General features: G+C 43.9%; 4 protein-coding genes across 11 annotated transcripts; 3 read left to right on the forward strand and 1 right to left on the reverse strand.

Moving 5' to 3' along the window:
* Window positions 1-15598: 15598 nt before the first annotated feature.
* Window positions 15599-26956, forward strand: LOC144510406 (transmembrane protein 238). Its single transcript, XM_078239852.1, has 2 exons — window positions 15599-16147; window positions 26858-26956. The coding sequence occupies exon 1, from the start codon at window positions 15655-15657 to the stop codon at window positions 16141-16143; it is 489 nt and encodes a 162-aa protein (XP_078095978.1). The 5' UTR covers window positions 15599-15654; the 3' UTR covers window positions 16144-16147; window positions 26858-26956.
* A 16433-nt stretch (window positions 26957-43389) lies between these two features.
* rrn3 (RRN3 homolog, RNA polymerase I transcription factor) lies at window positions 43390-94162 on the forward strand. 3 transcript variants are annotated; one of them, XM_078240881.1, is made up of 18 exons: window positions 43390-43512; window positions 51746-51851; window positions 51939-51995; window positions 56093-56182; window positions 56426-56555; window positions 57726-57785; window positions 60097-60160; window positions 67279-67348; window positions 68464-68562; window positions 73069-73164; window positions 74107-74239; window positions 78134-78264; window positions 79371-79501; window positions 80674-80858; window positions 82145-82253; window positions 84344-84496; window positions 86844-86931; window positions 92348-94162. In XM_078240881.1, the coding sequence occupies exons 2-18, from the start codon at window positions 51759-51761 to the stop codon at window positions 92498-92500; spliced, it is 1842 nt and encodes a 613-aa protein (XP_078097007.1). In that variant the 5' UTR covers window positions 43390-43512; window positions 51746-51758; the 3' UTR covers window positions 92501-94162. The 3 variants fall into 3 exon arrangements, with proteins under 3 accessions (XP_078097007.1, XP_078097008.1, XP_078097009.1); XM_078240882.1 differs by having other exon boundaries at window positions 43424-43558; XM_078240883.1 differs by lacking the exon at window positions 43390-43512 and adding an exon at window positions 43751-44056.
* A 7345-nt stretch (window positions 94163-101507) lies between these two features.
* On the forward strand, window positions 101508-131762 carry ntan1 (N-terminal asparagine amidase). The gene is made up of 10 exons (XM_078240891.1): window positions 101508-101664; window positions 109313-109415; window positions 117198-117263; window positions 121381-121489; window positions 123797-123870; window positions 126691-126744; window positions 129532-129585; window positions 130527-130624; window positions 130742-130855; window positions 130961-131762. Exons 1-10 carry the CDS (start codon window positions 101584-101586, stop codon window positions 131129-131131), a joined length of 924 nt encoding a protein of 307 aa, XP_078097017.1. The 5' UTR covers window positions 101508-101583; the 3' UTR covers window positions 131132-131762.
* On the reverse strand, window positions 131725-217642 carry pdxdc1 (pyridoxal-dependent decarboxylase domain containing 1). Of its 6 annotated transcripts, none has more exons than XM_078240886.1 (24): window positions 217438-217642; window positions 202829-202902; window positions 201107-201175; window positions 200139-200219; window positions 191856-192005; window positions 185388-185577; window positions 183831-183899; window positions 183125-183203; window positions 180028-180112; window positions 179142-179190; window positions 178698-178799; window positions 178274-178399; window positions 171776-171826; window positions 168650-168730; window positions 162913-162976; window positions 156653-156744; window positions 156061-156166; window positions 154011-154182; window positions 152920-153038; window positions 145805-145926; window positions 144212-144304; window positions 140493-140589; window positions 133589-133693; window positions 131725-132603 (listed from the first exon to the last, which is right to left on the reverse strand). In XM_078240886.1, exons 1-24 carry the CDS (start codon window positions 217456-217458, stop codon window positions 132302-132304), a joined length of 2499 nt encoding a protein of 832 aa, XP_078097012.1. In that variant the 5' UTR covers window positions 217459-217642; the 3' UTR covers window positions 131725-132301. The 6 variants fall into 6 exon arrangements, with proteins under 6 accessions (XP_078097012.1, XP_078097010.1, XP_078097013.1 ...); XM_078240884.1 differs by having other exon boundaries at window positions 168650-168754; window positions 217438-217634; XM_078240887.1 differs by having other exon boundaries at window positions 191856-192002; window positions 217438-217588.
* Window positions 217643-236872: the final 19230 nt, after the last annotated feature.

The raw sequence follows: 236872 nt of genomic DNA on the forward strand, positions 1-236872 counted from the left end.
GCTGATAACACCAGTTACACCTTCTTCCAAATCATTTATATATATCACAAATAGCAGAGGTCCCAGTACAGAGCTCAGGAAACCCACGCAGACACGGGGAGAACGTGCAGACTCCACACAGATAGTGACTGACACTGTGAGGCAGCAGCGCTAACCACTGTGCCACCCTGCCGGGGTACATGTGGGTAAGAACCCAACCCATTCAGTAGAATGAAAATCGCTGGCTACAAGGTGGGAAATTCGTATGAGATTCCAGAGACAGCAAATTGGGGAACATTAGACTATGTCTTGTAGACAAGCAGACAGAATTCCCATTGTTTGACAACACATTGGCAATAAATTCCCACCAGGAACATCACGAGAAAGTCTCACATGGGAAACAGTGAGGTGCACAGCTACAGTATGGGAGCTTTTCGGAACGGGAATCAATTATTGATCAACTCAATTATTCCAGCGGTATCCCTTGGTGGTGGCGGTTGGATTAATTGATATCAGGATTGGGAAAATGTCGAAAACTTGCTTCTTTTTGGGACTAACATTGATAAAACAACGAACAAGTGAATAAATACTGCCACAAAATGTTTCCTTTATGGGAGGAAATTATCTTTGATGTTTCAGCATTAGCTATTTCAGATCTGCAGTATGTGTGCATAAAATTCAGTTATTTCCAAATTATATATTTGAAAAAATAATTCAACGTGTGGTTTCATATTTTAACCTTGTCTTTGCGGACACAGCCTGGAACCACCTAATTGGAATTTTTGGAACTTTTCCCTGGGGACTGGAGACCACGTGCCCTGTTTTTTTGTCCAAGATAGAATGTAACTCTTAACTGCTTTTCAAAAATGAATGTGAGGAATTGACTCTGTCTACACTTCCCGCTGCCTTGGCAAAGCAGCCAGCATAATCAAAGACCCCACCCACCCCGGACATTCTCTCTTCCACCTTCTTCCGTCGGGAAAAAGATACAAAAGTCTGGGGTCACGTACCAACCGACTCAAGAACAGCTTCTTCCCTGCTGCTGTCAGACTTTTGAATGGACCTACCTTGCATTAAGTTGATCTTTCTCTACACCCTAGCTATGACTGTAACACTACACTCTGCACTCACTCGTTTCCTTCTCTATGAACGGTATGCTTTGTCTGTACAGCGCGCAAGAAACAATACTTTTTACTGTATGTTAATACATGTGACAATAATAAATCAAATCAAAAATTCCCTCCTCGTTATCTTCTCATTAAAACTAATTTAGTCAGGGAATCCCTCACTTTCTAATAAATGTAACTTAATTTTAGTCGATTCACAACTTAAAACACTGGAACATGGGATACATTGCCTAATAGAGTGGTGAAAACTGGTTCAGTAAGTGCCTTTCAAAAGAGACTTGGATAACTGATGGAAGGCAGTGAAAACTGTAGGGGAAGAGTTGGAGACTGGGATTAATTGGTAGCCATGTCAAAGTGCTGGCACTGGTAAAGGGGACCTAATGGTCTCATTCTCTGCTGTACCCACTCTTGTTGGGATACTTGATGAGTTCAGCACCCTACCCCCACCAAGGGCAATGTTCAGTTCAATGTTGGAAGATTTTTACCAATCATAAATTCAGGTGCATTTAGTCAAAGTGAGAATATTACCAACAATGTGAAGTCTGTACACTATTTAAATTCAGTAAGAAGTCTCACAACACCAGGTTAAAGTCCAACAGGTTTATTTGGTAGCAAATACCATAAGCTTTCGGAGCAATGCTACTTCGTCAGATGGAGTGGTCTCTGTTCTCAAACAGGGCACAGACACAGAAATCAAATTACAGAATACTGATTAGAATGCAAATCTCTACAGCCAGCCAGGTCTTAAATGTACAGACAATGTGGGTGGAGGGAGCATTCAACACAGGTTAAAGAGATGTGTATTGTCTCCAGACAGTACAGCTTGTGAAATTCTGCACGTCCAGGAGGCAAGCTGTGGGGGTTACTGATAATGTGACATAAATCCAACATCCCGGTTTAGACCGTCCTCATGTGTGCGGAACTTGGCTATCAGTTTCTGCTCAGTGACTCTGCGCTGTCGTGTGTCGTGAAGGCTGCCTTGGAGAACGCTTACCTGAAGATCCACGGCTGAATGCCCGTGACTGCTGAAGTGCTCCCCCACAGGAAGAGAACAGTCTTGCCTGGTGATTGTCGAGCGGTGTTCATTCATCCGTTGTCATAGCGTCTGCATGGTTTCCCCAATGTACCATGCCTCGGGACATCCTTTCTTGCAGCGTATCAGGTAGACCACGTTGGCCGAGTTGCAAGAGTAGGTACCGTGTACCTGGTAGATGGTGTTGTCACGTGAGATGATGGCATCCGTGTCGATGATCCGGCACGTCTTGCAGAGGTTGCTGTGGCAGGGTTGTGTGGTGTCGTGGTCACTGTTCTCCTGAAGGCTGGGTAGTTACCACGACACCACACAACCCTGCCACAGCAACCTCTGCAAGACGTGCCGGATCATCGACACGGATGCCATCATCTCACGTGACAACACCATCTACCAGGTACACGGTACCTACTCTTGCAACTCGGCCAACGTTGTCTACCTGATACGCTGCAAGAAAGGATGTCCCGAGGCATGGTACATTGGGGAAACCATGCAGACGCTACGACAACGGATGAATGAACACCGCTCGACAATCACCAGGCAAGACTGTTCTCTTCCTGTGGGGGAGCACTTCAGCAGTCACGGGCATTCAGCCGTGGATCTTCAGGTAAGCGTTCTCCAAGACAGCCTTCACGACACACGACAGCGCAGAGTCACTGAGCAGAAACTGATAGCCAAGTTCCGCACACATGAGGACGGTCTAAACCGGGATGTTGGATTTATGTCACATTATCAGTAACCCCCACAGCTTGCCTCCTGGACGTGCAGAATTTCACAAGCTGTACTGTCTGGAGACAATACACATCTCTTTAACCTGTGTTGAATGCTCCCTCCACCCACATTGTCTGTGCATTTAAGACCTGGCTGGCTGTAGAGATTTGCATTCTAATCAGTATTCTGTAATTTGATTTCTGTGTCTGTGCCCTGTTTGAGAACAGAGACCACTCCATCTGACGAAGGAGCATTGCTCCGAAAGCTTATGGTATTTGCTACCAAATAAACCTGTTGGACTTTAACCTGGTGTTGTGAGACTTCTTACTGTGCTTACCCCAGTCCAACGCCGGCATCTCCACATCATCACTATTTAAATTGCCCCAGATCTCACGTTACTGGGATTTGAATGCTGAAACCAAATATGTAGACTCACCTGAGGCCTTGCTCCCTCTCCCTGAGACTTGCAGAAGGAGGAAAACAGAAGAATAACAAGAGAAATGAACCTCCTTACTCGCCCCAGGACAAATGAGATCAAGAGGTTTTCTGGCTGAGGGTTGGGGTAGCCTATGATTCCCTGCCCTATACCCGTAACCTCATGCATTCACCCTGCTAATCTGTTGGTGAAGAAATGTAGCTCCCCTACAGATAGAAACGGGGGAATGCATAATAGCGGACAAAGAAATGGCCAAGCAACTGAATACACACTTTGGTTCTGTCTTCACAAAAGAGGACACAAATCAGATGCCAGAAATGTTAGAGAATGCAAGATTTAGTGAGAGGGAAGAACTGAGGGAGATTAATATTAATGGAGAAATGGTGCTGGGAAAATTGATGGGATTGAAGGTGGATAAATCCCCAGGACCTGATAATCTACATCCCAAAGTACTTAAGGAAGTGGCTCCAGAAATAGTGGATGCATTGGTGGTCATCTTCCAGGATTCTATAGACTCTGGAATAGTCCCTGCAGATTGGACGGTAGCAAATGTCACTCCAATATTCAAAAAGGGAGGTAGAGAGAAAACAGGGAATTATAGACCAGCAGTCAGCTTGACATCAGTAGTGGGGAAAATTCTCGAACCCATTATAAAGGACTTTATAGCAGAGCATTTAGAAAGCAGTGGCAGGATCAGACAGAGTCGGCATGGATTTATGAAGGGGAAATCATGCTTGACAAATCTGTTGGAATTCTTTGAAGATGTAACTAGTAGAGATGACAAGGGGGAACCAGTCAATGTGGTATATTTGGACTTTCAGAAAGCATTTGACAAAGTCCTGCACAAGAGATTATCGTGCAAGATTAAAGCGCATGGGATTGGGGGAAGTGTATTGAGATGGATAGGAAACAAAGAGTAGGAATTAATGGGTGCTTTTCAAATTGGCAGGCAGTAACTAGTGGGGTGGCACAGGGATCGGTGCTGGGACCCCAGCTATTCACAATATATATTAATGATTTGGATGAGGGAACAAAATGTAACATCTCAAAGTTTGTAGATGATAACAAGTTGGGTGGGAGGGTGAACTGTGACGTGGATGCAGAGATCCTTTAGAATGATCTGGACAGGTTGGGTGAGTGGGCAAATCAATGGCAGATGCAGTATAATTTGAATAAGTGTGAGGCTATTCACTTTGGAAGCAAAAACAAGGCGGCAGATTACTACCTGAATGGCTGTAAATTGGGAGAGGGGAGTGTGCAGCGAGATCTGGGTGTCCTTGTGCCCCAGTCACTGAAGGTAAGCATGCAGGTGCAGCAGGCAGTAAAGAAGGCAAATGGTATGTTCATTGCGAGAGGTTTCGAGTACAGGAGCAGGGATGTGTTGTTGCAATTATACAGGGCCTTGGTGAGGCCACACCTAGAGTATTGTGTGCAGTTTTTGTCTCCTTCTCTGAGAAAGGATGTTCTTGCTCTCGAGGGAGTGCAGCAAAGGTTTACCAGGCTGATTCCGGGGATGGTGGGACTGATGTGTGAGGAGAGATTGACTAGGTTAGGATTGTTTTTGCTGGAGTTCAGATGAATGAGGGGGGATCTCATAGAGACTTATAAAATTCTAACAGGACTAGACAGGGTAGATGCAGGGAGGATATTCCCAGTGGTGGGGGAGACCAGAATCAGGGGTCACAGTCTGAGGATTCAGGGTAGACCATTTAGGAGGTAGGTGAGGAGACATTTCTTCACCCAAAGAGTGGTGAGCCTGAGGAATTCATTACCACAGGAAGTAGTTGAGGCCAAAACATTGAATGTATTCAAGAGGCAGCTGGATATAGCACTTCGGGTGAATGGGATCAAAGGTTATGGGGAAAAAGCAGGATTAGGCTATTGAGTTGGATGATCAGCCATGATCGTAATGAATGCGGAGCAGGCTCAAAGGGCCAAATGGCCTCCTCCTGCTCCTATCTTCTATGTTTCTATCTCCCTGACACTAAGGGGCAATTGAACTTGGCCAATCAACCTAACCCGCACATCTTTGGGCTGTGGGAGGAAATCGGAGCACCCGGAGGAAACCCATGCAGACATGGGGAGAATGTGCAAACTCCACACAGACAGTGACCTGAGGCCGGAATTGAACGGAGGTCCCTGGCGCTGTGAGGCAGCAGTGCCACCATGATCTCTTGTTTTCCCCGTCCGATAAATTTCATAACCACTTAATGACCAGTTGAGATGGGTTGTAATGATATAATTCAAGACTCCATTTCTTAAGAACTGACCATCTCACTTTTCCTGGGTAATTTTTTCCGAGATCAAATATGACCCAAATTAATTGTCTTTTCCATTGATTCAACGACGATTAGCAGTGAGTCGCTGGGCCACATGGAGAGGAAGGTTGGAGATTGCTGCTCTCTGCTGGGTTAGCCCTAGTAACTGAGCACAAAATCACCTGAATGGCAGAGTGATATTGCCTGGGGTCTCTGTCTGCTCCTGGTTGCTATACAGCAACCCCTGTTGGACACACAGCTGTATGGACATTAGGAACCTGCTTGTTTCTGCAGACATTGGCAATCCAGGTGTGCACATGTAGATCTACCACAGGAACAAAATATTGGAAGACTGGAAACGTTGGCTCTATTCTCTTTTCCCACGATCGAGATGCTGTCAGGCCTGCTGAGATATTCCAGCATTTTCTGTTTTTGTTTCAGGGACTGTTGAAAATGGAATTAAAAATTAATCGTCATTTTCCACCTTGCTTTAGTTGCGTTGCTGTGAACTAAATTAAACAGGGCTCCTAATGCAGAAAGCTGGGGCGGTAATATTTCCGTTTGTATGTTGCTTTCATCTCACTTCTGGATTTAATTGCATCTATCACTTGGAAGCTGCAGGCATCCGCTATTGGTCAGAAACATCAAATATGTTCAAGAGCAGAGTTTCCATACTGAATCAAGCTTTGATTTCATGAAGTGCAGTGAATTTGTTTTGTTTTATTTGTTGTTAGAACAAATTAAATTATCTCACTATGATTGATGTGTTTAAAATTATGAAAGGAAAGGACAGGATAAATAGAATTATGATGTGGAGATGCCGGCATTGGACTGGAATGGGCACAGTAAGAAGTCTCACAACACCATCTTAAAGTCCAATAGGTTTATTTGATATCACGAGCTTTTGGAGCACTGCCCCTTCATCGGGTGAGTGAGTTTTTAAAGTTAAAGTTTTAAAGTTAAACTTTTTATTTATTAGTCACAAGTAGGCTTACATTAACACCGCAATTAAGTTACTGTGAATTTTCCCTAGAAGCTTCTTAAATAGAATGAAACTGTTCCCAGTAGCTGAGGAATCTAGAACAATGTCACACAGATACCAGTTTGAACATAAGAGATTGAGAACAGAGGAGGCACGGTGGCACAGTGGTTAGCACTGCTGCTTCACAGCGCCAGGCACCCGGGCTCAATTCTGGCCTTGGGTCACTGTCTGTGTGGAGTTTGCACATTCTCCCTGTGTCTGCGTGGTTTCCTCCGGGTGCTCCGGTTTCCTTCCACACTCCAAAGATGTGCGGGTTAGGTTGATTAGCCATGATAAATTGCCCCTTAGTGTCAGGGGGATTAGGAGGGTAAATACGTGGGGTTAAGGGGATGGGACCTCGGTGCAGACTCGATGTCCAAATAGCCTCCTTCTGCACTGTAGGGATTCCATGAGCAAGAAAATCATCTTTGCAAAGAGACTTATGAAAGTGTGGAATTCAATACCAGGGCTAGTATTTGAGAGAGAAGCTATGCCAATATTTGCAAGCAACATTCACAGCACAAATGTGTCAGGCAATGACGATTTCCAACAAGAGAGAGTCAACCCATCTCCCCATGACATCCAATGGCATGGCTATCGCTGAATTTCCCCACTATCGACATCCTGCCGGTGACCATTGACCAGAAACTGAACAGGACTAGCCATATGAATATTGTGGTTACAAGAGCAGGTCAGAGATTGGGTATTCAGCATAGAGTAAGTCACCTCCTGTTTCCCCAAAGTCTGTCCACTCTCTACAAGGCACAAGACAGGAGTGCGATGGGATACTTTCCATTTACCCGGATGAGTGCAGCTCCAACAATGCCATCCAGGACAAAGCAGCCCGCTTGATTTGGCACCCCATCCACTACCTCCACTGCCAACACACAGTGGCAGTAGTACGTACCATGACTGCAGAATCTCACCATGGCTTCTTCAATAGCAGCTTCCAAACCGATGACCTCTACCACCTAGAAGGACAAGCAGATGTTTGGGAACACCACTACTTTCTAGTTTTCTTCCAAGTCACACACCATCGTAACTTGGAAATATATCACTGTCCCTCCACTGTCACAGGGTCAAAATTGTGGAACTCCCTTCCTAACAACAACACATAGACTGGAGTGGTTCAAGAAGGTTCAAGAAGGTCGTTCACTTAGCGCAATTAAGGATGGGCAATACGTGTTGGCATGGCCAACCATGTGACAACCACATCCTGCAAATGAATACTTTTTTGGTGGTACAGCAGCATAGTGGTTAGCACAGCTGCCTCAGAGCGCCAAGGACCTGGGTTTGAATCCTGGCTTGGGTGACTGTGTGGTATCTGCACATTCTCCCTATGTTTGCGTGGGTTTCCTCCGGGTGCTCCGGTTTCCTCCCACTGTCCAAAACACATGCTGGTTAGGAGCATTGGCTATGCTAAATTCTCTCTCAGTGTACCCAAACAGGTGCCGGAGTGTGGCAACTAGGGGATTTTCACAGTAACTTAATTGCAGTGTCAATGTAAGCCTACTTCTCATACTAATAAATAACCTTTTAAAAAAAATAGTCGTTTGGTCATTCAGTACATGAGTATTGCTGAAAAGAGAGATATTTCTGTCAAAGTTTTCATCTTACACTCATCAGGACAATTTGCAGAAATACCAAATGTAAAAGGAAGAACAATTTTTACAGTATGAGAAGAGAGCTGATTGATTGGCAAGTGGACTATGATTTGTAGAGGCATTGTCATGAAGAATGCACCAGTTGATTATGAGTGACAGTTAACTGCCAAGCATTGTTTGAAATTTAAACCAGGCAGCTTGACTCTGTTTGCTTAAGGCATTTCCCTGAGGAATGAACCTGTGAATGGCTGCCACTTATTTTGTTTATCTGAAACAGGTGCAATGTGTGTACATGTTCAGAGTTGCTGTCTTTCAGATAAGCTCATGTACTGTCTTAGGTGGATGCAAATGATCCCATGGCCATATTTTGAAGATGAACCAGGAACTTATCTCCAACTTCCAGGCCAGTAATTATCCCTCAATTGACGTCATAAAAACAGGTGATCTAGTCATTATCACATTACTGCTTGTGGGAGCTTGCTGTGCACAAATTGGCTACCATGTTTATGCATTACAACAGTGATTACATTTCAATTGTACTTCATTGGCTCTAAGTTTGAGACTCTGTCCCCTTGGTCTAAACCCTAGGAAATACAATCCCACTTTGTGCAATCTCTTCTTGTGATTTAATTCTTTGGAGCCCAGATATCATTCTGGTAAATCTACACTGCACTCCGTCCAACGTCAATATATCCTTCCTAAAGTGTGGTGAACACAGCAGTGAAGGTGAGGGTCTAATCAGGGCTTTGTATAACTGAAGTATGACTTCTCCTGTCTTGTATTCCAATCCTCTCTATATACAAGGCAGCATTCCATTAGGGCTTTTGATTATTTTCTGTACCTCTTCATAACATTTTATTTATCCAAGTGCCTGGACCCTTAACTCTCTTTGGACCTCCACTTTTCACCATTTAGAAAGTATCCTGTTCTATCCTTTTTAGGACAAAAGTAAATGTTCCCACATTTGCCTACACTGAAATTCATTTATCATAGTTTTGTGCATTCACTTAATCTACAATACAAAAAGTTTTATGCGTTCCTCTATCCTGCTTACAATCCTGCCTGTCTTTGCATTATTAGTAGGTGTGTATATGTGGCTTTTCATCTCATCAGCTAAGTTGCCAATAAATACAGTGAATCGTTGAGGCACCAATGCAGATCCTTGCAGGGTCCCAATTGTTACACATTGCCAATTTGAGTGGCTGTCTATTATCGCTACTCTGTTTCCTATCACCCTGACATTTTTCTAACTAGGTCAATAATTTGCCTTCAATTCCATAAAATTCAACTTCAGCTAAAAGTATCTTATGAGGGACTTTATCAAATGCTTTCTGGAAGTTTATATAAATAATATCCTAATAAATATTATTATATATTATATAAATAAAACTCACTATTTTAGTTACCTCTTCCAACATTCCACAAGGCTTACCAGACATGACCTATCCTTTATCCATGTTGGATCTCTCTGTTCAGCTGATTTTCAATGCGTTTGGTTACTTTATTCTTATTTTTAGAGTCTAGTAAATGTCTGACAACAGGTGTTAGCTAACTCGTCTATAAACCCCTGGCTTTCCTCTCTCATCTTTCTTAAGTTATGGGCGGCACGGTGGTGCAGTGGTTAGCACTGCTGCCTCACAGCGCCAGGGACCTGGGTCCAATTCCAGCCTCGGGTCACTGTCTGTGTGGAGTTTGCACTTTCTCCCTGTGTCTGCGTGGGTTTCCTCCGGGTGCTCCGGTTTCCTCCCACAGTCCAAAGATGTGTAGGTTAGGTTGATTGGCCTTGCTAAATTGACCCTAGAGTCAGGGGGATTAGCAGGGTAAATGAGGGTTGCAGGAGTAGGGCCTGGGTGGGATTGTGTTCACTATAGACTCAATGGGCTGAATGGCCTCATTCTGTACTGTAGGGATTCTATGATTCTATTCTATGATTACAGAATAACGTGTGCAATTCTCCAATCTAAAGAGACAGTTCCAGAATTGAGAGAACTTTGGAAGATTGCAGTTGGGGTTTTGATGATGTCCTCACCTTCTTCCTGAAACCCTGGAATGGGAAGCCACTTGGTACAGGGGGTTGTCACTCCTTAGTGCCCTTACTTCTTTCTTTATTCTCACTTTGCTTTGTCAATGTTGGTAAATTACAGTCAGAGCAGACATGATTTTATTGGATGGTGGGCGGGTCAGATTCAAATTCATATTTTCCTGTCCCTGGTTCAATATTAGTTTGCTTGGGGAGTCCAGAATGCTGACCTCTTCCTGCACTATAAATATGAATTGATTAATTATTCAATATGTCCAACATTTCCTTCTTTACAATGCCAATATCACCATTATCAATTTTCAAGCAACCCACACATTGGCATCTCTCCTAACCCTCTTTCTAATGAGTGTAAGGATTCTCTGTGTTGAGTTTCATATCCCTTGCAAGCTATCTTTTCATATTCATTTCTGTTGCTCCTGTTACCTTTGCTGTTCTCTCCCATTCACCGGGGTCTGTGCTGGTTTTGAATTTTGCATGTTCTTCCTCTTAGTTTTATGTAGAAACATAGAAACATAGAAGTTAGGAGCAGGAGGAGGCCATTCGGCCCTTCGAGCCTGCTCCACCATTCATCATGATCATGGCTGATCGTCCAACTCAATAGCCTAATCCTGCTTTCTCCCCAAAAACTTTGGCCCCATTCGCCCCAAGTGCTATATCCAGCTGCCTCTTGAATACATACAGTTTTGACATCAACTACTTTCTGTGGTAATGAATTCCACAGGCTCACCACTCTTTGGGTGAAGAAATGTCTCCTCATCTCCGTCCTAAACGGTCTACCCCAAATCCTCAGACTGTGATTCCTGGTTCTGGACTCCCCCACCATCGGGAACATCCTCCCTGCATCTACCCTGTCTAGTCCTGTTAGAATTGTATGTCTCTATGAGATCCCCCTTCATTCGTCTGAACTCCAGCGAAAACAATCCTAACCTCGTCAATCTCTCCTCATACATCAGTCCCGCCATCCTTTGTTATCTCTTAACTCTTCAGTTGTCCCTGTCTGCCTTTTTTTTGCCAAGTAAAACTTCTGACCCTTGAGGCATAAACTTAGAAAGGACGTGAATGACAAACTGGACATTGGAGGTCCAAATCAAACCCTCCGCAGTGAGTTCTCCTCCCTCACCCACCCGCCTTTTTTTAAGGGAAGTAAATATATTAAAGCATTCACCAGCAAAAAAATCTCACAGACACCATTCAAATTGTTCTTTAAAACTCACATAAATGTGGAATAAGGCACAGTATCTTGGAAATCTGAAAGGAACAACTCGCTGTTAGCACTGCTGTCTCACAGCGCCAGGGACCCAGGTTCAATTCCCGGCTTGGGTCACGGTCTGTGTGCAGTTTGCACTTTCTCCCCGTATCTGTGTGGGTTTCCTCCGGGTGCTCCGGTTTGTTTCCTCCCACACTCGAAAGGTGTGCAGGTTAGGTGGATTGGCCATGCTAAATTGCCCCTTAGTATCCAAAGATGTGTAAGTAAGATGGGTTCGCCATGGGAATTGCGTGGGGTTACAGGGATAGACATAGTAAGAAGTTTAACAACACCAGGTTAAAGTCCAACAGGTTTATTTGGTAGCAAATGCCACTAGCTTTCGGAGCGCTGCCCCTTCATCAGGTGGAGTGGAGAAATGCTCACAAACAGGGCATAGAGAGACACAAACTCAATTTACAGAATAATGATTGGAATATCACAAACAATGTGAGTGGAGAGAGCATTAAGCACAGGTTAAAGAGATGTGTTTGTACCTTTAAGACTTGATTATCTGTAAAGACTGCATTCCAATCATTATTCTGTAAATTGAGTTTGTGTCTCTGTATGCCCTGTTTGTGAGCATTTCCCCACTCCACCTGACGAAGGGGCAGCGCTCAGAAAGCTAGTGGAATTTGCTACCAAATAAACCTGTTGGACTTTAACCTGGTGTTGTTAAACTTCTTACTGTGTTTACCCCAGTCCAACGCCGGCATCTCCACATCGTTACAGGGATAGGGCAGGGGAGTGGGAGAGTGCCTGGGTAAAATACTCAGTCAGAGAGTCGGTGCAGACTCGATGGGCCGAATGGCCTCTTCTGCACCGCAGGGATTCGATGAATCCAGCAGCACACATCCAGGACACGGTGAAAGTATTTCAGGGATGGAATCTTTATTCAGAACACTTGCGTCAAACCTAAAACTTCAAGTGCCAGCTCCGTGCGGGTTATAAACATTCTGCGTCGCGGTGTCTGGTGAAGTAGGAAAAGCCGAGTGGAAATCTTACATCAATCCTCAAACCCCTCCCCTCCCACCCCCAGCCACCATCACTCCTAAACTATTGCAACCAGAAGACCATATTGAGCAAGTTGAGAGTAGATCAAAGGACCGCCGAAAGTGAATTTAAATTACAAGATGCCGCCCTTTAATTCGAGCCAAAAGATTAACCAGTTGGAGAAAGAATCCATCTCAATCAAATTGTAATAGTCTGTGAGAGGGGAGTAATTTATCACGAATAATCTGTGTTAGGCGATTGCTGAATTTGTGGAGTAGCAGGATTCGAAAACATTGACAAGAACGAATATGGCACAACGAATTGAATATTTATTTAATGTAATTCCTCGAAGAATTAGCAGCCTCGAAGGGCCAAATGGCCCCCTCCAGCTTCTATATTTCTATACTGTGTAATTCCTGTAATAAAGTGTAAAGGGGGCTGTGAAAGTCAAAATTAGACCGTTCTAAGTGGACGATAAATATATATATATATTTATTCACATATATATATATATATTATATATATATATATTTATTCAGTAAATTGTGAGATTTCCCTCACCCTTTCTATTTCTGGTTGGCAATATGTACAAACCTGTGGGACTCTGGCTATCAGAATCTTACTCTAACACTCGAATTTACAGTCCCCTGTATTCAGACCCGGTCAAAGGATTCACATTTCAGTCACAGCTCCCTGTGTGAAGAACGCTGTCAAAACCAACTCTTCATTTCAAAAGGGCAAAGTTAGGAATAAAAGCGTTGACTGGATCCTGTGTCAGACTGTATCCTGATTCACCCATTCCGACTCGGACAGTGAGATTCGCTTCTTAACATTGATTGAAAACCAGAGAATCGTGTGTAACCCTAGCCAGCGGGAAGAGAAGGTCAGGTAGGAATAGTTTGCACAATTCATAGCTTCCAGCAAATTAAACACATACATTTCGATGTTAGTTGCAGTAAACCGAGTGAGAATGGTGAGATGTGTGTGTAAGGTAAAGCTAGAAATGTTCATTGAGGGGAATAGTTGGAAATAAACCGGGGATCGACAGGCGATGGAAAATAACTGGAGTTCAGAGCTGAGCAAAAAGCTTCACATTTGGACCGCATTCTGACAAACTCCTTGTTTGGATCAGGAGAGGATGTGAAAAAGCGTCAGGGGAAAGTATAGAATATCTGGATGTAATTCCCCCAGGAGACTGTGTGTGTAACTCCCGTAATAAAGTGTAAATGGGGAGTGGGAAATGTCAATATTAGACAAGATGTGGAGATGCCTGTGTTGTGAGACTTCTTACTGTGCCCACCCCAATATTAGGCAAAGCATGATTGTGCCAGTTCTGAGTGGGCGAGGGGGAATATAATTCCCCAGGATAGTGTGTAATTCCTGGAATGACTTCACTACGACTCTCACCAACTTTTACAGATGCACCATAGAAAGGATTCTTTCTGAACAAAGAACAAAGAACAATACAGCACAGGAACAGGCCCTTCGGCCCTCCAAGCCCACGCCGCTCCCTGGTCCAAACTAGACCATTCTTTTGTATCCCTCCATTCCCACTCTGGTTGTATCACAGCTTGGTATGGCTCCTGCTCTGCCCAATTCCGCAAGAAACTACAAAAGGTCGTGAATGTAGCCCAATCCATCACGCAAACCAGCCTCCCATCCATTGACTCTGTCTACACTTCCCGCTGCCTCGGGAAAGCAGCCAGCATAATTAAGGACCCCACGCACCCCAGACATACTCTCTTCCACCTTCTCCGGTTGGGTAAAAGATATAAAAGTTTGAGGTCATGTATAAAACCGACCCAAAAGAACAGCTTCTTCCCTGTTGCCATCAGACTTTTGAATGGACCTACCTCACACTAAGTTGATCTTTCTCTACACCCTAGCTATGACTGTACCACTACATTCTGCACTCTCTCCTTTCTTTTTCGATGAACAGTAAGAAGTCTCATAACACCAGGTTAAAGTCCAACAGGTTTATTTGGAATCACGAGCTTTCGAAGCGCTGCTCCTTCATCAGGTGACTATTAACGGTATGCTTTGTCTGTATAGCACGCAAGAAACAATACTTTTCGCTGTATACTAATACATGACAATAATAAATCAAATCAAATAATGAAGTGTAAATGGGGTTGTGAAAAGTCAAATTTAGACAAAACATGAGTTTGCACACTTATGCCAGTTCGAAGTGGCCAAGGGGGAATGTAATTCCCCGAGAATAATATGTAACTCCTGTGTTAAAGTGTAAATGGGAGTGTGAAATTCACAATTAGACAAAGCATGGGTTGTGCCAGTTCTAAATGAGCTAGGAAAGTGTAATTCCCCGAGAGTAGAGTGTACGCCTGTAATGAAGTGTAAATTGGGTGTGAGTCAAAATCAGATGGTGCTAGTTCTAAGTGGGCACATGATGTGGAGATGCCAGCATTAGATTGGGGTAAACACAGTAAGAAGTCTCACAACACCAGGTTGAAGTCCAACAAGTTTATTTGGAATCACGAGCTTTCGGAGCACTGTTCCTTCATCAGGTGAGTGGAGAGGTAGGTTACACAAACATGGCATATATAGACAAAGACACAATTGCAAGATAATGGTTGGAATGCGAGTCTTCTCAGGTACCTGAAAAAGGCTATATAAAAGACAATAGATGAATGCTTTCAAGAGGTGGCTGGATATAGCACTTGGGGTGAATGGGATCAAAGGTTATGGGGAGAAAGCAGGATTAGGCTATTGAGTTGGATGATCAGCTATGATCGTAATGAATAGCGGAGCAGGCGCGAAGGGCCGAATGGCCTCCGCCTGCTTCTATCTTCTATGTTTCTATATGTTCCAGCCAATAGACAAATATCCCATCTGCCTTCTTAACTACCTTATCTACTTTATGTGAGACTTCTTACTGTGCCCACCCCAGTCCAACGCTGGCATCTCCACCTCAAGTTGTCAGTGGGTAAGGGGGGATATATATTTTTATTCAGTAAATTGTGAGATTTCTTTCCCCTTTGTATTTCCGGATGACAATGTCCAAATCCGGCTATCAGAGGAGCTGCAATAAGTTGAACAGGTTGCATTGGGTACAAGTCAGGATTGGCTGTTGTTTTATTGGTGAAAGAGGTCCCAACCCCGCCCACAGGTGACGTGCCAGGTATTGGCCAGGTGAGTGTGGGCTAGGTGTGTAGCAGCATTACCTGGAGAGAGAGAGAGGGAGGGAGAGGCCATGGCGTTGCTGCAGGCGGCCCTGGGGCGGTGTGCCTGTGCTTTCTGGCTGGCGGTGGCCTTTGATGCGGTGGGACTCACCGTGCTGATGCTGGGGGTATTTGTCAATGTCTTCTTCTACGACTTCCTCATCTACGCCGGTTCCATCGTCATCTTCATGAGCCTGGTGTGGTGGATCTTCTGGTACACGGGCAACATCGAGGTGCCCCAAGAGCAGCTGGAGGACGACGTGGGTCTCAAGAAGCTCTCCAAGAAAGGGGGCTTGCTGAGGAGGTGGTCCAGCAGAATATCGCAAACTTTCCGGATCAGGTCCTGGAGGTCGGGGACCAACCTGCAGAGCGGTGCCAAGCACACAGACAGCAACAAGATCAGGGAAAGCTCATTCAGCTTCCCCATACCCAGTGATGGACATCTGCAAACACTCTCTCAGTCTGTCACCGCCCAGGTCCACTCCGGACAGCCGCAGGACAGGGAAAATCCGCCGATTTAGCCGGGTAACCACAGTCTATCTAACCCCTCCCTGAACTAAACTTGGGTGGCTTTTCACTATGGCGCACAGTGTTTATTTAGCAAGGAGTGTTTACCTAGAAGCTAATTATTAACCATTTCTGCCGCTGGGAAATCGCATTGAGAGCTGTTTACTGCGTTATACAACTGGGTGGAGACTTTCACAGAGACTGGGATCCGCAATTCCAAATGTAATTGATAAAATCAGGCAAAGGTTACCCTTTAAAAGTGTAAAGATCAGAATGAGTTGCTATGTTGTGGAAGTTTCACTTTATTTAGGGTCCAGATACAGATCAGGACCATCCTAACCTCACCCCTGCCTTGTACATGTCACAGTAAGAAGTCTCACAACACCAGGTACATTGTACATGTCACTACAGTTTGTCCATGACCTCATAAAGGACCAGTCAGTGTTTCATTAACTTTCTACTCTTGTCCCTACATCCTTGTACAATAACAGCTGCTGGCCAGCCACATACAGTGTTTTAGCCACATTAGTAGAAAATATCCAACATTTTGATTTGATTTATTATTGTCACATGTATTGGGATACAGCAAAAAGTATTGTTTCTTGCGCGCTATACAGACAAAGCATACCATTCATGGAGAGGGTGCAGTATGTAGTGTTACAGTCATAGTTAGGGTGTAGAGAAAGATCAACTTAATATACGGTAGGTCCATTCAAAAGTCTGATGGCAGCAGGGAAGAAGCTGTCCTTGAGTCGGTTGGTACATAACCTCAGACTTTTTCCCAATGGAAGAAGGTGGAAGAGAGAATGTCCGGGGTGCACGGGGTCCTTGATTATGCTGGCTGCTTTGCCGAGGCAGTGGGAAGTGTAGACAGAGTCAATGGATAGGAGCAAAAACAAAAATGCTGGAAAATGTCAGCAGGTCTGACAGCATCTGTGAAGAGAGAATAGAGTAAGAAGTTTAACAACACCAGGTTAAAGTCCAACAGGTTTATTTGGTAGCAAAAGCCACACAAGCTTTCGGAGCCCCAAGCCCCTTCTTCAGGTGAGTGGGAATTCTGTTCACAAACAGGGCATATAAAGACACAAACTTTGGACATAAAATTCACAAACCCTGTTTGCGAACAGAATTCCCACTCACCTGAAGAAGGGGCTTGGGGCTCCGAAAGCTTGTGTGGCTTTTGCTACCAAATAAACCTGTTGGACTTTAACCTGGTGTTGTTAAACTTCTTACTGTGTTTACCCCAGTCCAACGCCGGGATCTCCACATCAAGAGAGAATAGAGCCAAAGTTTCGATTCTAGATGACCCTTTGTCAGAGTCTGGCTCTACTCCCCACAGTTGCTGTCAGACCTGCTGAGATTTTTCAGCATTTTTCAGTTTCTGTTTCAGATTCCAGCATCTGCAGCATTTTGCGTTTATCAATGGATGGGAGGCTGGTTTGAGTGGTGGACTGGGCTTCATTCACAACCCTTCGTAGCTTCTTGTGGTCTTGGTCAGACCAGGAGCCAAATCAAGCTCTGATACACCCAGAAAGAATGCTTTCCTTACATGTGTTCAAACTACAAATAAAGGCCCTTCACAAGTGCACAGTTACTCAGCTAATATCTACTACTATTCAATAACCAAGTAAAGAACTTGCAGCGATCAAAGATATTTGCACCCTCTTACATTTCACTAATACATAACAAGGTTAAAAAAGTGCATGTACAAGTGCCATGTGCCTCCGAGATCACATGTCCAGGGTCACCAATTCTCCTGGATTTCCTGGGAATTGCTGCGCACTGTCTCCAGGCGATCTTCACACTTTAGTGGCAGAATCTTTGGACATAAAATTCTTGGTCCTCAGGACCATTTCTGGGCCTCAACCACATTGGTGACATGGATGGACTCTAAAAGGAAGTGGCCAAATAGCTAGTCACCTCTGCATTCACCATCCAGTTTAGGATGGTGGGCAGGAAACTGGGTTGGGGACATCAGCAGCTTGGATAGTGTACCCCCCCCCCAAACCCATTAATGGTGGAGTCCCTCAAAACTGACCATTAATACTTCACACATCAGTTCCCTTGGCTCTCTCACTCTTCTTGGAGAAGTAACCTATTCATATGTTTTGAGCCTTTTCAGTCTGCCTGGGATTTCCAGCTGATTTATGCTGAAGTTAGTTCTACTTGGAGTATTCCACTGAGGAAGAACTATTTTCTCCTGGTATTCATGAGGAATGGAGTCATTTATTGTAACAACTATCTCAGGCTCATTCCCCGATTCTATTTTGTTTCATCCCTTCACTTAGCTTCTTGCTGTTGTACTGGTGAAAAGCTAATGACTGCAATATTTCACATCTCCAGTCACAACTTTCCAGGCTCTTTGTTGATCCTCTGTTCACCATATTTTTGTATGTTCCATATTTACCCCAGTGAACTCCTTCACCTCTCTTCCTACAGGATTTATTTATGTTATCCTTGCTTCTTATTTCACAGAATCCCTACAGTGAAGAAGGAGGCCATTTGGCCCATTGAGTCTGTACCGACCACAATCCCACCCAGGCCCTATTCCCGTAACCCCACAGGTTTACCCTGCCAATCCTCCTGACACTAAGGGGCAATTTAGCATAGCCAATCAACCTAACCTGCACATCTTTGGACTGTGGGAGAAAACCAGAGCACCCGGAGGAAACCCACACAGACAGTGACCCAAGCAAGGAATCGAACCTGGGTCCCTGGTGCTGTGAGACAGCAGTGCTAACCATTGTGCCACTGTGCTGTCCTTGTGTGAAGCTTCTGATTTGCATATTTATTTAGCCCTGTCCTTAGCCTTGTGCTTTGCTGTTTTGTTTTGTTTTCAAATCTCCCCATGGTCTTGCCTTTCTCCATCTCTGTATCTCCTCCAAGTGCACAACACCCGAGGTATCTGTGCTCTTCTAATTCCGGCCTCTTGTGCAATTCCCAATTATAATACCGTTAGCTGTCTAGGCCCCAAGCTCTGGAATACCCTCCACACATATCTCCGTCTCTCCACCTCTCTATGTTTCAATCTCTCTTCCCTCCATTAAGACACTTCTTATCTGACTAAGTGTCTCATATTGTGGCTCAATTTCATACTTAGTTTTCTAATACTCCATGAGGTGCCTTGGGATGTTCATTACATTAAAGGTGCTATCTAAATATGCATTGTTGTTGAACTAAGTTCCTGTTAGTTTTGGCAATGATGACCCCCCCCCCGCCCCCCGCAACTGATTTTGCTTCCTTTGAGTTAATGAGCTCCTGGCATTGTGTGGGACCTTTGTGATGCCTGGGAAATTTAATTTTGCACTGCTGCAATAAGGTCTAATTGTACATTTGATCATTTGAGTTGGCTTCCTGCTGCTGTCAGGTTTTACCAGTGGGAGCCCACCTTCAGTAAAAGTGCACGGAGGGGGAACAAGTTGGGGAGCTGGCCGACAATTGTCTTTCTGAATTTCTGCAGCCCCCACCTCCGAAGCTGCTTCCTCACTTGGAGAAGTCCTGCCTGGGTTTCCTCCTACCGCACGTCCCCCCCCATCCCTCCACAATCGCTGCTACCTCTCAGGGAAGCCTCTGGTTTGATGGCATCACCCCCAAGTTCTGCAGAGCCACAATCAGTTTCAGGGTGATTATGAATAGGAGTAGCTGGTGGGGGAAAGGGAGTTGAAGTGAGATAGGGGAAGTGAGATGGAGCAGAGGGGGAGGTACGTGTCTCAGATAAACAGAGCCTTGAGGGTCGGGGAAATTGGGGATTGGGGCCGGGATTCGAAAGTGATAGCAGACAGGAGAGATAAAAACAGAGGGTAGCAAATCAGGGACTGGGTTTTGGGGAATGAGAGAGGGGGGTGGGTATCGGGGAGAGGGAAATGTGAACTGAGGGATTTGGGCTTCGGTTGGGAGGAGGGGAAGAAGGAAAATGGGGCTTTGGGAGTGGGGGGATATGAATGAGGGTGAGACTGGATAGGTGCAGGTTCTAGCACACTCTGCAAAGCTGACAGCGATGGAAATAACTGGGTGAATGTCAGTGACATTGAGAAATGAGCAACCATCAAAGAGCTGAGTGAAAGAGTTTACTGCAAACAAAAAGTTTTAAAGTTTATTTATTGTCACAAGTATTAACACTGCAATGAAGTTACTGTGAAAATCCCCTAGTCGCCACACTCTGGTGCCTGTTTGGGTACACTGGGGGAGAATTTAGCGTGGCCAATGCACCCTAACCAGCACGTCTTTCAGACTGTGGGAGGAAACTGGAGCACCCGGAGGAAACCCACGCAGACACGGGGAGAACATGCAAACTCTACACACACAGTGACTCAAGCCGGGAATCGAACCCGTGTCCCTGGCGCTGTGAGGCAGCAGTGCTAACCACTGTGCCACCGTGTCGCCCAAATAGTAAAAGATCATCTCCAGTGGGGAACAAAAGCGAGCAAGGGGGCAGAGTCTGAGGACTCTTACCAGGCAAATCAAAGGGGGTCGGGAGATGGAACTTTCAGCCTCGACCTATGCTGCATCTTCCATTGTTTTCTGAAATCTCTGCTTTATTAAAGCCAGGTCTGGGCAGTGCTGTCTGGCTGCATTCAGGATGTCATGACCTGTGAGAAGGGCCCTAAACAATAAGCCCACTGACTGCCCCATATGCGATTGGTCAGTACGGATCAGGTTGGCCTGTGCCAGCCAGTTTCAATATGTGAAATCCAAGTACAGATTGGATCTCATGGTGGCTCCGGGTCAAGGATAAGTGAGAGAGATGAGTCCAGTGAGAAGTAGTCTTGTCAGGGGATCCTGACTGCACTTGGTGCAGTCGAGGGGATTCTGGTGGTAGTTACTGAGTGAATATCAGCAGGTTATAGGATTACTATCAGTTACTGTAGGAAATGATGGTCCACACCTATCATCATCCCTTCCATATAAACTATGAGTGAGTTATTGTATTATTGATGGTTATAAGGGGAATCTCAGTGTTACCAATATTAACATTAATCATCAATGAAATAAAGTGAGCCACTATTAAGTCATTGGTAGAGTCAATGTACCTCCTACCTCTGATTTCCCTTTCATGAATGTCTCCCCATTTCTTCCCCACTCTCACTATCCCTCCTTCGCCTGCTTGTAGGTCATAGAGTCATAGAGGTTTACAGCATGGAAACAGGCCCTTCGGCCCAACTTGTCCATGCCCCTAAAAAACCCCTAAGCGAATCCCAATATCCCTCTGTACCCATCGTACCCATGTAACTATCGAAATGCTTTTTAAAAGACAAAATTGTACCCGCCTCTACTACTACCTCTGGCAGCTTGTTCCAGACACTCACCACCCTCTGCGTGAAACAAATTGCCCCTCTGGATACTTTTGTATCTCTCCCCTCTCATCTTAAACCTATGCCCTCTAGTTTTAGACTCCCCTACCTTTGGGAAAAGATATTGACTATCTAGCTGATCTGTGCCCCTCATTATTTTATAGACCTCTATAAGATCACCCCTCAGCTTCCTACGCTCCAGAGAAAAAAGTCCCCGTCTATCCAGCCTCTCCTTATAACTCAATCCATCAAGTCCCGGAAGCATCCTAGTAAATCTTTTCTGCACTCTTTCTAGTTTAATAATATCCTTTCTATAATAGGGTGACCAGAATTGCACACAATATTCCAAGTGTGGCCCTACCAATGTCTTGTACAACTTCAACAAGACATTCCAACTCCTGTATTCAATGTTCTGACCGGTGAAACCAAGCATGCTGAATGCCTTCTTCACCACTCTGTCCACCTGTGACTCTACTTTCAAGGAGCTATGAACATGTACCCCTAGATCTCTTTGTTCTGTAACTCTCCCCAACGCCCTACCATTAACTGAGTAAGTCCTGCCCTGGTTCAATCTACCAAATGCATCACCTTGCATTTGTCTAAATTCAACTCCCATCTGCCATTCGTCAGCCCACTGGCCCAATTGATCAAGATCTCTTTGCAATTGGAGATAACTTTCTTCACTGTCCACCATGCCACCAATCTTAGTGTCATCTGCAAACTTACTAACCATGCCTCCTTCTGATTCTTGCAATCTTTTGCACATCAGTTGTTGGCACAAAACCATGGCACAGTAGTTAGCACTGCTGCCTCACAGCACCAGGGATCTGGGTTCAATTCTGGCCTTGGGTGATTGTGTGGAGTTTGCATGTTCTCCTCATATCTACATGGATTTCCTCTGGGTGCTCCAGTTGTCTCCTACGATCCAAAAGTGTATGGGTTAGGTGGATTGGCCATGCTAAATTGACCTTTAGTGTCCCAGGATGTGTAGATTAGGGGGATTTGTGGACTAAATGCATGGGATTACAGGGATAGGGGTAAGAAATTCTGTTGCAGAGTTGGTGCAGACTCAATGGGCTGAATGGCCTCCTTCTGCACAGTAGGGATTCTATGATTCTAAAGATATTCAACTGCAAGGGATCCAGCTTTTCCTAGGTAGAAGCGCCTGGGGATGTTTCATTACACCAAAGGCATTGTATTGTTGTAAATTAAAGTAACTGCAATGCAGATGTCATGTGATCATGTGTCACATGGCAAGAATGTCACATGATCAACCCTTCAGGAATGCTCTCAGCCATAGACAATAACACAACTGCCCAAGGATGCTTCCTATTACTCATTTTCATCTTTCATAAACCATAAATCTAGTTAGCCACATAATGGATTTCTAATTAGATGTGGAAAGTGGATACCGGACAATGCTGGTCCAGACTTTTACCTGTGGAATACTGTGTGCACAGTTAGCAATCATTTATACTATTTTAACAGACTTATTTTACTCTTAAGGAGCATGTTTACATTTTACATGTCCTCATCCACGCTGACCTTTGACTTTTATGAAATTCAAATTCTTGCTTTGTATTCCCTTAACAAGATATAGAATATGCAGTGTATCTGAACATAACATATACATTTTATCCCCGTTGATAGAATACTGCAATAAAGTCAATCTGGAAATATATGGCATTTTAACTGAAAGAGAAGGAATTTTTAATGCAATGATGTTATTGTGGGTGGCATGGTGGCACAGTGATAGGGACCCGGGTTCAATTCTGGCCTCGGGTCACTGTCTGTGTGGAGTTTGCATGTTCTCCCCATGTCTGCATGGGTTTCCTGCAGGTGCTCGGGTTTCCTCCCACAGTCCAAAGATGTGCGGGTTAGGATGATTGGCCGTGCTAAATTGATCCTGGTGTCAGGGGATTAACAGGGGAGTAGGGTTGGGTGGCATTGTGATCGGTGCAGACTCAATGGGCCGAATGGCTTCTTTCTACACTGTAGGGATTCTATGATTGGTGTTAACGTGGATGATCACAGAGGTGTTGATAACATATCTGTTGTGTTCCTTTTTCTTGAACACAAACAGAATTCTCACACTAACATTGCAAGTGGAATCATAGAAGTTCCACAATGAAAATTGTGTGATACAACTAACATCTCCTAAACAGACTGACCTTCACTGAGTAACTCACCTGATGAAGGAGCAGCACTCCGAAAGCTCGTGATTCCAAATAAACCTGTTGGATTTTAACTTGGTGTTGTGAGACTTCTTACTGTGCCCACCCCAGCCCAACGCCGGCATCTCCACAACATGTTAACTCAGTAAGCAAAGGTAATGGCAATGAAAGCGTGGATTGGACGGAGGGAGAATGAGTGAGTCAAGGTGAAGGCCCATCACCACCATCTTCTCATGGCAACTGTAGAGGGACGGTAAATGCAATCTTCCCAGTGTTTTCCGCATCCAGATAATGAAGCATATCAAAAGAATGGCACTCCATTCACTGCCAGAACTCATTTCCAAAGTTGTCTGAAACTCCATGTGCAAATTCACATCACTCGAGGGATAATTACATCAGCAGAAAGGAAATCTTTGTGTGAATCAAAATGTAATAGGATGGGGAAAGGTTAAAAGAGAATGTCACAATGGGGTGGACACTGTGGTATAAGGGTATCTGGCATTGCAATGGTTAATGTGGGACTGGGTACAGTACTGCCCACAGGGTGATGTAAAGAGACAAGAGAGAGTTGTGGACAGAATAGAGACCTACGTAGATGCAAGCGTGGAATTAGCTCCTAGCTTGGACTATACCTGCATGTATATACAAGGCTGTGTGTTATTAATGAGCAATGTTTAACAACACAAGTCCCAGAAACTCTTCATCACAGGCACAAATTTAGAAAGTTCCTGTTGAACCTTGAAAAACATGGCAGGTCATCAACAGCATTTTCCAAGACTGAAGGGCAGAAGATTAAGAAATAACAAACCAAGATGAAAGAAAGTGAAGCTCTAGGTGTAAACATAAATGTGTAAGTGAGTCATGGTACAGCCCGACCTGTGAGTCTTACTTGAAGACAAAGGAGTGCTATATGAGCAACTTGCTGTCTGTGCTACCCGCCAGCACGAACCTATAGACTAACGCTGTAAAATGCAGGGGGTGCATCAAAGATTCAGGCCAGAGCTAACTGTTAGGATCCGTGTGTATGTGGAAGCTCTGTGCTGCATGATAGTGATAGCATGTTTTTGAACTTGTCTACAATAGGCCGGCTCAGTCAGCATCTGTTCTTCTGCTAACCCTGTGGAAATTGTTCTCACCAGCATCCTGCTTGGTGATTAACCCCAAAACACTCCTTCTATTCTGCTTGGCGGAAATCAGCGCAGAACTGATTACCATATGGAAATGTCATGGAAATTGACATTTCCATATGATTAGCCCGGGACAGTATTTCCTGGGCCTGCGAACATTCCCCCTCCCACCCACCCCGCCGGGAGTGGTTCCCACCAGCAGGGTTTACAACTGCTCCCCACTAATGGAGAGCAGGTGTCCTCACCCCCTGGTGGGGACAGAGGCCATTGAGGCCCCCCCAGGGGTTCGGGGGCAGAGGGGGGGTGCCCCTTGGGTAGTGCCAGCCTGGCACTGCCCACTGGGCACTGGGCAGTGCCAAGGAGGCAGGGCCAGAGGGGATACTGGGGGGGGCCCATTGGGGGGGCGATTGTTGGGGGGGACCTGCTGCCACTCTGCAAGTGGGATTGGTGGAAAAGGCAGGGAGGAAGGCGATTGGGTTGGGGCTGGCCAGGGATGGGATCAGGGCTGGCCGAGGGGTGAGGGATGGAATTGGGGCTGGCCCACTGGGGGTCTGGTAGGCCAGCGATCGGGAGGCTGGCAATTGGGGTGAGGCGGGGGGGGGGGGGGGGTAGTGGAGTCCACACCGACAGATTGGCGCGTGCGCAGTGGCCCATTCAGCACATTGCTGCCGGCCTCTCGAGTGGGAGGCTTTTCAAAGTGAGTCACGCTTTGGCACTCTGTATTGCTCAGTGTCGGAGATTCGTTCAGGTAAGCACACCCAAAAAAAGGTGGGAAATACTCCCATTTTCCCGTCAGTTGGGCACTTAGTTCTGTTTCGGGAGAATCCCGGCTGTAGTCTCCTGTATAAAGTGCCAAGTTCCTCCTTGCTTTAACAGGATCTCTTCCTCCTGCCTCACCAGGGTTAACCTTCCAGTGTCTTCTTAAACAAAGTTCCCTCACTCAATCTTCTGAGCATAATCAAATGGACTGCGAGTAGCAAGGCACCCTCCAGTGACTCCTTGGTCTTTAACTCTCCACCAGCCTAATTCATTTGAACTAGAGTTCCTTTCTTAACCCCTTATCTTCTGCTTAGCATAGCAGCATGTATTGTGGGTCTTCCCAAATCTCTCTGTCTGACTCACTGTGAGAGTGCAGGCACAAAAACCAGCTGATTCCTCCTTTGTCTGTGGGTTTTAAAACATGCACCTTACCTTCAATAGGTTTTAACTTGGGGCCCCTGTCCCCATTGCAACCAGGTCACATGGGCATATCTTTGGAGATCTCTCCATTTTACATTGAATTAAAGAAGACAGTTTAAAACATAATTGTCTTATAAAATCCAGCGTTGGTAACACTGTAAGAATAGTGGACATCTGGAATTCTTTCCTTAAAAATTGGTTTGGACGTGGGACCAGTTGAAATTTGCAAGATAGAGAACAATAGATTTTTGTTAGGTATGAATGTCAAGAGATCAATCAATAATGGGTAAATGTGGTTGTTTGTGGTACTGAACTGCATGATCTAATTCAATTGTGGAACACTCTTGAGGGACTGAATGAGTTACTCCTGTACTTCCTTGTATTTGCTGTGTTTGAGCAATGGAGTACCCACAATGACACAACACTGAACTCTTCTTATCCATACAAACATCCACACATGCACACCTTAGCAGTGGCCACTGAACTGCGGCCAGGAGTGAGCATACCATTTGGTTTCTCAAACGTTTAGTCGAGGGGTGACAAATTGCAGTTGACAATTCACTGAGATCAGCGCAGGTCAAACATGGAATGGCCATGTCTGTTCAAACATTCTGCTGCAGCTAGCAAAATCATCACCAGAGCTCCAGATTTAATCCTAAATGAGCACTAGATCAATTTGTGGATTGGGATGTGATTCTGTTGACTATATTCTGATTCTTTTTCACAATGGCGTGTATGATGGCATATTAGTCACTGGCAAGTTAGATTCTATACTAATACAGTTAAGAGATTTATGTTTCTTTGATATAAGAATCTGTAAATATACCATAGAATCAAGAGTTTACAGCACAGAAATAGGCTGTTCAGCCCATCATGTCTGTGTCGGCCTTCAAGCACCTATCTATTCTACATTGGACAATACAATATAGTAACTGATCCCAATTTATATTTTTACAGAATCCGTTGTGAACCTCAAAAGGACCACTACCAAGTCTGAATGTTGATTACCAGGAATCCTTTTATTTAATATTACCTTAACATTTTAACAAGAAGGAATTAACATCTTTGACAATTGTCAGAGCGTTATCTGCTATGTTTCTTCTCTGAAGAATTTGGCCTGCTGATGAATGAATGTGTACATGTTCTTAGTCGTGAATTATTCCATCGGAATTTAAATTGCTTTTTTCACAATTATATTGCACTTAATTATATTTATTGGTTCGCTCTGGCGAATTAGATAAAATGTATTTTGCACAGGAACATGTAATAAAACATTTTTGTAATTATGGTCTTGCAATTCATCACAATTTCTGCTATGTTATCTAATGGCGGCACGGTGGTTAGCACTGCTGCCTCAGAGCGTTAGGGACCTGGGTTCGATTCCCAGCTTGGGTCACTGTCTGTTTGGAGTTTGCACATTCTCCTTGTGTCTGCGTGGGTTTCCTCTGGGTTCTCTGGTTTCCTCCCACAGTCTGAAAGATGTGCTGGTTAGGTACATTGGCCATGCTAAATTCTCCCTCAGTTTACCCGAACAGGCGCCAGAGTGTGGCGACTAGGGGCTTTTCACAGTAACTTCATTGCAGTGTTAATGTAAGCTTACTTGTGACACTAATAAATAAATTTAATATGTTTTGGGACATACAGAAATATTACAGTTTAAACTCATCAGTTTTTCAGGAACAGAGAGTGAGTTTAGTACACCATTAAAAACCCAGTTATACCTCATGTGTAACATTTTCAAGAGTTTTTAGATTGAGATTAATAGCATCAAAGGGCAAGTTTTCATTAGTTCAATGATTTCTATTTGATTGCCATCTCGAGAAACTCCAACACTGCATCCTAAGGGGAAGTGTAGAATCTCTGACGGCACCTTCTGGATTTTCTCACTATACTGCACATGGGTGGACTCCAGATGTTGCTGCCAGTTTCAGAGGAGCAGTGACAGTGAACGCTAGCAGTTTCACTGCCATTACTACTGCAAACATTAAGCTGATAATTAGTAAGTGTTAAACAGTTACCATCATTTTTGCTTCTATTTGATTGGCTTTACAGTGAAAGATGTTTTCCCATATGTAATCAAAGTCTTTTTGTTTCTGTTGACTAAACTGTTGTCCTCCCTTTGAGAATTATTTTATACACTACTGTTAACTATTTTTGCTTTGTGCTCTACATTTTAAAAATACAAGTTAAATATTAATATGAATGCTGGAATGGATCCTTCATATAAAACAAATGATGCAACTGAGATTGTCTATGTTAACTTTGCAATAGCTGACAGAAGCTTTACAAATGGATGGTTTGGCATTCAGTTTTTATCCAAGCTATTAACCATGTAAATCAGTCTTACAACAGCAAAATACTGCAGATGCTGGAAATCTGAAATAAAAACAGAAAATGTTGGATAAACCTCAGCAGGTCCGGCAGCATCTGTGGAGAAAGAAACAGAGTTAATGTTTCAAGTCCATATGACCCTTCTACAGAACTGAGGAGAGGTAGAAATGTGATTATTGTACAGTTGGAGAAGTGCGGCAGGGATAGGTCAGAGCAAAGGGGAGGTTTACAAAGGTGTCATAGACATACGACAAAGGAAGGAATGTTAATGGTTCCATTAAGGACTGAACAGTAAGAAGTCTCACAACACCTGGTTAAAGTCCAATAGGTTTATTTGGAATCACAAGCTTTCGATGCGCTGCTCCTTCATCAGGTGAGTGAGACTCATCCCAGTCCAAGGCCAGCATCTCCACATCATGATTAAGGACTGAAGGATGCTAATTGTGGAAAAAGGTAAGATAGCAGACTGTGTTAATAGGCGAACAAAGGTCATTGCTCAGTGGGACAAGGGACCGATGGCCCTGTGAGGGAGGGATAGGGTTGCAACGGGGTCTTGACTCCCAAGACCACATTACCAGCTTCAGTTTAAGATGTGATTCTTTCGACCAAAAACTAAAGTGAGGCTGTTCTCTTGTCCTGATGCACATTAAAGATCCTGACGTGAAGAGGAGGAGGAGATTTTGTGTTCTGATTGGCATTGCTCCGTCAACAAACACCGCCAGAAAACAGGTGAATAGCTTGTTCGTCTCATTGATGTGGGTGCGATTTGCAAAACAGCTGCTATACTTGCCTACAAATCAACAGTTGCTGCACTTCATCTTTTGTGAAGAGCTTTGGTATATTCCTGGGAATATGGTCAGGTGTTACATCATTAAAAGCCTTTCAGTTTTGTGTCACACAGTCTTGAAACAGTATAGTGGCCATTACAGAATGAAGAGCTTGCAGGATATAATGTGGCTGAGTACAATCTGTAATGTTTACTGGATAGGAATATCAACGGAGGTGAATGCAGTAAGTGTGAATTACACTACCAGCGTTGCTAAGGTTTATCTCCAGCACCTTGTAATTAAACTGCTCAGATTACACTTTGTCAGGTGTTTAAAACCATTTACTTTATTCCTATCTCCTGCCTGACTTCATCCATAGGGGCAATTAAGAGTCTCAGAGCAATTTCCCAGTGGCCAAAGTGCACACCCTTTCAGCATCTTGTATCGTACAAAATTCTCTGTGATATTCCTTCCTGCTTTTTACCTAATAGACACATTGTATTGCTTGCCTCAAGTTATTCATGATTACCCGGAAACTACAATGCAGACAATTCGAGCAATGTTTTGCTGCTTCTTGCAGACAAGTTGGGTTATTCATTAGTTTTAAGTATATCACTGCATCAAAAAGCCTCTGGCATAGATTCCCTACACAGCTCAGTGAGTTCACACAAGGATATACTTCCTGCGCCGAATTTGCAGGCAGGGAAGTTTGGCAAGAAATGCTTTCACCAAGTTCCCATCCAATTAGCAAAGTATACAGTTTTCCAGCAGTTTATTAGGCTGTCTAGAAGTGGTCAGTCACTGTTCCAAAGCAAAGTAAAAGTAATTATACTGAACAACTCATGGGCCACAACAGAAATGCAGCACAAATGTAGACCTTGAGGTGAAGACTACCTACTGTAAGCTGCGGGTTTTTACTTTGGTGCATAACAAAAGGCATTGGTGATGGGAAACTGGAATGAATTACTACGTTGGCGACAAGGAGAAATTTATTTCCTTCATCTCTCCCTCCGGACAACCTCCATAAGCCAAGAATCTTCTCTGCTAAGGACAAGCTCTCTCTCACCAACTTTTACAGATGAAGCATAGAAAGCATTATTTCTGGTTGTATCACAGCTTGGTATGGCTCCTGCTCTGCTCAAGACCGCAAGGAACTACAAAAGGTCGTGAATGTAGCCCAATCCATCACGCAAACCAGCCTCCCATCCATTGATTCTGTCTACACTTCCCGCTGCCTCGGCAAAGCAGCCAGCGTAATTAAGGACCCCACGCACCCCGGACATTCTCTCTTCCACCTTCTTTCGTAGGGAAAAAGATACGAAAGTCTGAGGTCACGTACCAACCGACTCAAGAACAGCTTCTTCCGTGCTGTTGTCAGACTTTTGAATGGACCTACCTTGCATTAAGTTGATCTTTCTCTACACCCTAGCTATGACTGTAACACTACATTCTGCACTCTCTCATTTCCTTCTCTATGAATGATATGCTTTGTATAGCACACAAGAAACAATACTTTTCACTGTATGTTAATACATGTGACAATAATAAATCAAATCAAATCAAATCAAAAGCCAATATGCTGCCTTCTGGGAAACACGAGCCCTGTGACACCAGTGGGGAAGACTGAACCCAATGCATTGAGCGCATGCGTTACTTCTTCCATGCTGACAACATTGAAGCTAACGAAAAGCAAAAAGTGATATTTCTAACTGCATGCAGGGCCCTGACTTTGACTCAAAGACCTTTAATAAGCTAGTAGACCTGGTGAAAAACCACTATGACCTGAAGCCCCCTGTAATTCTCCAGAGACATTGCTTCAACTTGGCTGGGAGAACTCCTTGGGAACCTGTCACTGAATCTTTGGCTAGGTTGCGAAAATCAGCTGAATACTGTGAATTTGGAACACCTCTTAATGAAATGTTGCGGGACAGATTGGTATGTGGCACAAATGACTTAACCATCCAAAAGAACCTGTTAGCAGAACCCAATTTGGACTTTAAAAAAGCCATTGACACAGCCTTGTCACTTAAGAACACAGAAAATGAGGCTCAGGAACTACAAGGGGCCTCAGGCAGCAATGTCTTCCAATTAGGGGGAGAGACCTCGGGAAATCAGTCTTCAATGGAGAGTGCTTGTGTCAATCAGGTATTAAAGGGCTCCTTTCAATATAGGAACCTGAATGTAACCACCAGACAGTCAAGAAATGGCAGTGACGACCCCAAGAGTGTTAGAGGGCATATTCCAGAAAGGTGTAGTTGCCAATGGACGGATTACTGCAAGCACTGTCAAAGGACACAGCCGAGGTGAAGTTTCAGGAACAGGAAAAAACCTGTGCTCCCTCGGAAGAAAGCCGAGTTTAGTAGCTCAGCGTATTAAATATGTATCCCCTCTTCCAGAGACAGGAACACTACAACTGAATCGTATTGTAACAACGAAAGTTGCCTTGATAATGGTAGAATTATTAGTGAATGTCCATCCCTTGAAAATGAAGGTGGACACGGGAGCCATAGTCTCTGTTATCGGAGAACAAGCCTATAAGCATCTCCAATTGGATATCCACAGTAAGTAGTCTCACAACACCAGGTTAAAGTGCAACAGGTTTATTTGGTAGCATGAGCTTTTGGAGCATTGCCCCTTCATCAGGTGAGTGAAGAGTTCGGTTCACAAACAATGCATATATAGACACAAACTCAATTACAAGATAATGGTTGGAATGCGAGTCTTAACAGGTAATCAAGTCTTTACAGGTACAGACAATGTGATTGGAGAGAGGGTTAAGTACAGGTTAAAGAGATGTGAATTGTCTCCAGCCAGGACAGTTAGTGAGATTTTGCAAGCCCAGGCAAGTCGTGGGGGTTACAGATAGTGTGACATGAACCCAAGATCCCAGTTGAGGCCATCCTCATTTGTGCGGAACTTGGCTGTCAACCATTATCTTGTAATTGAGTTTGTGTTTATATATGCCCTGTTTGTGAACCAAACACTTCATTCACCTGACGAAGGGGCAATGCTCCAAAAGCTCGTGCTACCAAATAAACCTGTTGGACTTTAACCTGGTTTATGAGACTTCTTACTGTGCCTACCCCAGTCCAACGCCAACAACTCCACATCAATTGGATATCCAACTCCTGAGGTTGGAAGTTACAAAGGCCAGACTAGCCACCTACACAGGGGAACCTTTACAAATAAAAGGCACCACAATGGCCCCAGTAACTTGCTCATTATTGTATGGGGGCACGGACAAAGCCTTATGGGGAGAGATTGCCTCCAGCAGATTCGACTGAACTGGTTGGAGATCTTCAGTCGCGGCGTGGGGAGACTGTGCAAATTTATCAGTAGATACCCTGAAATTTTTCAGGAGGGCCTGGGGAAAATTAAAGGAGCCAAGGCCAAGATCCACATTGACCCTGACACTACACCTAGGCACTTCAGAGCCAGTCCCTTACTCCATGCTGGAGAAGATGAAAACTGAACTGGGGCACCTTGAAAGCTTGGGTATAATAAGGCCTGTCCAATTTTCAGAATGGGCTGTGCCTGTCGTTCCTGGTCTTAAGCTCAACAAATCAGTTCGCCTTTGTGGGCTCTATAAACTAACAGTCAATCAGGTTTCCAAACTCGATAGATATCCCATTCCCTGAATCGAAAACTTGTATGCTGTTAACAGGTGGCAAGATGTACTCCAGGTTGAGCATGAGCCACAGCTTTGAATTGGACAGGTCCTTCCAGAAATATGTGACAATCAACACACATAAGGGACTCTACGAGTATACCCGTTTGCCCTTTGGAGTCTCATCAGCTTGTGCCATCTTCAAATGAGTTATGGAGAACATCCTTCAAGAGCTACCCAAGGTAGCAGTATTCTTAAATGACATCTTGGTCACGAGGGCTTCAGAACAGGAACACCTGGCTAACCTAAAATAAGTCCTGCAGAGATTTTCCAGAGCGGGAGTTTGTTAGAAGAGGGAGAAATATGTTTTCCAAGCGACCAAAGTAACCTATTTAGGTCACCAAGTAGATGGCAAGGGTTTACACCAGTCGAGGATAAGGTAAAGGTTATCAAGGAAGCACCAACCCCAAGGAACACCACAGAGTTAAAATCCTTTCTGAGATTAGTCAATTATTATTAGGTAATTGAGTGTCTTTAAGACAGAGATAGGTAGGTTATTGATTAATAAGGGGATCAGAGGTTATGGGGAAAAGGCAGGAGAATGGAGATGAGAAAAGTATCAGCCATGATTGAATGGCAGAGCAGACTCGATGGGCTGAGTGGCCTAATTCTGCTCCTATGTCTTATAGTCTTATTATGAAAGATTTTTCCTGAATTAGGTTTTCATGCTGGCCCACCCCATTACGAAAATACCAGAGATGGTTCTAGGAAGCTCCATAGGCAGGGGCCTGTTCTAGAGTTATACGTCAGTTACTGTCTCTAACCTACTGGCCCATTTCGACCCTAAGTAAGAACTTGCATTAACTTGCGACGTTGTTGGTGCTGGCACATTGCTGGAAAGACTGGATGGAAAAGCCTATCGTGTATTCCTCCAGGACCCTTTCAGATGCAAAGCGAAGGTCTTCTCAAATTGAGAACAAAGGGTTGGTGAAGAAGTTCCATCGCTACATCTAAGGTCGACGGTTCTTTATAGTTACCGTCCAGCAACCCTAAAGAGGACAAAGTCACTCCCTCTATCACCTCCGCTCCGATACAATGCTGGGTCTTGTTATTAGCGGCCTGTTAATATCTTCTGGAACACTATCCTGGAACCAGGATAGCTGATGCTGATGCACTGAGTCGCGTCCCAAAGAACAATACAGCACAGGAACAGGCCCTTCGGCCCTCCAAGCCTGTGCCGCTCCCTGGTCCAAACTAGACCATTCTTTTGTATCCCTCCATTCCCACTCTGTTCATATGGCTGTCTAGATAAGTCTTAAACGTTCCCAGTGTGTCCGCCTCCACCATCTTGCCTGGCAGCGCATTCCAGGCCCCCACCACCCTCTGTGTAAAATATGTCCGTCTGATATCTGTGTTAAACCTCCCCCCCTTCACCTTGAACCTATGACCCCTCGTGAACGTCACCACCGACCTGGGGAAACGCTTCCCACCGTTCACCCTATCTATGCCATTCATAATTTTATACACCTCTATTAAGTCTCCCCTCATCCTCAGTCTTTCCAGGGAGAACAACCCCAGTTTACCCAATCTCTCCTCATAACTAAGCCCCTCCATACCAGGTAACATCCTGGTAAACCTCCTCTGTACTCTCTCCAAACCCTCCACGTCCTTCTGGTAGTGTGGCGACCAGAACTGGACGCAGTATTCCAGATGCGGCCGAACCAATGTTCTATACATCTGCAACATCAGACCCCAACTTTTATACTCTATGCCCCGTCCTATAAAGGCAAGCATGCCAAATGCCTTCTTCACCACCTTCTCCACCTGTCCCGTTGTCCCCAAGCTTGCTCCTTTACCATCATTGGAAGAAGTTGTGATGACTTTGAACTTTATGAAGACCTTTCCAGTGTCAGCGAGGCAGATTAAAGCCTGGACCCCAAATGACCCAACCTTATCCAAAATCAGGCACATGATCCTATGTAGTGGATTTAAAGGATGACCCTTCCAAAGAAATGAAACCCCACATCATTAAGAAAGCTGAACTTATTGTTGAGGACGGGATCATTCTTTGGGAGTCTCAAGTAATTTTTCTGACCCCAGGACGACATTTCAATATTAATGGAATTACATAATGGCCACACAGGAGTATCAAAAATGAATGGGGCTTGAGTTAAAACATGGGCAGCAGAGTTTTAGTGGCTTCAAGTTTAAAGAGGGTAGGGTGTAGGAGGCCAGCCAGGAGTGCATCAGAATAGCTAAGTCTTGAGGTAACTAAAGTTTATTTATTAGTCACAAGTAAGGCTTACATTAACACTGCAATGAATTTACTGTGAAATTCCCCTTGTCGCCACAGTCCAGCGCCTGTTCAGGTCAATGTACCTAACCAGAACGTCTTTCAGAATGTGGGAGGAAACCGGAGCACCAAGAAGAAACCCATGCAGACATAGGGAGAACGTGCAAACTCCACACAGACAGTGACCCAAGCTGGGAATCGAACCCAGGTCCCTGGTGCTGTGAAGCAGTAGTGCTAACCACTGTGCCACCCAATACTAACATTAATAATACTAATACTAAGGTATTAATGAGGGTTTCAGCAGCAGATAAGTTGAGTCAGGCGAAGTTGGGCAATGTTATGGAGGTGGAAATAGGCAGTGATGGCGTGAGCATGAGATCAGAAGCTCATCTCACAGTCAAAAATGGCCCCAAGGTTGTGAACAGACTGGTTTAGTCTCAGACCGTTGTTGCTAGGCGGAGGGATGGAGTCCATAGTTAGGGAAAGGATTTTGGAGCGGGAAAACAATAGCTTCAGTTTTTCTCGTTGGAGGCTATTTCTGCTCATCCAGTACTGGATGTCGGTCGGATAAGCAGTTGGATATCATTTAATTTAGCAACGGGGGAGCCGAGTGAGGTGGGAGTGAGTGGAGCTGGGTGTTGTCAGCTTACATATAAAACCTAACTCTCTACTTTAAGACAAAATTGTTGAGGGGCAGCAGATCAATAAAAAATAGGAGGGTCCAAGGTCAGACCCTTGGTAAATTGGTAACAGTGGAGTTTATGGAGGCAACATGGGTCTCAGCCGCCAACTCTCCAGCCAGCAAGTGATCCATGTTGCCCCCTTTGGGGAAGGACCTCTAAATTATGAGCCAATCAATTAACAGACCACAGGCAGGTCTTTGATGTGATTAGGACACCATAGGTGGTTTGCCCCACCCAATGAAATGCCAAACAGTGCGCTTTTGCTCAGTAGCGCCACTGGGGTGATGGTGGCTGATGTTAGAAGGACACCCAACACAGGCCCTGGATCATGACCCAGGTCAGAGTTAAGATAACGGGAAGGTTTTTGTGGGGGAGGGGAAGGGTATTGTGAAGCTTCAGTCTTTCTGTGTCGCTATCAGTAGCCAGTATTGTTTTGGAATGCAATTTCCATTCGCTAGCTGCCAGCGAAGTCTGTCTTTATTTTCACAACAGTAACTCTGTAGGGTTTATGGAATTGTAATTTAATACAGCTGGTAACTTACTTTGCTGATTACTTTCATTCTTGCATTTGATGTGTGTAATTTTATCTTTTTCATGTGTGAACATTTCATGTGCGAACAAATGTTTATAACGGCTGTTACAGGAAAGGCCGTGCTTTAACAATTACAGTAAGGAAAAATCTGCAGTCATTTGGAGGATGGGGACGCTCAGTAAATTGGCTATTCAGATCCTCATGGGAATCATAACTGTATCGTAATCTTAAACATCAAACATAAATACAAAAATAAATAATCAAAGTAATAAATTATTTTTAAAATATAAAATCAATTAAATGGAAGACACCAAAATTAAGAGAATGGAATAAATATCTAGTGTACATGAATAGTAAATACAATGAAATAATACGAGGAACTCCATACAAATGTGATAACATGATAAGTACAAATATGTTCGACATTTTTTTCTTTTGATGCTCTATATTGAAAGATTGGGAGCAATTTGACTTTTTCCATTTGCCTAAAATGAGTGATTTTGGATTTGCTGCTCATTTTCCATCCCTCTCAGAACGTCAGGAGGTGTAACTGACGGTGAACTGTGATCCCCATTTTACACTATCGCCATAAACTAATTTCATTGAATCTTGCGATTTATTCGGGTACTTGCCACAGTCTTGTTGCTGTTGAAATTATAGATAGTGTCAAATTGTGTCACTTAGCAAGTAGATTGAGTTATATCTATTAAGTGTTAAAATAAGCTACTGCAATTAGTATATTAAGGGTTAACCAAATAGACAACCTCCTTGAGATCATCCAGGATCCACAACAGGAACTGTATGGTGTTAATTGGAACTAACTTCAGTTGCCATAACGGTTATTAGTTTGTGTCAGAAGTTCAGAGTGCTCCTGTTGCAAAGATTCTATCAAATACAGATATAGGTGTATGCATGGATTCCCAACTGTGCTGAAATCAGCCATCCCCTCCAGGACCTCGCCCTCCCCTCAGCCCCTGACAATGTCCTCTGGGACTCTTTTTTTCCCCAGCGAAATGGGGATTACTTCAGAGAGAGAGAGAGACAGAGAGAGAGACAGAGGAGAGAGGGAGAGAGAGCAGCCAAAGGCTGGCACTGGATTGAACAACTCAAAACATAGTCTGGATCGAACTAACGAAACATCGATCTGTGTCTACAATAACTGAATACTTATATTGTTGAAAGTTGCGCATAGGCACAACTTGCTTCGGTGGCCATGAGCAAGCTTGTTTATCTTACATTGTACTTCCAAAGAATGCAACTAAATTCCTAGGCTGGACCCAGAATTCCAAGCTGATGTGGCCAAATTAGCTTAAGTTAGCTTAAAGCATAGCACAATTAGCTACATTAGGCAGAAATGCCTTGAAATGAAACCTTTTAACTGGGCAAATCATACAGACGATCCCACAATCCCTCCTTGATTCAGAGGTCACTGTCGCCTCTGCACCTGTATTAGTGCTACTAAGCAATGATAAGCCCTTTAACCTTTTATGTCCACGAGTATGTCCACCAGGCCATACCCACCCAATCTCACAGGGTGGGATCCTACTATAGCACTCCTGCCCTGGCTTGCCCGCATGTTACATGAATTAACCCATGCGGGAAAAGGGGGGATGATCAGGAGTTGAGGTTCGCACCAGGATTTTCCACCTTGGCAGGAAAAGTTGCTGCTCGATGCCTACTCTGCCATAGCAATAACCCTGGAAAGATGCCACCAGTGGCTGCAGCAGCAGGCCCACAACCATGGGGCCCTTTTGTGCAGCTACAAATGGACTTCATACAAATGCCCAAATGTATGTACTTGTTATTGTATGTTTATTTTCTCGATGGGTACAAGCATACCCAACTAGAAAGAATGACGCTGTTACTGTAGCTAAGTTGCTGTTACGTGAATATGTTCCTCGATTCGGGATTCCTGAGACACTATCTAGTGACAATGTCCTGAATTCCTACCCCTGGCCCTCATGGTCATGTGCTCTCATCCCAATTGTAGCGCCTCTTTGACACCTTATGAGATTGTAATGGGACGTCCCATGCGCTTACCCATCTCCCCACCCCTCACTATTAAACAGATGAATATCCACTCCATGGACAAAGGAATGATGGACTATTGCATAGCTCTAACCAACTCTCTTAAAGGTTTGCATTCCCAGGTCGTCGAAGCTCAGAAGCAAGTCACCACAGAGGCTGCCATACCTACCAAGCAAGAGACTTGTCTTCGTTAAGACCTTCCGAAGAAAGCATTGCCTGGAATCTTGGTGGGAGGGACCTTACCATGTCCTGCTGACAACTCACACAGCCATGGAGATGGAAGGGGAACCTTTGTGGATACACGCGACCCACATCAAGCGGGCACCCTCAGAAGAAGAAACTTAAACAAGGACTTGATACTGTTTGAAATGTGAATTTTTTATTCTCATTGGTTGTACTACCCTTTGCAGAGGCATGGATTAGCAATTCCGCGATTCGAAGGATTCAGGTTGTCGCTTCACAGGGCAACCAGACTCAATGTTGGATCTGTACGCACCTCCCTGCCGCCTCAGCCTCATCAAAAATGCATTCTTGTGCTCCCCCTTCAAACCTTGAGTAGTCTGCAGAAGCCATGGTGATCCTCATCCAACGGGTGCCTACCTGGAGGCAACAGCCTACCCTTGTGGCCGTTAAGACACCAGCATGGCTGTGTGTTAAGAGGAATTATACCCGTGGGAACAGTTGAGTGGGTGATCTTCCATTGAGCTCCTGTACTTACCTTGCTGATTATGACTACTGGGAAGCCCAGTATACCAAGGGTCAGTGTGATTGCCAGCGGTCATACAACCTCACCCTCAATGGTCTCGTTATCGCCTGGCCTTCTGACGGTATCTATCCCAAGGGATCAGGGCTTTGTAAGCATGGGGATTGGTCCAGCTGTGCAGACCGAGTAGCCCGAAGGGCTGTATGGCTCAGTCAGACTTGTCATATCCATTAGTATGCCCAGGAGGAATCTCCCCATACCCAGTATTGGCTCACCTTTTGCCAAAACTTCACATTCTGGTATCCGACCCTTGTTCGCAGTGGCTTGTTCTGGCTTTGTGGGGACGGAACCTACAAGATACACCTGTCGATTGGGCTGGCACCTGCACCATAGGTCACATGATCCCCGAGGCCTTTGGGTCAAGTACCTATTCATCCACTTCCTTCACAACCATCTAAGCGTTGTGAAGCGGTCAGTTCCAAACCTGCTAGTCACCCGTAACACCGGCTTCCACCAGTTTGTCCGAGCCCTCCTCCCAGGTTTTGGGGTTTCAGAATTAGAAAAGGCCATTATTAATATTTCCGCTATTATGGAAATAATTGAAAACAGCACTGTGGACGCCATTCAGGGTCTGCAGTTGGGGATTCAGTCCCTTTCTAAAATAGTGCTACAGAACCGCATGGCCCTTGATCTGCTAGCAGCGCAACGTGGGAGGGTATGCGCGGCAGTCAATGAGACGTGCTGTTTTTTCGTTAATGAGGATCGTAGGGTCGAGACAGATGTACATACCATTCAGGAGTAGGTGTGTCTTTTGCGCTCAGTTGCTCAGGACAAACCCTTTGACTGGTGGCTCCCTAACCTTGGCGGGTGGTTTGGGGACGTTTTTTTAAGGCCCTTCTCAAGTACCTTATAGGCCTGGCCTTGCTCATTGTCCTGTGCGTAGTTATTCAGCTTGTCTCTTGCTATATCCGTTCTATCTATCACCCTCATTCTTCTGTCCACAGCCCAGCACCCCATCTCCTTACAGTCCTCCCAGCCTACGAACCGACTGAGGAAGAATTTAGAAAGCTGATGCACATAGACGTAGGAATCATGGAGGACCCATAAGGTTGTCCTTAGAGGACAAAAAGTAGGGAAGTGTGGAAATTAAAAAGTTCAGATTGAAGTTTCATAGTTTGGAAGTTAAATTGTGTGGAAGTTAAAGTGTTCAAATGAAAATTTCATGCTTTCTCTGTGCAGTAGTGGAAAATGTTTATCAGCTCACTGACCTTCAAAAGGAGTCAGTCTTTGCTATTTCTTCACAAGCCCCCATAACATTTTCCTTTTTTGGCCTTCACCAGAGGGTGAACAAGACCAGATTTCTTTCCATAACAAATACCAAAGGCGAAATATGAGGATATGCTATGCAAATGAAGGATTAGCAGAAGTCATTTTTTTATCCAATGAGAAAGGGCGAAAGACCAGGATATAATTGGCAAAAATGTATGTCAATGAAAGATGTGAAAAATCTCTTGTTCCTGATTTGCTGTAATTGACTATAACTGCTCAGCTGTTTCTCTGTAACCTCAGAACCGCTCTGGCCATCCCGTGTTGGCCGTTGAGAGTTCTCCTTATGCACAAGTAATTAAAGACCTTGCATTGGATGCATGGTGCCCAGCGCTATTTGTGTTAAGAGTTGACTGAGTGCTATTAGATTGCTGTTACCCAAGAGAATGTGAACAGTAGCGAAAGCAAAGGAATGTTTTCCTTTATTGAACAGCTACAGCTAGAATTTCATGTACAGTTCTGGATTATCACATTACAGAAAAGGCATAATTGTTGTGGTGAGATTACAGAGGAGATTTATAAGAACATTGCCAGGGCTTGAAAATTGCATCTATGAGGAGAGATTGGATCGGCTGGGATTGTTTTCCTTATAACAGAGGAGTTTAAGGGTGACTTAATTAAGATGTACAAAATTATGAGAGGCTCGATAGGGTAAAGAGGAAAAACCCGATAAGGATGGCAGATTTCCTTCCCTAAAGGACTTCAGCAAATCAGATGGGGTTTTACTACAATTGACGATTGTTTCATGGTAATCATCAGACTTTTAATTCCAGATTTTTGAAAATTGAATTCAAATTTCACCATCTACCATGCTGGGATTTGAACCTGAATCCTCAGATCTTGTCCTGGGTCTCCAGATTACTGGTCCAGTGATAATACCATTACACCACCCAATCTTAGCCATGGAAGCAGTGTTCATAACATAGTTCAATGGTCTGATCATCAGCTCTGAAAACCTTCCACCACTATTCGCCAAAGGGTTAAAAACAGTGTGGGTGCAAAGATACACTCAAAAGCAAGGTCCAAACTGAGGGACGAACAGTGTCCCAGCATCGGGCAGCCTGGGAAACGGCACAGTGGACTCATGGAGCAATCCCATGAAATAAGGGACAGTTTGTTCATCCTGCAACTTATCATTGATTGTTGTAAAAACACTAAGATAAAAGCAAAATACTGCGGATGCTAAAATCTGAAGCAAAGACAGAAAATGCTGTAAAATCTCAGCAGGTCTGACAGCATCTGTGGGGAGAGAATAGAGCCAATGGCTGGAATTTTACCGGCATGCCCGCCCTAGGCTCGTAAGATCGCGCCCGAGGCCAGCAGAGAATGCAGTTCTGCGAGCCTCGCCCACCCTGATTTCAGGACAGGCGTGCCGGTAAAATCAGAGCCAACATTGAGACTGGATGACCCTTTGTCATCCAGATCCTTTGGCTCTGATGAAGGGTCATCCAGACTCGAAAGATTGGCTCTATTTATTTCCACTCCATCTGACGAAGGGGCAGCGCTCCGAAAGCTTATGGTATTTGCTACCAAATAAACCTGTTGGACTTTAACCTGGCGTTGTGAGACTTCTTACTGTGTTCACCCCAGTCCAACGCCGGCATCTCCACATCTATTCTCTCCCCACAGGTGCTGTCAGACCTGCTGAGATTTTCCAGCATTTTCTGTTTTTGTTGTTAAAAACACTTCTGATTCACTGATGTCATACAGTCCCTACAGTGCAGAAGGAGGCTATTCAGCCCATCGAGCCTGCACCAACAACAGTCCCACCCAGGCCTTAGCATATTTACCCTACTAATTCACCTGACACGGCCCAACACTTAGGGGCAATTGAGCATCGCCAATCCACCTAACCTGCACCCGGAGGAAACCCACGCAGACACGGGGAGAAAGTGCAGATTCCCCACAGACAGTGACCCAGGCCGGGAATCGAACCCGGGTCCCTGGTGCTGTGAGGCAGCAGCGCTGACCACTGTGCCACCGTGCCCTCCATGTCCTTTGGGAAGGAAATCTGCCGTCCTTACCTGGCCTGGCTTAGGCTGCAGGTCCACAGCAATGTGGCTGCCTACCTGAACCGCCCTCAAGGGCAATGAGGGTGGGATATAAACGCTGGCTGCCACATCCCATTGCAGAATGGCGAGGCTGGGTGTCGGCAATCTCTGGCAGTTTGTGTGTCTGAGGGCAATGGCCCCGGGACTCTCACACCAACAACAACCAGCTGCAGCTCTCCCACTGCCTCAGCCAACCGTCCACGCCCCCGGGCCCCGCCCCCGGGCCCCGCCCCGCCCCCCGCTCCCCTCCCGCCCCGCCCCCCGCTCCCCTCCCGCCCCGCCCCCCGCTCCCCTCCCGCCCCACGCTCCCCTCCCGCCCCCCGCTCCCCTCCCGCCCCCCGCTCCCCTCCCGCCCCGCCCCCCGCTCCCCTCCCGCCCCGCCCCCCGCTCCCCTCCCGCCCCCCCCCGCTCCCCTCCCGCCCCCCCCCCGCTCCCCTCCCGCCCCCCGCTCCCCTCCCGCCCCGCCCCCCGCTCCCCTCCCGCCCCGCCCCCCGCTCCCCTCCCGCCCCCCGCTCCCCTCCCGCCCCGCCCCCCGCTCCCCTCCCGCCCCGCCCCCCGCTCCCCTCCCGCCCCGCCCCCCGCTCCCCTCCCGCCCCGCCCCCCGCTCCCCTCCCGCCCCGCCCGCCCCGCCCCCCGCTCCCCTCCCGCCCCGCCCCCCGCTCCCCGCTCCCCTCCCGCCCCCCGCTCCCCTCCCGCCCCGCCCCGCCCCCCGCTCCCCTCCCGCCCCGCCCCGCCCCCCGCTCCCCTCCCGCCCCGCCCCCCGCTCCCCTCCCGCCCCGCCCCCCGCTCCCCTCCCGCCCCGCCCCCCGCTCCCCTCCCGCCCCGCCCCCCGCTCCCCTCCCGCCCCGCCCCCCGCCCCGCCCCCCGCTCCCCTCCCGCCCCGCCCCCCGCTCCCCTCCCGCCCCGCCCCCCGCTCCCCTCCCGCCCCGCCCCCCGCTCCCCTCCCGCCCCGCCCCCCGCTCCCCTCCCGCCCCGCCCCCCGCTCCCCTCCCGCCCCGCCCCCCGCTCCCCTCCTGCCACTGCCTCTGCCTCGCCCCGCCCTCTACCTCGCCCGCCGCGCCCCCTCCCTCGCCCGATACGCCCCCTGCCTCGCCCCTTCTCTCCCCTCGCCCCGCCCCCCTTCCCTCTCCCTTCTCCTCCCCTTCCCCCTCGCCCCGCCCCCTTCCCCATGACGCTCTTCCGGGTGAAGAGCTTCTGTTTCCGGGGCACCAGCGGCAGCAAGATGGTGCCGGCGCGTGGCGCGAGTTAACCGGCGGCAGCTCCCGGGAGCGGCCCTCAGCACCGAGAGCCGGTAAATAACAACACCCCCCTCCCTGGATAAATAATCCCCTTCCCAGGTAAATACACCCCTGCAAATGCCACCCCCTGGGTTAACACCCGCACCCCCCTCAGTAAACCTCCCCCACACTCTAATACCGAGTGCTGTCTTTGAAGTGAGGACTGGGAAGTGAGTGACCTGTCAATCCAACACAGGAAGCTCAACATTAACTGCAGGCTGTCAAAGTCTAGTCATCATTTTCCTTTGGTTCAGGCCCAGCAGACTCACAATCACACCATGTGGCCCTGTCAGTCTGTGTGGACATAGGGATAGGGTGTAAAAGGTGAAGATTGGAATGATCTTACTGAACTCAAGGGGTTGTCTGTTCTACACCTTTTTCTTATGTTCTTACTCAAACAGAATTTTTGATTCTTTGGGTAGAAGTAGCTACTTTTTGCTAATTAGAAGCGGATTTTAACACCCTCTATTCCTACAGTAAGAAGTCTCACAACATCAGGTTAAAGTCCAGTAGGTTTATTTGGTAGCACAAGCTTTCAGAGCTCCGTTCCTTCATCAGGTAAGTGCAGGATTTATTTCACAAACAGGGCATATATAGACACAAACTCAATAACAAGATAATGGTTGGAATGCGAGTCTTAACAGTTAATCAAGTCTTCATAGGTGCAGACAATGTGAGTCGAGAGAGGCTTCAGCACAGGTTAAACTGCCAGGACAGTTAGTGAGATTTTGCAAGCCCAGGCAAGTCGTGGGGGTTACAGATAGTGTGATGTGAACCCAAGATCCCGGTTGAGGCCGTCCTCGTGTGTGCGGAACTTGGCAATCAGTTTCTGCTCGACGATTCTGCGTTGTCATGTGTCTTGAAGGCCACCTTGGAGAACACTTACCTGAAGATCAGAGGCTGAATGTCCTTGACTGCTGAAGTGTTCCCTGACAGGAAGGGAACACTCCTGCCTGGTGATTGTCGAGCGGTGTCCATTCATCTATTGTCGTAGCGTCTGCATGGTCTCGCCAATGTGCCATGCCTCGGGACATCCTTTCCTGCAGCACATCAGGTAGACAACGTTGTCTGAGTCACAAGAGTATGTACTGTGTACCTGGTGGATGGTGTTCTCAAGTGAGATGATGGCATCCGTGTCGATGATCTGGCACGTCTTGCAGAGGTTGCTGTGGCAGGGTTGTGTGGTGTTGTAGTTACTGTTCTCCTGAAGGCTGGGTACTTTGCTGTGAACAATGGTCTGTTTGAGGTTGCGCGGTTGTTTGAAGGCAAATAGTGGGGGTGTGGGGATGGTCTTGGCGAGATGTTCGTCTTCATCAATGACATGTTGAAGGCTCCGGAGAAGATGTCGTAGCTTCTCCACTCCGGGGAAGTACTGGACGACGAAGGATACTCTGTCCGCCATGTCCCATGTTTGTCTTCTGAGGAAGTCTGTGCAGTATTTGGCTGTGGCGCGTCAGAACTGTCGATTGATGAGTTGAGCGCCATATCCTGTTCTTATGAGGGTATCTTTCAGCGACTGTAGGTGTCTGTTGCGATCCTCCTCATCTGAGCAGATCCTATTTTTACGGAGGGCTTGTCCGAACGGGATGGCTTCTTTAACGTGTTTAGGGTGGAAGCTGGAGAAGTGGAGCATCGTGAAGTTATCTGTGGGCTTGCGGTACAGTGAAGTGCTGAGGTAACTGTCCTTGATGGAGATGCGTGTGTCCAAGAATGCAACCGATTCTGGAGAGTGGTGCATGGTGAGTCTGATGGTGGGATGGAACTTGTTGATGTCATCATGTAGTTGTTTCAGTGATTGTTCACCATGAGTCCAAAGGAAGAGAATGTCGATGTATCTAGTGTTTAGCATCGGTTAGCAACTCCACATATCCTTATGTAATCATTTTTATCTGTGTGTAAACCCTATCCTTACCAGTACAAGGTACCTTTAAAGAGCAATGTCAAATGGTATAAAATAAATGTGACCACATTGGCTCCTTACAGGCAGAGATAAGATTATCGAGTCATAGACATAGAGGTTTACAGCATGCAAACAGGCCCTTCGGCCCAACTTGTCCATGCTGCCCCCTTTTTAACGACTAAGCTATTCCAAATTGTCCGCGTTGGGCCCATACCCCTTGATAGCCATCTTACTCATGTAACTGTCTAACTGCTTTTTAAAAGACAAAATTGTACCAGCCTCTACTACTATCTCTGGCAGCTTGTTCCAGACTCTCACCACCCTCTGTGTGAACAAATTGCCCCTCTGGAGTCTTTTGTATCTCTCCCTTCTCACCTTAGACCTATGTCCTCTAGTTTAAGACTCCCCTACCTTTGGGAAAAGATATTGACTATCTAGCTGATCTATGCCCCTCATTATTTTATAGACCTCTATCAGATCAAATATAGTCTCAGACTGGGAAAGGTGAGAAGGAAATAAGCTCAGGTATTATCACTCATGTGTAAATTGGGAGGTAACTGTTTGTGTTTGTCTGCGTTTAAGCTGTGATTTGTAAATAAATGCTGTAATGCTGAATGTATGACCTGTGCTCTAGCTTCTTTCTTGGATGATTGGGCAAGAAAGAGTTAATTTATTCAATAAGAAACTTAATTGGTTCATAAATGAATGTAATTTTGATCTGAACTGGTTAATATGAGACCGTTTGATTTGATTTATTATTGTCACATGTATTAACATACAGTGAAAATTATTGTTTCTTGCGCACGATACAGACAAAGCATACCATTTTGTCTGTATAGCATGCAAGAAACAATTTTCACAAGTCCATTTAAAACTCTGACAGCAGCAGGGAAGAAACTGTTCTTGAGTTGGTTGGTATGTGACCTCATACTTTTGCAACTTTTTCCTGATGGAAGAAGGTGGAAGAGCGAATTTCCGGGGTGCGTGGGGTCCTTAATTATGCTGGCTGCTTTTCCCGAGGCAGCGGGAAGTGTAGACAGAGTCAACGGATGGGAGGCTGCTTTGCGTGATGGATTGAGCTACATTCATGACCTTTTGTCTTGGGCAGAGCAGGAGCCATACCAAGCTGTGATACAACCAGAAAGAATGCTTTCTATGGTGCATCTGTAAAGATTGGTGAGAGTCATAGCTGACATGCCAAATTTCCTTAGTCTTCTGAGAAAGTAGAGGCGTTGGTGGGCTTTCTTAACTATAGTGTCGGCATGGGGGGGACCAGGACAGATTGTTGGTGATCTGGACACCTAAAACTTGAAGCTCTTGACTCTTTCTACTTCGCCCCCATTGATGTAGACAGGGGCATGTTCTCCTTTACACTTCCTGAAGTCGATGACAATCTCCTTCATTTTGTTGACATTGAGGGAGAGATTATTGTTGCCGCACCAGTTCACCAAATTCTCTATCGCATTCCTGTACTCTGTCTCGTCATTGTTTGAGACCCGACCCACTGTGGTGGTGTCATCAGCAAACTTGAAAATCGAATTAGAGGGGAATTTGGCCACACAGTCATAACTCTATAAGGAGTAGAGTAGGGGGCTGAGAACGCAGCCTTGTAGGGCACCGATGTTGAGGATGATTGTGGAGGAGGTGTTGTTGCCTATCCTTACTGATTGTGGTCTGTGAGTTAGGAAGTTCAGGATCCAGTCGCAGAGGGAGGTGTTGAGCCCCAGGCCACGGAGTTTGGAGATGAGTTTTGTGGGAATAATGGTGTTGAAGGCTGAGTTGTAGTCAATAAATAGGAGTCTGACATAGGTGTCCTTGTTATCTAGGTGTTCCAGGGTTGAGTGCAGGGCCAGGGAAATGGCATCTGGTGTGGACCTGTTGCGGCGGTAGGCAAACTGTAGTGGATCCGGCTCGTCCGGGAGGCTGGAATTGATTCGTGCCGTGACTAGCCTTTCAAAGCACTTCATAATGATGGATGTCAGAGCCGATAGTCATTAAGGCACGCTGCTTGGTTTTTCTTGGGTACCGGGATGATGGTTGTCTTCTTGAAGCAGATAGGAAGCTCAGATTGTTGTAGAGAGAGGTTGAAGATGTCTGTGCATACCTCCGCCAGCTGATCCGCGCGGGATCTGAGTGCTCATCCGGGTGCCCCATCCGGGCCAGTCGCTTTCCGTGGGTTGACCTTCAAGAAAGCTGCTCTGACATCTGCAGTGGTGACCCCAGATACAGGTTCTTCCAGGGTGGAGGGCAAGCTCTCGCTGATCTCTTGCTCAAAAAAGGCGTAGAATGCATTGAGCTCATCAAGGAGGGGTGCGTTGGAGCCAGCGATTTTACATGCCTTCATCTTGTAGCCTGTTATGTCTTGCAGACCTTGCCAAAGTCGGCGGGGGTCGGTATGGCTTGCCTGGGACTCTAACTTGGTCCAGTATTGTCTCTTGGCATCTTTGATGGATCTCTTTAGATCGTATCTGGCTTTCTTGTATAGGTCAGGGTCGTCTGACTTGAACGCCTTACATCTGGACTTCAGCAAGCAGTGGATATCCCTGTTCATCCATGGTTTCCGGTTGGGGAACACACGGATTTGCTTCTTTGGCACACAGTCTTCTGCACACTTACCGATGAAGCCAGTTACTGTAGTGACATACTCGTTCAGGCTGGTCGCAGAGTTTTTAAATACTGACCAGTCCACTGACTCCGAGCTGCCCTGTAGAGATGGTGGTGAATGGAGTCTGACATGGTGAGTCACGTCAGACTCCATTCGTTCCTCAGTCTATGATGGGAAGTAAGGAGATAAATGAGAGAATTGTGGATTTGTCTGGTCCCTTGATGTATATTTGTCAGGATATTAAACCTATCTTTCATACAGAGGTGTCCATATTAATTTAACTGCATTTGGATTTAAAAATGCTTGGGCTGTTCAAGGTATTCCTTCGACTTTAACTTTGAAATTAAATGATAGACTGTAGAAGTTTTGCTCTGTGATGTGCGACAAGATTTTCAGCAGGAGGGAGAAGAAACCGAGCATTTTCAGTTGTTAGATGGAGCGTCTAGTAAATTCTTGTCCTCTCTGTAACAAATGAAAGCCTATAATCTCAGCAACTTTCATTTATGAAAGAAATAAGCAAAAGAACTTCACCGGAATGTAATCAGATAAAAGTTGATGCTGAACCAAAGAAGGAGATAGAATGGTGGGAAGCTAAAAGCTTGGCTTAAAAAAACCAGGGGATTTTCACAGTAACTTCATTGCAGTGTTAATGTAAACCTACTTGTGACATTAAATAAACTTTAATTTTTACTTTACTTTGTCTGATTGAACCACAAAGGGCCACCAATAGTGGGATGAAGGGAGTGGGGATGCACAGGAAGCTAGAATTGGAGGTCTGGAGCCAGGGTTGTTCGTGGAGAGGACATGGATGGATTTGAGCATGATAATTTTAAAAGCCAGGTATTGATGGCCTGGGAGCAAATGTCACCCAGGGATGATGGGTGAAATGGACTTGGTGCAGTTTGGATATGATGAGCAGAATTTTGGAAGGTCTCAAGTTTGTGAAAGATGGAAATTGGGAAGTTAACCAGGCGAATATTGCAATGGTTGAGTGTGGAGGTGAGAAAAGCATGGTTGAGGATTTCGCAATAGATGAGCTGAAGCAGGGTTGGAAAATGGCGGTGTTATGGAGCTGGAAGCAGGTGCTCTTCATGATGGAGAGGATATGGAGCCAGAAGCCTAGTTTAGATTCAAATGGTATGGCAAGGGTGTGAACTGTCTGCTTCAGCCTAGCACAGTGGCCTAAGAGGGGGAAGGAATCAGTGCCAAGGGATTAGCGCTTCTGACTTCAGTCTCTTTAATTGGAGGAAATAGTGGCTCATCCAGGACTTAGTGGAGGGGTCAAGATAAGTGCTGGGTGTCTTCCCCTCATATATCGCAATTGTAGATTATCTAAAGACATAATATGACTGAGTCATAGAGGTTTACAGCATGGAAACAGGCCCTTCGGCCCAACTTGTCCATGCCGCCTCTGTTTTTTAAACCCCTAAGCTAATCCCAATTGCCTGCATTTGGCCCATATCCCTCTATACCCATCGTACTCATGTAACTATCTAAATGCTTTTTTAAAGATAAAATTGTACCCGCCTCTACTACTACCTCTGGCAGCTTGTTCCAGACATGCACCACCCTCTGTGTGAAACAATTGCCCCTCTGGACACTTTTGTATCTCTCCCCTCTCATCTTAAACCTATGCCCTCTAGTTTTAGACTCCCCTACCTTTAGGAAAAGATATTGACTTGTCTATGCTCCTCATTATTTTATAGACCTCTATAAGGTCACCCCTCGGCCTCCTACACTCCAGAGAAAAAAGTCCCAGTGTATTCAGCCTCTCCTTATAACTCAAACCATCAAGTCCCGGTAGCATCCTAGTAAATCTTTTCTGCACTCTCTGGTTTAATAATATCCTTTCTATAATAGGGTGACCAGAATTGCACACAGTATTCCAAGTGTGGCCTTACCAATGTCTTGTACAACTTCAACAAGACATCCCAACTCCTGTATTCAATGTTCTGACCAATGAAACCAAGCATGCCGAATGCCTTCTTCACCACTCTGTCCACCTGTGACTCCACTTTCAAGGAGCTATGAACATGTACCCCTAGATCTCTTTGTTCTGTAACTCTCCCCAATGCCCTACCATTAACTGAGTAAGTCCTGCCCTGGTTCAATCTACCAAAATGCATTACCTCGCATTTGTCTAAATTAAACTCCATCTGCCATTCGTCAGCCCACTGGCCCAATTGATCAAGATCCCATTGCAATTGGAGATAGCTTCCTTCACTGTCCACTATGCCACCAATCTTGGTGTCATCTGCAAACTTACTAACTATGCCTCCTATATTCTCATCCAAATCATTAATATAAATGACAAATAACAGTGGGCCCAGCACTGATCCCTGAGGCACACTGCTGGTCACAGGCTTCCAGTTTGAAAAACAACTCTCTACAACCACCCTCTGGCTTCTGTCAAGAAGCCAATTTTGTATCCGTTTAGATACCTCACCCTGGATCCCGTGAGATTATACTTTATGCAACAACCTACCATGCGGTACCTTGTCAAAGGCCTTGCTAAAGTTCACAACATCAACTGCACTGCCCTCATCTACCTTCTTGGTTACCCCTTCAAAAAACTCAATTAAATTTGTGAGGCATGATTTTCCACTCACAAAGCCATGCTGACTGTCGCTAATCAGTCCTTGCATCTCTAAATGCCTGTAGATTCTGTCTCTCAAAATACCTTCCAACAATTTACCCACCACAGATGTGAGGCTCACTGGCCTGTAGTTCCCAGGCTTTTCCCTGCAGCCCGTTTTAAACAAAGGCACAACATTTACCACACTCCAATATTCAGGCACCTCACCTGTGACTATCGATGATTCAAATATCTCGGCAAGGGGACCCGCAATTTCCTCCCTAGCCTCCCACAATGTTCTGGGATATACTTCATCAGGTCCCGGGGATTTATCTACCTTGATGCGCTTTAAGACTTCCAACACCACCTCCTCTGTAATATGTACACTCCTCAAGACATCAATATTTATTTCCCCAAGTTCCCTAAGATCCATACTTTTCTCAACAGTAAATACTGATTAGAAATATTCATTTAGGATCTCACCCATCTCTTGTGGATCCGCACATAGATGACCTTGTTGATCCTTAAGAGGCCCTACTTTCTCCCTTGTTACTCTTTTGCCCTTTATGTATTTGTAGAAGCTCTTTGGATTCTCCTTTGTCTTTTCTGCCAAAACAATTTCGTGTCCTCCTGAGGGTCAGCATGTGGATGAGAAATAGGAGAGGGGCTTATTCCATGGGGGACTGCAAAGGTGTATGAAAGCGGTGGTAACCGAAACCATTGTAGGACAACTCTGCATCGATAGGATTGGAAACAGGCAAGGCAGTCCCTCTTAGCTGGACAATGGAAGGGAAGTTTTGGAGTAGAATAGTGTGTTCTACCATGTCAGAGGTTGCAAAGGGTTTGAGAAGAATGAGGAGGGTCAGTCCAGCTTTGTCACAGTCACAGGATGAAATATGTGACTTTGCTTAGAGCTGTTTCAGACTTGTGGCTGGGTTTGAACACCTGATTGCAGAGGTACAGATGAGAAGTTGAACAAATGACAGTCACAGATTTGGGAGGTGGCAACGTGTTCAAGGGCCTGAAAAGGAAGAGGAGGTTGAATATATTGCTGTGTTTGCAAGGATAGAAGGATCAGGGGTGGATATTTTTAGGAAGGTGCAATGACTGGTAATTTGAAAGGGAAATGTTCACAATATACAAATCATTGTTCCTAATTTCCTAAAGGTTTCCATTGACAATGTTGGGAGACAGTGAATTTCTCAACTCCCCACCAAGGAAAACTGTCCGATTTGGTGGAACCGTTACAGAAACCTTACGGAAGTATAAACAGGTAAAATAAGTTATACCAATTAATTGTCTTTCCAGAAATGTTCTCACCTATTTGTACATTTGATTCAAAAAATGCATTTTTCCCCAGGGGGATACTGTTGATTACGATTTGCTGATGACACAACTGGCTGATGCAGAGATAAAGGTAATCAACAAATTTTATTACTTCATTCAATGTAACATTTTACTAACATGCATTTGAAACTTTACGATCCTAGCAATTCTCATTTGATCTCAAAAGCCTGAAGTGCTTAATGTGGCATTTTTATTTTTGGGTACCTGGTGGAGTTGTTTTTTTTTAAGCTATGGGATCTGTATTTACCAACATCCGATCAGTGGGAAGTGAGGGGCATTTGCACCAGTGTTGGATTAAAGTCATAGTGTGAATCTAGAATCCAACTCAAATCTGGCTCTGGGACAAAGTTGAGTGAGACCTGAGTTTAGCTACTTTTGGTGTGTGAGTTTACATTAAATCAACTTGTCCCACTGCTAACTGAAATCAATGTTGAGCTGTTTCGAACTTTTAGCCACCATTGATTCACTCATGAGTTGGTAATGCAAAAAATATGTTTTCAAATTTTTCTTTTTGGGGATCATATTGGCACACTCAGCAGAGTATTGCCAAACTCCCAAGGAACATCTGTCCTAACTTTCAAATGACTATCACCCACCTAAACTAAATATAAAATCATACAGTGCAGAAGGGGCCTTTCGAGCCATCATGATGCAGACATGTAATATATCTAATATAAAGCATATATCTAATGTCTTTTGGTAAATGAAATCTTCCGTCCATTCCTGCTCTGACCTCTATGTGACTCCATATACAGCAATGTATTCTACTCTTGACTGAAATAGCTGAGCAGGCCGCTTCTCAGGGACCATTTGGAATGGGCAATAAATGCTGGCCTGACCATCGAAGTTTATTTTGTTTAAAGTTTATTTATTTATTAGTCACAAGGCTTACATTAATACTTCAATGAAGTTACTGTGAAATTCCCCTGGTCGCCACACTCTGGTGCCTGTTCGGGTCAATGCACCGAACCAGCACATCATTCAAACTGTGGGAGGAAACCGGAGCACCCGGAGGAAACCCACGTAGACATGGGGAGAACATGCAAACTCCACACAGACAGTGACCCAAGCTGGGAATTGAACCCGGGTTCCTGGCGCTTTGAGGCAGTAGTGCTAACCACTGTGCTACTGAAGCCATATCCCAGGAAATAATTTTTTAAAAATATTCTGAATATAGGAGCAGACATACAAGGAACGGGTTCACAATTTTCTGATGCACTCTCCGCACTCAATCGATGTAGTTAGGAATGGGACGGTGATTCAAACTTTTTAAAGCTTTGTGGTCCCCAGCCTCTGAGCCAAACTTTGATTTGATTTATTATTGTCACGTGTATTAACATGTAGTGAAAAGTATTGTTTCTTGCGTGCTATACAGACAAAGCATACCGTTCATAGAGAAGGAAAGGGGAGGGTGCAGAAATACCATTCAAGCCGATAGGATTAAAAAGCTTTCTATCATTTAACTCGCCAAAGATGTACAGATTAGCTGGATTGGCCATGTTAATGCAAGGTAGGTTCATTCAAAAGTCTGATGGAAGCAGGGAAGAAGCTGTTCTTGAGTCAGTTGGTACGTGACCTCAGATTTTTGTATCTTTTTCCCGAAGGGAGAAGGTGGAAGAGAGAATGTCCGGAGTGCGAGGAGTCCTTAATTATGCTGGCTGCTTTGCCCAGGTAGCAGGAAGTGTAGATAGAATCAATGGATGGGAGGCTAGTTTGCGTGATGGATTGGGCTACATTCACGACCTTTTGTAGTTCCTTGCAGTCTTGGGCAGAGCAGGAGCCATACCAAGCTGTGATACAACCAGAAAGAATGCTTTCTATGGTGCATCTGTAAACGTTGGTGAGAGTCGTAGCTGACATGCCGAATTTCCTTAGTCTCCTGAGAAAGTTGGTGGGCTTTCTGAACTACAGTGTTGGCATGGGGGAACCGGGACAGGCTGTTGAAGCTCTGGGTTTAAGTCCCAGTCCAGGACTTGTTGGCCAGGGAAGGATGTTCTTGATACGATACAGGTTGAAAATCAATCTGCTAACTCTTCACCACTACCCCACTATTCGCCAAAGGGGAAAAAAAGTGAGAAAAGATGAGACAAACATACTTTTAAACAATTCTTTAAAAGCTGTAAGTCAGATTCTCTACTGAGGCAATTCTCAGCCATCTGACTCAGTTGAGTCAGTTAATTCTAAGCCAATTACTAGTTCCAAAGCTTAAACAACATTTTATATTAATTATCTAGTAACTACAACATCTGAGAGTTAACATGACTAACCATCATGACCATGGTTAATTAAAGTTGCCAGTAATTTAGCCTTTTGAAGAAACATCTGGTCAGAAATACCATTCAAGCCGATAGGATTAAAAAACTTTCTATCATTTAACTCGCCAAAGATGTGCAGATTAGCTGGATTGGCCATGTTAAAATTGCTCCTTAATGTCCAAAGATGTGTAGGTTGGGTGGATTAGACTCAATGGGCTGAATGTCCTCCTTTTGCACATGATGTGCAGATGCCGGCGTTGGACTGGGGTGGGCACAGTAAGATGTCTCACAACACCAGGTTAAAGTCCAACAGGTTTATTTGGAATCACAAGCTTTCGGAGCGCTGTTCCTTCATCAGGTGAGTGACGAAGGAGCAGCGCTCTGAAAGCTCGTGATTCCAGATAAACCTGTTGGACTTTAACCTGGTGTTGTGAGATTTACTGTGCCCTCCTTTTGCACTGCAGGGATTCTTTGGCTCTGATTCTATTTCTTTCTTTAAATATATTTTAAGTGTATTTGCTCAGACAGGATGCTTGTCATGTCTTTTTCTCACTGTGACTCATTTGGGAGCACATTCACCCTTGAGTCGCAACTTGTGGGTTCAGGCCCCACTCCAGAAACCTGTACGCCAAATCTAGGTTGACACTCTAGTGTACTACGGAGGTGTCATTCTTTGGATGAAGTGTTATTCCGGGGCCGTGCCTGCTATCTAAGATGGACGTAACGGATCCCAAGGCACTATTTCACAGAAGAGCAGGGAATTCTCCTTGGTGTCCTGACCAATATTTATCCCTCAATCAATATCACAAACAGGTTAGCTAGATTTTATCACTTTGCTGTTCGTGGGGGCTGTATGCAAATTAGCTACCGTATTTTCTGCATTAAGCATTGACTACATTTCAAAAAGGACCTCATTGGTTTCAAAGTGCTTAGGGATGCCCTAAGATTCTGAAAGGTACTTGATAAATGCAAACTTGCCTGTCTTGTGTTTGTCCTCTAGTGGATTAAGAATGTATTTATTGGAGTGTCTTCGGTAAACTGCTAAACAGAAGCCCCATCTACCTGCTGTGTTGGTTTAGGTGGTCATGGACAATCCTCTGGCACTGCTTGAAGAGCAAAGAGTTCTGCTGGTGTCCTGGCCAAGTTTTCTCCCTCAACCAATACTATCAACAAGCATATGAGTTGATCATTTTGTTTGAGATTTGCTGTGCAAATTGGCGGTGACATTTACTTAGTCATAGAATCCCTACAGTGCAGAAGGAGGCCATTCAGCCTATCAAGTCTGCACCGACCACAATCCCACCCAAGCCCAATCCCCATAACCCCATGCATTTACCCTAGCTGGTCCCCCTGACAAGGGGCAATTTAGCATGGCCAATCCACCTAACCCACACTGGGTGGCACAGTGGTTAGCACTACTGCCTCACAACGCCAGGGACCGGGGTTCGATTCCCGGCTTGGGTCACTGTGCGGAGTCTGCATGTTCTCCCCGTGTCTGCGAGGGTTTCCTCCGGGTGCTCCAGTTTCCTCCCACAGTCTGAAAGATGTGCCAGTTAGGTGCATTGGCCATCCTAAATTCTCCCTCAGTGCACCCGAACAGGAGTGCGGCAACTAGGGGATTTTCACAGTAACGTCATTGCAGTGTTAATGTAAGCCTACTTGTGACACAAATAAATAAATCTTTGGACTTATTAACAGTGACAGCACTCCAAAGCAATTATTTTGTAAAGCATTTTCTAGAATATTCCAAGGATGTCATAAGGTCTTAAATAAATAAACATCTTGTTTTTAGATGAACTGCTCCATCTTGGTGTCTAGTGGAATTTAGATTCACTGATTAAATCTATTGCTCCCACTCTGGTTATTAAATTTTGAAGTTATTATTTTGTGCTTCTTGTTTTCCTGTCCTCAGGATGCTCAAATAATCAACTGGCTTCAAGAGTTCCGCGGTGCTGTAGCACAATTAACAAAGGACTTTGAGCATCTCGTTAGCAAAATACTGGTTAGTTTCTTCAGATTCTCTTTCACAACATCATTTTGTACTCATGGAGATTTGGTCAGAAAATGTTTGCTGTTTTTTGTTGTTGAATAGCTCCTGAGGGGTTTTTGTAATCTGGCATTTTGATATTATATAACTGCAAAATTCAACTGCTAGTTAAGATACTTAAAATCTGAAAATTTAAATAAAAATTGAAACCAGCTGTAAGGTTAATCTGTTAATCAGATTTTTAAAAATATATTTCAGAAGCTGCCATGGTTGTGCAGAAGTTTTATGGTGATAGAGGAATACATGGCTTTCTTAAGCAATCTCGTGTCAGCACAGACAGTGTACCTGAGGCCTTGCCTCAGTATGCTGGTCTCTAAATTTGTACCAGGTAAGAAAATAGTATTTTCTAATACATTTTGGCATGGAACTATCCTTTGTCCCTTAACAGTGCAGAAGGAGGGGGGTGTGGAGGGCTGTATTTTTTTGTTCAATTAGTTAATCAGAGACCAGCCTTTCAGCCGCATGCTTTTCAGAACCCAGCAGGATTGTCAGGTGTGTTTTAGTAGACTTGTTTTTGTAAGCAGTGGTAATTATCAAGCTAGAATCATTTCTATTGTAAGTTTACTCCTTGTAAGTCAAGTTCGCCTATTAAGAACGGGTGTTTTGTGCAGCGGGCATTGTGAAACGCTAGTGTGAGTTTCTGCTGATCCCTGCAGCATGGGAGTGCTCTAGCTGATGCTCAGTATTACTTCAATGAGGGAACAGGAGTTAACTCCAGTTCTAAATGCGTGCTAATGTTCTAACACTTGGTGCTTCGACAGAGCACTAGATTAGCATATTTAGGAGGACCAGTGGCTGTATGATATGTATATTTTCTGTCTAACATTAAATATCAGTTATACTGAGATGTAGGATAATGTCATTAGACTCATGATCCAGAGGCCCTGGCCAATTCCCTGGGAACATGGGTTCAAATCCCACCACCGCAACTGGTAGAACTTAAATTCAATTAATAGAATCTGGAATTGAAAAGCTAATCTCAGCAACAGTGATCATGAAACTATCACCATTGTTATAAAAACCTATCTGGTTCACTTCCATCCAAAGGAAATCCACCATCCTTATGCCGCCTGGTCTCCAGAACTAGGGCAATGTGATTGACTCTAAGCTGCCTTTTGAAATGGACGAGCAGGCCAATGCTACATGCTATGAAGGAATGCATTTTTTAAAAACTGTTTCACTGACCACGTGTGAGCTTTCTGCCGGATGCAAGAAGAGAAATGGGAGAGCTAAGAGATGGGAGAGAGCAACATCAGAGGAATATGTTGCTGATATTCACATCGTAGGAGAGTTTGCAAAAAATAAGCTGTTAGAAGACTGAGAGAGTCTGACGATTATACTTGATTGGATAGAGTATATTAAAAATAAATAGGCATCTAGGGGCGAGGAGATATTGTGAGTTAGTGAAATTTGGGAACAGATCTTTGTATAGCCTTTAGTAAACTAACCTCCAAGTCTATTCATCTATTTTATGACAATCCATCTATATTTCATATAGGAAGAATTGTAATCCAAGAAAATGGCGTGGATATTTCCGATTCTGAAGATGAAGATGAAAGTAAGTAATTTCTTTTGTAAGAATAAGCATTTGCAGTAGTATGGACCATAAAGATTTGTATCAAAATCTGAAATGTTTAAAGTTTATTTATTAGTGTCACAAATAGGCTTACATTAACACTGCAATGAAGTTACTGTGAAAATCCTCTAGTCGCCACACTCTGGCGCCTGTTCGGGTACACTGAGGGAGAATTTAGCATGGCCAATGCACCTAACCAGCACATCTTTCGGACTGTGGAAGGAAACCGGAGCATCCTGAGGAAACCCACGCAGATACGGGGAGAACGTGTAGACCCCACACAGACAATGACCCAAGCTGGGAATTGAACCTGGGTCCCTGGCGCTGTGAGGTAGCAGTGCTAGCCACTGTGCCACCGTGCCGCCCAAACGTCCCAAATACTGCTCCAACACTGAAGAGACATCACTACATTTCACATCATCCATAATAAACACATTCTTATTTTGAAATGTAAATGGAAAATGCTGGAAATACTTGGGTCTGGCGGCACTAGTGGAGAGAGAAACCAAGTTAACCGGCAGAATTTTTATCCAGGTGGACCGTCGATTTCTTGGTACCAGCTGGCATGCCGGTTTCCCAGGCTGATCCGGTTGTGGTCTCAACTCCGCTTTCCTGTCTGCCCCCCATAACCCTTGACCTCCTTGCCTAACAATGGCAACAATATATTTTGTACCATTTAAAGTTTTGTAATGAGGCCCGCCCCCCCCTCCGCCTAGTGTCGAGACCAAGACCCCAGAACTAAACTTCAGCCTAACTTTTAGGTTGATAACCAATCTGATTCTTGATGCTGCCAATTCTGAGTGTTTTCTGCATGAGCAGTATTTTTATTTTGTAATTTTTAAAGAGCTGGTCAACTTCGACCCAAGCATTGAACCATAGAGGTGGATTTTATTAACAATATCCTCTGCACAAAATGAAAACTAGGAAATGTTTGCGCTTCAGTACAAAAGAGGAGCCTAATTTACTTTTTTCAGAGGTTAACAAAATACATATGCAGGTAATTCTGTAATCTTTGATCTCAAGTTTACCGGCTGAAAGGTGCTGAAATTACACTTTATTAGGAAATATTATCCTACTATTTCTAATAGTGTCAGAAATATTTCCTATGACTTTTCTAATGGCCACCTAAGTTCAAGTAGGAAGGAAGATTGTCAAGGAATTCCTTATTTTTTTCTTAAAGCTGCACAATATAACTTAAATTAGTAACAAGAAGTTGCAAGGTGGTGTTGTTCAGGTACCATTTGGCCCATTTTACCTTTTCCTAATCCCTATGTTACTGGCATTCAGCTTAAATGTTTTTCATTTCCAGCACCTTTTTCAGAAGTGTACACTATGTTGAATGCACTTTGTGTCTCTCTCAATCACCTTTTTAATGTGTACCTGAATAATGAAATGGTTTTAAACATTTATTTTTTAATGGGATGTGGGTGTTTCTGGCTAGGCCAGCATTTACTGCCCATTCCTAATTGCCCTTGAGAAGGTTGTGGTGAGCCACTTTCTTGGGTAGCTGTAGTCCATGTCGTGTAGGTACATGCACAGCGCTTTTAAGAAGGTGGCTTCTTGGATTTTGATCCAGCGACAGTGAAGGAACAGTGATATAGTTCCAAGTCTCAAAGGATAGGAACTTGCTGGTGTGGTGTTTCTGTGCAATTGCTGCCTTTTCCTTCTAGGTGGCAGAGGTTATGGATTTGAAAGAGCCGTGGCAAGTTGCTGAAGTGAACTGTGATCCTGTTAACTGATTATAATAAGTGACTGAACAATTGATTAGAATAAAATATCTTGGGATAATATTTCCTAATCAAGTGTAATTTCAGTGCCTGTTAAACTTGAGATCAAAGATTATAGAGTTACCTGTATGTATGTGTGTATGTATAATGTATATATTCTATTGTGAGACTTGAATAAAATGTATACCCTCCCACATAATGCACTCAGTCCTAATATCCAGATTATAGAAATGAACAGCTAGGAGGTGAGTGAGACCTGGAAGTGAACCTTGTTTTCTTGGGAGAACTTTTGCGGGTAGAGTTGAGCAATTTCAATGGTGGGACTTTTAAAAACAGATGGATGTCCCACTATTTTTTGATAGGATATCACCGCCCTCAAAACCATTTTTCATTCATTGATCACAGCAAGCGTTCCTGTGCTGTGTGTGAATACCAGATACAATGCATCAGCTTCAATCCTTTTAAAGTATTGAAGGACTTTCCCAATTAAAATCTTTTGTACGCGTGCTGCTACAGACAGAAACTCTAGATCTGAGCGGGATTTCTAACTGTTACATTCTTTGCAGATCTTCCTAGAAATTTTGACATCTGTCATCAAGCTCTGCAAATGATAGCAAAATATGTGCCCTCGTAAGTATGTCAAACTGCTGGTGTTGGCAGTTCATTTTATACCTTCACTGACAAAGCGCAACAAAGTTTATTTTAAAGGAGTTACTGTGTTTATTTAACAAATTAATAAAACGTTCCTGATCAGAATACAATAGATTTTCACATTGGCATTCTGATTCCTGAATCTGTCCAGTGCAACTATATTTCCATCTAACTTCTTAATCAAATGGAGGCACACGCACGTTAGCAAGATTATTGTATCTTTCACTATTTCAGTCTCAAACAAAAATTGAGTTGTCACGCATTAGCTTGGGTGACATATCCTGAGCTTGAACATTTTTACCTTTTAGCCTCCCTGTTGCTTTTGTTCACAACCTCCTGTGTGATACCATCAGTCCTCAACTTGAAAAAAATACACATAATCTACCATAGGTTTAAAAATCAATCATTTTATAATATTTGCCTGAGAGAACAGAGTGCTAATGGTAGGACTTTGCCTTTTTAAGTAAAAATCTCTTGGAGAGATTAATTTTTATCACCTTGAAACATTGACAGCCATTGTTCATACTCTCCAATCTCGCTCAGCCCAGTTAGGTGAAGGGATATCATAGAAGAATCATAGAATCCCTACAGGGCAGAAGGAGGCCATTTAGCTCATCGGGTCTGCACCCACCACAATCCCACCCAGGCCCTATTCCCATGACCCCACACATATTTACCCTGCTAATCCCCCTGATACTAGGGTCAATTTGGCGTGGCCAATCAACCTAACCCGCACATATTTAGGGAGAGGGTTTCCCTTTTCTGTTTGTTGAAACAGATCATAGTGGATTCATAGACCAGCAGCTGACAGCATGAACGACAGGTTGCTAGTACTCCACTATCACATTATCCCAGCTGAGATAGACCAACATTGCACAGATCAGTAATCAAACTTGGAGCTGTCAAAGTATTTTGTAGCCGGCCCCTTTAGTTGTACACTATTCCTTTCATTTTAGGGCATACCAAGATGGTTTCTTTCGAATGTACAATTCACATAGCGTAAGGGTGATGTCACAATAGGATTTTGTAAATGCACCGGTTTTGGTTTGGCAATTTGGATATTGTGGTGATACTGGAGTTGATTCTTTTTAAAACCTAAAATTTCTGTAATTTGATTCAGTTTACAAGGGGTCAGGTCCCATGGCTACATGTAGCATTTTTGTACAATAAGCTGTTAGATCAGTTGAATATATGAAACTGAATTATGTCGGTTTGAACACCAACTTGGTTGATTTAATATTGACAAAATGTACAAGTTAGTTAGTTTATATTTCATATTTACTGTTGTTAATAGATCCTTCAGGTTTGCCTTTTATTTTAATCCTCCAGGCTAATCTTCAGTTCGAAGTGCCAAATAATTACTGAAAGTCAACATGTTGATGCACCTAAATGTCAGATGATTTGCTCTAAATTTATAACATCAGCGATTATTGTCTTGTGATCTTTTAAGTGTCATGGTGTTGTTACAACAGTAGATGGCAATGTTGTACCACATTCATGGAACCATGTTCTCACTGGAATATAAGCTTTGCAAAATGTGGATTTCAGCCTAGCTATAGTTTCACAAAGCCATTGATGATTCTTAAACGACATTAGCCTGATACCAGCTTACTCATCATTCCCTGTAGTATTCTCATGATCCAATCTGAGCCATGACCTGAATTCTGCGATGGCCCAATCAAACTCTCAGCATCTTCTGGAGTCTGAAAATGAGCAGAATGATGAGGGAATCCAGATGGTGCTGTCTCTCCAGAGGGAGAACTGTTGAATCCAGCCCTGGTGACAAATCACTGGCAATCAAATGAATTGAAGAGGACTTTCAATCTTATACTGTTAGTCTGGCTGTATACACACTTAGAAAAAAGATACGTCACGTTGAATGAGGTGTAAACTAGGTTTTTAATGGTGTACTAATTTAATAATTACTGAAACACTCTGGTCCAAGAAATCTCCTTTTATATCAACTTCTCCAGAATGAATTAATTTTTAAAGATTTGTTTATTTTTGTTTTGGCTTTTATTGCTTCAACCATATTATTTATCTGAAAATGTAAATGTTAAAATGATATCAAGCCCTTTTAACTTCCTTGTTTGCTGTGGGTGACCACTTCCGCGTCATTGCTGCTTATTTGCTTGTGGCCATCACAGCTGCAGCATGTCTGATGATGCCTTAATAAAAGCAAATTACTGCGGATGCTGGAATCTGAAACCAAAGGAGAAAACACTGGAAAATCTCAGCAGGTCTGGCAGCATCTGTAAGGAGAGAAAAGAGCTGACTTTTGTCATCGAGTCCAGATAACAAAGGGTCATCTGGACTCGAAACGTCAGCTTAGATAGTTAATGTTTATTTATTAGTGTCACAAGTAGGCTTACATTAACACTGCAGTGAAGTTGCTGTGAACATCCATGAGTCGTCATACTCCGGCGCCTGTTCAGGAGAATCTAGCACGGCCAATGCACCCTAACCAGCACGTCTTTCAGACTGTGGGAGGAAACCGGAGCACTCGGAGGAAACCCACGCAGACACGGGGAGAATGTGCAGACTCCACACAGACAGTGACCCAAGCCAGGAATCGAACCCAGAGTCCCCGACGCTGTGAGGTAGCAGTGCTAACCGCTGTGCCACCGTGCTGCACAGTAACTGGCTGAGCACTGCAAGTTCGGGGCCTTAGTTGAGGGATATGTTGAGAGATCGTTTGGCTTGTGGGTTCAACAGCCTCAACATCAGAATGAAACTATTGGCTGAAACCAGGATTTCATTAGAAGCAGCAGTAGAGATGGCTCAAGCGACTTAGTGCACTGAGCAAATTCTGTGTGAGCTGCAAGGCATGCAGAATGTGGGTGAACTAGTTGTGGCAGGGACCGGCTGCTGCTGGGAATAGCCCGAGTGAGGGTGCAGCAGACCCTGAGAAGAGTCATTCACCACCAGAGTCCGAGGCATGTTTTTGGTATGGGGAGACCACCCCCAAGGGATGTGCCGGTACAAGAATTTTATCTGCTTCCAGTGGAAAAAGAAGGGTCGCTTGCGAGCTAGGTGGAAAGTGAAGCAGGTTATACAGAATGCTGCCAAAAAGGTGGTAACTACAAGGCCTGTGAATAAGCTGCCGGAGGAACAAAGGAAGGATCTGATCTGAGGCTTACACACTCAATCAGGTCCAACTTAGCAAAATACCTCTCATTGAAATTGTTTTGATGGTCAACTGCTGCCCCCTGAAAACAGACATTGACACTGGCGCTGTGCCCACTATTATAGGTGAAATAATATTCAAACATCTCCAGAAGGGACTGCAACCCTTAGGCCTTCGCCATTCTGAAGCTACTTTGGCGCCGTACACTGGAGAGACACTAAAAATTGACAGCAACCTCCATGCCTGTGTCCTATAGGAACCAGTCAGCTCAGCTTTCCATTGTGGTGACTGAAGGATAGCGGCCCAGTCTCATGGGATGGGACTGGTTAAAACAAATAAGACTGAACCGGCTGGAATTATTTAATGTCCAGGATGGGGGATTCAAAGAGCTCCTTTGGAAATATCAGGAAGAATTCCAGAGAGAACTGGGTCGGATAAAAGGGGTTAAAGCAAAAATTTACCTAAACCCTGAGGCCACACTTAGGTTTTTCCCAAGCTCGCCCAGTGCCATATGCATTACGGCAGAAAGTAGAGGTACAACTGAAAAGACTGGAGGACCTGGGCATCATCAGACCTGTGGAGTTTTCTGAATAGGCCACGCCCATCGTCCCATCCTGAAACCAGACCATACCATGAGGATCTGCGGAGACGGCAAACTATCAAGCTCAGCCGGATCATTACCCCATTCTGAGGACCTCTTATGCAAAGTCAGCAGAGGGCATCAAATATACTAAGCGAGACTCGGGTCATGCTTATCAAGAACTGGAACTGGAAGAGCGCTCCGGAAAGGTAGTCACAAATATCCACAAGGGGTTATATCAGTACATCTTTTCCTGTCTCATTGGCCTGTCCATTTTTCAATGCACTACAGGAGCGCCTGTTACAAGGAATCTCCAAAGTGGTGGTACACTTGGACGATGTCTTGATTACGTGTGTGTCTCCTGAAGAACATGGTGCAAACCTGGAAGAGGTCCGAAACGGTGAAAGGGTTAAAAATCAAATAACTGCCTCCTGTTAAATTCACAAAGACAGAAGCTCCAAGAAACCAGATGCCTTAGCACCAGACGGCCTCCAGATAACAGTCAAGGACCATAAAATGTTTAATTATAAGGGAGGCTCTAGTCACACAATACGCAAACAAAAATCCTATTGATCACTATGCAGCTGCAATTTGTGTATGAGCGCTCAAAACAAGAAACAAAGGACTAGGGAGTTGATGCACCACTGGTCAAACATATTTTTATCATGCTTATTCCAGGAAGTTAGTAGATGAATAGAGAAAATACATGCTTGGTGATCTAATTAAGTAAACGCGCTCAAATTCGAATTAGGCAACTATACTGTGTGTTATAAATGATGTAATCCCAATTATTAGATGCCAATAGACATAATTTTTAAACAAATGTACACCTTCGATTGGTAGATGTTAATTGCTTATACCAAGCCAAAGGACATAATTGCCATTGTATTTCTTAGTTCGGGAAGTCTGAGAGTTCCTAGTGGCCAGCAAACCACCTTGCTACAATGTCATGAAGATCTTAAGCTTGAACTCTTGAGTGTCACCTGGTCAATTGCGAGGAGTGAAGTACACCATAGTCGAATAGCTGTGAAACTCCCTCAAAGGAGGTTTAAGGAAGCTGGCATTCACTTAAAACGTGAGAAATGCATCTTTCAAGCTGACATGGCTACATACCTCAGTTTCAAAGTGGATGCAAAGGGGTTGCATCCCCTTGACTAGCTAAGGGATTTGAAACAAAGAGAGCGGCATGGACATTGGGTTGAAGGGCCTGTTTCCATGCTGTAAACCTCTATGACTCTCTGACTCTATAAGGTGGAAGCTATTGCGGGAGCGCTGGCACCTAGGAATACGACAGAACTGAAGTCATTCCTGGGAATGGTTAATTACTGCGGAAGGTCCCGCGATGCGATTTGATTCAGCTGACACTGCTTCCAGAGTTACATGATGCTTATCCTGGCCAGAGCAGAATGAAAGCATTGACCAAGAGCTATGTCTGATGGTCTGGCATTGACAGAGAATTTGAACAAATGGCCAATGTGAAAGACGCTGCAGACGTTACCGCCACCAGTAAACATGCACCGTGGGTGTGGCCGGGGTGGTCGTGGCTTCACGTAGATTTTGCTGGGCCATTTTTTAGGGCACATGTTTCTAATCCTGGTAGATGCCCGGTCCAAGTGGCTGGACATTCAGCTCATGAAATCTATCTCATCCACATCTACTATCAATAAACCGAGGCAGATCTCTGCGCTCGATGGTCTTTCCAAAGTGCTGAAATCAGAGAACGGAACAGCATTCATGGTTGATGAATTTGAGATTTTCACCAAGTCTAAAATGGCATTCACCATGTCAGGTCAGCCCTATACCACGCTGCCTCGAATGGCTTGGCAGAATGAGCTGTGAAGGTGTTCAAGGCTTCCTTGAGGAAGCAGGCTCATAGGCCGTTGCCATTGCAATTGGCAATTTTTTGCTGCCTTACAACATTACATCTCATGCCACCACTGAGTTCACGTCTGCAGAATTGCTAATGGGTCGGCGCCTGCGTTACCTGTTCGGACTTGTGTTCCCAAGTTTGTCAGGGAACATGGAGACTAGACAAGCCTCTCAAAGAACATCGTGACACTCCGAGAAAGGACAGACTGCTGAAGTGGATGACCTCGTTTTGACAAGGAATTTTGGTGGCAGACCTGCCTGGGTACCAGGGAACGTTGTGGAGGATACAGGCTGGTCTCATATGGTAGAGCTTATAGGGCTGTCGAGTTAAAGAAGTATGACCACTTGTGCAAGAGACTAGAGCCAGCTCCAGGAGACAAGAAAGTGGGCCCTGTATCCAGTTTGTATTAACCTCAGAACTAGATATTTTAATGATCACAGTGGGTCCAAGGCTGTCTCTGGCTTCAGTGGCTGAGGCAGGAAAAGGGACCGACGGGGACCTAGCTCCTGAGGTGGTTAACCCGTCTGTTCCATTAATGGATCCTGTATCATCGGCTGCAGAAGAACCCCCGATAGAGTTGCAGCATTCCGCAAGGGTCCTGACATCTCTGGATTGGCTGACATTATGAACTGTCTTTCCCTGGTGTCCCTTCTGTAATATTGTTACTTGTCTGTCTATTTTTCTTTTTATTGTTATCGTAGGTAGTCCAAGAAGTTAGGGCGGGGAGGGGGGGGCGGGGGGGGAAAGAGTTTGACAGTGTAGCCCCTTTTATGGCTGATCGTTCGCGGGCCACGAGACTGGGTCGGACCAGTGAAGCACAAGAGTGTGAACCTGGGCTAATTGGGAGTGAGGGAGTGCATTCCCGGGGCTGGAAGTTAGTCAGGGCATTGTTGGGAGTAGATCTGTATGGTTGTGCTGTTAAACCCATAGTTGTAAATAATTCTTCTCGGTCAATAAATCCATTAGTTTGTTACCTACGTCGAGTTACTACAGTAACCTGTTCCCTCGCAGGAGGTTTCCTGCATTTTAAAAGCCTGAGCAAATACTGCTTTGAATAACGTGGCCACGTTGAAAGTGTTAATTAATTATATCTTTGTTTTCCAAAATGCAAACATAGGGAAATTGATCAATTGCATTTATTGCGAAAACTGTATATTTTTTATTCATGTATTTTAAATAAAATAAACCAGTTGATAAGTGTCTCAATAGAATGCTTTACAGTCTGCATAGGAGAGCTGCATGTATCCTTCAGTTGTTTGATTCCTATCCTACTCTTATGTTCTTGTCTTGGTCCAAGGAGTTGAAGTAATAATTAAATCATTTAGGGATACGGTATTGCTATTTGGTGTCCAATCTATGGATCATTTATTGTTGGATTATAGTTCTGTTATTTTTGGGACATTTTCCGATGTTGAAGACATTGTATGAATTCGAGTTGTTGTTTCTGTGAGATCGCTTCAATTTTTTAAACATTATTTCTTCAAAAAGCAAAACATATTTAAATGTTTATTTTTTGGCAGAACACCACAATTCTTGATGCCGATACTGATCGAAAAATTTCCATTTGTAAACAAATCAGCCAGAGTCCTGGTAAGCAGAATGCCGTCTTTGTAATCTAATTTAAAAATCTTTACAATGCAGAGTGTTAGTAAGATTCTCAATTAATTACAGTTAACTTCTGTGATTATTGATGACTATGAAAATTAATTGTGTAAGTTTCCCAATGGTTCCAGCAAATTATTTTCTGTCTTCTCCATTCAGATGAAACTGGCAGGAATTCACATGTTCAGTGGACAAAACAAATGAGTCTTTCAATAATTTTAACAGTGGCGTTGGGGTGGTCACTCTCCAGCCAGCGTTTTTGCGTGTAGAATTTTGCCCCTCTATCTGCACATGATGCAATGCTAACTCTTGGCGATTGTAATGTTACTTTTAGGAACGTATGGGCATGCAGCCTGGATCCTGGTAAGCAAAGCAGGGCTGCCGGATCCTTTCAACAAAAACAAAGGAAAGAGAGCCTAAAGTACTAATTGGAAAAGCCAATTGCTCTCTGGTGTAATTTGATTGAACTGCCATCATGAGATAAATGGGAAACAGTTGAACGAAAGAAAACATAATGATCAAGCATTTTGCAGCAAAGCACCTGTCAATGAGATTTTTTTTAGAAATTCTGATTTACCATCTTAATAAAATGGCCATAAACATAGCTCTTTGAGCCTACATCACCATTCAATATGATCATGGTTGATCATGCACTTTCAGTATCCCACTCCCGCTTTCTCTCCAGACCCCTTGATCCCTTTAGCCACAAGGGCCACGTCCAGCTCCCTCTTGAACATATCTAACGAACTGGCCCTCAACAGCTTTCTGTGGTAGAGAATTCCACAGGTTCGCAACTGAGTTGTGTCAGTTAAAGCCAGTTAATCCTCGATATTGTATAAACTCATGCTCTTTTTACTGTCACTTTGGCAGTCTTCTGAATGCTTATCTGTCAGCAGAAGTTAGCAAAAAGGTTGCCACAATAGATCAGTTAATTTAATTTTGGGGGCTTTTTGCTAGATGTGCAAGTTACCTTCAAATTTGATTTTGAAGAACACAATTGAAATTAATTGAGAATTCCTTTACTGTACTGTGACATACTAGTGTGGTTAGAAATTAATAGATCGTGAATTTTTAATGTATACCTTTCTGATGTAATTTGCCAGGAATGTTATGTGCACAATTTACTGAGGATCACGGTATATTTCCCAGCGCTACGCTTAGAAATATTGGAATTCGTAGTGGAAAAATTCCTAAAACTGGATGTAAGTACCCAGAAACTTGGAGCAAAAGCTGTTTGTTGAGGTTGCTATCAATTTCCTGCTTTAATTAAATACTCTACTGCTGTCAGTGCAGTATGGTCACTGACAGCTCTTCTGCAAGTGTGCACTTTGTCAGCGCATTTGCAGAAACCAATGACATAATTTGCCGAAGAGACAAATCCACCCTCATAAACGGTGACAGCTTTTTGGCAGTCTTCAAACTTTTAACATCCCTCTGAACTAATTAAACGGCTGGTCTGAAATTTCAAGTTATTCATGCTCCCTGAGCGCTGATGTGGATGGGCACTCGGGACGTGGCCACTTCCCTGTGTCTGTCCCTCCTGCTTTCCCTCTCTCTCCCCAGCCAGCTCTTTCAATATTTTATCTTTTAGTAACACTCTAACAAATCACCAACGTGATGTGGCATTTTAATTGGGAGTGAGAATGTGGGTCGGAGTGGATCCCATTTGCCACTTGTTCGTTTCCAGCCTTGTCTGAGAGGTTTGGGGTAAGCTGTGGATGGAGGGGATTGTTAAAAGAGGTAACTTGCTGCTGCCAGCGCTGTAATATTTGCAATTCCAGGGCAAAGGGTGACCGCGCATGGGCTCTGTTGCACATAGGTCCCCATAAAGATGGCAGCTACTTACGTACAGCGTTGGCAGCGATGCAACCTTCATAAGAATGAGTACCATTTCTCAGACACTGGTAAAACAATGTTTAGCTGATTATTTTTTCTCAGAAAAATACCAATTCACACTCTGCCTATTTGACATTTTGCCCTGAGTTAGTTAAACTGTTGCTAAGAAAATAAATTCTGTTGGTGGAAAATGTTTAAAATCTTAGCTGGTTATAGTATATGCTCCTTTCAAATCATCAGATTAATTAACATTCAGTATATTCTTTCTATGAAGAAAAAGGTAAAATCTTTTGGTTTACACACCAACGTTCATGGCCTTGCAATGTCCAATTCTGCTTCAAAGCTAATGACGTACATTTGCGGTATAGTCAGGTTTGTCAGGGGGTGGTGTAGTGATATTGTCACCAGACTAGAATCCCGAACAGCTAACGCTCTGGCAACGCAGGTTCAAGCCCCATCATGACAGCTGGTGGAGGTTAAAATTCAATGAATTTTGGCAGAGCAGGCTTGAGGGGCCGACTGACCAACTCCTGCTCCTACTTCCTATGCAAATACAAAATATTTGGAGCAACCAATGTGTGTACAACAACGTCTCTCACTCATCAGTGAGAAATAACCAAGTAGTGTGTTTTAATGTTGATGGTTCATAGAATCATAGAATCCTACAGTGCAGAAGGAGGCCATTCAGCCCATCGAGTCTGCACCGACCACAATCCCACCCAGGTCCTTTCTCTATAACTCCATGTATTTACCCTAGCTAGTCCTCCTGACACTAAGGGGCAAATTAGAATTGCCAATCCACCTAACCCCGCACATCTTTGGACTGTGGGAGGAAACCGGAGCACCCGGAGGAAACCCACGCAGACACGGGGAGAATGTGCAAACTCCACAGACAGTGACCCAAGCCAGGAATTGAACCCGGGTCCCTGGCATTGAGACAGCAGTGCTAAACACTGTGCCACCGTGCTGCCCATGTTTGAGGGATGTTGGTCAAGATGCTAGGAGAACTTCCCTGCCCTTCAAGTAGTGTGATGGGATCTCTCATGTCGCCTGACAAGAGGCAGTTGGGACTTGTACTTTCTGGGCTAAACGTTGCCAGTCAATAGATTTGAAGATCCCGCTGCGGGAGATGGTAAAGCACTATGAGTGCCTTCCTTCTGAAAAGTAAACCGTGAGGGTACATCTCTAGTGTGTCCATCATAGTTGTGATATGGTCTGCAGCGCTTTGGCTAGACATTTGTGCGCCAGATCTCACTTTGTTTGCAAGACCATCTGTTTTTATCCTTGGCTGAAAAAATCCTCTTGCCTCTTTGTATCCTTGATGGCAAAGGGAAGGTCTCCATGGTTATTTCGGACAAACTGTCTTGAGGGGATTTAATTTTTTCCCTTTTAGTTTTGTTCCAAATTTAAGGACAAATTCAACAAGAGCTTACATTTTATATAACACATTTAATGTAGCAAATCATCCCGTGGTGCTTAACAAGTGACATTAATAAAAACATTCTTGACGGTGAGGTAGGTTATTAAGAAGCATTTTGAAGGAATAGAGATGGGTAGAGAAATTGAGAGCTTTAGGAAGGGAATTCCAGGACTTGGCGCCACGCCAGTTCCCGTATTGGAGCAATTAAAATCCGGGGAGTGCTGGTATCTTGATAATTTATAGGGCTGGAAGAGGATACAGAATATATGAGTATAAAACCATGGAGAAATTTGCAAATTCTGTTTAACAATGATATTGCAATGCAAAGAAACCCAAATAAAACTGCGCTCGGTGTTATAGAAGCATAGCAGTGGTGTCTCGCCAATGATGTGTCAGGTCAGGTTTCCAGGACACTCCTCTGAATAGAGTTATTGAGAGTTACACGGAGGAGGCTAGGACGGAGAATTTGTGGGTGGGGTGCCCTCTGAGGAGTATGCCAGTATTTGTAATTCCTGGGAATGTATCAGTAGTTGTCAAGGGTCTCACTCAAAGGAGCATTTGAAAATCTCAGTATTAATGCACTTATCAGCTAAAGCAAAAAGAGTGTAATACTTGGATATCCTAGGATATATGGCTCCGAAACAGCCATACCAACCAGTGTGCCAGTCGTTATGCTTCTTTTGAGACTTCTCCCATTTTTCCTCATCTAAATCTGCCATTGTAACTTTCTATTCCCTTCTCCCTCATATACTTGCCGAGTTTTCCGTTAAATGTACCTCTACGATTCACTTCAATCACTCCCTATGGTAGCAAGCTCCATGCTCTTACCACTCTTTGGTAAAACAATTTCTTCTCAATTTCCAGTTGGATTTCTTGGTGAGTGTCTTGTACTGAAGACCTGTAATTATATACTCTTCCCCTCAAGAGGAAACATTTTGTCTGTATCAAAACTTTCATAATTCTAGCATCAATTAGATGACTCCTCGACCATCTTTCTTTTTGAGTAAAGGGGCACAGATTGTCAATCCTTTCCCGTTATACTGACCTATACGTTTCTTGTAAATCTCTGCAGCCTCTTCTCTGCCTCTATTTTTATAATATAGCGACTGCATGCATTACTTAACTGTGTCTAACCAAGGTCTGTTACAGGCTTAACATAACTTCCCTACTTTTCAGTTCTACCCCTCTAGAAATAAAGCCATGTGTTTGGTTTGCTTTTTTAAAATAGCTTTGCTAACCTGCAGCACAACGTTTGGTGATTGATGTATTTTACTCCAAGATCTCTATATTCCTCTCCACCACCCCCCACCTAGATTTTCACCTTTCAAGTAATGTGACCTCCTTATTCTTCCTACATCACAGTTATCTATGTTGAACTTCATTAACCAATTATTTGCCCATCCATCAAAGTTTATTAATGTCCTGCTATAACTTGTTGCTGTCCCCCAATTGGGTGTCATCAGCAAATTTGGCAATTCTGGGCTGGCAGGCAGGTGATAGCTCCAGGAAGGGAAACAAGAAAATAAAGATATTTGGATGTCAGGCAGGTAGGTGGAGTGTGTGGCTCCATCTGGAGCTCCCTTCTGACCTCCCCCTGCCCTCCCCCATCCCCAATACCCCAATCACTCCTCTTGAAAAGCCCCAGGCATTCCTTACCTTCTTTGCCCTGGAATCCCTGCCACTTACCTTTGCCTCCGTTTTCTGGGACTTAATGCTAGGCCGCTTCCTGAGTGCCGCTTCCCGCCACTGCGGCGCCGTGTCTAGTGGGACTAGGGAGCTGCCAGCCAACCTGATTGGCCAGCGGCTTTCTAAGGCAGGACCAAGTGAGGGCCAGAGGTCCTGCCTTACACCCATCAAAGCTCGTTCGAGCGTACTATAGCACTGGGGCTGCCAGAATCAGCAGGGATGTGTTCAGGCCTGTTTTATTTTTATTTCAAATTGTTCATGTAAATCATGAGCAGCAGTGGTCCCAGCACTGACCCTTGCGGAACACCATTTCACATTTCCTGCCATTCAAACTATCCTTTACTCCAACTCTCTGCTTTCTGTCTTAAAGCCAACCAGCAATCCATTCTGTTACTCGTCCCTGACTGTGTTCTCTTACAAAGGGTCATCCAGACTTGAAACGTTGGTTCTATTCTCTCTCCACAGATGCTGTCAGACCCGCTGAGATTTTCCAGCACTTTCTGTTTTCTGTACAATTCCAGCGTTTTCTGTACAATTCCCCCTCCCAGAGAAGCTTCTACTACAAATATTATTTTACTCCTTTATTCACTTAGTTGCTTGTAAATTAACTCGGGTACCATATGTTCTTATCTGTTTGAATAGTTACACAGGGATCCTGAAGGATGTATTGAATTACCTCTTAATACAACCTAAAACTTAATTTAACAAAAATCCAATAAATATTTGATGCTAAATACATGTATGCTATTGGTCCCATCGTTCCCAGGTGAGTGCCTCACGTAATGACATTGAGGATGCTGAAGAAGCTATCGAGACTAACAATGGATTGTCGACGTGTGCAGAGGAAGGCCTGTTTGATATGGTAAGATTTTGAAAACTGTTTCAACCCTGCATTTTCTGTGAACATTTATTTTTGTGAATCAATTGAAAGTTCTGTGTAATTTGAATGCAGAAAGTTAAGATGTGGTGAGTGGCCCATCTCTGCCACAAACGTAAATATAACTTAGGCTCCCGATAGCTTGCATGTTGCATCCCTTGCAAATAACCTACCTTCTCTCATTTTTATTGGCTTACATGGAGTACGTTTCTCTCTCTACTTTCATATTGCTATGGTCCTAATCTTTCAAGTTGACTAGAGGATGTCCAAAGCTTTGTTAAATTGTTTGTGATAATAGTGCTGAATTTTGAAATGTTAATGGTGCAAAATTAGCATCTGATAAGCCTTTGGAATAGGAACAGCAAAATGGTGCAGATTATCCTTCTGCATTTAGTCAGCATGGTGGATTTTAAAATTAGGTCTGTACAATCCCACAGGTCAATTTTCAACTTTCCTGTAGTCCGGAAACTTTACAATAAATGTGTCTCAAAGAATATAAGGTGACCAGAAAAATATAGCCATTACAGAATAGTTAAGGTCTGAATCACTTCTAGCATAGTTTGTTTTTTTACTAGTTTTCGGAAGGTGTATGTGAGATGCACCAATTTGAACAGATAATACATGAGCTGGACCTGGGCAAATATTTTGCCTTTGCTATCGGCCCAGCACTGTCCCAACCTCTCCCTTTGCACTCCGTTGGATTGGCAGACCCTGTTGCAAAAGAAGTGATGTAAACCCTCCTTACGTGCCACTTATTACCTGACCCCGTGTGGAGAATGGTTTCTATAAAAGTTGTAACATTTTGGGTGTTGGATATTGGGTTGGGTTGGAGGTGGGGGAAAGTACAGATGTGAAAAATTATTTTCTTTTCATTTGTGGTTTTTCCTTCAAGGCCTGCTGTTTTTTTTGTGTTTTCTCTCTGTATAGGATGAAGATGAAGACAAGCAGAAAGTCCAATTGGCACTGCCAAATGATGTGATGGCTCACCCAGTGGCTGAACGCTTGGATATTCTGATGTCTGTTTTGCTGTCTTACATAAAGGACATTTGTTATGTCAATGGTACTAATAACAATGACTTGCTATTCTATGGTTCCTTCTAAGTAATCAAGTGTTTCACAAGGAAGAGCATGTGATGTTTAGTGTAGAAGAATTAGAATTGACTAAATAATGGTCAGAAAAAAAGTAATACAATATTTATGGAGGGAATTCCAGAAGTTAAAACTAAAATCATGCCCTCCGGTGAGATGCACTTATGGGTGCTGGGGTAGATATTTAAAGGTATTGTTCTTGTGGGAGAATTTCAAACTAGGGGTTGTTCATAAAGATTGGCTGGGTGGTTAACAGTGAGGCGGAGTGTCTAGGGCTACTAGAAGATATAGACGGAATGGTCAAAATGGCAGATGGAATTTAACCCTGAAAAGTGTGTGGTGATACACTTTAGAAGGAGTAATTTGACAAGGACGTATTCAATGAATGGTAGGACTCTAGGAAGACCTGTGGAACAAAGGGACATTTGGCGTGTTTGTCCACAGATCTCTAAAGATAAAAGGGCATGTTAGTCGGGTGGTGAAAAGGGCCTAAAGGTGCCTTTACCAATCGAGGCATAGATTACAAAGTAAGAGTTTTAACAACACCAGGTTAAAGTCCAACAGGTTTATTTGGTAGCAAATGCTATTAGCCTTCGGAGTCCTGCTCCTTCGTCAGATGGAGTGGATATGTTGTTAAAACTCTTACTGTGTTTACCCCAGTCCAGCGCCGGCATCTCCTCATCATAGATTACAAAAGCAGGGAAGTCATGTTGGAGTTGTATAGAACTTTGGTGAGGTCACAGCTGGAGTACTGTGTGCAGTTCTGGTCGCCACGTTATAGGAAGGACGTGAACGCACTGGAGAGAGTGCAGAGAAGATTCACCAGGATGCTGCCTGGGATGGAACATTTAAGTTATGAAGAGAGGTTGGATAGACTTGGGTTGTTTTTGTTGAAGCAGAGAAGACTGAGGCGACCTGATCAAGGTGTACAAGACAATGAGGGACATATACAGAGTGGATAAGGAGCAGCTGTTCCCCTTAGTTGAAGGGTCAGTCACGAGGGGACATGGGTTCAAGGTGAGGGACAGGAGGTTTCTGGGGGGAGGGGATCTTTTTTACCCAGAGGGTGGTGATGGTCTGGAATGCGTTGCCTGGGAGGGTGGTAGAGGCGGGTTACCTCACATCCTTTAAAAAGCATCTGGATGAGCACTTAGCACATCATAACCATCAGGGCTATGGTCCAAGTGCTGGTAAATGGGATTAGGTGGGAGGTCAGGTGTTTCTTGTGTGTCGATGCAGACTTGAAGGATCAAAGGGTCTGTTCTTTATTGAATGATTCTATGATTTAAGGCAGAGATGAGAAACGTTTCCTTCGAGTTCAGAGTCTTTGAAAGTCTTCCTCAAAAGGTTGAATATTTTTAAGGCTGTGGTCGATAGATTCTTGATAAGCAAGGGATTGAAAGCATAGAATCCAGCTCATCCACTCTGAACTGGAGTTCCTCAAGCAATCAATGCTTACTACAGACGTGCTCACTGGGAATCACAATGGGATCCACCAGCTCCCACATCACGCATGAACAACACATCACCTGACCCTCCATCTCCATTTTATTTAATTAGTTTTTAATTTGGTTTTTAATTTTTTTAAAAACGTTTTTATTATATCAGTCTCAATACAATGTCTAACAGTAATTTAAATGGATTTTCAAATTTAGCACAGCTCCCTATTAGTCAATCAAATCACAGCCCTCCTGTGACGTCACTTTAAAGTTTTTTTATTCCGAACTCTGTCAGTTTCAGAGAATCAAGAGTAGCGCTTACTGACCGATCAGCACTCTCCCTTACTGACCAATCAGCACTCTCCCTTACTGACCGATCAGCACTCTCCCTTACTGACCAATCAGCACTCTCCCTTACTGACCGATCAGCACTCTCCCTTACTGACCAATCAGCACTCTCCCTTACTGACCGATCAGCACTCTCCCTTACTGACCGATCAGCACTCTCCCTTACTGACCGATCAGCACTCTCCCTTACTGACCGATCAGCACTCTCCCTTACTGACCAATCAGCACTCTCCCTTACTGACCGATCAGCACTCTCCCTTACTGACCGATCAGCACTCTCCCTTACTGACCGATCAGCACTCTCCCTTACTGACCGATCAGCACTCTCCCTTACTGACCGATCAGCACTCTCCCTTACTGACCGATCAGCACTCTCCCTTACTGACCGATCAGCACTCTCCCTTACTGACCGATCAGCACTCTCCCTTACTGACCAATCAGCACTCTCCCTTACTGACCGATCAGCACTCCCCCTTCCTGACCGATCAGCACTCTCCCTTACTGACCAATCAGCACTCTCCCTTACTGACCGATCAGCACTCTCCCTTACTGACCAATCAGCACTCTCCCTTACTGACCGATCAGCACTCTCCCTTACTGACCAATCAGCACTCTCCCTTACTGACCGATCAGCACTCTCCCTTACTGACCGATCAGCACTCTCCCTTACTGACCGATCAGCACTCTCCCTTACTGACCAATCAGCACTCTCCCTTACTGACCGATCAGCACTCTCCCTTACTGACCGATCAGCACTCTCCCTTACTGACCGATCAGCACTCTCCCTTACTGACCGATCAGCACTCTCCCTTACTGACCGATCAGCACTCTCCCTTACTGACCGATCAGCACTCTCCCTTACTGACCGATCAGCACTCTCCCTTACTGACCGATCAGCACTCTCCCTTACTGACCAATCAGCACTCTCCCTTACTGACCGATCAGCACTCCCCCTTCCTGACCGATCAGCACTCTCCCTTACTGACCAATCAGCACTCTCCCTTACTGACCGATCAGCACTCTCCCTTACTGACCAATCAGCACTCTCCCTTACTGACCAATCAGCACTCTCCCTCACTGACCAATCAGCACTCTCCCTTACTGACCGATCAGCACTCTCCCTTACTCACCAATCAGCACTCTCCCTTACTGACCAATCAGCACTCTCCCTTGTGGCCCCTGCTGCCTGTTTCACCTAACTCTCTCTTTTCACCCAACTCCAAAAGCACTCCTTACAGCCTGGCAGCACTCAGTGCAGTAAAGGGGCAGAATTAGACCATTCAGCCCATCGGGTCTGCCCTGCCATTCATTCATGGCTGATATGATTTTCATCGCCATTCTCCTGCCTTTTCCGTAATCCTTGATCCCCTTATTGATCAAGAACCTATCCAACTCTGTCTTAAAGACACTCAATGACCTCTGGCAATGATTTCCACAGATTCACCACCCTCTGGCTAAAGAAATTCCTCCTCATCTCAGTTTTTAAAAAGCGTTCCTTCACTCTGAGGCTGTGCCCTTCAGTTCTAGTCCCTCCCACTAGTGGAAACATCCTTTCCATGTTCACCCTATCTATCTGGCACCTAAAATAATTTCCAAAGTGAAAGAGCAGACTTGGAGCAAAAGAGTTGTATTAATATTTTTTCAAGATATCTCAAAGGCCCCACACATTTAATGTACTTTAGCACAATACCTCTGCAAATTTTAAAACCAAATCCTTCAGCGCTCATTCCAAGTCCTTCGCTGCGGCTGGCAAAGCTTTGTTGTAGAAACACAAGTCGGAGGAGCAAAGAGATATGTATGTAAAGAAAAGTTCAAGCTCACAGGTGAGAGAACAGTAGGGAAAGGAGGGAGGAAGCTTATACCTGATTGTGCTTTAAGAATGAGGAGGATCATTTCAAAGGTTGATAATGTTACATTTTCCTCTTTGCTTCATCTATTTTGTGCAGGGTGGCTTGTATTACAATAATGCACCGGATTCAGAGTTGTTAAAAATGGCCGTTAAATGTCCGTGTTGAGAAATACTTCTGCAATAAATAATTGGTTTACTTGAATGTGTATTTTTCTTTCTCTTTATATAGGAGAGTTTGTGTTGACCAGGACAAAAGACTTGTACCGAGACTTGATAGTAGTGTTTGATAAACTGGTCCTACGCACTCATGCTTCTTGTCATGTCCAGTACTTCATGTTTTATATTTGCAGTTTCAAGTTGGTGAGTGCCAGATTATCTTTTAAATTTATATTTTTGTAACAAAAATAACACAAAACAAGTTATTGCCGGTGGGTTATTTAAGGGATGGTGCAGATTTTGCAAGGACAGGTGAATATATCACAACAGACTGAGGCTCCTGTCGTGAACCCAAAAGCTTACTTTAATAATTGAATAGGTAAATAATGATTTGAGTACAAATAACATATTTATTCCACTCTTGGAGGAGTCATGATCTTTACCAATCAGCAATATCTTTTGGAATCGAGTTTTGAAGTGAAGTGTTATCATAGAGCTGCGTTATCTTAGTTTGTCCACGATTGGTAAGCTGATATCATGCCACCTATTTTAAAGCTTCACTTGGAAGCTGCTCAAAGAGATCTACAAAGAATAATTTGCCCACTCTCAAAATTTATCCCAGGACACACTCATCGTGCCAAGTCACTGTACCAGGAATTCTGTCATATCAAATCTTGAATTGCATCAATTATCTTCATTCATCTTTGCTAAGTGCTTTAAATGCCTTGCTAGGTAAGCCCTCATCCAAGTACAAATGTAGCCATTGTATCTGCGTACCAAAAACTTCCTGAACTACAAATGTCCTCTGCCCTGTGGTGTGCAGATTAGGTCGTCTAATCTAAATTCCTTCCAACCTAACAATAAGCATCTAGCGATAATTCGTTTGAACATTTTGTGTAAATTCTGCCCACAATACAGAATTCAAAATGATCAAAAAATGCTTGTTTTTGTCACAGATCAGGAATCATCTTTGGCATTTTGACCCATTCAACTTAGTATTTAAAAGGGAGCATGTACAATTTGTACTGTTAGTCCTGCTCATCATGTTTCATCTCCAGAGGAAAATGAATCCCTATCGGCAAAGCTGCCAAGCATAAATGTCTCTCAAATGGTCTTATAAAAGTTCAGGATATCAATCTACCTTTGGAATCTCAATTCATCAACTCTCATATGCATTCCACAGATGAATATAGTTTATTGCAGTTGGTCTACAAATACCAGTTTTCAAAATGTGGCAGATGTGGAATGAATTAAGGCAGAATATTGCTCTGGGGAATGAAATGCTTAGTTTTCTGACTGCAATTTTTCAGGGACTGGCAGAAGCTTTCCTGGAACACCTTTGGAAGATGATGCAGAATCCAAATAATCCTGCAGTAATAAGACAAGCAGCTGCAGGCTACATTGGAAGTTTTCTGGCCAGAGCAGTATATATCCCTGTGGTGTAAGTAACAACAGGTCTCATAGCTTCATATTATATTTTAATGGTGTGATGCATATAATTTCTGGCTTTTAAATGATCAGCACTATTGGTGGGTGACTGCAGAGATTTTAAGTCACATTTATGCCTGCCCAAAAGATAGGTTCTTGATTAATAAGGGGATATGGGGTTATGGGGAAAAGGCAGGAGAATGGGGATGAGAAAAATATTAGCCATGATTGAATGGCAGAGCAGACTCGATGGGCTGAGTGGCCTAATTCTGCTCCTATGTCTTATGGTCTAAGTCACTTAGATAGGAATCCTTTTATACACAGGAGCCAAATTATTGCATGTGATCCAATGTATTATTGGTTTATAAGGGTTGTGAATTATAGAATTCCTACAGTGCAGAAGGAGGCCAATCAGCCCATCGAGCCTGCACCGACCACAATCCCACCCAGGCCAAATCCTCATAACCCCACATATTTGCCCCGCTAATCCTGCTGACACTAAGGGGTCAATCCACCTAACCTGCACATCTTTGGACTGTGGGAGGAAACCCATGGAGAACGTGCAAACTCCACACAGTCACCCAAGGCCGGAATTGAACCTGGGTCCCTGGTGCTGTGAGACAGCAGTGCCAACCGCTGTGCCACCGTGCCGCCCCACATCCATATAAAATATATTGCTGGATGGCTTATTGCTTTAAAGATGTGTAGTTTCCATTCCATATATTGTGCATCTTTCCTCAAATGCCTCCTGCGATGTGTAGCGATTCTATCACATGCTAACCCCAGTGCAGTTCTACATCTCAAACCAGCCGTCCAGCCAACTGAGACAACCTACTCCCAAATATTGGATTTCTAAAAGGCATATGACTGGGTGGCACATCAAAGGTTACAGCACAAAATGATAACTCGTGGTTCAGAGGATTTACATATTAGCATAGATGAAGAATTGGTTAGCTAACCAGAAGCACAGAGTAGGAAGAAAAGGCGTGCCCAATCATGTGAATGTCTTGGAATAAGTGCAGAGGACAGACAATCAGAATAAGAAGATTAAGATCCAAGTTAAAAAGTGCTGAATTATTGAACAGTTGAATTAAATGGGGTAAATGCTCAAGAATTGATTTATTAAAATCTGTTATGTACAATAATATTCTAATTCACTGAGTAAGATTTCATTCCCTTGACTAGCACTGTGAAGGCTTGCTTGGATCTGCTGGTCCCCTGGATACACCACTACATTGACAGCCAGGATGCTGGAACAAAATCTTACTGTGACGTGGCTCTTCATGGATCCTTCTACTCTGCTTGCCAGGCTGTATTTTACATCTTCATATTCCGTCACAAACAACTACTGAGTGGAAATCTGAGGAAAGGTGATTGATTAACTTTTGTATTAATACTAGTACATTGATGTATAGCCTAATGAATTGGCAGGAAGGTGCAGCATAGCCAAGCACTGCACATCACCATAGCATTTTGCAGATTTGTACTTGCAGCTTCTTGGTTGATTAGTTAATCTCATTCATGTTGCTGTGTGCATAACGTAACTTTGTGACGATTTCCTCTCCTCCGGCCCACACCGCAACACACATTGTAAGGGGGGGGGGGGGAGGACAGTCAGAATATGTGTAGCCCTTTTACCAGCTCATTATAAGAATAGAACTGGATAAGAACATAAGAACTAGGAGCAGGATTAGGCCATCTGGCCCTCAAGCCTGCTCCGCCATTCAATAAGATCATGGCTGATCTTTTTGTGGACTCAACTCCACTTACCCGCCCGTTCACCATAACCCTTAATTCCTTTACTGTTCAAAAATGTATCTATCCCTCCCTTAAAAACATTCAATGAGGTAGCCTCAACTGCTTCACTGGGCAGGGAATTCCACAGATTCACAACCCTTTGGGTGAAGAAGTTCCTCCTCAACTCAGTCCTAAATCAGCTCCCCCTTATTTTGAGGCCATGCCCCCTAGTTCTAGTTTCACCTGCCAGTGGAAACAACCTCCCTGCTTCTATCTTATCTATTCCCGTCATAATCTTACACGTTTCTATAAGATCTCCCCTCATTCTTCTGAATTCCTGGCGAGACCTGGCACGTATCTGCAGTAAGAAGTTTAACAACACCAGGTTAAAGTCTTAACAGGTTTATTTGGTAGCAAAAGCCACACAAGCTTTCAGAGCTCCAAGCCCCTTCAGGTGAGTGGGGACTTTAACCTGGTGTTGTTAAACTTCTTATTGTGTTTACCCCAGTCCAACGCCGGCATCTCCACATCATGACGTATCTGCAGTCCATTGTCCCTCCTAGACATTGAGGAATAAAAATTAAAATATAAAATACATCAAAAGCTAACCAGCTGGACCGATGCTATGCTTCTGGACAAGCAGCATACCAAATTAATACAGCAGAATCAGGACAGGGAAATCAAACAGTTAGTCTAAACAGATATTTTTTTGCATACCTGTCAGTGGACAGCCGTGACATTGGTAGAAGCCCAATAATACTAATAATAAAACTTTGAATTTAAGAAGTATGATATTTAGGAATTTTCTTTTACTCTCCCAGTTGAAGGTTATTAAAGTTGGTGTAATTTATTTTGCAGTGTACAATGAATGTTGAAATAGTTTTCAAACATTAGTTTTACCCTTTGTTTTTCTGTGCAGGTTTGTCATACTTACAAAATCTAAATTTTGAGCGTATAGTGATGTGCCAGCTGAACCCTCTTAAAGTCTGTTTACCCGCTGTTGTCAACTTGTTTGCAGCGATTACTAGGTGAGTATTTTTGGATTTTGATATTAGATACTTGTGGACATAAGAACAAAGACTGACATTGCATTCTTATGTTTAAATGATTTGAATCATGAAATGTGTTAAAGTATTCATGCTATGTTCCATCAACGTTCTAAAAATAGTGTCAAAAGCCTTAAACACATTTTTATGCAACACTTTAAACTCAACCAATTTCTCATGTTGCAGCTTTATAGAACCTTAGTTAGGCCGCATTTGGAATATAGTGTTCAATTCTGGTCGCCACACTACCAGAAGGATGTGGAGACTTTGGAGAGGGTACAGAAAAGATTTACCAGGATGTTGACTGGTATGGAGGGCATTAGCTCTGAGGAGAGATTGGAGAAACTTGGTTTGTTCTCAGTGGAACGACGGAGGTTGAGGGGCGATCTGATAGAAGTCTACAAGATTATGAGGGGCATGGACAGAGTGGATAGTCAGAAGCTTTTTCCTAGGGTGGAAGAGTCAATTACTCGGGGGCATAAGTTTAAGGTGCGAGGGGCAAGGTTTAAAGGAGATGTACGAGGCAAGTTTTTTACACAGAGGGTGGTGGGTGCCTGGAACTCGCTGCCGGGGGAGGCGGTGGAAGCAGATACGATAGTGAATTTTAAGGGGCGTCTGGACAAATACATGAGTAGGATGGGAATAGAGGGATATGGTCCCCGGAAGGGTAGGGAGTTTTAGTTCAGTTGGACAGCATGGTTGGTGCAGGCTTAGAGGGTCGAAGGGCCTGTTCCTGTCCTATAATTTTCTTTGTTCTTTGTAGGTAAGGGACAGAATTCTCCCGTTTTCACTGTCCCACTGGTTTTACACCGTCGCTGGGGTGCCAGTCAGGTGGGATTCATCAACCTGATGGATGCAAATCTTTGTGGAATGAGTGAACTGCAAAAGAGGAAGTGAAACCACTTAACCCCTTTTGAAGAAACCACAGCTGTCAATCAGGCTTAGAATCTTTGTAAACATTGTGGGTAGGAAAAATGGGGGAACTTGAGATGCATTCAAGCATGAAAGGGAAGTAAATAAACACAGCTGACTGGAGGCTGAGTAGAAAATCATTAAGCTGTCAATTAAAGCCTATTTCAAAGGATTACACATGAAATTGAAAAAGATCAAATGTTTTTAATGGAATAGTGAGGATTTCAAAGCATTTGGGCTTTCTAGGAAGGTGAGGCACATCAAATAAAAGATGTGTCAATAGATTGGGGCTGAATGAACATCTATGGAGAAGGGAAGCCACCCCCCCCCCCCCCCCCCCCCCCCAACCCAGTAAAATTGACATCTGTCAGAGGACTTCAAAAAGGTGGAACCAGATTACAGAAATTTACCCAGCTTTTATTTAACTATAATTGATGGTACTGTAACAGTGTTTATGTTACTGGACTAGTAAAGTATGAGGCCTGAATTGATATAACGTGCGTTCAAATCCCACCATGGCAGCTGAACACATTTGGAATAATTAAATAAATGTGGAATAATGGGCTAGCACCAGTAATGGAAAACAGCGGATTGTCATTAAAAAGCCATCTGGTGTGGTCTGTACGTGACTCCAGATCAACAGCAATGTGGTTGGCTCTTAACTGCCCACTGATGGAGCAGAGCTAGTCATTCTGTTGTATTCCAGAAGGTGGTTTACGAACTCTGCCGCATCCCCACCCCCCTCCCCCTTCTCGAGAACAATTAGAAATGAACAGCAAATACTGTCCACATCTTTGAACTATACTTTTAAAAAATGATGTGCAAGATTTAATTTTAATGTGGATTTTACTATTTATAATTTAAACCAGAGATGGCATTTGATAAAACCATGAATTTCTCTGTGTGTCTTCCCTTTGTTATAAACTAGTAATTCTTAATGTACTGTTAAAAAATGTGTTTTGATTGTTGTAAAATGTAGAGCTTTACTATCTGATAAAGAACATTTGAGGAACTTAATGATTGCGAAATAAATGTTTTCGTAACTAAATATCTCAAGGCAGCAGTTTGACTTTTATCCAGCAAACCCTAACCAACCACAAAGGCAGACAGATGGTCATGATCTAACGATAATTTATTTGAAATTCTTTTTCTGTTTGCAGGAAATATCAATTAGTTTTCTGCTACACAATTATTGAACGAAACAGTCGACAACTTATACCAGTTGTTAGGAGCAGCACTGGAGGTGACTTGGTCCAGATTTGCACCAATCCGCTTGATTGCTTCTTCCCCTTTGATCCTTATGTTCTAAAAAGGTTTGTGTGTGCCAGTATTTGACATTTAATCCAATAGGGAAATAAGGAGCCATCTCTTTACTCAAAGTAATTAGAATGTGGAATGTACTACTACAGACAAATATCTTTGATACCTTCAACATGACAGGTACCGAAAGAAAAGGGAATAAAAACAAATGCTAAGAGGCTAAAATAAGGTAGATGAAATGGAGGGAGACCTGTATGGAATATAAGCACCAGCACAGGCTAGTTAAGCCAAATGAACATAGGAACTAGGAGCAGGAATAGGCCATCTGGCCCCGCGAGCCTGCTCTACCATTCAATAAGATCATGGCTGATCTTCTTGTGGACTCAGCTCCACTTACCCGCCCGCTCACCATAACCCTTAATTCCTTTACTGTTCAAAAATTTATCTATCCTTGTGTATAAAATGATGAAGGGGATAGATAGAGTGAACGTTCAAAGACTATTTCCTCGGGTGGATGGAGCTATTACAAGGGGGCATAACTATAGGGTTCGTGGTGGGAGATACAGGACGGATATCAGAGGTAGGTTCTTTACGCAGAGAGTGGTTGGGGTGTGGAATGGACTGCCTGCAGTGATAGTGGAGTCAGACACTTTAGAAACATTTAAGCGGTTATTGGATAGGCACATGGAGCACACCAGGATGATAGGGAGTGGGATAGCTTGATCTTGGTTTCAGATAAAGCTCGGCACAACATCGTGGGCCGAAGGGCCTGTTCTGTGCTGTACTGTTCTATGTTCTATAAAAATATTCAGTGAGGTAACTTCAACTGCTTCACTGGACAGGGAAGTCCACAGATTCACAACCCTTTGGATGAAGAAGTTCCTCCTCAACTCAGCCCTAAATCAGCTCCCCCTTATTTTGAGGCCATGCCCCCTAGTTCTAGTTTCACCTGACAGTGGAAACAACCTCCCTGCTTCTATCTTATCTATTCCCTTCATAATCTTATGTTTCTATAAGATCTCCCCTCATTCTCCTGAATTCCCAATGATTAAAGTCCCGGTCTATGGTCTGATTCTGTGCTGGAAATGTTATTTTAAAAAACAGCTGGCTTGTTCAATTGAGTTGATTTTCTTTTTGAATCCATAACCCATTAGCTTTTACTTTTAATACATCTCCTCTGTGTTTTCCATTGAAAGCACTGAGTCTGTTGCAGTTCCTTTAACTCTGATTAACAAAATAGCTACTCTCAGCACTGTTTTGTAATATACCAACACCATATTGACAGCATAGGGAGTAGGGTCACCAACTCTGGCAGGACATATTCCACTAGGAAGTGAAGTCAATCCAGAAAGCCAGGAGTGTGACGTGAGCAGGCGAATTTCTCCACTAGCCCAAGTTCTCATCCACCCCGCCATCTCACCCACTTTCTTTGGCCGCTGTTGCAATTTCAGTTTTTTGACATTTACTTCTCTTTTTCGTTTCTAGTTTCTCTCCCCTGCAGCAACCACCTTGGGCAGGGTCTTTTGAATGCTTAATTCTGGCTTCCAACACAAGTTATGTTCAACGATTAGAAGAAAATAAATAAAATCAACATGTTAATTATTAACACTCGTTCGCTGTCTCTCCAGGGTTAAGTAACGTGCTTGAATCTTAACAATAGATGAAGGTGCAGGAAAGCCTAGCAGGGACTAGCCTTTGGTCTTCATTTCTCACTCAATCTCTGCTATTTCACTGTGGTCCTAATGCCCAAAAATTACCAAGTAACTTTTTTTTTCAACAAGATGAATGCAACTTCACAAACAGAAGGTTGCTAAATGAGCAGTTTTGCAGATTAGACTGTCTGAAGACAAGCCATCCTTTGGGTCTTTTTAATCGATGCAGTTTTTCTAGCCCTGCAGCAAGGCAGCAGCAGCCCTCTGGGCAGGGGCAGTTGGAAGTTCCTTAGCTTAATTGCTTGCTGTTTTACGTCCTGGCTCCTTCTTGGTTCTCTCAGCCTCTCTTGAGGTTGATTCGAGGCTCAGATGAAGAGAAACTTCAGCAGCAACATTTGTGCGTAAAAGTACGTGTTGCGGTCACGTTAGTTGCTACTATCTCATCTCCCTGTATCTGCTGTGAACACAATCATCACGATTCATGAATGAACTGTGGCTGGGCGCTACACATCACAGAATGAAATCACAGAATTAGCATTTTAAAATCTCCTGGATTACTTTTAGTAGCTGCGGGAGATTGATGGTGAATCTGCCAGACCCCCAGCTGTTCTAGGAGGGAGGGCAACCCTAATATGGACACCAGAAATTGATACACAGTTACCCTTTTGAGTTATACGTGTGTACAGCTGGTTATGGAAACTGGTTTTCTTGATAGTATTTGAGCACAGATCATTTATTTTTCCAACAGATCTAAGAAAGTATTTGATGGCATATATCAAGTTTGGGAGGATGTGAGCCTTCAAGACTTTCAGGTTCCACAGAAAGCCATGAAACTGGTAAGGTACTGCATGATATTCTAACGGGATCTTTAAAAAAAATCACAGTGGTAAATGAAGGGCTTTTTGAGATTTTCATTTAGCAGAGGTAACTGAACTGTTTTTGTTGGTTTTTATGCCCCTTTTCTGTAAATAGAGGTCAGCTGTTAATATTTTTGTATGGGAATATTCACAAATGACAGATTTGTTCATGAGGGCAGAGGAATACTGATTCGTATAACCAGTTTGCAATGCTTATGAAGCAGGTTAGCAGTCGAAACTTGCAGCTCAAACTCTTTTCCTCGATGTAATTGCAAACTGTCGCATTAGAAAATACAAGCAAAGAGTAAGACATCAGAATTTTAAAAAAATCCTTCAGACTTCCAGTATTAAATATTGGAAGAACTGGATAAATTATTACAGTAACATTCTAATTGATGACATCTTTGTCATGGCAGGTTTGTATTGAATGAATGATGCAAACATATTTCCTGCACATGATGTCCAAAGATGTGCGGGTTAGGTTGATTGGCCAGGTTAAAAAAAAAAATTGCCCCTTAGAGTCCTGGGATGTGTAGGTTAGAGGGATTAGTGGGTAAAATATGTGGGGGTAGGGCCTGGGTGGGATTGTGGTCGGTGCAGACTTGATGGGCCGAATGGCCTCCTTCTGCACTGTAGGGTTTCTATGATTTCTATGATCCACTCAGTCCATACACATTTATTAACCTGTTTAAACTTGAAACAATACAAGATAATGAAGTTTTCACCAATAACACATTCCATGAACATGCTTCAATGACTGAACAGAACTATAGAAAGAGTAAATCAGGGCTAACAGGAGCGCCAAACCAGATGAAGAGCTTTCCATACCCACATACTCACCATTTTCTCCATTTATGGGTTCCTTTGAAGCTAATTTCCTTGGCAGCTAAATTGGATTGCTACCCCCCCCCCCCCCACCCTGAACTCTGAAACGCGGATGTGTGATTAACTCGTGCCCATCGGATGTAATGAAGGCACAATGCCATCTTTGTGCTGCTTCCTCATTTACATGACTTCTATGTGCAGTCAGTGTCGAATGTGCTGTTGGTTGGCTTGTACACTTCAGCAGTGAACCAACAATCAGTACTTGTTAGCACTAGAAAGCCATAGAATCTCTACGGTGCAGAAGGAGGCCAGTCGGCCCGTCGAATCTGCATCGACAAAAATCCCACCCAGTCTCTATCCCCTTAACCCCATGTATTTATTCTGCTAATGCCCCTGACTATTTAGCATGGCCCATCAACCTAACCTGCACATCTTTGGACCACGGGAGGAAACTAAAGCACCCTGAGGAAACCCACACAGTTACCCAAGGCCAGAATTGAACGCGGGTCCGTGACACTGTGAGGCAGCAGTGCTTGCCACTGTGCCATCCCAAAGGTACTCACTACTGACTATGAAAACAGCCTCACTGATCAATCTAGTGATGTCTGGTGAGAACTTGGTGAGTCCATCTCATAGAATCCCTACAGTGCAGAAGGAGGCCATTTGACCTATCGAGTCTGCACAGACAACAATCCCACCCAGGCCCTAAGCCCATAACCCCACGCATTTACCCCGCTAATGCCCCTGACACTAATGGTCAATTTAGCATGGACAATCCTAACCCACAAATCTTTGGACTGTGGGAGGAAACTGGAGCACCCGGAGGAAACCCACGCAGACACGGGGAGAATGTGCAAACTCCACATGGATAGTGTCCCGAGCCGGACTCGAACCCGGGTCCCTGGTGCTGTGAGGCAGCAGTGCTAACCACTGCGCCACCCACTACTTAAAAGCTAGCTGACATTTCTTAAAGGGGAGGTGTATTATGGTTGGAACTGGTGCTGGGAGTTCTTTGGGATCTGACCTGGGAAAGGCAGACGAATGGCACAACATGGGAGACTGAAGTCAGCAGTCTATCACCAGCCATGTTTCAGCCACTGGGGTAACATTGCAGGAGCCCTAGGATGGGCAAAGGCAAGTGGAAGACAGGGCTAAGGGGATGCTGGAGGGTGTGTAGTTTTATATTTGTATGCCATATGACATTTCATTTATAAATTTGATTTAGAATGTGTTTTTTCTGGTGGTTTCAATTTTTGTATTGTGGCCAAGAGAGTGGTGCGATCCTCAGTTAGCAGAGAGGAAGGTGAGGAGATTTGGTGAATGAGGAATTTGGTTTGCGGTTACTGGTGTCACACGTAAATGAGTCCTTCATATACAACACAAGCAGAAAGGAGCTGTCTAGGTTGTTGCTCCCAACCTCTTCCTTCTCACTATCTCGTCAAATAGCGGGTTCCAAAGGCTGCCTCCCCCATTATGAAGTCTCACAACACCAGGTTAAAGTCCAACAGGTTTATTTGGAATCATGAGCTTTCGGAGCGCTGCTCCATCATTATAGGGAAGGTTATGCAGTCAACAGCATAAAACTTGAGACTGTTTCCAATTGAGAATTGCAGGGCACTTCCAGAATGTTTGATTTGATTTATTATTGTCACATGTATTAGTATACAGTGAAAAGTATTGTTTCTTGCACACCATACAGACAAAGCATACCGTTCATAGAGAAGGAAAGGAAAGAGTGCAGGATGTAATGTTACAGTCATAGCTATGGTATAGAGATAGGTCCATTCAAAAGTCTGACAGCAGCAGGGAAGAAGCTGTTCTCAAGTCGGTTGGTATGTGACCTCAGACTTTTGTATCTTTTTCCCGACAGAAGAAGGTGGGAAAGTTTGTCCGGGATGCGTGGGGTCCTTAATTATGCTGGCTGCTTTTCCGAGGCAGCAGGAAGTGTAGACAGAGTCACTGGATGGGAGGCTGGTTTGTGTGATGGACTGGATTTATTCATGACCCTTTATAGTTTCTTGTGGATTCTTATAGGATTTGCTTCTTTGATAACAGTCTTCTACATGCTTACTAATGAAGTCAGTTACTGTCGTGGTGTACTTATTCAGGCTGGTCGCAGAGTTTTTAAATACTGACCAGTCCACTGACTCTAAGCAGTCCCGCAGGAGATCATCCGATTCCTCACCAACATTGCACGACTTTCTTTGACGGATTCTCTCGCTTCAGTTTTTGCTTGTAAGCCGGGAGCAGGAGCACAGCCTTGTGGTCTGATTTGCCAAAGTGTGGGCGGGCGTTAGAGCGGTTGGCATGTTTGATATTTGTGTCGCACTGGTCTAGGATATTTGGGCCTCTGGGGGAGCAGGCGACATGTTGGTGGTAACTTGGTAGTGCGCTCTTGAGCTTGGCCTGATTGAAGACCCCGGCCATGATGAACAAAGCCTCGGATGTTTCGTCTCAAGGCTATTCATAGTGGTGAATATTTCATCCAGCGCTATCTTCATGTCTGAGTGGGGTGGTATGTAAACTACCGCCATGATAACGGAGGTGAACTCCCGCGGAAGGTAGTAGGGGCGGCATTGTAGCGTCAGGTATTCTAGGTCCGGGGAGCAGAAACTCGCCAGTGTTGCTACGTCTAGGCACCGTGAGGTGTTGATTAGGAAGCAGACCCCACCTCCCCTAGCCTTGCCTGAGGCTGCTGTATGGTCCATTTGATGGATTGAGGTTGTAGGGCAATGTCTGGTGAAGCAGGAGTGAGCCACATCTCTGTGAAACAGAGTACACAGCAGCCTCTCAGTCCTCTTAGAAAAGTGAGTCTGGCTTTAAGTTCATCCAGCTTGTTTTCCAGAGATTGGACATTTGCCAGGAGTAAGCTGGGGAGGGGGGTCTTGGGACAGTGTCTTTTCACTCCCACACATTCAGGCCTGCAATGTTCCAGGCAGTGGAATCGTTGCTTCAGCATTCCAATGGTTTGCTCTGTCATGTTTTGTGGGGTAGCATGCCTCTCATTGTATGCATGCATGTGTGTGTGTGCACATGTGTGTGCGTGCATGATGTGCTGCCTATAGTCACACATCAGCAAGATGTTGAAGGAGTGGACTCCCTATCAGTGACAGCACATGGCAGAATTGTCCGCAAGATACTGTGTGTTGTCGGGGTACCCTGCACTCTGCGAAAACACTATCAAAACTCCTGCCTGCTTATTTTTCACATGAGAAAAATAAATGACATGAGCACTTTTGAATAGAGTATCTCGGTGTGACAGTGGATAGCAAATTGCATAATGTTGCTAGTATCTCCAGCTTGGAAGGTGCCAGACATAGTTCACCAGCTTCACTGCCATTCGCAGTGTCCTTGCCCTGCTCTGAGGTTGCAGTTGTGGCTGCAGCAGGCGGTAGATTTCAGTAAAGATGTCCTCCGGGAAGTGCAGAGGTCACATACACTGTTCAGGTAGGAGAATTACTCCCAGAATACCCACGGCAGTCATGGCATCCTCCTCCTGTGATCTCTGTCCCAACCCCATCCCACCCCACTGCTAACAGCTTGCCCTGTACTGCATGGTCCAGACTCATTGTCCAGCATATATGTTCCAAGGGGAAGGCCTCGCTGAGGGCAGCTGATTTCTGCAGAAGCCTTGAAGCCAACAAAAGCACTTCTACATCTGTCACAGCGCTCTCTGTAGACTATTGAAACTTGCAGAATTGTAGCAGCACCCTGAAGAAACCAACCAGCTACTCGCCTGTAAGTAGGTGATGATCCCTTTAAGTCGTGCTGTAGGAAGGTCCTTCCTGCTACTTAACACATGCTCAGCTGAGTGAAATTGAGAGTTTGGTGGCTGGTGTGTTGGCGTCAAATCAGCTTTGCAGTTGATTGATGTCATGACCTGCCTGCTGTACATATTTTTGACATTCACTGTGTGTGTGCTAATGTCTTAACTAAGATGCTTTGCGTCAGAAGTATGTTTGTGACGCAGATACCATTTTGGATCCCTTTCAGCACTCTGTCAAAAAAACAAGCACTATCAAACCCAGCCACTGCAGCCCCCACCCCACCATGGGGGGTCTAAGATGCATTGCTGTTGAATGGAAATGCCTGTGTCAGTGTATTGATGAAGACCCTTCAGCTTAAATTTCTACAATAATCATTGTTGATGAACTATAATTTTTAAAATAATTATGTCACCATTGTTTAACCTTGCGGAAAACTCAATGTTTAAATCTCAAACGCCGAAGTGGTTAACACTTTATGAAGAAAATATTGGCACCGTGAAGGGCACCTTCCAATTGCAAGTAGAGCCGTCTCGAATGAGAAGGGCAACTTTTTGACAGCGACTGTGAGATCCTGACGAAAGAACAGGTTTGCTTTTGAGGTGAAGCTTTAGTATTCCAAAACACTCTCCACCTGATGACTGATTAACCTCCTGACTATCATGACAGGGTAGATCAAAGCGAAAGAAACATTTGACCAGAACTGAGGTGTGTTGGTTGGTGAGCTACTACTGTGACTGTCAAAGTGGATCGTATTGGTTTGGCTTCAAAATGCTTAATGATATTCCTTTACCATCAATTTTTAGGATACAGATGAAGATGAAGAGGATGACTTCTTAAAAGGCGAGTCGCTGCAAAATGAGACAGTGGGGACGACACCGGACTCTCTCGAGTCCCATACGCGGAGTCCCAGCAGTGTTGGCTCTCCTCTAACAATGTTTCCACTGCACCATTTTTGAACTCGATTGTCAATCAGTAAAAACTTTCAGATGTGGTTTCAAACAAAGTTGCTTTCCGTGTGTGAGATTGGCACGAGCAGCGTAATAAGTTAAGATGGAGAAAAAGTGCTACATCAGAGACTATTCAGGAACGTTGGAAACTGAAGTTTACTTTTGTCTGGGCCACTATTTTGCTTTAACTCAGAGTTCCTTTGTCTAATTGATTCAACTGTTGTGTAAATATTTTTGTATATTTGTATATCTCATTTGTAAATCTTAACATCTGCTATCGTTTAGTTTTAAATGATTGTCATCAAATGCTTTTTAAAGTATCTTGGTTTGCTTCCATACTTGTTAAATCCCCCAATTATTTTTTGTCAGGAATGAATGTTTCAATTACTAATTCAAGACAAGACAGCATAAAAAATAGTCGTTACGATTTCTAAATAATGATAGGACAATTTCAGTAAGTGCTGATATCCCTTATGTCTGAATTATTAAAGCAATGATTCAAATTATTTTCACCACTACTATTTTGTAAGAGGGGCTCATGCGTTTGCATTTGATGCAGGCAAATAACTGATGCCAAACTTCAGTTTGCTCTCGTTTCCCCTTTATTGTTCCACTTGCTGACTTTAGCCATTCTTCCTTTAAAAGAAGCAGCTAAATGAAAGCACTGATGATTCCTGGCGTAAATGTCGCAGCTATTGGAACTGAAAATAGCTAGCTCAAAATTACATTTTATTTATCTGGCTTCAAATTTCGGCCACACTAATTACATCAACCAAAATGTCATCATTGTAAGATGTGCCATTCGCTGCCTGGTGAAACTGTAAGGAAATGGATTACAGTTAAGAATAACATTGGATTCCAACATTGGAACTATACATGGGTAGCTTGCATGAGGTGAACTTTCACTTTTGCACCAATGGTCTCAACTGTTGTAAAAACAAAACCTTTTAAGTTATGCCCAGTTGCTTGAGCTTTACAAGGTTTTTTTATGGTGCACTAAATTCATAGAAACGTAGAAACTAGAAGCAGGAGTAGGCCATTCGGCCCTTCGAGCCTGCTCCACCATTCACTTTAATCATGGCTGATATTCAATATCCTGAATCCCCCTCTCCCCCCCCCCCACCAACCCCCCATATCCCTTGATCCCTTTAGCCCCAAGAGCTATATCTAATTTCTTTTGAAATCACACATTTTAGCCTCAGCTACTTTCTGTGGTAGTGAATTGCACACATTCACTGCCCTCTGAGTGAAGAAATTTCTCCTCCCCTCAGTCCTAAAAGGTTTACTCCTTATCCTCAAACTGTGATCCCTAGTTCTGAACAACTGGGCAGCATGGAAGTTGGGCCAAAGGGCCTGTTTCCATGCTGTGAACCTCTATGACTCTATAACCTTTCTAGCCTGGAAAAGCAAATGTTGTATTTGTGGCTTGTCAAATATTTACATTCTGCTAAATTGTACGTATTTTAACACATTTTCAAAGTTTGTTCGAAATTTGTTTTTACCTTAATTTCTCATGTATGTACCAGCCTCTGTCTCATTGTCTGTAAAATTATTGATCCAGATTTTATGGCTGTAATGGTGGAAAAGCTGTCAATATTCTTTGTCATTGTCCTGTGAAACTGACTGCAACCTCTGGCATCTGCACATGTGCAATAAAATGTAAAAATCCTCAAAATGCTGTTAGTGATTCCCTGCTGATCTACAAGGTGTGCAGTGGAGGTGGCCACTGATGGCAATCTTTGGAAATCACTAAGTGACAACAACTTCCCTTTTTATGCCATTTAAAACCCCTGCCCAAAATACCTGTGATGTGGAGATGCCTGTTGCAGACGCATCTGTCCATTAAAGTATTGGTAGCAGTGACCACCACCACAGTCCTTGTGGAGACAAAGTCCTATCTTTACATTGAGGATACTCGCCAACAGCTTGTGTGACGCTAACAACATGATAATGGAATAGATTTCAAACAGATCTAGCAACTCAGGACTGGGTATCCGTTAGATGCTTTGGGCCTTCAGTAGAAACAGAATTGTACTTGATCGCAATCTGTAACTTCATAGCCTTGGCAAATCCACCACTCTACCATTACTATGAAACCAGACGATCAACGTTGATTCATCGAAGAATGCAGGAGGGCATGCCAGAAACAGCACCAGGCATACCTAAAAATGTGTCAACCTGGTGAACCACAACAATATATTCCGGTGATAAAGAAGGGCTGTAAGAAAAGGGATAACCAGCCGTGGATAACAAAGGAAATTAAGGAGAGTATTAAATTAAAGACTGATGCGTACAGAGTGGCCAAAAATAGTGGAGAATCGGAAGATTGGGAAAACTTTAAGAGACAACAAAGAACGACTAAGAAAGCGATAAAGAAAGGAAAGATAGGTTATGAAGCTAGACTAGCTCTAAATATAAAAAATGATAGTAAAAGCTTTTACAAATATATAAAAAGGAATAGAGTGGCAAGAGTGAATGTTGGACCCTTGGAGGACGAGAGGGGGGATTTAATAGTGGGAAATGAGTAAATGGCTGAAACTTTAAATAAGTTTATTTGTGTCGGTCTTCACGGTGGAAGACACAAATAGTTTACCGAATATTAACGATAGAGAGTTGGTAGGAGGAGAGGTACTCAATACAATTAATGTTACCAGGGAGGCAGTGCTTGGTAGACTAACGGGACTGAAGGTGGACAAGCCCCCGGGCCCGGATGGAATGCATCCCAGGGTACTGAAAGAAATGTCAGAGGTAATAGCGGATGCGTTAGTGATTATTTATCAAAATTCGTTGGATTCTGGGGTAGTGCCGGCGGATTGGAAAATGGCTAATGTTACACCACTGTTAAAAAAGGAAATAGACAAAAGGCGGGTAACTACAGGCCGGTTAGCTTAACGTCTGTAGTTGGGAAAATGCTGGAATCCATCATTAAAGAAGAAATAGCAGGCCATCTGGATAAGAATGGTTCGATTAAGCAAACGCAGCATGGATTCATGAGGGGAAAGTCGTGCTTGACGAACTTGGATTTTTATGAAGATGTGACTAGTGTGGTTGACAGAGGGGAACCGGTGGATGCGGTGTTTTTGGATTTCCAAAAGGCGTTTAATAAGGTGCCTCTCAAAAGATTGCTGCAGAAGATTGGCTCACACGGAGTTGGGGGTAGGGTGTTAGCGTGGATTGGGAATTGGCTATCCGACAGGAAGCAGAGAGTTGGAATAAATGGGTGCTTTTCTGGTTGGCAGATGGTAACTAGTGGCGTGCCGCAGGGATCGGTACTGGGGCCTCAACTATTTACCATTTATATAGACGATCTGGAGGAGGGGACTGAGTGTAGGGTAACAAAGTTTGCAGACGACACAAAGATAACTGGAAAAGTGAATCGTGTGGAGGACGTAGAAGGTCTGCAGAGAGATTTGGACAGGCTGAGTGAGTGGGCGAGGATCTGGCAGATGGAGTATAACGTTAACAAATGCGAGGTTATTCACTTTGGAAGAAATAATAGTAAATTGGATTATTATGTAAATGGAAAGAAATTACAACATGCTGCTGTGCAGAGGGACCTGGGTGTCCTTGTGCATGAGACGCAAAACCCCGGTCTGCAGGTGCAACAGGTGATCAAGAAGGCAAATGGGATGTTGGCCTATATTGCAAGGGGGATAGAATATAAAAGCAGAGATGTCTTGCTGCATCTGTACAGGGCATTGGTGAGGCCGCAGCTGGGATACTGTGTGCAGTATTGGTCCCCTTATTTGCGGAAGGATATATTGGCCTTGGAGGGAGTGCAGAGAAGGTTCACCAGGTTGATACCAGAGATGAGGGGTGTTGATTATGAGGAGAGACTGAGCAGATTAGGTTTGTATTCGTTGGAATTTATAAGGCTGAGGGGGGATCTTATAGAGACCTATAAGATAATGAAGGGGCTGGATAGGGTAGAGATGGAGAGATTCTTTCCACTTAGAAAGGAAACTAGAACTAGAGGGCACAGCCTCAAAATAAAGGGGGGTCAGTTTAGGACAGAGTTGAGGAGGAACTTCTTCTCTCAGAGAGTGGTGAATCTCTGGAATTCTCTGCCCACTGAAGTGGTGGAGGCTACCTCGTTGAATATGTTTAAATCATGGATAGATGGATTCCTGATCGGTAAGGGAATTAGGGGTTATAGGGATCAGGCGGGTAAGTGGAACTGATCCACTTCAGATCAGCCATGATCTTATTGAATGGCGGGGTGGGCTCGAGGGGCTAGATGGCCTACTCCTGCTCCTAGTTCTTATATTCTTATTAACACAGGATTACCTGCATGCCGAACAGCAGAAGCCAGCATGTGAGCCAAGTGATTCCAGCAACCAACGGATCAGATCTAAGTTCTACAGTCCTGCCACATGCAGCCATGAATGGTGATGGTGAGTTAAATAACTAACTGACGGAGGAGGAGGCTCCACAAATATCCCCATACTCAATGAGGTGGGAGCCAGCACATCAGTTTGAAGGACATGGCTGAGGCATTAGCAACGATCTTCAGCCAGACCTGCTGATTCGAGGATCCATCTCAGCCTCCTCCAAAGGTCCTCTGGAGCAGAGCTGCCAGTTTTCAACCAGTTCTATTTATTCCACACACACAATATGACAAAATGGCTGAAGACATTGATACTGCAAAGGCGATGGGCCCTGAAAATATTGCTGCTATAGTACTAAAGACTTGTGCTCCAGAACTAGCTGCATCCTTAGCCAATGTGGCTATGTGGAAAACTGCTCGTGTGTCATCTCCACAGAAAGCTGGACAAATTCAACCCAGCTAATTACTGTCTCATCAGTGTTCTGCATCATCAGCAGAGTGCTGGAAATGGTCATCAGCCATGCTATTAAGTGGCACTTATTGAGCAATAACTGCTCGTGGACACTCAGTTTAGATTCTGCCAGGGCCACTTCACTACTGACCTCATTTACAGCCTTTGTCCAAACATGAACAAAAGAGCTGAACGTGAGGTGAGAGTGACTGTCCCTGACATTGAGGCAACATTTGATGGAGTATGGCATCAAGGAACCCTGGCAGAAATATAGAAGATAGGAGCAGGAGGAGGCCATTTGGACCTTCGAGCCTGCTCCGCCATTCATCACGATCATTGCTGATTGTCCAACTCAATAACCTAATCCTGCTTTCTCCCTTTTGATCACCTTCGCCCCAAGTGCTATATCTAGCCGCCTCTTGAATACATTCAATATTTTGGCATCAAACTAGTCATCTTGAACTGGAGTCAATGGGAGTTGGGGGGGTTGGGGGAGGGGAAGTTGGTGCACTCTTCACTGGCTTGAGTTATAGCTAGCACAAAGGAAGATTGTGGTTGTTCAAGGTCAATCCCAGGACATTGCTGCAGGAGTTCCTCGGGTTAGTGAGTTAAGGCCAATCATCTTCAGCTGCTTCATCAATGACCGTCCCTCTATCATAAGATCAGAAGTGTGGATGTTCACTGATGATTGCACAATGTTCAGCAGCATTCGCGACAACTCATAGTGAAATGGTCCACGTGCAAATGCAGCAAGGCGTGGACTGACAAGTGGCAAGTAACATTTGTGTCACACAAGTGTCAGGCAATGACCATCTTCCTTTTGTATTCAATGACATTACCATTTCTGAATCCCCTGTAATCAACATCCTGGGGGTTACTATTGACCAGAAATTAAACTGGATTAACCATATAAATACTGTGGCTACAAGAGCAGGGCAGAGGCTGGGAATTCTGTGGCGAATAACTCCCCTCTTGGATAGACATCTACAAGGCACAAGTCAGGAGTGAGATGGAATAATCTCCACTTGCTGGGGTGAGTGTAGCTCCAACAACAATGATAAAACTCAATACCATCCAGGACAAAATAGCCTGCTTGGTTGGCATCTCTCCACCACCCCCAACATCATTCTCTTCACCACTGAAGCACAGTGGCAGCAATATGCATCATCTACAAGGTGCACTGCAGGACTTCTTCAAGCCTCCTTTGATAGCACCTTCGAAACCCATGAATGCTAGAATCTAGAAGGACAAGGGCCGCACAGATACATGGGAACACCCCCACTGCAAATTTCCCTCCAAATGACTTGGAAATATATTGCTGTTCCTTCGCTGTCATTGGGTCAAAATCTTGAACCTTCCTTCCTAACAGCACTACGTATACCACATACACTGCAGTGGTTCAAGATGACAGCTCCCCACCATCTTCTCGAGGTCAGTTGGTTATGAAGAAAAGATGCTGGTCTGGCCCAGCACCACCCACTTTCTTAGAAAAAGTTAAAAAAAACCTTCTCTGGCCCTGGAATACTAACTTGATATTTGTGAAGTCCATTTTTTCCACCATAAACTTGTTTGTTGATGATCATTCATAAAAATTCAAACAAATATCATAGAATCCCTACACTGCAGAAGGAGGCCATTTGGCCCATCAAGTCTGCGCTGACCACAATTCTACCCAGGGCCTATCCCCACAACCCCGTTTACCCTAGCTAGACCCCTGACCCTAAGGGCAATTTAGCATAGCCAATCTACCTAACCTAACATATAATGCTTGCTTTTATATGGTTTTAAACAGTGTGACTTTAATCTCTTTATCCGCTGCTCCCCCTTAAAGCACGTGCTATGAACCTGATGGGAGATGGTTTGTATAGCTGTGAGGAAAGGGCAGTGGCGTGGGAATGGCTGATTTGCTGTTTGAGAGCATATGCTGAATGACCTCTGCTGTGTAACCATTCTATTAGTATATTTATTACAGTATGGTTTATTGCATGATGTTTGATGTAACAGAATGATCTAAAACCATATTAAAGGTTGGCATCTACTGCTAAAGAGACCCACGCTATTCAATGGGTATGTTTTAGAGGTAGCAGTAAAAACAGAATGCTGGAAATACTCAATACATCAGGCAGCAATGTGGAGGGACAGTTATCGTTCTAGGCTGATGATCTCCATCAGACTTCGAATGAAAGATTATGAACTTGAAACATTAACTTCTGTTTCTCTCCCCACATAAGCTGCATAACCCGAAGTATTTCAGACTTCCAGCATTTTCTGTCAATTCAGATATCCATCATTTTTGATTTGATTTATAATTGTCACCTACAGGGATATAGTGAGAAGTATTGTTCTTGAGCGCTATACAGACAAAGCATACCGTTCATTGCGCACATCGGGGAAAAGGAGAGGTTGCAGGTTATAGTATTGCAGTTATGGGTAGGGTAAAGAGAAAGATCAGCTTAAATATATAATAGGAGCATTCAAATATCTGATGGCAGCAGGGAAGAAGCTATTCTTGAGTCAGTTGAATGCGTTTTCAGACTTCTGTATCTTTTTTCCAATGGAAGAAGGTGGAAGAGAGTATGTCTGGGGTGCATGGGGTCCTTGATTATGCTGACTGCTTTGCCGAGGCAATGGGAAGTGTAGATGGAGTCAGTGGATGGGAGGCTGGTTTGTGTGATGGACTGGGCTACATTCATAACGCTTTGCAGTTTCTTGCGGTCTTGGAGCAGGAGGGAGTGGTGGAAGGTTTGCAGGAGCTGGAAAGTTTCTTGCGGTCCAAAGATGTGCGGGTTAGGTTGATTGGCCAGGTTAAAAATTGTCCCTTAGAGTCCTGGGATGCGTAGGTTAGAGGGGTTAGCGGGTAAAATATGTGGGGGTAGGGCCTGGGTGGGATTGTGGTCGGTGCAGACTCGATGGGCCGAATGGCCTCCTTCTGCACTGTAGGGTTTCTATGTTTCTATGGTCACAGCAGGAGCCATACCAAGCTGTAATACATCTGAAAAGGATGCTTTCTATGGTGCGCCTATAACAATTGGTGAGAGTTGTAGCAGACATACTGAATTTCCTTAGCCTCCTGTGAAAGTAGAGGCACTGGTGGGCTTTCTTAACTACAGCATCAGCATGGAGAGACCGGGACAGGTTGTTGGTGATCTGGACACATAGGAACTTGAAGCTCTCAAAAATCTCCACTTCATCAACGTTGATGTAGACAGGGGCATGTTCTCCTTTACGCTTCCTGAAGTCGATGACAATCTCCTTCATTTTGTTGACATTGAGGGAGAGATTATTGTTGCCACACCAGTTCACCAGATTCTCTATCTCTTTCCTGTACTCTGTCTCGTCATTGTTTGAGATCTGACCCACTATGGTGGTGTTGTCAGCAAACTTGAAAATCGAGTTGGAGTGGAATTTGGCCACACTTTTGTATTAGTTAAAAGTAGGCAGGTATGTGTATTTCTACAGGATGCATCTGTGTGTTTGCAGGACCAGCAGCAGGGTGTGTGAAGGATCAGGAGCAAGAGGAAGTTAGCAGGAGCAGGAGGGAGTGGTGGAAGGTTTGCAGGAGCTGGAAAGTTTATTTATTAGTCCCAAGTAAGGCTTACATTAACACTGCAATGAAGTTACTGTGAAAATCCCCTAGGGTGATCCCCTAAGAGGGGGTTTGCAGGAGGGGATTAGCAGGTTTGCAGGAGCTGGAAAGTTTATTTATTAGTCACAAGTAAGGCTTACATTAACACTGCAATGAAGGTACTGTGAAATCCCCCTAGGAAGGGGCAGGAGGGGGTGAGCAGAAGGGTGTGTGGAAGTCTAGGAGCCATGATGTGGTGATGCCGGCGTTGGACTGGGATAGGCACAGGGCGTTGGACTGGGATAGGCACAGGGCGTTGGACTGGGATAGGCACAGGGCGTTGGACTGGGATAGGCACAGGGCGTCGGACTGGGATAGGCACAGGGCGTCGGACTGGGATAGGCACAGTAAGAAGTCTCACAACACCAGGTTAAAGTCCAACAGGTTTATTTGGTAGCACAAGCCACAAGCTTTCGGAGCACTGCCCCTTCGTCAGGTGAGTGTTCCGAAAAGCTTGTGTCCAGGAGCAGGAAGGTACTAACAGGGTCTGTGCACAGACTGGGCTGCTGGATGGTCAATGCCCTTGTCTGGGAGCTGGGTCGCGCGGTGGATTGTGGGACATGTAGTTCCTGGCTCCGGGCCCTCCCCCGGAAATGACGGCACTGGAGGCAGCAGGTGACTACAACTCCCAGAGAGCAGCGCGGTGTGAGAGCGCTCTGAGGGTGAGAGGAGAAGCAGCCGCTGCGATAATGCCGCTTCTCATCGACAACCACAACATCCAGCTCCCTTCCTCAACCCGAGACTTCACTGAGCGCTACTCACAGCTAAAGGTGAAACAAACCGCTATTTATTCATTGGCAAGTGTCTTCAGTCTGTGTGTGGGGCAGAGCTGAGCTCACCTGTGTGGGGTTTACCTGTGTGAATGTCACTGTGTGTGTGGGGGGTTTACGTGTGTGTGTCTGTCTGTGTGTGTGTCTGTCTGTGTGTGTGTGAATGTCACTATGTATGTGGGGTTTACCTGTGTGAATGTCAGTGTGTGTGGGGGGGGGTTTACGTGTGTGTGTCTGTCTGTGTGTGAATGTCACTGTGTGTGTGTGGGGTTTACCTGTGTGAGTGTCACTGTGTGTGTGTGGGGTTTACCTGTGTGAATGTCACTGTGTGTGTGGGGGGGTTTACGTCTGTGTGTCTGTCTGTCTGTGTGAATGTCACTGTGTGTGTGATTTACCTGTGTGAATGTCACTGTGTGTGTGATTTACCTGTGTGAATGTCACTGTGTGTGTGGGGGGAGATGTCCCTGTGTGTGTGTTGGGTTTACCCGTGTGAGCGTGTGTATTTCACTGTGTGTTGGTTTACCTGTATGAATTTAGATTTTTTTTGTCTTTTCATTTGATTTATTATTGTCACGTGTTAATAGACAGTGTCAAGTAATGTTTCTTGCGCGCTATACAGGCAAATCGTTCATAGAGAAGGAAATGAGAGAGTGCAGAATGTAGTGTTACAGTCATAGCTAGGGTGTAGAGAAAGATCAACTTAATGCAAGGTTGGTCCATTCAAAAGCCTCATGGCAGCAGGGAAGAAGCTGTTCTTGAGTTGGTCAGTACGTGATCTCAGACTTTTGCATCATTTTCCCAACGGAAAAGATGGAAGAGAGAATGTCCGGGGTGCGTGGGGTCCTTAATTATGCTGGTTGCTTTGCCGAGGCAGCTGGAAGTGTAGACAGAGCCAATGGATGGGATGCTGGTTTGGATTGGGCTACATTCACGACCCATTGTAGTTTCTTGCGGTCTTGGGCAGAGCAGGAGCCATTCCAAGCTGTGATACAACCAGAAAGAATGCTTTCTATGGTGCATCTGTAAAAGTTGGTGAAAGTTGTTGCGGACATGCCGAATTTCCTTAGCCTCCTGAGAAAGTAGAGGTGTTAGTGGGCTTGTTGCCTGTGTGTACACAGTGTCTGAAGGGTGAGGCTGCCACTCAGAGGAAACATTGCACATTCAGTGTTCAGTGTATACAGCAGGTCTTGAGTTAATTTTGCATGCCTTCCAAGATATATTGATGAGGAAGTGAATAGATTTCTACAATGACAGTTTAAATAACCGTCATAAACTCACCTAAGAGGCTTTTTTATTTGTTTATGGGATGTAGGCGTCGCTGGATAGACCAACATTTATTACCCATCCCTAATTGCCTTTGAGAAGGTGGTTGTTGAGTTGCCTTCTTAAACCACTGCAGTTTGTGTTGAAGTTACATTAACTCCAGAGTCACTGAATTGCGATGGTGAAGAAGGAGGCCATTTGGCCCATCCTGTCTGCACTGGCTCTCCAAACGTCATCCTAACTTGGTGCCTTTTTCCCCATATCCCTGCATATCGTGTCTATTCAAGTAATTTTCTAACACCATCTTGAATGTTTCAATTGAACCTGCCTCCCCTACACTTCCAGGCAGTGCATTCCAGACCCCAACCACTGGCTGTGTCAAAAAGTTATTTCTCACATCACATTTGCTTCTTAAAACACCTTAAATCCCCTCATACTTGATTCTTTTACGAGCAGGAACAGTTTCTCCCTGTCTACTCTGTCCAGCCCCCTCATGATTTTGAACATTTCTATCAAATCTACCATCTTCTCTCCAAGGAGAACAGTCTTAACCTCTCCAATCTCTCCTCATGACTGAGATTTCTCAGCCTGGACCAGGTCTTGCTGCTTTTGGACATGGACTGCTTCAGTATCTGAGGAATGGTGTTGAACACTGTGCAATCACCAGCGATAGTTGTATATTGTAAACACCACTGGTCTGGAATTATTTCCGGAGGTTTTATCACATTATCAATATTTGGCCTTGGTCCAACATCACAAATAAAGAGCCATTATGTGGCTATTTATCTAATTTCTGTTTGTGGGATCTCTCTTGTGCACAAGCTGATGGCTGCATCCTGATCCGTGACATTATAACACATTTCAAAAAGTACTTTGTCAACAAAGAGCCTTGGGTTGCCTGAGCTCATGATAAACTTTGCATAAATGCAAATCCTTTCTTTACAATACTCTGCCTCCAGCCCCATCTGCTGCCTTATCTCCCAATATTAAACCAAAAATGTGTTTTTTTTCCTCCTGGATTGCACTCAACAGTGTCTTGGAAAGCATAGAATGGCAAGAGGCCATTTATCCCATCGAGTCTGCACTGACAACAATCCCACCCAGGCCCTATCCCCGTAACCCCACATATTTACCCTCCTAATCCCCCTGACACTGAGGGAAAATTTAGCACGGCCAATCAACCTGACCAGCACGTCTTTCGGACTGTGGGAGGAAACCGGAGCACCCGGAGGAAACCCACACAGACTCTGCACGGACAGTGACCCAAGCCAGGAATTGAACCCTGGTCCCTGGCACTGTGAGACAGCAGTGCTAATCCACTGTGGCGCCCCTGATTGTTCCCAGAGACTCCACTACAATCCTGAATGAAGGGTTGGCAAACTTCTGAAGGGTAGGCAGACCAACAAAATGAGCCATATAAAATATGAGGGAATGAGCTACTGGCTGAAGAAATGAACTGTGAATAAATTTACTTTTAAGGTTTTCCTCCTTGGATTAGGGAAAGTGAAGGATCAAACGAAATACGAGTTATTTTAATAACACTAAAGAAATTAAATGATCATAGATCAAAGAATCCCGACAGTTCATGTTTCATTCCCTCCCCCTGCAGTATAAATAACTCCCACTTTCTCTGCCTTTTAGCTTTGACAAAGAGTCATCTGGACTCGAAACGTCAGCTCTTTTCTCTCCTTACAGATGCTGCCAGACCTGCTGAGATTTTCCAGCATTTTCCCTTTTGGTTTTATTTAGTGCAGAAGTGGGCCATTTGGCCCATTGAACCTACACCGACCACAATCCCACCCAGGCCCTATCCCCATAACCCCACGTATTTACCCTGCTGGTCCTCCTGACACTAAGGGGCAATTCAGCATGGCCAATCCCCCTAACCCGCACGTCTTTAGAGAGAAGAGTAAGAAGTCTCTCAACACCAGGTTAAGGTCCAACAGGTTTATTTAGAATCACGCTGCTCCTTCAACAGGTGTCTCCGGAAGCTCGTGATTCCAAATAAACCTGTTGGACTTTAACCTAGTGTTGTGAGACTTCTTATTGTGCCCACCCCAGTCTAACGCTGGCATCTCCACATCTTAGAGAGAATATGGCATGTCATGTTTATTCAGTTTTAAGTTGCACTTTCCAGAATAATCAGTTCTGCTCTTTTGAGAGATAAAGGAGTTATTGTCTTATATTGGTGTCTTTTAACTGCTACCTTGTGATTTTAAATCTTTGTAAGCCTGTGCCCTTTTTTATATTTTTGATACTGGGAAAGCAGCTCACGCTGACAGTTTCTGCTCCGTAAACCTTGCCTTGCTTTTCTTGAGAGTGGGCACTTGACATGCTGGTCAGGTTGATTGGCCATGCTAAATTATCGCTCAGTTTCAGGGAGATTAGGAGGGTAAATATGTGGGGTTACGGGGATAGGGCCTGGGTGGGATTGTTGTTGGTGCAGGCTCGATGGGTCGAATGGCCTCCTTCTGCACTGAGGATTCTGTGCTGTCTAAGACACTGTTGAGTGCATGGGATGGCTGCTGAGACGAGAGGGTATAGAGGGATATGGGCCAAATGCGGGCAATTGGGATTAGCTTAGGGGTTTTAAAAAAAGGGCGAGAGGGTACGACACAGTTTCACCTAGAAAGCTGCCTAATGTGAGCAAATAGCAATGCCGAGGAAAACCTTGGAAAAATTGAGTGAAATATGTTGAATTGTGTAAAGCTTTGAAAAGTTGGGACATAGAGTCATAGAGGTTTACAGCATGGAAACAGGCCCTTCGGCCCAACTTGCCCATGCTGCCCTTTTTTTAAAAACCCCTAAGCTAATCCCAATTGCCCGCATTTGCCCCTATCCCTCTATACCCATCTTACCCATGTAACTGTCTAAATGCTTTTTAAAAGATAAAATTGTACCCGCCCCTACTACTACCTTTGGCAGCTTGTTCCAGACACTCACCACTCTCTGTGTGAAAAAATTGCCCCTCTGAACACTTTTGTATCTCTCCCTCACCTTAAACATACTATGTCCTCTAGTTTTAGACTCCCCTACCTTTGGGAAAAGATATTGACTATCTAGCTGATCTGTGCCCCTCATTATTTTATAGACCTCTATAAGATCACCCCTCAGCCTCCTACGCTCCAGAGAAAAAAGTCCCAGTCTATCCAGCCTCTCCTTATAACTCAATCCATCAAGTCCCGGTAGCATCCTAGTAAATCATGGAGTGATATCATGGAGCTGAGATGAATGACCTCCAACCACCACACCCATCTTCCTTTGTGCTGGGTATGACTCCAACCAGTGGAGGGTTTTCCCCATGATTCCCATTGATTCCAGTTTCACTAGAGCCCCTTGATGTCACACTCTGTCAAATGCTGCCTTGATGTCAAGGGCAGTCGCTCACTCCTCATCTCTGGAGTTTTAACTTTTTTGTCCATATTTAAACCAAGGCTGTAATGAGGTCAGGAGCTGAGTAACCCTGGCAGAACCCAGACTGAGCAGCAGTGAGCAGGTTATTGCTGAATAAGTGCTGCTTGATTGCGCAGATGATGACCCCTTCCATCTCTTATGATCGAGAGTAGAGTAATGGGGCAGTAATTGGCTGGACTGGATTTGTCCTGTTTCTTGTCTACAGGACATACCCGGGCAATTTTCCACATTGCTGGGTAGATGCCAGTATTGTAACTGTACTGGAGCAGTTTGGCTAGGTGCGTGGCAAGTTCTGGAGCGCAAGTCATGGTGGATGGGAATCGATTGCTTCCAGTGGTTAGGTGAAAAGCACAAAGTGACAGATACAGGATTAAAATAAAGGAAAACAGAGGACAGGGGAGATTTCTTTACCAGAGTTGGAGGGTGTGATGTTTGCATTCATAGCTTCTGGCTATGCCAACATTTGAAATTCGATTTAGATAGGAGTGTGAAGGACAATGAGTTGAAGATACACAAATGTGTTCAGAACTATGTTCTCAGGTTGATGGTAAGTGCTGACATGAATTGTTTGGGCTGGATGTCGGTTTCCATGTTGTAACACATTTATTTCAATATATTTTAAAATAGAACAGTACTGCTGCAGATCCATTAGGTCCAATGGAATGATTTGGCTTAATGCCCTCAACCCATAGTAACCTGTGAATGTGCCGTTGCGTAATGAGTGCTGTGGTTTGGGTGTAACAATGCCCAGCCCCTGTTTGTATTGGATTGTTTGTGAATTCAAGTTCATGCATTGTTGTAAGAACATTTTAATGAAGCTGATCATCCTCAACACCGGTGCCCCACAAGGCTGTGTTCTCAGCCCCCTACTATACTCCTTATAACACCTATGACTGTGTGGCCAAATTTCCCTCCAATTCAATTTTCAAGTTTGCTGACGACACCACCGTAGTGGGTCGGATCTCAAAACAATGATGAGACAGAGTACAGGAATGAGATAGAGAATCTGGTGAACTGGTGCGGCAACAATAATCTCTCCCTCAATGTCAGCAAAACGAAGGAGATTGGCATCGACTTCAGGAAGCGTAAAGGAGAACATGCCCCTGTCTACATCAATGGGGACGAAGTAGAAAGGATCGGGAGCCTCAAGTTTTTAGGTGTCCAGATCATCAACAACCTGTCCTGGTCCCCCCATGCAGACACTATATTTAAGAAAGCCCACCAATGCCTCTACTTTCTCAGAAGACTAAGGAAATTTGGCATGTCAGCTCCGACTCTCTCCAAATGCACCATAGAAAGCATTCTTTCTGGTTGTATCACAGCTTGGTATGGCTCCTGCTATGGAACTACCTTGGTATGGAACTACAAAAGAATGTAGCCCAATCCATCACGCAAACCAGCTTCCCATCCATTGACTCTGGCTACACTTCCCGCTGCCTCGCAAAGCAGCCAGCATAATCATAGAAACCCTACAGTACAGAAGGAGGCCATTCAGCCCATCGAGTCTGCACCGACCACAATCCCAGGCCCCACCCCCAGATCCTTACAGATTTACCCACTAATCCCTCTAACCTACACATCTAAGGACACTATGGGCAATTTTTAGGATGGCCAATCAACCTAACCCGCACTTCTTTGGACTGTGGGAGGAAACCGGAGCACCTGGAGGAAACCCACGCAGACACGAGGAGAATGTGCAAACTCCACACAGACAGTGACCCAAGCCTGGAATCGAACCCAGGTCCCTGGAGCTGTGCTACCGTACCGCCCTCACGGGCCCCACGCACCCTGGACATTCTTTCTTCCACCTTCTTCAGTCGGGAAAAAGATACAAAAGTCTGAGGTCATGTACCAACTGACTCGAGAACAGCTTCTTCCCTGCTGAAAACCGAACATCTTTCTGTTTTCCATATTGCTTTGCAACACAGGCATGTAACTTTTTCAGGATGGCAACCACCCCCCCCCCCCCCCCCCGGGCACAGCCATGGATCAATTATAGTGCCCTGTTGATGCCTGTGAAAAATCAGCTGCCCTGGATAGGTTGGGCATTAAATCTATGAAAGGTCTTGTGCATTGTGTGTGTCTCCCTCCTGAAGAACAAACAGAATTACATTGCTGAACTCTTGGACATGCACTCAGTTTGCACTGTGGGTAGATTCCTGCCGTCTGGAGTAACTAATTCATTCATGGGTACGTCACCCAGTCCATCATGCAAACCAGTTCTCTTCCCTGTTGCCATCAGACTTTTGAATAGACTTACCTCGCACTAAGTTGATCTTTCTGTACACCCTAGCTATGACTGTAACACTGCATTCTGCACTCTCTCCTTTCCTTCTCCCCTATGTACTCTCTGTACGGTGTGCTTTGTACAGCATGCAAGAAACAATACTTTTCACAGCACGTGTCAATAATAAATCAAAGCAAATCATTGCGTATTAGTGTGTCCCTGGATGATTTAATATGAGCTCTGCTCTGCATTGTCAATCCAAAAACTTGAAACTACAAAGGATCAAATTCTGCTTCTTGCAACCCGAAATGGAGTCCTTGTTGAATTTGCTCATCTCCCTGGCTCGGATAATTCATTGCAAGAGAACAAAACGAATTTAGAGGATAGTGGAAGATATAATTGTTAAATACTCCAACGGGGAAACTAAATTTCTTACTCTGGGATCCATTATTTTTCAGGTGAGGTAGACTACTTTAGAATCATAGAATCCTACAGTGCAGAAGGAGGCCATTTGGCCCATCGAGTCTGCACCGACCACAATCCCACCCAAGCCCTATTCCCGTAACCCCATGCATTTACCCTAGCTAGTCCCCCTGACACTAAGGGGCAATTTAGCGTGGCCAATCCACCTGACCCGCACACCTTTGGACTGTGCAGAATAACCAGAAATGGATGCATGCTACCTCACTGAAAATAAGTCTTATAATGCACAATCGTAAACACAAATGTTGTTATTTCATGTAGGAAGGTGCAAATGCTCTGAAGTCAAAGCCAGTGTGCACTATCGATCCTAAAGGTCTTCTGTATGTTCTGCAAAGGGAATTTGCAACAACAACTCCTAAGGATGGTAAGCGTCATTATCTTTCACATTGCTGAGGGTAAACTTACACGAATGAAGAACATAAGAAATAGGAGCAGGAGTAGGCCATCTAGCCCCTCAAGCCTGCTCCGCCATTCAATAAGATCATGGCTGATCTGATAGTGGGTTCAGTTCCACTTACCCGCCCGCTCCCCATAACCCTTAATTCCCTTTATTGGCTAAAAATCTATCTATCTGTGACTTAAACACATTTAACGAGGTAGCCTCTACTGCTTCATTGGGCAGAGAATTCCAAAGATTCACTACCCTCTGGGAGAAGAAGTTCCTCAACTCTGTTCTAAATTGATTCCCCCGTATTTTGAGGCTATGCCCCCTAGTTCTTGTTTCCATTGTAAGTGGAAATAACCTCGCTGCTTCCACCCTGTCTAGCCCCTTCATTATCTTATATGTCTCTATAAGGTCTCCCCTCAAACTCCAGTGAGTACAGGCCCAGTCTACTCGATCTCTCCTCATAAGCTAACCCCCTCATCTCTGGAATCAACATGGTGAACCTTCTCTGTACCCCCTCCAAAGCTAATATATCCTTTCACAAATAAGGGGACCAAAATTGTACACAGTACTCTAGGTGCAGCCTCACCAGTACCCTGTACAGTTGCAGCATGACCTCCCTGCTTTTATACTCCATCCCTCTCATGATAAAGGCCAACAGGTATATATGGATTTTAGTAAGGCGTTTGATAAGGTTCACCATGGTAGGCTTCTGCAGAAAATGCAGATGTATGGGATTGGGGGTGATCTAGGAAATTGGATCAGGAATTGGCTAGCGGATAGGAAACAGAGGGTGGTGGTTGATAGTAAATATTCATCATGGAGTGCGGTTACAAGTGGTGTACCTCAGGGATCTGTTTTGGGGCCACTGCTGTTTGTAATATTTATTAATGATCTGGATGAGGGTATAGTTGGGTGGATTAGCAAATTTGCTGATGACACCAAAGTCGGTGGTGTGGTAGACAGTGAGGAAGGGTGTCGTAGTTTGCAGGAAGACTTAGACAGGTTGCAAAGTTGGGCCGAGAGGTGGCGGATGGAGTTTAATGCGGAGAAGTGTGAGGTAATTCACTTTGGTAGGAATAACAGATGTGTTGAGTATAGGGCTAACGGGAGGACTTTGAATAGTGTGGAGGAGCAGAGGGATCTAGGTGTATGTGTGCATAGATCCCTGAAAGTTGGGAATCAAGTAGATAAGGTTGTTAAGAAGGCATATGGTGTCTTGGCGTTTATTGGTAGGGGGATTGAATTTAGGAGTCGTAGCGTTATGTTGCAACTGTACACAACTCTGGTGCGGCCGCACTTGGAGTACTGTGTGCAGTTCTGGTCCCCACATTACAGGAAGGATGTGGAGGCTTTGGAGAGGGTGCAGAGGAGGTTTACCAGGATGTTGCCTGGTATGGAGGGGAGATCCTATGAGGAGAGGCTGAGGGATTTGGGATTGTTTTCGCTGGAAAGGCGGCGGCTAAGAGGGGATCTTATTGAAACATATAAGATGATTAGAGGTTTAGATAGGGTGGATAGTGATAGCCTTTTTCCTCTGATGGAGAAATCCAGCACGAGGGGGCATGGCTTTAAATTGAGGGGGGGTAGTTATAGAACCGATGTCAGGGGTAGGTTCTTTACCCAGAGGGTGGTGAGGGATTGGAATGCCCTGCCAGCATCAGTAGTAAATGCGCCTAGTTTGGGGGCGTTTAAGAGATCCGTAGATAGGTTCATGGACGAAAAGAAATTGGTTTAGGTTGGAGGGTCACAGTTTTTTTTTTAACTGGTCGGTGCAACATCGTGGGCCGAAGGGCCTGTTCTGCGCTGTAATGTTCTATGTTCTATGTTCTATGTTCTAACATTCCATTTGCCTTCTTGATTACCTGCTGCACCTGCAAACTGAGTTTTTGTGATTCATGCACAAGGACCCCCAGGTCCCTCTGCACAGTAGCATGTTGTAATTTTTCACCGTTTAAATAATAGTCCATTTTACTATTATTCCTTCCAAAGTGGATAACCTCTCACTTGCCAGCATTATACTCCATCTGCCAGATCCTTGCCCACTCACTTAGCCTATCCAAATCTCTCTGCAGACTCTCTGTGTCCTCCTCGCAATTTGCTTTCCCACTCATCTTTATGTCATCTGCAAACTTTGTTACCCTACACTCGGTCCCCTCCTCCAGATAGTCTATGTATATGGTAAATAGTTGAGGCCCCAGCACCGATCCCTGCGGCACGCCACTAGTCACTGATTGCCAACCAGAAAAGCACCCATTTATTCTGACTCTCTGCTTTCTGTTAGAAAGCCAATCCTCAATCCACGCTAACACTTTACCCCCAACTCCGTGTACCTTTATCTTATGCAGCAACCTTTTGTGAGGCACTTTATCGAATGCCTTCTGGAAATCTAAATACACCACATCCACTGGTGTATTTATTGAAGAAATGAAATCTGTGTCCAAGTTTTCCAATCTCCAGGTTCATTTTAAGGATCTGATTTATTCATTTTCATTTTCTTTCTCCGAAATTAATATCTGTCCACTGGCCGTACTATGTGGAGCTGATCCAGTCGCTTTACAAAGTTTGTTGGAGTCATTTTTGTGCAGTAGGTGGCAGTCTAACTACAAACATTAAAAAAGTTGTTCCATAAGTTCAGTTTAGTTTGTTACTTCCTTGTCTTGCCGTTATAGTTGGAGTACAAAGTCTCACAACACCAGGTTAAAGTCCAACACGTTTTTTTGGTATCACGAGCTTTTGGAGCGCTGCTCCTTCATCAAGTGAGTGGAGAGCAGTGCTCCAAAAGCTCGTGCTACCAAATAAGCCTGTTGGACTTTAACCTGGTGCTGTGAGACTTCTTACTGTGCCCACCCCAGTCCAATACCGGCATCTCCATGTTATTGTTGGAGACATGGTTGGAGTTGTATCTAACAGGAAGATGGTTGTGGTTATTGAAGGTCAGTCATCTCAGCTCCAGGACATCACTGCAGGAATCCCTCAGGGGAGTGTCCGAGGCCCAACCATCTTCAGCTGCTTCATCAATGACCTTCCCTCCGTCATAAGATCAGGAGTGGGGATGTTCACTAATGGCTGCACAAGGTTCAGCACCTTCGCGACGACTCAGATACTGAAGCAGTGCATATCTAAATGCAGAAAGATCGGGAAAATATCCAGTCTTGGGCTGACAAGTAACATTCACACCACACAAATGCCAGGCAATGACCATCTCTGTCTCGGCAAAGCAGCCAGCATAATTAAGGACCCCACACACCCCGGACATTCTCTCTTCCACCTTATTCCTTCGGGAAAAAGATACAAAAGTCTGAGGTCACGTGCCAACCGACTCAAGAACAGCTTCTTCCCTGCTGCTGTCAGACTTTTGAATGGACTTACCTTGCATTAGGTTAATCTTTCTCTACACCCTAGCTATGACTGTAACACTACATTCTGCACTCTCTCATTTCCTTCTCTATGAACGGTATGTTTTGTCTGTACAGCACGCAAGAAACAATACTTTTCAATGTATGTTAATACATGTGACAATAATAAATCAAATCTCCAACAAGAGATAATCTAACCATCACGCTAAGCTTTCAGTGGCGTTACTGTTGTGGTTTTGGTCATGATAGCTTTCAATATCAATCCGTATACAAGTAGACACAGGAGTTGATTAGCATTGCAACTGGCCGTTCCTTACTGTCGCTGGGTCAAAATCCTGGAGCTCCCTCCCTGACAGCACTGTGGGTGTACCTACCCATGCAATGTTTCAAGAAGGCAGCTCACCACCACCTTCTCAAGAATAATTAGGAATGGGTAATGAATGCTGGTCTAGCCAGCGATGCCCACATCCCATGAATGAATACAAAACAACTCATTCACGTTCTATTCCCTCTCCACCCATCTTATCAATTCACTTCAGGCGGGACAGTAAGTTGCAATGAGGAAATAAGAAACCTATAAATAGATATTGATATGTTAGGAGAGTGGGCCAAAATGTGGCAGATGGAGTTTAACGTGGATAAGTGTGAGGTCATGCATTTTCGTCAGCAAAATGGGAAGGCGACTTATTATCTAAATGGGGAGAGATTTCTGGGTGCTCAGGTACAGAGGGATCTGGGTGTCCTCGTTCATGAGTCACAAAAAACTAGCATCAGGTACAGCAGATAATAATGAAAGCGAATGGAATGTTGGCATTTCTAGTTAAAGGAATAGAATATAAAGGTAAGGAAGTATTGCTGCAACTATACAAGGCATTGGTGAGGCTGCACCTGGAGTATTGCGCACAGTTTTCGTCCCCTTATTTGAGGAAAGGTGTAGTGGCATTGGAGGCAGTTCAGAGGAGGTTCACTAGATTGATTCCAGAGATGAGGGGTTTGTCGCATGAAGAGAGATTGAACAGTTGAGGCCGATACTCTCTGGAATTTAGAAGAATGAGGGGAGATCAAATTGAGATCTACAAGTTGATAAAAGGTCTGGATAAAGTAGACGTGAAGCGGATGCTTCCTCTTGTGGGGCATTCTGGGACGAGACGTCTTAAGATAAGGGGTAGCAAATTTAAAATAGAGTTGAGGAGAAACTACTTCTCCCAAAGGGTTGTGAATCTGTGGAATTCGCTCCCCCAAAGTGCGGTGGATGCTGGGACGGTGAGTAAATTTAAGGAGGAGTTAGACATTTTTAATTGGTAATGGGTTGAAGGGTAATGGGGATGAGGAGCATATCAGCCATGATCGAATGGTGAAGCGGACTCGATGGGCCGAATGGCCTAACTCTGCTTCTATATCTTATGAACTGTTAAACTTTATGCACTTTGATTTTAAATTCCATTAACGTTATCTTGCTCACTTTTAACCTGATGAGAACAAATGCAAGGGCAGAAAGGGTGACGGTGTCTCTTGTTTTTGCTGGTTTTGAGAGGGAAAGTACCTGATGAGAGAGAACTTTACAATGTAGTTAACTTGGAGACAGGGGAAAAAAAAGATAACTGGTCAGTTTTTTTCGAATGAAGTCCAGGCAGCAGAACAAAATCTCATTGACAAGTTGAGCTCAGAGGTGATTTAATAATGATGGGAGGGAAGTGAGACAAGGACATGGGCTAAGACCTAATGCAGTTGATAGCCTGTGGGAGGTTTGGATTGATGGATAAGAGGAAGAGGGCATGCAACAGGCAGCTGAATGATCTCAATCTTTATGGCAAAATAAATCCACAAGTTGCCCATAGCAGTTGTTGGAGATAATCTTTGTAAGCCTGTTCCCTTTTATTCTTTTTGATACTGGGAAAATAGCTCATACTGACACTTTCTGCTCCATAAACCTTGCCTCACTTTTCCTGAGAGTGGGCACTTAAAAAGTCCATCTTAATTTTCTTTGTAAAGAAGCTATCTTCATTTCTACACGTGATTCTTCGTATAATATTGGGCTCCAATAATAGGATGGCTGCTGAGACGAGAGGGTACGACACGGTTTTACCTCGAATGCTGCCTAATGTGAGAAAATAGCAATCCCAAGGAAAATCTTGGAAAATTTGAGTAAACTAGGATGAATTGTGTAAAGCTTTGAAAAGTTGGGACATGGTGGATGGGAATCGATTGCTTCCAGTGGTTAGGTGAAAAGCACAGAGTGACAGATACAGGATTAAAATAAAGGGGAACAGAGGACAGGGGAGATTTCTTTATCAGAGTTGGAAGGTGTGATGTTTGCATTCATAGCTTCTGGCTATGCCAACATTTGAAATTCAATTTAGATAGGAGTGAAGGAAAATGAGTTGAAGATGCACAAACATGTTCAGAACTATGTTCAAGATGGCGTCAGAGCGTGGTGACATCTTTGATTTGATTTATTATTGTCACATGTATACAGTAAAAAATATTGTTTCTATACAGAGAAAGCATATCGTTCATAGAGAAGGAGAGAGTACAGAATGTAATGTTACAGTCATAGCTAGGGTGTAGAGAAAGATCAACTTAATGCAAGGTAAGTCCATTCGAAAGTCTGACAGCAGCAGGGAAGAAGCTGTTCTTGAGTCGGTTGGTACGTGACCTCAGACTTTTGTATCATTTTCCCGACGGAAGAAGCTGGAGAGAGAATGTCCGGGGTGCGTGGGGTCCTTAATTATGCTGGCTGCTTTTCCAAGGCAGCGGGAAATGTATACAGAGTCAATGCTTGGGAGGCTGGTTTGCGTGATGAATTGGGCTACATTCACGAGCTTTTGTAGTTTCTTGCAGTCTTGGGCAGAGCAGAAGCCATACCAAGCTGTGATACAACCAGAAAGAATGCTTTCTATGGTGCATCTGTAAAAGTTGGTGAGAGTCGTAGCTGACTGCCAAATTTCCTTAGTCTTCTGAGAAAGTAGAGGTGTTGGTGGGCTTTCTTAACCATAGTGTCGGTATGAGGACAGGTTGTTGGTGATCTGGGCGCCTAAAAACATGAAGCTCTTGACCTTTTCTACTTTCTGGCGAGCGGTCCCGATCATAGCCTCTAATTCTATCTTTTACTCTCAATCTATGCTCTTAAAACTGAACTCTAACTTTTAAACTTCTCAATAATGTTAATGCTATATTTTGCACTCTCTCCAACCTTCTCCCCTGTGTACTCTATGAATGGTATGTTATGTCTGTATAGCGTGCAAGAACCAATGTTTTTCACTGTATCCTAATACATGTGACAATAATAAATCAAATAAATGTTCTCAGGTTGATGGTAAGTGCTGACATGACTTGTTGGGTTGGATGCCTGTTTCCATGTTGTAACACATTTATTAAGAATGGAGCCACGGGGAGAAAGCTTTAGTGCAACATTTATTAGTGAAAGAAAGGGTACTGGCTATCTAATTTTCCCAGGATATTTCTAGAGTAGTAGATGGCATTGGCAGTGGAGAGTGAGGCGGGACATCATTTGATGTAATTCGGCCAGACTCTGTATTGGATGCTTAATCCAGTTCTCATAGAATCCCTACAGTGCAGAAGGAGGCCGTTCGGCCCATCGAGTCGGTACCAACCACATTCCCATCCAGGCCCTATTCCTGTAACCCCTGCTTATCCCCCTGACACTAGGATCAATTTAGCATGCCAATCAACCTGAACCGCACATCTTTGGACTGTGGGAGGAAACCTGAGCACCCGGAGGAAACCCACGCAGACACGGGGAGAACGTGCAAATTCAGCACAGACAGTGACCCAAGCCTGGAATTGAACCCGGGTCCCTGGCGTGGTGAGGCAGCAGTGCTAACCACTGTGCCACCGTGCTGCCCCAGTTCTGTGATCAGTCTTTGTGTTTTGAATTTGAACAAGAGAAAATGGAGGCTGTACTAGGAAGATGGGAGAAAGTAAAGGCTTTTTGGGGTTAAGGACACAAGCCATCTATTTTATGGACTTTTGCCTAGTAGGTGAGGCTTCTGCTCTGGATTCAAACCCATCTATGTCACCATGTTATGAATGCTTAAATGGCAAAAATTTGATCAGCTATTTGAGTTCAAAGTAGCTGCGTGTACTATGCTAAGCAGGCCAGGTTAAGCATTTAACTGAATGTGGACTGTTAGTTTAACGCTTGCAGGTGTGTTGTTGGGCATGTTTAGTGTGTTATATTTATACAGTGTTGTGAATCAGTCTGATCTCACTCTTACACAATTCTTTATGATCAGGATGCAACCTGGGCAAATTACTTTAACTTCGGCAAAAGTAAAATTTCCATTGATCCTTAGAGCAGAGATGGGAATGCTCGGGTGAAGAAAACATGTTTCATGTGAAATGCAGAGACATTGACTCATTTTCCCATCTTTGATCGCAGATTCTGTATCTATACTTGGAACAGAAGATGCGACCACTTGCCACCTGGTGGTTCTGCGGCACACAGGTAATGATGGGATGTTACACAGTGTAGTGTACGGTGTAATTGAGCTGTAAGCTTTATGTTTGTGATGAATCAAAAGTTCATTGTGTAAAACAGTCTGGAGAAGCGCCTGCCTTCTTACCAAACCAGAATGGTCACAAACTTTCCAATCTCTGAAATTTGGCATTTTTAACATTGAACCCTATTGAGCAAGTAATATAATTGAGTGTTAGATATTTTAAAAAGTTCTAATGTTATAATCCTTGCCAGCAAGACCAGGAATTATTTCTTGCCCCTGATTGCCATTGAGAAACATAGAATTTCGGATCAGGAAGAGGCCATTCGGCCCTTCGAGCCTGCTCCGCCATTCATTACGATCATGGCTGATCATCCAACTCAATAGCCTAATCCTGCTTTCTCCCCATAACCTTTGATCCCATTCGCCCCAAGTGCTATATCCAGCCGCTTCTTGAATACATTCAATGTTTTGGCATCAACTACTTCCTGTGGTAATGAATTCCACAGGCTCACCACTCTTTGGGTCTCCTCATCTCCATCCTAAATCGGGAACATCTTCTCTGCATCTACTCTGTCTAGTCAAATGGTGAACTGTTGGTAGTCTGTGCTGCAAGATAGTGAGTTCTAAAACTTTGACCTAGTGATGATAGAGGAATGAGATTATGTGACCAAGTCAGTATAGTGCAGTGGTGAGCGACCTGCAGCCCGGGGCCCATGTGTGACACATCAGCAGCTCACAATATATTTTGTTCACCGTCGCTCGTGCACAGAGTTACCACATTCCAATGGTTTCCATCACATAGCTTTTCTCACTTGCAAAGGGCGAGTGAAGTGAGATGCGTGCTGATTGCTCACAACATTGGCTGAGCGAACCGTGCGTTCCCTCTGCGTCCAATCAAAGAGTAAATTATTTCTTTTGTTTTCACCACTTGAAGTTGATGATGGTTCATAGAATCCCGACAGTGCAGAAGGAGGACATTCGGCCCATTGAGACTTCACCAACCACAATCCCACCGAGGCCCTATCCCCATAGCCCCACATATTTACCCCGCTAATCCCCTGACATTAGGGTTAATTTAGCACGGCCAATCCACCTAACCCGCACATCTTTGGACTGTGGGAGGAAACCGGAACACCCGGAGGAAACCCACGTAGACACGGGGAGAACGTGCAAACTCCACACACACAGTGACCCGAGGCCGGAATTGAACCGGGTCCCTGGTGCTGTGAGGCAGCAGTGCTAACCACTGTGCCACCATGCTGCCCTTTTTAATATATGAATGATTTAAACATTTTCTATTACTTGTTATGAAATATTCAGAATGTATTAAATCTATTCAATCTTATTCAAGGGTCATAGTTAGTCAACAAACCTGATTTCAATCTTGTGACCCAGTGAGATGAAGGAGGGTCACTCATGCAGCCCACTCACCAGCCTAGGTTGCCCATCACTTGTATAGTGTGTGATTTGTTACACTGTGTGACTGCAAGTGAAAATGAAGCAATGGAGATCAAGGGTTTTACTGAAGAATTCCTTGTCGACGAGCTGCATTGCATCCTGTCAATATTACATACTGCAGCCACAGTACACCAGTGATGGAAAGATTGGCCATTTAGCCTGATGGATAGAATGGCAATTAAATGGGTTGCTTTGTCCTGGATGGTGTTGAGCACTTTATGTTGTTGGAGCTTCACTCGCTCAGGCAAGTAGGGAGTATTCCATCACACCTTGTAGATGGGAGGAGCTACATCTTACAACATAATGAACTGTGTATAGAATTGGATTATTTGGCTAATTGTAGGTAAATGAATAGTTCATAGAATCCCTACAGTACAGAAGGAGGCCATTTGGCCCATCGAGTCGGTAGCGACCACAATCCCACCCAGGCCCTATTCCTGTAACCCCAAGCATTTAGCCTATAATCCCCCTGACGCTAAGGGGCAATTTAGCATGGCCAATCCACTCAACCCGCACATCTTTGGACTGTGGGAGGAAACTGGAGCACCCGGAGGAAATTCATGCAGACATGGGGAGAACGTGCAGACTCCACACAGACGGTGACCAAGGGTCGGAATTGAATCTGGGACTCTGGCTCTGTGAGGCAGCAGTGCTAGCCACTGTGCCGCCCGTGCCATTGTATGATTTGCCTGAAAATGAGATGAGGTTGGTTTAATAAAAACAAGTGGATGACTCCATTACTGATTTTTATTTACTGTTTCATTTTCGTTCATCTTCTGACCCCAGATCCAAGCTATCTTTGTAAATGGGATCCAGAGGAGATACAGTGTTCTAGTTTAATAGTTATCACTGAAACTTTTAGATAGTATTTCACATTGTGCTGGTGTAGAATGTACAACCAGTTTCATCATTTAAAACAAATGGAATATACTTAGTGTGATTTCCTTCCACTTTCTTCAGCTGAAGACTGGTTGCTGTGGTTGTAACTGTACTGATATCAATTGGTCTTTTCTACTTTGCCTCATGGTTGTCCTTTGTGAATGGATTTACAGAGAATGAATGCACAGAAGCAGGCTATTCGGCCCGACTGGTTCCTACCAGTGCTCCTTACGAGTGTCCTCTCACCCTACGTCATCTAACCCTATCAGCACAAACCTCTATCCCGTTCTCCTGCATGCATGTGTTTATCTAGCTTCCCCTCAACTGTATTTGTGCCGTTCTTTGTCACGGGTTCCATATTCTCACCAGGCTGTGGGAAAGGAACAAGTTTTTTAACCATTGGTGGTATCCCAGATGTCTCTGACGCTGCCAGCTTGCTCAGTGCCCGTGGACAGACAGAAGATTTTAACCTCTGTGCACGAACCCTCCACCCCCAGTCATCTGTTTGAGTTCAGAATTCAGTTCACATTTATCTTGAATCTTTCATTTAAATTCTTGTCTATTTTTAATACATTTACCTCATTTAGGAGGCGACGATGGTGCAATGGTGATGTCACTGGATTAGTAATCCAGGCTAGTATTCTGGGGACATGGGTTCAAATCCCACCGTGACAGCTGGTGGAATTTAAATTCAATTAATAAATCTGGAAAATAAAGCGAGCCTCAGTAATGGTGACCACGAAACTATCATCGGTTGTCATTTAAAAACCCATCTGATTCATTAATGTCCTTTAGATCTGCCGCCCTTACCTGGTCTGGCCTACATGTGACTCCAGAGCCACAGTAATGTAGTTGACTCTTAATTGACTTCTGAAATTGCCCGGTAAGCTACCCGGTTCAAGAGCAATTGGGGATAGACAACAAATACCAGCCTTGCCAATGATGAATGCCAAGGAATAATGAAGAAAAAACAGAACATTTCACTTATGCATTGTAAGGGTTTTTCAGAGGCTAAGTATTGAGTTTAACTTTAGCTAATACAAAGACTCGCGATTACAGTATCCTGGTGAAAGATGTTCTTTATTGACCAACGTACACTGGGAGAGAAGGATTAGGCAGTCCAACACTTCTCTGAAGTTACATCACAGTGGCAATACACTTATACATTTTTCAAAAGACATTTTACCCGCCCTCTGGCTCATCCCAGTCGGAAATGAACCAATCATTATTAGTACAAGTCAATCATTATTAGTTAATGCCATAGACCTTGGGCAATTACAGATATCTCTGACAGCATGGGAACAATAAGTTTTGGCGGTTTCTACCTGACTTTCCCATGGACACCTCTTGCCAGTTCTACACTCTTATCTGGTTGAAGACCCTGCCTACTCGTTGAGCTGTCTGGAACCACTAGCTTGTCCTTGCTCAATGAATATGTCTCACTGTGCTGTCTGGTATCCATGCTGATAAGAGTTATGCTTCTATGAATATTATTATAAGGAATGTGGTTCACTTTACTGGCCTATTTCCCATGATGCCTTAGAACTCTGTGCCATCAGCCGAGCTGTATGCCTGTTCAATAATACTTTCAAAAAGTACGTGTTTAAATCCTCGAACTGTGGATATATGTGTTTCTATGCAGACAGTACCTCTAAAATATATATATAAGGCAGTCTGTGATTCTTATCCTAAATTAATCCACTCTTTTAATAGTCTTTGTTAGTGTTTTAATCCCAGAGCATTACAAATTCCTCTAACACGCATGTTATCCGGATTTATTTTTAGGGAGTGGGGCTACGAGTTTGGGGCATTGTGATGGATTAGAAACCGAATTGATGGTGTCTTTAATGTTAAATGCTGTGAAGTCCTTGTCCGTTGGATGTGATTCTGGAAGGTAAGATCTTAGTGCTGTACTGCTGGGAAGGGGAAGCCTTCAGTTCACACCTGATGTATTCCAACAGGTAGTTGCATTTTCATGTAATAAATGATGGTGGAGAAACTCAGCAGGTCCGACAGCATCTGTGGAGAGAGAATAGAGCCAACGTTTCGAGTCACGCTGACTCTTGGACCTATTCTCTCTCCACAGATGCTGTCAGACCTGCTTCGAAAGGTTGGCTTTATTATCAGACTTGCTGAGTTTCTCCAGCATTTTCTGTTTTTGTGTCAGATTCCAGCATCTACATTTCGCGTTTAATAAATAATGGTGATTTGGAGAATTTCATGGTCAGGTTTTTTTTTTGAAGTTTATTTATTAGTCACAAGTAGGCTTACATTAACACTGCAATTATGTTATTGTGAAAATCCCCTAGTCGCGCCACACCGGTGCCTGGGAGGGGCAATTTAGCACGGCCAATGCATCTAACCAGCACGTCTTTTGGACTGTGGGAGGAAACCGGAGCACCCAGAGCAGGCACGGGGAGAACGTGCAGACTCTGCACAGACAGCGACCCAAGGCCAGAATTGAACCCAGGTCCCTGGTACTGTGAGGCAGCAGTGCTAACCACTGTACCACCATGAATGAATGAAGATCATTGTTCAAAACTCTCATGGGTATCAGTTGGATCTGTTCAATCTTCTTTCATAAGACAAGCCCTTCATCGCAGGAATAGTCGCGTGAACTTCCCTCAACCGTTTTTGATGCAATTGTAGCTTTTTTCCCCAAAATGGAGACCAAACCTGTACACAGTACTTCAGGTGTGGCCTCCCCCAAGGTCCTGTGCAGCTGCAGGAAAGGTCCCCTACTTTTACTACGAGGGGAATGGAATATAAATGCCAATATTCTTTTTGTCTTCCTAATCACTTGCTGTACCTGAATACTAACTTTTTTGTGAATCATGTATCAGGTCACCCAAATTCCTCTGTTCCACCGAGTTCTGCAATCTGTCTTAATTTAAATAATATACTGCTTTCCAACCTTCCCGCCAACGTTCACATTTCCCTCTATTATATTCCATCTGTCACCTCCATCTGAGGCAGACCGATGGACAGTACAGAGAGAATAAAAGATCAATTTTAGCCCAGACTTGTGGGTTTTTTTGTTTTATTCAGGTCAAAACTATTGAAAACACAGTAATTCTGTATAAAGCAGTAATTAACACACTTTCACGTCAGGTTGAATTCCATATTGCAATTCCACGATGTATGCAAGGACATGCGGGCGGCATGGTGGTTAGCACTGCTGCCTCACAGCACCAGGGACCCGGGTTCGATTCCCGGCTTGGGTCACTGTCTGTGTGGAGTCTGCACGTTCCTGCGTGGGTTTCCTCCGGGTGCTCCGGTTTCCTCCCACAGTCCAAAGATGGATTGGTCATGGTAAATGCGCAGAATTACGGGAATAGGGTGGAGAGGAATGGACCTGGTTGGATGCTTTGCTGCAGACTCGATGGGCTGAATGACCTCCTCCTGCATTGTAGAGATTCTATGGTTCAGACACTAATATCCTGCATCAGTGTATAGGGTGGGTTTGTAGAAGTGTATCTCCTTGAGCAGCCTAACTAGCTACCTTAGTTGTTAAGGTAGTTGCTAGGGCCAAAAAAAAATCCGATGTTTCAGTCCCCTACAGAAGAGAAAAGAGCCATTTAGAAGCAGTCTTGACAATAGAACTGCTGCCTCACAGCACCAGGAACCCGGGTTCGATTCCCGGCTTGGGTCACTGTCTGTGCGGAGTCTGCGCATTCTCCTCGTGTCTGCATGGGTTTCCTCTGGGTGCTCCGGTTTCCTCCCAAAGTCTGAAAGATGTGCTGGTTAGATGCATTGACCATGCTAAATTGCCCCTTAGTGTCAGGTGGATTAGCAGGGTAAATACATGGGATTATGGGGATAGGGCCTGGCTGGGATTGTTGTCGGTGCAGGCTCGATGGGCCGAATGGCCTCCTTTAGCACTGAAAGGATTCTATGAATATCACGATGAAGGAAGTGATCTGGATTGCTCGGAATCTTTCCAGTTAACGATCAAGACTGAACGCCATGTCGACTGTCTAGTATCCTTCCGTTTCACCCACATTGTTATGGTTATGTGCATTTATAATGAGACCACATGAAAAAAAATATTTGGGGTTCTTTTCCAGCCATGTGGCTCCTCTCCAGGAACCTGGTCTGATTTAAAGAATATTAATGTGTGCGATTAATCCGTAGGATTTTCCAACTGATACATTTTCTTCCAAAAAATGTTTTGTGGATTTATTGTAATTTTGTATTTGAGGTATGAAGCTCACCTTATCGGAGGATACATTGATGAAAGGTCATCTTCACAGTCACTCAGTCTTGAACTGCTCGGTAGGTTTTAATATTTTACTATTAAGACATTTGGAAATTTAACAATTTCGCATATTAATGTATTTTTGTGGTTACATGGTGAAAAACAAAGAAATTGCACTATGATTGAAATTGTTGTAAAAAACACAATTAATATTTTATTAATAATATCTTCTATTTTTACTTCTTTGGTTTTTGGTTAACAACGTAAGAACTAGGAGCAAGAGTAGACCATCTAGCCCCTTGAGCCTGCTCCGCCATTCAATAAGGTCATAGCTGATCTTTTTGTGGACTCAGCTCCACTTACCCGCCCGCTCACCATAACCCTTAATTCCTTTACTGTTCAAAAATTTATCTATCCTTGCCTTAAAAACATTTAATGAGGTAGCCTCAACTGCTTCACTGGGCAGGGAATTCCACAGATTCACAACCCTTTGGGTGAAGAAGAACCTCCTCAACTCAGTCCTAAATCTGCTTCCCCTTAATTTGAAGCCATGCCCCCCTAGTTCTAGTTTCACCTGCCGTTGGAAACAATCTCCCTGCTTCTATCTTATCTATTCCCTTCATAATCTTATATGTTTCTATAAGATCTCCCCTCATTCTTCTGAATTCCAATCTGTTTAATGATAAGACCCCAATCTCTGGAAAATGGATTTTGTAAGTTTCTTTTCTTCCTTTATGATTTTCCTCTGGGAATATATTGTGATTTTTAAAAACCCTCCCTATCACTGTCATCTCCTCTAGCCCAACAACCCAGAGAACTTTGCGTTCTTTCAATTCAAGCGCCTCATGCATCCCTAATTCTATCCTGCCCTCCAGTGGCTGAAGTGCCTTCAGCATGAGGAGGTGATGGCTTCATGGTATTATCACCAGACTATTAATCCAGAAACTCAGCTAATGTTCTGGTTCGAATCCTACCACGGCAGATGGTGGAATTTGAATTCAATAAAAAAAATCTGGAATTAAGAATCTACTGATGACCATGAAACCATCTGGTTCACTAAAAGGGAAGGAAATCTGCCGTCCTTAACTGGTCTGGCCTACATGTGACTCCAGAGCCACAGCAATGTGGTTGATTCTCAACTGCTCTTGAAAGGCAACTAGGGATGGGCAATAAATGCTGGCCAGCCAACAACGCCCATGCCCCATGAATGGATTAAAAAAACGCTTTCTAGGCACAGTGCTCTGGAATTTCCTCTCTAACTTCTTTACTTCTAACTTCCTCTAGTCCTTTAAGATGATCTGCAAAGCCTGCCTCTTTGATAAAGTTTTTGGTCACATGTCATTATATAATCATTATCTCTCTGTGTCAGATTTTCTGTTAATGCTCATGTCAAGTGCCACGGGATGCTTTATAAATTTCTCTTTTGGGTGGTGTCTTGAGCATTTATAGCCTGTCCCTTATGCAATTCCCTTACTCAAATGTGGCCCTCAGGCTGAAAGGTTTACCAACCTTGAATTAGTGAGGTTGACCTCTTGCCTTAGTCTGTGGACAAAGAACATTTTCTGCTTTAATTAACTCACAATGAGTATTCCACCATCGACTAAAACATCTGTGTTAGTGGTCAAAGGTGTTTTCTTGGGTATATGACCATTTTAGATATTTGACTGCAGTGTTTTGATCCCAGTTAACAGGTTTAACACAGCAAAGACCAATGCTTACATGATACTGGAACTAAGTCCTTTGGTTGGAGAATTGAAAACCCTCACTTCTCAGCTTGTAACTTCTAGCTGTCCTCTGATTATACTCAGAACAGTTTGAAGTCAGAACAGCTTCCTAGAACACCAGGGAGAGACTCTGGTCAAACCACCAACAGCAGATTTTCTACTGCAGAAAGGCAAGAAGTCTTGCTTTCAGCTAACCAGCAGAATTCCCAAAACCAGGGAGAGAGAGAGAGACAGTTCTTTCCAGCTTGATGTCCCTTCTAAAATTAAAACCTGCAGCTCAGAACTGAAAATGAAGGTGCTCCTGGCACCTGACCTGCAAACATTCTTCCTCCTAACAATACAGGGTCATTCCCAAAGTAAAAATAATCAACCCCCATTTAAGCCACTTGAGGAGCAATGAAAGGATTCCTCGTTGACAGCCCAGCAACAATGACATTAGCTAAAGCTGTGAGCTGCAGAGAGCATGATTTTTTAAAAAAAACTCTTAAAGGTACACTAATGCCACACTTAACATTGTGAATGGTGCCTTTCGTTGTTCTCAAAGCTGACATATGTTGTATCATAAGATCATAGAATCCCTACAGTACAGAAGGAGGCCATTCGGCACATCCAGTCTGCACTGACAACAATCCCACCCTATCCCCGTAACCCCATATATTTACCCTGCTAATCCCACCAAAACTAGGGTCCCCGTGTTCCTTCCAAATGTGCACATATCCTGTTCCTCAGTATCTTCTCCAAAAGCTTCCCCACCACCTTACTGGCCTATAATTTCCTGGATTGTCCCAGCTTCCTTTCTTAAACAAGGGACAACACTGACTATTCTTCAGTCCTCTGGAGCCTTGCCTGTGGTCAAAGAGGATGTGAAGGCACAGCGCCAGGGACCCTGTCCTTGAGCTCTTTCATTTTCAGTTCTGAGCTGCAGGTTTTAGTTTTAGAAGGGACGTCAAGCTGGAAAGAAGTGTCTCTCTCTCTCTCTGCCTGGCTTTGGGAAATTTGCTCTAACTTAATACTGGGATTTGTCACCAGATTGTCTGATCTGTCTTCAGACATCTTTCAGAGTTCTGCTGGGTATAAATCAAAGGTCTGCAAACTATAATTGTATCCAAGAGATCACTCTTTAAGCTTGCTGTGTATATTCATCACTGTCTGTTTTGCTTCATTCGCTTGCAGAAGTTTTCAACGAGCAGCCAGAGAACATTCATTTGGCAACGTATTGTTTAACAGGTGAATCCTCAGTCTTTATGTAACTTCGATGTTGTTCCTTTGGGCAAGAACGATGAACTGGAATTTGATTGCTGTAGAATATACCCATTTTTAAAAATAATGTTGATTTTAAATTATTTGTAACCTCTGCTTTGCTTAAATATCTTTATGGAAAAAAGTTTAAACTTTTAAGGGAAAAATGTAGATTTATTTTATTTATTAGTGTCACAAATAGGCTTACATTAACACTGCAATGAAGTTACTGTGAAAATCCCCTAGGTGGTGGTGGGGAAGCTTTTGGAGAAGATATTGAGGGACAGGATGTATGCACATTTGGAAGAAAATGCACTAGTTAGTGACTGGCGGCATGGTTTTGTATGGGGAAGGTCATGTCTCACCAACTTGATTGAGTTTTTTGAAGAGCTGACAGATAATTGATGGGGGAAGAGCTAACGATGTAGTTTTTATGGACTTTAGTCAGGCGTTTGACAAGGTCCCACGTGGCAGACTGGTACAAAAACTAAAATCACATGGGGTTCGGAGTGGGCTGGCTGGATGGATACGGAACTGGCTTGATTACCTGACCTGAAGAAGGGGCTTGCAGCTCCGAAAGCTTGTGTGGCTTTTGCTACCAAATAAACCTGTTGGACTTTAACCTGGTGTTGTTAAACTTCTTACGTTGATTATAGAAGCCAGAGAATAGCGATGGAAGCGTGTTTTTCAGAATGGAGATCTGTAGCTAGTGGTGTTCCTCAGGGATCAGTGCTGGGACCTCTGTTGTTTGTAGTATATATAAATGATTTGGAGGAAAATGTGGATGGTCTGATTAGTAAGTTTGTGGATGACACGAAGAATAGTGGAGCTGCTGATAGTGCCGGGGATTGTCAGAGGATCCAACAGGATAGAGATAGATAGGAGACTTGGGCACAGAAATGGCAGATGGGGTTTAATCCGGACAAATGCGAGGTGATGCATTTTGGAGGATCAAATTTAGGTAAATGGCAGAACCCTTAGGAACATTAACACACAGAGATCTGGACATGTAAGTCCACAGTTCCCTAAAAGTGGCAACACAGGTGACCAGGCTGATTAAGAAGGCCTATGGCGTGCTTGCTTTCATCAGATGGAGCATTGAGTACAAGAGTTGGGAAATCATGTTGCAGCTATATAAAACCGTGGTTAGGCTGCATTTGGAGTATTGCGTGCAGTTCTGGTCACCACACTGCCAGAAGGATGTGGAAGTTTTGGAAAGAGTGCAAAGAATGTTCACCAGGATGTTGCCTGGTCTCGAGGGTGTTGACTATGAGGAGAGGTTGAATAAACTAGGATTGTTTTCACTGGAAAGACGGAGGCTGAGGGGAGACCTGATAGAGGTCTACAAAATTGAGAGGCACAGACAGAGTGGATAGTCAGAGGCTTTTTCCCAGGGTGGAAGTGTCAACTACAAGGGGGCACAGGTTCAAGGCGAGAGGGGGAAAGTTTAAGGGAGATGTGCAGAAGTTTTTCACGCAGAGAGTGGTGGGTGCCTGGAATGCGCTGCCAGAGGAGGTGGTGGAAGCAGGAACATTAGCAACATTTAAGAGGCATCTGGATGGGTGCATGAATAGGGAGGGAATAGAGGGATACGGACCGAGTAAGGGCAGGACGTTTTTTAGTTAAGGCATCATGATCGGCATGGGCTTGGAGGGCAGAAGGGCCTGTTCCTGTGCTGTAATTTTCTTCTTTATTCACACATTTTTATGAATGGCCTGTATGATGGTGGTGGATGGATTGTAAACATTTACAATTTTTCAGATAATGAAGTGGTTCACGCTCACCTACAGCAACATCTGGACACGATCCAGGCTTGGGCTGATGAGTGCCAGTACCATTTGCATAAGTGCTAGTCGGTGATCACACTACCAGAGAGAACCTGACCACCTCCCCATGATATTCAGCGGCATTTCCATTGCCCATCCCATCTGACCAGTGGGAGTGATGTTTGCATTCTCCTTCCGGGGGATGTTTCCAAAATGCACTTGGTGCTGCCTTCCTTCGGTGGCATGGCAAATGGCTTGAAGCTATCCAGTGCCACTTAACACCATGCCTTGAAGCCGCACTTCAAAAGTTGCAATTCATTTAATTTAGTGGCCTAAAAATTGGACCTAAATGCATCCATTTTACCGAGCAGGGAAGGGGTTAATTTTCCTGCTTACTATGCCCCTAAAATGTCTGAAATACATATAACTCCATATTTGGACACATTTTTTACAGACATCCCTGGTGGTCACTGAAAGTCTTCCGGCTCCTTGTACGTATTATTCAAAGAGCACCATCCATCTTGGAGCCCCGTCATGGCCACAAGGCAGTCCTGATGAGTGTTGTCAGCCCTGCTCACACCCTCTCTCCATTGCCTCTCACCTCAATGTTGATTGAGCCTTGGGTCTGCTTGTTTTCTGACAGAGGTCATTCCGTGTAGCTGCTTCATGCTGGCAGGCTCTTCAATTTCTTCAACTCTTTCACTCCGTTCTCTCATGAAGAATTCTGCACCAAGATCACAGGTCCAGGAGCAAAGGCAGAGAATAATAATCCTATGACAGATTGTTGACACTGCCATTTGTGGAATCTTGCTGTGCGCTAACTGGCTGCTGAGTTTCCTCCAATAAAACAAAAGTTCTTGGTTGGTTATAAAGCATTTGGCGACATGCTGAGTTCATGAAATACACATGAAAGTTACTTATTTCCTATATCTCCTTGCCTCACTTTTTGTATAACTAAATGACATGGAGTTACGCTGATTAAATATTTTTTAAATGGTTTATTTTGTAGAGCTTAATGATGTGGTGAAGGAAGATATCCACTGTCCTGTAATATATGGTATAGGTGAGTATTTGTCGCATTTTTGTCCCAAAACCCTTCTCTTATTTTCCTGTTTATCAGCTTATGTTTTGCAATATCCTCACTCCGTGTTTTAAACTTGTGTTATGGGGATTATATTTTCTGTTGTGGGATGGAGAACGATGAGCTCTGGGCTTGATCTGTTAATTTTTTTCCCTCTCTCCTTGACCAGCCCTCGTTACCATTGCATGCTATGAACCTTGACTAATTGTTGTCATGCTTTTTGGCCAAGGATGGCCCCATGTAATCTTGTATAAGGAATGAATCATCAATTAAGATGGAGTTGCTGGATACTAATTTTAAGGGGGTATGCCTAGTTGATTTTTTTTTTGCCTTTTCCAGCTTAGAGCCAAGTGACAGATAGATGTAGTGTTTCCCTTACAGACCTGGCTGATATTAGCTAATTTATTGTTCAAATTGAGACGTCAAGAGAAACAAGTGTCACAAGAAAAGATTCCCAGCCTCCCAGCAGTAAGTGATGGGAGTTGCCCTCATTCTTTTAGAATGACAATAAAGTATTTACTCTATTTCCATTCAGTGAGGTTAATGGGCAGCATGGTGGCACAGTGCTTAGTACTGCTACCTCACAGTGCCAGGGATTCCCAGCTTGGGTCACTATCTGTAAGGAGTTTACACATTCTCCCTGTGTCTGCGTGGGTTTCCTCCAGGTGCTCTGGTTTCCTCCCACCATCCAAAGATGTGCAGGTTAGGTGGATTGGCCATGCTAAATTGCCCTTTAGTGTCAGGGGGACTAGCTATGAGATTATAGGGATAATACTGGGTGGGGCCGAATGGCCTCCTCCTGCACTGTAGGATTCTATGATTGGGTTTGGCATTAAATGACTTTCTGATACATTGAAATTTTTTTAAATGATTCTCATAACCAACCAAGCACAAGCTCACTGGTTTGGTTCATTTTCTTCCAGCTGTAAGTGTGAAAACCGGAGAGATTTTCCATGCAAATTTCCCAGACAAAGGTCCAGATGAGGTTATCCGCTCTGCCCGTAATCTTTTGGGAGGCTCTGTAAGTTTCGAAATCATCTCCAAATTTAAACTCAGTGATATGATATCCTGCTGAAATAGTGCGGACTTCTCGAAAGTACATGATTAGTTTTCCAACTCATCTGTTTTGTCTTCCAAGGTCTTGTCAGTTTATGATGCAGAAATGAAACAACTGCAGGTTAAACCTTATCCGTGGGCACCATTTCCAGATGCAGAGTTCTGGTTTCAGCAGACGGATCAAATGATATTACAGGTGCAGCAACATTTTGTGGAAATTGTTTTGAGGTGACAATTTGGCCACTTCATTTACAGGGCTATAATATACAATGTTCATTCTTTGCTTTCTATTTCTTTACAGTATTTCTCAACATCTCCACTCGTTGAGCCCCCATATTTTGCCAATCACATGAGGTCCATTTTCCAATTTCTGAATCACTCACCCAAGGAGCCGTTATTTCCCCAGGGGAGGTCCAGGAACTACAAAAAAACTGCCACTGGTTTGTGGGAGAGGATTGAATGTGCTGTCTAATGGTTTCCAATGATCAGAGCTGCTAACACCCAAGTGCTTCATATCACAGTGACATTGCACCAAGTCTTCAATATGGAAGCTTGCTTATGCACAAAAACTTGAAGGCAGTTTGTCCACTGCGCACATAGCTTCAAAAACAAAGATCCTGAACCACTTTACAGGATCAAAGTCATTAATTACTGAAGCCTCAAATATATAATTTCGGGACCACTGTATACAGAGCGTTCCCCTGTGCAAGTTACCCATGTATGCTTCTGGTTTGCTGAAGGTGGGAGTTTGCTTAAGGACATTTTTTGAAATGATTACTACTTCACTGATGCCAGTAAGTCTGGTGAAAGGCTATTTCTTGGTTATGTAATATGATTTAAGAATTGAAATAAATTGCATTGCCATTTTTCTTGTTGCTTTTGGATGATCTACATTCTGTTGCAGAATGCTGCTGCTTTATGGTGAATATACTTTTTAAACATTGAATACACAGCAAACGATTGAAGAACGGATCAGGTAAGGATGTAAGACACCCTGTCATTGTATTCTGATTATTCCAAGCTGTTTTGTTTAAAAAATAAAGTTCACACTGGAAAATAGAACGATTCACATTTGTCAAATAAATTTTATTTGATTTTTAACTAAGAATCAAAACACTGAATTTTGTTTTTTTGCTTTGTGTTCGAGTCTTACAGGATGTACAGAGGGGGTGGTACAGAAAGGACAAAAACCACCAAAATGTGCAAAAAATAATCCCCACCCAATTAAATATTGACAGCAATAGTAAAGGTTTACTAATTTTAAACAAACTACAAATTAACCCATATTCTTAGTGATAAGCATACGTAATTGTAGTGAGTCAGGTTGATAATTATGTAAGGAAGAGAAGTATAGAGCTTTTTTTAAGCACTCTACAGAAAACCGAACAATTGCACTTCTGAGATTCAGCCCATCGGACAGATTCCATTTAGGATCAACTTTTTAAAATCAGCCTTTTAATGACAATTGAAATTCCTCGTCATCTCACAGTAATGTGCAAAAATCCTAATTAAAGGCTTACAACAGTAGTATCCTGACTGTACTATCACATGGCACAGTTCACATTAGTAAAGGTTCCATGTTATCCCGAGCATAGGATGTGCTTTTTTTCTGTGGACGGACAATGTCTTACTGCTTTTTATTTTATCTAAGATCTTCTTTCTCTGGATCCTCAGCTTCTGCTGGTTCAGAGGTCTGGTGAACCTCTGGTATGTTGAAACTATGTTCATCAGATTTTCCTTCAGGCTGTACTGGGGCTGGAAGCTCCAAATCACCATTCAGCTGGGCCGAAGACTCCGTGCTCTTGTGAATTTCATTTTCACCCTCCAGGCTAGTTGTTTCTGCGATGGTTTGAGATTCCTCCGTTCCTTCTGTGTGCCCCACTGAAGTTTCACTGACTGTATCAGAGGCTGAAGCTCTCGAGGACTTTCTGAACAGTTTCTGTCCTATTAAGTTAAAAATGCCTACTTATTACGTTTGAAAATACCTTTGGCAAGAAACCATTCCTACATGTAAACGGCTAACAGAATACCTTGTTAGAATCCCTATAGTGCAGGAGGCCATTCGGCCCACCCAGGCCCTATCCCACACATTCACCCTGCTAATCCTCCTGACACTAAGGGGCAATTTAGCACATCTTTGGAGTGTGGGAGGAAACCCACGCAGATACGGGGAGAACCTGCAGACAGTGACCCAAGGCCGGAATTGAACCCGGGTCCCTGGCGCTGTGAGGCAGCAATGCTAACCATTGTGCCACCCCAAGTGGCAATAGGGAGGTCACAGATATGGGAAAAACACTCCATTGGTCATCCCAGACTGTTCTTGTACTCTCCCTAGGGGCTGCGTTGAATAGCTAGTTTCAAAACTTAATTCGCTAAATAGGTGAACAAGTTACTGTTAAGGGTTGCATTTGATTCTTTCAAGGCCTGTGGCAATTCCCTAGGGAATGATCTGAAATTATGTACTAGCCATACACAAACTAGTATTATGGGTTGGTACATATGGTGCTCCTATTTTTAAAAAAATTACATAAGACCATGAAATTAAGCAGCATTTTAAACAAATTCATTTTCCCTTCATTTTTCAAATCCATCAATTTTACTTAGATTTAGAATCAAAACGATTACTCCTATAATCGCATTAATATTTTAAATCTAACCTTTGTATATGTTTTTATACAAAGGTTGGGTGCTTAAATCTTCACCGTCTTTAAGTTTTAAGTCAGTTTATCCTAAATTCAGTGCAGAATCCCAAACACAGCTCAATCCAGAGACAGAGGGGAAACATTTTGCGGAAACGTCGAGCTCAGAAACAGGAGTTAACTTTCCGGATTTAAAAAAACCAAGCAGATAAAGGTTGTGATCTGTACAGACATCCATCACATTACACATTTTCAAAAATAGGAATGAGAAAAATAAAAATGCAACATACCTGGCGACTTGCGCTTGGCGTGACTGGTTGTGGGTGTTGGTGGTGGGGTTCCTTCAGGGATTTGGGCTTTTTGTGCATATAGTTTATCTGTTGGCTCCAGGGAACCTGACAAAAATCAAGATCGACAAAGTCAAGAGGTGGTGGTGGGGGCAGAGACGAAAATAAAATAAAAACCTACATAAATAAGCAAAACTTGCAACATTTAACGTTTGAAAATTCTGCAAATATATTTGATAATTATAGGTAATTAAGTGTAGATATAAAAGTTTCAAACCTATTCATGCTTTTAGTCAAATTTTAAAGAAAAATCAGTTCTGTTTGGTGTTTGCGATGTTACTTGCTAGCTGCTCATTACTCCCAGAGAAATGAATGCTTTAGCCAGTGATGGTTAGTGACCGGAACTCCTATCAGAAGGATGGAAAACTTATGTGCAATGATTAGGGCAGCATGGTGGCACAGTGGTTAGCACTGCTGCCTCACAGCACCAGGGACCCGGATTCAATTCCCAGCTTGGGTTATTGTCTGTGTGGAGTCTGCACGTTCTCCCCGTGTCTGGGTTTCCTCCGGGTGACTCCCACAGTCCGAAAGACGTGCTGGTTATGTGCATTGGCCGCGCTGGAGTGTGGCAACTAGGGGATTTTCATTAACTTCATTGCAGTGTTAATAGAACATAGAACATTACAGCGCAGAACAGGCCCTTCGGCCCACGATGTTGCACCGACCAGTTAAAAAAAAAAACTGTGACCCTCCAACCTAAACCAATTTCTTTTCGTCCATGAACCTATCTACGGATCTCTTAAACGCCCCCAAACTAGGCGCATTTACAACTGATGCTGGCAGGGCATTCCAATCCCTCACCACCCTCTGGGTAAAGAACCTACCCCTGACATCGGTTCTATAACTACCCCCCCTCAATTTAAAGCCATGCCCCCTCGTGCTGGATTTCTCCATCAGAGGAAAAAGGCTATCACTATCCACCCTATCTAAACCTCTAATCATCTTATATGTTTCAATAAGATCCCCTCTTAGCCGCCGCCTTTCCAGCGAAAACAATCCCAAATCCCTCAGCCTCTCCTCATAGGATCTCCCCTCCATACCAGGCAACATCCTGGTAAACCTCCTCTGCACCCTCTCCAAAGCCTCCACATCCTTCCTGTAATGTGGGGACCAGAACTGCACACAGTACTCCAAGTGCGGCCGCACCAGAGTTGTGTACAGTTGCAACATAACGCTACGACTCCTAAATTCAATCCCCCTACCAATAAACGCCAAGACACCATATGCCTTCTTAACAACCTTATCTACTTGATTCCCAACTTTCAGGGATCTATGCACACATACACCTAGATCCCTCTGCTCCTCCACACTATTCAAAGTCCTCCCGTTAGCCCTATACTCAACACATCTGTTATTCCTACCAAAGTGAATTACCTCACACTTCTCCGCATTAAACTCCATCCGCCACCTCTCGGCCCAACTTTGCAACCTGTCTAAGTCTTCCTGCAAACTACGACACCCTTCCTCACTGTCTACCACACCACCGACTTTGGTGTCATCAGCAAATTTGCTAATCCACCCAACTATACCCTCATCCAGATGATTAATAAATATTACAAACAGCAGTGGCCCCAAAACAGATCCCTGAGGTACACCACTTGTAACCGCACTCCATGATGAATATTTACTATCAACCACCACCCTCTGTTTCCTATCCGCTAGCCAATTCCTGATCCAATTTCCTAGATCACCCCCAATCCCATACATCTGCATTTTCTGCAGAAGCCTACCATGGTGAACCTTATCAAACGCCTTACTAAAATCCATATATACCACGTCCACTGCCTTGCCCCCATCCACCTCCTTGGTCACTTTCTCAAAAAACTCAATAAGGTTAGTAAGGCACGACCTACCTGCCACAAAACCATGCTGACTATCACCTATCAATTCATTACTCTCCAAATAACTATAAATCCTATCCCTTATAATTTTTTCCAACATCTTGCCGACAACAGAAGTGAGACTCACCGGTCTATAATTCCCGGGGAAGTCTCTGTTCCCCTTCTTAAACAATGGGACAACATTCGCTAACCTCCAATCTTCTGGTACTATACCAGAGGCCAACGACGACCTGAAGATCAGAGCCAGAGGCTCTGCAATCACTTCTCTTGCCTCCCAGAGAATCCTTGGATAAATCCCATCCGGACCAGGGGATTTATCTATTTTCAGACCCTCCAGAATATCCTGCACATCCTCCTTATCAACTGTAATACTGTCTATTCTACTCCCCTGCAACCCAGTGTCCTCCTCAGCTATATTCATGTCCCCTTGCGTGAACACCGAAGAGAAATATTGGTTCAATGCTTCACCAATCTCCTCCGGTTCCACACATAACTTCCCTCTGCCATCTATAACTGGCCCTAAACTTGCCCTAACCAACCTTCTGTTCTTGACATACCTATAGAACGCCTTAGGATTCTCTTTAACCCTATCCGCCAAAGTCTTCTCATGTCCCCTTTTAGCCCTTCTAAGCTCGCTCTTCAACTCCCTCTTAGCCAATCTAAAGCTTTCTAGTGCACTACCCGAGTGCTCACGTCTCATCCGAACATAAGCCTCCTTTTTCTTTTTAACCAACAAAGAAACTTTTTTGGTGCACCACGGTTCCCTAGCCCTACCAATTCCTCCTTGCCTGACAGGGACATACCTATCACAGACTCGCAGTAGCTGCTCCTTGAAAAAACTCCACATGTCGGACGTTCCCAGTCCCTGTAATCTCCTAGTCCAACCTATGTTTCCTAATTCTCTCCTAATAGCCTCATAATTACCCTTCCCCCAGCTAAAACCACTGGCCCGAGGTTCATGCCTATCCCTTTCCATCACTAAGGTGAACGTAACCGAATTGTGGTCACTATCACCAAAATGCACACCAACTTCCAAGTCTAGCACCTGGTCTGGCTCATTTCCCAGCACCAGATCCAATATAGCCTCACCTCTAGTTGGCCTGTCTACATACTGAGTCAAAAAACCTTCCTGCACGCTTTGAACAAAAACTGACCCCTCTAACGAGCTAGAGCTATAACAATTCCAGTCAATATTAGTCAAGTTAAAATCCCCCATAACAATTGCCCTATTACTTTCACTCCTAAGCAGGATTGACTCCGCAATCCTTTCCTCAACCTCTCTAGAACTTTTAGGAGGTCTATAAAAGACTCCCAACAGGGTGACCTCTCCTCTCCTATTTCTAATCTCCGCCCATACTACCTCAACAGATAAGTCCTCATCAAACCTCCTCTCTGACACTGTGATACAATCTCTGACCAATAATGCTACCCCTCCCCCTCTTCTACCTCCTTCCCTACTTCGACTAAAACATTTGAACCCCGGGACCTGCAGCATCCATTCCTGCCCCTGCTCTATCCATGTCTCTGAAATAGCCACAACATCGAAGTCCCAGGTACTGATCCACGCTGCAAGTTCACCCACTTTATTGCGAATACTCCTGGCATTGAAGTATACACATTTCAAACCCTGCTCCACCCCACCTCTGCAATGCCGTGCATTGCAGTCCCCATCCATGCATCCCTCACTTTCAGCCCCACTACTCAGGATCCCTCCCCCCCCCCGAATCAGTTTAAACCTCCCTGCATGGCCTTAGCAAATTTACCCCCCAGGATATTGGTCCCCTTCTGATTAAGGTGTAGACCATCCTTCTCATAGAGGTCACACCTTCCCCAGTACGAGCCCCAATTGCTTAAGTACCTGAACCCCTCCCTCCTGCACCATCCCCTCAGCCATGAATTCAAACCTTCCCTCTCCCTATTCCTCTCTAAACTATCCCGTGGTACAGGCAAGAGTCCAGAGATAACCACTCTGTCAGTCTTGGCCTTTAGTTTCCACCCCAACTCCATAAATCCCTGCCTAATATCCCCTTCCCCTATCCTCCCTATGTCGTGTGTCCCCACATGTACAATAACTTGTGGTTTATCTCCCTCCCCCCTAAGAGTCCTGAATACCCTGTCAGACACATCCCGGACCCCAGCCCCTGGTAGGCAACACACCAACCCTGAGTCCCTACCTTTAGTTCCGACCCTCCTATCTGTCCCCTTAATTGTGGAGTCCCCAATCACAAGGCCCAGTCTTTTACAGCCCCTAACCACCTGAGCTTTCTCACTCGGCTCACCCCCAGAGATCTGCTCTCTATGCTCAGTTGATTCCTCCTCAACTGTAGCCTCCAGCACCGAAAACCTATTATGGAGGGGATCCGCCCCAGGGGATTGTCTTCCCGATTGCTTCTTACCCCTCCTCCTGGCATTGACCCAAGCCTCATTTCTAGGAGTTACTATTTCTCTATAACTCCTATCAACTTCCACCTCCGCCTCCCGAATTATGCGGAGTTCCTCTAACTCCCCCTCCAGCTCCTTTACACGCTCCTCCAGAAGCTGCAATCTAATGCACTTCTTACAACTAAAATCTCCTGAAACACTACTGGATTTCCTCACCACATACATCCCACAGGAGATGCAGCATACTGCCTGAACTGCCATCCCTGAAGCCATTACCAGCAAGAAAAAAAGAAAACAAAAAACTTCCCCACACTTATAATTAGGTTAGAGGAGGATGGAAGGGTGGGATCCTCTACCAGTGTAGAGGATCGGGTATCTCCTCTGCACCAATTTATAGGGCTAGGGGCCCGAGAGAAAAAAAAACTACAGCTACCGGCAGGCTTCGCGATGCGGCCTTCCGGTTTCCGTTAATTACAAAAAACCTCCCGAAAATTAGACAAAAAAAAACCCCCCAGAATTTACTCACAGTCCGCGCTCTCTCTCTCACCGCTCACAGTCTCCACCCCGCAGGTCCGCTCCCAGAGGAACACTACTTGTGACACTAATAAAATGAAGGATTGATGGCACAAAACCAGGAATCTTCCAGAGTTTGCAGCAGAGATTGGTGAGGACTGTGTGTCGAGTAACCCTAGTTTAAGATTATTTTGAAACAATTCTCCATAAAATAGTTGATCTTGCACTGGCTTTTATCAACTTTGCTTCCAGAGGGAGGCTGTGGTTTGTGATTGGAACTTGAAATCTTTGCTGGAAATCTATAAACGAGTGATTTTCAATTGCTGATTATATTAAAAAAAGAGAAAATAGAATTCAAGCTCTGTGCCACCAACGATATATCTTTGATGGACAAAGATCCAACAGCATGGATTTTGTAAACTGGTTTAGTATGGCTTCCTTTTTTTTTGCTGGCACTTAAAAGTATTGGAGGGAGGCTATAAACAACTACTTATAGTCACTGAAATATACTTAGTGTATTAGTGATGTTGATTGTGAGATAAATATTGGTCAGGACATTCAGGTTAACTCCCGGCTACTCTGCGAAATAGCACCATGGGAGCTTTTCCGTCCACCTGAGAACAGGTTTAATGTCTCATCAGAAAGATGGCACTGACACACAGTGCAGAATTTTACAACCTCGCTCGGGCGAGGCTCGTAAAATCCTGCCCGAGGCCAACGGAGAATTCCTTTCTGCAATCCTTGCCCACCCTGATTCCGGGGCAGGAGAGGCGGTAAAATTCCAGCCACTGTGTCAGATTTTTCTGTAGCAGTCTTTGAAGTGGGACCTGAACCCACTTTGACGTGAAAGCGAAGTGCTAAACGCTGGCTACAACTAACACTGTAATGAGGAAAGATCCAACATAATGGACTTGAGATAATAAATGTTGTGACAGATGCTCTTCCCAAGTCTGCAAGAAACTACAAAGGGTCATGAATGAAGCCCAGCCCATCACTCAAACCACTCCTACCCAATGACTCTGTCTACACTTCATGCTGCCACAGAAAAGCAGCCAGCATAATCAAGGACCCCACACACCCCGGGCATTCTCTCTTCCACCTTCTTCTGTCAGGAAAAAGATACAGAAGTCTGAGATCACGGACCAACCGACTTCTTCCCTGCTGCCATCAGATTTTTCAATGGACCTACCTCACACTAAGTTGATCTTTCTCTACACCCTAGCTATGACTGTAACACCACATTCTGCACTCTCTCCCTTCCTTCTCTATGAACGGTATGCTTTGTCTATATAGTGCGCAAGAAACAATACTTTTCACTGTATACTAATACACGTGACTAATAAATCAAAATGTGTTACTGGGAAAAGCCTGATGAATTACAAATACTAGTTTCCATTGATATGTGCAGTTTGTAGCATTGTTTGTCATATATTAAATGCAGCAAACATGACAAATAATTGTAGTAACACAAGAAATGATACCCCAGTAGCTCTTAATAAATATAAATTATCCCAAATATTAGAAGGTTCCAGGTTCAGTTACTGGTTTGAGTTATTGTATCTCACAGAGATTCAGCAATTCCCTGTAGTATTCTGGATGTGTAGAAAAAATGGCCAAGGTTTCCCCCTTTTCATCCCCAATAATTTTTGTTGGAAAGTGCATGTGTGAGGACAAGATCCAGCTGGGCTCTCACTCACCGCTGAGATAGATCTCACAAGTTGGGCAGCATGGTGGCACAGTGGTTAGCATTGCTGCCTCACAGCACCAGGGACCCGGGTTCGATTCCCAGCTTGGGTCACTGTCTGTGTAGAGTCTGCACGGTCTCCCCGTGTCTGCGTGGGTTTCCTCCCACAGTCCAAAGATGTGCAGGTTAGGTTGATTGGCCGTGCTAAATTGCCCCTTGGTTTCAGGGGATTTAGCAGGGTAAATACATGGGGTAAAGGGGATGGGGCCTGGGTGGGATTGTGGTCGGTGCAAACCCAATGGGCTGAATGGCCTCTTTCTGCACTGCAGGGATTCTATATTAAAAAGTTGCTGCAATAATTAATGCTTTGAAAAAGTTGTGAGCACAATAGCAATATAAATGTATGCATTGAGCACTGATATCTCACCCCCTGCCAGACTGAACGATCTTCCTTTCACTGAGCTGTGGACTGGGGATAGCCAGTTGAGCACTGAGCCAACTAATGGAATCTGTCGCAGAACTCCCTGCAAAGATAGAAAGTGATAAAGGACAATAAATACATAAATACAAATTTCAATTATTTTCATGTTTCATAATTTAAAATTGATTTCTTGTCGTGTTCTATTTGTTAGAAATGTATTGATGCAGAATGGATGCTTTCTCTAGAATCAGATTCATGCAAATAAGTAAACTACAGTTTTTTTTTGTGTACACATCATCACACAAAACGCCATAAGACAGAAAAAGTTCAATAAAATTATAGAATAAATTCGAAATTAAGACAAATAAGGTACGAGTGAATGATATCAATTTAATCTCAGGGATCAAATGATAACAAATAACTTGGCTTTGTGTGGTCATCTATCTCTGCAGTGAGATCATTTACTAGCTTTTCAATGTCCAGAATTTCATAGAATCCTTATGGTGCAGAAAGAGGCCATTCAGCCCCTCGAGCCTGCACCAACAATCCCATCCAGGCACTATCCCCACAACCCTATGTATTTACCCTACTAAGCCCTAAGGGGCAATTTATCAAGGCCAATCCACCTAACCTGCACATATTTGACTGCAATTTCAAAAATGAAGAAAAGAACAACTTTGAGCAAAATTAAAGCAATGTCAAAGCAATAAACTGATCATTGTGTGAACAAAAAATTAATAAAAACGCCCATGAACGTTGAATAGGTTAGCCTGCTGGTTGAGTCGGCAGTTAGGAAGGCAAATGCAATGTTAGCCTTCATGTTGAGAGGACTAGAATACAAAAGCAAGGATGTGCTTCTGAGGCTGTATAAGGCTCTGGTCAGAGCACATTTGGAGCATTGTGAGCAGTTTTGGGCACCATATCTAAGGAAGGATGTGCTGGCCTTGGAGAGGGTCCGGAGGAGGTTCACAAGAATGATCCCAGGAACTAAAAGCTTGACGAATGAGGAGCGTTTGAGGACTCTGGGTCTGTACTCACAGAAACTAGAAGCAGGAGGAGGCCATTCTGCCCTTCGAGCCTGCTTCGCCATTCATTTTGATCATGGCTGATCATCGAATTCAATATCCTGATCCCCCCCCATCTCCCCCATATCCCTCGATCCCTTTAGCCCCAAGAGCGATATCTAATTTCTTCTTGAAATTAGACAACGTATGGACCTCAACTACATTGTGGTAGTGAATTCCACACATTCTCCAAATACATAAAGGGCAAAAGAGTAACAGGGGAGAGAGTAGGGCCTCTTAAGGATCAACAAGGTAATCTATGTGCGGATCCACAAGAGATGGGTGAGATCCTAAATGAATATTTCACATCAATATTTACTGTTGAGAAAAGCATGGACGTTAGGGAACTTGGGGAATTAAATATTGATGTCTTGAGGAGTGTACATATTACAGAGGAGGTGGTGCTGGAAGTCCTAAAGCGCATCAAGGTAGATAAATCTGCGGGACCTGATGAAGTATATCCCAGGACGTTGTGGGAGGCTAGGGAGGAAATTGTGGGTCCCCTAGCTGAGATACTTGAATCATCGATAGTCACGGGTGAGGTGCCGGAAGATTGGAGAGTGGCAAATGTTGTGCCTTTGTTTAAAAAGGGCTGCAGGGAAAAGCCTGGGAACTACAGGCCAGTTAGCCTCACATCTGTGATGGGTAAATTGTTGGAAGGTATTTTGAGAGACAGAATCTACAGGCATTTAGAGATGGAAGGACTGATTAGGGACAGTCAGCATGGCTTTGTGAGTGGAAAATCATGTCTCACAAATTTAATTGAGTGTTTTTAAAGGGTAACCAAGAAGGTAGATGAGGGCAGTGCAGTTGATGTTGTCTACATGGAGTTTAGCAAGGCCTTTGACAAGGTACCGCATGGCAGGTTGTTGCATAAAGTTAAATCTCACAGGATCCAGGGTGAGGTATCTAAATGGATACAAAATTGGCTTCCTAACAGAGCCAGAGGATGGTTGTTTTTTAAACTGGAGGCCTGTGACCAGCGGTGTGCCTCAGGGATCAGTGCTGGGCCCACTGTTATTTGTCATTTATATTTATGATTTGGATGAGAATATAGGGGGCATGGTTAGCAAGTTTGCAGATGACACCACGATTGGTGGCATGGTGGATAGGGAGGAAGGTTATCTCCAATTGCAGCGGGATCTTGATCAATTGGGCCAGTGGGCTGATGAATGGCAGATGGAGTTTAATTTAGACAAATGCGAGGTAATGCATTTTGGTAGATTGAACCAGGGCAGAACCTGCTCAGTTAATGGTAGGGCGTTGGGGAGAGTTACAGAACAAAGAGATCTAGAGGTACATGTTCATAGCGCCTTGAAAGTGGAGTCAAATGTGGACAGAGTGGTGAAGAAGGCATTCGGCATGCTTGGTTTCATCGGTCAGAACATTGAATACAGGAGTTGGGACGTCTTGTTGAAGTTGTATAAGACATTGGTAAGGCCACACTTGGAACACTGTGTGCAATTCTGGTCACCCTATTATAGAATGGATATTATTGAACTAGAAAAAGAGTGCAGAAAAGATTTACTAGGATGCTACCGGGACTTGATGGATTGAGTTATAAGGAGAGGCTGAATAGGCTGGGACTTTTTTCTCTGGAGCGTAGGAGGCTGAGGGGTGATTTTATAGAGGTCTATAAAATAATGAGGGGCATAGACAAGGTAGATAGTCAATATCTTTTCTCAAGGGTAGGGGAGTCTAAAACTAGAGGGCATAGGTTTAAGGTGAGAGGGGAGAGATACAAAAGTATCCAGTGGGGCAATTGTTTCACACACAGTGTCTGGAACAAGCTGCCAGAGGTAGTAGTAGAGGCGGGTACAATTTTATCTTTTAAAAAGCATTTAGATAGTTACATGGGTACGATGGGTATAGAGGGATATGGGCCAAATGCGGGCAATTGGGATTAGCTTAGGGGTTTAAAACAAAAAGGGCGGCATGGACAAGTTGGCCCGAAGGGCCTGTTTCCATGCTGTAAACTTCTATGACTCTATGACATTCCCCACCCTCTGGGTGAAGAAATTTCTCCTCACCTCCGTTCTAAAAGGTTTACCCCTTATCCTCAAATTATGACCCCTAGTTCTGGACTCCCCCACCATCGGGAACATTCTTTCTGAATCTACCCTGTCTAACCCTGTTAGAATTTTCTATGAGATCCCCTCTCACTCGTCTAAACTCCAGTGAATATAATCCTAACCGACTTAATCTCTCCTCATATGAAAGACCTGCCATCCCAGGAATCAACCTGGTAAACCTTTGCTGTGCTCCCCCTATAGCAAAGACATCCTTCCTCAAGATAAGGACACCAAAACCACACACAATATTCCAGATGTGGCCTCACTAATGCCCTAAATAACTGTAGCAAAACATCCCTATCCCTATACGCAAATTCTCTCACAATGAAGGCCAACATGCCATTTGCCTTCTTTACTTACCACCCATGATTGAATGGCAGAGCAGACTCAATGGGCCGAATGGCCTAGTTCTGCTCCTATATCTTATGGTCTTATGATCAGATCAAAATGTCACGGGAGCCACATCTGGCCCATGGGCCAGCCATTGGACAAACCTGATCTAGTACATGGAATCGTTTTGGACAAGCCTGATCTAGCACATGGTTCTATCAAAGTGTATCACAGTTAATCTGGAAATATCTGTATTTACTTCTTCGCGAAGTTTTGCTTCATTTGCCTTCTGCAACTGTTGTTCTGCTTCAATAATTCCTTTACGGACAACTTCAGTCATGTTCTCCAATAACTTCAGAACAAATACAAGAAGGGAGAATTATGGTTAGCATTAGTACCTGACAACGTTTCTTCCACTGCATTGTCAATATTATAAACCATAAAGTGTCTATTAATCTCATATACTCATTCAACAAAGTAAAGACCTTGGTTAAGCCCATTCAGATCCTGTAGAACGTGCCTGTAGGAATCCACAATGGAAGGGTAATTTTTTTAAATGTCAGAACCACATTGCCTTAGAAGTGGTATTTTGTAGAAACAAACATGTGGAAATGTTAATTTATATCAGAGAGATAAGTACCAGAATCCAATGCTTATTTATTTTCCAGCTGTATCGCTGCTGATCTTGCAGCATCACTTGGAGAAAATGGAGAAAGTGTATGGTCTTTAAAGAACAATGTTTTAATCACTGTTCACTTCCCCTGACTTAGTCCCAAATCAGAGTTCAACTAAAGTGCTGATCGGCAATGTTACCGAACAGCACCATAGCACGGTAACTTTAAATTGATGATTGGTAACAGCCTTTTAGGAAAACTGAGCAGAACCATAATTAGAAATTGGGTATAGCAGTCACATCAACCACTGGAATGAGATTTAACTACGCCTGCAAACCGTGGGTGTACAGTGCCACAGGGGTTAGAAATTGAGCCACATTGCGCTTGATTAAAACGCACATGGTTCCCATACAGGGACCCAGCACTTGACATCCCAGGAATGCCTGTTAAGATGTCACGGTGGTGACATGGTGGCACAGTGGTTAGCACTGCTGCCTCGCAGCGCCAGGGGCCCAGGTTCGATTCCCAGCTTAGATGACTGGCTGTGTGCAGTTTGCACGTTCTCCCCGTGTCGGCGTGGGTTTCCTCCGGGTGCTCCGGTTCCCTCCCACAGTCCAAAGATGTGCAGGTTAGGTGTAGTTGCCCCTTAGTGTCAGGGGGACTAGCTGGAGTAAATGCATGGGGTTATGGGGATAGGGCCCGAGTGGGATTGTGGTCGGTGCAGACTCGATCGGCTGAATGGCCTCCTTCTGCAGAGTAGGGATTCTATGATTCTAACTTTTCACAGCGAGAAGATGCAGCTCCTTCCCATGTCGTTTATAAAATTAAAAGATTGAGATTTTGATGGAATTAGACACGGAAGAAATTTATACAGAATTTAGTTTGAAAATAGCGTGATTGACAACTAGAAGCTTGGAGTTACGGGCCGGAACTTTCCAGCTGTTCACGCCGGCGGGACTTTCCGGACCCACTGACAGCAGCCCCCCCGCCCTGGGTTTCCCAGCAGTGAGGGACGTATCCAGTGGGGGATCAGAATATTGCGCCGCTGACCAATGTGGGACGCCTCTGCAAAGCACAGGGTGAGTTGTGGGGAAAATCCCTTCCATCGTGTATTTCAATAAGTTTTAACTGACTGTTGGGAGCGATCCAGATACAAACCTAAGCATGGTTTTGGAATAGAAAATGATCTTTATCAAAAATTAGTTTATTTGTAAAAACATGATGGACAGGGTACATACCTTCGAACTTTCCTCAATTTCTTTGCCTGTGGTAGCAATGGTTTCCACTAATTCTGGCACATCTAAATTATCAGTTACCATACCGATATAGATGCAATTCTTCTCACCTCCAAACTCAGGCCCTGCAAGTATTAAAATAAATAAGCTGTTAAAATAAGCACAAAATACAACCATAATACTCCTCAAACAATGCCAATTATTTAGAATATAATCAATATTAAAATAAAAACATTGGTTCTGATTCTATAAGTTCTTTCCTACAAATAGTTTAAAGTTCTTAACTTTAGAATTTATTTATCAGTGTCACATGTAGGCTTACATTAACAATGCAATGAAATTACTGTGAAAATCCCCTAATCGCCACACTCAGGCGCCTGTTCGGGTACACTGAGGGAGAATTTAGTATGGCCGATGCACCTAACCAACACGCCTTTCGGACTGTGGGAGGAAACCGGAGCACCCGGAGAAAACCCACGCAGACACGGGGAGAACGTACACACTCCACACAGACAGTGACCCAAGCCAGGAATTGAACCCGGGTTCCTGGCGCTGTGATGCAGCAGTGCTAACCACTGTGCCACCCTGCCGCCCCATCAGCACTTTCCAAATCCATGACCAATACCAACTAGAAGGACAAGAGCAGCAGATACTTGGGAACACCGCCACCTAGAGGTTCCCCTCCAAGTCACTCACCATCCTGACTTGGAAATATATCAGCGTTCCTTCTCGGTCGCTGGGTCAAAATCCTGCAACTTCCTCCCTAACACCACATGGACTGCAGTGGTTCAAGAGGCAGCTCACCATTACCTCATCAAAGGTAATTAGGGATGGGCAATAAATGCTGGCTTAGCCAGCGACGCCCATGTCCCATGACTGAATTAGAAAAGTACCAAAAATTGTTTTTATTTCCTTGCTAATAAACAAAACCAAACATTGTTCTTCTTCAGGTTGGTTTGGTACAACAAGCTAAACACTGTCGGATTATAATCTAATCGAGCAGCTATGGTTCCATTGATGACAATGATCCAGTGAACTAATAATCTTTGTGCTTTGGAGACAAGTCTGTTGGGAAGGTCCCTTTAAATCCAAAGTGAAACTTAAGTAATTCTAGCAAAATGTCCTTAGATTTTCGTGAAGTGCTCACATGACCTAGGTTGTTACGGAGCTGAAACAAAGGGTAAATATACAGCTATTTGAGTATCAGATTACAGCTGCTCTAAGCAGAATACAGAGACAAATATGTCTTGGTCGTAGAGCAGAACCTGCAGTTAGTGGAGGGGGTAAGAGTTTTAACAACACCAGGTTAAAGTCCAACAGGTTTATTTGGTAGCAAATACCATAAGCTTTCAGAGCGCTGCTCCTTCGTCAGATGGAGTGGAAATGTGCTCTCAAACAGTGCACAGAGACACAAAATCAAGTTACAGAATACTGATTAGAATGCGAATCCTTACAGCCATCCAGGTCTTAAAGATACAGACAATGTGGGTGGAGGGAGCATTAAGCACAGGTTAAAGAGATGTGTAGTGTCTCCAGACAGGACAGCCCGCAAGTCCAGGAGGCAAGCTGTGGGGGTTACAAATAGTGTGACATGAACCCAATATCCCAGTTGAGGCCGTCCTCATGTGTGCGGAACTTGGCTATCAGTTTCTGCTCAGTGACTCTGCGCTGTCGTGAAAGCCGCCTTGGAGAACGCTTACCTGAAGATCCGAGGCTGAATGCCCGTGACTGCTGAAGTGCTCCCCAACAGGAAGAGAACAGTCTTGCCTGGTGATTGTCGAGCGGTGTTCATTCATCCGTTGTCGTAGCGTCTGCATGGTTTCCCCAATGTACCATGCCTCGGGACATCCTTTCCTGCAGCGTATCAGGTAGACAATGTTGGCCGAGTTGCAAGAGTAGGTACCGTGTACCTGGTAGATGGTGTTCTCACGTGAGATGATGGCATCCGTGTCGATGATCCGGCACGTCTTGCAGAGGTTGCTGTGGCAGGGTTGTGTGGTGTCGCGGTCACTGTTCTCCTGAAGGCTGGGTAGTTTGCTGCGGACAATGGTCTGTTTGTGGTTGTGCGGTTGTTTGAAGGCAAGAAGTGGGGGTGTGGGGATGGCCTTGGCACGATGTTCGTCTTCATCAATGACATGTTGAAGGCTCCGGAGGAGATGCCGTAGCTTCTCCGCTCCGGGGAAGTACTGGACGACGAAGGGTACTCTGTCCACCGTGTCCCGTGTTTGTCTTCTGAGGAGGTCGGTGCGGTTTTTCGCTGTGGCGCGTCGGAACTGTTGATCGATGAGTCGACTGCCATATCCTGTTCTTATGAGGGCATCTTTCAGCGTCTGGAGGTGTCTGTTGCAATCCTCCTCATCCGAGCAGATCCTGTGTATTCGGAGGGCTTGTCCGTAGGGGATGGCTTCTTTAACATGTTTAGGGTGGAAGCTGGAGAAGTGGAGCATCCAAGGCGGCCTTCACAACACACGACAGCGCAGAGTCGCTGAGCAGAAACTGATAGCCAAGTTCCACACACATGAGGACGGCCTAAACCGGGATGTTGGGTTTATGTCACACTATCAGTAACCCCCACAGCTTGCCTCCTGGACTTGCAGGCTGTCCTGTCTGGAGACAATACACATCTCTTTAACCTGTGCTTAATGTTCCCTCCACCCACATTGTCTGTATCTTTAAGACCTGGCTGGTTGTAGGGATTTGCATTCTAACCGGTGCCACGTGATAGCGAGTTGAGGAACAGGGAGAGAGTGCACTTAAACATGTGGTTGCAGGGATGGTGCAGGAGGGAGGGTTTCAGATACGTGGATAATTGGAACACGTTGTGGGGAAGGTGGGACCTCTACAAACAGGACGGGGTGCACCTGAACCAGAGGGGCACCAATATCCTGGGAGGGAAATTTGCTACGGCTCTTCAGGGGGATTTAAACTAATTTGTCAGGGGAGTGGGAAAAGGAGTTGTAGTCCGGAAGTCAGTGTTGAGGGTGGTGAGGTATTGGGGAAGGTATCAAGGTCAAGGGTGGGTACCGGTAGACAGGAAGGTGGGTTGAAGTGTGTCTACTTCAATGCAAGGAGCATCCGGAACAAGGTGGATGAACTTGGGGCGTGGATTGCTACTTGGGACTACGATGTTGTGGCCATTACGGAGACGTGGGTAGAACAAGGACAGGAATGGTTGTTGGACGTTCCGGGGTATAGATGTTTCAGTAAGTGTAGGGAAGCTGGTAAAAGAGGTGGAGGATAGTTTAACGGCTGCGGAAAAGCACTTTGAGGGGGATATGCACACTGAGGTAATATGGGCTGCAGTTAGAAACAGGAAAGGAGCGGTCACGTTGTTAGGAGTTTACTATAGGCCCCCAAATAGTAATAGAGATGTGGAGGAAGAAATTGCTAAGCAGATTATGGATACGTGTGGGGGTCACAGGGTAGTTGTCATGGGGGACTTTAACTTTCCAAATATTGATTGGAACCTTTGTAGGTCAAATAGTTTGGATGGGGCACTTTTTGTGCAGTGTGTGCAGGAGGGTTTCCTGACACAATATGTGGATAGGCCGACAAGGGGTGAGGCCACATTGGATTTGGTACTGGGAAATGAACCGGGCCAAGTGTTAGATTTGGTTGTGGGAGAGAACTTTGGAGATAGTGACCACAATTCGGTGTCTTTTGTTATTGCAATGGAGAGGGATAGGGCCGGACGGCAGGGCAAGGCTTACAATTGGGGGAGAGGAAATTATGATGCGATTAGGCAAGAATTAGGGGGCATAAGATGGGAACAGAAACTGTCAGGGAAAGGCACTGATGAAAAGTGGAACTTTTTCAAGGAACAAATACTGGGTGTCCTTGATAGGTATGTCCCTGTCAGGCAGGGAGGAAATGGCCGAGTGAGGGAACCGTGGTTCACAAAAGAGGTGGAATGTCTTGTGAAAAGGAAGAGGGAAGCTTATGTAGGGATGAGGAAACAAGGTTCAGATGGCTCGATTGAGGGTTACAAGTTAGCAAGGAATGAGCTGAAAAAGGGGCTGAGGAGAGCTAGGAGGGGACATGAGAAGTCCTTGGCGGGTCGGATCAAGGAAAACCCCAAGGCTTTTTACTCTTATGTGAGGAATAAAAGAATGACCAGGGTGAGGTTAGGGCCGGTCAAGGACAGTGGTGGGAACTTGTGTATGGAATCAGTAGAGATAGGCGAGGTGATGAATGAATACTTTCCTTCAGTGTTCACCAAGGAGAGGGGCCATGTTTTTCAGGAAGAGAAGGTGTTACAGGCTAATAGGCTGGAGGAAATAGATGTTTGGAGGGAGGATGTATTGGCAGTTTTGAATAAACTGAAGGTCGATAAGTCCCCTGGGCCTGATGAAATGTATCCTAGGATTCTTTGGGAGGCGAGGGATGAGATTGCAGAGCCTTTGGCTTTGATCTTTGGGTCCTCGCTGTCCACGGGGATGGTGCCAGAGGACTGGAGAGTGGCAAATGTTGTTCCTCTGTTTAAGAAAGGGAATAGAAATGACCCTGGTAATTATAGACCGGTTAGTCTGACTTCGGTGGTTGGTAAATTGATGGAAAAGGTCCTTAGGGATGGGATTTACGACCATTTAGAAAGATGCGGATTAATCCGGGATAGTCAGCACGGATTTGTGAAGGGCAAATCGTGCCTCACAAATTTGATAGAATTTTTTGAGGAGGTAACTAGGTGTGTTGATGAAGGTAGGGCGGTTGATGTCATATACATGGATTTTAGTAAGGCATTTGATAAGGTCCCCCATGGTCGGCTTATGATGAAAGTAAGGAGGTGTGGGATAGAGGGAAAGTTGGCCGATTGGATAGGTAACTGGCTATCTGATCGAAGACAGAGGGTGGTGGTGGATGGAAAATTTTCGGACTGGAGGCAGGTTGCTAGCGGAGTGCCGCAGGGATCGGTGCTTGGTCCTCTGCTCTTTGTGATTTTTATTAATGACTTAGAGGAGGGGGCTGAAGGGTGGATCAGTAAATTTGCTGATGACACCAAGATTGGTGGAGTAGTGGATGAGGTGGAGGGGTGTTGTAGGCTGCAAAGAGACATAGATAGGATGCAAAGCTGGGCTGAAAAATGGCAAATGGAGTTTAACCCTGATAAATGTGAGGTGATTCATTTTGGTCGGACAAATTTAAATGTGGATTACAGGGTCAAAGGTAGGGTTCTGAAGACTGTGGAGGAACAGAGAGATCTTGGGGTCCATATCCACAGATCTCTAAAGGTTGCCACTCAAGTGGATAGAGCTGTGAAGAAGGCATATAGTGTGTTAGCTTTTATTAACAGGGGGTTGGAGTTTAAGAGCCGTGGGGTTATGCTGCAACTGTACAGGACCTTGGTGAGACCGCATTTGGAATATTGCGTGCAGTTCTGGTCACCTCACTATAAGAAGGATGTGGAAGCGCTGGAGAGAGTGCAGAGGAGATTTACCAGGATGCTGCCTGGTTTGGAGTGTCGGTCTTATGAGGAAAGGTTGAGGGAGCTGGGGCTGTTCTCTCTGGAGCGGAGGAGATTGAGGGGAGACTTAATAGAGGTTTATAAAATGATGAAGGGGATAGATCGAGTGAACGTTCAAAGACTATTTCCTCGGGTGGATGGAGCTATTACAAGGGGGCATAACTATAGGGTTCATGGTGGGAGATATAGGAAGGATATCAGAGGTAGGTTCTTCACGCAGAGAGTGGTTGGGGTGTGGAATGGACTGCCTGCAGTGATAGTGGAGTCAGACACTTTAGGAACATTTAAGCGGTTATTGGATAGGCACATGGAGCACACCAGGATGGTAGGGAGTGGGATAGCTTGATCTTGGTTTCAGATGAAGGTCGGCACAACATCGTGGGCCGAAGGGCCTGTTCTGTGCTGTACTGTTCTATGTTCTAATCAGTATTCTGTAACTTGATTTTGTGTCTCTGTGCACTGTTTGAGAGCACATTTCCACTCCATCTGACGAAGGAGCAGCGCTCCGAAAGCTTATGGTATTTGCTACCAAATAAACCTGTTGGACTTTAACCTGGTGTTGTTAAAACTCTTACTGTGTTCACCCCAGTCCAACGCCGGCATCTCTACATCGTTAGTGGAGGGACCAGAAGAGTTATTTGTGTAATATAACCTGAAGGGACAAAGCTGAAGAGATAGAGAGCAGAGATTTTGGATTGGACAAGACTACCATAGCTGCTTTTGTTGTTCCAGACTGCCGTGTAAAGGAATTGGAAAAAGGAGTCCATGGGGATTCGGTGCCATCAAGATTGTTGTGAGTCTAGCTAAGTGGGTTCTGCAGGAGTGTGCAATTTGGGCATTGACTGCATTCGGTAAGTTTGGATAGAATATGGCTAACAGTGAAATTAACCTGGCGGCTGAATCGATTGAGTGGGCAAGTGAGAGATCTGAAGTACCAGAGGCTGAGTTTGTGAGGAGAAATTATTAATGTTTCAGGTCTGTGACTTTTCATCAGTACATTCTCTTCCAATCATATAAATCATTCGCTTTCAAACAAAAGCAGTTTGTTTCTGCTGAGCTGAATGTGTTTGCTTTTTTGATGGATGTTAATTGTTGGACCTATTAGATCTTGTCCCACAGTCCTCCAATAGGAGCTCCTATTTCAATTCCCAGCTTGTGTCACTGTCTGTGTGGAGTCTGCACATTCTCCCTGTGTCTGCGTGGGCTTCCTCCGGGTGCTCCGGTTTCCTCCCACAATCCAAAGATGTGCGGGTTGGCCATGCTAAATTGCCCCTTGGTGTCCCGGGATGCACAGGTTAGAGGGATTAGTGGGGTAAATATGTGGGGTTACGGGGATAGGGCTTCGGTGGGATTGTTGTCAGTGCAGACTCGATGGGCCGAATGGCCTCCTTCTGCAGTGCAGGGATTCTATGAGTCTATTGATTGCTCTCCTGCACTTTATCTATCTAATGCAAAGCAGCCTTCTTCCTAATTTTCCTTCCTCAGTAAAGATGTTTCTGGTCTCACCTTTATACTGTCCCATGGCAGCATGACTGAGATTCAATAGTAGAGAAATTCAGTTAACCAATGACCCCCACTGCATGGTGCACAAACATGTGGCACATTCTGGCTAATCTGCTTCACACATTTTTCCTTATAGGTACAAAAGTTTTCTGACCTGCTGAGAATATCACATCAGAGTCAAGTTCCTTCAGTTTCTTTAGCAATCCAGAGGAGATGTTTTCCATTGCTAGTTGCTGCTTTTCAGGGTAAGGTTCTTCATTGGTAATTTCATACCTGCAGAGAACGTTTAATTCAGTATTATAATTTAACTCAACCAGCAAGAAGCAACAAAGGTGGTGTTCAACCCTTCATTTCGTATTTATGTTCAAGGCAGAAACCGTCAGGGACGATACACGGTTCTTCCTCCACATCCCATCTACTTAACCAAAAATGATTAAATGGCACATTGGAGTTTTCACCCCAGTCATGCAACAAGATTGAGGTTCCCATCAGGCCACTATCAAAGGAGCAAACTCGTGCATCTCAGAATGGGGTTCCATTCAACAATGAAACTTCAACTCTGCGTCAATGTCAGGGCCATTCAGAAATGACTCAAGCACTGTAGAAGTTTGAAATAAAAAGAGAAAATGCTGGAAAATCTCAGCAGGTCTGACAGCATCTGTGGAGAGAGAGAAGAGCCAATGTTTCGAGTCTGGATCCAGGCTTGTTGCCTCTATTCTCTCTCCACAGATGCTGTGAGACCTGCTGAGATTTTCCAGCATTTCCTGTTTTTGTTTCAGATTCCTGCGTCCGCAGTATTTTGCCTTTATCTTTGTAGAAGTTTGCAACCCTGACAATCTTGCCTTGTAAGTCGAAAGACTATATGTTACGATGGAGTGGAGATTTTCAATTGAGAGAGCGCTGAAATTATGAAAAATAATCTGGGGGGGGGGGGGGAAATGAGCAGAAAGGAAATGTGGATGAGAAATATTTTGGACATTTGAAATAAGCATTAGAAATGCAATGTACTGATATCCAAACCACCAACTGAAACTGACCCGAGCAACAACAGTGTTTGACGCTATTTATTAATGTAGAAATAAAAGCATTTGCTGGTATGTCACAAACTATTGTTTTTAAATGTTGCCAGCCTATAATGTGGGATTATGTTCATTCTGTTTATTCATGTGGTTGCTAATTGCAATCACGCACAATCGCACTACTTTGAAAAAATATTTTTGGATAAACAGATGCTGGGAGACATACCGCACAGTGCCCAATCCAGGCCAGCTCAGATCCTCGATGTATGTCAGGCCAGCTGTCTGGTAAACCTCCTGTTTAAATTCGTCTCGGAGTTGCAGAGTGCCAATTAGAATGGGAATTTTTGCTTTCAGACATTCAGCCAATTGGTCCACATGTTCTGGTGTAGTGTTCAGGACTAAAGGAAAGAAAGAAGGTAAGTGGAACTAATAAACAACGTGCAAATTATATGGCTTATGTAACAGCTGATATATAATGTCTCACATTTAGTCAGGAATGCAAATTCTCAACACTGGAGTGTATTAAATTGGTAGCGATATTGTATCATTACATTCTACAAGCCTTCTTTTGTTTAAAAAGGGCCATTTAAAACAAAGATAAATTTCTGATTGAATTTTCTTTTTATTCATTCGTGGGACATTGGCATCACTGGTTGGCCAGCATTTATTGCCCATCCCTAGTTGCCCGAGGGCAGCTGAGAGTCAACCACATTGCTGTGGCTCTGGAGTCACATGTAGGCCCAGACCAGGTAAGGACGGCAGATTTCCTTCCCTAAAAAACACTAGTGAACCAGATGGATTTTTCCGACAATGGTTTCATGGTCATCAGTAGTTTCTTAATTCCAGGTAGCTTTTATTGAATTCAAATTCCACCATCTGCTGTGGCAGGATTTGAACCCGGGTCCCCAGAACATGAGCGGAGTTTCTGGATTAATAGTCTAGCGATTATACCACTAGGCCATCACCTCCCAACAAATGTGATGATTTGGTACGGGAATTCAATATCTGTATTGTACTGGTAAGATACACCAGAATGTTCAACATAATTTCAGCTCAGCATAAACAAAGTAGCAATAAAATCAAAGAGAAACGGACATGGGATTTGTAGCCATTGCTTGCTCAAGTCCAGATAATTTGTGTGTGCAAGATCAGTGCTAGGATTGTTAGAACCCTTGCAGAGCATGTACGATCCTTCTAATATTTCTGTAGACACAGTATGTTGCAGAAAGCTAACGAAACCAGCATCAGCTAAACCTTCACCCAGGCTAGGTTTCACACAGATATAAATTCAAGTAATTTGATGCAAAAACAGAAAATGCTGGAAAATCTCAGCTGGTCTGACAGCATCTGTGGAGAGAGAATAGAAGTAACGTTTCAAGTCAGGATGACCCTTCATCAGAGATAATTTGATGGTGTGCAACACTATTTTATAGAGCTCAGGTTCTTGTGGAAGCTTTGGAGAGGGTACGGAAAAGATTTATCAGGATGCTGCCTGGTATGGAAGGCATTAGCTGAGGAGAGGTTGGAGAAACTTGGTTTGTTCTCACTGGAGCGACGGAGGTTGAGGGGAGACCTGATAGAAGTCTACAAGATTATGAGGGGCACGGACAGAGTGGATAGTCAGAAGCTTTTTCCCCAGGGTGGAAGAGTCAATTACTAGGGGGCATAGGTTTAAGGTGCAAGGGGCAAAGTTTAAAGGAGATGTATGAGGCAAGTTTTGTTTTAACACAGAGGTTGGTGGGTGCCTTGAACTCGCTGCCGGGGCAGGTAGTGGAAGCAGATACAATAGTGACTTTTATGGGGCGTCTTGACAAATATATGAATAGGGTGGGAATAGAGGAATATTGTCCCTGGAAGGGTAGGGGGTTTTAGTTCAGACGGGCAGCATGGTCGGTGCAGGCTTGGAGGGCCGAAGGGCTTGTTCCTGTGCTATAAATTTCTTTGTTCTTTTGAGAGTAGGAGGCTGCATGTTACCGTGGATTGCAGCACAATATTGTCCTCTCTGGAGAGTGAATTGTCACCCGAGAGTAAATTCAGACTATTCAGATGCTAGGAAAGTCCTCTGTATAGTTAAAGCTTTCTGGTCCATCCATCAGTGTGAAAAGAATGGACTGATAATGTTAACTTAATGTGATAATCTTAACTTAATGTGATAATGATAATGTTAACTTAATCATAATAAAAACAGATAAATAAAAGTATTTACACAATGAAGACAAATCCTTCACTGCAAAGCATGAACTAATAGAAATATCTAATCAAATTTCTTTACTCACCTGCTGCTGTCATCAACGGGCTAAATCGTATACATACTCCTTCATCTTCCAACTCTACAACATCTACACCACTGGTCGGAACCAACTGTCCTAGCTGCTCCCCTAACTGTTGACAGAAATACAGGGTATAATTCGATGACTATCTATAAAAAGATAATGCACTTTATGAACTCATTTTGAATATTTTAATTGATTCATTTTGGGCACTGATTTAACTTTTCATTATACATCTGCAAACCTTATAGAATCTACAGTGCAGGAGGAGGCCATTCGGCCCATTGAGTCTGTACCGACAACAATCCCACCCAGGTCTTAACCCCGTAACCCAACATACTTACCCTGCTAGTCCCCCTGACACCAAGGGGCAATTTAGCATGGCCAATCAACCCAGCCCACACATCCTTGGACTGTGGGAGGAAACCGGAGCACCCGGAGGAAACCCACGCAGACACGGGGTGAATGTGCAGACTCCACACAGACAGTGACCCAAGCCGGGAATCGAACCCGGGTCCCTGGCGCTGTGAGGCAGCAGTGCTAACCACTCTGCCACCGTGCCGCCCAAACCTTCAAAACCTTCAGATTGAATACTTACCCAGCGATTCAGAGCATCATCAGTTTCTCTCTCATTGCTGTCCTTTGTGGATTCCTGAACCGCTGCAGTTTGATACTGAGCACCATCTAGAGCTGAGAATGTGAATAGAAAAATTATAATGGAGCTCTCAAATACTTGACAAGTTTTCTAAAGTTAAAGTTTATTTATTCGTCACAAGTAAGACTTTACATTAACACCGCAATGAAGTTACTGTGAAATTCCCCTAGTTGCCACACTCTGGCGCCTGTCCGGGTCAATGCACCCTAACCAGCACATCTTTCAGACTGTGGGAGGAAACCCACGCAGACACGGGGAGAACGTGCAGACTCCAGACAGACAGTGACCCAAGCCGGGAATCGACCCCTGCACTGGTTTGGTATTATAAATGATCTACACTCTTTGGTATCCAGTGAATGCTGTACGTGGGAAAGGATGCCACAGCTGACTCTGATCCTGTGATCAGATGTTTCCAGTAGGCACCCGTGGATAGTGAAGAGTGGGTACTGACGGCCATCCGTCCTTTTAACAATAGTGAAACAGAGATTGCCAAATGTGGAATGGGCACCAATGGAGTTTGATGAGCAGGAATTATGGAATCGGGTGAATTGGATGATGTTCTGGATGAGTTGGAGTTTGTAACCAGTTGAACTCAAAAGGTCCAGGAAGAGTGTGTTGGACAAATGGAGGTTTCCTGTATACAGACATGGATAAGGGTTTCAGTAGACATGGGCATCAATAAGAGTGAAGGCTGTTGTTACAGAAATGGAAATAGGTAGCTATGGTGACGGAATTTGCCCTAAATTTGCCAAAGGCCTATGGCGGGTGGGAAAAGCAGCGCTGTAGCCACCAGCCCCTGCAGCTTTCTCCACTGTATCATTCGGGACATTAAAATAACAGTTCAGGGCAGGTCCCACATCACCGTGCCTGGGCATTTGAGCCGATCCCACCAGCAACTTTGTTTCTCGAAGATCAGGCTACCACTTGTAAAAGCTGCCCTGGCCTGCATGTGGGGTTTGAGACTCGATTCGGGTCCAAAAGAATGCTGACACTGCACAATATTTATTTAACTCAAGTCAGCAACCAAGGGAAAGGAATCTGAAACTACAGTGCAAACTTCCAGTTCTGGCAGGCAAGGAGAACACCTTAAAAAACAGATCTTGGGCTCCATACGTATGAAATGAGCAGCTCAATGGTGGTTTTAGGGAAGTAGCAAGAATGCCGGAAAATTGCCCAGTCCAATCGTGGGTTGGACTTAGAATCCTACAGTGCAGAAGGAGGCCATTCGGCCCATCAAGTCTGCACCGACCATAATCCCACCCGGGCCCTATCCCCGTAACCCCATGCATTTATACTAGCTAGTCCCCCAACACTAAGGGGCAATTTGGTATGGCCAATCCACCTAACCTGCACATCTTTGGACTCTGGGAGGAAACCGGGGCATCCAGAGGAAACCCCCGCAGACACGGGGAGAACGTGCAAACTCCACACAGGCCATGACCCGAGGCTGGAATCGAACCTGGATCCTTGGCGCTGTGAGGCAGCAGTGCTAACCACTGTGCTACTGTGTCGCCACCGTGGCATCTTAACAGGTGTTCCTGGGGTGTCAGTGCAGTGTGGCTCAATTTCTACTCCATTTTGTGCATCACAATGCGGGAAATAACAGTGAAGAATCCAGTCAAAGTGCACACACACTTATCTTTAAAACCACAATGCCTTTAAAATGGTTTACATTTCAGTAAGTTATAGGAGCTGGATCAGGATATGGTATCTGGCCAGCAGTTGGAATCACTTATGACCTTATTTGGGCACAGGGCACACAACAAACAATATTCTTTTTTGACTCAAAAGCATTAGGCATAATCGAGTAATTAATGAGAAATCCTAGAGGGTAATTGCTGCCTGTTCCCTGAAACGGATGCTTGAGTTGGCGGACTCCCAGTTTGATCATGTGAACTTTGTTATTCTTCTGACAAAAATCATTCATGCAACTGAGTCACTTTTTTGGTCTGGCGATGTTGAACGAAAGATGAATATGTTAAGATTATGGTGTTAAAATAATTGTCCTCTGGACCCATCTTAAAAGAGAACCTTTAAGACTGATCAAATACGCCCGGTGTAGATGACCATCTCACTGAGATTTCCAGATACTATTTTTGCCAAGACAATCGAAAAACAACTAAATAAAATAGGGCCAGTGGCAAACTTGTTTGCCAAATATTTCTTTTCAATTTATAATGAATTTTATTGTGAAATACACAGGAATTATGTTGTGAAATTGCAATTATCGGTTGATCTCCAAACAATGCAGGCTTTACTGTTTTTATTGGGAACAAATCTACCAAGGCATGTACAGATTCAGTCGATGCAATGTAGCATGATGCTATTTCATTTACTAGAAATGGTTTCCATTCTCTAACACACCGTGTATTCTGAAATTGCACACACTGCTGAACATGTAGGACCTCCACTGTACTGGTAATAGGAACGGTAAAGCTCCCCCTTTCCCTTCCTGCCTAGATCTAATGTCCACATAACGAGTGGTCGATTTTCCACTCAAGACTTGTCCAGATTGAACTCCAGCCCAGTGTGGTGCGCTGGGACATCAGCAAGGATTGGTCACAACCCTGAAGGTGCAGGTCTTCCCCTTGGCAAGGCTGGATACCAACATAGAGAGAGACCTGCAGGTTCAGGCCTGGTCATTGGTCTCAACGTAGCAACCAAAATGCTGCAGGACCCAAAGAGCTATTGGAAGCTGACAGTGAGTTATTTTCATTTAGATTTGGTGTATTATTCCACTTGGGAATGTTACCCTAAGATCTTCTTTTCTGGGGGAGTTCAGCCACATGTTCTCAGCAGTTTCTTGGAATGTGAATGCAATCTGAATAAAGGGAACAGCTTCCAAAAACAGGATAAGCCCCTGAAAGTGCAGAGGAACACAAAATTGTAACAAGCCTTGAATTTCCAATACTCTTTTACTTATACTGTAGGTAAAAACACAAGGTATATACAATACCTTCCAATATACCAAGTGGTAGCAAATAGTGCTGGCTTAAATAATTGATACTTTTGAGTATTAGAAATAAGGTGTCAGTTTAATTTGTGTTTCTGCCATGTGTGGGGTAACTTGACAAAGGTAGACAAATATGTTTTGATTCTTAATCTTATTTATTTGTAACAGTGTAAAATATAGACACAGAACCTGGTGGCAGCTATGCACAGGTCCCTCACGGCGACAATAATAACTCACGCAAACCCGTGTATCTGATGATAGGAGTCACGCATGCTCACACTTAAAGATATCAGTATGCATATTCTAATAATAAGAAGTCTCACAACACCAGGTTAAAGTCCAATAGGTTTATTTGGCAGCACGAGCTTTCGGAGCGCTGCTCCCTCATCAGATGAATCTCCTGATGAAGGAGTGGTGCTCCGAAAGCTCGTGCTACCAAATAAACCTGCTGGACTTTAACCTGGTGTTGTGAGACTACTTACTGTGCCCACCCCAGTCCAACGCCGGTAGCTCCACATCATATTCTAATAGAAAGATGCTTAGTGTAGCCACTATAACATGCTGTAACATTTCTCCGCGCCTTAATTTTAATCCCTCTTAAGGAAAGAAACACAATGAACCAAAAATAGCCCCTGCAATGTCCACATGAAGTTGGACTAGGGGACGATCAGGCCACTCCCAAGTATCTAGCAGTGCTGGTGGCGCCACCTTCTGGTTGATCTGACACAGAACAGGATTTCACCTTGTTCTCCGACTCCTGATCTATGTTATGGGGGTGGGGTGGTGATTACTCGACCGCCAAAGGATGCAACCATCCTATACATTATGCTCATCTTCCCGCTCTGCACACGGTCTCAGTTCATCATCTCCTAGGCCAACCCTGCAATAAGGTATCTCTTCGCTTGGGTTGAACAGGGTCCCAGTCCGTCCACCATTTATGCAGTCTTGCCTCTGAAAATCTTTGTAACACTTGACCCAGCTTGCTGAGGTGCTCCCCAGTACACTCTGTGACAGGAGGAACCCTCAGACTGTCCATTGTCCTCGCCGGACATCCTGGAGAACATCCCGAAAACCAGACGTCTGTATTTGAACAAAGTGTTGATTGCGATGTACTGGCTGGAACTTGACATGAGCAGTGCCCACCAGCAGCTTTTGTTAGAGGACTCAAAACATGGGGCCGGATTCTCTGATCTCACCTTCAGCTGGGACTTTCCCACTGCAGTGGATGAAGATTTGACTGAGTGCCAAGTTCTCCATGTGCGTCTCGCTCGCATGTTGGAGAATCACCCCTCTTCCTGCTCCGTGCTTTCCAGGTGATGCACAGCTGACTGAGGCTTTTCTGAACTTGAATCTCCCTGCATAGCCTTTGGCTTGCTCTTAGCACCCCTGCACCTTTTAGTCAAATGCGACGGTGAAAGACAGCGTCCGTGAATTTACGATGGTTTGGAGAGTGTGTTCCCTGAAACATTCCACTGCTTTTGCCCCTTTGAACAGGTTTTGACTTGTTGGCAGCCATTTCCATTCCCGAGATTTTTTCCAGAGCTTTTTTGAAAGTCAGTGTGGCTTCTCTCAACAGGCTGACATTGTATGCTGTCCTCGTTAGTGCCACAGACTAATATATCCCAGAGCATGTCCTCCAACACTGCCCCAAACTCTCAATGTTCAGAGAGTTGTCTTAATTCAGCAACAAAGATGTGGAGATGCACTCCACTCACCTGATGAAGGGGCACCGTTCCGAAAGCTCATGCTACCAAATAAACCTGTTGGACTTTAACCTGGTGTTGTGAGACTTCTTACTTCAGCAAGAAAGTTAGCGACAGACTGTCCCACCTTATGAAAATCATTATGGAACTTGAACAGCTGAACATTCACTGAAGGATTTGAATTGTGGCGATTTTGGACAAGTGCAACTAAATCCGCAAATGGAATGTCCCCTGATTCCCATGGTGTTACTAAATTCCTCACTAGCTTTTAGTCTTTGCCTCACACACACTCAGGAGAATTGAGTGCTTTGTAGCTTCATCTGTAACTCCATTCACCAAGAAAAAGTGCTCCAACCTTTCCACACATTAAGTCCAGTCCCCGTTCTCTTACACAAACTCGCTGATAGTCATGGTGCTACATATCTTGTCTTTCATCAGTGAACTCTCAAACCCGCTGGTCAGAGCCCTCGACCACCGCTCACGAAGCAACCTAGCTAATCGCTGTGCAAAACTTTGTGTCGCAATGTTGAAACTCAAATCATCATCTTTATTTTTTCTCCTTGTTGCCAAAAGCATGTGGTCACTTGGCAAAGATAGACAAATGCATTTTGATGCTTAATCTGGTTTACTCACAAAAATATAACAAACAACACGGCATGGGTACAGAACCTGGCGGCAGCTATGCACAGAGCCCTCAAGGTTACAATAATAACCTGCATAAGCCATGCCACCAATGACGTTACTCACGTTTGCTCACACTTACTAAAAACATCAATGTACTTATTCAAATAGGAAGATGCTTTGTGTACCCACTATAACACTAACAAAATGGTTCAAACTTCAGTTAGCTCATGTTAAACAAAGGTGCCTGCATGTCTGTGGGTTTTGGTTTCACTTTAACCTGGGTTCCATAATATTCCTTATGTTCACCTGAACAGGCGAACGGGGCTTTGGTTTAAAGTCTCATTTGGAAGCGAGCATTACCGACAATACTCTAAAGTTTCAGCCTAGATTATGTGCTCAAGTTCTAGAGTAAAGTTTGAACCCAGTCCCTCTGTCACTGTGACACATGAGCAACCCCTGAGCCAGGCAGACACATACTCAAGTACTGCGGAGTATACGATCATTACAGCACTATTAAACTTCGGTGGCACAATGGTTAGCACTGCTGCCTCACAGCGCCAGGGACTTGCGTTCAATTCCCGGCTTGGGCGACTGTGAGGAGTCTGCACGTTCTTCCTGTCTCTGCGTGGGTTTCCTCCGGTTTCCTCCCACAGTCTGAAAGATGTGCTGGTTAGGGTGCATTGGCCGTGCTAAATTCTCCCTCAGCGTACCCGAACAGGCGCCGGAGGGTGGCAACTAGGGGATTTTCACAGTAACTTCATTGCAGTGTTAATGTAAGCCTACTTGTGACTGAAATAAATAAACTTTAAACAGAGTCAAGGGTCCACTTGATTGTTCTTTAGCCCACGAGTGACTGAGAGTCATGGAGATTTAGGGAACAAAAATATCTACGTGTGCAGCATGAACAGCACGAGGCTTCATACCTGATTCAAGGTGCTCCTGGATGAATCTGAACACTACCACTGGAGAGTTAAATTCATCTTCAACCTTGTAATAATAATAAAACAACAGATATTAGCTACCTATTATTTTAATGACAGAATACTTTGACTATTTGGTTTATGGGCCCAACTATTTTGCTCAATAAAAATGCACAGATTTTAGCAAAATCTTGCTCCGATGACCTTTGGCGACAAGATTCAATCACCGATTAAAGCAGAATTTTTATTTTCTGGAGCATTGAAGTAAGCTGGAGAGGATTGGCTCTCTGCCAAACATATTGGACACAACCTTTGACCTCAAATAAAAAAAACATGAAGAGCCCATAAAACAATTTCCAATTTCTTCATCAGAGTCTTTCCCCTCTATTCTACTGCAGTGCCCATTTCAAACATACAGAAGCAACATACCACCTAGAAGCAGTAATAAAAAGCCTTTGACATTTTCCACTTTTGTGAGTTGTACCCCCGGTGAAAAGTTAAAAGATTGCAGGCAGCATAAAAATGATACATTATAATGTAAACAAATATTTACCATAGTCCAAAAATACCAATTACACAAACACAGCACCCATGCACCAAACACTGATCCATTAAATGTTCTCCCATTATGTTATTTAATGCTCACCATACTGAGCAAAATGTTCACTACACAGTTAGCCTTGTAGTAGGAATAACTAGATAACTGGTTGGCAGTCAGGTGGGTAAGGATAACTTAAAAAAACACAGCTTGCTTACTGAGCAAGTGAAGGACTCTACACAGACGCAGCAGACCCAGTTGCTGAACATGTAGGTTTGCCCCTAGTGACTTAACACTCTTATTTGTTCGCGGGATGTGGGCGTCGCTGGCTAGGCCAGCACTTAATGCCCATCCCTAATTGCCCTCGAGAAGGTGGTGGCGAGCTGCCTTCTTGAAATGCTGTCGTCCATGAGGTGTAGTAGCTACACCCACACTGCTGTTCGGGAGAGAGCTCCAGGATTTTGACCCAGTGACAGTTAAGGAACAGTGATGAATTTCCAAGTCAGGATGGTGTGCGGCTTGGAGGGGAACTTGCAGGTGGTGGTGTCCCCATGCTTCTGCTGCCCTTCTAGGTGGTAGAGGTTGGGGCTTGGAAGGTGCTGTCAGGAACAGCCTTGGTGAGTTGCTGCAGTGCATCTTGTAGATGGTACACACTGCTGCCACTTTGAGTTTCAGCCAATCAGGAGGGAAATGTGGGTCTCAGCTTTGGAACATGCCAACAAAACAATGGAAAATGGATAAATTACAAACTTTTTCTTTCTAAAAATGAGGAAATAAAGGTAAAAGTCAAAATCATATAAGGTGAAACATTGTTATCCCCAATACTGAGGCAGGAAGATTAAAGATGTTATTCATAGTCTGGGTAAAATTAGATTCTGATCCTCAGCCTGTGCGGAATTACGCTTTAAATACGACAGTCAAACGAATATACAAATTAGCTTCAATGTTTTTGGGTTTAGGTAAAGAAAAATTCGGCAAAGTTTGCTGCTCTCCTGATTACTAAGCAGCAACCTCTCCTGGATGTTGCTGTGTAGACCTCAGGCAAAAGACAGTACCAAACTATGACGTTCCCAATAACTGGCTATCCTGCTGGCACTCACCGTCATGGCTCACACATGAAAGGCCAATTGGACGAGGTACCAGAGGGTGATCGGCGTCCAGCAAGGAATTAATGTCTTCACGAAAGGGAAGGAAAGGAGAGAAAATTGGCAGGAAAATAAATAAAATAGCAAGAATTAGGTCATGAGACTAGGAAAGATAGATGAAGCTCAGTAAGAGAGGCAGCACACAAGATTTGTTTTTATATACGATTTAGTAGCATGACGTTAATTATACAGCATTAGAGTCATTATTGTCATCTCCTGCGTCAATTTCCGCTCCTGTCCAGAAAACTTCATAATCCGGTGGACAAACTTGTAATTCAAGTTTCTTCTAGGAATATGCACAATTACTTAAATAGAAACTGGATAAACCTGTTTATCTACACACCCTTCCACTACCCTGCCCATCCCAAACACATGCTGGTCCTCATTCCCTGGCCTTTCCTTGTTCACTGCCTTTGTCCTACCCTCTGGCACTTCCTTTCTAAGCATTTTGCCGCTCCACTTTTTTCCCCCTTCAAAACTATCCCCAAATCTATATATTTTTTTCAATCAGTTCTTCATCATTCTCTCCTTCCATGGCTGAAGACTTTGGGCTCAATGGACTGGCCCAAATATTCATGCCACCAGCTGGCGTTCTGAACTTGCTGGCACCATCCCATTCCCCCAGGCCATTTTACCAGAGGCGGCAGGCACGGGTGTTGGCACGGCTACCCATTTGCAGGAGGCAGGCAGACAATTAGGCGATTAAATGTCCACTTAAGGTCTATTGTCAGAGGACAAAAGGAACTGTCCAGTCGGCCTCCAGGCCTCTCCAAGACACCAGGCACTAAACCAGCTGTTTCCAATGGTGAACTTAATCCTATATTATTTGAGCTCTCATAGCACTCTCATATGGAGATCCCAGTCCCCTAACTCAGAGTACGTACCTTTGCCTCAGAATTCAGTGAAGCATTCAGGCAGATGCCCCAGGGAATGAACAACAAATCTGCTCTGGTAATTGCTTTTACCTTTTGTAATTTTCCTATGCCTCCACGGGACCTCACTCCAAGTAGCAAAACATCACATTTATGTTTAAAATACCATGCAAATCTATTCTACAAAATATGCACAGGTACTTGCATAGTAACCAGATATACCTGTTTATCTACACACCCTTCCACTAAAGTCGCAACACTTACACCCAAACAAACTTGTAATGAGAGCTTCTTCTGGAATTGCTTGCCATTGTGGGATTTATTTTTTACTCTCAGTCATTAACAAACTGAATCAAACGGCAGTGTTTTTTAGTGTGAAGCATTCCTTTCACTAGATAGGAACCAATGAAACTTTCACACTGTATTGTATCGGGAATGGCTTTGGACAGGAATCGGAATAGCAGCTAGTTTCTAAGTAACCTGACTGCAGAAGTCATTTTGCTAACCCTAACTGCAGGTCCTTAATTGCATCCAGATCTGCGCCCACTGCCAAACAATCCTGATCACTCCACGGACAGATTGCTTAACACTTTGCCATTGGATAGAACTTTGATTATATTTTAGCTTGCATATAGAAATTTTTTAAATCCAAATAGTCTAAAAATGCAGAGTACAAGTCTCTGAAAATGACAGTGTAATTGGAAAATTAATTCCTTGCGCCGCAAGCTCAGCATTTTTGGGTCACTTCTCAGAGCGTTCAATGTTTTGAAATTGTAGTGCTATGAAGGCAAAGGGTTATTTCAGATTTTAATTGCATTTGGAACTTCTTTATCTGTGCTATCACTTTAGATAACTATGCCAACAAACACAAATTGTTTGAACAGAATGCATACAGAATGTTTCTTGGTATGTCAAAGGCCTTTCATTGCCATGCAATAATTAAAATTGTTCTTCAACATTGTCAACGTCACTTCTTTTTAACCACCGGAGCAAACAAAATGAAGATCCTATTTATTGCATGCACATTACATCATGCACATGCAGTAAACCATAGCTTGGTTTGATTGACACAGGCCATGAAATGAACATTCCGAGCCAAGTATTATGAGTTAATGGAAGAACAGCCACAGGGGGGAGTTTTCACATGGTCCATCTGCAGTCCAAATAACTCTCCAATAAAGTTATAAAATATACTGTGTTCAGTGCAAAGACAAACAACTCCGACGGAGCCGCTCATGTAAGCATATCATTTTGCAGCACTGGTTAGGAGGCGGCCGCTTAGGAATTACTGCAAATAATTGCTGGGAATGTAATAAGTTATTTTTGGTGCAGGTAAAGGGCACCTGTACAGTTCCAACAAGCTTTGAAGTAGTGGCACACTGGGAAGTTGAGACAAGACAAGGCTGCAGCATCACAAATCAGTCATTAAATAAGTAAAACAGCAAAGATCTATTGTAGGTCTATGAGGACATTTTGAATGCATTGCAGTGGTTTGTCAAGAGGTAGAAGGATAATAAAAATGAGTGCAACACTGAGCTCAAGTGTGTTTGGTACAAAGTGACAAGTACAATAGTCCCAGACATTTTTCCTGATGGTTAATCAAGTTTCCAATATGCCACAGGGAAATCTGTTACAAAGCCTGAACAGACAGATGGTCAAAAAAAAAATCAATATGATAAGAATAAAAAACAGATGCAGAAAACCTTAAGATAAACTTGCAGCTTCTTCCACTCAAGTTGAGGAATGTTATTATTTGGGAATTGGAATGAGCTCTCCCACGTACATCACAGAAGGAAAATCCCTCTACTTTGCCCAATATTCCTCAGTCCCAACTCCAGAGAAGCAACCCTTACACAGCAACCAGTGTGACATATATTTCCATTTCCAAAGCAGTTCATGCTAGGGTCTTTGAGTGGGCTTGCTAGTTAATCCTGAATTAGGCTCAGGTTCACTTGGTTTTGGATTGAGATTGTTCAAATGCATCACGTGCAAAAAGTATTTTCTTTTAGCCAGCCTGGCTGGGTTTGAACTGGGGTGAGACACCAGTATCAAACCTCCCTGCTTTTCAATACAGTTATTCTACACAATATCTTCAAGTGAGACTGGGCATTTTTAAAAATCATTTTCCCCAACGAGCAGCTAATTATTTAAGATAGTCAGCTGATGGCAGATAATGCCTCACCACCGGTAGATGCAGGGAGGATGTTCCCGATGGCGGGTGAGTCCAGAACCAGGAGTCACAGTCTGAGGATTCAGGGTAGACCATTTGGGATGGAGGTGAGGAGACATTTCATAGAAATCATAGAAACCCTACAGTACAGAAAGAGGCCATTCGGCCCATCGAGTCTGCACCGACCACAATCCCACCCAGGCCCTACCCCCATATCCACCCACTAATTCCTCTAACATACGCATCTCAGGACACTAAGGGTAATTTTTTTTTTAGCATGGCCAATCAACCTAACCCGCACATCTTTGGACTGTGGGAGGAAACCGGAGCACCCGGAGGAAACCCACGCAGACACGAGGAGAATGTGCAAACTCCACACAGACAGTGACCCAAGCCGGGAATCGAACCCAGGTCCCTGGAGCTGTGAAGCAGCAGTGCTAACCACTGTGCTACCGTGCCGCCCCTAAGTTTTCTTCACCCAAAGAGTGGTGAGCCTGTGGAATTCATTACCACAGGAAGTAGTTGATGCCAAAACATTGAACGTATTCAACAGGCGGCTGGATATAGCACTTGGGGCGAATGGGATCAAAGGTTATGGGGAAAAAGCAGGATTAGGCTATTGAGTTGGATGATCAGCCATGATCGTAATGAATAGCGGAGCAGGCTCGAAGGGCCAAATGGCCTCCTCCTGCTCTTACCTTCTATGTTTCTATAAATGCATGTAGTTCTCAGCAATATAAGGCAGCACATTCCAGATTGAACAGCCCTCTTGCCATCCAGATATTAATCTGGTTGCAGTAATTAAATATTAGACTATGTAACCATAATAAACTGGTAATATTCTGATGGATAAGTACACTAAATCAGACAAAGAGCTTTTGTAAGTTAGAAAATTGGACCATTGAATGGATCATGTAACTTCTACATCTTGTAGCCACATAAAATTAATGTTTCAAAAGAATTGAATGCAAGTTAGCAATAAACAGTTTAGCAAGCGTCACTTTACTCCACCTACAATTGCCAAAAGAATATTCCCCAAGATATTTCCCACAGACTTTCCAGTAAACGTCAGTTCCTTAGGTTTGGTGATTACTTCCTGAAATGATTCAGTGAGACCAGTCTTGTTACAAAAAAAATTAAACACTATCAATTAGAAATAATTCATACTTCAAAAGTTAATTAAAATATCACTCATCAGTTGCAGAATAATCAGAGAAAGATTTGAAAGATGCGATTGTGATTTAACCAAAACCAACAATATACCGTATGTTCAAAGGTGACCTTTGTTTCGAAAAGCGAAAGTTATTCTCTTTCCCAGACTAGATTCCATTCCCAGGTCCCACTCTTCTGTTAGAGCTCTGCTGTAACAGCTATTAATAGTTTGGGAGCATGTTGAAGAACATGCAGGAATGATCGCCCTTCTACAGGAACACTCAAAAATCACCGGTCGCTGCAGTGGTCCGAGATAACATCTGAAACTCATGACAGGGGGGTGCTAACCCAAGATTGTTTTTTGGAGAAGGAGTATATTGAACAGCCAGCAGTGAAAGACAGCATTTATTGATGTAATAGTGGCTTCCAACACAGCAATCTGCTTTCAGCCTCTTCCGCAAACCTCAACCATGCTCCAGTTTTATCATTCTGCAACCATGGCATCCTAGTTAATCCCTGATAGCATATCATCTCTCTCACAAAGACTTCCTACTTCGGCATCTGCAACAATGCTAGTCTCAACAAGTCCCCTGCTTCACCCAATCAGTGGCACAAAACCCTCATCCTGCCCTTTGGCATCTCAGATTTGAATATTCCAATGCACTCACTGCCAGCCTCCCATCTTCCTCACCTATAAACATTTCTGCTAACCCATCAGCCCAGTTCTTGCCGACCTACCTTGGCTTCCAGTTAGATGCCTGACACTTCCAATGTAAAATGCTCATCCTTATGTTCAATATCCCTTCATGGCCTGGGCCCTCCCACTACTGCAGTCTTCAGTAGCCTGAAGATCCTCTGAGAACTTTGTGTGCCCTCACATCTTTCACCCCTATATTGGCAGCTGTGCTACCCAGACCCTAACTTCTGGAATTCCTTCCTTAAACATTTCTTACCTTTTTAAAACCCTCATTAATACCCTCCCCTTTGGTCTAATCTTTTGTTTCCCCTTCCTAGTAGCTGCTTCATTGTTTGATTAAGTTGCTAATTTCTTGGAGGGTGTTCTATAACTTTAAAAGAATGTTTTTGTTGTAGCTGAACTTTAGAGAATCCTTAGGTGCCTGATTGTTGCTTATCTACCACATTTAGAAGAATTAAAATGCACATTGCAAATGCTTAAATTGAAATACACACACAAGAGATGGGTGAATAAGATCCATCATACTTATTTTCAAAGGAGTGCAAGTTTGAAAATAAATGTCTTAAGAAGTTTATTTTTTCTATTTATTAGTGTCACAAGTAATTTGTTTTAAATAAGATATTAAGATAATTTTTTGCTCCCAAATTGCAGAGAAACCAAAGTTAGGGGCAGGAGGTCAAAACCAAACATGCATCACAAGTTTCATTAGAAGTGGCACAGTGGTTAGCACTGCTGCCTCACAGCGTCAGGGACCTGGGTTTGATTCCCGGCTCGGGTCACTGTCTGTGCGGAGTCTGCACGTTCTCCTGGTGTCTGCGTGGGTTTTGATTTGATTTATTGTCACACGTATCAGTATACAGCGAAAAGTATTGTTTTTTGCGCGCTATACAAAGCATACTGTTCATAAAGGAAAGGAGAGGGTGCAGAATAGTCATAGCTAGGGTGTGGAGAAAGATCAACTTAATAGGAGGTAGGTCCGTTAAAGCATTGTTAGAGAGTTGAAAAGAGTTAGAATGAAGTTTTAGAAGCATAGAATGAGAGTAAAAGAAAGATAGAATTAGAAGGGCACAGTTTGCAAGAAGTCACCACGCTCCAACGCCATCTTGGAATCAAAATCCTCCGGGTGCTGCAGCTTTCTTTCACCGTCCGAAAGATGTGCTGGTGAGGTACAATGGCCATGCTAAATTCTCCCTCAGTGTACCCAAACAGGCACCAGAGGGTGGCGACTAGGGGATTTTCACAGTAATGTAAGCCTACCTGTGACACTAATAAATAAACTTTAAACTTTAGATATGTTGCAGAAATGGACAGCTTTCCTTCCAACATTATACTCAGAGAGGAAAGATTTTGTGTGATCGCTAACAAGCAACTAACTATAAAACCAGTTTTCATTACTCAGCAGATTTTAGTGTGTTTTTCATAATTGTTTATTTCGTTCAAAATTCAAAAATAACAAGTCAAATATTGAGTGAATATTTCAAACTGAAATTAAGTGACATTAGAGATGAGGGAATACTGGATTGCGAAGATAATACTGAAAGAAAATGATACATTACAAAAACCTTTTCTCCAGCCCGCAATGATTGTGTAAACTTTACAAAATGACAGTCCACACTACATCCTGTTCAGAACAGTACATTCTAATTGTTCAAATCAAATGCAACAGTCACTTTCTAAAAACAAATATGTTCCTTTCTGGAGTACATCCAGCAAGTTGGTTTAAGATTAAATATAACGGGGGCGATTCTCTCATCCCGGGAGACTGGAACGGAGGCCATTTTGGTGATGCCCCGCGCGGTGCCACGGCCTCCGCGAGTATCCAGTATCTGGATCTCCCGTACCGTCACCTCCGCACCAGAAATCGGCACGGAGCTGAAGAAATTATACAAATGTAAATTTAAATCTATTTTACATTTCATTAATGGGCCCGGGACTGAAGTCTCCAGCTAGCCTCCTCCTCCCACCACCCCGGCCAGGAGTGTTTCACTCAAGCGGGGTTTAGTATAGCTCCTCACTTGCGGGGAGCTGGTGGCCTGACCTCGCTGGAGGGGCAATCGAATTTTTAAACAAATTCGACACTTTTGTTGAATCGCCCAAAACACCTTTATCTTTAACGGCCAATGCAAATCCCCATTAACCAACTCAAGTTTAGTTAGTAACTCAAATTGTGAATATTAAAAGCCCATATTCAATGCAATATTCTTCTGAAAGTTTGTATTTCTAATGTTGCATTGCCACTATTTATATAACTCAAATCTCCAAATGCCATAAAGATACAAGTAAAATACATACCGAAGTTCTGATAGAACTTAGTTTTCTTAAGTTTTCCAACAATCTTTGGCTCTAAAAAAATAAATGAAACAACTGTTACAATTTTTTCCTCCCCACTCTGCCCCCCACCCCCTCATTTTATTCCTTTAAATCCAGGGTGACGATATCCCCGCTGGTGCCTCACTTTTTATGCTGGAAGACTTTGAGTCTTGACAAACTATTGGAGTATGTGAACCACATCCAGTCCTAATGGCACCAAATATCCATGAAGGCTCACATCTAGTAGACATTGTACAACAATGAGGAAATGTTTTTTTCCCTTGCTCCATCTGGGAATGAGGAGGTCCCATATAATGCACCCAAGAAAGATAACTGAAATGGAAAGGAGTACCACAGGTACACAGCAAAATTGCTGTCATAAGATTGATAATGGTTAAGACAAACATTTGGCCCATCTCAGTTCAACCTACAGGTACCACCACGATCTTAAATGTTCCTGGGCTTTTTGCTTACACTCCCCTGTCCTGAAGTCCCTTTTCTGTGTTCATCACCATCTGGGTGTGTGTCTGCATAGGAACATCCTAATAACGGCTCTGATGAAGGCTCATCCTGACTCGAAACGTTGGCTCTATTCTCTCTCTCTCTCTCAGATGCTGTCAGACCTGCTGAGATTTTCCAGCATTTCCTGTTCTTGTTTCAGATTCCAGCTTCCGCAGTATTTTGCTTTAATCCCACTGTCAGTCCTGAATTTGTTTTTTGTTTGTTCTGAGTATCTCCTTCCGTCCAACCACTATGAAACTCAAAGTAATCTTCTTTCCATGCCACCCAAATTCCATCTTTGTCCTATCATTGTGAGGCTTAAAGCCTCTTCTTCATAACTGCTTTACAATACTATATCTTTACAATACTTTTGATACAAAAGGGTCCAGAGGGGCACTTTTTTCACAGAGGGTGGTGAGTGTCTGGAACAAGTTGCCAGAGGTAGTAGTAGAGACAGGTACAATTTTGTCTTTTAAAAAATATTTAGACAGTTACATGGTTAAGATGGGTATAGAGGGATATGGGCCAAACACGGGCAATTGGGGCTAGTTTAGGGGTTTAAAAAAAAGGGACGGCATGGACAAGTTGGGCCGAAGGACCTGTTTCCATGTTGTAAATGGGTATGACTATGACTACAGATAGCTTAGTGGTTCTTTTTTGCACCACTTTCAATGTCTTATAACTTTACTTGTGCATTGTTGAGTACTATGCTCAGTCTCTGCATGACTTCCTACAATTTGGATTATCTTGGCGACATAGAATTTGCTTTGATTGCTATCCCACATCATGTTTAACCCAGTGTCTGTTACCCCAAGATGTTGTTTAACCCAGTGTCTGTTACCCCAAGATGTTGTTTAACCCAGTGTCTGTTACCCCAAGGTGTTGTTTAACCAGTGTCTGTTACCCCAAAGTGTTGTTAAAACTCTTACTGTGTTCACCCCAGTCCAACGCCGGCATCTCCACATCATGACCCCAAGATGTCTCCAGCTTTCACCATTAGCTAATTCAACAAAACTTGTTGATTCTCCTGATGTGCAATACTTTAAACTTACCTCGACTTGATTTCATCTGTGATGTGGAGTTGCCAGCGTTGGACTGGGGTAGGCACACAACACCAGGATAAAGTCCAACAGGTTTATTTGGTGGCACGAGCTTTCGGAGCGGCGCTCCTTCATCAGGTGAGTGCCACAGGCACTCACCTGATGAAGGAGCGGCGCTCCGAAAACTCATGCTACCAAATAAACCTGTTGGATTTTAACTTGATTTCATCTGTCAGTGTTTTTCTAGTTCAATATCTTATCTAAGTAATTTTGTACGTCTTTGGTATTCTCTTCAGATTCCATTCCTCCTCCCAAGTTTGATATGATCAAGATTTGACTGGTTTGCTTTGAGCTTTTGAGTTCAACCCCTTATATAAATAAAAGAGTAGGACATCTGACACCAATCCCTGAGCACTCTAGTTATCACTTTTCCCATTATATATGTATTGCAAATCAACAAATTAGTCAAATACTTTGATTCAAGTGCCAATACATTGCTTAGTATAACAATTTCGAAGAATGATTTATACCAGAATATAAATAAAAATGGTATGATATTCCTCACTAATCGAATCCTTGCAGCTACATATGTGGAATTAGAGTAACATTGCTGTAGGACAGGATACCTTCCCCCCACTTCCCTCATGAACACCCGATTCTCTACCTCATGGCCACCTTGTTGAACCTCTGTAGACCAAAACGATGCCTGGAGTGGGCCTCGCTGCACAGAACAGCATGAGCCCACCAGCCAGCATTCAGCAGTCAGAGACCAACAAAAATAAAAACACAAGTTGCCTGAGCTTTTCTAAACTGAAGCCCAGAATCTCTAAGAGCTTGGAGGAAGCCAAAGAGGTTAATTACCATCAATCCCGAAGGCTACTCTACATCTGGATATGCAGCTTGCTTCCTGTCCAATTCTCTGAAGTATGACAAGGCAAATCCAACATACTGACAGGGCAAATGCAAGTGATTATTTTAATACTGTATGATTAGTATTACAGTAAAACATTGCTCCCAGTGCTTGAGTCGCTTCATTGCTAAAATCGTGTTTACCGAGAATCGTAGTGCAAGAGTTAAAATCTTACAAAACTGGTTGACTCAGAGAAACAAGAACTTGGAACAGCCAACGGGCTTGTAGTTTTATATATTAAAAGTCTTTCACTGTACAAAACAAACAGTTTCAAATCCTGGTCAGAGTTTTGGGTGTGACAACAAACTGAAAATGTCACGCATGCTACATTCTATTGTGTGAGTGCTCCTCACTTCTATTTACAAGGAGGAAGTAATGTTACTGAAACACTGGGGTGTAAACCTCCAGGATTATGCTGAAGTAAGATACTGCACTTGTCCGACGAGATCTGAGGACGTTTTGCAGTTTAATGTCATCATCCATTAAAGCAGGCATGCAAGAAACAACAGAGTACAGAAAACAGCAACTAGAAGTATTCTACATAGAAGGGAATGTGTGTTGAGACATTAGATAAACTTTAATTAATGGGAAGATGAGAGTTTCAATAAAGTAACTAAAATATTAAATAGCATATTATTGGAACTGCTCCTTTGGGTTTGTGGACACTATTCTGACTACACAGTGCCCACAATTAAATCTCATAGCGTTCCATCACAGAGCCTCACTGGACTGCTCCACACTGTCTCCTTTGTTTAGGATGGTCATTATCTCTCTTAATGTCTGCCATGCGTATATAACCCAAATGCTTATGTCCATTTACAAGCACATTTCAGTTACTAGTATCCCCGCCCTCGAGGCACAAGCTTAAAACATTCATCCTCGTGACCCCATCCCCATCTCTGTAACCTTCTCCAGTACCTACCAAGAGGGAAATTTGCAGATGACACAAAGATTGGCTGAGTAGTGGAGAGTGTAAAGGATAGCTACAATCTACAAACCAATATCAATGGGTTGGTGGAGTGGACAGTAAAATGGCAGATGGGATACACAATAAATGGGAATATATGAAAAGGGCTGGATGAAGCGAGAGATCTTGGTGTACAAGCACACAGATCTCTAAAGGCAACAGTTCAAGTAGATGAGGTTATAAAGAAGGCATATGGAATGCTCTCATGCCGAGTATAGAATATAAAAGTAAGGGTATAATGTTGGAATTGTATAAAACACTGATGAGGCCACAACTGGAGCATTGCGTACAGTTAGTTCTGGTCACCATATTACAGGGAGGATGTAATTGCTCTGGAGAGAGTGCAGAGGAGGTTTACAAGAATGTTACCAGGGCTGGAACAGTGTAGCTATGAGGAGAGATTGGATAGGCTGGGGTTATTTTCCTTGGAACAAAGAAAGCTGAGAGGTGACTCGATTGAGATGTACAAAATGATCAGGGGAAGAGATAAAGTGGATGGGATAAAATTGTTTCCCTTGGTGGAGAATTCTAGAACCAGGGGATTATAGATTCAAGGTAAGCGGCAGAAGGTGCAGAGGGGACACGAGGAAGAACATTTTTTACTCAGGGGGTAGTGGGTGCCTGGAATTCGCTGCCTGAATTGGTGGTGGAGGCAGAGACTCTAAACTCTTTTTAAAAGTACCTGGATCTGCACCTTAAGTGCTGTAACAGGGTTATGGGTCGGGTGCAGGAAAGTGGGATTAGAAAAGGTACCTGGGTGTTCTCGGGCTGGCATGGACAAGATGGGCCGAATGGCCTTCTCCTGTACTCTAACTTTTCTATGCTCTGACTCTTATTTCTTTTTGTATCCCCCTTCCCTTCACCCACACCATTAACTGAAACAGCTGCCATCAAAATCCCAAACGACATCCTCTGTGATGACGTTGCACATTTCCTCTCCACTCTTTTCTTCCCCACCTCTCTCCTAGTCTCTACTTCCCCCACACCTCTCAACTCCTCCAAACCCACTGCTTTGGCTCAGCTTTTGGTCACCACTCCGAATATCTCGGTCTTTTGCGGCAGGTGTAAAACCCTTGAAATTTTGTTTGACATCAAAGGCTCTGCATACAATAAATACAAGTTGTTTTAGTAGTAAATACAGAGAGCCCAGAAAATTGCTCAACAAAAAACAAACAAATTAGTAAACAGAAAATGACACATCAGATTTTCGAAAAAAAAAATCATCAATGTTTAGAAATGTTTGGAATGCCTCTCGGGCAAGTTGAGGAAATCAAAGATGGCGGCTGAGTTCAAAACACAGTTGGTTTCAAGGAGTGATATTTTTTGCCTTGGATTTTATGATCTTACAGCAAACAATAGCAACATCTGTCAGAAAAGTGCGTGACATAAAAATTCACACCTAACTTTGAGACCGAGACACCTTTGGCTTGTTCCAATCAAACTAGAGAATATTCAAACGTTTTTCCAAATTAATTTTCTCCTTCCTGCATCAAGGCTTATTCAAGTATTTTGAAATTGATTTTTTCTTACAAACTTCGATCAGGGCAGATGGATCATCTGAATGGTTTCTCCCACCAGTTCCATCAACAAGTACCTGACTGGCCGATTGGAAGCATTAATCAAGTTAAGCAGCTTAAGGCCTCTCTGTATGCTGCCAAAAGACAAAATGTTCTGGGTTGAATATCTGTCTCGATGAATAGTGTTAATACTTACGTAGTACTTACATAACCAAATTTGGAGCATCATGTACCGGAGAGCATTATTCATGATTTCTATTAGAGATCAGATCAGAAACCCCAAGCTATATTATGAAGTAATCATTATGAAGTACACCCCAACTATTTTTTATTTTGGCATTAGTGAGAGGATATGGTGTTTCGCTCCAGGTGTGATTCTACTGACACATTAGGAAGCTTTTATCAAAATGAAATTTATTTTAACAATACAGTTTAAATATAACAAATTAATTAGCTTATCTTTTACCAATTGAAATGCTTAAACATGACTAGATACAATTCTTAACTGCTAATCTATCTCTAATAGTTCCAACTTAAGCAATATTCCTCTTATAGACTTAAACTCCCCATCAAAAATCAGTTAACAGACAACACAGGCTTAAGTGCTGGCAAGTCCTCAAGTCTTTGAACACTTCTGGAGATAGAGAGACAGAAAGATACCGGTCTTCTAACACTCAAATAGCAGCCTCCAGAGAGAATGAGAAAGAAACACCTCATGCCTCCTTCTGGATCAAGCAAAAACTAGAAACTATTTTTCCCTGTCAGCTTAGCTCTGCCCATTCACATGTCTTTCTTTTGTTGATAAACCTAATTAAACCCTACTCTGAAACCCCAGGGGGAAAAAACAACAAAAATAAACAAAAATGCATTACCTCCAATTAAAACAAATACCTACTATCTATGATGTGGAGATGCTGGTGTTGGACAGAGGTAGGCACAGTAAGAAGTCTCAACACCAGGTTAAAGTCCAACAGGTTTATTTGGTAGCACAAGCTTTCAGAGCACCTCAGGTCGTGGGGATTACAGGTAGTGTAACCCCCATGACTTGCCTGGGCTTGCAAAATCTTACTAATTGTCCTGGCTTGAGACAATTCACACCTTTTTAAACCTGTGCTTAACCCTCCCTCCACTCACATTGTCTGTACCTGTAGAGACTTGATTACCTGTTAAGACTCGCATTCCAACCATTATCTTGTAATTGAGTTTTTGTGTCTATATATGCCATGTATGTGAGCCCAATTCTCCACTCACCTGATAAAGGAGCAGCGCTCCGAAAGCTCATGCTACCAAATAAACCTGTTGGACTTTAACCTGGCTTTGTGAGACTTCTTACCATACCTATTATCTAGGATCAAATATTCTCCTGCATTCTCACTATGGAGGTGACTGGTTTGCAGACCGATCAGCATCAGGTAAACCAGAGCTGAACTTTAAACATATCCCTCATAATAAGCACAATATAAATACATTTCTTCAAGGCACAGTATCACCACATTTCTTTAGTGATTGTTAAATACCACAATAGAACAATAAACAGATGCTTACCAACTGAGAAGCATACTTGATTCTGTCAACTATCCCATCATGTCCCAGGTATTGCAGAGAGAGCCAGAGGGGCAAAGCTCGAAGTTTCTCAACTGGCTGACTTGTTGTGAGGCCTGCAGCTAGAGACTAAAACAATCATTAACTATTGACCAAAGATTCTAGAGTTCAATAAAAACCTTTGACGATTGACACAGAGTTCAAGTAATGCTCTTTTAAATTTAGAGCCTATACAGTGATTTAGATAGTTTTCTGGATTTTTTAATCGAATGTTTGGTGCAAAGAGAGTTATTTACCTTTACACAAAAGCATCGCAAAGTTTCTAATTATTTTAGGCCATACAATCTTTTAAATTTATGAAGTTAAACTATGTATATATAAAATATTAGCTCTTTGCAGGTTTGTCTTGAAGCAATAAAGCACTTACCAGTGAAGGATCTTCATGTCTATAGAGTGTCACTGCAGGCACAGCTGGGAGGCCTAACCAGGGTCCTAAAGTCAAGGTCATGCTGTCACATTTAGTCGCAGCCTATAAACACGAGATAATTAATCATCTGTACTATGCACACCTTAATATGTTCTTAACTGGTCTCTTAAACATTAAATCTGATAACAGCCACATAAACGGAAACATTGAGGATTAATTTCCCCAATTAAAAACAAGAATAGTTCTCTCAGCTTTCTGAAGTAATTAGCCATTGTCCACAAGAGACATCTCCCCTCCATTTTGCATTTGTTACTTAGAATGTCTTATGGCGCCGGTTCCATGAATTAAATTCAATGTATCTGAAATTCCACATACCTTCAGGGATCATGTAAAGCAACAGTAACCAAAATGATCAAACTACCAAAAACCAAAAATGTTACTAACCAGTACAGATGAGGAAACGTAACCAAGTGTCAATGTGGCCAAATTAACACTGCAGTGGAAAAAGAAATCTAACTTTAGCCACTCATCAGAGATCAGTCAAAACACTTGACAAAAGTGAAGTTCGCAGAAGAGGCCACTTAAGGGAATACAAAACCTTGTTGCCTCTGTGCAGATGTGTCTATGCTTCCCCTGCCTAACCTGGAGACACTGTAGCTTCAGACCTCCAGTTCAACTGAGATCAACACAGGCGGGGGACCAACATTCAACTTACCTGGTCTTTGTAACTCATTATCGTTACGTACAGGCATTTGTCCACTGATTTCTAATCCTTTCTGTAAATTCTGGCATTGACTAAATCTTAACATGTCACCCAACACCGCTGTACTTTGCTCAATTTTGAGTGCACACATTTTGCAAGAAATGGATTACAAGTACAAGCAATGGGGTATCTGCTAGAGAATTATTTTTTTATTCATTCGTGGGACATGGGTGTCACTGGCTAGGCCAGCATTTATTGCCCATCCCTAATTGCCCAAGGGCAGTTGAGAGTCAGCCACAAGTCACACGTGAGCCAGGCCAGGTAAGGGCGGCAGATTTCCTTCCCTAAAGGACATTAGTGAATGTTAGAATTAGTTACATGCAAGTTCTTCATTTTTAATGGGAATGTCAATTGTGTCAGCTAAATATACATGCAGGTAAAAGTCTTAAAATGCTTCCATCACCAGAACATTTCTTTGGGCCAATCGCATTAAACCTCTTTATAACTTGTTACGCAAATGTAAGAAAATAGTGCGGCGTTTTCACAGGACGAGAACATCTTGAAGTAAATGAGTTGCATTAAATCATTAGATTTAGCACCGAACTCCACTGAAGTGTTTATTCTTACCCTTCTACGTGCAACCACATCTTGTACTGACTGCAGAGTTCCTTTAACCGTGCAAGTTTATCTGTATGTCCTGCACCAGGTGTACCTAAAATAAAGTTTAAAAAAACTCCATGTCAAGGAGACCCATTTAAATCAACATATGTCAAATTTCACCTCCAGTCATCCCATCGCCAGTGTCTTTAGTCACAAGTAAGGTTTACATTAACACTGCAATGAAATTACTGTGAAATTCCCTGAGTTGCCACAGTCCGGCATCTGTTCAGGTCAATGCACCTGACCAGCACGTCTTTCAGAATGTGGGAGGAAACTGGAGCACCCGGAGGAAACCTGCGCAGACACGGGGAGAATGCACAAATTCCACAGAGTGACCCAAGTTGGGAATTGAACCCAGGCCCCTGGCGCTGTGAGGCAGCAGTGCTAACCACTGTGCTGCCCCACTGTGTCTGTAGCACTTACCTCAATGGAGGTGGTGGCTTTAACACCAATACAAAGCCTTTCTGTTCAGGCATGCTAATGTGCTGGTGAGAACCACATTTAAATAAAGACACTCTGTATGGATTTTAAAGTTGGAGTTTGTGTTGGAATCGCAGAGCTTGCCTACAGGATTCCTGAGATAACTTTTACAGATGCACCACAGAAAGCATTCTTTCTGGTTGTATCACAGCTTGGTATGGCTCTTGCTCTGCCCAAGACTGCAAGAAATTACAAAAAGTCGTAGATGTAGCCCAATCCATCACGCAAACCAGCCTCCCATCCATTGACTCGGTCTACATTTCCCGCTGCCTCGGAAAAGCAGCCAGCATAATCAAGGACCCCACGCATCCCAAACATTCTCTCTTCCACCTTCTTCCGTCGGGAAAAAGCTACAAAAGTCTGAGGTCACATACCAACCGACTCAAGAACAGCTTCTTTTCTGCTGCCATCAGACTTTTGAATGGACCTACCGCGCACCAAGTTGATCTTTCTCTCCACAACATTCTGCGCTCTCTCCTTTCCTTCTCTATGAACGGTATGCTTTGTCTGTATAGCACGCAAGAAACAATACTTTTCACTGTATACTAATACATGTGACAATAATAAATCAAATCGAAAAGGTGACTAAATACTGCCTATAGTACTCTATGTGCCAATAGATCAACAATGACTTAGATTTACATAAGCACCCTTATAATTGAAAACCAGCCCAAGGCACTAGAAGTATGATCACTCAAAAATAAATAGTGAGCTAAAGAAGCAAATACTTGCAGGGGTTACCAAAATATTAGTCAAAAAAATGGGTTGCGAGTTGGGCCTGGAAGGAAGGGAAGGGTGTGAAGTTTTGAAGGGGGCTTTGGGAGGCCAAAGAACAAAGAACAGTACAGCACAGGAAACAGACCCTTCGGCCCTCCAAGCCTGTGCCACTCATTGGTCCAACTAGACCATTCGTTTGTATCCCTCCATTCCCAGACTGCTCATGTGACTATCCAGGTAAGTCTTAAACGATGCCAGCATGTCTGCCTCCACCACCCTACTTGGCAGCGCATTCCAGGCCCCCACCACCCTCTGTGTAAAAAACGTCCCTCTGATATCTGAGCTATACCTCGCCCCTCTCACCTTGAACCCGTGACCGTCACCTCCGACCTGGGAAAAAGCTTCCCACTGTTCACCCTATCTATACCCTTCATAATTTTGTACACCTCTATTAGGTCTCCCCTCATTCTCCGTCTTTCCAGGGAGAACAAGCCCAGTTTACCCAATCTCTCCTCATAGCCATTCTAAAGCATGGGGCCTAAAATGTCAGAGGTACGGCTGTCAATGGTGGGATGAAGGGAAAGTAGATGCACAAGACAGCCAAGTCAGAGGAAGGAAAGGTTTAAGGGGATTGTAGGGGTGGAGGAGATTGAAGGAATAGGGAAGGCCCAAGATCAAAAAGGGTATTCAACATGATGACAATTTTAAACTGGAGGCTTTAAAAAGGGATTACAAGGCAATGTAGATAAACAAGGATGGAAGTGATGGGTGAGCAGGAGAGAACACAGGAAGCAGAGTATTGGATGAGTGGACATTTACAGAGGGTGAAGTTGGAAGAGATTTGGAAAACTTGGGCCTGGAAATGACAAAGGAATTAATGAGGGCTTCAGCAGCAGATGGCCTGAGGTAGCGGCAGAGTCAGGTGACAGGACGGCTTTGGTTTTCCAGTATTTAACTGGGAGGAAATTGTGGTTCATCCTAGAAAGGATGTTGTACAAGCAATTTGTCAGAGAGGTCAAGAAAGGTGGTATAGAAGTCGAACAGGACGCCAGTGTACTTGTGGAAGCTGACTCCATGACAGTGGATCATATCATGGAGATGTCGAGCTTGCGGAGAGAATAATGGAGACAGGAGAGAAATGAGAATAAAGAAGCAGGATCAGGGCGAGGCTGGGTGAAGGGACGGCAGGCTGCTGGTGGTGGCTGGGGTAGGAGCAGAGGCAACTAATGGGTGGTCTGAATATTAGTGACAAAAAAATCCAGGAACTCCCTATACTTGATGGAGATGAGGGCGGAAGGCATAGGAAGAGAGGTTTAAGGGAGCAGTTGGTAGATGAAAAAAGTATGGATTATGGGGTCAGCTGCCACTAGGACTGTGATCTGATTTTGTTTTTAAATGCTAAATCCAATCAGTCTCCCTTAATTAATGAAAATTCACATGGATAAGTGAAAATGTGGCTATTAGAAATATGGGTAACTAAAATGCCAGTATAATTAAGCCTAAAAGATGGGATTATGCCAGCATAATTAAGGACCCCACGCACCCCGGACATTCTCACTTCCACCTTCTTCTGTTGAGAAAAAGATGCAAAAGTCTGAGGTCACGTACCAACCGACTCAAGAACAGCTTCTTCCCTGCTGCTGTCAGACTTTTGAATGGACTTACCTTGTACTAAGTTGATCTTTCTCTGCACCCTATGACTGTAACATTATATTCTGCACTCTCTCATTTCCTTCTCTATGAACGGTATACTTTGTATAACGTGCAAGAAGCAATACTTTTCACTGTAAACTAATACAGGTGACAATAATAAATCAAATCAAAATCAGTGCATATAAAATTATTTTCTTTCCGCTTTATTACGTACCTGCATTCGCTACAAGTAACAGAGGAAGTTTTCCACATTCAATATCATCTTTAATAAGTCTTTCCAGTAGGGCTACGTCCTGTCAAAGCAATAAATGACAAACCATTATAATAAGGCAAACTGGAGTTTGCAAGCCTTAATGTTAATGAAAAGGTGTTTTAAAGAGCTTTGATAATAGTAACTGATTTGCAAGCAGCAGGAGTTGTACAAGCACTTAATCATATTATGGTGAAGTGGCACTGCAAGTGGGGTTCCTGAAAGTGAAGCACAGGATTGAAAATACAACGCAGAAAAATGAGATTTTCATAGAACCATAAAATCCCTACAATCCAGAGGCCTCCATTCGGCCCATCAAGTCTGCACTGGCCACAATCCCACCCAGGCCCTATTCCCGTAACCCCACATATTTGACCTGCTAATCCCCTGACACTAGGGTCAATTTAGCATAGCCAATCCACCTAACCCGCACATCTTTGGACTGTGGGAGGAAATCGGAGCACCCCGGAGGAAACCCTCGCAGACACGGGGAGAACGTGCAAACTCCACACAGACAGCGACCCAAGGCCAGAATTGAACCCGGGTCCGTGGCGTTTTGAGGCAGCAGTGCTAACCACTGTGTCACCGTGCCGCCCCTTTTGTTGTAAGGTCTAACAGTGAGAGTTTCTATCCCTCCTCCACCATCCAATATTATAAATCAACAACTTACCATCTGATGCTGAGATCCAAACATGGTGTTGCAGGGTACACTGCACATACAGGAGATTGGAAGACCGAGCTACAATTGAGGAGAATTTACACAATTTAGTTTCAGTGTAAACGTGCCCTTATTTTCCTGAAATAGTACATTTTCCTTCTAAAAATAAAAATAAATTTGGTGTTGCAAACACATTACAAGTTTACTGCAATGTAGAAATACAGTTTTCAGTGGTCTGTACTTCTAGCTATGATTGAGAGTGTGCACAAGGTGGAACTTATACTGTCATGGCCATAATACTTCATGGCATCTCCACATCATAATACTTCACTCCATTAACAGGGATTTAACAATGTTGCAACAATTTGAAACTAACAAAATAAGCATAAAATTAAACATGGGGGGAGAGGGGGGATTTTCCACCCCTGTTTCAGGTAGTTTTTTTTTTAAGATAGGGAGCCCTGATCGTTTAAAACCCTAAGTTGCTGGTGAGACAGGCTCTTGACATTTCCCCCCCCCCCTCAAAGTGTCAAAGCCAGTGATCTACACTCCAATTTTCCTGACATTTTGAAAAAATAAATCAGAAAATTCCACCCATTGTTTCCTGTGATTTTTGCAAATGACTAATATTACTTTCAAACTTTCGCAACACAGTCGCGAATAGACTCGAAGTGTTATATAACATTTAACAAAAAAATTTACTTCAATTTCTGCGAAACATAATTTAAATACACATCCTAAAAAGCCATTTACATGTATGTAAAAAGGTGGCACAATTAAGAATGGTCAATAAATAAGCCAACAACAACTCTCACATCCCAAGAATGAATCATCAAAAATCGTATCATTCAATACACGGCAAAATTTACAAATTAATGATCAAGATTCTGGAATCTAGATGAATATATCATTTGGCTTTTTTTAAAAGCACACAGAAATCCCAGTAAGGTCTGTAACAGTTGCCAATGTGGTCATTCCTTTTATAGTTTAATACTTGAATCTGATACAATTTAGACTCAAGAGGTCACCCCCCCCCCCCCCCCCCCCACCACGTTTTCCGGCAAACAGAGGCCACTTGCCAGTGAGCATCTGGCGTTTTGTGTGGCTTGCCCGTCCCGCTGTTTGGGGGAGCTGCCTTTGGCAAGACTGGAAGATCCCGCTAGCAGGAAGGGTTGGAAAATGCCGCCCAAGGTATTTGATGTCACTATTTCCTGAGACTTATATCTCTGCACAATGTTTTCCTCCAAGTTTGAAGCCTTATGTCAGTGGTGTTGATGCATCCCTACAGTTCCCATTTCTAATATTTCATTGTGCAGTCAATTCAAATCGAGCAGAATGTTAGGAAAGTTTCAGAAACAGGACTGAAGAATAACATAGAAATGAACATGTATGGTATTCTGATAAAGAATGAATTAAATGAGTATTGGATGGGTCCCCCGTATCTGTAATTATATGCCCATTCACATCTGATCCTTTGGTTATTTACTGACCCAAAACCAATAATTTGCAATTAACCCTATTTCAGATGTAATTTGGATACAATGCATTAGGAAAAGTAATGTGTTTTACCTGGTTACAGATATACTGGCCCAGGCCTGTTCTACAGGCAGCACTAATATAGAGGACAGGGGATTTGTTATGCAGGACGTTAAAACCTTCTGTTGCATAGTCGTCATAGTTTGAATGAATGATGAGTTTGCACACTTTCAGCAGACCTTCTCGATCATCTTCGTGATAATAGGCAGAACCATTTTCATACCTGAAGAACAAAGCTTAGGCCTCAACTCATGATCATGCAGTTTAATTCCTGAAGTTCATGCATGTGCTCGAGAATAAACGTGTTTTGAGTACAACTATTCCTTCTCATCACGAGAATCCATGGAAATGTACCCTCTTTGTGAAGTCATACGCAAAGACTGGGAACCAGAATCCCAGTAGCAACTGAAGACACTCATTTGGATGAGAAAGCCCAAAGGAATTCATAGAATCCCTACAGTGCAGGAGGCCGCCATTCAGTCCATCAAACCTTCACCGACCACAATCCCAACTAGGCCCTATTCCCATAACTCTACTTATTTACCCTACTAAACCCCTGACACTAAGGGCAATTTAGCATGGCCAATGCATCTAACCCACACAACTTTGGACTATGGGAGGAAACCGGAGCACCCGGAGGAAACCCACACAGATAGAGGGAGAATGTGCAAACTCCACACAGTGACCCAAGCCGGGAATTGAACCTGGGTCCCTGGCACTGTGAGGCAGCAGTGCTAACATGCCACCCCCAACATCCTATACGAAGGAAACTATAAAAAAATCTTACAGCATAGGAAGCAAGTTGGCCTCTGTATGTTTTTATTCTCCAGTTTAATCCCACAACCCCAGCTTTTTCCCCCACTAATCCCACAAAGCAATCCTTTTCAGCGACATGTCCAATTGCCTCCTGAAAGTTCCCATGGAATCTGCTTTCTTCACCTGTTCATGTAGCGTTCCAAATCTTAACAACCATCAGCATGAGAGCACTTCCCCTTTAATTCTTCTGCCAATTATTTTAAATCTATGACCTTTTCTTACAAATAGACATACCAAATTGCAGTTTGTTCATTCCTCGCCTATCAAAACCCATCTATTGCCTTAACCCTCCCCATCTCTAATATCCTTAAGCACCATAACTCTTCAAGATATCTGTGCCACTCTAATTCTGGCCATTTGTGTATTCCCAATTTTAACTGCTTCAACATTGGCTGCTGTGCCTCAGGTTGCCTGGGTCCCAAGCCTAGGAATACCATCCCTACGTGCACGGTGTCACAGTGGTTAGCAGTGCTGTCTCACAGCACCAAGGACCCGGGTTCTATTCCGGCCTTGGATGACTGTGTGTGTGGAGTTTGCATGTTCTCCCTCTGTGGGTGCTCTTTTAAAGGGTCAGTGCAGTCTTGATGGGCCGAATGGCCTCTTTTGCACTGTAGGGGTTCTATGATACATTTCTCCATTAGGCTACCTCACTTTCCTTAAAATCTACTTCCTAACCAAACCTTAGTCACCTGACCTAATATTTTGTTACGTGGCTCAATGTCACACTTTGTTTTATAGCACCTTGGGGTATTTCATTACGTTAAAGGTGTTTTATAAATACAAGCTGTTTTTGGATTAAGTCTCCCCTTAACTTTGTCTGGTCTAAGGAGAACAATCTCAGCTTCTCCAATCTCTCCACACAACTGAAGTCTCTGGCATCATCCAGGTAAACCTCCTCTGTACTCTCTTCGAGGTCTCAAGATTCTTCCTGAAGTATGGCGCTGAGAATAGAACATCTTCATACTCTAGCTGAGGCCTGACCAGTGTCTGGTAAAAGTTTGTATCTGGATTCCACATCCCAGAGCAAGTCTCCCCGATGCTTTTTTAACCACATTATCAACTTGTCCTGCCATCTTCAAAGGTTTGAGACTATTTTTTGCAACATCTCAAAAGTCGCATTCAGGTTATGCTGCCTTTTGAATGCCTATTTAAGAACATAAAAAATAGGAGCAGGAGTAGGCCATCTAGCCCCTCGAGCCTGCCCCGCCATTCAATAAGATCATGGCTGGTCTGAAGTGGATCAGTTCCACTTACCCGCCTGATCCCCATAACCCCTAATTCCCTTACCGATCAGGAATCCATCTACCTGTGATTTAAACATATTCAACGAGGTAGCCTCCACCACTTCAGTGGGCAGAGAATTCCAGAGATTCACCACCCTCTGAGAGAAGAAGTTCCTCCTCAACTCTGTCCTAAACTGACCCCCCTTTATTTTGTTCTAGCTTCCTTTCTAAGTGGAAAGAATCTCTCCACCTCTACCCTATCCAGCCCCTTCATTATCTTATAGGTCTCTCTAAGGTTCCCCCTCAGCCTTCTAAATTCCAACGAGTACAAACCCAATCTGCTCAGTCTCTCCTCATAATCAACACCCCTCATCTCTGGTATCAACCTGGTGAACCTTCTCTGCACTCCCTCCAAGGCCAATATATCCTTCCGCAAATAAGGGGACCAATACTGCACACAGTATTCCAGCTACGGCCTCACCAATACCCTGTACAGATGCAGCAAGACATCTCTGCTTTTATATTCTATCCCCCTTGCGATATAGGCCAACATCCCATTTGCCTTCTTGATCACCTGTTGCACCTGCAGACTGGGTTTTTGCGCCTCATGCACAAGGACCCTCAGGTCCCTTTGCACAGTAGCATGTTGTAATTTTTTTCCATTTAGATAATAATCCAATTTGCTATTATTTCCTCCAAAGTGAATAACCTCGCATTTGTCAATGTTATACTCCATCTTCCAGATCCTCGCCCACTCACTCAGCCTGTCCAAATCTCTCTGCAGACCTTCTACGCCCTCCACACGATTCACTTTTCCACTTATCTTTGTGTCGTCTGCAAACTTTGTTACCCTACACTCAGACCCCTCCTCCAGATCGTCTATATAAATGGTACATAGTTGAGGCCCCAGTACCGATCCCTGCGGCACGCCACTAGTTACCATCTGCCAACCAGAAAAGCACTCATTTATTCCAACTCTCTGCTTCCTGTCGGATAGCCAATCCCCAATCCACGCAAACACCCTACCCCCAACTCCGTGTGACCCAATCTTCTTCAGCAACCTTTTGTGAGGCACCTTATCAAACGCCTTTTGGAAATCCAAAAACACCACATCCACCGGTTCCCTTCCGGTTCACCAAACAACTTGTATGTCCACCTCATTTCTACTATTCTCCTCACCACTACGTTACCAAATTTTGTATTATCCACAAAATTTGAAATTATACCCCTTAAAGCCAAGTCCAAGTAATTTATATAAAGCAAAACAAGAAATGCCCCAAATCCCAGCCCCTGGGGGACCCCACTGCATAGGGCTCTCCAGTCATAAAAATGTTTGTGTACCACCATCTCCTATCCTTAACTAATTACACACCCAGTTACCAGCATTCCTTTATTCCCATGTGTTTTAAATTTTCCAATTAGTCAGTAATGTGGTACTCTGTTAAATGCTTCCCTGCACATCAAAGACCTCAGTCAGGTCAATAAGACAGATGTCTTTAACAAATGTAAGTTGACTGATTCTGCTTCTCCAACCGAGAATTAATTTTGCCCTTGGCCAAACTCACTGGTAGTTACCTTGAACTGAGTGGCCTGCAGTTACCAGATTTATCCCTCTCTCCGTTTTTAGATAGGAGCGCAACATCTGAAATCCTCCAGCACTCCATAATCCAAGGAGGACTGGCAGATTGTCAGAGCTCCTGCTATCAGAAATCAAACTTCATTCAAAGGAGAGGGACATGTTGACTGGTAGTGTCTCAGAGAGATGTGTTGACCCGTTAGAAAAAAATCTTAATTACAAGGGAGGAAGTGTTAGGTTTTTTAGGAAACATTAAGACAGACAAATCCCCAGGGCCAGATGGCATCTGTCCTAGACTCCTCAGGGAGGCAAGAGATGAAATTGTTGGGCCTCTAACAGAAATCTTTGTCTCTTCACTGGACACAGGTGAGGTCCCAGAGGACTGGAGGATAGCAAATGTGGTCCCGTTATTTAAGAAGGGTAGCAAGGATAACCCAGGTAATTATAGGCCTGTGAGCTTGACGTCTGTGGTAGGGAAATTGTTGGAGAAGATTCTTAGAGAAAGAATAATGCGCATTTAGAACTGAATAATCTCATTAGCGATAGACAGCATGGTTTTGTATGAGGGAGATCATGCCTCACAAATTTGGTTGAGTTTTTTGAGGAGGTGACAAAAACGGTTGACGAGGGAAGGGCCGTGGATGTCGTCTATATGGATTTTAGTAAAGTGTTTGACAAGGTCCCTCATGCCAGGCTGGTGCAAAAGATTAAATCTCACGGGATAAAAGGTGAGCTAGCTAGATGGGTGGAGAACTGGCTTAGCCATAGAAGACAGAGGGTAACAGTGGAGGGGTCTTTTTCCGGTTGGAGGTCTGTGACTAGTGGTGTTCCGCAGGGCTCTGTACTGGGACCTCTGCGGTTTGTGATATATGATTTGGAGGAAGATGTAGCTGGTGTGATCAGTAAGTTTGTGGACGACACAAAGATTGCTGGAGTTGCGGATAGTGATGAACATTGTCAGAGAATACAGCAGGATATAGATAGGCTGGAACATTGGGCAGAGAAATGGCAGATGGAATTTAATCCAGATAAATGCGAAGTGATGCATTTCGGTAGATCTAATGTAAGGGGGAGCTATACAATAAATGACAGAACCATCAGGAGTATAGACACACAGAGGGACCTGGGTGTACAAGTCCACAGATCCTTAAAGGTGGCAGCACAGGTGGAGAGGGTGGTCAAGAAGACATATGGCATGCTTGCCTTTATTGGACGGGGCATAGAATATAAAAGTTGGCATATGATGTTGCAGGTGTATAGAACATTGGTTAGGCCACATTTGGAATACTGTGTCCAGTTCTGGTTGCCACACTACCAGAAGGACGTGGAGGCTTTGGAGAGAGTACAGAAAAGGTTTACCAGGATGTTGTCTGGTATGGAGGGTCTTAGCTATGAGGAGAGATTGGGTAAACTGGGGTTGTTCTCCCTGGAAAGACGGAGGATGAGGGGCGACCTAATAGAGGTGTATAAAATTATGAAGGGCATAGATAGGGTGAACAGTGGGAAGCTTTTTTCGAGGTTGGAGGTGACGAACACAAGGGGTCACGGGTTCAAGGTGAGGGGGGCAAGGTTCAACACAGATGTCAGGGGGATATATTTTACACAGAGGGTGGTGGGGGCCTGGAATGCACTGCCAAGCAAGGTGATTGAGGCAGACACGCTGGGATCGTTTAAGACTTATCTAGATAGCCACATGAACAGACTGGGAATAGAGGGATACAAACGAATGGTCTAGTTGGGCACATGAGCGGCGCAGGGTTGGAGGGCCGAAGGGCCTGTTCCTGTGCTGTATTGGTCTTTGTTCAACCCAGGACACATCCCATCAGAACCGGATAGTTTGCTAAATGAATGTTGTTAATTTAAAGTAAAAGTAAAGTTTATTTATTAGTCACAAGTAAGGCTTACATTAACACTGCAACAAAGTTACTGTGAAATTCCCCCAGTCGCTACACTCCGGCGCCTGTTCGGGTCAATGTACCTAACCAGCACGTCTTTCAGAATGTGGGAGGAAACCAGCGCACCGGGAGAAAACCAGAGGGGCGACACGGTAGCACAGTGGTTAGCACTGCTGCTTCACAGCTCCAGGGACCTGGGTTCAATTCCTGGCTTGGGTCACTGTCTGTGTGGAGTTTGCACATTCTCCTCGTGTCTGCGTGGGTTTCCTCTGGGTGCTCCGGTTTCCTCCCACAATCCAAAGATGTGCGGGTTAGGTTAATTGACCATGCTAAATTGCCCCGTAGTGTCCCGGGATGTGTAGGTTAGAGGGATTAGCGGGTAGGATATGGGGATAGGGCCTGGGTGGGATCGTGGTCAGTGCAGACTCGATGGGCCGAATGGCCTCTTTCTGCACTGTAGGGTTTCTATGATTCTATGATTTCTATGATTTCACCCGGAGGAAACCCACGCAGACACGGGGAGAACACGCAAACTCCACACAGACAGTGACCCAAGCCAGGAATCGAACTCGGGTCCCTGGCGATGTGAAGCAGCAATGCTAACCACTGTGCTTCTATCTATCCTCCTCCTATCCAATATTTCTACTCCTTTTCCGATACTGCTCATTAACCAGATGCAAAGTACGCATTCAGTCTAGTCCTCTGCCTCCACAAGAAATGTCCTTTTTATCCTTTATAAGCTCTGCCATTCCTTTAATATTATATAGTGGTAAAAAACTTTTGGGTTCCCTTTTAAATTGCCCTGTGATTTTGATTCTCTGATCTCCCTCTGTCTTTACCCTTCTTAGCTCTTCAATTTCCCACACAGCTAGCATAATTAAAGGACAGGCACATCATATCACCCTGCGGGAGAATGCTGGAATGTAACATGCTGTCCCAGTTTTCTTCAATGGGATAGTGTGTGCTGCTTTGCACTGATAAAAACTATTACCTGAAAAGTCTGCACAACCAAAGCGTGGTGTCCGACAAAATCCTAGTTGTCAATTTTCGCAGTCTTTCTTTGTCTAGTACCGAGATGTACGCTGCCAAACTGTGACCCAATAAGGATATGTGGCCCTGCTCACCAACGTTCTGTAATCTGCTAATCACACAAAGGTTATTAAAATCCAGCATTAGTTTTCATGAGAAAATTCCCTCACCTTAAAATATACATGAAAACAAAAGATATTAGTAAGGAAAAAGCAAGTTTATCAAAATACAATTGCTAACATTATCTTACATAGGTTTCTAATCCAGTATGAATATAACATTAAAATTAATGCCTTGGGAAATGCCACAAAATTTCTCTCTGCATATCTTTCTTTTCCTTACCCAGTTTTCCCTCTACATTGCAGGAGGCGGCCATTTGGCCCATCATATACTAGAACCAATGGCTGATGCACCAATACCAAATACTTGGAGTCCATGTAATGTTCACTGGCACCAATCTTCAAATCCCGTTGATTTGCCCACTCTAGCCCCCATGCAGTCCACACCTTGAAGAATTCATCAGAAATATCTAACCCGATAATCTCTGATCGTCAATTAATTGGTTCTGGGAAAGTCTTTTGTCTGGACTGAGAATGTCAAGTGTGCAATATAAAATCAACAGGGACTAGAAGATTGGTGCCAATTAACCTTATTCATATCAGATTCAGGAACATAGTGTGTTGGTTACTTGCCACATAGCTACTTCATATTGGAGTATTGCTGCAAAAAAGATTCACTTTGTTGAAGCTTCATGTTTACAGGCAAAAATCCAGAACAAAAATCCAGGTATTGGGTAACAGTTAGTTTATAAATAGCTCAGTATTACTAACAAGAACAGTTAAGCGGATTCGATTTGCTGATAGGGTAAGATGAAGAAAAGTCGGAAGAGGCTTGTATGGCTCATAAACACCTGTTGGGCTAAATGACCCGTTTGAGTTGTACGTACCATACAAAAATGACCAATTTTTCTCAGCATTGTTTTCTTGCTGTATTTAGGAATTAGCTCAAGATGTCTTCAAACTTTGGATAAACTTCCTGCATAATTTGGTGATGCTATCACAGAAATTGGTATTGAAATCTCATCTAGTTCTAAAAGGCCTGCCAAGAGTTAAGAAACTGCACGGAACATCACAAACAGTTCTTCGTGGTACCAGTTAATCACTTTCTTGCTTTAATTTTTGACAGTATGGCTATTGTCTTGGGAGGGCATGCACTCTCTTATGTGCCCTGGTTGACTTCCCCCTACAAAGTGCATCTTATACATCTAAGAGAGTGACGCAGGCAGTCTGCTCCCCAGCATATGTTGTTGCTAACCACAAGAAGCATGCCCAAGAAAAGACCCACTGCGGCTACTACATGAATCGATAATTCTTCACCCCTACCAAGGAGGAGGGAGGAATACTTTGTTTCTGTTTAGAGCTCCCAAAAACAGCACGGGAGAAATTAGGAACAGAGTGGGCCTCAGCCTGCATTACACCACGCTGCCATCCATTTTTTGAGCAAAAAAACTAATCTACACTGTGGTAAGGAGGTTGGTACCCTCATTTTCAAAAGTGTGTTCCACTATGATATAATTTTACAAATTCATTTCCTCTAAAAGGTTCCTACTGGTCAGATTAAAATGTTTTCATCTAAATTTACTAAATCAAAGTAATTTAGCACTCTCTTTGTATTCCAATAAAACGGGAGCAATGAGATTATAAAGCTAATTTTTTGGCAGATGAATTTATGGGCAATTTCTAAAACCAAAGAAGACGACTAATTGAATTAGTTGTCTACATATTTGTATTAATGTACTGATCCAAGAGACAAAACCAGCATCATAATTGAATTAAGTGTCTTGTAAAAGATTTAAAATATTGCTAATTTGTCTTATTATTAATGAAAGCCTTGGGGACACTGCACTTCAAGATATGTTTGTTATGAAGCTTATATTTCTTGCATTGTTTATTCCAAATTGGACCAATACTGCATATGATTAGTAGATTTGTATTATGGCCCCAAACACTTAATATGAATTTCACTAATAATTCACAAAAGATGAAAACAGCATGACTGCTTCTCAATTTGTATTTAACCAATAAACTTAATATACACAAATTAATTTTACCCAATAATTTTTTTCTGCATACTATTTACTGAAGATATATAAAGAACGAAAAAGCATTCTTAAAGCACCTTATCTTGCAAAAATGTCCCAAAGCAATTCCATATAATGGATCATTTTCAAATGTAATGGTTACTGTTGGTAAATAAACAATTACACAGTAAAGACCTACAAACAATTTAGATAAATGACCAATTCATTTATCTGGTAATGTTGGTGTAGGATTGGAATGTCAACCAGAATATTGAAAAAACATCCTAAATAGTACCACTGAACCTTTCATGCCTACATGACCGGCCACAAAGTAAAGGTTTTTTTTACTTAAAGTTTATTTATTATTGTCACAAGTAGGCTCACATTAACACTGCAATGAAGTTACTGCGAAAATTCCCTAGTCACCAAACTCTGGCACCTCTTCGGGTACACTGAGGGAGAATTTAGCATGGCCAATGCACCTGAGCAGCGCGTCTTTTGGACTGAGGAAACTGGAGCACCCGGAGGAAACCCACGCAGACATGGGTGAACGTGCAGACTCTGCACAGATAGTGACCCAAACCAGGAATCGAACCCGGGTCAGTAGCGCTGTGAGGCAGCCGTGCTAACCACTGTGCCACAGTCGGCACCTCTGATAATACTGTACTCAAAACACTTTCTCACTACTGCATTAAATAGACAGTCTAAATTGTGTGTCTAAATCCCGGAGTGGGGCTCAAGATAAGATCTGACTCAGAGGCCAGAGTGATATCAGGTGATGCAAGATTTCTGTACAGTACCCATTTGCATTGTGAATTATAGTCTGTGTACAATTAAAAATATTGTCTTTTCAAAAGTTGAGATATCTAGAGGTAGCATGTTGTACAGTGCTAGGTGCTCATAGTTATGTATTTACAATTGATGTCTAAAATGGCAACAGCAACTAACACTGATGAATTTGCAGTACAAAAATGCATGTTGCACAACAGGGATATACTTTCTTCCCCCCATCTCATGGTAATACGGTAAATAAGTCAATGGCAACACTGGGTAGCACCAGTCAAGGCTAATGGGAGAAAACCTAATTTCTGTCCGTCAATAGCCGACGTAAAAAGAGATCAGTCCAAACCAGGAAACCAATAATCAAGATGGTTCCAGGGCTTCATAGAATCCTACAGTGCAGAAGGAGGCCATTCATCCCATCGAGTTTGCACCAGCCACAATTCCACCCAAGCCTTATCACCAGAACCTCATGCATTTACCTTGGCTAGTCCCCCTTGACATTAAGGGGCAATTTAGCATGGCCAATCCACCTAACCTGCACATCTTTGGACTGTGGGAGGAAACCCATGCAGACCTGGGGAGAAGGTGCAAACACCACACAGACAGTGACCCAAGCCGGGAATTGAACCCGGGTCCCTGGTGCTGTGAAGCAGCAGTGCTAACCACTGTGCCACCATGCCATTTATACCAACTCTGCCCCTCCCTCTCCTGAAAGGTATGAATCATGTGGTATATTATGCTATGAAGTCTCCGAAGAATACCCCTTTCACAACGGCAACTTGCATTTATATGGAATCTTAAGATAGAAAATCAGCACAAATATAGTGGGTGGGTGGCTACAAAAAGCTATGCTAAAGAAGTAGGTTTTAAGCAAGTCAAAGTAGGAGGGGAATGCAGAGAATTTCAGGGAAGGAATTCCAGGGCTGAGGACCAAGATGGCACGGCCACCAAAATGAGAGGTGCACAAGAGATGGCAGTGGAATAGCACAGAGCCTCAGTAGGTTGTTGGCTGGAAGAGTTTGCACTGATGGGGAGGATTGAGTAAATGGAAGAGGTTTGAACACAAGGCTGAAACTTTTAAATTGGAGGTATTGGATCAATACAAGTCAGCAAGCACTGGGGTGAAGGATGAGCAGGGTGTGATACGGGTTAAGATATAGATAGCAGCGTCTTGACCAAGCTGAAATTCGTGGAGGATGGTAAGGCCAAACAGGAGATTGGAAAAGTGGAATTTGAAGGTGACAAAGGAGTAGGAGAGGGTTTCAGCAACAGACAAGGCAAGGATAGAGATGTACAATGTTACAGAGGTGCAAGTGCACTATATAAAAAAAAAACAAAAGTTCAATTCAGAACCAATCAGAAGGATCTTTTGAAGTCGGCTTCAAACTACAAATGGTTTTGTTTCCGGGTTCAATTCCATAAATGGCACTTTGCAAGATTCATCCAAAATCCAATAACAAAATTGAAATCAGCTCATGGTACCGTCAAGACAAACTGCTTGGGGCCCTGCATTGAGTTCAAGCCAGATTTAAATCTTTGTACTCACCACACCAATTTCCCATCAGAAACATATTTCCTTCAGCTTAAACACCTATAAGACTCATAATTTCTTTTTGAACTAGTCTGCAACACCACCCAGTGTCCAGGTATGTACCAGTAGTTTCTGGTTATTAAGGAAATGATTTGCTTCTGCTCAAGAGTTAACATTTTCAAGTAAATTTGAAACAAAAGTTAGGGGCAGGAGGTCAAAACCAAACATGCATCACAAGTTTCATTAGAAGTGGCACAGTGGTTAGCACTGCTGCTTCACAGCTCCAGGGACCTGGGTTCGATTCCCGGCTTGGGTCACTGTCTGTGAGGAGTTTGCACATTCTCCTCGTGTCTGCATGGGTTAAGACCATAAGACCATAAGACATAGGAGCGGAAGTAAGGCCATTCGGCCCATCGAGTCCACTCCACCATTCAATCATGGTTGATTTCAACTCCATTTACCCGCTCTCTCCCCATAGCCCTTAATTCCTCGAGAAATCAAGAATTTATCAATTTCTGTCTTGAAGACGCTCAACGTCTCGGCCTCCACAGCCCTCTGTGGCAATGAATTCCACAGACCCACCACTCTCTGGCTGAAGAAATTTCTCCTCATCTCTGTTCTAAAGTGACTCCCTTTTATTCTAAGGCTGTGCCCCCGCGTCCTAGTCTCCCCTGTTAATGGAAACAACTTCCCTACGTCCATCCTATCTAAGCCGTTCATTATCTTGTAAGTTTCTATCAGATCTCCCCTCAACCTCCTAAACTCCAATGAATATAATCCCACGATCCTCAGACGTTCATCGTATGTCAGGCCTACCATTCCTGGGATCATCCGTGTGAATCTCCGCTGGACCCGCTCCAGTGCCAGTATGTCCTTCCTGAGGTGTGGGGCCCAAAATTGCTCACAGTACTCCAAATGGGGCCTAACCAGTGCTTTATAAAGCCTCAGAAGTACATCCCTGCTTTTGTATTCCAAGCCTCTTGAGATAAATGACAACATTACATTTGCTTTCTTAATTACGGACTCAACCTGCAAGTTTACCTTTAGAGAATCCTGGACTAGGACTCCCAAGTCCCTTTGCACTTTAGCATTATGAATTTTGTCACCGTTTAGAAAATAGTCCATGCCTCTATTCTTTTTTCCAAAGTGTACGACCTCGCACTTGCCCACGTTGAATTTCATCAGCCACTTCTTGGACCACTCTCCTAAACTGTCTAAATCTTTCTGCAGCCTCCCCACCTCCTCAATACTACCTGCCCCTCCACCTATCTTTGTATCATCGGCAAACTTGGCCAGAATGCTCCCAGTCCCGTCATCTAGATCGTTAATATATAAAGAGAACAGCTGTGGCCCCAACACTGAACCCTGCGGGACACCACTTGTCACCGGTTGCCATTCTGAGAAAGAACCTTTTATCCCAACTCTCTGCCTTCTGTCTGACAGCCAATCGTCAATCCATGTTAGTACCTTGCCTCGAATACCATGGGCCCTTATTTTACTCAGCAGTCTCCCGTGAGGCACCTTGTCAAAGGCCTTTTGGAAGTCAAGATAGATAACATCCATTGGCTCTCCTTGGTCTAACCTATTTGTTATCTCTTCAAAGAACTCTAACAGGTTTGTCAGGCACGACCTCCCCTTACTAAATCCATGCTGACTTGTCTTAATCCGACCCTGCACTTCCAAGAATTTAGAAATCTCATCCTTAACGATGGATTCTAGAATTTTGCCAACAACTGAGGTTAGGCTAATTGGCCTATAATTTTCCATCTTTTTTCTTGTTCCCTTCTTGAACAGTGGGGTTACAACAGCAATTTTCCAATCCTCTGGGACTTTCCCTGACTCCAGTGACTTTTGAAAGATCATAACTAACGCCTTCACTATTTCTTCAGCTATCTCCTTTAGAACTCTAGGATGTAGCCCATCTGGGCCCGGAGATTTATCAATTTTCAGACCTTTTAGTTTCTCTAGCACTTTCTCCTTTGTGATGGCAACCATATTCAACTCTGCCCCCTGACTTTCCTGAATTGTTGGGATATTACTCATGTCTTCTACTGTGAAGACTGACGCAAAGTACTTATTAAGTTCCTCAGCTATTTCCTTGTCTCCCATCACTAGATTACCAGCGTCATTTTGGAGCGGCCCAATGTCTACTTTTGCCTCCCGTTTGTTTTTAATGTATTTAAAGAAACTTTTACTATCATTCCTAATGTTACTGGCTAGCCTACCTTCATATTTGATCCTCTCCTTCCTTATTTCTCTCTTTGTTATCCTCTGTTTGTTTTTATAGCCTTCCCAATCTTCTGACTTCCCACTACTCTTTGCCACATTATAGGCTCTCTCTTTTGCCTTGATGCATTCCCTGACTTCCTTTGTCAGCCATGGCTGCCTAATCCCCCCTCTGATAACCTTTCTTTTGTTTGGGATGAACCTCTGCACTGTGTCCTCAATTACTCCCAGAAACTCCTGCCATTGCTGTTCTACTGTCTTTCCCATTAGGCTCTGCTTCCAGTCGATTTTTGTCAGTTCCTCCCTCATGCGCCTGTAATTACCTTTATTTAACTGTAGAACCTTCACATCTGATTCTGCCTTCCTTCTTTCAAATTGCAGACTGAATTCTACCATATTATGATCACTGCTTCCTAAGTGTTCCCTTACTTTAAGATCTTTTATCACGTCTGGCTCATTACATAACACTCCGGGTACTCCGGTTTCCTCCCACAATCCAAAGATGTGCGGGTTAGGTTGATTGGCCGGGCTAAAATTGCCCCTTAGTGTCCTGAGATAGGTAGGAAATTAGGGATTAGTGGGTGGATATGGGGGTAGGGCCTGGGTGGGATTGTGGTCGGTGCAGACTCGATGGGCCAAATGGCCTCTTTCTGCACTGTAGGGTTTCTATGATTTCTATGGTGATTCTATGATAAATTTGTGGTACTTAGCCATCAAATAGACTTACATGAGGCTGTGCAGTAATCAGATTTGTTATAGGATACTACACTGCACCAAATCACATACCCTAAAATGGGAGAGATGGTGGCATAGTGGTAATGTCACTAGACTATTAATCCAAAGTTAAATTCTCAGGGGACATGGGTTCAAATCCCATCATGGCAGCTGGTGGAATTTAAAATTCAATGAACATTAGTGCAGCACGGTGGCACAATGATTAGCACTGCTGCCTCACAGAACCAGGGCCCCGGGTTCTGTTTTGGCCTTGGGTCACTGTCTGTGTTGAGTTTGCACGTTCTCCCCATGTCTGCGTGGATTTCCTCCTACACTCCAAAGATGTGCGGGTTAGGTTGATTGGCCATGTTAAATTGCCCCTTAGCAGGGTGAATACGTGGGGTTGCGGGGATAGGGCCTGGGTAGGAATATGGTTGGTGCGGGCTCGATGGGCCCATGATTAATAAAACCGGAACTGAAAGCTCGAGTCGGTAATGGTGACCGTGAAACTATTAATTGTCATAAAAACCCATCTGGTTCACTAAGGAAATCTGCCTGGGCTCTGGTCCATATGCAACTCCAGACCCACAGTAATGTGGTTGACTCTTATCTGCCCTTTAGTAAGCACTCCGCTCAAGGGAAATTAGGGATGGGTTACAAATGCTGGCTTTGCCAATGATGCCCATGTCTCACAAAGAATTTTTAAAAAAATGATATTTTCTTTCCTCCTGCTGGCACTCTTTTACAAAACACAACTAGCTCATTATTCTTATGAGTTCACTGAACTAATGACAAAGTTCAAGCTCTAAGTGCAAAGCAGGTTTTAACTGCACTGCTGACCTACTTTCAAAATAGAAGCATTACTTTAAAGTTTACCATTTTAATAACACTGGTAAAAATTCACTAATTACCGATGGGTCTGCAATTCCTCCTCATCTTCTCCATGCATAAGGTTCTGTACAAGTTGAAGAATAGCTGTCATGTTCTGTCCACTGGAGAAAAAGTGTTGAGTTTAAACTTAAAATAAAATTCAAATCGGTTTATCAACAGAAAATACTTACGCCCTCATTGGAAACACTAATTCTGGGGTGCTGAGACGAGATTTTGTAGGACTTATTATGGTTTCTAGCTTTTCCACAATGAATAATGGAACACTGTTCTGCATGGCACATTTATTGAAGTTTTTAAAATATAGCACGGGGAGTACAGAAACACTTTGTAGTGGTCCTTTTCAGTGAATCTGCAAGACAGATTTTGTGCATAGCTGGTGACGTTTTTAAAAACTCATCGATATTTTACTGTTTGAAAAGTAATGTGCCAGGTTGGATTCCCATTAGATACTGCAGTGATGCAATAATAAAGTACAATTTCTCAGCAAGCTAACCACATTAGTGTCTCCAATTGGAAGCCCAAGATCCAGTTAAAATACTTTCCATAAAGGAGGATAGTTTAATTACAAATTCTACTTATTACTGTTATGCAGCATTATCTAGGAGCATTCCAATAACTGAAATATTGTTATGAGAACCAAGGGCCATGATGTAATGATCAGTAGCGAAGGAACAGCACTCACTGTTCATTACCCTCTAAATATAAGCAGGTAAATTTAAACAAATTTTAAAACAGTACATTTAACAATGGTAGGTATTCAAGTAAATATAATTCAGACAAAGAAGTTTCAAAAACTGGGGCACTTAGAAACTACATCAAAAGAACTCAAAATAAAATTATTAAGAATTTGGCAGACTATTTACATGTCGAATAACATTCCCACAGTATATAACACTGGAAATAAAATAGGAAGACATGGCGAAAAATAAAAAAACCTGCACAAAAAACAAGAACAATCTCCGCAAGTTTGATTTACAGCATTACTCACCTGCCCTGCAATGGGCCGGGGATATCTTTTCTGGCATATCTCTTCTTCTCTCTTTCTTCTTCCGCTTCCCTGAGTTGATTAATAAAATTGAAGACATCACTAATCTGAGACACGCACTGCGAGAAACAGCAATGCCTCCACTGATCACGCAGAGACAAAATGTTATTTGAATAAGGAAACATTTAAGTAACTAATTTTGTTGAGAACAGTTTTAAAAGATACCACTAACTAAATAGTTTCAATTACAATCAACTGATGTAACCTGCATTAGGTTTTAGCCCTGTTAATGGAGTCATAACCATTGTAAAACAATTCCCAAATGCTTTAAAATTAAAACATTAAACTAGTTCCATAATGGTCAAAGTAAAGATAATTCGACGCATTTTTTTTCCATACCTGATCAGCTCACAACTACAGCACACAATATATTTAAATTAACAAAAGGATAAAATACACAATGAAGAATAAATATACTGTAACAACTTCAACAAGGTCCATGAGTCGATCCTGCTGGAATATCAGCTCCCTAATATCAGCCTGTTAAGGCTGCCCAATCAGGGAGCTCTACAGAGACACATAGGCCAGAATTTTAACGGCATGGCCACCCCGTAGGCTCACAGAACAGAATTCTCCATCGGCCTTGGGCGGGGTTTTACAAGCCTCACCCGAGCAAGGTCGTAAAATACCAGCTATAATGTGGAGTGTCCAAGTCACCGGCACTCGGAGTGAATACCCTGTACTAGAAAAGTTTAAAGGTTACAAGTTTATTTATTAGTGTCACAAGTAGGCTTACATTAACACTGCAATGAAGTTACTGTGAAAATCCCCAAGTCGCCACACTCTGGCGCCTATTCGAGAACATTAAAGGGAGAATTTTAGCATGACCAATGTACCTAACCAGCACATCTTTCGGACAGTGGGAGGAAACGGGAGCACCCGGAGGAAATCCGCACAGATACGAGGAAAACGTGCAGACTCTGCACAGACAGTGACCCAAGTCAGGAATCAAACCTGGGTCCCTGATGCTGAGGCAGCAATGCTAACCACTGTGCTGCAGAGAAGTCAGTAAGAGTTTTAACAACACCAGGTTAAAGTCCAACAGGTTTATTTGGTAGCAAATACCATAAGCTTTCGGAGCGCTGCTCCTTTGTCAGATGGAGTGGAAATGTGCTCTTGAAAGCTCCGAAAGCTTATGGTATTTGCTACCAAATAAACCTGTTGGACTTTAACCTGTTGTTAAAACTCTTACTGTGTTCACCCCAGTCCAACGCCAGCATCTCCACTGCAGAGAAGTACCAGCCTGAGTATCGCAAACCATTGTAAATAAATACATTTTGGTGAAGGGAAACAGGCCTCTCAGAAGTTATTTCATATACTATATCCAAGTAACTGATAGAAGAAATTCCAGGAGTTCTGATGTTATTGAGATGATTGGTCAGAACTGAAGAATGGGACACATGGATGATCGAAGTGTTGATAATGATAAGAAACAACCAAATTTATCACGAGGGAAGACATTTACAAAAATGTGTTAACTCTGTAGTTGTGCAGCTTTAAGTTATCGAATGAATATGTTCCCAAATCACTGACAGATCATTTCAATGTTATTTTTTTCTCTTCCTTTCGTGAATGCAAGAAAATTCATCCTTTCTTTTTATGCCACTTGAAGAAACCTGCTCAGTTTTGATGAAGTGATTAATTTGGTAGCAATTCCGGACTCACCTTTGAGAATCTTCCAACATCTTCATAGCCTCATTGAGGTTCTTCCCCATCTCAGCTAGAGTGGGGTCAACCATCTATCAAAAAAATGTACAAGAATGTTTAAAAGTAAAGAAAGACTTGCATTTATTTAGCATCTTTTACACCTTCAGAGCATCCCAAAGCACTCCACAGCCAATGAAGTACTTTTGAATTGTAGTTACATTTGGTAAAGAATCATAGCAGTTAACTTGTACAATCAACAATGTGATAACGACCAGATCATCATCTAGTTTTGTGATGTTGAGGGATAACAATTGACCAGGACCCTGGAAATAACTCCTGTTCTTATTATCCTTTACGTCCACCTCCATCTCAGGGGGCCTTGGTTTAATGTCACACACGAAGGATAGTGCAGAACCTTCTTATTACTGTATCGGAGTGCCAGCCCAGATTGTGTGAGACTAAAACGCACAACCTTTTGTCTCAGAGGCAGGAATGTTACCACCTGAGCCACTGCTGGCACTCAGACAAATTAACTGAAATATACTAGCCCTAGGATCTATTCAGCAACATAGAAATAGGAGCAGGAATAGACCATATGGTCCCTCGAGTCTGAACAACCATTCAAAACTATCAATATCTGCTTCAATATTATTTTCCCGCCACTCTCCATATTCCTTCATGCCAAGGCATCAAAAATCTATCTCAGCCCTAAATATATTTACTGATGGGGCATCCGGAACACTAGAGAGAAATTCAAAGATTCCCAATCCTTGGAGTGAATAAATTTCTCCTCCCCTCCATTCCAACTGATTGGTTCCTTGCCCTGAGCCCATTTTAGATTCCCTTGGCAAGGGGAAATAAAACTATCAATACCCACACTACTTATCCTCTTCATTCGCTTCAAACACTTGGGTGTGATCAACTCTCATTCTTCCAAACTCCACAGAGAGCACGAGCTCAATTTACTCCATCTATTGTCCAAAAAACCAATCTCATGAACCTCCGCTGTACCATCTCCAAGACGAGTATATCCTTCCTCAGATATGGAGATCAATACTGTGCACAGTACAAGGTGCGGTCCGACCAAAGGTTTATGCAATTGTTGCAAAATATCCTTATTCTTGTATTCCACTCCCTTTGCAATGAAGGCCAACATGTCATTTGTCTTAATTAAAAACAAAAGGTGCTGGAAAAATTCATTTCTGGAGGCACGTGTGGAGAGAGAATTAGAGTTAACGTTGAATCCAATATGACTCTTCTTTAGAACTGAAGTTCAGTTCCGAAAAGAGTCAGACTGAACTTGGAACATTAACACACACTCTCTCTCTCCACAGGTGCTGCTAGACATGCTGGCGTTTTCCAGAAGTTTCTGTTTCTATTTTAGATTTCCAGCATCCGCTGCATTTTACTTTTCAGTGCAATTTGCCTAATTGCTTGCTGCACCTTTGTGTTCCTTGTACAAGTCTCCCAGACACACTCTGAACATCACGATTCCAGTCTAATGCATTTTAAAAGTATTCTGCTCTTCTACTGTTGCTACCCAAGTGAATAACCCCATGCTTCCACGCATTATACTCTATCCACCCGCCACCTTGTTTCTCACTCATGTAACCTACCTATACCTCTTTGCAGACTCTGTGTCCTCCTCACATCTTGCATTCTCACCCCTCAGCAAACTTAGGGTACATTACTCTTAGTTTCTTTGTCTAGGCTGTTAGTATAGATTGTAAATAGCGGAAGCCCGGATCTTTGCGGCACTCCACTAGTTACAGTGTCAACTTGAAAATGCCCAGTTCATTCTTACTCTTAATTTCCTGTCTGTTAACCAATCCTCCATCTATTTGAATATATCATCCCCAACTCTATGGGCCCTTATCCTGCATCTCAACCTTTTTGCATGGCAGCTTTTCGAATGCCCTTTGGAATACAACATCTATTGGCTCTTCTCTGTCTACTGGACTAGATTACATCTTCAAAAAGCATTGATAAATTGAATTTCCCTTTTGCAAAACATGGTGACTTTGTCTGATCGCACTATGTATAGTAACTCATCTTAAAATCTCAATACTGAAATGGACTTAAACTTGAGATTAGAGGCAGGGGAACAATTAAAATAAACCTGCACCACCATTTCACCCCAATTAAATCATTTCAATTCAAAACATTTCCTAAATGACAGCTTGACTATTATCATTTTTGAGTGTGCAGTGCCAGCAGTACTCTATTACGAATACTATAAAATGCTACTATGACTCAATAATACGCACAAAGCTTAAAGAAATGTTCAATCATGGCACCTAGTACCTGGCACCATAGTGAGAAGTTTTGACAAAACCATGGCAGTAAAATGGGAGCACTGAGAATTAAACCATTAATTTCACCTTTCGAAATGTTACACTATAATGCTGCTTACATGGTGAGTTCTGAATTCAGCTCAAAATCCGTTACAAATCACTGTACATCATAAAATTAATAAAAAGCATCCTGCAATTAATATTTTGTGGTGGCAGCCTTCCATCCTTTAAGACAGTGACTTGTGTTGTAGTGGTCTAGGATTGCATGGTGTGACTCAGGAGGCCCCACTCTGACAGTTTCTGCCTCATTTTCTGAGAAAGTGCAAGATTTGCTGCCCTATTTTCTCTGGACCCTCTTCTTGGCCAGCTGAGCTTTTCACTTCTGCTCACATTTTCCAGTACCCTTCCAAACACTCAGCCTCCAGAGGTCACAGTCATCAATGACTGTTTCTTAACTGTCACCGTCAGCATCCACCATCTTCACAACTCCAGCATTTTCTGTTTTTATTTTTGAAAATATTACAATGAACAGGCAGATGGTTTATGGAATTGCTGCTACAACATCCTGCAATGTTGCAATCTTTAATTGGAACTCAATATAACTCCACCTCATTCCACAAGTGCTTGTGGCATGGGACACCCAGGAGCTCATGATCCAATGGCTAGGTCACTGGACAGAATGTCTTTGGGAGGACATCCGATGACTGGGGCCAATCCAGAGTTGAATCAGAAAAGCGTTTTCTCACAAAGCTTGCACACCATGACCTCCCAGTGGGTGACCCTGTCTAGCCAAGAGATGCTGAGGATACATCTGAGACAGCAAAGGTGGAAACTGTTCAGCCTTTTCTCCTGCCAAGCACAAACTGTTCAGGTCTCACCGCTGTACAGGAATACACTGAGGACACAGGCTTCAGAGTTTGGTGTTCCTAGTTAGGCTGTTTTTTTTTTAACATATAGAATCCCTATAGTGCAGAAGGAGGCCATTTGGCCCATCGAGTCTGCACCAACTCTCTGACAGAACATCTTACCCAGGCCTGCCCTGTCTACCCTATTCCAGTAACCCCACATATTTACCCCATTAAACCCCCTAACATACACATCTTGAACACGAAGGGTCAATTTAGCATGGCCAATCCTCCTAACTTACAAATCTTTGGGCTGTGGGAGGAAACCGGGAGCACCCAGAGGAAACCCATGCAGAGAGGGGCAGAACGTGCAAACCCCACACAGACGATCACTCGAGGCTGGAATTGAACCCGGGTCCCTGGCGCTGTGAGGCAACATTACTAACCACTGTGCCACCGTGCACTGCTGTTCAACATTCTCTTATTCCGCTTGGACAGAGTAGCTGCAACTTTTATGATGTGTGTGCTGATTTCAGCATCAAGTGAGATTGCTGTTGATTGTGGAGCCAAGGTATATGAAGCTATCAACAATCTCCAGAGTCATGTTGTCAATGCTGATAGTTGGCGGTATGACAACATCCCAGACCATGACGTTTCTCTTTCTGGTGCTGATGGTTAAACCAATTTTGTTACACAAGTGAGAGAGTCTGACCATTTGCCAAAGGTGATCCTCTGTATGGAACGTTAGTGTGGCATCATCAGCTTGAAGCAACTCTGATGAGGACTTCACACACCTTTGCCTTGAGTCTCAAGAGAGCAAGGCTGAACAGCTTGGATATGCAATTGTCATTGAACATTTTGTACTATGAAACAAGCAGTATGCAAAAGTAATATGCTACAGTAGTTTCAGTGTGATATTTACATTGTTCACATATGGAATGAGGTGGAGTTATATTGAGTTCCAATTAAAGATTGCAACATTGCAGGATGTTGTAGCAGCAATTCCATAAACCATCTGCCTGTTCATTGTAATATTTTCAAAAGTAAAAACAGAAAATGTTGGATAAACTCAGCGGGTCCGATAGCATCTGGAGAGAGAAAACAGACTTAACGTTTTGAGTCTGAATGGCTCGTCCTCAGATCTGAAGAGGGGTAGAAATGTGATGAATTATAAAGTTGGAGAAGGTGGGACAGAATAGAAGGTAAAGGATAGGTATTAGCTAAGGAGAGATTAATAACAAAGATGTCATGGACACAAGGCAAGAGTGTTAATGATAGCACTAAAGGCTCAAGAAGGTGCTGATAGTGGCATAAGGGTAAGAATGCGCTAATAGAATAAAGGTCAGTACTCAGTGAAAGCAAAAGAACAAGTGACAGATGGCCCTGTGGGGGTGGCAGGGGAGGGGCTTTTGTTGGGTCAAACAAGAAAAGGGTGGGGGGGGGGGGAGGTGGGAGTGGGAGAGGGGGGAGTCAAACTGGAGGTGACAGTTCAAAGTCTGAAGTTGTTGAACTCAGCGTTGAGTCCAGAAGACTGGGCTTACAAAGTGAGAAACGTACATGTAACTTACAGCGTTTAAGTGAAGGTAAACACCATTCAAGATCTGCTTTCTGTTCAAACATTTACTTATTTGATCAACATATTCATGTATGGAACCATTCTCTGACTTATTGTCCCAACATATTAAATGTTTTAAATGCTGTTACATTGAAACTGCCCATCTCAGATGGGTGCAATATTAATTTGCAGCCACCAGTGTTTCATTTATACTGCTTTTCTGAAATTTAAACACAAGATCCAGCAGGGAGCACAGTGCATAGACCCTCATGAATATACTCTGAACTCTGCAATTGGGTGGCAGTGGCATAGTGGTTAGCACTGCTGCATCACAGCGTCAAGGACCCGGGTTCAATTCCTGGCTTGGGTCACTGTCTGTGTGGAGTTTGCACATTCTCCCCTGTCTGTGTGGGCTTCCTCTGGGTGCTCCGGTTTCCTCCCACAGTCCAAAGATGTGCAGGTTGGGTGCATTGGCCATGCTAAATTCTCCCTGTGTATCCGAACAGGCCCCAGAGTGTGGTGACTAGAGGGTTTTCACAGTGGCTTCTTTGCAATGTGACTAATAAATAAACTATAAAGAGACAATTTCCTCTTTGGAGCCACACTGTTCTAATGTGGAATCAAGCTCCAGTGCACTCCTGAGCTCTAACATCGCATTTGCATTTATGAAACTACATTAGAATAAGTGAGGCACAACCGGCAGTATAACAGTTTATTGTCAATACTACCCCAGTGTTATAACCAAAGCTTTATCAACTTTGTCATAGATAGTCCAAGTTTTTATAACTGTAGTTCCATAGAATATATTTACTTTTACAATACCAAATTAGCATAGAATAGTTTGGGTCAGGGAGAGTAGAATAAAAATGACAGCTGGTACAAAATAATTTTGTTTAATGCATTTGGTTGTTGGAGTAAAAGGAAAGAACATAAAAGTTTATTAGTCACAAGTTGGCTTACATTAACGCTGCAATGCAGTTACTGTGAAAATCCCCCAGTTGCCACACTCTGGCACCTGTTCAGGTACACTGAGGGAGAATTTAGCATGGCCAACGCACCTAACCAGCACATCTTTCAGACTGTGGGGGGAAACCGGAGGAAACCCACGCAGATACGGGGAGAACGTGTAGACTCCACATAGTCGGTGACCCAAGCTGGGAACCGAAGCCGGGTCCCTGGCGCTGAGGCAGCAGTGTTAACCACTGTGCCACCATGCCGCCCGGGTCCCTGGCACTGAGGCAGCAGTGTTAACCACTGTGCCACCATGCCGCCCGGGTCCCTGGCACTGAGACAGCAGTGCTAACCACTGTGCCACCATGCCGCCCGGGTCCCTGGCACTGAGACAGCAGTGCTAACCACTGTGCCACCATGCCACTTGGGTCCCTGGTGCTGATGCAGCAGTGCTAACCACTGTGCCACCATGCCGCCCGGGTCCCTAGCACTGAGACAGCAGTGCTAACCACTGTGCCACCATGCCGCCCGGGTCCCTGGCACTGAGGCAGCAGTGCTAACCACTGTGCCACCCTACATTTAATTCATACTCTTAGGGTATTCCAAAGCTCTTTATTCTCTTTTTTTTAAAAAAGTGCAGTCCCTCCTGTACATTATGTAAAATATATGTTTGGGCTACAGCAATCCACAATTTCTCATTTTAATACCTAATGACATTTTAAGCTGGTGAACAGTAATCTAGTGGACAGGAATCTGCAAGTTATTACACTTACAGATACAGGACATTGTAATGCACTTTCCTATTTACATCAGTCAAAACAAAGATCTTCCAAATTATAGCGCGCATTCTTCCTCTGGCAGTGTGAAAAAGAACGCCCAACTATAAACTATTGCGTATCTGCCATGTAACAATGTCTGGAATTAATCTGAATGATGGTTGCTGCTGTTAATACTACTTCATAGAATTAAGGATTGTAAGCAGCTTGAAAAAATAGACTTCCATTTATACAATGCCTTTCATGACCTTAGGACTTCCCAAAGTGATCTACAATCAATGAAGTATGTTTGTAGTGTAATGTAGAGCTATGGCAGCCAATTAGTGCATAGCAAGCTCTTACAAACAACAATTTGATGATAACCAGGTAATGTTTTGATTTTTTTTAAAACTGATGTTGATTGTGGGATAAACACTGACCAGGGCATCAGAGATAACTCCCCTCCTCTCTTTCAAAATAATAAAACTCCTCCACAATCAGTCTCAACACCGGTGCCCCACAAGGCTGTGTTCTCAGCCCCCTACTATACTCCTTATACACCTATGACTGTGCGGCCAAATTCCCCTCCAACTCGATTTTCAAGTTAGCTGATGACACCACCGTAGTGGGTTGGATCTCAAACAATGACGAGACAGAGAACAGGAATGAGATAGAGAATCTGGTGAACTGGTGCGGCAACAATAATCTCTCCCTCAATGTCAACAAAATGAAGGAGATTGTCACCGACTTCAGGAAGCGTAAAGGAGAACAAGCCCCTGTCTACATCAATGGGGACGAAGTTGAAATGGTCGAAAGCTTCAGGTTCTTAGAACCTGTCCTGGTCCCACCCATGCCGACACTATAGTTAAGAAAGCCCACCAATGCTTCTTTTTTCTCAGAAGACTAAGGAAATTTGGCATTTCAGCTACGACGCTCACCAACTTTTACAGATGTACCATAGAAAGCATTCTTTCTGGTTGTATCACAGCTTGGTATGGCTCCTGCTCGGCCCAAGACCGCAAGAAACTACAAAAGGTTGTGAAAGTAGCCCAATCCATCACGCAAACCAGCAGCCTATCCAATGACTCTGTCTACACTTCCCACTGCCTTGGCAAAGCAGCCAGCATAATTAAGGATCCTATGCACCCGAACATTCTCTCTTCCACCTTCTTCCATCAGGAAAAAGATACAAAAGTCTGAAGTCACGTACCAACCGCCTCAAGAACAGCTTCTTCTCTGCTGCCATCAGACATTTCAATGGACCTACTTTGCATGAATTGATCTATCTCTATGATTGTAACACTACATTCTGTACTCTGTCTCCTTCTCTATGAACAGTATGCTTTGTCTGTATAGCGCACAAGAAACAATACTTTTCACTGTATACTGATACATGTGACAATAAAAAATCAAATCAAAATTCCACATTCAAAAGTAGGTGAAGCCAAAGTTTAATGCATCATCTGAGGACTTCGACAAGGTACCGCATGGTAGATTGTTGCACAAGATTAAATCTCACAGCATTCAAGGTGAGGCAGCTATATGGATACAAAATTGGCTTCTGTTGTAGAGGGTTGTTTTTCAAACTGGAGGCCTGCGGCAAGCGGTGTGCCTCAGGGATCAGTGCTGGGTCCACTGTTATTTGTCATTTATATTAATGATTTGGATGAGAATGTAGGAGGCATGGTTAGTAAGTTTGCAGATAACACTAAGATTGGTGGCATAGTGGACAGTGAAGAAAGTTATCTCCAATTGCAACGGGATCTTGATCAATTGGGCCAGTGGGCTGACGAATGGCAGATGGAGTTTAATTTAGACAAATGCGAGGTGATGCATTTTGGTAGATTGAACCAGGGCAGGACTTACTCAGTTAATGGTAGGGCATTGGGGAGAGTTACAGAACAAAGAGATCTAGGGGTACATGTTCATAGCTCCTTGAAAGTGGAGTCACAGGTGGACAGAGTGGTGAAGAAGGCATTTGGCATGCTTGGTTTCATCGGTCAGAACATTGAATACAGGAGTTGGGGCGCCTTGTTGAAGTTGTACAAGACATTGGTAAGGCCACACTTGGAATACTGTGTACAGTTCTGGTCACCCTATTATAGAAAGGATATTAAACTAGAAAGAGTGAAGAAAAGATTTACTAGGATGCTACCGGGACTTGATGGTTTAAGTTTTAAGGAGAGGCTGGATAGACTGGGACTTTTTTCTCTGGAGCGTAGAAGGCTGAGGGGTGATCCTATAGAGGTCTATAAAATAATGAGGGGCACAGATCAGCTAGATAGTCAATATTTTTTCCCAAAGATAGGGGAGTCTAAAACTAGAGGGCATAGGTTTAAGGTGAGAGGGGAGAGATACAAAAGTGTCCAGAGGGGCAATTTTTTCACACAGAGGGTGGTGAGTGTCTGGAACAAGCTACTAGAGGTAGTAGTAGAGGCAGGTACAATTTTGCCTTTTAAAAAGCATTTAGACAGTTACATGGGTAAAATGGGTATAGAGGGATATGGGCCAAATGTGGGATTAATTTAGGGGTTAAAAACAAAAAAGGCGGCATGGACAAGTTGGGCGGAAGGGCCTGTTTCCATACTGTAAACCTCTATGACTTCTTCAGTGCTGCATTGGAATATCGACCTAGATTTGTGTGCCCAAGTGTTCAAGTGGGACTTGAACCAACAATTTTGCGAGTCAGAGGCCGGAATGCTACAACTGCGCCATGGCTGGCGCCTCAAATGAAGAAATGTATATTCCGTAAACTGAATGTAGTTCGGACAGCTATCCATTATTAAATAAATATGGGATAGAAATTTCTGTGTCGATATCAGAACTGCAAGTTAGCTATTAGGTGTCAAATTTAAGCATTCATCATTGATGTGGATAGATAAAAGTCAAAAAGAGTGACAGAAGGATTCAAGACAACTATCCTTAATAACCGTCACTGGTGAGTGAAATGTTGCCGTTAAAATACAAGCCAGCCATTCTCCAAGTCTCAATAATTCTTCAACAAACTGCTGTTCTTGATTAATATTAAAGACCCAGATGTGGGTGCACTAGGCACAATTTTAAAAATTGAATATGCCAAAAAACATGAAATATTGAGAGCTCTGAGGAGGATAGCGATAGACATGGATGGGCCGGTGGAATGGGCAGCCACGTGACAGATTAAATTTAATGCAGAGATGTGTGAACTGATACATTTTGGTGGGATAAATCAGGCGAAACAGCATAAACTAAAGGGGTTGCAGGTGCAATGAAACTCAGGGGTATATGTGCACAAATGGTTTGAGAGGTGCTTGATAGGTGTTCAAAAGGTGTGCTGGATAGAGTAGATGGAGAGAAGCTGTTGCCATTGGCTCAAGAATCGAGAACCAGAGGACACCAATTTAAAGTGAGGGGCAAATAGAAGCAGAGGCAATATGAGGAGATACTTTCTTACGCAGCATTTAGTTAGGATCTGGAACGTACTGCCCGAGAATGTGGGAAGACGCATTATGACATTAAAGAAACAAGGGATGTGTAAATAGCTAATCATTCTGTACATTAATTAAGATGTGCTGCAGAAGCATTACAGCAATTTCTTTAACTGGTGCATTGCTCAAGATGAATTATATCACTTACGTAGCCCCAGAATTGTCTACATCATTGAAGATCGCATTTCCAAAGTGCCGATCATAATCACCATCTACTGGGAATCACACTTCTTTACCAGCCCCACGCCAAGACAAATGCCAGAAACTGAACAGTAGGTCTTTCAGCTAAAAATACAACCTGTTCCAATGACAGAGCTCACTTAACTGTTATGAAGTTGGTGAAAACATGTCTTCAAATTCAGTGGCTGCCATGAAAAATATAACTTGCACTTGGAGGGATTTTTTAAAAGTTTTTTTTTCCTTGGGATGTGGTTGCTAATGTCTGGTGGCCCTGTGAACATTAAGAGTTAGCTACTTAGTGTGAAACTGGAGTTGTATGCAAAGCAGACAGAGTAGGGTGGGCAGGTTCCTTCTCCTGAAGAGCATCAGGGAATCAGCTGGGTTCTTTTGACAAATTAAAAACTGATAGCATTTTTGGTTATGCTGAAGTTATCAGACATAGTGAATGCAGATTGACAACTTGCCACAGACGGGGTTGAATGAGTTTCATAACATAAATACCAGGCTACTATACCATAAGACGCAGGAGTAGAAGTAGGCCATTTGGCCCATCGAGTCTGCTCTGCCATTCAATGAGATCATGACTGATTTGATGTGATAATCCTCACATCCACTTTCCTGTCTTATCCCCATAATCCTTGATTCCCTGACTGATTAAAAATCTGTCTATCTCAGCTTTGAACATATTTGACCCAGCCTCTCCAACCCTCTGCAGTAAAGATTTCCACAGATTCACTACCCTCTGAGAAGGAGTTCCTCTTCATCTCTGGCTTAAATGGGCGAGCCCTTACTCTGAGATTTTGCCCTCTGGCACCGGACTCTCCAACAAGGGAAAACAACTTCTCAGCATCCAGTCTGTCAAACACCCTGAGAATCCTATCTGTCTCAATAAAGTTGCATCTCATTCTTCTAAACTTTGAGCATAGGCCCAATCTGTTCAACTTCTCCTCATAAGAAAATCCCTCCGTGCCCAGGATCAACCTATTGAGTCCTCTCTGACTGCCTCCAATGCCAATAAGCGATGGTCTTACTGCTTTACAGAAGCAATGTTTAGAGCAACAAATTTCATGTTTTAGTACTTACTAAAGTACTATGAAAATTCAAAATTCATCCTTGTTTTGTTAATACTTACTTAAATGTAGTTGTAGTTAATGCTGAAGCACTGTCAATACACTACATTATAGAATCATAGAAACACTACAGTGCAGGAGGCGGCCATTTGGTCCATCGAGTCTGCACTGACCACAATCCCACCCAGGCCCTATCCCCATAACTCCACTTATTTACTCTGCTAACCCCCGACACAAAGAGGCAATTTAGCATGGCCAACACATGGGCTAATCAGCACATCTTACAGGCTGTGGGAGGAAACTGGAGCACCCAGAGGAAACCCATGCCGGCACGGGGAGAATGTGCAAACTCCACACAGACAGTAGCCCGAGGCAGGAGTTGAACCTGGGTCCCTGGCGCTGTGAGACAGCAGTGCTAACCACTGCGCCACCCCAATCCATTAAAGCACTTTTAAGATGATAGTTGGTAATGTCTAAAAGAAGTCTAGAGTTCCTAATTGAAATAATTTTGCATTTTGAAGAGCCCACCACATTAATAGTCTGTATTAAAACTTATAAATCAAGTGGCATCACGAGTTTCAAAAATTTTGTACAAAATATCCAATGTACATGTTTTATTAAAGAAGCACAACTGAATCAACTCACTTGTGGACTTTTGTTAGGAAGATAATATAATGACTTATTACAGAAATGTTGAAACAAAACTCAACTTTTCACATGCCTCAGTCTGTATTTTCCAGCCTAAACTAAAGGCTCAAGGCTTTTACTTCAATTAAAATGAAACATTACAAACTAAATACTAATTTGGCAGCATAATTATTGATCTGTTTTCAAAACAGTGCAGTACAGGATCCTCTCATGGAGAACATCTCACATCTCTTGGATTTGACATGACAGAGGGGGCAACCTTTAACCCACTGCATGAAAGTTCTCCTGCATTCCTAGCACCACCATTCCATGAACAGTTAAATGAATTTGCACAAAAATTGTTGAAAATGTGTGTGTGGGAATTCCATTCCCACCTAGAGTTCCAAAGATTCAAAAAAAAAAGAAACTTAAAATGAATTAAGAATTTGTATACAAGCTCCATCCTATTCCAAAGAGTTGATTTCAAATCAGACAGTGTAAAGAAAGTCAGATTAAAATTGATTCCTCTCAGACTAATCGGCACAATACAAACAAGGGACTTCAATAATACACATTTAAGCATTTTTCATTAGGTTAATCCAGAAAGAGGTTTTATTGCTTTTTTGAAACCTCAGTAATCTATTGTTCACACACACTTTGGGAAGATAGTGGCATAGTGATAACATCACTGGACCAGTAATCCAGTGCCCACGCTAACGCTCTGGGGACCTGGATTCAAATCCCACCATGGCAATTGGTGGAATTTAAATTCATTGAATAAATCTGGAATATAAAGCCAGTGTCAGTAGAAGTAATCATGACAGTGATCAAAAATTGTAAAAACCTATCTAATTCCTAATGTCCTTTTAAGAAATCTGCCATCTTTACCTGGTCCAGTCTACATGCGAGTCCAGAACCACAGCAATCATAGAAATCATAGAAAACCCTACAGTACAGAAAGAGGCCATTCGGCCCATCGAGTCTGCACCGACCACAATCCCACCCAGGCCCTATCCCCATATCCCTACATATTTACCCACTAATCCCTCTAATTTACGCATCCCAGGACACTAAGGGCAATTTTTTTGGCATGGCCAATCAACCTAACCCGCACATCTTTGGACTGTGGGAGGAAACCGGAGCACCCGGAGGAAACCCACGCAGACACGAGGAGAATGTGCAAACTCCACACAGACAGTGACCCAAGCCGGGAATCGAACCCAGGTCCCTGGAGCTGTGAAGCAGCAGTGCTAACCACTGTGCTACCGTGCCGCCCTAACCACTGTGCTACCGTGCCGCCCTGGGAATGTGGTTGACTCTTAGAAATCATAGAAACCCTACAGTGCAGAAGGAGGCCATTCGGCCCATCGAGTCTGCACCGACCACAATCCTACCCAGGCCCTACCCCCACATATTTTACCCGCTAATCCCTCTAACCTACACATCCCAGGACTCTAAGGGGCAATTTTTTAACCTGGCCAATCAACCTAACCCGCACATCTTTGGACTGTGGGAGGAAACCGGAGCACCCGGAGGAAACCCACGCAGACACGAGGAGAATGTGCAAACTCCACACAGACAGTGACCTGAGCCGGGAATCGAACCCGGGACCCTGGAGCTGTGAAGCAGCAGTGCTAACCACTGTGTTACCGTGCCGCCCAACTAACCGTGACTCTTAACTACCCTCTGAAATGGTCTAATAATCAAATAATCAAGGGCAATTAGGGATGGGCAACAAATGCTGGCCTTGCCAACAATGCCCACAAACCATAAAAAATAATTTATCATACTGCATAATTAACATACTCCTCCTGCCCCTTAGGCCATTGGCCTAAGAGGGCATTGGTGACCATAGACTTCCTGTGGATTGGTTCACAATTATCCTTGGCAAAGGCTGCAGTAGTTTGCTGTTGGGTGCTTAACCAGGAAACTCTCCCACTTTTATCACCTGCCATCTGGTGTATCGCAAGGATCTACAGGCTGCCAATCAACCTGTCTGACCACATTATGAATGCACCTTCCGTGGCCATCAAGTCTTGGGAGTGGGGCTTGAAACCCAGAGCTGCTAACCCAGAGGTAGGGACACTACCCACTGTGCCATAAGACCTCCCTCACCGACATCCTCTTCCCCCCCATTCATTTTGAAAATAAGTGATGTGGAGCAGCGTACCATTTGATGCCAGGATCAGTATCAAACACAGCACTGAAAGACCGTTCTCCTATTTCAAGCATCTTCATGTGTGCCTACACGACATGGACTAGAAGGACAATTAGGGATGGGCAATTCATGAATGAATCATAGTTAAAAGTCAAAGCCACCCACACATTGTGGGTGCTAAATATTTTCAGCTTTGGCCAAGTAAACACCTTTGAGATGATTCTGTCTTTACTCTGTTGATAAACAGGCAGTGTATTTCCAGCAGTTATAATGAAGGGCTCCAGACCTGAAAGAACAACATCTGTTTCTCTCTCGGCAGATGTTGCTGGGCTTTCTAGTTAATCTCCAGCCTTTCCAGTTTTAAGAATGAGGCTGAAGCTTTTAAAAATAAATCCAATCAGGGTTTAGCACAGAGGGAGATAAGTTTTGATTCCAGTCAGTGGGCCCTGGAGTTCCCTCCACCCGGAAATGAGCCGCTGGAAATTAGAGTCTGGCTGCATTAACCGCCCTTTCTGGTGAAGTCAGAGGGTGCCAGGTATTCCTCTCCGGCTGCAGGCACTGACAGTGCCGGCTTTGCTCTGAGCGGCCCGCCCGCGGCCTCCCAAACCCCAGGACAGGGCCTGATCCCCGGACAGGGCCTGATCCCCGGACAGGGCCTGATCCCCGGGCAGGCTCCCTCCCTCCGCCCCCTCACATCAACCCCGAGAATCCCCACCCCCGCCTACCTTCTCCAAGGTGGGGTCCATCTTGTTACTGGTGTTGTTGTTGAGTGTTTGTGAAGGGACGATCCGAGGGCCCGGCTCGCTAACCCCCTCTCACCCCCACAGCCAGCCTCCCGCTTCCGCCATCAGCTCCGTCTCCACGCTGGCAGCTGCGCGCGCAGCCGGCCACCGGCTCCTGTCAATCACTCATAACCACGCCCCCTGCACTGTCACCGCCCAGCCCCGCCCCTCGCGCACTGTCACCGCCCAGCCCCGCCCCTCGGGCACTGTCACCGCCTGGCCCCACCCCCACGCGCAGTCACCGCCCCGCCCCGCCTCGGAACTGTCATCGCCCCGCCCCGTACCCAAAAGCCCAGCCCCCGCAGTCAGCCCCCCCCCCCCCCCCGCCGCCGCCGCCGCCGCCGCCGCCGCCGCCGCCGCCATCTGTCAATCACCGATAACCTTGGCCCCCCGCATTGTCACCGCCAAGCCCCGCAGGGCCCCGCCCCCCCACTGGCCCCTAGCCTCGCCCCAAACCTGCCAATCAAACAGCGACACCGCCCTCAAACCTTTCAATCATCCAGAGCCCCGCCCCAATACCAGTGTCCACCCCGACCCCGCCCCAAAACCGGTCACTACGCCCCCGCACTGTCAATCACCCGAGAGCCCCGTCCCAAACCTGGCAGCCCAGCCCCGCACTGTCACCAACCAGCCCCGCCCCAAACCTGCCAATCACATGTAGCCCCGCCCTGCAATGTCACAGCACGGCCCCGCCCCCTCCCTCTACGACAAAACTAAAATCCTGCGGCTGTTGGAAATCTGAAATAAAAACAAGTTGCTGGAGATGCTCAGCAGGTGTGGAGAAAGAAGCAGTTACCATTTCAGATTGATGATCTTTTATCAGTGTCAGGCCATTCACAGTCTTCAGAAAAAGACCTCCAAAGTTATTCTTGGCCCTAATTATCAGTCACTTATAACGAGTAGAGTTGACCGAGGAGAACCAGTGGATGTGGTTTATTTAGACTTTCAGGCGATTTTCGAAAAGGTCTCACATAACAGACACATGGGATTGCAGGTAATGTCTTGAGATGGATAGAAGGCTGGTTAGCAGATAGGAAGCAAAGAGTTGGCATAATTGGTTTTTTTCTGATTGGCAGTCAGTGACTAGCGGGGTTCCACAGTGATTTGTTTGATTTGGTTCATTATTGTCACATGTATTAAGATACAGTGAAAAGTATTATTTATTGTGCTAGGACCCCAAATGTACACATTACATAATAATTTGGAAGAGGGAACTGAATGTATCATCTCCAAATATGCAGATAATACAAAGTTGGGTGGGAGGGTGAGCTGTGAGGAGGATTTTTTTGTATTCATTCATGGGACATGGGTGTCGCTGGCTGGGCCAGCATTTACTGCCCATCCTTAGTTGCCCTTGTTCAGAGGGCAGTTGAGAGTCAATCACATTTCTATGGCCCTGAAGTCACATGTAGGCCAGACCAGGCAGATAAGGACAGCAGATTTCCTTCCCTAAAGGACATTAGTGAACCAGATGGGTTTTTCCAACAATCGACAATGGTTTCACAGTCAGTAGATTCTTAATTCCAGAATTTTAAAATTAAATTCAAATTCCACCATCTGCCGTGACAGGATTCGAACCCGAGTCCCCAGAACATTAGCTGAGTTTCTGGATTAATAATCTAGCGATAATGCCACTAGGCCATCACCTCCTCCTGTGATTTGTCAGGCTGAGTGTGTGGGCATCTGCATGACACATGCAGTATAATGTGGATAAATGTGAAGTTATACACTTTGGTGATAATAATAGGAAAACAGATTATGACTTGAATGGCTGTAAATTGAGAGAGTTGGATACTCAGCGAGAGCTTGGCGTCCTCATGCATCAGTCGCTGAAAGTAAGCGTGCAGGTACAGCAGGCAGTAAAGAAGGCAAATGGTATATTGGCCTCCATAGCGAGAGTATTTGAGTTTAGGAATAGGGATGTGCTTTACTGCAATTGTATAGGGTCTTGGTGAGGCCACACCTGGAGTATTGTGTGCAGTTTTGGTGTCCTTATCTGAGGAAGGATGTCCTTGCTATAGAGGGAGTACAGCAAAGATTTATCAGGCTGATTCCTGGGATGGCATGTCTGTTATATGTGGCGAGACTAAGTAGATTAGTTTCTATTGAGAAGCCTTACACAATTGTGGTCTGTAGGTATTCAGGAACAGGTGTGGTCAACTCTGCCTTTCTTTGGCCAGAATGTTGCCCATCCTCAAACTTCACTACTTGTTACGCGTGGACTGAATCCTCAGAGGCTATCATTCCTGGAAATCAAAACAACTAACTGCACTAAACTACAAGATTTAAGAATACTCCAACACCATATCCCATCTACACACATGAAGGACAAGGTCAGCAGACACTTGGGAACACCACAACCTGGACGTTCCCCTCCAAGCCATTCACCATCCTGACTTGGAAATATATCGCCATTCCTTCACTGTCGCTGGGTCAAAATCCTGGAATTCCCTCCCTAACAGCACTATGGATGTACCTATACCATGTGACTGCAGCGGTTCAAGAAGGCAGCTCACCGCCACCTTTCCAAGGGCAATTAGGGGTGGGCAATAGATGCTGGTCTAGCCAGTGACGCCCACATCCCAAGAATGAACTTTTAAAAATAAATAAGTCCTAATGATTGTTAAACTTTGAATCCTGATAACGTAAGTACCCTGATCTGATGATCAATACATTATTTTACTCTGTCCTCTCTACCATATTGCGTATTTTATATTTTACTTGCAAAATTAATTGTAAAGTTTCCGCTAATCTGCCCCTTGGCTGTGGTGGAAAATAAAGAAACCATTGCTATATATATTGGAACTGAGGCAAGAGAGAACTATAATAATCCTTCACGAAGTGAAAGTGGAGAGAGGGGAGGAAGAACAAGAGGGCAAATCTATGATAATGTGAAAGGCTCAGTAAGAACCAGGTTAAAATCCAACAGACTTATTTGAAATCACGAGCAATGTGGAAGGCAGGAAAGATTAACTGACCAAAGGTTTCATTGTACAAAAGCCAAAGGGAGCAGTAGTGGGTAGAAACATATCTTTTGTTTCTGTACTGTACCCAAACTTACTGTAACAATAATTCATGATTCTCTGGTCTCTGCTTTCTCTGAGCTTTCTTCTCGGCTGGTTGAGCTTTTAATTTCTGCTCCCCTCTTCCAAACAGTTGCCTTCCTGGGTCTCGGAAATCAATGTCTGCATCCCAATTGAGTGTCAATGCCCACCATCTTCATATGACACCTCCAGGTATCATCCTTTTGAAAGTATGGACACTAACATGTTGTGGCCCACTGGCCAATTCAACAGACTGAAGGTTTTTGGGTCTACAGCCATTATCTCTGGTGAAAAGCAAGTAACTGCAGATGCTGGAAATTAAATAAAAATTTATTTAACTTTTTACTGTTCTCTATCTTTTATTTCTTTATTGTCTTCCTTCATTTTCTTCCCCCGACTCTTTCCTCCTATTTCATCCCCCTTCCCTTACCTTTCCTCCCCCGCTTCCCCTTTTCTACATTCTACCTCTGTCCCATCTTTTCCACCTTCCCTCCCCCAACATCTTCATCTGATACAGCTTACAGTTTCTCTGCCATTTGGCCATTCACACCCTTTATTCTCTCTGTGGACAGCCATTAGCAGTCTGTTCCCCTGGTTTCTGTGGCTATAATGCAGCTTTCATTCGCTCACCCTGCCGTATAAATATCTCCCACTTTCTATGCCTTTTAGCATTGACAAAGAGTCATCTGGACTCGAAACATCTGCTCTTTTCTCTCCTTACAGATACTGCCAGACCTGCTGAGATTTTCCAGCATTTTCTCTTTTGGTTTCATCTATCTGGTGACTGTGGCCGAGGCAGAACAGACATCATTGGCTTCGAAATGAGTCCATATTAATGAAATAAGTAGGTTCCAGGACCTCTCAGCTGGTGACGTTGTCCTTTTAAAATTTACTCACTGTCCCAGCATCTACCGCAATAAGTTCATAAGATATAGGGGCAGAATTAGCCCATTCGGCCCATCGAGTCTGCTCCACCATTCGATCATGGCTGATATGCTCCTCATCCCCATTTTACTGCCTTCTCCCCATAACCCTTGCCAAGAGACGGTGAGGAAACATCTGAGACAGCAAAGGTGAAAACAGTTCAGCCTTTCCTCCTGCCAAGCACAAATTGTCCAGGTTTCACCACCTTAGAAGAGCGTGTTGGGGATGCAGGCTTAGTAATTTGGCGTTCTCAGTCAGGTTGCTGTTGTTCCACAATCTGTTATTCAGCTTGGACAGAACAGCTGCCACTTTCGTGATGAGTGCGTCGATGTCAACATCTAGTGACAGATTGCTGGTGATTGTGGAGCTTAGATATGTGAAGCCATCAACATTCTCCAGCGTTGCATCGTCGATGATGATGGATGGCTGTATGGCAGCATCCTGGACTATGACATTCATCTTCCTGATGTTGATGGTCACACCAAACTCTTTACAGATGTGAGAGAGTCTGAGCATTTGCCACTGCAGATGTTCCTCGGTATGGAATGTATTGTCAGTGCAGACCAAGCAACTCTCTGATGAGAGCTTGGGGCATCGTTGTCTTGGATCTGGGGCAAGCAGGGTTGAACAGCTTTCCATCCGTTCTGGTATGCAAGTGGCCATCCTTCATGGATGGCATTTGACAGCAGCAAAGAGACGAATATGCCAAAGCACGTCAGTGCCAGAACACAATTCTTTTTGACCCATTGTGGATCTCAAAGTGTTCCAATGTCACCTTGTCATGGTTGACCTTACCCATCATGTCATGAAAATAAGGTGTTCAGATGTCGGCGTTGGACTGGGGTGGGCACAGTAAGAAGTAATCATAGATCATAGAATCCTACAGTGCAGAAGGAGGCTATTTGGCCCATCGAGTCTGCACTGATCACAATCCCATCCAGGCCCTATCCCCATAACCTCATGCATTTACCCTGGCTAGTCCCCCTGATACTAAGGGGCAATTTAGCATGGCCAATCCACCTAACCCGCACATCTTTGGCCTGTGGGAGGAAACCCACGCAGACACTGGGAGAATGTGAAAACTCCACACAGACAGTGTCCCAAGTTGGGAATCAAACTCGGGTCCCTCGCGCTGTGACGAGTTTATTTGGAATCACAAGCTTTCAGGTGAGTGGGGACACCTTTGTCTTGGACTCACTTGGACCACTCACCTGATGAAGGAGCAGCGCTCTGAAAGCCCATGATTCCAAATAAACCTGTTGGACTCTAACCTGGTGTTGTGAGACTTCTTACTATGAAAATAAGAGATTGAAAGCATTGTAAACATTCGATGAATCAAACATGATTTCCTACTGGTGTCAGTTTAAAGGAAAAAAGGAATAATTTTGCAATACTCACATGCCTGAAGTTTCTAATAACTAGTTTTCAAGCATTGCAATTTTTGGCAAACTAGCCTTGAATTATTGTGATTCAACAGAGATGTTCATTAAAACAACACTGAGAAAGTACAAATGCTTGCAGCTGAAGCATTATTAATATTTCAATTTAAAGCAATGCATGCTAATCACAAGCTGTCTGAATAATTGTAGGTTACTATGTTTTATAACTTTGGCAACAAGAGCAAATATGAAGGACCTTTTGAACTTGATTCAGCACAAAGCCTCCATGCGTACTGCAAGTGATTGCCTTTCGAGATCCGCTCCCAAAAAATGTTTGTTGTTCTGAATCATCGGAGTATTAAATTTATCCCTAACACCTTTCCTAACCCTGCTGTCAGGAGGGGAGAAAGGGAGCAGAAACCCCTTTCTCATTTGCACAGCAGAATGTGGATCCTTGTTTGGCATTCTTTCATTATATCTGATTTGGTGTAACAGATGTTAATGATCACTGTCACAAAATCCAATTGTGAGTGTCACAATAGGGTATCATAACTGGGCTTGACTATGCTAAAGGGGCTTTAATGACCCTCCCCCACATTATATCCCATCTGCCATCCCCATCTGAGTCAGACTGATGAACAGGAAATCTTGCCAATTTTTATATTAAAGAGATGAATAAAAGATCAATTTTAGCCCAGTCTTGTGGGTTTTGGTGTTTTATTAGCTTGAAACTATTGAAAACACAGTAATTCTGAATAAAGCAGTAATTAACACTGTTACACATCAGCTTGAATTCCATATTGCAATTCCGCAATGTATGCAAGGACATGTGGGTGGCACGGTGGCACAGTGGTTAGCACTGCTGCCTCACAGCGCCAAGGACCCCGGGTTCAATTCGGCCTTGGGTCACTGTCTTTGTGGAGTTTGCACATTCTCCCCGTGTCTGCGTAGGTTTCCTCTGGGTGCTCCGGTTTCCTAGCACACTCCAAAGATCTGTAGCTTAGGTGGATTGGCCATGCTAAATTGACCCTAGTGCCAGGGGGATTAGCAGGGTAAATATTCTGGTTTACGGGAATAGGCCCTGGCTGGGATTGTGGTTGGTGCAGGCTCAATGCGTTGAATGGCCTCCTTCTGCACTGTAGGGATTCAATGATTTTTAAAAATTCATTCGTGGGACATGGGTGTCACTGGCTGGCCAGCATTTATTGCCCATCCCTAGTTGCTCTTGAGAAGGTGGTGGTGAGCTGCCTTCTTGAATCGCTGCTGTCCATGTGCTGTGGGTTGACCCACAATGCCATTAGGGAGGGAGTTCCAGGATTTTTACCCAGCGACTGCAAAGGAACGGCGATATATTTCCAAGTCAGGATGGTGAGTGGCTTGGAGGGAAACTTGCAGGTGGTGGTGTTCCCATTTTCCTATTGCCCTTGTCCTTCTAGATGGAAGTGGTTATGGGTTTGGAAGATGCTGAGTAAGGATCTTTGGTGAATTGATTATATCCCATCTGCCATCCCCATCTGAGTCAGGACAGGAAATCTTGCCAATTTTTACATTAAAGAGATAAATAAAAGATCAATTTTAGCCCAGTCTTGTGGGTTTTTGTGTTTTATCCAGCTTGAAACTATTGAAAACTATTATAATTCTGTATAAAGCAGTAATTAACACTCTTTCACGACAGGTTGAATTGTACCATTTTAGTAATTACATTTCCTCTGCATCTTCTTATGACAACCTTCTTAAGGTTTCAAATTTGGCCATAGTGTTCCAACTGGGACCTAACCAGTGTTTTAGAAAGGTTTAACATATCTTCCTTGCTTTTGTATTACAGGCAGTGACGTGTAAGGTAAGGATCCTGAATGCACCTTTAACAGTCTTCTCAATCTCCTTTGCCACCTTCAAAGACTTGTGTATGTATAATCCTAGTCTCCTTGTTCCTGCATCCCTTTAAAATAGCAACATTTAGAATCATAGAATCCTTACAGTGCAGAAGGAGGCCATTTGGCCCATTGAGTCTGCACTGACAACAATCTCACTCAGGCCCTATTCCCCGTAATCCCACATATTTACCCTGCTAATCCACCTGATCTACACATCTCGGGACACGAAGAGGCAATTTAATATGGCCAATCCACCTAATCCACATATCTTTGGAGTGCGGGAAGAAATCGGAGCACCCAGCGAAACCCACGCAGACATGGGGAGAACGGGCAGACCCTGCACAGGCAGTGACCCGAGCTGGGTCCCTGGCGCTGTGAAACAGCAGTGCTAACCACTGTGCCACCGTGCCACCCATTATTGTGTTACATTTCCTCTTCTCATTCTTCCTACCAAAATGAATAACTTCACATGTCTTTGCATTAGCTGTGTGTCTGGGCATTTCACCAGCCACGCATTTGAAGATAGGAAACATTTCTACTTGCAGAACATGGTCAAAGTTTGGATGGCAGTTAATGCTAGGTCGATTATTAGTTCTAAATCTCTGATTCAGAGTTAACCGGAGATATAAAGGTATAGAGGGTAAAGGGGGTAGGTCACTGATCAGCCCTACCTCATTGGAATGCAAAGTAGGCTCCAGGAGTTAAATGGCCTACTCCTGTTCCTATGTGCTCCTGAAGTCTGATACTAACTTCCTAGGGAGTTGGTTAGCTCAGTTGGCTGGACAGTTGGTTCGTCAAGGTTATTCATGAAGCCCCCACCTTCTCAACCTTGCCCCTTATCTGAGATCTGATGATCCTCAGATTAAGAGCACCACCAGTCAGCTCTCCCCCTCAGCCTATGGTCATCTGGGACTATGGCGACTTTACTATCTTCTATTTACTATATTGCTGAGTTTTGTGTCATCTGCCTTGTACACTCAAGTCCAGGTCATTAATGTACATTATACAGAACCGTAATCCTAACACCGACCCCTGGGAACACCATCGCACATCTTCTTTCAGTCTGTAAAACAGCCGTTCCCAATTACTCTTTGCTTTCGATCCCTCAACCAATGTCACATCCATGCAGCCACTGCCTCCTTTAATCTCATGGGCCTCAATTTTGCAAATGTATATGATTTAATACTTTATCAAAATCTTTTCAAAGTCCATGTACTCACCATCAGTCGCACTAACCGCATCAATCCCTGGCCATCGGTTTCTCAAATAACTCAGTCAAGTTAGTCAAATAATTGAAAATAAATCCGTGCTGGCTTTCAATTTACCCATTTCCTTCCAATTGCAAAGTCATTTTGTCCCTAATGGAAGCCTCTGAAAGTCTCCCTGTCACTAATGCCTGGCTTGTAATTGTCGGGTTTGGGTAATTGTCGGGTTTGGGGTAATTGTTGGGTTTTGGGTAATTGTTGGGTTTGGGGTAATTGTTGGGTTTGGAGTAATTGTTGGGTTTGGGGTAATTGTTGGGTTTTGGGGTAATTGTTGGGTTTTGGGGTAATTGTTGGGTTTAGGTAATTGTTGGGTTTGGGGTAATTATTGGGTTTGGGGTAATTGTTGGGTTTTGGGGTAATTGTTGGGTTTGGGGTAATTCTTGGGTTTGGGGTAATTGTCGGGTTTTGGGGTAATTGTTGGGTTTGGGGTAATTGTTGGGTTTGGGGTAATTGTTGGGTTTGAGGTAATTGTTGGGTTTTGGGGTAATTGTTGGGTTTGGGGTAATTCTTGGGTTTGGGGTAATTGTCGGGTTTTGGGGTAATTGTTGGGTTTGGGTAATTGTTGGGTTTGGGTAATTGTTGGGTTTGGGGTAATTGTTGGATTTGGGGTAATTATTGGGTTTTGGGTAATTGTTGGGTTGGGGTAATTGTCGGGTTTTGGGGTAATTGTTGGGTTTATCCCTCTTTCCTCATGGAAGAGAATGGTAATGTTTGCAATCCTCTAGTTGTCATTTATCAATCCTCCCACATCTAACGAGAATCGGATGATTGAGGCCCATATCTCAGCAATTTCCACCCTTACTTCCCTCAGCACACCATGTGACATTTCCACTTCGAATGCTGCCAACTTTTTAAGTGTCTCCTTTTTATTTTTATCCTGTCCAGTTTCAATCACCGCCTTCTTTTCTGCGACATTGGCAATATTTTGTTTTTTAGCAAAGACGGTAATGGAAGGTAGTCATTTAGTGCCTCAGCCACACTCTCTGAGCCAACAAAACAAATCTAATATTTGTAACATAGAAATATAGAAAATAGGTGGAGTAGGCCATTTGGCCCTTTGACCTTGCACCACCATTCAATATAATCATGGTTGATCATGCACTTTCAGTATCCCACTCCTGCTTTCTCTCCATACCCCTTGATCCCTTTAGCCACAAGGGCCACGTCCAGCTCCCTCTTGGACATATCTAATGAACTGGCTCCAACAGCTTTCTATGGTAGAGAATTGCACAGGTTCACAACTCTCTGAGTGAAGAATTTCTTCCTCATTTCAGTCCTGAATGGCTTACCCTTTATTCTTAGACCGTGACCCCTAGTTTTGGAATTCCCCAACATCGGGAACATTCTTCCCGCATCTAGCCTGTCAATCCCATCAAGATTTTATGTTTCTATGAAATCCCCTCTCTTCTAAATTCCAGTGAGTACAAGCCCAGTTGATCCAGTCTCTCTTCATCTGTCAGTCCTGCCATTCCAGGAATCAGTCTGGTGAACCTTTGCTGGACTCCCTCAATTGCAAGAATGTCCTTCCTCAGACTAGGAGACCAATATTGTACACAATACTCAAGGTGTGACCTCACCAAGGCCTTGTATAACTGCAGCAAGACATCCTTACTTTGATCGCAGATGCTCCAAAGTGAATCCATCCGCAGCTCCAGAGCTGTCAAGGGGTCTAACAGGAGCTGTAGTTGGACATATTTCCTGCACGTGAAGGAGCCAGAGACACCGGAAGGGTCCCTGAATTCCCACATCGCACAAGAGGAGCATGACATGGGTCTGGGATCTCCTGCCATGACTTAACCCTTAAGTTAGCTTAACAACAACTACAATGCCAAGAGAAAAAAAAAGGAAAAACAACTTAATAGTCACCAGCCAATCGCTTACCTGCTGGCTGTGATGTCATGGTTCGATTTCTTTCTACCTCTCATTTGCCTTCGAGTCCCCCTTGCAGGTCCACCTTTTCGCTCCTCCTAAAGGTAAGCACCTCTTTTCCCTCAGCACCGAATACTCACACCGCTCCAAATTTCCAATACCCTCACTCTGGCTGAATCTCACTCCAGCTGCAGTCTCTCTCCCACCGGCATATTCAAGTTCGCTGGTGGGAGAGAGACTAAATAGTCCCACTCTTGCTTTGACTTCCTTTTTAGTATTCACATATTTATAAAATACTTATTTATTTCATAGATTTTCCTACAGTGCAGAAGGAGGCCATTCAGCCCATCGAGTCTGCACCAACTCTCCGAAAGAGTATTTTACCCTAGCCACTCCCTATTCCCGTAACCCAATGCATTTACCATGACTAATCCACCTAACCTCCACATCTTTAGACACTAAGGGGCAATTTAGCATGGCCAATCCACCTAACCTGCACATCTTTGGAGTGTGGGAGGAAACCGGAGCACCTGGAGAAAACCTATGTAGACACGGGTAGAACATGCACACTCCACCCAGACAAACACCCAAGGTCAGAATTGAACGCGGGTCTCTGATGCTGTGATGCAGCAGTGCTAACCACTGTGCCACCGTGCCGCCCAGGTGCTGATTTATACTGATACACTTCCTTTGCACTTTTATTTAATTTCTGAATTTTCCCAGTATTTTCATTTTCATCCTAGTTCTCAATTGAAATATAATTTGATACATTTATCATATGCTTCCTGTGACTGTTTAATTTTAATCACTGTGGGGCTGGATTTTGCGTTAGAAATGAGAGTGAAGCTAGTAGCTCTCACCATTATTCAAGCATAAATTCCAGGCAGTGCACATGCACAGTTAAATATAACAGTCGACCCGTTACTGTTGGGGTAATTGTGCTCTTCCAGAAAGATCTGTGAGGATGCTTTCTCTCCAAAAGATTTTGCATTTAAATACATGGAACATTCTGAACTTGTTGTACTTAGATATCCATTAAACCTGCCAAAAAAAGATACAGCTTGTCATTTCCAGTATAAAGTTTTATTAAAACAATTTATTAAAAGAATTGCTGTCCAGGACTGAAAATTAACTTTTACTTGCATGAAATCTCATTCCTTCAGATTTTTAATTATTGCTTTACAAACTTCATTTTTTGGAAAAACCTTTCCTTTCTGCCTCCTTTAATTCTCTCTCAATCTTACCTTTCCTCTGCGTCTGTGTGTCTTTCCTCTGGGTGCACCGGTTTCCTCCCCCAATCCAAAGATATGCAGGTTGGGGGATTGGCCATGCTAAATTGCCCCTCAGTTTCCCGAGATGTGCAGGTTGGGGGGATTGGCCAAGCTAAATTCTCCCTTAGTGCCCAAAGATGTGCAGGATGGGGGGTTTTGGCCATGCCAAATTGCCCCTTAGTGTCCCGAGATGCACAGGTTAGGGGGATTAGCAGGGGAATATGTGGGGCTACGGGGATAGGGTCTCAGCAAGATGCTCTGTTGGAGAGTCGGTGCAGACTCGATGGGCTGAATGGCCTCCTGTTGAGATTCTGTGATTGATTCTGTCTCTATCTTTCATTTTCAGTCCCTGATTTGAATTTACTACTCTGACGTTTGCTGATTCCGACTCTTGTGCTGCTCATGAATAATTCTTCAATCTGGTGGGTAAAGGAGATATACAACTTCTTACCGGGTGCCCCAAATGTCCTGTAGAGGGGTCATGCCCGTCTGGTTTTCTAATGTTCAGTAAGTTCCAGTGCAGATTCCCATAGTCTGTGGGCAGTGCAATGAATGCAGTTTCTTCACCACTGTGAACACGTTCCAGATGTTTTGTCATCCAGGGAGCTCTAGCTTTGTCTGCTCTTCCTTTCCCCGTTGTGGCAATGTGTCTAGTCTGAACTCAAAACATGTGTTTGAAGGTGTCTGATTGGTTATTTGCTATTTAACCTGCCCATCTTTGATTCCAGTCCGCTGAGCCAGATCCCTCTTTGACGCCTTGAAATTGAAGTTGTCCAAGGCGGCCTTCAAGATGCATGACAACACAGAATCGCCGAGCAGACATAATAGTCAAGTTCCGCACGCATGAGAACGGCCTCAACCAGGGTCTTGGGTTCATGTCAACCCCCACCATTTGGCCTGGGCTTGCAAAATCCTACTAACTGTCCAGGCTTGAGACAATACACAACTCTTTAACTTGTGATTATCCCTCTCTCCACTCGCACTGTCTGTAAAGACTTGATTACCTGAAAAGACTCGCATGCCAACCATTATCTTGCAATTGTGTCACTGTATATATATGCCGTGTTTGTGAAACCTATCTCTCCACTCACCTGATGAAGGAGCAGCGCTCCGAAAGCTTGTGATTCCAAATAAACCGGTTGGACTTTAACCTGGTGTTGTGAGACTTCTTACTGTGCCTTGAAATGAGCCCTTCTCCAGTTATTTTCACATTTGACTTTCATAACCACTCTCAACCAAAGGATAATCACTGTTCCCAAATCCTCTCCCAATGGAGCAAGCTTCACTTGTGCCACCTCATTCCCAGGACTAGATCCAGTCCGGCATCTTTCCTCTTTGGTTTGGAAACATAGCAATCAAGAAAGTTCTTGTTTGCGTTTCAGGAACTTCTCCAACTCTTGGTCCTTTACACTGTTACTTTCTCAATCTATACTAGGATAATTGAAGTCACCAATTATCACTACACTCAAGTTCTTGAATCAGTCATTTGCTACATGATCTCCTTCCCACTACCTGGTGACCTAAAGTACACACCTATAGGACCTATAGGAGATTGTCATCGACTTCAGGAAGCGTAAAGGAGAACATGCCCCTGTCTACATCAACAGGGACAAAGTAGAAAGGGTCAAGAGCTTCAGGTTTTTAGGTGTCCAACTCACCAACAACCTGTCCTGGTCCCCCCATGCCGATACTATAGTTACGAAAGCCCCACCAACGCCTCTACTTTCTCAGAAGACTAAGGAAATTTGGCATGTCAGCTACGACTCTCACCAACTTTTACAGATGCACCATAGAAAGCATTCTTTCTGGTTGTATCACAGCTTGGTATAGCTCCTGCTCTACCCAAGACCTCAAGGAACTATAAAAGGTCGTGAATGTAGCCCAATCCATCACGCAAACCAGCCTCCCGTACATTGACTCTGTCTACACTTCCAGCTGTCTCGGCAAAGCAGCCAACATAATTAAAGACCCAACGCACCCCGGACATTCTCTCTTCCACCTTCTTCCTTCGGGAAAAAGATACAAAAGTCTGAGGTCATGTACCAACCGACTCAAGAACAGCTTCTTCCCTGCTGCTGTCAGACTTTTGAATGGACTTACCTTGCATTAAGTTGGTCTTTCTCTACATCCTAGCTATGACTGTAAGACTACATTCTGCACTCTCTCGTTTCCTTCTCTATGAACGGTATGTTTTGTCTGTATAGTGTGCAAGAAACAATACTTTTCATGTATGTTAATATATGTGACAATAATAAATCAAATCAAATCAAATACCCAGCAGCATAATATTTCCTCTATTGTTTCTTAATTTTAACTAACTAGATTCTGCCTTTGAACCCTCACATACATTATCCCTTTCTATCAGTATCTTTAACCAATAGTGCCACCCTATCTTTGATTTGATTTGATTTACATAGAACATAGAACAGTACAGCACAGTACAGGCCCTTTGGCCCTCGATGTTGTGCCGAGCTTTGTCCGAAACCAAGATCAAGCTATCCCACTCCCTATCACTCTGGTGTGCTCCATGTGCCTTTCCAATAACTGCTTGAAAGTTCCTAAAGTGTCCGACTTGATTTATTATTGTCACATGTATTAGTATACAGTGAAAAGTATTGTTTCTTGCGTGCTATACAGACAAAGCATACCGTTCATAGGGAAGGAAAGGAGAGAGTGCAGAATGTAGTTTTACAGTCATAGCTCGGGTGTAGAGAAAGATCAACTTAGTGTGAGATAGGTCCATTCAAAAGTTTGATGGCAGCAGAGAAGAAGTTGTTCTTGAGTTGGTTGGTATGTGACTCAGACTTTTGTATCTTTTTCCCGATGAAAGAAGGTGGAAGAGAGAATGCCCGGGGCTTGTGGGGTCCTTAATTATGCTGGCTGCTTTGCCGAGGCAGCGGGAAGTGTAGACAGTGTCAATGGATGGGAGGCTGGTTTGTGTGATGCACTGGGCTATGTTTACGACCTTTTTGTAGTTTCTTGCAGTCTTGGGCAGAACAGGAGCCATACCAAGCTGTGATACAACCATAAAGGATGCTTTTCTATCTTTCCTGAATATATTTTAGCCAGGAATATTAAATACCCATTCCTCTTCTTGTTCCAGCCAGGTTTCTGTAATTGTCCTGACATCATAACCCCATGTGGGTCACTGCCCACAGTTCACCAGCCTTATTTACACCCAAGCACTCTGAACTCAGCCAATCTCTCTCGTATTTCCCCTCTTATTTGACCCCTCTATTTCTAAACAACTCTTTATTCTGATGCTGTTTGTCTCTCCCAGTGTACCTGATCTCAACTTTCTCCTGCATCATCAAGATGCACCTACCCCTGCCAATTTGTTTAAACCCTTACTGTGAAGACTTTGTTCCTAGCTGTGTTGTGGTACAACCCATCCATCTTGTACCAGCCCCTCCTGCCTCAAAAAGCTTGTTCCAATGCCCCAGGAACATGCAAACCATCCTCCTGCAATATTTCTCCAGTTTCATGTTAACATACGTGTGGGTTTCCTCCGGGTGCTCCGGTTTCCTCCCACACTCCAAAGATGTGCAGGTTAGGTGGATTGGCTATGCTATATACACACTCAGTGCACGGTTTTCTGGCCACGCTTGCCCCCAAGGCAGGAAATTCCCGCCCAAGGTCAACGGACCTTTGCATGGTCTGCCCCCGCCCGCTACGATTCCCGTGGCAGACGGATGGGAAAATTCAGCCCTTAGTGTCCCAAGATGTGTAGGTTAGGGAATTAGCAGGGTAAATGCATGGGGTTACGGGGTTAGGGCTGGGTGTCGGCCTGGGTAAGATACTTTGTCAGAGGGTTGGTGCAGACTAGATGGGTGGAATGACCTCCTCTGCACCGCAATGATTCTATGTTTCTATACCCCATCTTACTGCTCCTATACTCATGGTATTGGGATTACTAGCTCCTTCCTTGGCTCCTGAAAATCTGTGTATAGGACCTCAACCATTTTTCCACCTATGCTATGGTTTTGTTATGGGTCAGGGCAGAAATTTCAAAGTGTTTTATGAAGTTTGTCTGAAATCTTTTACATTGAATTTGGCTAGGATAAGCATGATATGTTCCCCTTCAGGTGTGATTCAAAAGATTCACTAGGGAGCTTTTATCAAACACAGTTTATTTAAGAATATAGTTAACATGTATAGTAAGAAAATTAGCAAGAACTTTTAACAATTACAAACAAAAAGAAAAGAACCACACTAATCTATAACCCTTAACCAATATACATCAGATGTTCCAATCAAAACCAATATCCAATAAGCAAAACCCTTGAAACAGATTTATCACTGCACAGGTTAAAGTCCACATAATACTGGAATCCAGTTCTCTGGGTTGAAAGCTGATTTCAAATGATCTTGAAAACTCAGGGCAGTTTGTAGTCATCAGCTCCCCAAAACACAGATTCTTTACTGCAGGATGGCAAACTAAATGTGCTTTCAGCTAACTGGTAAAATCTTCAAAATAAAAACAGAGAGAGAGCGATGCTTTCAGCTCTGCTTCTAACATGGCAGCCAAAACTAAACTAAAAGCTGAAAAAACGGCTGTCACCTGACCTGCCCACGGGTTTTCTCCTCCCACAATGACATCACCTAAGGCTTTGCTACAGAGAGCATGTTTAAAATAAAAACCTTAAAGGTGCACTAACATCACAGTTTCAACATGGACCATGGCTGGTTCCCCTTTCATTCAGTGATATCCCTTACCCTCACACTAGGGAGACAACACGCCATGCAAGATTTACTTTGGAGGTTGCAGAAATATCTATCTATTCCCCTGACTATCGACTTCCCTATGTCAAATATATCTCTATACCTTACTGTGCCCTGGTGCTGTCATCTGCCCCCCACTGCCATGGATGTGCCAAGACTGTACTCCCGGTGCTGACACCCTCATTTGGGGTATTCAGCATGAAAACTACTTTGCAAGAAGTGAGGTCCCTGTGGCTTCCTGTTCTGCCTGCTTATTCCTGCCCTGTTGGGAGGTTACTATCCTCCTGAATTATTTTAGCTCCAGGGTGAACACCTCCTGTGCATACCTGGGAATTCTAAGCCTCCCTGCTGCACTGCAGCAACTCGAGCTCAGAAAGCCTGGGCTCGAGTTTGAATACCTGCAGGCACTTCCTGTGCATGTGGCTATCAAAGACATGCAAAATTTTTCTGGAGTTTGCAAATGCTACAAGAACCACAGGCAACGGGTCTAATCTCCCCCACCATAGAAGCATTGATGCACAGAAAATTCACACAGCTTCACGTTTTCAAGAGCTTCACGTTTCTATGTGTCCAGATCGTCAACAACCTGTCCTGGTCCCCCCAACACCGACATCATAGTTAAGAAAGAAAGAGTTTTTTCAATATATAAAAGGTAAGAGAGAGGCAAAAATAGATATTGGACCACTGGAAAATGAGGCTGGAGAAGTAATAATAGGAAACAAAGCAATGGCAGAGGAACTGAATAGTTACTTTGCATCAGTCTTCACGGCGGAAGAAATCAGTGGGATGCCAGAGCTCCAGGAGAATCAGGGGGCACAGGTGAGTGTAGTGGCCATCACTAAGGAGAAGGTTATGGGGAAACTGAAGGGCCAATGGTGGATAAATCACCTGGACCGGATGGACTACACCCCAGGATTCTAAAAGAGATAGCTGAGGAAATTGTGGAGGCATTGGCAGTGATCTTTCAGGAATCACTGGAGGCAGGGAGGGTACCAGAGGACTGGAAAGTAGCTGTTTAAGAAGCGAGGGAGGCAGCAGACGGGAAATTATAGGCCAGTTAGTCTTTCGGTCATTGGCAAGATTTTAGAGTCCATTATTAAAGATGAGATCGCAGAGTACTTGGAAATGCATGATAAAGTAGGACTGAATCAACACAGCGTCATCAAGGGGGGTCATGTCTGACAAATCTGTTAGAGTTCTTTGAGGAGGTAACAAGGAAGCTAGATAAAGGAGAACCAGTGGACGTGATTTATTTAGATTTCCAGAAGGCCTTTGACAAGGTGCCGCATAGGAGACTGTTAAATAAGTTAAGAGCCTATGGTGTTAAGGGTAAGATCCTGGCATGGATGGAGGATTGGCTGACTGGCAGAAGGCAGAGAGTGGGGATAAAGGGGTCTTTCTCAGGATGGCAGCCGGTGACTAGTGGTGTGCCTCAGGGGTCGGTGCTGGGACCACAACTTTTCACAATATACATTAACGCTTTGGAAGAAGGAACTGAAGGCACTGTTGCTAAGTTTGCAGATGATACAAAGATATGTAGAGGGACAGGTAGTATTGAGGAAGCAGGGGGGCTGCAGAAGGACTTGGACAGGTTAGGAGAGTGGGCAAAGAAGTGGCAGATGGAATACAATGTGAAGAAGTGTGAGGTTATGCACTTTGGAAGGAGGAATGGAGGCATAAACTATTTTCTAAATGGGGCAATGCTTAGGAAATCAGAAACACAAAGGGACTTGGGAGTCATTTTCAAGATTCTCATAAGTTTAACGTGCAGGTTCAGTTGGCAGTTAGGAAGGCAAATGCAATGTTAGCATTCATGTCGAGAGGACTAGAATACAAGAGCAGGGATGTACTTCTGAGGCTGTATAAGGCTCTGGTCAGACCCCATTTGGAGGATTATGAGCAGCTTTGGGCCCCGTATCTAAGGAAGGATGTGCTGGCCTTGGAAAGGGTCCAGAGGAGGTTCACAAGAATGATCCCTGGAATGAAGAGCTTGTCATATGAGGAATGGTTGAGGACTCTGGGTCTGTACTCATTGGAGTTTAGAAGGATGAGGGGAGATCTTGTTGAAACTTACAGGATACTGCGAGGCCTGGATAGAGTGGACATGGAGAGGATGTTTCCACTAGTAGGAAAAACTAGAACCAGAGGGCACAACCTCAGGCTAAAGGGACGATCCTTTAAAACAGAGGTGAGGAGGAATTTCTTCAGCCAAAGAGTGGTGAATTTGTGGAACTCTTTGCCGCAGAAGGCTGTGGGGGCCAGGTTATCGAGTGTCCTTAAGACAGAGATAGATAGGTTCCTGATTAATAAGGGGATCAAGGGTTATGGGGAAAAGGCAGGAGAATGGGGATGAGAAAAATATAGCCATGATTGAATGCCAGAGCAGACTTGATGGGCCAAGTGGCCTAATTCTGCTCCTATGTCTTATGGTCTTATGGTCTTAAAGACCTCCTATGCCCCTATTTTCTCAGAAGACTAAGGAAATTTGGCATGTCAGCTACAACTCTCACCAAGTTTTACAGATGCGTCATAGAAAGCATTCTTTCTGGTTGTATCACAGCTTGGTATGGCTCCTGCTCTGCCCAAGACTGCAAGAAACTGCAAAGTGTCGTGAATGAAGACCAGTCCATCACGGAAACCAGCCTCCCATCCATTGACTCTGTCTACACTTCCCGCTGCCTCGGAAAAGCAGCCAGCATAATCAAGGACCCCATGCAACCCGGACATTCTCTCTTCCACCTTCTTCTGTCGGGGAAAAAGATACAAAAATCTGAGGTCACCTACCAACCAACTCAAGAATAGTTTCTTTCCTGCGGCTGTCAGACTTTTGAATGGACTTACCTCACACTAAGTTGATCTTTCTCTACACCCTAGCTATGACAGTAACACTACATTCTGCACTCTCTCCTTTCCTTCTCTATAAACAGTATGCTTTGTCTGTATAGCGCGCAAGAAACAATACTTTTCACTACATGCTAATACATGTGACAATAATAAATCAAATCAAATTAGTCCTTCCTGCCTGTGCTA

Source organism: Mustelus asterias, chromosome 23 (assembly GCF_964213995.1).
Source record: "Mustelus asterias chromosome 23, sMusAst1.hap1.1, whole genome shotgun sequence".
In the NCBI taxonomy this organism is placed as follows: domain Eukaryota; kingdom Metazoa; phylum Chordata; class Chondrichthyes; order Carcharhiniformes; family Triakidae; genus Mustelus; species Mustelus asterias.

Bases quoted from the DNA above. Each gene is read 5' to 3' on its own strand.
- LOC144510406 (XM_078239852.1), top strand. From the start codon at position 15,655: ATGGCGTTGCTGCAGGCGGCCCTGGGGCGGTGTGCCTGTGCTTTCTGG.
- rrn3 (XM_078240881.1), top strand. From the start codon at position 51,759: ATGTTGGGAGACAGTGAATTTCTCAACTCCCCACCAAGGAAAACTGTC. The intron at 51,996-56,092 runs GTAATCAACAAA...TCCTGTCCTCAG, and splicing joins TGGCTGATGCAGAGATAAAG to GATGCTCAAATAATCAACTG. The intron at 78,265-79,370 runs GTGAGTGCCAGA...GCAATTTTTCAG, and splicing joins ATATTTGCAGTTTCAAGTTG to GGACTGGCAGAAGCTTTCCT.
- ntan1 (XM_078240891.1), top strand. From the start codon at position 101,584: ATGCCGCTTCTCATCGACAACCACAACATCCAGCTCCCTTCCTCAACC. The intron at 109,416-117,197 runs GTAAGCGTCATT...CTTTGATCGCAG, and splicing joins AACAACAACTCCTAAGGATG to ATTCTGTATCTATACTTGGA. The intron at 130,625-130,741 runs GTAAGTTTCGAA...TTGTCTTCCAAG, and splicing joins GTAATCTTTTGGGAGGCTCT to GTCTTGTCAGTTTATGATGC.
- pdxdc1 (XM_078240884.1), bottom strand. From the start codon at position 217,458: ATGGACCCCACCTTGGAGAAG. The intron at 185,578-191,855 runs GTAATAGTTTTT...TTTGTTCTTCAG, and splicing joins TGGTTGTGCAGACTTTTCAG to GTATGAAAATGGTTCTGCCT. The intron at 144,305-145,804 runs GTATGTACCCTG...TTTGTTCTGAAG, and splicing joins AAATTGAGGAAAGTTCGAAG to TTATTGGAGAACATGACTGA.